The sequence below is a fragment of the Oncorhynchus clarkii genome, chromosome 2 (assembly GCF_045791955.1).
Source record: "Oncorhynchus clarkii lewisi isolate Uvic-CL-2024 chromosome 2, UVic_Ocla_1.0, whole genome shotgun sequence".
Classification (NCBI taxonomy): domain Eukaryota; kingdom Metazoa; phylum Chordata; class Actinopteri; order Salmoniformes; family Salmonidae; genus Oncorhynchus; species Oncorhynchus clarkii.
Genome location: NC_092148.1, coordinates 97,267,262 through 97,522,788, shown reverse-complemented (window position 1 = coordinate 97,522,788; position 255,527 = coordinate 97,267,262). Strand labels below are relative to the sequence as shown.

Sequence of the window (255,527 nt, the reverse complement as noted above, 5' to 3'; positions counted from 1 at the left end):
TGTGCTGTCAGAACCTTACTGAGTCTGTGCTGTGAGAACCTTACTGAGTCTTTGTGCTGTCAGAACCTTATTGAGTCTTTGTGCTGTCAGAACCTTATTGAGTCGTTGTGCTGTCAGAACCTTAGTGAGTCTTTGTGCTCCAGAGTTCTCCCTTTGCCAAGCAAAAGAGCTTAAACATTTGACTTTGATGCTGGTGAACGGACATGATGGTTTGAGTGGAAAAACAAAGCTGAAGAGAGAGAAGAAAAACAAAGAGGGAAACATGGAGAAGTTCACTGCACATTTGACAGTATAAGAAAAGGTGTGTGTCACACTGCAGATTCTATTGGAGGACTTCTCCAAAAGGATTGAAAGAGAAGATGGGGAAACACGTGTACCACATTCGACACCAATACTTCAAACTGAGAGAATTAAAAGAGAATCTGGGGAAAGAGGAGATCATTGTGCATATTGACTTTTTAGAGAACTTCCTGTGTAAATACACCAGTGAAGTCTAGGCAGTTCACTTTGGTGATTCTCACAAGCAGGTGACCCTCCACACCTGTGTTGGATATTACCACATATGATACAGTTTCACTTTGCTCACTGAGCTCTTCTATGCGGCATGACCCATCTGCTATCTGGGCCCATCTCTTAAAAACACTGGCATACTTCCTTGAGCTTTGCCCATCAGCTACAGCTGTACACTTTGTGAGTGATGGGTCTACAACCCAGTATAGGACTAAAAAATAATTTCTACTATCTCTCCAACCTTCAGGGCGTTTACCCTGGTATCGTGCAAAACATTCACAGAGAGAGTGGTGCTCTTGTGAAAACCCAGAGTCGAGTTGTCCCCAACCATTTTGGGGGGTGGGGGGGGGGGGGCAATGAGAGGCAACATCATGCGATAAAGACCACAGCATGTGGACTTGGACATGTCCCGGAGCCCCATCCAGTGACCAAAAGGCACATGGAGCTGGATGCCTTGGTCTGGGAGGAACATAGCTCTCTTTCTAAGCCTTAGATACACCTGGAAACTCACTATACAGTACATACAAAGCAGGACATAAATCTAGTTGTAGCATCTAAGTGTAGTCAAGGACAAGACATTGTTCTCATGTTGACAAGGTGCTCGTTCCAGTGTTTTGGAATCTTACTTTGTCCTATATTAATTAAATGTTTAGCAATGGTTGCTGTTCAAAATGTTTGCAATAAAATGTTGTTTTCATACGTTTTTTATTTACATAGATGTCATTTCCATCACACCTTGTCATTTCCACCTCACCTTGTCATTTCCACCACACCTTGTCATTTCCATCACACCTTGTCATTTCCACCCACACCTTGTCATTTCCACCCACACCTTGTCATTTCCACCCACACCTTGTCATTTCCACCCACACCTTGTCATTTCCACCCACACCTTGTCATTTCCACCCACACCTTGTCATTTCCACCCACACCTTGTCATTTCCACCCACACCTTGTCATTTCCACCCACACCTTGTCATTTCCACCACACCTTGTCATTTCCATCACACCTTGTCATTTCCACCCACACCTTGTCATTTCCACCCACACCTTGTCATTTCCATCACACCTTGTCATTTCCACCCACACCTTGTCATTTCCACCACACCTTGTCATTTCCACCCACACCTTGTCATTTCCACCCACACCTTGTCATTTCCACCCACACCTTGTCATTTCCACCCACACCTTGTCATTTCCACCCACACCTTGTCATTTCCACCCACACCTTGTCATTTCCACCCACACCTTGTCATTTCCACCCACACCTTGTCATTTCCACCCACACCTTGTCATTTCCACCCACACCTTGTCATTTCCACCCAAACCTTGTCATTTCCACCCAAACCTTGTCATTTCCACCCACACCTTGTCATTTCCGCCCACACCTTGTCATTTCCACCCACACCTTGTCATTTCCACCCACACCTTGTCATTTCCACCCACACCTTGTCATTTCCACCCACACCTTGTCATTTCCACCCACACCTTGTCATTTCCACCCACACCTTGTCATTTCCACCCACACCTTGTCATTTCCACCCACACCTTGTCATTTCCACCCACACCTTGTCATTTCCACCACACCTTGTCATTTCCATCACACCTTGTCATTTCCATCACACCTTGTCATTTCCACCACACCTTGTCATTTCCACCCACACCTTGTCATTTCCATCACACCTTGTCATTTCCACCCACACCTTGTCATTTCCATCACACCTTGTCATTTCCACCCACACCTTGTCATTTCCACCACACCTTGTCATTTCCATCACACCTTGTCATTTCCACCCACACCTTGTCATTTCCACCCACACCTTGTCATTTCCATCACACCTTGTCATTTCCACCCACACCTTGTCATTTCCACCACACCTTGTCATTTCCACCCACACCTTGTCATTTCCACCCACACCTTGTCATTTCCACCCACACCTTGTCATTTCCACCCACACCTTGTCATTTCCACCCACACCTTGTCATTTCCACCCACACCTTGTCATTTCCACCCACACCTTGTCATTTCCACCCACACCTTGTCATTTCCACCCACACCTTGTCATTTCCACCCAAACCTTGTCATTTCCACCCAAACCTTGTCATTTCCACCCAAACCTTGTCATTTCCACCCACACCTTGTCATTTCCGCCCACACCTTGTCATTTCCACAGATACTGTAGATATAATTGATACTGTAGATACTGTAGATACTGTAGATATTATCGATACTGTAAATAATATAGATACGGTAGATACTATAGATACTATAGATACTGTAGATACTGTAGATACTGTAGGTACTGTAGACACTATAGATACTATAGATACTGTAGATACTGTATATATAATTGATAGTGTAGATACTATAGATACTGTAGACACTATAGATACTGTAGATATAATTGATACTGTAGATACTGTAGATATTATCGATACTGTAAATAATATAGATACGGTAGATACTATAGATACTGTAGATACTATTGATACTATAGATACTGTAGATACTGTAGATACTGAGATACTATAGATACTATAGATACTGTAGATACTATAGACACTGAGATACTATAGATACTGAGATACTGTAGATACTGTAGATAATATAGATAATATAGATACTATCGATACGGTAAATACTATAGATACTGTAGATACTGATATACTGTAAATACTGTAGATACTCTAGATACTATGGATAATTTAGATACTATAGATAGTGTAATTGCTATAAATACTGTAGATACTGATATACTGTAGATACTACAGATAATATAGATACTATAGATACTGTAAATACTATAGATACTGTAGATACTATAGATACTGTAAATACTATAGATACTGATATACTATAGATACTGATATACTATAGATACTATAGTTACGGTACATACTGTAGGTACTATAGTTACTGTAGATACTGTAGATACTGTAGATACTATAGATAATATAGATACTGTAAATACTATAGATACTGTAGATACTGTAAATACTATAGATACTGTAAATACTATAGATACTATAGATACTGTAAATACTATAGATACTGTAGATACTGTAAATACTGTGATACTGTTAATGCTGTAGATACTGTAAATACTGTAGATACTGATATACTATAAATATTATAGATACTGTAGATACTGTAGATAATATAGATACTCTAGATACCGTAGGTACTGGGATACTGTAGGTTCTGTAGATATTTAGATTCTGTAGATATTGAGATACTGTAGATACTATAAATACTGTAGATACTATAGACACTGAGATACTATAGATACTGAGATACTGTAGATACTGTAGATAATATAGATAATATAGATACTATCGATACGGTAAATACTATAGATACTGTAGATACTGATATACTGTAAATACTGTAGATACTCTAGATACAATGGATAATTTAGATACTATAGATAGTGTAATTGCTATAAATACTGTAGATACTGATATACTGTAGATACTACAGATAATATAGATACTATAGATACTGTAAATACTATAGATACTGTAGATACTATAGATACTGTAAATACTATAGATACTGATATACTATAGATACTGATATACTATAGATACTATAGTTACGGTAGATACTGTAGGTACTATAGTTACTGTAGATACTGTAGATACTGTAGATACTATAGATAATATAGATACTGTAAATACTATAAATACTGTAGATACTGTAAATACTATAGATACTGTAAATACTATAGATACTGTAAATACTATAGATACTATAGATACTGTAAATACTATAGATACTGTAGATACTGTAAATACTGTAGATACTGTAAATGCTGTAGATACTGTAAATACTGTAGATACTGATATACTATAAATATTATAGATACTGTAGATAATATAGATACTCTAGATACCGTAGGTACTGGGATACTGTAGGTTCTGTAGATATTTAGATTCTGTAGATATTGAGATACTGTAGATACTGTAGATACTGAGATACTATAGATACTATAAATACTGTAGATACTATAGACACTGAGATACTATAGATACTGAGATACTGTAGATACTGTAGATAATATAGATAATATAGATACTGTAAATACTGAGATACTATAGATTATGTAGATACTGAGATACTGTAGATACTGTAGATACTATAGATACCATATATTATGTAGATACTGAGATACTGTAGATACTGTAGATGCTGTAAATACTGAGACACTATAGATACTGAGAGACAATAGATACAATAGATACTGTAGATACTATAGCTGATCCCTTACCTTCCTCATGATAATTTATGCCCCACAAGGTGAGATCTTGCATGTAGCCCCAGACCGAGGGTGATTGACCGTCATCTTGAACTTCATCCATTTTCTAATAATTGCGCCAACAGTTGTTGCCTTCTCACCAAGCTGCTTGCCTATTGTCCAGTAGCCCATCCCAGCCATGTGCAGGTCTACAATTTATCCCTGACGTCCTTACACAGATGTCTGGTTTTGGCCATTGTGGAGAGGTTGGAGTCCGTTTGATTGAGTGTGTGGACAGGTGTCTTTTATACAGGTAACGAGTTCAAACAGGTGCAGTTAATACAGGTAATGAGTGGAGAACAGGAGGGCTTCTTAAAGAAAAACTAACAGGTCTGTGAGAGCCGGAATTCTTACTGGTTGGTAGGTGATCAAATACTTATGTCATGCAATAACATGTAAATTAATTACTTAAAAATCATACAATGATTTTTTGTTTTAGATTCCGTCTCTCACAGTTGAAATGTACCTATGATAAAAATTACAGACCTCTACGTGCTTTGTAAGTAGGAAAACCTGCAAAATCGGCAGTGTGTCAAATACTTGTTCTCCCCACTGTATATTGTAGATATGGATACTGAGATACTGTAGGGGGCTGTAGATACTGTAGGTACTGTAGATACTATAGATATGGTAGATACTGTAGGTACTGTAGATACTATAGATATGGTAGATACTATAGATACTGAGATACTGTAGTGGGCTGTAGATACTGTAGGTACTGTAGATACTATAGATATGGTAGATACTATAGATACTGAGATACTGTAGTGGGCTGTAGATACTGTAGGTACTGTAGATACTATAGATACTGTAGATACTATAGATACTGTAGATACTGTAGATGGGCTGTAGATACTATAGATACTGTAGATACTATAGATACTGTAGATGGGCTGTAGATACTGTAGATACTATAGATACTGTAGGTACTGTAGATACTATGATACTGTAGATACTATAGATACTGTAGATGGGTGCTTCTGCAACTACTGGCGCCTCTTTTTCCTCTGGTATATTTTGGGGATTTTATACAAAATAAAAAAATATTTGTATGTTAAATTCAATCTGGAATCATCCCAGACGTTTTTTGAACAGCTCTCTATCAAGTATTTCAGCTACTTTTCAGATGCATTTTATACTTCAATTTCACTATTTTGCCCTTGTCCCTGACCCAGACTTCTAAGCTTCTACTATGTTTTTCTATGAGAAAACATTAATAAACCTAGGTAAATATTGCTTGTGTAGAGAATGTTTTAATTGTTAGTCATTTCCAAACTGGCTATAATTTTTTAAATTTGTAGGAGAAATGTTGAATTTAAAAAAGGGAGAGATACTGGAAAGAAACAGACAGGGAGAGATACTGGAAAGAAACAGACAGGGAGAGATACTGGAAGGAAACAGACAGGGAGAGATACTGGAAGGAAACAGACAGGGAGAGATACTGGAAGGAAACAGACAGGGAGAGATACTGGAAGGAAACAGTCAGGGAGAGATACTGGAAGGAAACATACAGGGAGAGATACTGGAAGGAAACAGACAGGGAGAAGTTATATCTATCTCTGAGCTTACAAAACGAGAACAAAGAAACAAGAGATGGAAATGTAACCAACGGAATAGAAGACAGACTTTAAAGAGAACAGTTGCAATGGAGACCTACCTATCAGGCAACACACCACCTCAGTCACCAGATGACTTGCAGCCAGAACATGAGGCTAACATACCTGCCCCTGACTTACCTGCCCCTAACTTACCTGCCCCGACTTACCTGACTTACCTGCCCCTAACTTACCTGCCCCTGACTTACCTGCCCCTGACTTACCTGCCCCTAACTTACCTGCCCCTGACTTACCTGCCCCTGACTTACCTGCCCCTGACACCCTGATACCCCTTCCTCGTCGTCTGCAACAAGAATGAGAAGTCGAATACTTGCTGGAAGGAAAAAGGTTGGAAGAGGTCGCTCAAAAGCATACAGAGATCTTAGTATGACAAATGTCAAACTTGATAAAGCTTTACGGAAAGCTGAGAAATACAAAAAAAAGTACGATCGACTGATGAACAAAATGAAGAGACAAGATTCCCCAAAGACAAAGACAAAACAGTAAATGAACTCCGAAGAACCTGAGAAGGATTTGATTGTTTCAAAATGCAAAAAGAAAATGTGAATTTTCAGCAAAAGCAACGAGGGAAAATGTGTAACAGAATTAGCACTGCCACAGAAGAGAAACTCACTCGATTCTATGAATGTGATGACAACAGCAGAACAACAACAGGGGGAAAGGACACACTAACGAGGAACAAGAAGAAAAACCAGAAGCGCTTCTTGAATGGCACAATTCAGAACCTTTATCAGAAGTTTAAGAGGGAATATTCAGAACTTCAAATTTCCTACTTTCCTTCTGCAAATTTTGCGTTGTCAAGCCAATGGTCTAAGATAAACTAACATGCCAAACTCCAGTTCATGGCAGACAAAAGTGATCAGCTGCAACAACATTGAGAACCTTATTGAGTTTTTGTGCTGTCAGAACCTGATTGAGTCTGTGCTGTGAGAACCTTAGTGAGTCTTTGTGCTGTGAGAACCTTAGTGAGTCTTTGTGCTGTGAGAACCTTAGTGAGTCTTTGTGCTGTCAGAACCTGATTGAGTCTGTGCTGTGAGAACCTTATTGAGTCTGTGCTGTGAGAACCTTACTGAGTCTTTGTGCTGTCAGAACCTTATTGAGTCTGTGCTGTTTGAACCTTACTGAGTCTTTGTGCTGTCAGAACCTTACTGAGTCTTTGTGCTGTGAGAACCTTACTGAGTCTTTGTGCTGTCAGAACCTTACTGAGTCTGTGCTGTGAGAACCTTACTGAGTCTTTGTGCTGTCAGAACCTTACTGAGTCTGTGCTGTGAGAACCTTACTGAGTCTTTGTGCTGTCAGAACCTTATTGAGTCTTTGTGCTGTCAGAACCTTATTGAGTCGTTGTGCTGTCAGAACCTTAGTGAGTCTTTGTGCTCCAGAGTTCTCCCTTTTACCAAGCAAAAGAGCTTAAACATTTGACTTTGATGCTGGTGAACGGACATGGTGGTTTGAGTGGAAAAACAAAGCTGAAGAGAGAGAAGAAAAACAAAGAGGGAAACATGGAGAAGTTCACTGCACATTTGACAGTATAAGAAAAGGTGTGTGTCACACTGCAGATTCTATTGGAGGACTTCTCCAAAAGGATTGAAAGAGAAGATGGGGAAACACGTGTACCACATTCGACACCAATACTTCAAACTGAGAGAATTAAAAGAGAATCTGGGGAAAGAGGAGATCATTGTGCATATTGACTTTTTAGAGAACTTCCTGTGTAAATACAGCAGTGAAGTCTAGGCAGTTCACTTTGGTGATTCTCACAAGCAGGTGACCCTCCACACCTGTGTTGGATATTACCACATATGATACAGTTTCACTTTGCTCACTGAGCTCTTCTATGCGGCATGACCCATCTGCTATCTGGGCCCATCTCTTAAAAACACTGGCATACTTCCTTGAGCTTTGCCCATCAGCTACAGCTGTACACTTTGTGAGTGATGGGTCTACAACCCAGTATAGGACTAAAAAATAATTTCTACTATCTCTCCACCCTTCAGGGCGTTTACCCTGGTATCGTGCAAAACATTCACAGAGAGAGTGGTGCTCTTGTGAAAACCCAGAGTCGAGTTGGCCCCAACCATTTTGGGGGGTGGGGGGGGGGGGGGGGGGGGGCAATGAGAGGCAACATCATGCGATAAAGACCACAGCATGTGGACTTGGACATGTCTCGGAGCCCCATCCAGTGACCAAAAGGCACATGGAGCTGGATGCCTTGGTCTGGGAGGAACATAGCTCTCTTTCTAAGCCTTAGATACACCTGGAAACTCACTATACAGTACATACAAAGCAGGACATAAATCTAGTTGTAGCATCTAAGTGTAGTCAAGGACAAGACATTGTTCTCATGTTGACAAGGTGCTCGTTCCAGTGTTTTGGAATCTTACTTTGTCCTATATTAATTAAATGTTTAGCAATGGTTGCTGTTCAAAATGTTTGCAATAAAATGTTGTTTTCATACGTTTTTTATTTACATAGATGTCATTTCCATCACACCTTGTCATTTCCACCCACACCTTGTCATTTCCATCACACCTTGTCATTTCCACCACACCTTGTCATTTCCATCACACCTTGTCATTTCCACCACACCTTGTCATTTCCACCACACCTTGTCATTTCCACCACACCTTGTCATTTCCACCACACCTTGTCATTTCCATCACACCTTGTCATTTCCACCACACCTTGTCATTTCCACCCACACCTTGTCATTTCCATCCACACCTTGTCATTTCCACCACACCTTGTCATTTCCACCACACCTTGTCATTTCCACCCACACCTTGTTATTTCCACCACACCTTGTCATTTCCACCCACACCTTGTTATTTCCACCACACCTTGTCATTTCCACCCACACCTTGTCATTTCCATCACACCTTGTCATTTCCACCACACCTTGTAATTTCCACCACACCTTGTCATTTCCACCACACCTTGTCATTTCCACCACACCTTGTCATTTCCACCCACACCTTGTAATTTCCACCACACCTTGTCATTTTCATCACACCTTGTCATTTCCACCACACCTTGTCATTTCCACCCACACCTTGTCATTTCCATCACACCTTGTCATTTCCACCCACACCTTGTCATTTCCACCACACCTTGTCATTTCCACCACACCTTGTCATTTCCATCACACCTTGTCATTTCCACCCACACCTTGTCATTTCCACCACACCTTGTCATTTCCACCACACCTTGTCATTTCCACCACACCTTGTCATTTCCATCACACCTTGTCATTTCCACCACACCTTGTTATTTCCACCACAACCCATATCTTTGAGGTAAATGAGTATGTTATGTATACAATCATATGGTTGTTATCATAATCTCACAAAAAGTTTGGGTGGAAAGATCTTATGATACTGAGATACTGTAGACACTGTAGATACTATAGATACTGTAGATACTGTAGATATAATTGATATTGTAGATACTATAGATACTGTAGACACTATAGATACTGTAGATATAATTGATACTGTAGACACTATAGATACTGTAGATACTGTAGATATAATTGATACTGTAGATACTATAGATACTGTAGACACTAGATACTGTAGATATAATTGATACTGTAGATACTGTAGATATTACCGATACTGTAAATAATATAGATACGGTAGATACTATAGATACTGTAGCTACTGTAGGTACTGTAGGTACTGTAGGTACTGTAGGTACTGTAGATATAATTGATAGTGTAGATACTATAGATACTGTAGACACTATAGATACTGTAGATATAATTGATACTGTAGATACTGTAGATATTATCGATACTGTAAATAATATAGATACGGTAGATACTATAGACACTGAGCTACTATAGATACTGAGATACTGTAGATAATATAGATAATATAGATACTATCGATACGGTAAATACTATAGATACTGTAGATACTGATATACTGTAGATACTATAGATACTGTAAATACTATAGATACTGTAGATACTATAGATACTGTAAATACTATAGATACTGATATACTATAGATACTGATATACTATAGATAATATAGTTACGGTAGATACTGTAGGTACTATAGTTACTGTAGATACTGTAGATACTGTAGATACTATAGATAATATAGATACTGTAAATACTATAGATACTGTAGATACTGTAAATACTATAGATACTGTAAATACTATAGATACTGTAAATACTATAGATGCTATAGATACTGTAAATACTATAGATACTGTAGATACTGTAAATACTATAGATACTGTAAATACTATAGATACTGTAAATACTATAGATGCTATAGATACTGTAAATACTATAGATACTGTAGATGCTGTAAATACTGTAGATACTGTAAATACTGTAGATACTGTAAATACTGTAGATACTGTAAATACTGATATACTATAAATATTATAGATACTGTAGATACTGTAGATGCAGTAGATGCTGAGATACTGTAAAAACTGTAGATAATGTAGATGCTGAGATACTATAGGTGCTGTAGATACTGTAGATACTGTAGATGCTGAGATACTGTAGATACTGTAGATACTGTAGATACTGTAGATACTGTAGATACTGTAGATACTGTAGATGCTGAGATACTGTAAATACTGTAGATACTGTAGATACTATGGATACTGTGATACACAGATACTGTAGATACGGTGATAGAGATACTGTTGATACTGTAAATACTGAGATACTATAGATTATGTAGATACTGAGATACTGTAGATACTGTAGATACTATAGATACTATAGATACCATAGATTATGTAGATACTGAGATACTGTAGATACTGTAGATGCTGTAAATACTGAGACACTATAGATACTGAGAGACAATAGATACAATAGATACTGTAGATACTATAGCTGATCCCTTACCTTCCTCATGATAATTTATGCCCCACAAGGTGAGATCTTGCATGTAGCCCCAGACCGAGGGTGATTGACCGTCATCTTGAACTTCATCCATTTTCTAATAATTGCGCCAACAGTTGTTGCCTTCTCACCAAGCTGCTTGCCTATTGTCCAGTAGCCCATCCCAGCCATGTGCAGGTCTACAATTTATCCCTGACGTCCTTACACAGCTGTCTGGTTTTGGCCATTGTGGAGAGGTTGGAGTCTGTTTGATTGAGTGTGTGGACAGGTGTCTTTTATACAGGTAACGAGTTCAAACAGGTGCAGTTAATACAGGTAATGAGTGGAGAACAGGAGGGCTTCTTAAAGAAAAACTAACAGGTCTGTGAGAGCCGGAATTCTTACTGGTTGGTAGGTGATCAAATACTTATGTCATGCAATAAAATGTAAATTAATTACTTAAAAATCATACAATGATTTTTTGTTTTAGATTCCGTCTCTCACAGTTGAAATGTACCTATGATAAAAATTACAGACCTCTACGTGCTTTGTAAGTAGTAAAACCTGCAAAATCGGCAGTGTGTCAAATACTTGTTCTCCCCACTGTATATTGTAGATATAGATACTGAGATACTGTAGGGGGGCTGTAGATACTGTAGGTACTGTAGATACTATAGATATGGTAGATACTATAGATACTGATATACTGTAGGGGGCTGTAGATACTGTAGGTACTGTAGATACTATAGATATGGTAGATACTATAGATACTGAGATACTGTAGTGGGCTGTAGATACTGTAGGTACTGTAGATACTATAGATATGGTAGATACTATAGATACTGTAGATACTATAGATACTGAGATACTGTAGTGGGCTGTAGATACTGTAGGTACTGTAGATACTATAGATACTGTAGATACTATAGATACTGAGATACTGTAGTGGGCTGTAGATACTATAGATACTGTAGATACTATAGATACTGTAGATGGGTGCTTCTGCAACTACTGGCGCCTCTTTTTCCTCTGGTATATTTTGGGGATTTTATACAAAATAAAAAAATATTTGTATGTTAAATTCAATCTGGAATCATCCCAGACGTTTTTTGAACAGCTCTCTATCAAGTATTTCAGCTACTTTTCAGATGCATTTTATACTTCAATTTCACTATTTTGCCCTTGTCCCTGACCCAGACTTCTAAGCTTCTACTATGTTTTTCTATGAGAAAACATTAATACATCGAGGTAAATATTGCTTGTGTAGAGAATATTTTAATTGTTAGTCATTTCCAAACTGGCTATAATTTTTTTAATTTGTAGTAGAAATGTTGAATTTAAAAAAGGGAGAGATACTGGAAAGAAACAGACAGGGAGAGATACTGGAAGAAAACAGACAGGGAGAGATACTGGAAGGAAACAGACAGGGAGAGATACTGGAAGGAAACAGACAGGGAGAGATACTGGAAGGAAACAGACAGGGAGAGATACTGGAAGGAAACAGTCAGGGAGAGATACTGGAAGGAAACATACAGGGAGAGATACTGGAAGGAAACAGACAGGGAGAAGTTATATCTATCTCTGAGCTTACAAAACGAGAACAAAGAAACAAGAGATGGAAATGTAACCAACGGAATAGAAGACAGACTTTAAAGAGAACAGTTGCAATGGAGACCTACCTATCAGGCAACACACCACCTCAGTCACCAGATGACTTGCAGCCAGAACATGAGGCTAACATACCTGCCCCTGACTTACCTGCCCCTAACTTACCTGCCCCGGACTTACCTGCCCCTAACTTACCTGCCCCTAACTTACCTGCCCCTGACTTACCTGCCCCTAACTTACCTGCCCCTGACTTACCTGCCCCTGACTTACCTGCCCCTGACACCCTGATACCCCTTCCTCGTCGTCTGCAACAAGAATGAGAAGTCGAATACTTGCTGGAAGGAAAAAGGTTGGAAGAGGTCGCTCAAAAGCATACAGAGATCTTAGTATGACAAATGTCAAACTTGATAAAGCTTTACGGAAAGCTGAGAAATACAAAAAAAAGTACGATCGACTGATGAACAAAATGAAGAGACAAGATTCCCCAAAGACAAAGACAAAACAGTAAATGAACTCCGAAGAACTTGAGAAGGATTTGATTGTTTCAAAATGCAAAAAGAAAATGTGAATTTTCAGCAAAAGCAATGAGGGAAAATGTGTAACAGAATTAGCACTGCCACAGAAGTGTGCTCCAGAGTTCTCCCTTTGCCAAGCAAAAGAGCTTAAACATTTGACTTTGATGCTGGTGAACGGACATGGTGGTTTGAGTGGAAAAACAAAGCTGAAGAGAGAGAAGAAAAACAAAGAGTGAAACATGGAGAAGTTCACTGCACATTTGACAGTATAAGAAAAGGTGTGTGTCACACTGCAGATTCTATTGGAGGACTTCTCCAAAAGGATTGAAAGAGAAGATGGGGAAACACGTGTACCACATTCGACACCAATACTTCAAACTGAGAGAATTAAAAGAGAATCTGGGGAAAGAGGAGATCATTGTGCATATTGACTTTTTAGAGAACTTCCATACAAATACACCAGTGAAGTCTAGGCAGTTCACTTTGGTGATTCTCACAAGCAGGTGACCCTCCACACCTGTGTTGGATATTACCACATATGATACAGTTTCACTTTGCTCACTGAGCTCTTCTATGCGGCATATCTGCTATCTGGGCCCATCTCTTAAAAACACTGGCATACTTCCTTGAGCTTTGCCCATCAGCTACAGCTGTACACTTTGTGAGTGATGGGTCTACAACCCAGTATAGGACTAAAAAATAATTTCTACTATCTCTCCAACCTTCAGGGCGTTTACCCTGGTATCGTGCAAAACATTCACAGAGAGAGTGGTGCTCTTGTGAAAACCCAGAGTCGAGTTGTCCCCAACCATTTTGGGGGGTGGGGGGGGGGGGGGCAATGAGAGGCAACATCATGCGATAAAGACCACAGCATGTGGACTTGGACATGTCCCGGAGCCCCATCCAGTGACCAAAAGGCACATGGAGCTGGATGCCTTGGTCTGGGAGGAACATAGCTCTCTTTCTAAGCCTTAGATACACCTGGAAACTCACTATACAGTACATACAAAGCAGGACATAAATCTAGTTGTAGCATCTAAGTGTAGTCAAGGACAAGACATTGTTCTCATGTTGACAAGGTGCTCGTTCCAGTGTTTTGGAATCTTACTTTGTCCTATATTAATTAAATGTTTAGCAATGGTTGCTGTTCAAAATGTTTGCAATAAAATGTTGTTTTCATACGTTTTTTATTTACATAGATGTCATTTCCATCACACCTTGTAATTTCCACCTCACCTTGTCATTTCCACCACACCTTGTCATTTCCACCCACACCTTGTCATTTCCACCCACACCTTGTCATTTCCACCCACACCTTGTCATTTCCACCCACACCTTGTCATTTCCACCCACACCTTGTCATTTCCACCCACACCTTGTCATTTCCACCCAAACCTTGTCATTTCCACCCAAACCTTGTCATTTCCACCCAAACCTTGTCATTTCCACCCACACCTTGTCATTTCCACCACACCTTGTCATTTCCACCCACACCTTGTCATTTCCACCACACCTTGTCATTTCCACCCACACCTTGTCATTTCCATCACACCTTGTCATTTCCACCCACACCTTGTCATTTCCACCCACACCTTGTCATTTCCATCACACCTTGTCATTTCCACCCACACCTTGTCATTTCCATCACACCTTGTCATTTCCACCACACCTTGTCATTTCCATCACACCTTGTCATTTCCATCACACCTTGTCATTTCCACCCACACCTTGTCATTTCCACCACACCTTGTCATTTCCACCCACACCTGTCATTTCCACCCACACCTTGTCATTTCCACCCACACCTTGTAATTTCCACCCACACCTTGTCATTTCCACCCACACCTTGTCATTTCCACCCACACCTTGTCATTTCCACCCACACCTTGTCATTTCCACCCACACCTTGTCATTTCCATCACACCTTGTCATTTCCACCCACACCTTGTCATTTCCATCACACCTTGTCATTTCCATCACACCTTGTCATTTCCATCACAACCCATATCTTTGAGGTAAATGAGTATGTTATGTATACAATCATATGGTTGTTATCATAATCTCACAAAAAGTTTGGGTGGAAAGATCTTATGATACTGAGATACTGTAGACACTGTAGATACTATAGATACTGTAGATACTGTAGATATAATTGATACTGTAGATACTATAGATACTGTAGACACTATAGATACTGTAGATACTGTAGATATAATTGACACTATAGATACTATAGATACTGTAGATACTGTAGATATAATTGATACTGTAGATACTATAGATACTGTAGACACTATAGATACTGTAGATATAATTGATACTGTAGATACTGTAGATACTGTAGATATTATCGATACTGTAAATAATATAGATACGGTAGATACTATAGATACTATAGATACTGTAGATACTGTAGATACTGTAGGTACTGTAGACACTATAGATACTATAGATACTGTAGATACTGTATGTATAATTGATAGTGTAGATACTATAGATACTGTAGACACTATAGATACTGTAGATATAATTGATACTGTAGATACTGTAGATATTATCGATACTGTAAATAATATAGATACGGTAGATACTATAGATACTGTAGATACTATTGATACTATAGATACTGTAGATACTGAGATACTATAGATACTATAGATACTGTAGATACTATAGACACTGAGATACTATAGATACTGAGATACTGTAGATACTGTAGATAATATAGATAATATAGATACTATCGATACGGTAAATACTATAGATACTGTAGATACTGATATACTGTAAATACTGTAGATACTCTAGATACTATGGATAATTTAGATACTATAGATAGTGTAATTGCTATAAATACTGTAGATACTGATATACTGTAGATACTACAGATAATATAGATACTATAGATACTGTAAATACTATAGATACTGTAGATACTATAGATACTGTAAATACTATAGATACTGATATACTATAGATACTGATATACTATAGATACTATAGTTACGGTACATACTGTAGGTACTATAGTTACTGTAGATACTGTAGATACTGTAGATACTATAGATAATATAGATACTGTAAATACTATAGATACTGTAGATACTGTAAATACTATAGATACTGTAAATACTATAGATACTGTAAATACTATAGATACTATAGATACTGTAAATACTATAGATACTGTAGATACTGTAAATACTGTGATACTGTTAATGCTGTAGATACTGTAAATACTGTAGATACTGATATACTATAAATATTATAGATACTGTAGATACTGTAGATAATATAGATACTCTAGATACCGTAGGTACTGGGATACTGTAGGTTCTGTAGATATTTAGATTCTGTAGATATTGAGATACTGTAGATACTATAAATACTGTAGATACTATAGACACTGAGATACTATAGATACTGAGATACTGTAGATAATGTAGATAATATAGATAATATAGATACTATCGATACGGTAAATACTATAGATACTGTAGATACTGATATACTGTAAATACTGTAGATACTCTAGATACAATGGATAATTTAGATACTATAGATAGTGTAATTGCTATAAATACTGTAGATACTGATATACTGTAGATACTACAGATAATATAGATACTATAGATACTGTAAATACTATAGATACTGTAGATACTATAGATACTGTAAATACTATAGATACTGATATACTATAGATACTGATATACTATAGATACTATAGTTACGGTAGATACTGTAGGTACTATAGTTACTGTAGATACTGTAGATACTGTAGATACTATAGATAATATAGATACTGTAAATACTATAAATACTGTAGATACTGTAAATACTATAGATACTGTAAATACTATAGATACTGTAAATACTATAGATACTATAGATACTGTAAATACTATAGATACTGTAGATACTGTAAATACTGTAGATACTGTAAATGCTGTAGATACTGTAAATACTGTAGATACTGATATACTATAAATATTATAGATACTGTAGATACTGTAGATAATATAGATACTCTAGATACCGTAGGTACTGGGATACTGTAGGTTCTGTAGATATTTAGATTCTGTAGATATTGAGATACTGTAGATACTGTAGATACTGAGATACTATAGATACTATAAATACTGTAGATACTATAGACACTGAGATACTATAGATACTGAGATACTGTAGATACTGTAGATAATATAGATAATATAGATACTATCTATACGGTAAATACTATAGATACTGTAGATACTGATATACTGTAAATACTGTAGATACTCTAGATACTATGGATAATTTAGATACTATAGATAGTGTAATTGCTATAAATACTGTAGATACTGTAGATACTGATATACTGTAGATACTACAGATAATATAGATACTATAGATACTGTAAATACTATAGATACTGTAGATACTATAGATACTGTAAATACTATAGATACTGATATACTATAGATACTGATATACTATAGATACTATAGTTACGGTAGATACTGTAGTTACTAAAGTTACTGTAGATACTGTAGATACTGTAGATACTATAGATAATATAGATACTGTAAATACTATAGATACTGTAGATACTGTAAATACTATAGATACTGTAAATACTATAGATACTGTAAATACTATAGATACTATAGATACTGTAAATACTATAGATACTGTAGATACTGTAAATACTGTAGATACTGTAAATGCTGTAGATACTGTAAATACTGTAGATACTGATAAACTATAAATATTATAGATACTGTAGATACTGTAGATAATATAGATACTCTAGATACCGTAGGTACTGGGATACTGTAGGTTCTGTAGATATTTAGATTCTGTAGATATTGAGATACTGTAAATACTGTAGATACTGATATACTATAAATATTATAGATACTGTAGATACTGTAGATACTGTAGATACTGTATATACTGAGATACTATAGATACTATAGATACCGTAGATACCATAGATACTGTAAATACAGTAGATACTATAGATACTGAGATACTGTAGATACTATAGATACTGTAAATACTGAGATACTATAGATACTATAGATACCGTAGATACCATAGATTGTATAGCTACTGTAGATTCTATAGATACTGAGATACTGTAGATTCCGCAGAAATTGAAGCTACTATAGATACGGTAGATACTGAGATACTATAGACACTTTAGATACTATAGATACTGAGAAACTATAGATACTGTAAATACTATAGATACTGTTCATATTGAGATACAGTAAATACTATAGATACTCTTGATACTGTAGATACTTTAGATACCATAGCTACTGTAGATACTGTATATATTGTAGACATCATAGATACTGTACATACCGTAGATACCGTAGATACAATAGATACTGTAGATACTGTAGATATTGTAGACACCATAGATACTGTACATACTGTAGATACCGTAGATACTATAGATACTGTAGATACTGTAGATATTGTAGACACCATAGCTACTGTAGATACTGTAGATACCGTAGATACTATAGATACTGTATATAGGAGGAATAGATGGAGGGATTAATGGAGGGAGGAATGGAGGGAGGAATGGAGGGAGGAATGGATTGAGGAATGGAGAGAGGAATGGAGAGAGGAATGGATTGAGGAATGGAGGGATTAATGGAGGGAGGAATGGAGGGAGGAATGGAGGGAGGAATGGAGGGATTAATGGAGGGATTAATGGAGGGAGGAATGGAGGGAGGAACGGAGGGATTAATGGAGGGAGGAATGGATGGAGGAATAGATGGGGGAATAGATGGAGGAATGTCAGCTGTAGGAGAGGGAAGGTGTGATCAGGAGAGAAAGAGATGAATGGTTTTCTGGTAGACCAGAGAGGGGTGCCCTCCATCTCGTGTTTCAGTTGATAAATCAATCTTGATCTCTGGATGACAATGATTACGTTCCGAACATGTGTTTGTGTTTATGTGTGTGTTTACAGTGGGATAGCAGTCCACCAGGCGAAGAAGAGGAAGCATGCTGACGGTCCTGACAGCACCCTGAACTCTCAGATCCTCACAGGTATCATCAAACAAGAGCCAGGTAGGCAGGCATATCTTTGTCTGTCTCTCTCTCTCTTTCTTTCTCTCTGTCTCTCTCTGACGGTCTTATTTTGTCTGTCTCTCTCTCTCTCTCTCTCTCTCTCTCTCTCTCTCTTTCCTTCTCACTTTCCCCCATTACCCCATTCTTATATCCAAACATACTGTCATATGCATACGCTCGCACATTAATCCAAAAAATACACCTTTAGGTATAAAACAACTGGTCTTCTGAAACATCAGGCCACAGTGGCCTCCCTCCACTTTTCCCTGTTCTGTTGCCTTGGCAACATATTGGGAATTAAAGAAGAAAGTCACACAGTCTATGAATGCTCATAACAATGTAATTAGTAAGCATAACCATCATGACATCATAACATCATGACATCATGACATCATAACCATTATAGCCATCATAACCAGCATAACATCATAACCATCATAACCATCATAACATCATAACCATTATAACCATCATAACATCATAACCATTATAACCATTATGACATCATAACATCATAACCATCATAACCATCATGACATCATAACCATCATGACATCATAACATCATAACCATTATAACATCATAACCATCATAACAGCATAACCATTATAACCATCATAACCATTATAACATGACAACATCATGACATCATAACCATCATGATATCATGACATCATAACCATCATGATATCATGACTTCATGACCATCATGACATCATGACATCATGACATCATAACCATCATGACATCATAACCATTATAACCATCATAACCATTATAAACATCATAACAGCATAACCATTATAAACATCATAACATCATAACCATTATAACCATCATAACCAGCATAACCATCATAACATCATAACCATCATAACCATTATAACCATCATAACATCATAACCATTATAACCATTATAACCACCATAACCATTATAACCATCATAACATCATAACCATTATTACCATTATAACCATCATGACCATCATAACATTATAACCATCATGACATCATAACATTATAACCATTATAACATCATAACATCATAACCATTATAACCATTATAACATCATAACCATTATAACCATCATAACCATTATAACAATCATGACATCATGACATCATAACCATCATAACCATCATGACATCATAACATCATAACCATCATACTCATCATAACCATCATGACATCATAACCAACATAACCATCATAACCATAATGACACCATGACCATCAGAACCATCATAACATCATGACATCATGACCATCAGAGACATCATGACATCATAACCATCATGACATCATGACATCATGACATCATAACCATCATAACCATCATGACATCATGACATCATGACATCATAACCATCATAACCATCATGACATCATGACATCATGACATCATAACCATCATAACCATCATAACCATCATAACCATCATGACATCATGACATCATGACATCATAACCATCATAACCATCATGACATCATGACCATCATAACCATCATACTCATCATAACCATCATGACATCATAACCAACATAACCATCATAACCATAATGACACCATGACCATCAGAACCATCATAACATCATGACATCATGACCATCAGAGACATCATGACATCATAACCATCATAACCATCATGACATCATGACATCATGACATCATGACATCATAACCATCATAACCATCATGACACCCATTACAGTATATCGATTGTGTGACTTTCTATTTTTGATATATATACAGTGCCTTGCGAAAGTATTCGGCCCCCTTGAACTTTGCGACCTTTTGCCACATTTCAGGCTTCAAACATAAAGATATAAAACTGTATTTTTTTGTGAAGAATCAACAACAAGTGGAACACAATCATGAAGTGGAACGACATTTATTGGGTATTTCAAACTCTTTTAACAAATCAAAAACTGAAAATTGGCCGTGCAAAATTATTCAGCCCCTTTACTTTCAGTGCAGCAAACTCTCTCCAGAAGTTCAGTGAGGATCTCTGAATGATCCAGTGTTGACCTAAATGACTAATGATGATAAATACAATCCACCTGTGTGTAATCAAGTCTCCGTATAAATGCACCTGCACTGTGATAGTCTCAGAGGTCCGTTAAAAGCGCAGAGAGCATCATGAAGAACAAGGAACACACCAGGCAGGTCCGAGATACTGTTGTGAAGAAGTTTAAAGCCGGATTTGGATACAAAAAGATTTCCCAAGCTTTAAACATCCCAAGGAGCACTGTGCAAGCGATAATATTGAAATGGAAGGAGTATCAGACCACTGCAAATCTACCAAGACCTGGCCGTCCCTCTAAACTTTCAGCTCAAACAAGGAGAAGACTGATCAGAGATGCAGCCAAGAGGCCCATGATCACTCTGGATGAACTGCAGAGATCTACAGCTGAGGTGGGAGACTCTGTCCATAGGACAACAATCAGTCGTATATTGCACAAATCTGGCCTTTATGGAAGAGTGGCAAGAAGAAAGCCATTTCTTAAAGATATCCATAAAAAGTGTCGTTTAAAGTTTGCCACAAGCCACCTGGGAGACACACCAAACATGTGGAAGAAGGTGCTCTGGTCAGATGAAACCAAAATTGAACTTTTTGGCAACAATGCAAAACGTTATATTTGGCGTAAAAGCAACACAGCTGAACACACCATCCCCACTGTCAAACATGGTGGTGGCAGCATCATGGTTTGGGCCTGCTTTTCTTCAGCAGGGACAGGGAAGATGGTTAAAATTGATGGGAAGATGGATGGAGCCAAATACAGGACCATTCTGGAAGAAAACCTGATGGAGTCTGCAAAAGACCTGAGACTGGGACGGAGATTTGTCTTCCAACAAGACAATGATCCAAAACATAAAGCAAAATCTACAATGGAATGGTTCAAAAATAAACATATCCAGGTGTTAGAATGGCCAAGTCAAAATCCAGACCTGAATCCAATCGAGAATCTGTGGAAAGAACTGAAAACTGCTGTTCACAAATGCTCTCCATCCAACCTCACTGAGCTCGAGCTGTTTTGCAAGGAGGAATGGGAAAACATTTCAGTCTCTCGATGTGCAAAACTGATAGAGACATACCCCAAGCGACTTACAGCTGTAATCCCAGCAAAAGGTGGCCCTACAAAGTATTAACTTAAGGGGGCTGAATAATTTTGCACGCCCAATTTTTCAGTTTTTGATTTGTTAAAAAAGTTTGAAATATCCAATAAATGTCGTTCCACTTCATGATTGTGTCCCACTTGTTGTTGATTCTTCACAAAAAAATACAGTTTTATATCTTTATGTTTGAAGCCTGAAATGTGGCAAAAGGTCGCAAAGTTCAAGGGGGCCGAATACTTTCGCAAGGCACTGTATTTTTCTCTCTGTTAGTCAGCACCTACAAACATTGTTGGGTGTACATCAGCTCATGCTATTATTGTGCAGATTAACATGTGATCTTGTGTTTCCCCCTTACGCAGTAGACATTGTTTCTGGCCCAGGTTTGATGGCGGATGCTGATAACTCCTACCTGGACCCTAACTATCAGTGTATAAAATGGCAGCCGCACCAGCAGAACAAGTGGACACCGTTGTATGACGTCAACTGCAAAGAGCTGTAGGTGTCTCTCTGCACGCTTAACTTGACTTCAACCCTTTTGCTGTTTGATTCATTCATAGGCTACCATATGTAAATTAATATGATATCTGTTTGTTTTCATGAGAAAGAAGATATTGACAAGGATATAATTTATAAAGCAGAGAGAGAACGAGAGAGAGAGAGAGAGAGAGAGAGAGAGAGAGAGAGAGAGAGAGAGAGAGAGAGAGAGAGAGAGAGAGAGAGAGAGAGAGAGAGAGAGGGAGAGGGAGAGAGAGACACAGAGAGAGAGAGAGAGGTATTCAGGAAGGAGAGGGGAGAACAGAGTGATCCAGAGAAGGAAGGTTTTAAAGATTCCTTGGAGGTGAGTGATGCGGGGGAGTGAGTAAGAGCAGGGTTTCGGTTATGAAAGAGAGGAGGGGAGGAGACGGAGGCAGATAACAAGGGAAGTGGAGGGGATGGATGAGGGTGAAGAAAGAGAGGGGGGAGGATAAATGTACTAACACCTACTTGTGGACATTGCTATGCTGAACTGGGAATTTTGAGATTGAGGGATAAGCGGTGGGTGGTATGCAGTGCATACCATTAGGTATGGCTCATCTTAGCTGGTTCACTCACGTTTAAAACATCATCTTGATGAAATATATGGAGTATATCATGATTTGGAATACTCTTTGTCCTCGTAAGTGGAGACTGTAAGGTCTTCAACATGACTCATAAACCATAGTGGAGACTGTAAGGACTTCAACATGACTCATGAACCATAGTGGAGACTGTAAGGTCTTCAACATGACTCATAAACCATAGTGGAGTCTGTAAGGTATTCAACATGACTCATAAACCATAGTGGAGACTGTAAGGACTTCAACATGACTCATAAACCATAGTGGAGACTGTAAGGTCTTCAACAATGCCAAGAGTGTGCAAAGCTGTCATCAAGGCAAAGGGTGGCTATTTGAAGAATCTCAAATATAAAATATATTTTGATTTGTTTAACACTTTTTTGGTTACTACATGATTCCATATGTGTTATTTCATAGTTTTGATGTCTTCACTATTATTCTACAATGTAGAAAATAGTAAAAATAAAGAAAAACCCTTGAATGCGAAGGTGTTCTAAAACTTTTGAGCGGTATTGTATATGAACCTATTGATGAACCTATTGATTAATCTATTGATGAACCTATTGATGAACCTATTGATTAATCTATTGATGAACCTATTGATGAACCTATTGATGAACCTATTGATGAACCTATTGATGAATCTATTGATGAATCTATTGATGAATCTATTGATGAACCTATTGACAAATCTATTGATGAACCTATTGACGAATCTATTGATGAACCTATTGATGAACCTATTGACGAACCTATTGACAAATCTATTGATGAACCTATTGACGAATCTATTGATGAACCTATTGATGAACCTATTGATGAACCTATTAATGAATCTATTGATGAATCTATTGACGAATCTATTGATGAACCTATTGACGAATCTATTGATGAACCTATTGACAAATATGTTGATGAATCTATTGATGAACCTATTGACAAATCTATTGATGAACCTATTGACGAATCTATTGATGAACCTATTGACAAATCTATTGATGAACCTATTGACGAATCTATTGATGAACCTATTGATGAACCTATTGACGAATCTATTGACAAATCTATTGATGAACCTATTGATGAACCTATTGATGAACCTATTGATGAATCTATTGATGAATCTATTGACGAATCTATTGATGAACCTATTGACGAATCTATTGATGAACCTATTGACAAATATGTTGATGAATCTATTGATGAACCTATTGACGAATCTATTGATGAATCTATTGATGAATCTATTGATGAATCTATTGACGAACCTATTGACGAATCTATTGATGAACCTATTGATGAATCTATTGATGAACCTATTGACAAATCTATTGATGAACCTATTGACGAATCTATTGATGAACCTATTGATGAACCTATTGACGAATCTATTGACAAATCTATTGATGAACCTATTGACGAATCTATTGATGAACCTATTGATGAACCTATTGATGAACCTATTAATGAATCTATTGATGAATCTATTGACGAATCTATTGATGAACCTATTGACGAATCTATTGATGAACCTATTGACAAATATGTTGATGAATCTATTGATGAACCTATTGACAAATCTATTGATGAACCTATTAACGAATCTATTGATGAACCTATTGACAAATCTATTGATGAACCTATTGACGAATCTATTGATGAACCTATTGATGAACCTATTGACGAATCTATTGACAAATCTATTGATGAACCTATTGACGAATCTATTGATGAACCTATTGATGAACCTATTGATGAACCTATTGATGAATCTATTGATGAATCTATTGACGAATCTATTGATGAACCTATTGACGAATCTATTGATGAACCTATTGACAAATATGTTGATGAATCTATTGATGAACCTATTGACGAATCTATTGATGAACCTATTGATGAACATATTGACGAATTTATTGATGAACCTATTGACGAATCTATTGATGAACCTATTGACGAATCTATTGATGAACCTATTGATGAATCTATTGATGAACCTATTGATGAACCTATTGACGAACCTATTGATGAACCTATTGACGAATCTATTGATGAACCTATTGATGAACCTATTGATGAACCTATTAATGAACCTATTGACGAATCTATTGATGAACCTATTGATGAACCTATTGATGAACCTATTGATGAACCTATTGATGAACCTATTGACGAATCTATTGATGAACCTATTGATGAACCTATTGATGAACCTATTGATGAACCTATTGATGAATCTATTGATGAATCTATTGATGAATCTATTGATGAACCTATTGACAAATCTATTGATGAACCTATTGACGAATCTATTGATGAACCTATTGATGAACCTATTGACGAACCTATTGACAAATCTATTGATGAACCTATTGACGAATCTATTGATGAACCTATTGATGAACCTATTGATGAACCTATTAATGAATCTATTGATGAATCTATTGACGAATCTATTGATGAACCTATTGACGAATCTATTGATGAACCTATTGACAAATATGTTGATGAATCTATTGATGAACCTATTGACAAATCTATTGATGAACCTATTGACGAATCTATTGATGAACCTATTGACAAATCTATTGATGAACCTATTGACGAATCTATTGATGAACCTATTGATGAACCTATTGACGAATCTATTGACAAATCTATTGATGAACCTATTGATGAACCTATTGATGAACCTATTGATGAATCTATTGATGAATCTATTGACGAATCTATTGATGAACCTATTGACGAATCTATTGATGAACCTATTGACAAATATGTTGATGAATCTATTGATGAACCTATTGACGAATCTATTGATGAATCTATTGATGAATCTATTGATGAATCTATTGACGAACCTATTGACGAATCTATTGATGAACCTATTGATGAATATATTGATGAACCTATTGACAAATCTATTGATGAACCTATTGACGAATCTATTGATGAACCTATTGATGAACCTATTGACGAATCTATTGACAAATCTATTGATGAACCTATTGACGAATCTATTGATGAACCTATTGATGAACCTATTGATGAACCTATTAATGAATCTATTGATGAATCTATTGACGAATCTATTGATGAACCTATTGACGAATCTATTGATGAACCTATTGACAAATATGTTGATGAATCTATTGATGAACCTATTGACAAATCTATTGATGAACCTATTAACGAATCTATTGATGAACCTATTGACAAATCTATTGATGAACCTATTGACGAATCTATTGATGAACCTATTGATGAACCTATTGACGAATCTATTGACAAATCTATTGATGAACCTATTGACGAATCTATTGATGAACCTATTGATGAACCTATTGATGAACCTATTGATGAATCTATTGATGAATCTATTGACGAATCTATTGATGAACCTATTGACGAATCTATTGATGAACCTATTGACAAATATGTTGATGAATCTATTGATGAACCTATTGACGAATCTATTGATGAACCTATTGATGAACATATTGACGAATTTATTGATGAACCTATTGACGAATCTATTGATGAACCTATTGACGAATCTATTGATGAACCTATTGATGAATCTATTGATGAACCTATTGATGAACCTATTGACGAACCTATTGATGAACCTATTGACGAATCTATTGATGAACCTATTGATGAACCTATTGATGAACCTATTAATGAACCTATTGACGAATCTATTGATGAACCTATTGATGAACCTATTGATGAACCTATTGATGAACCTATTGATGAACCTATTGACGAATCTATTGATGAACCTATTGACGAATCTATTGATGAACCTATTGATGAATCTATTGATGAACCTATTGATGAACCTATTGACAAATCTATTGATGAACCTATTGACGAATCTATTGATGAACCTATTGATGAACCTATTGACGAATCTATTGACAAATCTATTGATGAACCTATTGACGAATCTATTGATGAACCTATTGATGAACCTATTGATGAACCTATTGATGAATCTATTGATGAATCTATTGACGAATCTATTGATGAACCTATTGACGAATCTATTGATGAACCTATTGACAAATATGTTGATGAATCTATTGATGAACCTATTGACGAATCTATTGATGAACCTATTGATGAACATATTGACGAATTTATTGATGAACCTATTGACGAATCTATTGATGAACCTATTGACGAATCTATTGATGAACCTATTGATTAATCTATTGATGAACCTATTGATGAACCTATTGACGAACCTATTGATGAACCTATTGATGAACCTATTGACGAATCTATTGATGAACCTATTGATGAACCTATTGATGAACCTATTAATGAACCTATTGACGAATCTATTGATGAACCTATTGATTAACCTATTGATGAACCTATTGATGAACCTATTGGCGAATCTATTGATGAACCTATTGACGAATCAATTGATGAACCTATTGATGAATCTATTGATGAACCTATTGATGAACCTATTGATGAACCTATTGATGAATCTATTGATGAACCTATTGATGAATCTATTGATGAACCTATTGATGAACCTATTGATGAACCTATTGATGAATCTATTGATGAACCTATTGATGAATCTATTCAAATCAAATCCATTTGTATTAGTTGTGTACACAGTTTAGCAGGTGTTATGGCGTGTGTATTGAAATGCTTATGTTCCTATCAATCAATGCAGTAAATGTCAACAAGAACACAATCATAAAATGTTTTATGATCTAACATTTAGCACAGCAGCAGATATATAAATAGTATGTAAACATTATTAAAGTGACCTGTGTTCAATTTCTATGTACAGTGCCTTGCGAAAGTATTCGGCCCCCTTGAACTTTGCGACCTTTTGCCACATTTCAGGCTTCAAACATAAAGATATAAAACTGTATTTTTTTGTGAAGAATCAACAACAAGTGGAACACAATCATGAAGTGGAACGACATTTATTGGATATTTCAAACTTTTTTAACAAATCAAAAACTGAAAAATTGGGCGTGCAAAATTATTCAGCCCCTTTACTTTCAGTGCAGCAAACTCTCTCCAGAAGTTCAGTGAGGATCTCTGAATGATCCAATGTTGACCTAAATGACTAATGATGATAAATACAATCCACCTGTGTGTAATCAAGTCTCCGTATAAATGCACCTGCACTGTGATAGTCTCAGAGGTCCGTTAAAAGCGCAGAGAGCATCATGAAGAACAAGGAACACACCAGGCAGGTCCGAGATACTTTTGTGAAGAAGTTTAAAGCCGGATTTGGATACAAAAATATTTCCCAAGCTTTAAACATCCCAAGGAGCACTGTGCAAGCGATAATATTGAAATGGAAGGAGTATCAGACCACTGCAAATCTACCAAGACCTGGCCGTCCCTCTAAACTTTCAGCTCATACAAGGAGAAGACTGATCAGAGATGCAACCAAGAGGCCCATGATCACTCTGGATGAACTGCAGAGATCTACAGCTGAGGTGGGAGACTCTGTCCATAGGACAACAATCAGTTGTATATTGCACAAATCTGGCCTTTATGGAAGAGTGGCAAGAAGAAAGCCATTTCTTAAAGATATCCATAAAAAGTGTTGTTTAAAGTTTGCCACAAGCCACCTGGGAGACACACCAAACATGTGGAAGAAGGTGCTCTGGTCAGATGAAACCAAAATTGAACTTTTTGGTAACAATGCAAAACGTTATGTTTGGCGTAAAAGCAACACAGCTGAACACACCATCCCCACTGTCAAACATGGTGGTGGCAGCATCATGGTTTGGGCCTGCTTTTCTTCAACAGGGACAGGGAAGATGGTTAAAATTGATGGGAAGATGGATGGAGCCAAATACAGGACCATTCTGGAAGAAAACCTGATGGAGTCTGCAAAAGACCTGAGACTGGGACGGAGATTTGTCTTCCAACAAGACAATGATCCAAAACATAAAGCAACATCTACAATGGAATGGTTCAAAAATAAACATATCCAGGTGTTAGAATGGCCAAGTCAAAGTCCAGACCTGAATCCAATCGAGAATCTGTGGAAAGAACTGAAAACTGCTGTTCACAAATGCTCTCCATCCAACCTCACTGAGCTCGAGCTGTTTTGCAAGGAGGAATGGGAAAAAATTGCAGTCTCTCGATGTGCAAAACTGATAGAGACATACCCCAAGCGACTTACAGCTGTAATCGCAGCAAAAGGTGGCGCTACAAAGTATTAACTTAAGGGGGCTGAATAATTTTGCACGCCCAATTTTTCCGTTTTTGATTTGTTAAAAAAGTTTGAAATATCCAATAAATGTCGTTCCACTTCATGATTGTGTCCCACTTGTTGTTGATTCTTCACAAAAAAATACAGTTTTATATCTTTATGTTTGAAGCCTGAAATGTGGCAAAAGGTCGCAAAGTTCAAGGGGGCCGAATACTTTCGCAAGGCACTGTACATAGGGCAGTAGTCCCTAAGGTGCAGGGTAGAGAACTCAGAGGTAGCTGGCTAGTGACAGTGACTGAGGGGGAGAGTACGATACTGGGCAGAGGGCAGGATACTGGGCGGAGGGCAGGGTACTGGGCAGAGGGCAGGATACTGGACAGAGGGCAGGGTACTGGACAGAGGGCAGGGTACCTTGCCTCTAACCAATCAGGAGTATCAAAGCCAATGACACAGTTTCAAAACACCACTTTACCCACGTGTGTTCTGGCTCTTGCTCAACCCATCGCTTTATTGGACCAATCAGAATGGTTCGAATTTGTTTGTGTTCTAGAAATTGTCAGGGAGGTGCTCAGATCCAGGCTCATTGAGTAGAATAATCTAACGTCTGTTGGCCGGAGCAAGGGGTTTGGGTAGCCAGGCAGATGTGAACCAATCCCTTTTACACAGACACTCTTACACTCTCTTTTCATCCAAACCTACATATTTAGCTCAAGGAGTGCAAGTACAATGGTAGAGAACATACAGTACGATGAACTTCTATGAAAATATTGACAGACCCATCTCTCCCTCCCTCCCTAGCCCAATGCCCACCTACCGCGTCGACGCTGATAAAGGTTTTAACTTCTCCCTGGCGGATGACGCCTTCGTATGTCAGAAGAAAAATCACTTCCAGGTCACCGTGTACTGCGGCATGCTGGGAGATCCCAAGTACATCAAGACCAGTGATGGCCTCCAGCCTATCGACTGCTTCTACCTCAAACTCAATGGGGTTAAGGTGAGGGGGGAGAGGTGATCCAATTTGTGAATGCCTAATCATCCCCTAGCCTTTACCTTCTAGCTGACGTCCTTCCTGTAGGTGAAAGATAATTGGATAAGTTTTAGACAAAATGGTAATTGGTTCAACTTGCCTTCGGATTAGCAAGTGGGAGTTTTGGCCACCTTTTCCAAACCCTTCAGAGCTACAGGAGGAAGGGGCCAGTGTTTGATTTAATGTAATGCTACTTTCTTTCATGAACTGACCGAACCCTCTCCTGTGTTGTCTCCCAGCTGGAAGCCATGAACCAGTCCATCAACGTGGAGCAGTCCCAGTCAGACCGCAGCAAGAGACCCTTCAAACCTGTACTGTGAGTAGAGACCCTTCAAACCAGTACTGTGAGTAGAGACCCTTTATACCAGTACTGTGAGTAGAGACCCTTCAAACCAGTACTGTTAGTAGAGAGACCCTTCATACCAGTACTGTGAGTAGAGACCCTTCAAACCAGTACTGTTAGTAGAGAGACCCTTCAAACCAGTACTGTGAGTAGAGACCCTTCATACCAGTACTGTGAGTAGAGACCCTTCAAACCAGTACTGTGAGTAGAGACCCTTCAAACAAGTACTGTGAGTAGAGAGACCCTTCAAACCAGTACTGTGAGTAGAGACCCTTCATACCAGTACTGTTAGTAGAGAGACCCTTCAAACCAGTACTGTGAGTAGAGAGACCCTTCATACCAGTACTGTGAGTAGAGAGACCCTTCAAACCAGTACTGTTAGTAGAGACCCTTTATACCAGTACTGTGAGTAGAGAGACCCTTCAAACCAGTACTGTTAGTAGAGAGACCCTTCAAACCAGTACTGTTAGTAGAGAGACCCTTCAAACCAGTACTGTGAGTAGAGACCCTTCATACCAGTACTGTGAGTAGAGACCCTTCAAACCAGTACTGTGAGTAGAGACCCTTCAAACCAGTACTGTGAGTAGATACCCTTCAAACCAGTACTGTGAGGAGAGACCCTTCAAACCAGTACTGTGAGTAGAGACCCTTCAAACCAGTACTGTGAGTAGAGACCCTTCATACCAGTACTGTGAGTAGAGAGACCCTTCAAACCAGTATTGTGAGTAGAGAGACCCTTCAAACCAGTACTGTGAGTAGAGACCCTTCAAACCAGTACTGTGAGTAGAGAGACCCTTCAAACCAGTACTGTGAGTAGAGAGACCCTTCAAACCAGTACTGTGAGTAGAGAGACCCTTCAAACCAGTACTGTGAGTAGAGAGACCCTTCAAACCAGTACTGTGAGTAGAGACCCTTCAAACCAGTACTGTGAGTAGAGACCCTTCATACCAGTACTGTGAGTAGAGACCCTTCAAACCAGTACTGTGAGTAGAGACCCTTCAAACCAGTACTGTGAGTAGAGACCCTTCAAACCAGTACTGTGAGTAGAGACCATTCATACCAGAGTCTCAGTCTTCTAGCACTGATTTGTCTATTAGTTAGAGAATGATTGTGATCCCTCTGGATAAGAGCATCTGCTAAATTACTCCAATGTAAATAGGTTCATCACAGAGTGAGGAAAATACGCTAGAATACTCTCAGGGGTTAAAAATACTCTCAGGGGTTAAAAATACTCTCAGGGGTTAAAAATACTCTCAGGGGTTAAAAATACTCTCAGGGGTTAAAAATACTCTCAGGGGTTAAAAATACTCTCAGGGGTTAAGACAAGTAGAAAAGGTAAATACTGTATACAAAATGTTTAAAGTGTCATGTGTGTGTTTTCAGAGTGACACTGCCCCCGGAGCAGGTTACCAAGGTAACAGTGGGACGACTACACTTCAGTGAGACCACAGCCAATAACATGAGGAAGAAAGGCAAACCCAACCCTGATCAGAGGTACTATAGCATACAGCAATACCAGTGCTCTATCGTCAATATAGTCACAGCTAAAGGGGCAGGTAGCCTAGTGGTTAGAGCGTTGGACTAGTAACCAGCAGGTAGCCTAGTGGTTAGAGCGTTGGACTAGTAACCAGCAGGTAGCCTAGTGGTTAGAGCGTTGGACTTTTAACCAGCAGGTAGCCTAGTGGTTAGAGCGTTGGACTAGTAACCAGCAGGTAGCCTAGTGGTTAGATCGTTGGACTAGTAACCAGCAGGTAGCCTAGTGGTTAGAGCGTTGGACTAGTAACCAGCAGGTAGCCTAGTGGTTAGAGCGTTGGACTAGTAACCAGCAGGTAGCCTAGTGGTTAGAGCGTTGGACCAGTAACCAGCAGGTAGCCTAGTGGTTAGAGCGTTGGACTAGTAACCAGCAGGTAGCCTAGTGGTTAGAGCGTTGGACTAGTAACCAGCAGGTAGCCTAGTGGTTAGAGCGTTGGACCAGTAACCAGCAGGTAGCCTAGTGGTTAGAGCGTTGGACTAGTAACCAGCAGGTAGCCTAGTGGTTAGAGCGTTGGACCAGTAACCAACAGGTAGCCTAGTGGTTAGAGTGTTGGACTAGTAACCAGCAGGTAGCCTAGTGGTTAGAGCGTTGGGCCAGTAACCAGCAGGTAGCCTAGTGGTTAGAGCGTTGGACTAGTAACCAGCAGGTAGCCTAGTGGTTAGAGCGTTGGACTAGTAACCAGCAGGTAGCCTAGTGGTTAGAGCGTTGGACTAGTAACCAGCAGGTAGCCTAGTGGTTAGAGCGTTGGACTAGTAACCAGCAGGTAGCCTAGTGGTTAGAGCGTTGGACCAGTAACTGAAAGGTTGCAAGATTGAATCCCCGAGCTGACAAGGTACAAATCTGTCTTTCTGCCCCTGAACAAGGCAAATATGATTTTGTTCTTAACTGACTTGCCTAGTTAATAAATAAAGATAAAACAATAAAAATAGAATCATGTGATCGAACAATCCTCTTTTTGAATCCCACATTGCCTTCTTTAAAGTGTGTTTACTTGACTTTTTGGCAGTCAAATACATTTCATGGAAATACAAAGACACAAACGTGTGATTAATTGTTTTGAATTGTTTTGCTTCATAGGTACTTCATGTTGGTGGTAGCGTTGCAGGCCCAGGCCCAGACCCAGACCCACAGTCAGAGCTTCACGGTGGCCGCGCAGGTGTCCGAGAGGATCATCGTCAGGGTAACCTCTGTCAGTCTGGCCGTGTCTGTCTGACCGTCCTCTTCTGATCTATCTGAATAACCTCTGTCAGTCTGGCCGTGTCTGTCTGACCGTCCTCTTCTGATCTGTCTCAATAACCTCTGTCAGTCTGGCCATGTCTGTCTGACCGTCCTCTTCTAATCTATCTCAATAACCTCTGTCAGTCTGGCGCCGTGTCTGCCTGACCGTCCTCTTCTGATCTACCTCAATAACCTCTGTCAGTCTGACCGTCCTCTTCTGATCTACCTCAATAACCTCTGTCAGTCTGACCGTCCTCTTCTGATCTATCTCAATAACCTCTGTCAGTCTGGCTGTGTCTGTCCTCTTCTGATATACCTCAGTATTTACCTAGCAGGGAAGAAACTGAAATTGTGCTCATGATTCCAAAATGAGAAGTGTAGTTTCCTTACTGAATTTAAATGTAAAGAGACCCAACCCTGATACCCATCTGTCTACATATGTTGTGGTCTACATTCTTTATTCAGTAAATATAATAATAAATCAAGGTTTTTAGATCTATGTTGAGGCTCTTACAAATTCCATGCAGATCAGCTTGTTGAGGAAGCTACTCGGTGTAGTACTAGCACTGCAAACGCAGATCAGCTTGTTGAGGAAGCTACTCGGTGTAGTACTAGCACTGCAAACGCAGATCAGCTTGTTGAGGAAGCTACTCGGTGTAGTACTAGCACTGCAAACGCAGATCAGCTTGTTGAGGAAGCTACTCGGTGTAGTACTAGCACTGCAAACGCAGATCAGCTTGTTGAGGAAGCTACTCGGTGTAGTACTAGCACTGCAAACGCAGATCAGCTTGTTGAGGAAGCTACTCGGTGTAGTACTAGCACTGCAAACGCAGATCAGCTTGTTGAGGAAGCTACTCGGTGTAGTACTAGCACTGCAAACGCAGATCAGCTTGTTGAGGAAGCTACTCGATGTAGTACTAGCACTGCAAACGCAGATCAGCTTGTTGAGGAAGCTACTCGGTGTAGTACTAGCACTGCAAACGCAGATCAGCTTGTTGAGGAAGCTACTCGGTGTAGTACTAGCACTGCAAACGCAGATCAGCTTGTTGAGGAAGCTACTCGGTGTAGTACTAGCACTGCAAACGCAGATCAGCTTGTTGAGGAAGCTACTCGGTGTAGTACTAGCACTGCAAACGCAGATCAGCTTGTTGAGGAAGCTACTCGGTGTAGTACTAGCACTGCAAACGCAGATCAGCTTGTTGAGGAAGCTACTCGGTGTAGTACTAGCACTGCAAACGCAGATCAGCTTGTTGAGGAAGCTACTCGGTGTAGTACTAGCACTGCAAACGCAGATCAGCTTGTTGAGGAAGCTACTCGGTGTAGTACTAGCACTGCAAACGCAGATCAGCTTGTTGAGGAAGCTACTCGGTGTAGTACTAGCACTGCAAACGCAGATCAGCTTGTTGAGGAAGCTACTCGATGTAGTACTAGCACTGCAAACGCAGATCAGCTTGTTGAGGAAGCTACTCGGTGTAGTACTAGCACTGCAAACGCAGATCAGCTTGTTGAGGAAGCTACTCGGTGTAGTACTAGCACTGCAAACGCAGATCAGCTTGTTGAGGAAGCTACTCGGTGTAGTACTAGCACTGCAAACGCAGATCAGCTTGTTGAGGAAGCTACTCGGTGTAGTACTAGCACTGCAAACGCAGATCAGCTTGTTGAGGAAGCTACTCGGTGTAGTACTAGCACTGCAAACGCAGATCAGCTTGTTGAGGAAGCTACTCGGTGTAGTACTAGCACTGCAAACGCAGATCAGCTTGTTGAGGAAGCTACTCGGTGTAGTACTAGCACTGCAAACGAAAGAGGAATACAGGACCTGTAGTTACATATGTAACTCAAATCATCTTTCACATCTCCCCTCAACTCTACAATTTCTCCGTCTAAATATCTCTGTTATCTGTCCCTCCCTCTCTGGGTTTCCAGGCGTCTAACCCGGGTCAGTTTGAGAGTGACAGTGAGGTGTTGTGGCAGCGCGGTCAGCTACCTGACTCAGTGTACCACCACGGCCGGGTCGGTATCAACACCGACCGGCCAGACGAGGCCATGGTCATCCACGGTAACCTGAAGGTCATGGGGTCACTGGTGCACCCGTCCGATATACGGGCTAAAGAGAACGTCCACGAGGTGAGGGGGATGTATGTGGTGTGTGTTCTGCATGTGTTTGTGAAGTTATGAAAATGCATGCTCGATCACGATCCAAATATTCCCTGAGAGAATTTTATTTGGGCTGTAGAGTATTACAATAAATCACAACATGTTATATTCTGTCTTCTGTTTATTGTCCTGAAACCATACAGCCATCGAACTATAGCTATATTTTCTGTATGTTCTATATGTTCTGAATGTTCTGTGTGTTCTATACAGTGGGGCAAAAAAGTATTTAGTCAGCCACCAATTGTGCAAGTTCTCCCACTTAAAAAGATGAGAAAGGCCTGTAATTTTCATCATAGGTACACCTTAACTATGACAGACAAAATCCAGAAAATCACATTGTAGGATTTTTTATGAATTTATTTGCAAATTATGGTGGAAAATAAGTATTTGGTCACCTACAAACAAGCAAGATTTCTGGCTCTCACAGACCTGTAACTTATTCTTTAAGAGGCTCCTCTGTCCTCCACTCGTTACCTGTATTAATGGCACCTGTTTGAACTTGTCATCAGTATAAAAGACACCTGTCCACAACCTCAAACAGTCACACTCCAAACTCCACTATGGCCAAGACCAAAGAGCTGTCAAAGGACACCAGAAACAAAATTGTAGACCTGCACCAGGCTGGGAAGACTGAATCTGCAATAGGTAAGCAGCTTGGTTTGAAGAAATCAACTGTGGGAGCAATTATTAGGAAATGGAAGACATACAAGACCACTGATAATCTCCCTCGATCAAAATGATCACAAGAACGGTGAGCAAAAATCCCAGAACCACACGGGGGAACCTAGTGAATGACCTGCAGAGAGCTGGGACCAAAGTAACCATCAAAGCCTACCATCAGTAACACACTACGCCGCCAGGGACTCAAATCCTGCAGTGCCAGACGTGTCCCCCTGCTTAAGCCAGTACATGTCCAGGCCCGTCTGAAGTTTGCTAGAGAGCATTTGGATGATCCAGAAGAAGATTGGGAGAATGTCATATGGTCAGATGAAACCAAAATATAACTTTTTGGTAAAAACTCAACTCGTCGTGTTTGGAGGACAAGGAATGCTTGCATCCAAAGAACACCATACCTACTGTGAAGCATGGGGGAAGCATGGGGGTGGAAACATATGTTCTGTATGTTCTATATGTTCTATATGTTCTGTATGTTCTATATTTTCTATATGTTCTGTATGTCTGTACGTTCTATATGTTCTATATGTTCTGTATGTTCTATACATTCTGAATGTTCTGTATGTAGCTCCACAGTAACATCCATACATTGTCGTCATCCTCTCTCTCTCTCTGTGTGTGTGTGTCGTGTGTGTGTGTGTGTGTGTGTGTCTTGTGTGTGTGTGTATAAATAGGTCAACACTACAGACAACCTGAAGCGGATCAGTCAGATGAGGCTGGTTCATTATCAGTACAAGCCGGAGTTTGCTGCCAGCGTGGGCATAGACACCAGCCCAGAGACTGGTAACCAAGACAACACTTTGTTTTAGGTTTACATGATAGACAACCAACAGAGACTGGTAACCAAGACAACACTTTGTTTTAGATTTACATGATAGACACCAGCCCAGAGACTGGTAACCAAGACAACACTTTGTTTTAGGTTTACATGATAGACACCAGCCCAGAGACTGGTAACCAAGCCAACACTTTATTTTAGGTTTACATGATAGACAACCAACTGGTAACCAAGACAACACTTTATTTTAGGTTTACATGATAGACAACCAACAGCAATCAATAGACAACCAGTAGCAATCAATACACAACCAACAGACAATCAATACACAACCAATAACAATCAATAGACAACCAGTAGCAATCAATAGACAACCAATAGCAATCAATACACAACCAACAGACAATCAATACACAACCAATAACAATCAATAGACAACCAGTAGCAATCAATAGACAACCAACAGCAATCAATAGACAACCAATAGCAATCACAACCAACAGACAATCAATACACAACCGATAACAATCAATAGACAACCAGTAGCAATCAATAGACAACCAGTAGCAATCAATAACAATCAACAGACAACCAATAGCAATCAATAACAATCAATAGGTGGCAGGGTAGCCTAGTGGTTAGAGCATTGGACTAGTAACCGGAAGGTTGCAAGTTCAAACTCCCGAGCTGACAAGGTACAAATCTGTCGTTCTGCCCCTGAACAGGCAGTTAACCCACTGTTCCTAGGCCGTCATTGAAAATAAGAATTTGTTCTTAACTGACTTGCCTAGTTAAATAAAGGTAAAATAAAATAGACAACCAATAACAATCAATACACAACCAATAGCAATCAATACACAACCAATAACAATCAATAGACAACCAATAGCAATCAATACACAACCAATAGACAATGAATAGCAATCAATACACAACCAATAACAATCAATACACAACCAATAGACAATGAATAGCAATCAGTACACAACCAATAGACAACCAATAGACAACCAATACACAACCAATAGACAATGAATAGCACTGGAAATCTATTGCATTCCTATTGTATCTGTGATCTGTTATTTTGTGTATACATCATCCCTGTAGATTGGATTTGTGTTGTGCTGCACCATATTGTCTGTCTATACCTCTATACATCCTGCCTCCCCATATTGTCTGTCTCTATACATCCTGCCTCCCCATATTGTCTTCTGTTGTATTCTATGCTACAATGTCTCCAGGATCTTACAGTAAGGTGTTGTATTATCTAGGAGTGATCGGAGCTTACAATAAGGTGTTGTATTATCTAGGAGTGATAGGAGTTTACAGTAAGGTGTTGTGTTATCCAGGAGTGATAGGACTTTACAGTAAGGTGTTGTGTTATCCAGGAGTGATAGGAGTTTACAGTAAGGTGTTGTATTATCCAGGAGTGATAGGAGTTTACAGTAAGGTGTTATATTATCCAGGAGCGATAGGAGTTTACAGTAAGGTGTTGTATTATCCAGGAGCGATAGGAGTTTACAGTAAGGTGTTGTATTATCCAGGAGTGATAGGAGTTTACAGTAAGGTGTTATATTATCCAGGAGCGATAGGAGTTTACAGTAAGGTGTTGTATTATCCAGGAGTGATAGGAGTTTACAGTAAGGTGTTATATTATCCAGGAGTGATAGGAGTTTACAGTAAGGTGTTGTATTATCCAGGAGTGATAGGAGTTTACAGTAAGGTGTTGTATTATCCAGGAGTGATAGGAGTTTACAGTAAGGTGTTGCATTATCCAGGAGCGATAGGAGTTTACAGTAAGGTGTTGTATTATCCAGGAGCGATAGGAGTTTACAGTAAGGTGTTATATTATCCAGGAGCGATAGGAGTTTACAGTAAGGTGTTGTATTATCCAGGAGCGATAGGAGTTTACAGTAAGGTGTTGTATTATCCAGGAGTGATTGCTCAGGACGTGCAGCAGATTCTGCCTGAAGCCGTGAAAGAGGGAGGAGACGTCATCTGTTCCAATGGAGAGACCATCCCTAAACTTCTGGTGGTCAACAAGGTAGCACACACACACACACACACACACACACAGACACAGACACACACACACACACACAGACACACACACACACACACACACACACACACAGCAACCAGGAATACTGTTTTCTACCTCCTTAGAAACTGGAAATCCTCCATCTGAGATTTCTAAGGAGCCGAGAACTCTGGAAAAGTTTCCTCCGCCCCCCTCTCTCTCTCACTCCCCCTCTCCCTGCATCTTTCTCTCCCCCTCTCCCTGCCTCCCCCTCTTTTCCTCTCTTCATCCCTCCCCCTCCCTCTCTCTCCCCCACTCCCTCGCTCCCTTTGCCCTCCACCCCTCTCTCCCGCCTCCCTCACTCTCTCCCTTTCCCACACCCTCCCTCACTGTCTCCCCCTCCCTATCTCACTCTTTCCCCCCTCCCTCACTCACTCACTCACTTTCCCCCCCTCCCTCCCTCCCTCCCTCCCCCGTCTCTCCCCTCTCTCTCTCTCTGTCTCTCTCTAGGACCGTATCTTCATGGAGAACGTCGGTGCAGTGAAGGAGCTGTGTAAACTGACTGACAACCTGGAGACTCGTATAGATGAGCTGGAGCGCTGGAGCAGGAAGCTGGCCAAACTCCGCCGTCTGGACAGCATGAAGAGTACCGTCAGCGGAGGCACCACCAGGTAGGACACACCTTTACATGTTAAATACATTCTAAGAGGAGCACTTGATTATACCTATTGGTACAATTCCATTGGTAATCAAGTGCTGGTCCAGTATTTTAAATTATTTGACATACCGAATGTATTTGGTGGGTGATTTTTTAAAATTCTTCCTGTCTCTGTCTCCAGCCAATCAGGGAGCCAGTTCAGCAGGACAGGAAGTGGTCACCTGAAGAGGAAGACGGTGAAACCTGGGAATAAGGTAGATGTTTCCCTACACATGAACACCAGTACAGAAGCCCTCCTCTCTCTCCCTCCACCTGGAAAACCAGCATTTAAAATGTCAAACCTGTGTTTCGATGTCCTTACAGAGTGCGACTCCAGAGCAGGGCTGCATCAGTCACAGGTTCATGCAGGGAACCATTCTGGCCCTGGTCGTCGTCATGACCTTCAGTGTCATCTCCATGTCCGTACTCTATGTGTTGACACTGAACCACAGAGGGGACGTCAGTGAGAAAGACGTGTACGTATGACCACCAGATACATCAACCATATCCCCGTAGCCCTGAAACATGACCTGTCGAGTGTCAGGGTGCAGAGGTGAGGACGGAGTCAGGCGCAGGACACAGAACTGAGTCAAATAACGGACTTTACTCTGAAAAATGTATCAGCCAATAAATCCACGCAGGGATAACAAACCCTAACACAAAAGACTAACACAAAGCCCGGAACAATCACGCACAACACATAACGGGAACCAGAGGGTTAAATAGGGAAATAATAATAACGTAATGGGATCCAGGTGTGTACAATCAAGACATAACAAATGGAAAACAGAAACGTGGATCGGTGGCAGCTAGAATGCTGGTGACGACGAGCGCCGAACGCCGCCCGAACAAGGAGAGGGAACAACTTCAGTGGAAGTCGTGACATGACCGCATCCAGATACATCAACCATATACCTGTAGCCCTGAAACATGACCACACAGGAGTCACCAGCCATGTCTCAGGGCTGCATGCACACTACATCCTACATCACACACAAACCAGTTTCACTCCTCTCTCCTTTGCGTTTCTCCTGTGTACTCTCTGCCTTCTGTAGCCATGTGAGTAATATTGCTATTCTTTTCCTTATGTCCTATGTAGCTATGTAGCTTCCTGCTTCCTGTATGTCTCTTATGTCCTATGTAGCTTCCTGCTCCCTGTATGTCTCTTATGTCCTCTGTGGCAATGTAGCTATGTAGCTTCCTGCTCCCTGTATGTCTTATGTCCTCTGTAGCTATGTAGCTATGTAGCTTCCTGCTCCCTGTATGTCTCTTATGTCCTCTGTAGCTATGTAGCTTCCTGCTCCCTGTATGTCTCTTATGTCCTCCATAGCTATGTAGCTTCCTGCTCCCTGTATGTCTCTTATGTCCTCTGTAGCTATGTAGCTTCCTGCTCCCTGTATGTCTCTTATGTCCTCTGTAGCTATGTAGCTTCCTGCTCCCTGTATGTCTCTTATGTCCTCTGTAGCTATGTAGCTTCCTGCTCCCTGTATGTCTCTTATGTCCTCTGTAGCTATGTAGCTTCCTGCTCCCTGTATGTCTCTTATGTCCTCTGTAGCTATGTAGCTTCCTGCTCCCTGTATGTCTCTTATGTCCTCTGTAGCTATGTAGCTTCCTGCTCCCTGTATGTCTCTTATGTCCTCGGTAGCTATGTAGCTTCCTGCTCCCTGTATGTCTCTTATGTCCTCTGTAGCTATGTAGCTTCCTGCTCCCTGTATGTCTCTTATGTCCTCTGTAGCTATGTAGCTTCCTGCTCCCTGTATGTCTCTTATGTCCTCGGTAGCTATGTAGCTTTCTGCTCCCTGTATGTCTCTTGGATGCTCCTCTTCACTGCTACGGTCACTTTCTGTCCACCACTCTGTCCATGGTATGCTCTCCCTCTACCTTTCTTCCTCTACCTTTCTCTCTCTCTTTTATTTTTTCATTCCCTACTCTCTACTCTCATTCCCTACTCTACTCCGTACTTTAAGTTGGTAATTAGGGTGTTTCCCAGGCTGTGTCTCAAGAGGTCATGACTCATTTCTACTGTTGACTTGGTTGCTCAGTCTGGAACATTCCATGAAGTAGGCCTATACTGGCAAATGTATTCTGAAAGTAGGTAGGGTGAAAGGTACAAACCACTTTCAACCCAGCACCAACACTGTACAACCGAATCCACTAGTCTCACATTCAAAACTCTGTATGATTACTTTAGAATGAGAAACACTTTATTGTCCACCCATAGTTGAAATGCGTATTGTGTTTCACCACTTAAAAACAGCCATTAAACACCAACATGAGCACATCATTCTGGAGACCATTAAATCAACTATACAAAGTACAAAGGTGACATTTCAGCATTCATTACTATTCTATCGCATGTGATTATCGTGCAATATCTATTCCCCTCCCCATCTGATGCCATCTGCTAGGAATTCCATTCTATTCCATTCCATTCTATTCCATTCCCTTCTATTCCATTCCATTCCATTCTATTCCATTCCCTTCCATTCCATTATCTTCCATTCCATTCCCTTCTATTCCATTCTATTCCATTCCCTTCTATTCCATTCTATTCTATTCTATTCCCTTCCATTCTTTTTTTTTTTTACCTTTATTTAACCAGGCAAGTCAGTTAAGAACAAATTCAATTCTCTTCCATTCCATTCCATTCCCTTCTATTCCATTCTATTCCATTCCCTTCTATTCCATTCTATTCCATTTCCTTCTATTCCATTCCATTCCCTTCTATTCCATTCTATTCCATTTCCTTCTATTCCATTCCATTCCATTCTATTCCATTCCCTTCCATTCCATTCTCTTCCATTCCATTCCCTTCTATTCCATTCTATTCCATTTCCTTCTATTCCATTCTATTCTATTATATTCCCTTCCATTCTTTTCCATTCCATTCTATTCTATTCCATTCCATCTCTCTTCTATTCCATTCCATTCTGTTCCCTTCTATTCTATTCCATTCCCTTCTATTCCATTCCCTTCTTATTTTATTCCATTCCCTTCTTTTACATTCCAGTCTATTCCATTCCATTCCCTTCCATTCTATTATATTCCATTCCATCTCTCTTCTATTCCATTCCCTTCTGTTCCCTTCTATTCTATTCCATTCCCTTCTATTCCATTCCCTTCTATTTTATTCCATTCCCTTCTTTTACATTCCAGTCTATTCCATTCCATTCCCTTCCATTCTAATCTATTCCATTCCATCTCTCTTCTATTCTATTCCCTTCTATTTTATTCCATTCCCTTCTATTTTATTCAATTTCCTTCTATTCCATTCCCTTCTATTCTATTCCCTTCTATTCTATTCCCTTCTATTCCATTCTATTCTATTCTATTCCCTTCTATTCTATTCTATTCTATTCTATTCTATTCTATTCTATTCCATTCCATTCTATTCTATTCTATTCCCTTCTATTCTATTCCCTTCTATTCTATTCCATTCCATCTCCCTTCTCCTCTCACAGTATGTTTTCATACCCCTCTGGTCCAGGTCTGCAGAGGGATCATCTAGGATGGCCTCTGCTCCTCGATCCACCTCCTCCACGCGTCAAGGTCAGAGACACACAGACATATACATCCCTCTTCGGATTGCTAGATGGGCAGTATTTAGTGGTAGAAAGGACTAGCTATCTCTGAGGCTTATTTACAATTGTTAGTTATTGGACTGACTAAAGATGGGCACCATTTATTTGTAACAGACTTTATGATCTAAACACGATGTATAGAGTATTGTTTTAGGATTCTCATAAAGACATTAGAAACCAAACTGATCCTACAGGACATCATCATAAATCATATGTTATGAACCTATCTATTCTAGATACAGTCCCACCCTCTCCTTCACTGGCCAATCCTGCAGCTTGCTGTCCACCTACAACTGCCACAAACAACCAATCAGCAACTACTCTGTCGCCAAGCAACAACCAGTCAACACTGGGTAAGAAAACATTGACCCACCTGTCTTACCATACCAGATGAAATACTTCACCATATCTTCACTTCATAACACATTCATAACCATTCATTCATTACCATACCAGATTAAATACTTCACCATATCTTCACTTCATAACACATTCATAACCTATGGATAATCAGTGAGTAAGCATTTCATAAATGCTTAAGTGACATTACTGTGACACAGCAAATATATCAACTTGTGTTTTTTGCTATAAGCATTAATGGTACCTGTCTCCGTTAATGGTACCTGTCTCCATTAAATGGTACCTGTCTCTGTTAATGGTACCTGTCTCCATTAAATGGTACCTGTCTCCATTAATGGTACCTGTCTCCGTTAATGGTACCTGTCTCTGTTAATGGTACCTGTCTCTGTTAATGGTACCTGTCTTCATTAAATGGTACCTGTCTCCATTAAATGGTACCTGTCTCCATTAAATGGTACCTGTCTCCATTAAATGGTACCTGTCTCCATTAAATGGTACCTGTCTCCATTAAATGGTACCTGTCTCTGTTAATGGTACCTGTCTCCATTAAATGGTACCTGTCTATGTTAATGGTACCTGTCTCCATTAAATGGTACCTGTCTCTGTTAATGGTACCTGTCTCCATTAAATGGTACCTGTCTCCATTAAATGGTACCTGTCTCTGTTAATGGTACCTGTCTCCATTAAATGGTACCTGTCTCCGTTAATGGTACCTGTCTCTGTTAATGGTACCTGTCTCTGATAATGGTACCTGTCTCCATTAAATGGTACCTGTCTCTGTTAATGGTACCTGTCTCCATTAAATGGTACCTGTCTCTGTTAATGGTACCTGTCTCTGTTAATGGTACCTGTCTCCGTTAATGGTACCTGTCTCCGTTAATGGTACCTGTCTCCATTAAATGGTACCTGTCTCTGTTAATGGTACCTGTCTCCATTAAATGGTACCTGTCTCTGTTAATGGTACCTGTCTCCATTAAATGGTACCTGTCGCCATTAATGGTACCTGTCTCCGTTAATGGTACCTGTCTCCGTTAATGGTACCTGTCTCCATTAAATGGTACCTGTCTCCATTAATGGTACCTGTCTCCATTAAATGGTACCTGTCTCCATTAAATGGTACCTGTCTCCATTAATGGTACCTGTCTCCGTTAATGGTACCTGTCTCCGTTAATGGTACCTGTCTCTGTTAATGGTACCTGTCTCCGTTAATGGTACCTGTCTCCATTAAATGGTACCTGTCTCTGTTAATGGTACCTGTCTCCGTTAAATGGTACCTGTCTCCATTAATGGTACCTGTCTCCGTTAATGGTACCTGTCTCCATTAAATGGTACCTGTCTCCGTTAATGGTACCTGTCTCCATTAAATGGTACCTGTCTCCATTAATGGTACCTGTCTCCATTAAATGGTACCTGTCTCCATTAAATGGTACCTGTCTCCATTAAATGGTACCTGTCTCCATTTAATGGTACCTGTCTCCATTTAATGGTACCTGTCTCCATTTAATGGTACCTGTCTCCATTAATGGTACCTGTCTCCGTTAAATGGTACCTGTCTCCATTAATGGTACCTGTCTACGTTAATGGTACCTGTCTATGTTAATGGTATCTTTCTCCGTTAATGGTACCTGTCTCCATTAAATGGTACCTGTCTCCATTAAATGGTACCTGTCTCCGTTAAATGGTACCGGTCTCCGTTAAATGGTACCGGTCTCCATTAAATGGTACCTGTCTACGTTAATGGTACCTGTCTACGTTAATGGTACCTGTCTATGTTAATGGTATCTGTCTCCGTTAATGGTACCTGTCTCCATTAAATGGTACCTGTCTCCGTTAATGGTACCTGTCTCTGTTAATGGTACCTGTCTCTGTTAATGGTACCTGTCTCCATTAATGGTACCTGTCTCCATTAATGGTACCTGTCTCCATTAATGGTACCTGTCTATGTTAATGGTACCTGTCTCCGTTAATGGTACCTGTCTCCGTTAATGGTACCTGTCTCCGTTAATGGTACCTGTCTCCGTTTAATGGTACCTGTCTCCATTAATGGTACCTGTCTCCGTTAATGGTACCTGTCTCCGTTTAATGGTACCTGTCTCCATTTAATGGTACCTGTCTCCGTTAATGGTACCTGTCTCCATTAATGGTACCTGTCTCCGTTAATGGTACCTGTCTCCGTTAATGGTACCTGTCTCCGTTAATGGTACCTGTCTCCGTTAATGGTACCTGTCTCCGTTAATGGTACCTGTCTCCATTAAATGGTACCGGTCTCCATTAATGGTACCTGTCTATGTTAATGGTACCTGTCTCCGTTAATGGTACCTGTCTCCATTTAATGGTACCTGTCTCCGTTAATGGTACCTGTCTCCATTAAATGGTACCGGTCTCCATTAATGGTACCTGTCTATGTTAATGGTACCTGTCTCCATTAAATGGTACCGGTCTCCATTAATGGTACCGGTCTCCATTAATGGTACCTGTCTATGTTAATGGTACCTGTCTATGTTAATGGTACCTGTCTATGTTAATGGTACCTGTCTACGTTAATGGTACCTGTCTATGTTAATGGTACCTGTCTCCGTTAATGGTACCTGTCTCCATCCTCTCTCTTGTAGAAGTGAGTAGTCCAGTCCCTACACTGCGCAGCATCAACAAGAAGGCCAAGTCCAGGCCTATGGACAAGGACGGACGCTACCGGAACCGTCTAAGCCACACCTCCGCCCCCATATACCTGTCCAAGGCTAAGAAACCTGCCCCTGCACAGGACCTGGGGGGTGTAGGGGGAGTGGGGGGGGTCAACAACCGGCTGCCTGGACCGGGTGGGCCTGAAGACCAGCAGACACTGCCCCTGCCTCAGAGACAACGCAGGGACAACACACACATCAGCACGGAGGAGGAAACAGGAGGAAGATCATCCCCTTCCCTTATAGATCTGCACATCCTGGAGACAAACCAACACATCTCATCACACAACTGTCCCCATCCTGACAGCTGCAGGTGGGTCTGCTTCTGTGGTTCTCTACACAGCTGGGGGTCTGCTTCTGTGGTTCTCTACACAGCTGGGGTCTGCTTCTGTGGTTCTCTACACAGCTGTGGGTCTGCCTGTGTGGTTCTCTACACAGCTCTGAGTCTGCTTCTGTGGTTCTCTACACAGCTGTGGGTCTGCCTGTGTGGTTCTCTACACAGCTGTGAGTCTGCTTCTGTGGTTCTCTACACAGCTGTGGGTCTGCTTCTGTGGTTCTCTACACAGCTGTGGGTCTGCTTCTGTGGTTCTCTACACAGCTGTGGGTCTGCTTCTGTGGTTCTCTACACAGCTGTGGGTCTGCTTCTGTGGTTCTCTACACAGCTGTGGGTCTACCTGTGTGGTTCTCTACACAGCTGTGGGTCTGCTTCTGTGGTTCTCTACACAGCTGTGGGTCTGTGTGGTTCTCTTAAGACTGTATTGGTAAAGTGTAGTTCAACTGTAATTCAATACATGACACTATGTGGAATACATGACCCTATGTGGAATACATGACCCTATGTGGAATACATGACCCTATGTGGAATACATGACCCTATGTGGAATACATGACCCTATGTGGAATACATGACCCTATGTGGAATACATGACACTATGTGGAATACATGACACTATGTGGAAATTGTGTGACTGCATTGTATAATGATTTTCGGTTTTGTCAACAGCTATTCAGTATCACTCCAAGGAACCAGGAACTCCTCCATGTCACAAATCACTCTACACATGAGGTGAGTACAGACGGCCTGCTCCACACATTCACCTGAACCAACATGGTCTGCTCCACACATTAACCTGAACCAACACGGCCTGCTCCACACATTCACCTGAACCAACACGGCCTGCTCCACACATTCACCTGAACCAACACGGCCTGCTCCACACATTCACCTGAACCAACACGGCCTGCTCCACACATTCACCTGAACCAACACGGCCTGCTCCACACATTAACCTGAACCAACACGGCCTGCTCCACACATTCACCTGAACCAACACGGCCTGCTCCACACATTCACCTGAACCAACACGGCCTGCTCCACACATTCACCTGAACCCACACGGCCTGCTCCACACATTCACCTGAACCCACACGGCCTGCTCCACACATTCACCTGAACCAACACGGCCTGCTCCACACATTAACCTGGACCAACACGGCCTGCTCCACACATTAACCTGAACCAACACGGCCTGCTCCACACATTAACCTGGACCAACACGGCCTGCTCCACACATTAACCTGAACCAACACGGCCTGCTCCACACATTAACCTGGACCAACACGGCCTGCTCCACACATTAACCTGAACCAACACGGCCTGCTCCACACATTAACCTGGACCAACACGGCCTGCTCCACACATTCACCTGGACCAACACGGCCTGCTCCACACATTCACCTGAACCAACACGGCCTGCTCCACACATTAACCTGAACCAACACGGCCTGCTCCACACATTAACCTGAACCAACACGGCCTGCTCCACACATTAACCTGAACCAACACGGCCTGCTCCACACATTCACCTGAACCAACACGGCCTGCTCCACACATTCACCTGAACCAACACGGCCTGCTCCACACATTCACCTGAACCAACACGGCCTGCTCCACACATTCACCTGAACCAACACGGCCTGCTCCACACATTAACCTGAACCAACACGGCCTGCTCCACACATTAACCTGGACCAACACGGCCTGCTCCACACATTAACCTGAACCAACACGGCCTGCTCCACACATTAACCTGGACCAACACGGCCTGCTCCACACATTAACCTGAACCAACACGGCCTGCTCCACACATTAACCTGGACCAACACGGCCTGCTCCACACATTAACCTGAACCAACACGGCCTGCTCCACACATTAACCTGGACCAACACGGCCTGCTCCACACATTCACCTGAACCAACACGGCCTGCTCCACACATTCACCTGAACCAACACGGCCTGCTCCACACATTCACCTGAACCAACACGGCCTGCTCCACACATTCACCTGAACCAACACGGCCTGCTCCACACATTAACCTGAACCAACACGGCCTGCTCCACACATTAACCTGGACCAACACGGCCTGCTCCACACATTCACCTGAACCAACACGGCCTTCTCCACACATTCACCTGAACCAACACGGCCTGCTTCACACATTCACCTGAACCAACACCGTTCACCTGACAGCTACAGGATATCTGCCGTTCTGACAGCTACAGGATATCTACCGTTCTGACAGCTATAGTATATCTACCGTTCTGACAGCTATAGTATATCTACCGTTCTGACAGCTACAGTATATCTACCGTTCTGACAGCTACAGTATATCTACCGTTCTGACAGCTATAGTATATCTACCGTTCTGACAGCTACAGGATATCTACCGTTCTGACAGCTACAGTATATCTACCGTTCTGACAGCTACAGTATATCTACCGTTCTGACAGCTACAGTATATCTACCGTTCTGACAGCTATAGTATATCTACCGTTCTGACAGCTACAGGATATCTACCGTTCTGACAGCTATAGTATATCTACCGTTCTGACAGCTACAGGATATCTACCGTTCTGACAGCTACAGTATATCTACCGCTCTGACAGCTACAGGATATCTACCGTTCTGACAGCTACAGTATATCTACCGTTCTGACAGCTATAGTATATCTACCGTTCTGACAGCTACAGTATATCTACCGTTCTGACAGCTACAGTATATCTACCGTTCTGACAGCTACAGTATATCTACCGTTCTGACAGCTACAGTATATCTACCGTTCTGACAGCTATAGTATATCTACCGTTCTGACAGCTACAGTATATCTACCGTTTACCTGACAGCTACAGTATATCTACCATTCACCTGACAGCTATAGTATATCTACCGTTCTGACAGCTATAGTATATCTACCATTCACCTGACAGCTATAGTATATCTACCGTTCTGACAGCTACAGTATATCTACCATTCACCTGACAGCTATAGTATATCTACCGTTCTGACAGCTATAGTATATCTACCATTCACCTGACAGCTACAGTATATCTACCATTCACCTGACAGCTATAGTATATCTACCGTTCTGACAGCTACAGTATATCTACCGTTCTGACAGCTACAGTATATCTACCGTTCACCTGAAAGCTACAGTATATCTACCGTTCTGACAGCTACAGTATATCTACCATTCACCTGACAGCTACAGTATATCTACCGTTCACCTGACAGCTACAGTATATCTACCATTCACCTGACAGCTACATTATATCTACTGTTCACCTGATAGCTACAGTATATCTACCGTTCTGACAGCTACAGTATATCTACCGTTCTGACAGCTACAGTATATCTACCGTTCTGACAGTTACAGTATATCTACCATTCACCTGACAGCTACAGTATATCTACCGTTCTGACAGCTACAGTATATCTACCGTTCTGACAGCTACAGTATATCTACCGTTCACCTGACAGCTACAGTATATCTACCGTTTACCTGACAGCTACAGTATATCTACCGTTCACCTGACAGCTACAGTATATCTACCGTTTACCTGACAGCTACAGTATATCTACCATTCTGACAGCTACAGTATATCTACCGTTCTGACAGCTACAGTATATCTACCATTCACCTGACAGCTACAGTATATCTACCATTCTGACAGCTACAGTATATCTACCATTCACCTGACAGCTACAGTATATCTACCATTCACCTGACAGCTACAGTATATCTACCATTCTGACAGCTACAGTATATCTACCATTCACCTGACAGCTACAGTATATCTACCATTCTGACAGCTACAGTATATCTACCATTCACCTGACAGCTACAGTATATCTACCATTCTGACAGCTACAGTACATCTACCATTCACCTGACAGCTACAGTATATCTACCATTCTGACAGCTACAGTATATCTACCATTCACCTGACAGCTACAGTATATCTACCATTCACCTGACAGCTACAGTATATCTACCATTCTGACAGCTACAGTATATCTACCATTCACCTGACAGCTACAGTATATCTACCGTTCTGACAGCTACAGTATATCTACCATTCACCTGACAGCTACAGTATATCTACCGTTCTGACAGCTACAGTATATCTACCATTCACCTGACAGCTACAGTATATCTACCATTCACCTGACAGCTACAGTATATCTACCGTTCACCTGAAAGCTACAGTATATCTACCGTTCTGACAGCTACAGTATATCTACCATTCACCTGACAGCTACAGTATATCTGCGATTCACCTGACAGCTACAGTATATCTACCGTTCTGACAGCTACAGTATATCTACCATTCACCTGACAGCTACAGTATATCTACCATTCTGACAGCTACAGTACATCTACCGTTCTGACAGCTACAGTATATCTACCGTTCTGACAGCTACAGTATATCTACGATTCACCTGACAGCTACAGTATATCTACCGTTCTGACAGCTACAGTATATCTACCATTCACCTGACAGCTACAGTATATCTACCATTCTGACAGCTACAGTACATCTACCGTTCTGACAGCTACAGTATATCTACCGTTCTGACAGCTACAGTATATCTACGATTCACCTGACAGCTACAGTATATCTACCGTTCTGACAGCTACAGTATATCTACCGTTCTGACAGCTACAGTATATCTACGATTCACCTGACAGCTACAGTATATCTACCGTTTTGACAGCTACAGTATATCTACCGTTCACCTGACAGCTACAGTATATCTACCATTCACCTGACAGCTACAGTATATCTACCATTCACCTGACAGCTACAGTATATCTACCATTCACCTGACAGCTACAGTATATCTACCATTCACCTGACAGCTACAGTATATCTACCATTCTGACAGCTACAGTATATCTACTGTTCTGACAGCTACAGTATATCTACCGTTCACCTGACAGCTACAGTATATCTACCGTTCTGACAGCTACAGTATATCTACGATTCACCTGACAGCTACAGTATATCTACCGTTCTGACAGCTACAGTATATCTACCATTCACCTGACAGCTACAGTATATCTACCATTCACCTGACAGCTACAGTATATCTACCATTCACCTGACAGCTACAGTATATCTACCATTCTGACAGCTACAGTATATATACCATTCACCTGACAGCTACAGTATATCTACCATTCTGACAGCTACAGTATATCTACTGTTCTGACAGCTACAGTACATCTACTGTTCTGTCAGCTACAGTACATCTCCCGTTCACACACATGCAACTGCCAGGCACACCATCTCGTGGATTTTTCCAATGATAAGATCAATAGTACAAACAACATTATATTCCTCCCTCCCGTCCTCAGATCCAGCGTCAGCGTGTGGGTCAAACAGTGTGCAGTCACCAGAGGACGTCTGTGTCCTGACCACAGAGAGACAGAGCTCTACGCTGCAGAAAGGACAGCTACTGAGGTACATTTACACACTACCATCATAAAACAATAGAGATGTTACTGAACAGAGTTTTGGGGGTCAATTCCACTTCAACTGACATTATAATACTTCCCAAATTAACTGTGGAATTGACCCCAAAACCAATGTTACTGACTTCCCAGTTTATGGAGCTACTGACTGACCTCTTGACCTCTTTCTCCTCAGGGGACAGATCACCTGTGGTCAGTATCTGTACTGTCATTCCAGGACGTTACCTATCACTTCAGAGTGGCCAAGTCTGTGAGTATTGAATATAAATACATTTGACCATTTAAAATTCATATAAAAGTTGCTTCCTCTAAACTTGACCTCTGCCCTCTTCTCCTTCTGGCAGAGTGAAGTGAGCTGTGGCGTAGAGGAGGAGAACATATCTACCACACCGCCACACTCTGACTTCTACTTCCTCATACAAAGCAGCTGCTCGTGAGAGGAGAGGAAACTAAGCATGCAAACTAGTATGCTGCTTTGAACGTATCCCCTGACTGGTATCTTAACTACTACACCTCCTATCCCATCTCTCTCTCTCTCCTCTCTCCTATCTCTGGCTCTTTCCTTCCAATTCGGGATCGAAAAACTATTTGTTCTGCTCGCAAACGTATGAGAGAGGCATGAATGTGGAACTGTATCCACCCAAACTCCTATGCCGTACATGATGTGATATGCATGTCTATCATGATGATTTACAGTGCATTCGGGAAAGTATTCAGACCCCTTGACTTTTTCCAAATTTTGTTACGTTACAACCTTATTCAAAAAATATATATATTTTGGGTTGTCTTGGCTGTGTGTTTAGGGTCGTTGTCCTTTTGGAAGGTGAACCTTCGCCCCAGTCTGAGGTCCTGAGCGCTCTGGGGAAGGTTTTCATCAAGGATCTCTCTGTACTTTGCTCCGTTCATCTTTCCCTCGATCCTGCCTAGTCTCCCAGTCCCTGCCGCTGAAAAACATCCTCACAGCATGTTGCTACCACCACCATGCTTCCCCAGTAGGGATGGTGCCAGGTTTCCTCCAGACACTTGGCATTCAGGCCAAAGATCTTGGTTTCATCAGACCAGAGAAGGATGATCAATGGAAACAGGATGTACCTGAACTTTAGAGTCTCATAGCAAAGGGTCTGAATACTCATGTAAATAAGGTATTTCTGTTTTTGTTTCTTTTATACTTTTGCAAAAAAATCTAAAAACCTGTTTTTTGCTTCGTCATTATGTGGTATTGTGTGCAGATTGATGACGGGGGAAAAAACTATTTAATCCATTTTAGAATAAGGTTTTAACGTAACAAAATGTGGAAAAAGTCAAGGGGTGTGAATACTTTCTGAATGCACTGTATATTATGTCTTAATAACTATGTTTTTTTTTGCCAATTTATAGCATCCTTACACATTTTACTGAACTGGTTTTCTTATCTACACTCTAACCTTTCCTAATGACTGAAAACAAACCCCTGTTTTGAACTAATGGTTTAATGTTTAATGGAAATTCCATTTGGTTCTAGAACACTGTGGTTTAGTCCCAAATGGAACCCCATTCACTCTATTGTGTACTAAATAGGGAATAGGGTACCATTGGGGACGCAGGCTGTGCCTCAGCAAATAATAAGGGGAGTCATGTTCACAGCTGATCTCAGTGGGGTATCATGAGTAACATTATTACGTACCGGGCTGCTTTACTCTGGGTCAGATTGATTTACTCACTGGATGCATCCAAATGGCACCCTATTCCCTATATAGTGCACTACTTTAGACCAGAGCCCTATGGAACCCTATTCCCTATATAGTGCACTACTTTAGACCAGAGCCCTATAGAACCCTATTCCCTATATAGTGCACTACTTTAGACCAGAGCCCTATAGAACCCTATTCCCTATATAGTGCACTACTTTAGACCAGACACCTATAGAACCCTATTCCCTATATAGTGCACTACTTGCGCTGCGTACGTAGTGTATAAATGTGTCGTAACAGATAAGCTACTGGTCGCTGGGATGTGATTTCAGCTACATCAGCTTGTTTTTGGTGATGATGGATCTATACAGGTAGCTAGCTAGCTGATCCACGAAGGCCAATGTTATATAAAGAAACACATTTTAATTTGAAATACATTGATTCACAGGAGTAAATACATTTTATATCTACAAGGAATGACTCACCATGATAAGACTGGATATCAACTCAGATAACTGGGAACATTGCACAATGCTGAGGATAAACACTGTACACTGTATTATAACCATATCTTTCTAAATACACAGTATGGCTCTGCAATGTATGATCTCAGCAGCACAGCTACACTGTATAATCTGGAACACTGTACTGGAACCATAGAGTTAGAATAATTCTAATTATATGACTGGATGGAACACTGTATATACACTGTATGATCTGGAACACTGTATATACACTGTATGATCTGGAACACTGTATATACACTGTATGATCTGGAACACTGTATGATCTGGAACACTGTATATACACTGTATGATCTGGAACACTGTATATACACAGTATGATCTGGAACACTGTATGATCTGGAACACTGTATGATCTGGAACACTATATGATCTGGAACACTATATGATCTGGAACACTATATGATCTGGAACACTGTATGATCTGGAACACTGTATATACACTGTATGATCTGGAACACTGTATGATCTGGAATACTGTATATACACTGTATGATCTGGAACACTGTATATACACTGTATAATCTGGAACACTGTATATACACTGTATGATCTGGAACACTGTATATACACTGTATGATCTGGAACACTGTATATACACTGTATGATCTGGAACACTGTATATACACTGTATGATCTGGAACACTGTATATACACTGTATGATCTGGAACACTGTATATACACTGTATGATCTGGAACACTGTATATACACTATGATCTGGAACACTGTATGATCTCAGCAGCTGATAACTGCATCCATTGTTCAGGTCCAACACTGACTATATGTTTGAAGAACAATGAAAATACATTTTACGCTGTAACTCGCCCACTGGAAACTTAGTACACAGTAACTCACTCACTGGACCACTAGCAAATACTACATTTGTGTTTAAGACAAAGTACTTTCTTAGCTACATGTATGTTAACTTTATATGCTTGAATTGTAGAAGATTGGCGATTTCTTTCTGCTCTCGATGATGATGTTGATAACCCACACAAATATCAACATCTGAATGGTGTTTTTTTAAACCGCTGGTGCCTTATCTTTCTCTACAAGAAGGTTGGCTTATCTTAAGACAGAAGCAGCTCATGGACTTGATTGAATGCTGATTGATTGAATGCTGTTCATGTTTGAGCCACAGAGTGTTTAAAATCCTATTTATTTAAACTAACAAAAGGTGGCCATTTTGTGACATGGCCTTGTGTAACTGAAGGAGAAAAAGGTTTGGCCAGAAGCCACGCTAGCAGCCTACTGAAAGAGTGATGGATTTATACACTGGAGTATTGTATTATTCTAGCCTTTCCATTCATTGCTCTGAATATGTGTAACGCTTTTTGTCTTCCCCTCCCTGACGGGAAACAACACCCTTTCCCTTCAGCCATGTTTATAACTATCTCCTCTGGAAAACACACCTCTTCACATGTACTCTGTTATTAGCCTATACTTTTTGTAGTGATATCTTTTCCTTACTCACTGACCACTGTCCTCTTTGAAACAACATTGATTGTGTTCCTCATATGTCATGTAAATACAGAATTTAGTATATACATGTATTAGTACGTGATGAAGGACCCCTTTGGATATTATCTGGTACCTGAATATCTCAAGTTAACAAAATACGTATTCCCATCTCAAGTTCAGAATGCACCATCTCTCTCCAATACAGAGACCTGGGCCCGTTTTCAGAAATCGCCTTAGAGTGGGAGTGCTGGTCTAGGATCAGTTCTCAGGGTAGGAGTGCTGGTCTAGGATCAAGTTCCCATTGTCGATGTCCAAAAAACATATATTTGATCACAAATACAGGCCCCTGGTGGGTTGAAACAGATGTATTGACACAATATCCCTCTGACCAGTGTGTGTTAAATCGTACCTGACCTGTCATGTCATAAGAAATCTAAATTCAAAAACAAATAATCAAATGAATATACACAATATAAACATATAGTATTATACTGTATTACCAATATGATTTTGCCATACATGAGTACAGTGTACTGTTTTAGCTTATTTATAATGCACCAGCCAGCCTTTATAGTGACACCAGCATAGTACTTGTAGTTTAGCACTGTATACATGGACTGCTTAATGCTCTGATGGTGTTTCCAACTGGTTCCAACCGGTTTCAACTGGTTCCAACCGGTTTCAACTGGTTTCAACTGGTTTCAACCGGTTCCAACTGGTTCCAACCGGTTCCAACTGGTTCCAACTGGTTCCAACTGGTTTCAACTGGTTTCAACTGGTATAGAAACTGATTACGTGTTACTATGTAGCTTCATTTTGTAACAATCTATGATCCTTTTTCTGTTATTTCTTGTTTTATCACTATCATTTTTACTCCTTATTACTGTATCATGTATGTTGTATCATTAATATGTAAATGTTGTTTAATGAAATTATATGCCAATCAAAATCACTATTGTCCTTTTACCTGTGTCACTGAGAAAGAAAACACATGGGCGTGTGCACGCACGCACACACACAGGACTTTCTAATTAAAACTTTACAATGAAACGAATCAAATCACTCATTTTGAAATAGGTTTATCTTCTTACTCTAATTCGTATGGCTTAAAGCCCTTCAGAACACTAAAATACTTGAACATTGAATCACTTTGTAAAGCATATTCACCCCCTCCCTCATTCACCTCTACACTATTCCTGTTCCTGCTTTAAAAGTTCTCCCTATAAATCTGTGTGCTTTTTAGTCGAACCTCTTACTTTGTTTTTAATACATGATCATGCCATTTATTTTTAAGTCTTTGCTGTTTTTGTCTTTTTGTTTTGTTTTGAAGAGCATGTTGTCATAATATGAATGCATGCATTAAATAAAATATTGATTGGAAACAAAATGTGTTTTGGTTGGTGGAGAGCGAGAGAGAGAGAGCTCTAAAGCAGCATATCACATCCAGGAACAAAGTTATTTTATCGATTCATTTTAAGATTAGCACAATAATTTCATGTCAAATAATCTTTTAAATTATTTTGTGCTAATCTTTAAATGAATCTAATGTAAAAATCTCTGTTTCGGAATAAAAAATTGAATAAATAAACGAAGGATTCCGCATGAAACTGTTTCTCCAGCCCGCTAGGTGGCGGCCAAGTATTTTTACGCTGCTTGAGAACGTCGGCAGAACTGACGTGGCTCTTTACAAGTATTGGGATTCTGCAGTAGAAACAAGAAACTCAACAAAATGGTAAGTGATTTGTAGCTAATGCACTTTTCTAAGAATAACTTGATCATGAAATGAGACTTATAGCTGTGTATTGTGAATTGTCTAAAACATAACATTATATGTATTCAAATGGTTGTTGTAGATAGGCATTTCCGGGTTGTAATTGCCTACTAGCCTGCATTAGCTTACTAGCCCACCATTGGACGAAAGGAGCCTAAATTCACGTTACTCCTTAGTCCAAGGATTTTAGCTACATGTTCCGTTTATTAAAATACAAATTGGCTCTGGAAACCAAAACAAGCCAAATACTCAAATTAAATGGAAATGTCAATTGCGGTGCGGTTCTAGAAACACAAATCCCTGTTCAGTTCACAAACGCTAAATATCAATCCATTTTTATTTAATAGTCCTTCGTACATCAGCTGATATCTCAAAGTGCTGTACAGAAACCCAGCCTAAAACCCCAAACAGCAAGCAATGCAGGTGTAGAAGCACGGTGGCTAGGAAAAACTCCCTAGAAAGGCCAAAACCTAGGAAGAAACCTAGAGAGGAACCAGGCTATGTGGGGTGGCCAGTTCTCTTCTGGCTGTGCCGGGTGGAGATTGGAACATCTTGGCCATGTTCTGTTATAATGTTCATAAATAATGACCAGCGTGGTCAAATAATAATAATCACAGTAGTTGTCGAGGGTGCAGCAAGTCAGCACCTCAGGAGTAAATGTCAGTTGGCTTTTCATAGCTGATCATTCAGAGTATCTCTACCACTGCTGCTGTCTCTAGAGAGTTGAAAACAGCAGGTCTGGGACAGGTAGCACGTCTGGTGAACAGGTCAGGGTTACATAGCCGCAGGCAGAACAGTTGAAACTGGAGCAGCAGCACGGCCAGATGGACTTGGGACAGCAAGGAGTCATCATGCCAGGTAGTCCTGAGGCATGGTCCTAGGGCTCAGGTCCTCCGAGAGAGAGAAAGAAAGAGATGGAGAATTAGAGAGAGCATACTTAAATTCACACACGACACCGGATAAGACAGACACAATAGACACTTACAGTTTTGTTTTAACACAGTTGAAGCTGACAGTATTTTTCAGTGACAACAGGTTTGGTGTCTTCCGTTTACACACAGGTGTTGAGAGAAGCAGATAACTCATTAGCGCATGAAGTCAGTCAGTCCTCTCTGTCTGGTGTCTGTTTTCAGTAAACAAGCGCCGTAACATGGAGATATGACCGTGGGGGAAACCCTAACCCTATAAAGATGTGTATCCATTTAACCTTTAGTTTTTGGAAAACTATTTCTCTCCGATATCAAATATCCGTATGCTTCTAAAACCGTACGGCAAGCGATGCGTGTTAATGTTCAGACCGAGCGTCCGGGCTGAACAGGCATTTTATTCGATGGCTCGTTTAAAATATTTGTAGACATGTCTTTGTAAGTACATACTGGCCGTAACGGGAGTAAAAGAAGATGGTTGCTCAGCACAACTCCATATTTGGTGATAAATTAACTTATTTTGACAACGCTTTTTAACATATACTTTTTCTGTGTAATATGCCAACTATTCCTCAGATGACTTGGTTGTAAAAAGTGCACATAAGTCATGAAATCACAAGCTTTATTTTTTTGACTTGTCTAGTTTTCTGGGTGAGAGGTCTCTAACGCACAGATGCTAGTTCAGCTAACCTTATTCATTAACGTTATGTCTGTAGCTACGTTTTATAGCTATTCATCAGTTAAATCGAATAACATGTAGCTGTTATGATGGGAATACAGTAGCTAGCTATGCTAATGTAGCGGGAACTATATATAGATCAAGCTTGACTAGCTACTGTAGCTAGTAAGCTAACACCAAATACAGCCTCTCACAGACAAGGCCAAGTAAAGACTAGAGAACTTCACCTGTTATGATCAAGTCAGTCAATAAGCTGGTTGATCTGTGCATAACTCATATTTACCTAGGTAGTAAGTTGAAACCCCATGTTTATTTACAGCTGGCAACATACCGGTCCATTTAGAAATGTGGGATATTGTCCCTAACCAGAAGCACACTGAGTGAATCTCCACATTGTCTCCGTTCTTCTTCCCTCAGGAGCTGGAGGCCATGACCAGATACACCAGTCCGGTGAACCCGGCAGTCTTCCCCCACCTCACTGTGGTCCTACTGGCTATCGGCATGTTCTTCACAGCGTGGTTCTTCGTGTATCCTTCCATGGTCATCTGTCTTCATAGTGACAGTTGGTTTTATTTTATTTTTATACCATGAATCAGTGGTCTTCAAACCTGGTGAATGGGGACACTGAACGTGTAGGCTTTTGTTGCAGCCCTGTATTAACACACCAATGTCAATTAATATGCCCTGTGTCTCCCTACAACTTAGGAATGAAGAACAGGCAGATAGAAGCAGTTGCTGAGTCTGAATATTCACAGAGATAATATACACTACTGTAGGTGAATATGTTGGCAATAAGTGAGAATGTTTTTGATAGTCTGGATGTGTAACGGTTGGTCTGTTGTGTACCACTATGATTAGCACCATAACTCTCTCCCAGCTACGAGGTAACGTCCACTAAATACACCAGAGACATGTACAAAGAGCTGCTCATCTCCCTGGTGGCGTCTCTCTTCATGGGCTTCGGAGTGCTGTTTCTGTTACTGTGGGTCGGCATCTATGTCTGACAGGTAAGGAAACAATCAGAGAGACTTGATGCTGCGTTCATGATGAGTCGGAACCTCGTGAGTTAAATTTATTTCCGTAGAGCTTCCTATTGGTTGGATACTTTCCAAGTGGGGGGAACTCTGACGAGTATTAACTCTTTACAATGAGTTTCCAAGTCGGACATTTCTCAATTTCCGAGTTCTGACACTCGTTCACCATAGTGTTTCATGTCTATGGTCCCTGTGTGTGTCCTGTTACAGATTGTTATATTGCCAAATGATACAGAAGAACATTCCAGTGGAACAGAAGAACATCATGGCTCCACCACAGGAGATGGACTGGGGATTGGGGTTGCCTTTCACTAAATAAAGAGACATTTGTACAAAACTGCTTCGTTTCTACTGGTAATGAAAGGAGGCAGCCTGTTCGTTTTGTTTTTTAAAGGTCCTTATTACAAATCTGTGTAGATTCAAGGTAGGTTTCAAAATGTGAATACTGAAAGATGGAAACCCACACCCTATCTAAAGAGGAATAAATCCCAAACGGAGGCTTATGCTCAATGTAGAAGAAGGTAAACAAAACCATTTGGTATCAAATCATAAGCAGTCTTTTTTTATTAATGCACTCACTCAACTTTTGGGCACTATGATGTCCAAATAAAACGTATTTTGCTTCTGTATTTAAGCCTCAGTTTTGGATGTATACCTCGTCTTTACTGGTGAAATTGTGACAGAAGAGTGAGCCAGCCTATTGATGCTTTGGAAGTGGCTTCATTAGTCCGAGGACTGTAGTAGAAATAGATAACCACACGGTGGTGCTAGAGACATCTCCCAGAGGGCACCACAGTGAATCAATTGCATTGCCTGGATTCCTCACACCCTCTCTCTTCCTTCTCAAAACCCCATTGGATGAGGTCAAACCTTTGACCTTCTTGTGAAATGAGTTTTAAGGATGTGAGGAATCAATGCAATTCAGATTGTCCCCAATAAGTCAGTGATTGCAGCATAATTTTTTTTATCTTCTGCCTAGACACATCTCATTCATAAAGGTGACATGACTGTTCAGGAAAGAATCTGCTTCCAGATCCTCATGCCAATAGCCCTGGCATTGACATGGGAGTAGGAAGTCAAGAACATATAGGAATCTGTAGAGGAAACTAGTATAAATCACTATGTGATCCAGCTGCAGATCAGAATTAGACTGCCTGTGTAAACGCAGCCATAGAGATGTATCTGGACCCATAGGGCTCTGGTCAACAGTAGTGTACTATATAGGGAATAGGGTTCTATAGGCCTCTGGTCAACAGTAGTGTACTATTTATAGGGAATAGGGCTCTGGTCAACATTAGTGTACTATATATAGGGTTCTATAGGGCCCTGCTCTAAAGTAGTGCACTATATAGGGAATAGGGTTCTATAGGGCCCTGGTGCACTAAATAGGGTTCTATAGGGCTCTCAACTGTGAGAGACGGAATCTAAAACAAAATCCAGAAAATCACATTGTATGATTTCTAAGTAAGAATTCCAGCTCTCACAGACCTGTTAGTTTTTCTTTAAGAAGCCCCCTGTTCTCCACTCATTACCTGTATTAACTGCACCTGTTTGAACTTGTTACCTGTATAAAAGACACCTGTCCACACACTCAATCAAACAGACTCCAACCTCTCCACAATGGCCAAGACCAAGACCAGAGAGCTGTGTAAGGACATCAGGGATAAAATTGTAGACCTGCACAAGGCTGGGAGGGCTACAGGACAATAGGCAAGCAGCTTTGTGAGAAGGCAACAACTGTTGGCGCAATTATTAGAAAATGGAAGAAGTTCAAGATGACGGTCAATCAACCTCGGTCTGGGGCTCCATACAAGATCTCATCTCATGGGGCATCAATGATCACGAGGAAGGTGAGGGATCAGCCCAGAACTACACGGCAGGACCTGGTCAATGACCTGAAGAGAGCTGGGACCACAGTCTCAAAGAAAACCATTAGTAACACACTACGCCGTCATGGATTAAAATCCTGCAGCGCACGCAAGGTCCCTCTGCTCAAGCCAGCGCATGTCCAGGCCCGTCTGAAGTTTGCCAATGACCATCTGGATGATCCAGAGGAGGAATGGGAGAAGGTCATGTGGTCTGATGAGACAAAAATAGAGCCTTTTGGTCTAAACTCCACTCGCCGTGTTTGGAGGAAGAAAAAGGATGAGTACAACCCCAAGATCACCATCCCAACCGTGAAGCATGGAGGTGGAAACATCCTTCTTTGGTGATGCTTTTCTGCAAAGGGGACAGGACGACTGCACCGTATTGAGGGGAGGATGGATGGGGCCATGTATCGCGAGATCTTGGCCAACAACCTCCTTCCTTCAGTAAGAGCATTGAAGATGGGTCGTGGCTGGGTCTTCCAGCATGACAATGACCCGAAACACACAGCCAGGGCAACTAAGGAGTGGCTCCGTAAGAAGCATCTCAAGATCCTGGAGTGGCCTAGCCAGTCTCCAGACCTGAACCCAATAGAAAATCTTTGGAGGGAGCTGAAAGTCCATATTGCCCAGCGACAGCCCCGAACCGTGAAGGATCTGGAGAAGGTCTGTATGGAGGAGTGGGCCAAAATCCCTGCTGCAGTGTGTGCAAACCTGGTCAAGAACTACAGGAAACGTATGATCTCTAATTGGCAAACAAAGGTTTCTGTACCAAATATTAAGTTCTGCATTTCTGATGTATCAAATACTTATCTCATGCAATAAAATAATTAATTTTCTGGATTTTTGTTTTAGATTCCGTCTCTCACAGTTGAAGTGTACCTATGATAAAAAATGACAGACCTCTACGTGCTTTGTAAGTAGGAGAACCTGCAGTGGCAGTGTTTCAAATACTTGTTCTCCCATAGGGAATAGGACTCTGGTCAACAGTAGTACACTCTATAGGACTCTGGTCAACAGTAGTGTACTCTATAGGGAATAGGACTCTAAAGTAGTGTACTCTATAGGGCTCTGGTCTAAAGTAGTGTACTATATAGGGCTCTGGTCTAAAGTAGTGTACTATATAGGACTCTGGTCAACAGTAGTACACTATATAGGGAATAGGACTCTAAAGTAGTGTACTCTATAGGGAATAGGACTCTAAAGTAGTGTACTCTATAGGGCTCTGGTCTAAAGTAGTGTACTATATAGGGCCCTGGTCTAAAGTAGTTGGGAATAGAGTAGTGCACTATATAGGGTTCCATATAGGAGTGAGACGGTATCACATTTTAGTAAAAACACTGAAATGAATTGCCATTATGCATTTGTTTAAAAAAAATCCATTGTAGGAAAACCTTGGATTGTCCTTTAGTGTCATCTGCCTCTTGTAACAACACTAGTCCATATTCGTGGAGCATCTTGACTGAGAAACTACCAGGATGGACTACTCTTTCTCCTAGCTCTATCCTAGTCCAGGGTCGTGTTCAGTAGAGCACACCGTAGCAAAACGTTTTGAAACTGAAAACAATGGGCGTTTCTTATTGGACAAGGCCAGATAGTCACTCCATGTCAGTTTTCTTCTGGTGTTAAATGAACATGACCCACCCAGGTAGTGAAAGTCTGTCACCAGTCTGGCAGACCTCACTTGGTAATAGATCCTCCATTCCCTCCCTCCTCACTGACGAGTGATACAACACTGCGGCTGTGGAACAAAAGGACCGAGTTGGTTAAATGTCTCCACACATCACAAACCAACATGTTTAGTCGGGTATTAGCATCATTAATAAAAGCAACCATTTTCCAGTGCTAATGCCGACGACGCGCCACAAAACTGACAACATGTTTGTTAACTAAGTATGCTTGTGTAAAGAAACAACCACTTATCAAGCCTCAAAAAAAGGTACAGCTGAATAAACCTAAGTGGTACTGAGAGCAGAGTGCAGGTCCAACCCAGAAGACAGAGAACCTGTAGGCCGTTTGTCCAGGTCAAACTGTTGACCATCTCAGGTTCTAGAGGAAACCCCAAACATGGTCAATGTTTAGAACTACATGTATACACAACATGTATTATTTCTGATGAGAGTTAGAAACCTGTCACTCCTACGCCCCTCTCTCTCTCTCTCTCTCTGTCCGTACGTACCACTACCCAGCAGTGAAAGGAGATGCTGAGGGTGAGGTAGATGGAAGACAGCACCAGCAAGCCTTTAAACCTCTCCAGTAGCAGAGCGACCAGGCCGACCTGGAACACGGGCGTGTTGAGCATCATCAGCAGAATGATGATCACGTTGAACAGCGAGGCTATGTCCTGGATGCTGGAACACAGGTTATAAATCACAGTTAGGCCTAAACAACATTACAGTAATTATAAACAAAGGAAGACCTGGTTGTTATTGGGAAAGATTTTGGAACACTTTCAAAAACAACAAAAGAAAAATAACTAGCTATTAAGTTCAAAAACATTTGAATCATTAACAGGCTACAAAACCAATCATGTACGTACATGAACACCACTAGCTGGATGACAGGCACTGCCCTGAGCAGCTCACTGGAGGAGTTGACACACAGGTCAAAGGTCAGCAGACCCAGCTGGACCAGCGAGCAGTTGGTCTGGAGCATCTCTGGGTTAGGATGAACTTCTCTGGCCCTCGGCTGGGATGAACTTCAAAAGGCCCTCTGGCTTTTACTCTTTGGTTCCTCTCCGTCTTCGCTCCCCTGCCAGCCACAGGTATTTGACCTGTAGTGACACAGCCACTGTAGTGTCAATACCCCCACGACCCTCCTCTTTGATGGCCCTCACCCCCATGACCCTCCTCTTTGATGGCCTTCACCTCCACGACCCTCCTCTTTGATGGCCCTCACCCCCATGACCCTCCTCTTTGATGGCCTTCACCTCCACGACCCTCCTCTTTGATGGCCCTCACCTCCACGACCCTTCTCTTTGATGGCCCTCACCTCCACCACCCTCCTCTTTGATGGCCCTCACCTCCACGACCCTCCTCTTTGATGGCCCTCACCTCCACGACCCTCCTCTTTGATGGCCCTCACCTCCACGACCCTCCTCTTTGATGGCCTTCACCTCCACGACCCTTCTCTTTGATGGCCCTCACCTCCACGACCCTCCTCTTTGATGGCCCTCACCTCCACGACCCTCCTCTTTGATGGCCCTCACCTCCACGACCCTCCTCTTTGATGGCCCTCACCTCCACGACCCTCCTCTTTGATGGCCCTCACCTCCACGACCCTCCTCTTTGATGGCCCTCACCTCCACGACCCTCCTCTTTGATGGCCTTCACCTCCACGACCCTCCACTTTGATGGCCCTCACCTCCACGACCCTCCTCTTTGATGGCCCTCACCTCCACGACCCTCCTCTTTGATGGCCCTCACCTCCACGACCCTCCTCTTTGATGACCTTCACCTCCACGACCCTCCTCTTTGATGATCTTCACCTCCACGACCCTTCTCTTTGATGGCCCTCACCTCCACGACCCACCTCTTTGATGGCCACCTACCTCTCCACCTTGAACATGGTGAGTTTTTAGATGCGGATCTTCAGTTCAGATTAAAACATTTAATCCTACACCTAGTATCAGTGTTCAGGAACACAGGCTGTGTTATTACCTCAGCATGTCAGTCCTGCTGGCAGCCCTACCGAACAGATTGAATTAGATCGTCATTTTGAGGTGAGAAACAAGGTTCTCTGCTTCATAAATGACTCCTGTTAATGTTGAGTCTCTCTAGTCTTCTCCTCTTGCTAGTCCTCCATGAAACAGAAGTACAGAGTAGTTAAATAGCAGTAGTACAACATTAGGATGCTTCAGCCCCAAGTCGCTGTCAACTTAATTATCTTCTGGAAAATGAGCCTGTCATTGAGGAGATGACGAGGATAGTGCTACGGTAGTATTTCAGAGCTAAATATATATAAACGTACCATGCTCCCTGCTGTCCTCCCATGCATCTGGTCAAGAGCCAAAGCAGTGTGTAACTTTGTGAGTAGTGAGCTAGCTAAATCTGTTCCACAGACAGACAGCCATGGAGAGGTCAGGGTAACGTTAGGGAATACAGGTCCCAAATGCCACCCTATTGCTTATGTAGGGCACTACTTTAGACCACGGCCCACAGGGCTCCAAATGTAGTGCCCTATACAGCGAGACATTTGGGATGCATCCTTTTTGTCCCCGATCGGCTGTAGTAGTTTCTTGGTACGCCAAACTGATTTTAGTTGGCTAGCAACAAGTCTTGTTCTTTACATCATCTATGAAATCGAATCAAGCCAAGCGAGAGTCACTTGGGGTCCAAACAAACACTTAGCTGGCTAGCCAACATCCTCCAAGTTCTTACTAACAAGCGGGACACACTTTTAACGCCACTTCGATACGAAGTGATTTTCGTAGAAGGTTATGAGGGCATTTTCTCTAACCTTAACCTCAGTCTTACGCCTCGATCACACAGACAGCGTTATTCTGGTACACCAGAAGTACCTTCATTTCCAATAGAACTCTGCATTGCAGAGGCAGTGCGTTCTGTGTGGTGCATACCTTGGATTTATCGAATATATAAAAAAATATATTTACAAAAAATTCACCTTTAACTAGGCATGGTTAAGAACAAATGTTTATTTTATAATGACGGCCTATCCCGGCCAAACCCTCGCATAACCCGGACAACGCTGGGCCAATTGTGTGCGCCGCACTATGGGACTTCCTATCACGGCCGGTTGTGATACAGTCCAGGATCGAACCAGGGTATGTAGTGACACCTCTAGTACTGAGATGCAGTGCCTTAGACCGCTGCACCACTCGGGAGCCGGCAATATGTGTGCATCAGTTTGTCTTCCCTGTCATCCTCCCCCCTTAGGGAGGGTGCATCAGTTTGTCTTCCCTGTCATCCTCCCCCCTTAGGGAGGGTGCATCAGTTCGTCTTCCCTGTCAGCCTCCCCCCTTAGGGAGGGTGCATCAGTTCGTCTTCCCTGTCATCCTCCCCCCTTAGGGAGGGTGCATCAGTTTGTTTAATTTATTTAACACTTTTTTGGTTACTACATGATTCCATATGTGGTATTTCATAGTTTTGATGTCTTCACTATTATTTTAAAATGTTAAAAAATAAAAAAATAAACTCGAATGAGTAGGTGTGTCCAAACTTTTGACTGGTACTGTATAATACATACAAAGGTTTTGTAAAGGACGTTCACATCGTTTTATGCTCACTTCACTTCACGTGCTCACTTCACGTTAGACTTTTATTTTGAAATTCGTTCAGCGTGAAAACGGGTGTTGAACTGTCATTGGCTAGAGGAAGTTGAACTGTCATTGGCTAGAGGAAGTTGAACTGTCATTGGCTAGAGGAAGTCGATGTTGAACTGTGATCACTTCCTGTTTTCATTTTTTTTTTAGCAATGGTCTGAAGTAGCAGCCAACGGATTTGATCTTGGTAAACCACCGAAATGTCTTCTAAACCCACTTGTCTAATTGTGGCCAGTGCAGCTGCACAAGGTAGGTCGTTAACACATTATGAACATGTCATTTCACCCACTTCTGTCGATATGAGCACGTCAATCTAGCGCTGCTGAAGGTAACCTCATGTCATGTGACGGACACAATGAGGCTTGTTATTTTCAATGAACTAGATAGCTATTGCACCCATATTAGTCATGTTTGACAGTATCTTTTATGTGTCAAAAAAGGGAAATATTACTAATTCGGGGGCTGTACTGTTATTCCGGATTGTTTGTTTGACACAATCATTATCATATTGTACAATAATCACCATGAATGGCTCATACTGCTGCTTTAGTGGCTAGCCTGCTGTTTTAAGTTCTCTCTCTCTCTCTCCTCTCATTAGGAGTGTCTGCTCAGTCGTTCCATCAAGCCTTCTGTCTCTGCAGTTCAGTGTTCAACCTGCAGACCGCTACACCAGGGGTAAGATACACACAGAGATACACGCACACACCAAAAAAAAAACACACACACGATGTTGGTGCCTTGTCATTTCCAGGGCAAGCCCATAGATTTTGTCGGGGTGGATGAAACCACGGCCAGATGGATCCAAGACTTCAGCCAAAAGTCTTTTGCAACCCCAGCCAAGCTGGAGTCAATAGACGGTAAGATTATAGTACGAGTAGACCGTAAGATTATAGTATGAGTAGACGGTGAGATTATAGTATGAGTAGACGGTGAGATTACAGTATGAGTAGACCGTAAAATTATAGTATGAGTAGACGGTGAGATTATAGTATGAGTAGACGGTGAGATTATAGTATGAGTAGACGATAAGATTACAGTATGAGTAGACGGTGAGATTATAGTATGAGTAGACGGTGAGATTATAGTATGAGTAGACGGTGAGATTATAGTATGAGTAGACGGTGAGATTATAGTATGAGTAGATGGTAAGATTACAGTATGAGTAGACGGTGAGATTATAGTATGAGTAGACGGTGAGATTATAGTACGAGTAGACCGTAAGATTATAGTATGAGTAGACGGTGAGATTATAGTATGAGTAGACGGTGAGATTATAGTATGAGTAGACGGTGAGATTATAGTATGAGTAGACGGTGAGATTACAGTATGAGTAGACGGTGAGATTACAGTATGAGTAGACGGTGAGATTATAGTATGAGTAGACGGTGAGATTATAGTATGAGTAGACGGTGAGATTATAGTATGAGTAGACGGTGAGATTATAGTATGAGTAGACGGTGAGATTACAGTATGAGTAGACGGTGAGATTATAGTATGAGTAGACGGTGAGATTATAGTACGAGTAGACGGTGAGATTACAGTATGAGTAGACGGTGAGATTATAGTATGAGTAGACGGTAAAATTATAGTATGAGTAGACGGTGAGATTATAGTACGAGTAGATGGTGAGATTATAGTATGAGTAGATGGTGAGATTATAGTATGAGTAGACGGTGAGATTACAGTACGAGTAGATGGTGAGATTATAGTATGAGTAGATGGTGAGATTATAGTATGAGTAGATGGTGAGATTATAGTATGAGTAGACGGTGAGATTACAGTATGAGTAGACGGTGAGATTATAGTATGAGTAGACGGTAAAATTATAGTATGAGTAGACGGTGAGATTATAGTACGAGTAGACGGTGAGATTATAGTACGAGTAGATGGTGAGATTATAGTATGAGTAGATGGTGAGATTATAGTACGAGTAGACGGTGAGATTACAGTACGAGTAGATGGTGAGATTATAGTATGAGTAGACGGTGAGATTATAGTATGAGTAGACGGTGAGATTACAGTATGAGTAGACGGTGAGATTATAGTATGAGTAGACGGTGAGATTATAGTATGAGTAGACGGTGAGATTACAGTATGAGTAGACGGTGAGATTATAGTATGAGTAGACGGTAAAATTATAGTATGAGTAGACGGTGAGATTATAGTACGAGTAGACGGTGAGATTACAGTATGAGTAGACGGTGAGATTATAGTATGAGTAGACGGTAAAATTATAGTATGAGTAGACGGTGAGATTATAGTACGAGTAGATGGTGAGATTATAGTATGAGTAGATGGTGAGATTATAGTATGAGTAGACGGTGAGATTACAGTACGAGTAGATGGTGAGATTATAGTATGAGTAGATGGTGAGATTATAGTATGAGTAGATGGTGAGATTATAGTATGAGTAGACGGTGAGATTACAGTATGAGTAGACGGTGAGATTATAGTATGAGTAGACGGTAAAATTATAGTATGAGTAGACGGTGAGATTATAGTACGAGTAGACGGTGAGATTATAGTACGAGTAGATGGTGAGATTATAGTATGAGTAGATGGTGAGATTATAGTACGAGTAGACGGTGAGATTACAGTACGAGTAGATGGTGAGATTATAGTATGAGTAGATGGTGAGATTATAGTATGAGTAGATGGTGAGATTATAGTATGAGTAGATGGTGAGATTATAGTATGAGTAGATGGTGAGATTATAGTATGAGTAGACGGTGAGATTATAGTACGAGTAGACGGTGAGATTATAGTACGAGTAGACGGTGAGATTATAGTACGAGTAGATGGTGAGATTATAGTATGAGTAGATGGTGAGATTATAGTATGAGTAGACGGTGAGATTACAGTACGAGTAGATGGTGAGATTACAGTATGAGTAGATGGTGAGATTATAGTATGAGTAGATGGTGAGATTATAGTATGAGTAGATGGTGAGATTATAGTATGAGTAGACGGTGAGATTATAGTATGAGTAGACGGTTAGATTATAGTATGAGTAGACGGTTAGATTATAGTATGAGTAGACGGTGAGATTATAGTATGAGTAGATGGTGAGATTATAGTATGAGTAGACGGTGAGATTATAGTATGAGTAGACGGTAAGATTACAGTATGTCACCTTTGTGTATTTCTCTGCCACATTCATATCCAAAATCTATCAATTGTTACACAGTAATTGAGAGGTCAGTTATTTGACTGTTAAGATACAAATTGAAATAATTGGCGTAATACTTTGCTGAAGGTCACGTGATGATGTCATGACTGATGTCATGATGATGTCCCCTGTATTCCAGGTGCTCGGTACCAAGCTCTGCTGATTCCAGACTGTCCTGGGGCGCTCACTGACCTGGCACACAGTGGCTCTCTGGCACGCATCCTCGCACACTTCACCTCACAGCAGAGTCAGTACCCTACCCTGTGTCCCCTAGTCTCTAGTGTAGATCTCTACAGGACAGATCCCCCGACACAGATTAGGTCTCTATTTAATCCACTAAAGCCCAATACAAATTTAAAGGTCCTGTAGAGTTGACACACAGGTCATAGGTCAGCAGACCCAGCTGGACCAGCGAGTAGTGCTCCTGCATTCATGGTAAACATTATGTATATGTCGGCTCAATCAGAAATGACCTTTTTTAATTTCTATCGCACAGCGATCCAAATCCAACAGAGGCCTCAGCTAAATCTTGGGACTCAAAAAAGTTTAAGAAACTAATATTGTGAAACATTGTTGCATGGTTTGTGAGATGTTGTTTTACATGACACGACCATGTCTGACCCTACCAGAGGCGGTGTGCGCTATAGGACAAGGGGTATCTGGTCTGTGCTGCGCCATAGTAGAAGGACAGAAGTGGATCTTCACAGGCTACAGTCTCACTGGGGTTAGTCTAACACCACATTCCAAATTCATGAAAGCCAATAATATACCTGATTTGCAAGAAAAGATATGGTTACTCGTTTCATACAACTTCCATTCTCCCGGTTGTGTTATTTCCCAGCCGTCTGTGTTTGAGTTGGTGAGGAGCCCAGACTTTGCCAACCTGCCTCTGATCGTGGAGGACTTTGTCAAGGACAGCGGAGGATCGTACACCGGTGAGTGTGGAGGGAGATAACTGGTATTTTTGTTGCAGGAGGTCTACAGTGCAGACGATTTGGGCAAATACTTATACAACACATTTTCCAAAAAGTTGTAGCATTAGTCACGTAAACACAGAAATAAACAAATGGCACATTGGATTCCTAATTTTAAAAATAAGTGGTTATTTTCTTACCGAGGAGACAAAGTTAAATAAATTACTACCATAAATGTTACATACAAATCTAGGGTTGCAAAATTCTGGTAACTTTCCCCCAAAATCCCAGTTGAAACAGTCCCAGAATCTGGAAGCAATACATCCAGAATACTACAACCCAGAATCTGGAAGCAATACATCCAGAATACTACAACCCAGAATCTGGAAGCAATACATCCAGGATAATTCAACCCAGAATCTGGAAGCAATACATCCAGAATACTACAACCCAGAATCTGGAAGCAATACATCCAGAATACTACAACCCAGAATCTGGAAGCAATACATCCAGAATACTACAACCCAGAATCTGGAAGCAATACATCCAGAATACTACAACCCAGAATCTGGAAGCAATACATCCAGAATAATACAACCCAGAATCTGGAAGCAATACATCCAGAATAATACAACCCAGAATCTGGAAGCAATACATCCAGGATAATACAACCCAGAATCTGGAAGCAATACATCCAGAATAATACAACCCAGAATCTGGAAGCAATACATCCAGAATACTACAACCCAGAATCTGGAAGCAATACATCCAGAATACTACAACCCAGAATCTGGAAGCAATACATCCAGAATAATACAACCCAGAATCTGGAAGCAATACATCCAGAATACTACAACCCAGAATCTGGAAGCAATACATCCAGAATAATACAACCCAGAATCTGGAAGCAATACATCCAGAATACTACAACCCAGAATCTGGAAGCAATACATCCAGAATACTACAACCCAGAATCTGGAAGCAATACATCCAGAATACTACAACCTAGAATTTCTGGGAAACCTGTTTTTTTTGTGTGAGTGGAATTGCCACCCTATCAGTAGATCATATTGATTGGCTTCCTGCCTTGTTCAACACTACTTCAGAATGTGCAGAGATCTGATTTGGTCTCATGTCTCTACACGAGGAAGTCATGTTTAACACGGCAGGAAGCCAGGAACCCAATCAATATGACTGACGTGGATGTTCAGTTTTTGTGTCTCAAGCAACAACAGCAAAAAAATGTAACCTGACGTATTTCTATCGCTGTTGTTTTCCCAGCTAGTCAGGAGGACGCCGTGCATGTAGTGATCGACAGACACCTGGTGACCGGACAGAACATCCTGTCTACGTCAGTCGCTGTCAATAACCTCATCCTGCTCTGTAATGGAAAGTAACATGTCTTCAGTTCTGCTACGTGGGGACCAAGCTAAAAAGCCTTGGGCCGGGATTCAATCCGATCATGCTTTGACGGCCATGCGCCATTTTTAAAAAGGTAATCAGCCATTGAATCGACAAATGCAGCGTTTATCATGAATGCGTGGGAATGCGTTGCCTTTTAAGGAGCTACTGCTTTTGAAAAGCAACGAATCCATTTGGAAAATGGCCAATTTGGCGTCGATATGAGTTAGAAACAGTTGTTCTACTGTCAAAATTGACAAAGTGTAAATCGGATAATTTTGGTCATAAAGTGGGTCTGGTCTAAAATGAAGTTTGGAACATCTGTGCGTCACAACAGGTAAATGAAGGTTGGGTTTTGATTTGACAATGTCTATTTACTCACTGACATGGGGTGAACAGCTGCTGTGATTCCTCTCTATCCAATAGAAAAAACTGTGACTGACCTGCCCAGCAGCTCCAAGACAAGTCGCACATTTTTTTTTTTTAACCTGAGAAATACTGCACCAAACACCTTTTTAGTTGTAAAATTACACAACTATAACATCCTCGACAAAAACGTCTACATTTATTACAGATTTATTGAGTTATCTTAGATTCACTCTATTTTCAGGAAGTGAAATAGGCTTCGTGGGGGACAAACAGCATTAACTAAACCTCGGAGTCGGTCAGGAAACACACCCCCAAAACTGAAATCTGTTTCTCTAATAAGCAACAGAAAAACACGTGCCAATCGGCTGCTTCCGTGGCTCTTTTAAAAAGGTGCGTTGCCCACAAAGATCGGATTTAATCCCAGCCTTATTTTGACATGAACAGGATATGATTGATATGATTTAACAGGGCTCATCAGAGTATACGTACAGTAAAATAAAAACTGAACCTTTCAACTACAGGTGTCGTAGGCAACATCTCAAAGTAGAGCTCCTTTACATTTAGTGCTATCAAGGACAAATATAAAGGTTCTGGGTACAGGGCATTTAGTAAGATATGAGGACATGCTGTACAACTCCTGTCTTATGTACTGTACACCAGAGTTGGTGCAATTCCATTTCAGAAAGTAAACCAAATTACAATTAGATTCCAATTCTACCTTTTATTGAAGAGAATTGGAATTTCAGTGCTCTTCCTGAATGGAATTGAGGCCAACCCTGCAGTCTACTACAGCAGAGGAGTACGAGTAGCCCCCCCCACACACACACACGTCAAGCCTAATTCAGCAGCCACCGGTGAGGTATTAGAAAAAGTATCACTGTATGTAAATTTCTATTGTCGATTACATTTGTATATTAAAAACAACACTGAACAATGTACCTTTTTATTTCATGTCAAAGAAACATTCCTGCAGTTTTTAAAAATGGTAGAAGCAGCCGTTGAACCGTTTTTCATCTGGATAGTTCCATTTAAAAACATGAACACCTTGTGTGTGACATATCCCATAATAACCCTGTCACCAACCTCCAGTTGAAGAACTGCTTTGATGGATGATTTTACTCTGCTCCTGCCACGTTGGCAGCTTCAAGTTCCTTAGTTCAGTTTGAGTGTCACTCCACATACAACTTCGTCTCCAATAATCTTCCTGAGATAAGACACGTCCCTCATTCATAAAAAAAAAAAAAAGTTGTAGAATCCTCATGCTTGGTTGGTGCTCAGCAAATATTACCATGAACTATATACCATTTGCACATATGGTACTGGTTTATCGATGCGCTAACAACAAAAGGAGCTCAAAGTCTCTTACTCTGATTGGCTCATAACAGGTCATAGAAATAGTCCAGCCCTTGGCCCAGTTCCCACATGGAGATTCCTGTACCTAACTCAGTGGCTAAAGAGATACGCTGATGGAGAGACTAGAAGGAGGGAGAAAGAGAAAGAGAGAGAGACAGAGAGGGCAATACATTTATAAGGATCTGTGTTTCTGGAAAATGTTGTTTGATCATGAATCAAATCAACGTAACTTAAATCTGGTGATACTCTTGTTTTGTGTATCTATCTGGCTATTTTGAGAATCATCTGCAGTGCATTTGGACAGCATCCAGACCCCTGGACTTTATCCACAGTTTGTTACATCCTCATTCTAAAATTAAGCAAATGTATTAAACATAACAGAAATACCTTATTTACATAAGTATTCAGACCCTTTGCTATGAGACCCGAAATTGAGCTCAGGTGCATCCTGTCTCCATTGATCATCCTTGAGACGTTTCTACAACTTGATAGGAGTCCACCTGTGGTAAATTCAATTGATTGGACATGATTTGGAAAGGCACGCACCAGTCTATAAAACCAAGCCATGAGGTTTAAGGAATTATCTGTGGAGCGCCGAGACAGAATGGTATCGAGCATTGAAGGTCCCCAAGAGCACAGTGGCCTCCATCATTCTTAAATGGAAGAAGTTTGGAACCACCAAGACTCTTCCTAGAGCTGGCCGCCCGGCCAACCTGAGCAATCGGGGGAGAAGGACCTTGGACAGGGAAGTGACCAAGAACCCAATGGTCACTCTGACAGAGCTCCAGAGTTCCTCTGTGGAGATGATTGTCCTTCTGGAAGGTTCTCCCATCTCTGCAGCACTCCACCAATCAGGCCTTTACGGTAGTGTCTAGACAAAAGCCACTCCTCAGTAAAAAGGCACCAAAGGACTCTCAGACCATGAGAAACAAGATCCTCTGTTCTGAAGAAACCAAGATTGAACTCTTTGGCCTGAATGCCAAGTGTCACGTCTGGAGGAAACCAGGCACCGCTCATCACCTGGCCAATACCATCCCTACGGTGAAGCATGGTGGTGGCAACATGTTTTTCAGCAGCAGGGACTGGGAGACTAGTCAGGCTTAACGTACAGAGATTCTTGATGAAAACCTGCTCCAGAGCTCTCAGGACCTCAGACTGGGGCGAAGGTTCACCTTCCAACAGGACAATGACCCTAAGCACACAGCCAAGACAATGCCGAAGTGGCTTCGGGACAAGTCTCAATGTCCTTGAGTGGCCCAGCCAGAGCCCGGACTTGAACCCAATCGAACATCTCTGGAGAGACCTGAAAATAGCTGTGCAGCGACGCTCCTCATCCGACCTGACAGCTTGAGAGGATCTGCAGAGAAGAATGGGAGAAACTCCCCAAATACAGGTGTGCAAGTACTGAGTAAAGGGTCTGAATACTTATGTAAATTTGTTTCAATTTTTTAAATATAAATCTGCTAAAATGTATAAAAAACGGTTTTTGCTTTGTCATTATGTGTGTGTAGATTGAGGGGAAATCAATTTTAGAAGAAGGCTAACGTAACAAAATGTGAAAAAAGTGAAGTTGTCTGTATTCTGTACATCAAAAGGTCATACCTTCAGAGTTGGGTAATAGACCACATGCTTGACTCCATTGCTCCTAGAATGTGGAACACAAATCAAGTGAGTTATTGTGGTGTGATGATTCCGACAAGACGAGCCCCATTTCTTCACAAAAACAGTAAATAAATGAGTGCTGAATGGAAACTGCATTTCACATAATCTAGAAATGATCGTTCTTTTAATTGACATAATATGAAGTTAAAGAATACCATAATCTGGTAGACTGTCCCTCTAATACCATAATCTGGTAGACTAACTGTCCCTCTAATGCCATAATCTGGTAGACTGTCCCTCTAATACCATAATCTGGTAGACTAACTGTCCCTCTAATACCATAATCTGGTAGACTGTCCCTCTAATACCATAATCTAGGAGACTAACTGTCCCTCTAATACCATAATCTAGACTGTCCCTCTAATACCATAATCTAGGAGACTAACTGTCCCTCTAATACCATAACCTGGTAGACTAACTGTCCTTCTAATACCATAATCTGGTAGACTAACTGTCCTTCTAATACCATAATCCGGTAGACTAACTGTCCCTCTAATACCATAATCTGGTAGACTGTCCCTCTAATACCATAATCTGGTAGACTGTCCCTCTAATACCATAATCTGGTAGACTAACTGTCCCTCTAATACCATAATCTGGTAGACTGTCCCTCTAATACCATAATCTGGTAGACTGTCCCTCTAATACCATAATCTGGTAGACTGTCCCTCTAATACCATAATCTAGGAGACTAACTGTCCCTCTAATACCATAATCTGGTAGACTGTCCCTCTAATACCATAATCTGGTAGACTGTCCCTCTAATACCATAATCTAGGAGACTAACTGTCCCTCTAATACCATACTCTGGTAGTCCCTCTAATACCATAATCTAACTGTCCCTCTAATACCATAATCTAGGAGACTGTCCCTCTAATACCATACTCTGGTAGACTGTCCCTCTAATACCATAATCTAGGAGACTAACTGTCCCTCTAATACCATACTCTGGTAGACTAACTGTCCCTCTAATACCATACTCTGGTAGACTAACTGTCCCTCTAATACCATAATCTAGGACTGTCCCTCTAATACCATACTCTGGTAGACTAACTGTCCCTCTAATACCATAATCTAGGACTGTCCCTCTAATACCATAATCTGGTAGACTAACTGTCCCTCTAATACCATAATCTGGTAGACTAACTGTCCCTCTAATACCATAATCTGGTAGACTGTCCCTCTAATACCATAATCTAGGAGACTAACTGTCCATCTAATACCATAATCTAGGACTGTCCCTCTAATACCATAATCTGGTAGACTAACTGTCCCTCTAATACCATAATCTGGTAGACTAACTGTCCCTCTAATACCATAATCACTGTCCCTCTAATACCATACTCTGGTAGACTAACTGTCCCTCTAATACCATAATCTGGTAGACTAACTGTCCCTCTAATACCATAATCTAGGACTGTCCCTCTAATACCATAATCTGGTAGACTAACTGTCCCTCTAATACCATAATCCGGTAGACTAACTGTCCCTCTAATACCATAATCTAGGACTGTCCCTCTAATACCATAATCCGGTAGACTAACTGTCCCTCTAATACCATAATCCGGTAGACTAACTGTCCCTCTAATACCATAATCTGGTAGACTAACTGTCCCTCTAATACCATAATCCGGTAGACTAACTGTCCCCTCATAATCTAGGAGACTAACTGTCCCTCTAATACCATAATCCGGTAGACTAACTGTCCCTCTAATACCATAATCCGGTAGACTAACTGTCCCTCTAATACCATAATCTAGGACTGTCCCTCTAATACCATACTCTGGTAGACTAACTGTCCCTCTAATACCATAATCTAGGACTGTCCCTCTAATACCATACTCTGGTAGACTAACTGTCCCTCTAATACCATAATCTAGGAGACTAACTGTCCCTCTAATACCATACTCTGGTAGACTAACTGTCCCTCTAATACCATAATCTAGGACTGTCCCTCTAATACCATACTCTGGTAGACTAACTGTCCCTCTAATACCATAATCCGGTAGACTAACTGTCCCTCTAATACCATAATCCAGTAGACTAACTGTCCCTCTAATACCATAATCTAGGAGACTAACTGTCCCTCTAATACCATAATCTAGGAGACTAACTGTCCCTCTAATACCATAATCTGGTACACTAACTGTCCCTCTAATACCATAATCCGGTAGACTAACTGTCCCTCTAATACCATAATCCGGTAGACTAACTGTCCCTCTAATACCATAATCTAGGAGACTAACTGTCCCTCTAATACCATAATCTAGGAGACTAACTGTCCCTCTAATACCATAATCTGGTACACTAACTGTCCCTCTAATACCATAATCTGGTAGACTAACTGTCCCTCTAATACCATAATCTGGTAGACTAACTGTCCCTCTAATACCATAATCTAGGACTGTCCCTCTAATACCATAATCTGGTAGACTAACTGTCCCTCTAATACCATCATCTGGTAGACTATCTGTCCCTCTAATACCATAATCTGGTAGACTATCTGTCCCTCTAATACCATAATCTAGGAGACTGTACCTCTTGTAGCTGAAGTAGTGCTCCTCAGCCTGTTCATCCCATAGTAGTCTAGGCTTCAGCTCCTTCAACAGCTCTATGAACCTTTACAGGAAACAAAGACAAAGAGAGAGGGTTGAAGGGGTACTGGAGGTGACACAGAGAGAGAGGGTTGAAGGGGGACTGGAGGTGACACAGAGAGAGAGGGAGAGAGAGGGTTGAAGGGAGACTGGAGGTGACACAGAGAGAGAGGGGGAGAGGGTTGAAGGGAGACGAAGTGACACAGAGAGGGTTGAAGGGAGACTAGAGGTGACGCAGAGAGAGAGGGTTGAAGGGAGACTGGAAGTGACACAGAGAGAGAGGGTTGAAGGGAGACTGGAGGTGACAGAGAGAGAGAGTTGAAGGGAGACTGGAGGTGACAGAGAGAGGGGGTTGAAGGGAGACTGGAGGTGACACAGAGAGAGGGGGTTGAAGGGAGACTGGAAGTGACACAGAAGTGACAGAGATAGAATATTCTGTATAGATTACTACTAGTATAGAGTTATTAGGAGTATCCTACCTGCCCCCCAGCAGTGGTTCAGCTCCGTAGGTGGAGAAGTCCAGTCCATATAGGTTGAGTCCCAGCAGTATCTTGTGTCTCCATTGGTTGTTGGGGGACAACTCTAGAACACATTCTCTCAGCCAGGGTAGGGGGGAGCTGGGGCCCGGTCTAGGAGGGAAGAGAGAACCTGATTTATTGATATACTAAGAACATGGGCGTGCTCGTCATTTTACATATATATATATATTTATTTTTATTTTATTTATTTTTTTATTTTTTATAAAGGATATGATTGTTTCAGTGAGAAGGAAATCTTACCGTCCAGAGGAGAAGTCGTAGGTCATTAGACTGAATCCGTCCACTACAGGAGCTAACTGCTCAAACTGCTCCCTCCCGAACATCCCCGGCTGGCCTGAACTGATCACAACAGAAAGATTAAACTCCTCTCTCTCTCAGGATAAAACATGGTAGTAATTGTATTGCGGGGATTTTTCTGCGATTGAAATCCTTGAGCGGGCAGCCTTAGTATTTTTTACAGGATGCCTAAGTTAAAACAGTGTAGTGTATTTTCAGGATAGAAAAACACTTTCAGTGTAAATTAAAAAGTACTAAAAGCAGATAAGGTAGAAAAGATCATGGGGAATGTAAGAGATTAAAACTCAAACCTGTTGATGACCTGTTAAACTGCCACTTCAAATGTCTGGCAGTATTGAATGTTATGGTTAAAGTTTGATGATTCAGAGACACTGTTAATGATCTGTGACCCTGTGTGATTCTAGAGCAGCTGTTGCCTTCCTACAAGCCTCTCACTGGGGTGATTCTAGAGCAGCTGCTGTCTTCCTACAAGCCTCTCTCACTGGGGTGATTCTAGAGCAGCTGCTGTCTTCCTACAAGTCTCTCTCACAGGGGTGATTCTAGAGCAGCTGTTGTCTTCCTACAAGCCTCTCTCACTGGTGATTCTAGAGCAGCTGTTGCCTTCCTACAAGCCTCTCACTGGGGTGATTCTAGAGCAGCTGTTGTCTTCTACAAGCCTCTCTCACTGGTGTGATTCTAGAGCAGCTGTTGTCTTCCTACAAGCCTCTCTCACAGGGGTGATTCTAGAGCAGCTGTTGTCTTCCTACAAGCCCCTCTCACTGGGGTGATTCTAGAGCAGCTGTTGCCTTCCTACAAGCCTCTCACTGGGGTGATTCTAGAGCAGCTGTTGTCTTCTACAAGCATCTCTCACTGGTGTGATTCTAGAGCAGCTGTTGTCTTCTACAAGCCTCTCTCACTGGTGTGATTCTAGAGCAGCTGTTGCCTTCCTACAAGCCTCTCACTGGTGTGATTCTAGAGCAGCTGTTGTCTTCTACAAGCCTCTCTCACTGGTGATTCTAGAGCAGCTGGTGCCTTCCTACAAGCCTCTCACTGGGGTGATTCTAGAGCAGCTGTTGTCTTCTACAAGCCTCTCTCACTGGTGTGATTCTAGAGCAGCTGTTGTCTTCCTACAAGCCTCTCTCACAGGGGTGATTCTAGAGCAGCTGTTGCCTTCCTACAAGCCTCTCACTGGGGTGATTCTAGAGCAGCTGTTGTCTTCTACAAGCCTCTCTCACTGGTGTGATTCTAGAGCAGCTGTTGTCTTCCTACAAGCCTCTCTCACTGGTGTGATTCTAGAGCAGCTGTTGTCTTCCTACAAGCCTCTCACTGGTGTGATTCTAGAGCAGCTGTTGTCTTCTACAAGCCTCTCTCACTGGTGTGATTCTAGAGCAGCTGTTGTCTTCTACAAGCCTCTCTCACTGGTGTGATTCTAGAGCAGCTGTTGTCTTCTACAAGCCTCTCTCACTGGTGTGATTCTAGAGCAGCTGTTGTCTTCTACAAGCCTCTCTCACTGGTGTGATTCTAGAGCAGCTGTTGCCTTCCTACAAGCCTCTCACTGGGGTGATTCTAGAGCAGCTGTTGTCTTCTACAAGCCTCTCTCACTGGTGTGATTCTAGAGCAGCTGTTGTCTTCCTACAAGCCTCTCACAGGGGTGATTCTAGAGCAGCTGTTGTCTTCCTACAAGCCCCTCTCACTGGGGTGATTCTAGAGCAGCTGTTGCCTTCCTACAAGCCTCTCACTGGGGTGATTCTAGAGCAGCTGTTGTCTTCTACAAGCCTCTCTCACTGGTGTGATTCTAGAGCAGCTGTTGTCTTCTACAAGCCTCTCTCACTGGTGTGATTCTAGAGCAGCTGTTGTCTTCTACAAGCCTCTCTCACTGGTGTGATTCTAGAGCAACTGTTGTCTTCCTACAAGCCTCTCTCACTGGTGTGATTCTAGAGCAGCTGTTGTCTTCCTACAAGCCTCTCACTGGTGTGATTCTAGAGCAGCTGTTGTCTTCTACAAGCCTCTCTCACTGGTGTGATTCTAGAGCAGCTGTTGCCTTCCTACAAGCCTCTCACTGGTGTGATTCTAGAGCAGCTGTTGTCTTCTACAAGCCTCTCTCACTGGTGATTCTAGAGCAGCTGTTGCCTTCCTACAAGCCTCTCACTGGGGTGATTCTAGAGCAGCTGTTGTCTTCTACAAGCCTCTCTCACTGGTGTGATTCTAGAGCAGCTGTTGTCTTCCTACAAGCCTCTCTCACAGGGGTGATTCTAGAGCAGCTGTTGTCTTCCTACAAGCCTCTCTCACTGGTGTGATTCTAGAGCAGCTGTTGTCTTCTACAAGCCTCTCTCACTGGTGTGATTCTAGAGCAGCTGTTGTCTTCTACAAGCCTCTCTCACTGGTGTGATTCTAGAGCAGCTGTTGTCTTCTACAAGCCTCTCTCACTGGTGATTCTAGAGCAGCTGTTGTCTTCTGCAAGCCTCTCTCACTGGTGATTCTAGAGCAGCTGTTGTCTTCTACAAGCCTCTCTCACTGGTGTGATTCTAGAGCAGCTGTTGTCTTCCTACAAGCCTCTTACTGGTGTGATTCTAGAGCAGCTGATATTGTCTGTATGGTGCCAATAGCCAGCGTCACTAGGCGTTGTTTAGAGTTCCTACAGGATTTAGTGACATTGTTGACAGAACAGTGGTTCCTGGTAGTGGTTTTAAAGTCCTTCTCTAGTTATACCGTTTTCTATGTTCCCATACTGGAGGTTGTCTCCCTGCTGCAATGGAGTGATTTTTAATTGACTTCATCCACAACTGCTCTCTTTTTTACCTTAACAGACCTAGAGATTTTTTAAATATAATCTAATCTTTGAGAATTAACAATTACCCAAATAAAAGCTAGACATTCAAGAAGAATTGAAAATGACTAAAACAATGAATGTAACAGTATTGATTGTATTATGTTTGAGCAAAATATCACAGCTTTAGTAAAGACAGAAAATAAGGAAATGTGCTTTAAATATGCAACATTTTCTCTCAGTGCCGTAGAGACATCTGTAGAATTGCAGAAAATTGGATTAAAATGACACAGCCCTGGTCTCTAAAATGTTCTCAAATTCAGACAGGCTTTTGTGTTTTAATGATCTGATAAAATAGTAAATCAATCATGTTGTGATATTTTTATGACATCTGTATCGCCTACCTTGGTGTGACGGCTGGCGGAATGACCAGTACACAGTCCAGCTTCTTCTCCTTAAGAGCCTCACAGATGTGTGTAATCATGTGGACCAGCTCCCTGAATGGAATAGTGTTTACAGTCAATACAAAACCAAGGTTGTAAAAGTTGATTTTAAACTCTTCAGAGGGGTCATTACCATGACTACGACAGGTCACGGTGTCATGTAGTGCTGTGTTACTCACACTCTCTTGTTCCCTCCCAGCTGACTCCACAGCTCCAGCGTATAGCCATCAAAGCCTTCTGTCTGCAAAGGCAGAACACAATTAGGCGTTTACATTTGACATGTTAGTCGTTCAGTATACACTCCTATGATATAAACAGTGGAAGCCAGCATCTGCAACAAACATTCACTTTGGGGTATACTTCTATATGACAATATTTACCGTAAAAAAAAAACACATAACACATTCAACTTTTTGGGCAGTTGATAAACTGTTTTCAGTCTCACTTGCCAACTGATATGTGATATAAATGTACTATAATGCATTAGTATTATATTGTGAATTTAACTCCTTATATGCAGGCCCCATGGTCTAGTACCCCAGAGACCAGGGTTTGAGCCCCGTCTCCCCCTTTCCCATTTTGTCTCCCTCCTAGCTGTTTCTAATATCTGAATAAAGCATAAATGCTCCTCCTTACCTTAGCTACGTCCACCATCTCAGTCCCCAGCTCCTCGATCTCATCCTCACTGCCCAGAACACTCATATAGTCCTGGTACGACCTTACCTTAGCTACGTCCACCATCTCAGTCCCCAGCTCCTCGATCTCATCCTCGCTGCCCAGAACACTCATATAGTCCTGGTACGACCTTACCTTAGCTACGTCCACCATCTCAGTCCCCAGCTCCTCGATCTCATCCTCGCTGCCCAGAACACTCATATAGTCCTGGTACGACCTTACCTTAGCTACGTCCACCATCTCAGTCCCCAGCTCCTCGATCTCATCCTCGCTGCCCAGAACACTCATATAGTCCTGGTACGACCAGACGTCAAATAACAGACGAGGAACTGAGCGAAAAGAAGAGAAGCATCATGTGACAGATTCTATCCTGTATTTTAAGCCTTATCCAGAAATAAGAATTACACCAAAACAGTTTTTGGACAGTTTGATGAAAAATTCAGGCATGTCACATGATTACCAATCACAGGGACCCTTTTTAGGACAAGAGACCAGGAGAGTTTGATCAGGAGGAGAGAGTGATCAGGAGGAGAGTGTGATCAGGAGGAGAGTGTGATCAGGAGGAGAGTGTGATCAGGAGGAGAGAGTGATCAGGAGGAGAGAGTGATCAGGAGGAGAGAGTGATCATTGGAACTGAATGTGACTGAATGATACCATAGTGAGGTCATCTGGAAGTATACTTCTTATTTAAATGGAAGCTGAGTTTAATACACTTACGCATTTTGATTTTTTTGTTTGCCTTCCGCACAGCTTTTACCCAACCTAGAAAAGAAGGAGAGTCTTTGAAAGACAACTTTCTAAATTTGCCATATACTCCCTTAGTACACGTCTGACTATCACAACTCTGACAAGTCCTTAGTACACATTTCTTAGGCATCACAACTTTGTCTGGCTTTAATCTGGTTAGTCTATGACAGATTACCTGGGTCATGATCGTGTAGACCAGTGATATGGAAGCTCTCTGGTCCTCTCCGTCTCAGCTGAAGCCACACTGGAGACACGGAGGTCAGCTTGGAACCGAACACCTTGGCAACATCGTAACCATGAGAGTTCCACTGGAGGAAGAGAAATAAAGCAGAAGGAAGTGAGAGGTTATATGAAGAATTGATTCAAAATGTATTCAAGGAGCCTGTTGATGAGATATAGCTCGTACACAACAGTAGTAAGAAGATAGTTACACTATTAAATACACAGACATGAAATAGTAATAGAAGGGTGATCAGAATCACCCAGATAAACACGTGGGTACCTGCAGGTAGCCTGGGTACCAGTCTGTATTGAGTTATCATGCCACTCCTTACCATGCTAAACATGGAGTACAAGGAGTGGAATATTAGTGAATCCGGTTCTGGATGCCAGGCTAACCTGCAGGCAGAAGATGGGCAACATTTCTGTAAAGGATAATGTGTCACTGTTGTTCAAAAGGTGACTGCAGCATTCAGTCTGGTTTAACCAGACTCTAAACCAACACACCAACCTGCTTTTGGAGACTTACACAGCGCCTGACTTAGACTGAAATAGGAGCCGGTACTGTTTATATTTAGGTGCAGGAACTCTGCAATACTTATAAGCTAATCATTTTTCATAAGAGGTGCAGGAACTCAGCTCCGGTGAGCTCCATCCCAAATCAAGCACTGCACTTACAGGAGTTAGATACCCCAGTACGGGCCCTTGGAACGTGTGTTGAGTCACAGCCTGTTGGCAGTATCTCCTCTCCTCCTTTACGATGTCCTTCCACTGAGGGTCAGTAACGACCAGACCTCGCTCCAGCACCGACCGCTCTGCCTGGGACATCTGATATAATAATAAACACAAGAAACAACTATTTGCATGTGTAGTTGTAAAACCAAACAAACTGCAGTCTCCAAGGTTGGGGTCCATTTGAATTTGAAGGCTGTCAATTCAGGAAGTAAACTTAAATTCCAACTCAATCATTGAAAAATGGGCATCTATTTTCAATGATTTTCTCAATAACCTGAAAAAAATGGCATCTATTTTCAATGATTTTCTCAATAACCTGAAAAAAAAAAACAGTACATCTATTTCTAAAGATGTTCAGTTTCTTGGATTTTAACTTCAAATCACTTCCTGAATTTGCTGCCTTCAATTACAATTGACCTCAACCCTGGTTGTCTTGTTGCCAGACTTGTGGAGCTGTGAGGAAGATACAGCAACTGTGGGTACTGGGATGAGACTAACTAAATGAACACTGACAATATATATAATGACTTCATTGTGGTCTATGTCCATTCTACAATACTGGTAATTTGCTGAAATCAGAACTGGGTACAGGGGGAATACAAAGTCCACACTTCCCCCCCATGGGCTGAGCCCTAGCGAGGACACTTAACTCCAGTGTCCATAGGCATAGCTCATTGAGCCCGTTACATACACATGGTTCCAGGATGCAAAATACTGATGCCACCACTCGTCCTCGTCATAAAATCACCACTATCCTCCTCTTCCTCACCTCTGGCTCCTGTGTTTTGGAGTCCTTCTTCTTGGCATCAGTCCTGGACAGCGTAGCACTAACATAGCTGACCAACAGGGTAGACAGTATGGTGTGTAGCACAATGATTAACGTCGCTTCTACTCTCATCTCTCCTCTGAGTCAAGCTACACATAGACAGGAATGGGACCAATTGCTGCTCCTGCAGTTGGCTGCATCAACACGAACTGGAAAAAAACCTAGATTTCTAGCTACCCCCTCAGATAATTACAAGTTCTAGCAAGTGTGATACAGGAAACTGTGTCGGAAGCATTTGCGAGTTCCGGCAAGAAGCACCCTGCCTGGCTAGAGTTACGGTGTTAATGTCGTCAAGTCAGCTGAACACCCAATGATGCATGGTGCCCACAGCCAATTCGACGTTTTGATATGAATTATAACCAGTGAGAAATCACGAATATACTAGTAATCTCACTCAACCCTACTCATGAAGTTGCAGGTCCTTGTGGCTGTGTATACCATAGAGAATGATAGAGGCCTCTAGTAGCCAAAAGGCTATGTTAACATGTATTAGTATGGGCAGCGACATTGAGGGCTTCCACCATTTTAATGTGGTCAACTGGGTGGGACTTCCAACGTTATTGGCTGAACCCTCCTGGTGACCCTGTTGGAGTCATGTCCAACAGGGTCATCAGGAAGAATAAGCCAATCAAGATGTTTTTATTTTTTTATTACATAAAATCTTCAATACTCACAAACAGTGACGTTAGCTAATCAAAATGTATAAGATCTCCTCAGCCTGTGTTTACCAAAGACCTTATTTTTGGCATTTATCCCCCAAAAAACTACAAAAATGACATACATTTTCCCGTAGACTTTGTCCAATGAACCATGGCGGAGTTAGCGCCATTACTATTGTTCTTTATTGCACTGCCTGCGCGCAGACGACATAATAGAAACGATATAGGGATGCTTTCTCTATCCTTCTCTATGGTGTGTACGAGCTGTTTGACAGCAAACTGGCAGAAAAAAAAGAAGAAGAGACACTTCCTGGTCCTCCAATTCTAGTTTGCAAAATAAGAGTTTTGTATTTCGAACTTTTGCTCATGGAAGTCGCACAATGAAATAAGCACATACAACATTTACAGGAGAAAAAAATCAAAGGACAGAGAATAATCTTTTTTTTTGTTGGTAGCAAATGAAATAAACTGTAGAAGAATTCAGAAACGTTCATCCTAACCCACGCTCCAGCTCAGCAGGTGGCGATATACCTTAGACGTGTTTGCAACGAAATGACGCATTAATCCACCGAAGAGGAAAATAATGAATTTGCTCAACTCGAACTGATTCAACAAGCAGGTAGTTTTTTGGTTTTACCTACACTAGTTTGCTTTCGTTGTAGAACGGATAGTTAATAAGCAGTTGGGAATTCTAGTTGACACTGTTAATCTGCCGTTCCTTGTGTTATTGTCTTAAATTAAATGACAGTAGCAGCTATATATCTATGGTAGGCTAGCTAGTTAGCTGGCTCTTTTAACGTGCACCGTTAACCGCAGTCCCTGGGCAGGTTATTAAAAACAATTCCAATAACAGTCCAGACAGACCGTGAGAGAGCACCCAGAACAACATAGGACAAGTAGCATGCAGACAGAGAAATAGCACAATAAAACAATAATAAACCAAAAAGTGTTTATAACACCTCACAAGCTACATGAAAAGCGGCAATACACAGCTAGTAATTATGTGCACAAGTCCGATTGTCCTTTAGCCGTGTCTTAATGTTTTGTTTGTGAAGGTACTGTAGTTGGTGCACTGTATATACAAAAGTATGTGGACACCCGTTCAAATTGGTGGATTCGGCTATTTCAGCCACACCCGTTGCTGACAGGTGTATAAAGTAGAGAACACAGCCATGCAATCTCCATAGACAAACATTGGCAGTAGAAGAGCTCAGTGACTTTCAACGTGGTGCCGTCATAGGATGCCAGCTTGTCAACAAGTCACTTCAACAAATGTCTGCCCTGCTAGAGCTGCCCCGGTCAACTGTAAGTGTTGTTGTGAAGTGGAAACATCTAGGAGCAACAACGGCTCAGCCATGAAATGGTAGGCCACACAAAACTGAGTTTTGAAGCACGTACAACTTTTCTGTCCTTGGTTATAACACTCACTACCGAGTTCCAAACTGCCTTTGGAAGAAACTTAAGCGCAATAACTGTTTGTCTGTAGCTTCATGAAATGGGTTTCCATGGCTGAGCAGCCGCACACAAGCCTAAGATCACCATGCGCCAAGCATCGGCTGGAGTGGTGTAAAGCTCACCGCCATTGGACTCTGGATCAGTGGAAACACGTTCTCTGGAGTGAAGAATCACGCTTCACTATCTGGCAGTATGACGGAAGAATCTGGGTTTGGTGGATGTCAGGAGAACGCAACCTGTCCCAGTGCATAGTGCCAACTGTAAAGTTTGGTGGAGTTATAATGGTCTGTGGCTGTTTTGGGGGGGTTTGGGCTAGGCCCCTTAGTTCCAGTGAGGGGAAATCTTAACGCTACAGTATACAGTGACATTCTAGATGATTCTGTGCTTCCATCTTTGTGGCAACAGTTTGAGGAAGGCCCTTTCATGTTAAAGCATGACAATGCCCCCGTGCACAAAGCAAGGTTCATGGAGAAATAGTTTGTCGAGATCGGTGTGGAAGAACTTGACTGGCTTGCACAGAGCCCTGACCTCAACCCAAACGAACATCTTTGGTATGAATTGGAACGCAGAGTGCGAGCCGGGCCTAATTGCCCAACATCAGTGCTCGACCCCATTAATGCTCTTGTGGCTGAATGGAATTGGGGGATACAAGATTTCCCAACTCAGGAGCTCATACTGTGTGAGGATGTGATGTACAGTGATGTCTATCCAGCACTCTGAGAGCCTGTTGTAGACCGACTGAATGGGTTTTAATATTGTAAATCAAGCTGTTCATTCATTGCATGGCTTGTTTTGTTTGCAACCTTCTGCTCCTAATGCATGACAACTTCAAATAGAATCTAAATGTAAGCGTGAGCTACCTACCCGTTACAGTTTGTCAGGAGCACCCAAGACACAACCATTCATCATGTTTCTGCAACCTCAGTAGGATCAGTCAATCAAATGTTTTTATAAAGCCCTTTTTTTACTTAAACTGTTCATTATGTTTGTGTCATTTCAGTGAGAAATGGAGGTGGAATGCTTTGTGTCCAAGACCCTAGAGCTCCTTCAGGAGGAGAGAGAAGCAGAGATCGAGGAGACCAAGTATGTATATTAGAATCAAATCGTGTTTGTCAAATGCTGAGTGACAAGCCCACAAACCAACAATGCAGTTAAGAAAAAAAAAAGTGTTAAAAGTATTTACTAAATAAACGATAGATAAATAAAAATGAAGGAAAAATAACATTATTAAAGAGCAGTTGGTAGGATAGCGTTGATCGGAGCTCATCCAGTTTATTATCCAATGATTGCACGTTGGCTAATAGGACTGATGGTAGAGGCAGATACTTCCAAGGCACCTACGACCCCTATATCTCTGTCTCTTCAACATGCGAATGATGGGGATTTGGGCCTTGTCGGTGTCTGACGAAAATCCTTCACGTCCGACTATAAGTGTACAATACAAGTGTCTCAATGTTGAGTTAACATCAGTTTAGCCTTTTAGGTCACAATGCGTCATACATGTGGCCCCCAGGAGCCAGAATGTGGCCCCCACAGGAGCCAGAATGTGGCCCCCACAGGAGCCAGAATGTGGCCCCCACAGGAGCCAGAATGTGGCCCCCACAGGAGCCAGAATGTAGCCCCCACAGGAGCCAGAATGTGGCCCCCACAGGAGCCAGAATGTGGCCCCCACAGGAGCCAGAATGTGGCCCCCAGGAGCCAGAATGTGGCCCCCAGGAGCCAGAATGTGGCCCCCACAGGAGCCAGAATGTGGCCCCCTGGCCCCCACAGGAGCCAGAATGTGGCCCCCTGGCCCCTTCCATAACCAGTGTTGTTTTCTATTGAAGACCCCATCCAACGGAACCATGCAAAACTACCCATGTTTCCTTTCTGTTGTAGTTTTTAAAGATGTTTTGTTCAGAATGCATTGTGTTGGTTGCTAAATGAATTGCCTCATTGAGGACATTGCAGTGTTCTGAATGTTTCCTCTTGTTGTGTACCTGCAGGCTATGGCAGGAGAATGTCTCTCTGAAAGATCTCCAGAGTAAAGGCGTTTGTCTCCTGAAGCTGCAGATAGGAAGCCAGTCAACTGGCCTTTATGGACGATCACTCCTCCTTCTGGAACCCAGAAAACACATGGGTGTCTCTGTGCTGCCTAGCAACAACTTTGGACCCGGTAAGAACGCTGAATAGCATAGCTTATGGTCTGTCCGTCTTTATGTAAGACTTTACACACAGTAGTAGCCTGGTTCCATGTATTTGGTCTATGAAGCACATACAGGTCTATGAAAAGGCTATTTACATAGACTGAACTAAATCACTCACTCTCTGATTGGTTTTGTCTGTGGTTGCAGGAGACATAGTGGGTCTGTATGACCTGGATGGCTGTAAGCCGTCCTCCCAGCTGTGTACTGGTGTCGTGACGCGCATCAGTCAGTCAGCTGTCACCGTGGCCTGTGAGGACTCGCCGGACGGACTCAACCTGGACACAGACGCTCTGTACAACCTCATGAAGCTGGCTAACGATGTCACGTACAAACGCATGAAAAAGTTAGTAAGAGAACCTATGCCTGAGCTTAACCGTTACGCTTGTCTTAACACTAACCTAACTCTGACTCTAATCCTTACCTATTCCGTTACTTGTTGTCCGCAGGGCTTTGAACACTCTGAATGGGTACAGCAGTGGACCAGCCTCAGATTTGATCAGCGTTCTCTTTGGCTATTCAGAACCTGGCTCTATATCACAACCAAGTAAGGCTTCCTCTCAGGAATATGTTATGAGCTTACTGTATCACACCAGAGCTGGAATTATACTCTCTGAAATAGAAGAATGTGAAAATGATTTGCCTTTGTGATTTTGGACATCAGAAAAAATATTCACAAAAAAAATAAAAAAAATAAAAACTCTCAGATGCAATTATAAGATTGACAATTATCGCTCTTCTTTGTTCAGATGATCTGTCTTTCCTGAACAGTGGTCTGGATGAGTCTCAGAGACAGGCGGTGTCGTTTGCTCTGTCTCAGAGAGAGGTAGCTGTAATACACGGGCCACCAGGCACCGGCAAGACAACCACTGTGGTGGAAATCATCCTACAAGTGGTCAAACGGGGACAGAAGGTAGAGTGTCATTGGTCCATTCTTATCAAGACCATTATCAACTACTGTCGTAGAAAATCGGTTCAAATATGACACTTGCAAGAACTTGTGAAATCAATATAGGTTTTTAATACAACGTAAAGCAAGCCGGAGTGGTCCGCGGAACACACACCGCTTCCCAAAGCCCCGGCTCCTGCATTTATACACATATAGCATATGGGTCCAACCCATATGCAGATAAGCATACTTCCCCTAATTCTTCTGCCTACCATTCTCTTTTTAGTTCAGGCTTCCTGCTTGTTCACGCCCAATAACGCCCATATCTGCTTTTCGTCAGATTATAATGGTGGCAAGACCCTTGCTTTGTCCTAAAAATACTATACATTCCTTTATTCTACAGGCCTATGCTTTGTCCCTGCACTTAGCTTAATGCGTTCTTTTGTATGTGTTTTATCTAGGATCAGTAGACTATGTGTCTCCTCTATCTTGTGTGTCCAGTTGTCCTATACTCTCATGGCCTTACTCTGGCCTCCTGTCCTATACAATAGACAATGCATTTTACCAGAATGGCAAATGCACTCTAAGTGTATCTTTCTCTTGTGTTACAGTATTATGTTCCTCCCTATATGTACATCTTTCTCCCACACTACTGGCAATCTTATAGCAAACAAGTCAATATGTTATATTGAAAAGAATCTGCAGAATCTGGCTTTAAATATGGTTTAGGTAATCCCTTTAAATATGGTTTAGGTAATCCCTTTAAATATGGTTTAGGTAATCCCTTTAAATATGGTTTAGGTAATCCCTTTAAATATGGTTTAGGTAATCCTTTAAATATGGTTTAGGTAATCCTTTCAATATGGTTTAGGTAATCCCTTTAAATATGGCTTAGGTAATCCTTTCAATATGGTTTAGGTAATCCTTTAAAAATGGTTTAGGTAATCCTTTCAATATGGTTTAGGTAATCCTTTCAATATGGTTTAGGTAATCCTTTCAATATGGTTTAGGTAATCCTTTCAATATGGTTTAGGTAATCCTTTCAATATGGTTTAGGTAATCCTTTCAATATGGTTTAGGTAATCCCTTTCAATATGGTTTAGGTAATCCCTTTCAATATGGTTTAGGTAATCCCTTTAAATATGGTTTAGGTAATCCCTTTAAATATGGTTTAGGTAATCCCTTTAAATATGGTTTAGGTAATCCCTTTAAATATGGTTGAGGTAATCCCTTTAAATATGGTTGAGGTAATCCCTTTAAATATGGTTGAGGTAATCCCTTTAAATATGGTTGAGGTAATCCCTTTAAATATGGTTGAGGTAATCCCTTTAAATATGGTTGAGGTAATCCCTTTAAATATGGTTGAGGTAATCCCTTTAAATATGGTTGAGGTAATCCCTTTAAATATGGTTGAGGTAATCCCTTTAAATATGGTTGAGGTAATCCCTTTAAATATGGTTGAGGTAATCCCTTTAAATATGGTTGAGGTAATCCCTTTAAATATGGTTGAGGTAATCCCTTTAAATATGGTTGAGGTAATCCCTTTAAATATGGTTGAGGTAATCCCTTTAAATATGGTTGAGGTAATCCCTTTAAATATGGTTGAGGTAATCCCTTTAAATATGGTTGAGGTAATCCCTTTAAATATGGTTGAGGTAATCCCTTTAAATATGGTTGAGGTAATCCCTTTAAATATGGTTGAGGTAATCCCTTTAAATATGGTTGAGGTAATCCCTTTAAATATGGTTGAGGTAATCCCTTTAAATATGGTTGAGGTAATCCCTTTAAATATGGTTGAGGTAATCCCTTTAAATATGGTTGAGGTAATCCCTTTAAATATGGTTGAGGTAATCCCTTTAAATATGGTTGAGGTAATCCCTTTAAATATGGTTGAGGTAATCCCTTTAAATATGGTTGAGGTAATCCCTTTAAATATGGTTGAGGTAATCCCTTTAAATATGGTTGAGGTAATCCCTTTAAATATGGTTGAGGTAATCCCTTTAAATATGGTTGAGGTAATCCCTTTAAATATGGTTGAGGTAATCCCTTTAAATATGGTTGAGGTAATCCCTTTAAATATGGTTGAGGTAATCCTTTCAATATGGTTGAGGTAATCCTTTCAATATGGTTGAGGTAATCCTTTCAATATGGTTTAGGTAATCCCTTTCAATATGGTTTAGGTAATCCCTTTCAATATGGTTTAGGTAATCCCTTTCAATATGGTTTAGGTAATCCCTTTCAATATGGTTTAGGTAATCCCTTTAAATATGGTTTAGGTAATCCCTTTAAATATGGTTTAGGTAATCCTTTCAATATGGTTTAGGTAATCCTTTCAATATGGTTTAGGTAATCCTTTCAATATGGTTTAGGTAATCCTTTCAATATGGTTGAGGTAATCCCTTTCAATATGGTTGAGGTAATCCCTTTCAATATGGTTGAGGTAATCCCTTTCAATATGGTTGAGGTAATCCCTTTCAATATGGTTGAGGTAATCCCTTTCAATATGGTTGAGGTAATCCCTTTCAATATGGTTGAGGTAATCCCTTTCAATATGGTTGAGGTAATCCCTTTAAATATGGTTGAGGTAATCCCTTTAAATATGGTTGAGGTAATCCCTTTAAATATGGTTGAGGTAATCCCTTTAAATATGGTTGAGGTAATCCCTTTAAATATGGTTGAGGTAATCCCTTTAAATATGGTTGAGGTAATCCCTTTAAATATGGTTGAGGTAATCCCTTTAAATATGGTTGAGGTAATCCCTTTAAATATGGTTGAGGTAATCCCTTTAAATATGGTTGAGGTAATCCCTTTAAATATGGTTGAGGTAATCCCTTTAAATATGGTTGAGGTAATCCCTTTAAATATGGTTGAGGTAATCCCTTTAAATATGGTTGAGGTAATCCCTTTAAATATGGTTGAGGTAATCCCTTTAAATATGGTTGAGGTAATCCCTTTAAATATGGTTGAGGTAATCCCTTTAAATATGGTTGAGGTAATCCCTTTCAATATGGTTGAGGTAATCCCTTTCAATATGGTTGAGGTAATCCCTTTCAATATGGTTGAGGTAATCCCTTTCAATATGGTTGAGGTAATCCCTTTCAATATGGTTGAGGTAATCCCTTTCAATATGGTTGAGGTAATCCCTTTCAATATGGTTGAGGTAATCCCTTTCAATATGGTTGAGGTAATCCCTTTCAATATGGTTGAGGTAATCCCTTTAAATATGGTTGAGGTAATCCTTTCAATATGGTTTAGGTAATCCTTTCAATATGGTTTAGGTAATCCTTTCAATATGGTTTAGGTAATCCCTTTAAATATGGTTTAGGTAATCCCTTTAAATATGGTTTAGGTAATCCCTTTAAATATGGTTTAGGTAATCCCTTTAAATATGGTTTAGGTAATCCCTTTCAATGTGGTTTAGGTAATCCCTTTCAATGTGGTTTAGGTAATCCCTTTCAATATGGTTTAGGTAATCCCTTTCAATATGGTTTAGGTAATCCCTTTCAATATGGTTTAGGTAATCCCTTTCAATATGGTTTAGGTAATCCCTTTCAATATGGTTTAGGTAATCCCTTTCAATATGGTTTAGGTAATCCCTTTCAATATGGTTTAGGTAACCCTTTAAATATGGTTTAGGTAACCCTTTAAATATGGTTTAGGTAATCCTTTAAATATGGTTTAGGTAATCCCTTTAAATATGGTTTAGGTAATCCCTTTAAATATGGTTTAGGTAATCCCTTTAAATATGGTTTAGGTAATCCCTTTCAATATGGTTTAGGTAATCCCTTTCAATATGGTTTAGGTAATCCCTTTCAATATGGTTTAGGTAATCCCTTTCAATATGGTTGAGGTAATCCCTTTCAATATGGTTGAGGTAATCCCTTTCAATATGGTTGAGGTAATCCCTTTCAATATGGTTGAGGTAATCCCTTTCAATATGGTTGAGGTAATCCTTTAAATATGGTTGAGGTAATCCTTTCAATATGGTTTAGGTAATCCTTTCAATATGGTTTAGGTAATCCTTTCAATATGGTTTAGGTAATCCTTTCAATATGGTTTAAGTAATCCTTTCAATATGGTTTAGGTAATCCTTTCAATATGGTTTAGGTAATCCTTTCAATATGGTTGAGGTAATCCTTTAAATATGGTTGAGGTAATCCTTTAAATATGGTTGAGGTAATCCCTTTAAATATGGTTGAGGTAATCCCTTTAAATATGGTTGAGGTAATCCCTTTAAATATGGTTGAGGTAATCCCTTTAAATATGGTTGAGGTAATCCCTTTAAATATGGTTGAGGTAATCCCTTTAAATATGGTTGAGGTAATCCCTTTAAATATGGTTGAGGTAATCCCTTTAAATATGGTTGAGGTAATCCCTTTAAATATGGTTGAGGTAATCCCTTTAAATATGGTTGAGGTAATCCCTTTAAATATGGTTGAGGTAATCCCTTTACATATGGTTGAGGTAATCCCTTTACATACGGTTGAGGTAATCCCTTTCAATACGGTTGAGGTAATCCCTTTCAATACGGTTGAGGTAATCCCTTTCAATACGGTTGAGGTAATCCCTTTCAATACGGTTTAGGTAATCCCTTTCAATACGGTTTAGGTAATCCCTTTCAATACGGTTGAGGTAATCCCTTTCAATACGGTTGAGGTAATCCCTTTAAATACGGTTGAGGTAATCCCTTTAAATACGGTTGAGGTAATCCCTTTAAATACGGTTGAGGTAATCCCTTTAAATACGGTTGAGGTAATCCCTTTAAATACGGTTGAGGTAATCCCTTTAAATACGGTTGAGGTAATCCCTTTAAATACGGTTGAGGTAATCCCTTTAAATACGGTTGAGGTAATCCCTTTCAATACGGTTTAGGTAATCCCTTTAAATACGGTTTAGGTAACCCTTTAAATACGGTTTAGGTAATCCCTTTAAATACGGTTGAGGTAATCCCTTTAAATACGGTTGAGGTAATCCCTTTAAATACGGTTGAGGTAATCCCTTTAAATATGGTTGAGGTAATCCCTTTAAATATGGTTTAGGTAATCCCTTTAAATATGGTTTAGGTAATCCCTTAAATATGGTTTAGGTAATCCCTTTAAATATGGTTTAGGTAATCCCTTTAAATATGGTTTAGGTAATCGTTATTGTTATTTTGTTGTTACTTTTTTTACTTTATTTATTAAATATTTTCTAAACTATTTCTTGAACTGCATTTTTAAGGGCTTGTATAAGTAAGCATTTTACTGTCATTTTATTTGAATGTCTTTCTCTGTTTTGTCCTGTAGGTCCTGTGCTGTGCTGGTTCTAACGTGGCCGTGGATAACCTGGTTGAGCGCCTGGCTAAGGCCAAAGCTAAGGTCCTGAGACTGGGCCACCCTGCCCGCCTGCTAGAGTCCATTCAGAAACACTCGCTAGACGCCGTCCTCGCTCACAGTGACAACACCAACATCATCGCCGACATACGCAAAGACATCGACAAAGCTTTTGTAAGTCTTGATCATATTATTATATATGTGGCGTCAATGATAATCACATCTTTATGTGAGTATGATGTATTTCCAGTAGGGCTACATTAGGGCTTAGGACAGTAGGGCAGTTAGGACAGTAGGGCTACACCAACATGGTCTCTAATTATTTGACTGGTAAATGATGATAACAGATATTTTGGTATCAGAAATTACTGTAACACAGCAAAGCACCAGTCAACAGTTTGGACACATCGACTCATTCCAGGGTTTTTCTTTATTTTTGCTATTTTCTACATTGTAGGATAATAGTGAAGACATCAACACTATGAAATAACACATGTAATCATGTAGTAACCAAAAAAGTGTTAATCCAAATATATTTTATATTTGAAATTCTTCAAAGTAGCCAACCTTTTCCTTGATGACAGCTTTACACACTTTTTATTTTTTTGTGAAAGACTTTTTGACTTAGACAATAAGGTAATTTTCTCTGTGTATTTTTCATAATGTATTGGAAGACTTCTAGGTTTGATATTGTTGTGTTTTGTCAATGTATGGTGAAGATGGGGATGAAGAAGATGAATGACAAACGAGATCGGATCCACCTGAAGAGGGAGGTAGGAGAGCTGAGGAAAGAGCTGAGGACCAGGGAAGCTACAGCCATTGCTGAGGTCCTCAAACGTGCTGATGTTGTTCTAGCCACTAACACAGGTGAGTGATGGTGGATATCAACAGTTGTTCATTAGGGCACACACTATAAAACGTTTCAAAATTGTTTTGCAACATAAAAGGAAAATGTGAATTTCTGATTGAACAAGTCCTGGTAGCCCCTTCCTATTTCAGTCTGTTTTCTTCCCTTTGGTGCCTAATGAACACAACCCTATGTCTCCGTTTTGACTGGATGGTGTCCTAGTGAACAGTTAATATTACCTGTCTGTGTTGTCTGCAGGTGCTAATGATGGTGGCCCTCTGAAGAACCTACCTGTAGACCATTTTGACTGGGTGGTGATCGATGAGTGTGCCCAGGCGTTGGAGAGCTCCTGCTGGATCGCTCTGCTCCGAGGCAGGAAGTGTATCCTGGCTGGAGATTACAAGCAGCTGCCACCCACCATCAAGTCTCACACGTAAATATCAGCTCTTCTTATTGGTCCCACCAACAAAGATATGTTGCTCTGTGTATAGTCAGTGGAATTGGACACATTTTGATTTTTTGGGGAGACCATTGGGGTGCATGTAGATAAGGAATAAGATTGGGCATAAAACGGAACCTTGAGGGCTTAAAATGAAAGGTGTCTCATCTTCCTGGGATGATAAAAAATATATCTGGGACGACTTGGGAGTTACATTGTGTTGTTTAAGTGTTCCCTTTATTTATTTGAGCAGTGTATATCTGGGACAGTTCAGGGACAATCAACTCCATTTTTTTTTTTAAAGCAACAAAGATGATGCCACAGATCAGAACGTTTAGCTTAAAGTGTTGATAAACTATTATTGCTTCGTATTAAAGCGCAGCAATGCCCACAATGCTTTGCGCAAATGTTCCAAAATGCAACTTGCGGAAAAACACAGTTCTCAAAGAGTACCGCACATGATAGCAGTTTAATGAGACCGAGATGACATTTGTTAGAAATGTAGAGGAAATATCTGAAGATGCAACAACTAGCATGGGTTGCCTTTGGCTGCTGGATATTGAAAGAACGTTGATTTGTAAACCAATAGAACATGAGAGAAAAACTGTTTTTAATCGCAGGAAATGTAAATACAGTCATTCCCTCAGCATTTATATGGTTGGATTTTGGCTAGGCTACTTTGAAACCAGGATTTTGGCTAGGTTACTTTGAAACCAGGATTTTGGCTAGGTTACTTTGAAACCAGGATTTTGGCTAGGCTACTTTGAAACCAGGATTTTGGCTAGGCTACTTTGAAACCAGGATTTTGAAACCAGGATTTTGGCTAGGCTACTTTGAAACCAGGATTTTGGCTAGGTTACTTTGAAACCAGGATTTTGGCTAGGCTACTTTGAAACCAGGATTTTGGCTAGGCTACTTTGAAACCAGGATTTTGAAACCAGGATTTTGGCTAGGCTACTTTGAAACCAGGATTTTGGCTAGGCTACTTTGAAACCAGGATTTTGGCTATGCTACTTTGAAACCAGGATTTTGAAACCAGGATTTTGGCTAGGCTACTTTGAAACCAGGATTTTGGCTAGGTTACTTTGAAACCAGGATTTTGGCTAGGTTACTTTGAAACCAGGATTTTGGCTAGGCTACTTTGAAACCAGGATTTTGGCTAGGCTACTTTGAAACCAGGATTTTGAAACCAGGATTTTGGCTAGGCTACTTTGAAACCAGGATTTTGGCTAGGTTACTTTGAAACCAGGATTTTGGCTAGGCTACTTTGAAACCAGGATTTTGGCTAGGCTACTTTGAAACCAGGATTTTGAAACCAGGATTTTGGCTAGGCTACTTTGAAACCAGGATTTTGGCTAGGCTACTTTGAAACCAGGATTTTGGCTATGCTACTTTGAAACCAGGATTTTGAAACCAGGATTTTGGCTAGGCTACTTTGAAACCAGGATTTTGGCTAGGTTACTTTGAAACCAGGATTTTGGCTAGGCTACTTTGAAACCAGGATTTTGGCTAGGCTACTTTGAAACAAGGTAAGACATGCCTCATAAAATGGCATAAAACATCCAGGTTGAAAACAATTACGTTAATGGTTAGATAGTTTCAAAGTGCTGACTGGCTCATCTCAGAAGGTGGGTAATGTGCTCTGGCCTTCTGTCCGTTCTTGTAAACGAACCGTGCCTCGACTATGTCAACAGAATCTGCGGTATCGATGCACTGAGTCTACAACCAACAGGACCCTGAACAGTTTCTACCACCAAGCCATAAGATTGATAAGTGGTTAACCAATAGCTACCCATACTAATTATTTAACTATCTGCATTGACCCTTTTTTGCAAATATGTTAGATTATCACATTTTCTGCTGTTACTGTTTATCCTGTTGCCTAGTCACTTTATCGCTATCAATACGTACATATTTACGTAAATTACCTCATACCCCTGCACATTGACTCAGTACTGGTACCCTGTGTATATAGCCAAGTTATTACCTGGTACCCAGTGTATATAGCCAAGTTATTACCTGGTACCCAGTGTATATAGCCAAGTTATTACCTGGTACCCAGTGTATATAGCCAAGTTATTACCTGGTACCCAGTGTATATAGCCAAGTTATTACCTGGTACCCAGTGTATATAGCCAAGTTATTACCTGGTACCCAGTGTATATAATAGCCAAGTTATTACCTGGTACCCAGTGTATATAATAGCCAAGTTATTACCTGGTACCCAGTGTTTATAGCCAAGTTATTACCTGGTACCCCGTGTATGCAGCCACATTATTACCTGGTACCCAGTGTATATAATAGCCAAGTTATTACCTGGTACCCAGTGTATATAATAGCCAAGTTATTACCTTGTACCCAGTGTATATAATAGCCAAGTTATTACCTGGTACCCAGTGTATATAATAGCCAAGTTATTACCTGGTACCCAGTGTATATAATAGCCAAGTTATTACCTGGTACCCCGTGTATGCAGCCACATTATTACCTGGTACCCAGTGTATATAATAGCCAAGTTATTACCTGGTACCCAGTGTATATAATAGCCAAGTTATTACCTGGTACCCCGTGTATGCAGCCACGTTATTTATAAGCTAGTTATTCTCAAGCCCTGCTTGGGGCTCCACAGGTGATGGTAGTGGGTTCTGACTGTCCCCAGTCAGACCTGCCATGTAAATAGTTCCATAGATCCATGTGTCATTCCTTGCTCGTGGATTTTTACTTTTTACCATATTTCAAATGGATACTTGGATTTCAAACAATACTATTTTTTTCTCACCCAGGGCTGCATCTAAAGGCCTGTCTGTCAGCCTGATGGAGAGGTTGATCCTGAAGTATGGCGACTCCGTAGTCAGGATGCTGACAGTGCAGTACCGTATGAACAGTGACATCATGACCTGGGCCTCAGAACAGATGTACCAGGGTCAACTCGTCGCACACAGCTCAGTGGAGAAACACCTGCTCAAGTAACAACGGACTCCTCTTGGCTACGTTTACACCGGCAGCCCAATTCAGGTTCTTTTTGCCCAAGTATTGGCATCTGGTCAGATTTGGTCAAAAGATCAATAATTAGTCAAAGGATCAGAATTCGGCTGCCTGTGTAAAACACAGCCCATTTATCTCACATCAAATGAGTAGACATTTTAATGAGGGTTTAGGATCAGGGTAGGGTTCAATTCCATTTGAAATCAGTGAATTCTGTAATTAAACTGGAAGTCCAATTTGGACTTTCATTCTAGACTTTCAGTTAATTCCTGGATTGAAATGGAATTGACCCCAAACCCTGTAAGGAACCCAGTTCTAACATGGCTCTTTCCCCTGAACAGAGATCTCCCAGGAGTGGCCAGTGTTGAAGAGACCAGCACCCCTCTCCTCCTCATAGACACAGCAGGCTGTGGACTTAGTGAGATGGAGGTGACAGACGAACAGTCCAAAGGAAACCAAGGTGATATGATGAGGTGTCCTATTTCCTGTTGGTTGTTGTTTTTATGTTGTGAGCATGTTTTTTTTATTTTATTTTTACTACTACCAAACCAAAATGTCCCCTAGCTCAACACAATATGACCTAGTCTAAACTAAGAGGAAACTCACTCGGGTATGTTGTCTTCTTGGGACTCATGTGAGGTGCTGACATCTAATAAACTAATTGTGATGAACTCGTCTTCTGATAAACAGGTGAGGTGGACATTGTGGAACTGCACATCAAAGCGTTGACTGAAGCTGGGGTGAAACCTAAAGACATCGCTGTTATTGCCCCTTACAATCTGCAGGTGAGTCAGGGCTGCTTTCTGCACTATTGAACTTTTAGCTACATTTTTTTGTGGAGATCAGTTGAGTTTTCCAGAGTCCAGTAAGCCTTGATCTGAAACGTTTGTGACAGAAGGTGCAGAGGCTGTTTATGTTCTTGTCTGTGTTTAGGTGGATCTCCTGCGTCAGCGTCTCTCAGCGAGACATCCTGATCTGGAGATCAAGTCTGTAGACGGCTTCCAGGGTAGAGAGAAGGAGGCTGTGGTGCTGACCTTGGTCAGATCTAACAGGAAAGGTAAACTAGTGTTTGTTTTTGTGTGTGTGTGTGTCGCCAAATTTCTACCAATGTGCTGATGTACTAAGTTCCATCTCTCCTTCAGGTGAGATAGGGTTCTTAGCTGAAGACCGGAGGATCAACGTGGCGGTGACTCGAGCCAGACGTCACCTGGCCCTGGTGTGTGACACGCAGACCGTCCAGACCCACGGCTTCCTCAAGACCCTCATCGATCACATGACCCTGCACGGCGACGTACGCACCGCCTTTGAGTACCTGCAGGTAGGTTAATATCCTTTTGGAATCAATAACGTATCAGTTAATCAATGGAATGTGTTTGTAGTCCTCGCCATTTAAACGTACTTGTTTTGCTATCGATATCGGCAATACTAGCCTAAAAAATACTGTATCCCATATCGGCATAATAGCCACAAATACATTGCCTTCCTAAAGAATTCATACCCCTTGAATTATTCCACATTTTGTTGTGTTACAGCCTAAATTCAAAATGGATGAAATATAATATTTTTTTCTGATACATCTACACCCATGATGACAAAGTGAAAACATCCTGCTGTCAGATCCAAGGCTCTTCATAGAACAGTTATGTTTGTGTTGTGGGCTACTGTAGACTAGGGCTGTAGTCTAGGGCTGTAGTCTAGGGCTGTAGTCTAGGGCTGTGGTCTAGGGCTGTAGTCAAGGGCTGTGGTCTAGGGCTGTGGTCTAGGGCTGTAGTCTAGGGCTGTAGTCTAGGGCTGTAGTCTAGGGCTGTAGTCTAGGGCTGTAGACTAGGGCTGTAGTCTAGGGCTGTGGTCTAGGGCTGTGGTCTAGGGCTGTAGTCTAGGGCTGTAGACTAGGGCTGTACATGTTACGCTCCGTCCGCTAATACCAGATTATTAACTGGAAGTAGTTTTCTATTCATCGCTCTCGGGTAAATCCCCAAGTGGTTTCCTTCTTCCCTGGCAACTGAGTTAGGAAGGACGCCTGTAGTGGCCATATTACTGCCATATTGATACACCATCCAAAGTGTAATTAATAACTGCACCATGCTCAAAGGGATATTCAATGTCTGCTTTTTTTATATTTTTTTATTTTACACATCTACCAATCGGTGCCCTTCTTTGCAGGGCAGTGGAAAACCTCCCTGGTCTTTGTGGTTGAATCTGTGTTTGAAATTCACTGCTCGACTGAGGGACATTACAGATAATTGTATGTGTTGGGTACAGAGATGAGGTAGTTATCTTAAACACAATTTCACATGTCCATGAAACTTTACTATGTAACATGTTAAGCATATTTTTACTCCTGAACTTATTTAGGCTTGGCATAACAAAGGGGTTGACTACATATTGACTCAAGACATTTCAGCTTTTCACTTTTAATGAATAAAACATAATTCCACTTTGACATTATTGACATTATGGGTATTGTGTGTAGGCCAGTGACAAAACATCTCAACTTTATTTAAATTTCAGGCTGTAACACAATAACATTTAGAGAAAGTCAAGGGACTGTGTATATATACTGAACAAAAATATATAAATTCAACATGCAACAATTTTAAATATTTTACTGAGTTTACATTTCATATAAGGAAATCAGTCAATTTAAATAAATAAATTAGGCCCTAATCTATAGATTTTACATGACTGGGCAGAGGCACAGCCATGGGTGGGACTGGGAGAAAATAGGCCCACCCACTGGGGAGCCAGGCCCCACCCACCGCAGAGCCAGGCCCAGACAATTAGAATTATTTACGGAGAGTTTCATCAGATGTTCGGGTGGCTGGTCTCAGACGATCCCGCAGATGAAGAAGCCGGGTGTGGAGGTCCTGGGACAAGGAAGCGCATACAGCCTCAATTAGCCTAGTTAGCTAGCTTAATTAGCTTCTCCAGGTTTGATGCAGTCAAGACAGGTACTACGTCATCATATTGGATGATAATTAGCCTAGCTAGCTAGCTCAATTAGCTTCTGCAGGTTTGATGCAGTCAAGACGGGTACTACATCATCACATTACAATGATAAATAACAAAGCCATGTCTGCTATAGCTCGAGTCGGCTTGGTTGGTTGGTTGCTGTCTCTCATCTGTGTAATTCGCTCACACGCACAGTAGCCCCTTCTAGAGTGTCATCTTCTCCCTCACGCTTGATCAGCTCCGGTTGCTTAAAAATGTCATTTTCTGCTGCTTCCCTCACTTGGATCAGACCGGGTCTGGATCCGACCAGACCTATTCGGAACGGGTCTAGTTGTACTCAGGTCTGTTCAGAACTGGTCTCTATTTTAACTATTTTATTTATGTATATCGGGTCATGTTGGGAAAGCCCCAGTTCTATTTCAGAACGGTCTTTGGACCGGTGAAGGCCTCTAAAGCCTATGCTTACAAAGCCTCTTGGCTAACGTCGACTACCATTCTTACTTACTTGCTTCCCCCCTGCATTATGGCAGTAATATGGCCCATTCCTATTTTCAGATCCTGGAGTTGGAGGGAGTGAAGTGTTAGGTTCTAAATAACCAGAGTAAAAAAAACTCACGGACGACTAGTAAAGCTCAAACCAAGTTTATTCACCCACTGGGTCACACAGCTGCATAAGACAAAGACATATTTACACAAGCACTGGTATTTAAACCCTCCTCCTATGCTGAGTCTCCTCCTTTCACATCTGGACAGCCAATAGATCTCTGTTGCTAGGCAGGACTTTAGTGATGCCTGTTCTTTCTCACGTCATCTGACCTCGACTCCTCCCCCAACTCACGTCTGTCCCGTTGACTTGAACCAGACTGTGGCCCCTTTCCACAGGATCCCCGATGTCTAACAATAACATGTCCTGACATAATGTAAAACGTTCTGCATTCCCCTCTCTCCCTCAGGGACATGAATAAGGATATTTCAAGTTCAGAAATCATCAGAAGGAAATGGTTTAGTGTGCAGCCCCATGAGCACTTGGCTGTGACAACCCTCGGGGCGAGGGACTTTGGCACAGGTCTGAGTGACCAGTGTGCCCACACACAGTCTCTGTGGTTCATGTGAGCCCCCAAATGAGCGGTCTCCAGCTCAACGCTTTTCATTACTGGGAATAAGATTCAATTACGAATCACCCCTGTGTGTTACAACAGCGAGGGTCTGTTTTTCAGAGCTGTCTGTCCCATTCCCATTGTCGCCAGGACCTATGACTGGTCGGTAGGGTAACCTCCATGATAACTTTCTTTCCCTGGGTACCCAGAGTGGGCCGGGCTTTAGGCAAACCCAGGCAGATAAACACTGGGGGGGGGGGGGGTTTCAACAGAGTTCCACAGTGTTCACGAGTGTAGTCCTGTGTGGTCCTTCTCCATGTTCAGACACACGGTTGTGAAGAGTGGTGGAAATGGAAGAAGAACCAGATGGCACTTCTCTGGAGTCTCGCTGTCTGCTCCGACCAATTACATGCATGCGCGGTGTCTCCATGGATCATGCGATCAGTGACGTCAGGGTACAGGCTGCAATTTGTGGTGCTCTTTCCGAGTTTTTGTGGTGCTCTTTCCGAGTTTCTGCAGCGTCATTATGTTAACTGTTCTCCAGGCCTCAGTGGATCCTCCCGTCACCCGAAGCTCGCAGTCCAGTCCGAGTGGTTCCCATGTCGAAGATCCAGAATGACTGGTGCAAACATTGTGTGTCGTTCAGCAAACACCTCAGAGTAATCAAGAGCCTCTGGCTATTACAGGCAATTGGTAGTATTATACACATCCATGCTACTGTCCGGTATTCAGTCACTAGGCTTCATAAGGAACCAGTTTAAAGAGTTGTCTGACTCCCATCTCAGCGCGTTCTGGTTCTGGAGCTTTTCTATCCTCACAGAGTGTGTCCGGGTTCCGGCTCTGCTTAGACACGTTTGGGCTGTGTCACAGTGCCTACGTGTAGACCCGTGTTAACTCCCGTTGTGCAGGGACCTCTATTGTCCCAGGCACACGGGCAGGTTTGGCAAGCGAGGCCAGAGAGTTGGTTCTTACGGGCCTGAAAGCTAGAGGTTTATCTCTGAGTGTTATTGCTACCGTTCAGTCTGCAAGGGGGCGCCCTCCATGAGAAGCCTGTATGGATATAAGTGGCAAGCAATGTTGAGCCAAGGTAAAGGAATTGTTCCTTTTCAGGCGGGATTATATTTCTCCATAGTATGTTGTACGTAGGCTGACTGAATGAAAGGGAACGTAACGTTATGACTATAACTACTGTTTTCTGAAGGAGGGAAACGTGGTACAACACCTGTATAGCCCCGTACCACCTATTCCTGAGCTCGGTGAAGAGCGGTTTGAAATGGAAGGAATGAATCCGAACCTCACACTTATCAACTGTGGAAGGCAGGGCTTCTAGTGAGGCGCGGATTTCATTGGCCTTGTCAGGCACAACTCCCCATAGTATGTTGCACCTCGTTTGCCTCCTTGAGGGAACAGTAGTTATAGTCATAATGTTACGACATTAAACTATAAAATATCGCAATCGATTTGGGCAATGCTAGCCTAAAATATATATATCGATTTAGGCAATGCTAGCCTAAAATATATCTATCGATTTAGGCAATGCTAGCCTAAAATATATCTATCGATTTAGGCTATGCTAGCCTAAAATATATCTATCGATTTAGGCAATGCTAGCCTAAAAACTAGTGTTATCCATATGGGCAATACTAGCCTGAGAAATAAATTGGTATAAATCGAAACTGAAAGTATCATCCATCCCTACCTACAGGACATTGTGCCCCAGAACTACACCAGAGACCACCGAGATACCAAGTCTAACAACACTAAAGCTACCGCTAGCAGCTCCACCTCCAACAAGCAGAAGGGCAGAGGCCAGGCTGGGAGCAAGGTGGAGCCAGGACACAAGAGGACCTCTGGGGGTAACAAGACCCAGGGAGGAGAGCCCCAGACAGGTTCAGGTATGCCGTTATTCACATACTGTAACAATAAGGACAAGTTGAACGGTTTGGGGAGGCTGGTTTTGCCAGAACCAGATTAAGCCTAGTCCTAGACTAAAAATCAAGTTCAATGGAAAATCTCAATTGAAAATAGTTGTTTTATTCCAGGTTTAATCTAATGCTGTGGTAGTGTTACAGAAATATACACACAACTGAAATTTAAACAAAAGTTTACATGTTCACATTGATTGAAATGACACAGATCCCAGCACACACAGCCAAGCCAGACGTTCCACCCCCACAGAGGAGGAGCAGAGACTGACGCAGATAAAATACCTGGAGATCAAGAACCAGGTGGAGTGGTTTCTCCAGGACCCAGACCAGACGGAGCTACGGTTTCCCTCGACCCTCAACTCCCACGACCGCCTGCTCGTACACCAGGTACATAGTACTTTGTGTTTTTATTAAGTTGTTGATGCAAGCACGCTAACTTCTACCGCTACCATTTACAAATTATTCTGGACAGCTCAAACAAGCACGCTAACTTCTACCGCTACCATTTACAAATTATTCTGGACAGCTCAAACAAGCACGCTAACTTCTACCGCTACCATTTACAAATTATTCTGGACAGCTCAAACAAGCACACACTTTTTCTCCAGCAAAGTTACTTTTTGTAGTTGTACATTATCAATGTACATTATCAATGTGCAACTTGTGGTGAGGTGTTTGCATGCTTGTGTTTCTGTTCCTCACCTGCACCCTGTGTTGCACTTTGATGTTGTGCTTTGTTTTTCCTGTTGCAAATAAATAAAACTTAAAAACTAAATTTGTAAAACAGGTTGCAGAGGAGCTGGGCCTGAACCATGAGAGCCAGGGAGAGGGAAAGGATAGATGCATCACTGTCTCCAGACCCCCAACAGGGTCTAACGAGGCTGGGGAAGAAGAGGAGCAACAAGCCCAAGAACCAGCAGCCGTCCGGGAGGAAGAGAGTGTTACAGGGCCTCCTGTAGGGCAACCGGCAGCCGTCCGGGAGGAAGAGAGTGTTACAGGGCCTCCTGTAGGGCAACCGGCAGCAGATCTCAAGACTTTACATCTGGAACGAATGAGACGGGAGCAGAAGAAGAGGGAGCAGAAGATGGAGCAGGAGAAGCATCTAGATACCATCCGTACAGCAGGACAGACTCAGACTGCTAAGAAGACCAAGGCAAAAGGTTAGTGTAAAAAATGATCAAATTAGCAGTCAAAAATGATGATTAAAACCGTATTCCTTTATGATCAACAGCTCACTCTAATTGCCTGTTTTTTATTTTTGATCCGCCGATATACAGTACCAGACAAAAGTTTGGACAGACCTACTCATTCAAGGGGTTTTCTTTTATTGTGACTATTTATTTAACTTGTAGAATAATAGTGAAAACATCAAAGTTATTAAATAACACATATGGAATCATGTAGTAACCAAAAAAGTGTTAAACAAAAATATATTTGAGATTCTTCAAAGTAGCCACCCTTTGCCTGGACGACATTTCTACACACTCTTGGCATTCTCGCAACCAGCTTCATGAGGTAGTCACCTGGAATGCATTTCAGTTAACAGGTGTGCCTTGTTAAAAGTTAATTTGTAGAATTTATTTCCTTAACTTCTTATGGTATAGGGGACGGTTGCGTCCCACTTGGGAAAAAAACAGGGAAAATGCAGCGCGGCAAATTCAAAAAATGATATAAAAATCCAACTTTCATTAAATCACACATGTAAGATACTCAATTAAAGCTACACTCGTTGTGAATCTAGCCAACATATCAGATTTTAAAAAGCTTTTCGGCGAAAGCATAAGAAGCTATTATCTGATGATAGCACAATGTCAACAAAGAGAGTAGTATATTTAAACCCTGCAGGCGCAACACAAAACGCAGGAATAAAATATAAATCATGCCTTACCTTTGACGAGCTTCTTCTGTTGCCACTCCAATATGTCCCATAAACATCACAAATGGTCCTTTTGTTCGATTAATTCCGTTAATTATATCCAAATGTCCATTTAAAAAACACAACGTCACTACAAAATATTTCAAAAGTTGCCTATAAACTTTGCCAAAATATTTCAAACTACTTCTGTAACTTTAGGTATTTTTTACCTCTTGGAACTACCCATCCCGGATCCGGGAGAATTGTCATCAACTACACTAATTAGCATAGCGCAACGGTCAAAAAAATATTACTAGAAAATATTCACATTCATGAAATCACAAGTGAAATATAGTGGAACACAGCTTAGCCTTTTGTTAATCACCCTGTCATCTCAGATTTTGAAATTATGCTTTACAGCCAAAGCAAGACAAGCATTTGTGTAAGTTTATCGATAGCCTAGCATAGCATTATGTCCAGCTAGGAGCAGGAAGTTTGGTCACAAATCAGAAAAGCAAATGTTCCTTTTGTTCAATAAAGATTATTTTTATACCCAAAATACCTCTGTTTGTTGGTCACGTTATGTTGAGAAATCCACCGGGAAAATGAAAATAGTGCCCCCTAGCTTCAAGAGGTTCGTTAACAATCGATCAAATTGTAGATGGGACGATCTGTTTTTAATACAGGAAGTAGACAAACCATGCTCCTTTTTACGTCTTGCGCAACTCTCAATAGTGTAACGTTGTTCCTGGATGTGCTTCTTCTTCGTTGCACAAAGGAATAACCTCAACCAAATTCTAAAGACTGGTGACATCCAGTGGAAGCGGTAGGAACTGAAAATTAGGTTCCTATGAAATATCCCATGGCAATGACACCTCAGGGAACAGTCAGAGGCAAAAAAATAATAATCTGAACAGTTAGTCCTCTGGGTTTTGCCTGCTACATAAGTTCTGTTATATTCACAGACATGATTCAAACCGTTTTAGAAACTTCAGTGTTTTCTATCCACATCTACTAATAATATGCATGTCTTATATTCCTGGCATGAGTAGCAGGAAGTTGAAATTGGGCACGTTATTTATCCAAAAATGAAAATGCTGCCCCCTATACCTCGAGGTTAATGTGTTTAAGCCAATCAGTTGTGTTGTGAGAAGGTAGGGGGGGTATACAGAAGACAGCCCTATTTGGTAAAAGTCCAAGTCCATATTATGGCAAGAACAGCTCAAATAAGCAAAGAGAAACGACAGTCCATCATTACTTTCAGACATGAAGTCAGTCATTACAGAACATTTCAAGAACTTTGAAAGTTCCTTCAAGTGCAGTCGCAAAAACCATCAAGCGCTATGATGAAACTGGCTCTCATGAGGACCGCCACAGGAAAGGAAGACCCAGAGTTACCTCTGCTGCAGAGGATAAGTTCATTAGAGTTACCATCCTCAGAAATTACAGCTCAAATAAATGCTTCACAGAGTTCAGGTAACAGACACATCTCAACATCAACTGTTCAGAGGAGACTGCTTGAATCAGGCCTTCATGGTCAAATTGCTGCAAAGAAACCACTACTAATGGACACCAATAATAAGAAGAGACTTGCTTGGGCCAAGAAACACGAGCAATGGACATTAGACCGGTGGAAATCTGTCCTTTGGTCTATGTCTTTGAGAGACGCAGGGTAGGTGAACAGATGATCTCTGCATGTGTGGTTCCCACTGTGGAGGAGGAGGGGGGGATGGTGTGGGGATGCTTTGCTGATGACACTGTCTGTCATTTATTTAGAATTCAAGGCATACTTAACCAGCATGGCTACCACAGCATTCTGCAGCAATACGCCATCCCATCTGGTTTGCGCTTAGTGGGACTATCAATTGTTTTTCAACAGGACAATGACCCAACACACCTCCAGGCTGTTTAAGGGCTATTTGACCAAGAAGGAGAGTGATGGAGTGCTGCATCAGATGACCTGGCCTCCACAATCACCTGACCTCAACCCAATTGAGATGGTTTGGGAAGAGTTCTGTAACAGCCCTGAATTTGTCTGAACCGTCTCAGTGCTTCTCCCTCCAATAGGACGCTTCCCCTTTAATTACCAATTAAATAGCCAGCCTCAGCTGCACAAAAGTGGGATTGTGATGGAGACTCGAATGAGGGTGTGTTCAACCCTCAGTTACGAAGCTCTTTACTCCGTTTGTTTTGTTGCATTTAAAAGTGTGCTTTTAATAGCAAGTTTAAATCGGATCGGATCCATTCACTAGTCCGTGGGACTACACCTCTCCGTTGTTCTTCGTGGCCTTTCTCCGCTGGAGATCTGTTGGCGGATTGTCTGACTGACCGACTGACTACAACCTTTTTGTGTACGGTATTTCATTTGTTTTGATGTGATGTATACCGTGATGATTTATGTAGTTCTAGTTGAGGACTTATTAAGACTTGATACACTTTATGGTTGTGTGGTAAAATTATTTATTATGATTGAGACTGGATTTATGCTACACTTTATGAACGGACAAACATTGTGTGACTAAGGTCACTTGAGTTGTCTGAAGTCCTTTTCCAGGCTGGACTTTTAGGCCCGAGGTACAGGACTTTTCTGGAGGAACCAGAGCTCATTATGTGTTATATTATTATGCGTTTGTGATCATTTATGTTGGTAATACAACCCACGCAAAAGAATAGTTGTTTGACGTTATTTCCAATGTTTTAAGAGTTTATGAAAAGTGTTTTTCCCTCCTGACTTTTACATGAGTCCTTTGTGTTGGTGTAGACTTGACGGGACTCATTCCCTCCCAAACCAGAAGGAGAAACCAATATTTTTTCTGGTAGGCACAACCTACCTGGCATCCCTATAAACAATAACCTCAAGTCAAAACCGTTACAGTTTGACCGCAGAGTGAAGGAAAAGCAGCCAAGAAGTGCTCAGCATATGTGGGAACTCCTTCAAGACTGTTGGAAAAGCATTCCAGGTGAAGCTGGTTGAGAGAATGCAAAGAGTGTGCAAAGCTGTCATCAAGGCAAAGGGTGGCTACTTTGAAGAATATCAAATATAAAAAAAATTGGGGGTTACTACATGATTCCATATGTGTTATTTCATAGTTTTGATGCCTTTACTATTATTCTACAAACGTTTGACTGGTACAGTATCTGTTTCTCTCCTCTAGGAAAGACCAAAAAGACCAAAGCGGGGGCCTGTGAGATCGCTGCGGCTGCGACGGCGGCTGATGATTTTGACACCCTAATAGATGCTGTGGTGAAGGCAGAACGCGTCTGTAGTTTTGTCAAGTGTAAAACGTTAGTAATTCATCTGGGACAACTCTGTCTGTTCTGCAACAGACAATACTGCCTCGGTCACCACATACCTGAGGTAAGACACATTGTTTCTAGATCTAGGCAAATCATTTTCTGACTGTATTACTCTCACTGTATTATGTTGTATTATGTTCCACTGTATAGTAAACATTTGCATGTTTAGCTGTCAGAGTTAATCAAGACGTCTATTTTCTTGTAAGTCCAATGCAGCCATTTTTATCAAATCATTTCTGGTTAACAATTTAAGTAACTTACTGTGATTTTGTTTTTGAATTAAAATGGCCCAAAGACACACAATGTCTTCCTAGCAAAATACAAATTTCCAAGCAGGAATTTGGCTAGGACAGTCTGGAAGTGGGCTGAGAGAGGGGCCTAATTGGAGGAGCCTACTGGGAGGGATAGTAACCTGGAAACTAGCTCTTATTGGCAGAGAAGAGGGCAAACTCTCTAAAACTAGCTCTTATTGGCAGAGAAGAGGGCAAACTCTCTAAAACTAGCTCTTTGTTGTTCTGTTAACTGATACCACCTGGTGATGTCACCAGAAACTCCAGGCAGTCTTTTCAAACAGCTCTTACACTAAAAGTGCATTATCATAACTTTCACGATATTATTCCAACATTATAGCGTGGAAATATAAATATAAAACACAGCAAAATCGCGTTTTGGACTGCACTGCCCCTTTTAAAGGACAGATCACTAAACTAAATCTGCGAGTTACATTTGTTTTCCGTTTGACATCCCTAATTTGTTGTAACTCTTATCTACCAGTGGTCACTTTCAGGTATATTTTGTATTTAGTGGACTGGTTTAATTTAGTTTCACGTTTTTGGAAAGGTTATTTTCTTTGACTGTGTTGCCATGACTCTGTGACTGTGTTGCCATGACTCTGTGTCTGTGTTGCCATGACTCTGTGACTGTGTTACCATGACTCTGTGACTGTGTTGCCATGACTCTGTGACTGTGTTGCCATGACTCTGTGACTGTGTTGCCATGACTCTGTGACTGTGTTGCCATGACTCTGTGACTGTGTTGCCATGACTCTGTGACTGTGTTGCCATGACTCTGTGACTGTGTTACCATGACTCTGTGACTGTGTTACCATGACTCTGTGACTGTGTTGCCATGACTCTGTGACTGTGTTGCCATGACTCTGTGACTGTGTTACCATGACTCTGTGACTGTGTTGCCATGACTCTGTGACTGTGTTGCCATGACTCTGTGACTGTGTTGCCATGACTCTGTGACTGTGTTGCCATGACTCTGTGACTGTGTTGCCATGACTCTGTGACTGTGTTGCCATGACTCTGTGTCTGTGTTGCCATGACTCTGTGTCTGTGTTGCCATGACTCTGTGACTGTGTTACCATGACTCTGTGACTGTGTTGCCATGACTCTGTGACTGTGTTACCATGACTCTGTGACTGTGTTGCCATGACTCTGTGACTGTGTTACCATGACTCTGTGACTGTGTTGCCATGACTCTGTGACTGTGTTGCCATGACTCTGTGACTGTGTTGCCATGACTCTGTGACTGTGTTACCATGACTCTGTGACTGTGTTGCCATGACTCTGTGACTGTGTTGCCATGACTCTGTGTCTGTGTTGCCATGACTCTGTGACTGTGTTGCCATGACTCTGTGTCTGTGTTGCCATGACTCTGTGACTGTGTTACCATGACTCTGTGACTGTGTTGCCATGACTCTGTGACTGTGTTGCCATGACTCTGTGTCTGTGTTGCGACGACTCTGTGTCTGTGTTGCGACGACTCTGTGACTGTGTTGCCATGACTCTGTGACTGTGTTGCCATGACTCTGTGACTGTGTTGCCATGACTCTGTGACTGTGTTGTAACTCCTCCAGGTCCATGGGTGTGGAGATCAAGCCAGGGCCAATGCCAGGATGAGGATCAGTAAAGAAGGGGTTCTGTATGCTGGTAGTGGACACAAGGACAAGTCTGTAGATCCTAACAAGAAGGCCTATCTACACAGGAAGCTGGACTCCAAACTCAAAGACATGGAAAAGCAACGGAAGACCAAACCCAAAGAGAGTGACAATAATTGACCTTTGACCCTTTTATTTCCAGTTTGTCAGTGACTGTAAGCTCTGAGGATGACCCTTTGTGGACTGAATAGATATAATTATTAAACAGATTACTGCTAAATTATTTCAACCGTCTGTCAATATCTTGTGTTTTAATATAGTATATAACTCAATACGTCTTATAAACACACATACTCACACATACAGAACATCACTTCCAGTGCTTTATTGTCCATTAACTCAGAGAATGGAATTGTCTTTATGCTCGCAACCCAATCCCCCAAGACACACCCTGATGGACTGGAGGCAATTAGTCATCTGCAGTGCCGCAGTCCCTGAAAAAAATTGTAGGAGGTTAGTGCCTTGGTCATTGGCACAACGGCAGGGGACGGTGTCTAGGTTGATGACAGCAACCCTCCAGTTGCCAGCTCACTGCACCAGATTTTCCCATCTGATACTGGGATTCGTACGACAACTCTCTGGGTAGTGACCACTAGGCTACTTTAATATTATTACATTTTTCTAGAACTTTATCAATGGTTCTGATTTTGATTATGGTTGACATTTGTCAGGTGCTACTAAAGTGTCCTTTAAAAAAAATTTTTTTTTAAATGTATCTGATCATGTACTTCAGGCATGGGCAACTGGCAGCCCACCTTTTGTAGGCCCGTGGATCAATTTCCAAATTGTAAAAAAAATAAATGGAATTCAGTCGGGGGTCTCAACCTACTAGTAGAGAACACATGGTGCCATTTAAATGGAATTCAGTCGGGGTCTCAACCTACTAGTAGAGAACACATGGTGCCATTTAAATGGAATTCAGTCGGGGTCTCAACCTACTAGTAGAGAACACATGGTGCCATTTAAATGGAATTCAGTCGGGGTCTCAACCTACTAGTAGAGAACACATGGTGCCATTTAAATGGAATTCAGTTGGGGTCTCAACCTAGTAGTAGAGAACACATGGTGCCATTTAAATGGACTTGTTCATCATCACTCAACTTGCCCAGAAATAATAGATTGGTTCAGGGACGCTGCATTGACCCATTGCCTCCAGGCCATCAGGGTGTGTTTCGGGGGATTGGGTTGTGAGCATAAAGACACATTTCCATTCGCTGTAAGTTAATGGACAATAAAGTGGAGGCCAGCAACGTAGTTTCACTTGGGGCCTGAGCCTGGTTGCATAAAACATCTGAAGTGTTTAAGGAATCATTTCCCCTTACCTAAGGGAAGTGTTAAGTGGCGTTTCATAGAGCCCCTGTTAAGGGGCATACTTAAGGGGTTTTATGCTAGTTTAAAGTCATGTAAAGCAGAAAGAACCTCTTGTTACCATGGAGATGACCTGCACATTTTATCAAAGAGCATTTATTTTTGGGAGATCACAAAATTGAACTTCTACATTCAAGACAGGAGAAACAAGTTGATTCATAAGATACCTTTTTAAATTATCTACTTTTAATCTCAATTGGTTTCTATTACTTTCTAGCACATCAAGCTAATTTACAGAGTAGGTAGCTAAGCTAGCCAGCTAGCTTCGTAGCCATGGATTGTGCTCCTTCCATTGTTTCACTAGGTAGCTATTGTTAGCCAACTATACATCTAGCTAGCTGGTTGATGTTTTCCCTTTTGTAACCAGGGCAGAGGAAAACATTTTCCTGCACAAATTCACCTTAAAACATTTTGTGCAACTGACTTAGTCAACCATAAAACAAAATTATTCATCACCTCATCGTTTCCCTTACAATTTCCTTCACTTTAAGTCAGTTGTACAAAACATTTTAACGTGAATTTCCCTCATAAATTAAGTGAAAAAGTTATGGGTGCCCATGAGGTCCCTTAACCGCTTCATTCAGTATGGATATCAATGTAAACCCCATTTGTGGAGGTGCCCTGGTTTCAATAGAAAAACAACCACCAGCTAGGTAGCTAGCTTCTTAGCTAAACCATGAAAAGTGCACAATCCGTGGCTACAAAGCTAGCTAGCTGACTACTCTGTAAGCTAGCTTGACTTGCTAGAAAGGAATATACAATAAACAAGTAACTACAATAAACATGGTTTATTATCTTCTGAAGCAATTTGATTATCCTTGGTTTATTGTAGATGTAAACATTTTATACCACAAAATAAATACATTATTTGAGACATTAAGTCAGTGGCCATCTCCATGGTAACCAGATACTATTTCTGCCATACATGTGTAACCGATGTGAAATGGCTAGCTAGTTAGCGTTGTGCGCGCTAATAACGTTTCAATCGGTGACGTCACTCACTCTGAGACCTTGAAGTAGTTGTAACGATGCTTCGTGGGTGTCAGTTGTTGATGTGTGCAGAGGGTCCCTGGTTCGAGCCCGGGGCGAGGGGACGGAAGCAATACTGTTACACATGCCTTCAAACTACCATAAAATCTTTAAATTATGCCCTTACCTGAGGAAATATGAGGGGCTCTATGCAACACCCTTAAACAATTCCCTTCGGTAAGGGAAAACTACTCCTTAAGGGAAATAGTAAAGATGTTTTATGCAACAGAGCCTTGACCTACAGTAGGTATAGGTACAGTTGAAGTTGGAAGTTTACATACACCTTAGCCAAATACATTTAAACTCAGTTTTTCCACAATTCCTGACATTTAATCCTCATAACAATTCCCTGTCTTCGGTCAGTTAGGATCACCACTTTATTTTAAGAATGTGAAATGTCAGAATAATAGTAGAGAGAATGATTTATTTCTAAGTTAACATACACTCAATTAGTATTTGGTAGCATTGCCTTTAAATTGTTTAACTTGGGTCAAACGTTTCGGGTAGCCTTCCACAAGCTTCCCACAATAAGTTGGGTGAATTTTGGCCCATTCATCCAGACAGAGCTGGTGTAACTGAGTCAGGTTTGTAGGCCTCCTTGCTCACACACGCTTTTTAAGTTCTGCTCCTGAGGTCAGGGCTTTGTGATGGCCACTCCAATACCTTGACTTTGTTGTGCTTTAGCCATTTTGCCACAACTTTGGAAGTATGCTTGGGGTCATTGTCCATTTGGAAGACCCATTTGCGACCAAGCTTTAACTTCCTGACTGATGTCTTGAGATATTGCTTCAATATATCCACATAATTTTCCATTCTCATGATGTCATCTATTTTGTGAAATGCACCAGTCCCTCCTGCAGCAAACAGATGAATGTGGTACCTTCAGGCATTTGGAAATTTATCCCAAGGATGAATCAGACTTGTGGAGGTCTACAATTTTTTTTCCTGAGTTCTTGGCTGATTTCTTTAGATTTTCCCATGATGTCAAGCAAAGAGGCACTGAGTTTGAAGGTAAGCCTTGAAATACATCCACATGTACACCTCCAATTGACTCAAATGATGTCAATTAGCCTATCAGAAGCTTCTAAAGCCATGACATCATTTTCTGGGATTTTCAAAGCTGTTTAAAGGCACAGTCAACTTAGTGTATGTAAACTTCCGACTTCAACTGTATGTATATACAGTACATTTGGAAAGTATTCAGACCCCTTGACTTTTTCCACGTTTTGTTACGTGACTGCCTTATTCTTAAATATATTAAATGTTGTTTTTTCCCCTCATTAATCTACACACTATAAATACCCCATAATGACAAAGCAAAAACATGATTTTAGACATTTTTGCAAATGTATTGCAAATAAAACACTGAAATTTGACATTTACATAAGTATTTAGACCCTTTACTCAGTACTTTGGCAGCGATTACAGCCTTGAGTCTTCTCCGGTATGACGCTACAAACTTGGCACACCTGTATTTGGGGAGTATCTCCCATTCTTCTCTGCAGATCCTCTCAAGATCTGTCAGGTTGGATGGGGAGTGTTGCTAACAATAGAACAAGTCAGTAGCTAAGTGAATGTAACAACAATAGAACAAGTCAGTAGCTAAGTGAATAGCAACAATAGAACAAGTCAGTAGCTAAGTGAATAGCAACAATAGAACAAGTCAGTAGCTAAGTGAACGTAGCAACAATAGAACACGTCAGTAGCTAAGTGAACGTAGCAACAATAGAACAAGTCAGTAGCTAAGTGAATAGCAACAATAGAACAAGTCAGTAGCTAAGTGAATGTAGCAACAATAGAACAAGTCAGTAGCTAAGTGAATGCAGCAACAATAGAACAAGTCAGTAGCTAAGTGAATGTAGCAACAATAGAACAAGTCAGTAGCTAAGGGAATAGCAACAATAGAACAAGTCAGTAGCTAAGTGAATGCAGCAACAATATAACAAGTCAGTAGCTAAGTGAATGTAGCAACAATAGAACAAGTCAGTAGCTAAGTGAATGTAGCAACAATAGAACACGTCAGTAGCTAAGTGAACGTAGCAACAATAGAACAAGTCAGTAGCTAAGTGAACGTAGCAACAATAGAACAAGTCAGTAGCTAAGTGAATGTAGCAACAATAGAACAAGTCAGTAGCTAAGTGAATGTAGCAACAATAGAACAAGTCAGTAGCTAAGTGAATGTAGCAACAATAGAACAAGTCAGTAGCTAAGTGAATGTAGCAACAATAGAACAAGTCAGTAGCTAAGTGAATGTAGCAACAATAGAACAAGTCAGTAGCTAAGTGAATGTAGCAACAATAGAACAAGTCAGTAGCTAAGTGAACGTAGCAACAATAGAACAAGTCAGTAGCTAAGTGAACGTAGCAACAATAGAACAAGTCAGTAGCTAAGTGAATGTAGCAACAATAGAACAAGTCAGTAGCTAAGGGAATAGCAACAATAGAACAAGTCAACATAGAACAATAAAAGATCAATGAAATAATTTCTCAAATTTAATAATGGGCAGTTCTTTTTTAACTTACATATCCTATATGGAAATAACAGACCATGAGCATGTTTCATTTAGTTAATTCTACCACCTCAACATTAATTTTAAACCGGGTTAAATTTAAGGTTGTAGTAAAGTTCAGCGTCAGTCCACAGGGGGCGCTGTGTCACTGTCAGAAGATATCAGTAGGATCCCTTATTGATGTTACTTGTTAAATCCACTTCAATCAGTGTAGATGAAAGGGAGGAGACAGGTTAAAGAAGGTTAACCTGGTTAAATCAAAAGATTTAAGTGCCTTTGAACAGGTTATGGTAGTAGGTGCCAGGCACACTGGATTGAGTGTATCAAGAACTGCAATGCTGCTGGGTTTTTCACACTCAACAGGCTCCCATGTGTATCAAGAATGGTCCAACACCCAAAGGACATCCAGCCAACTTGACACAACTGTGGGGTGGGATGGACTCAATATTAGGAAGGTGTTCTTATTGTTTGGTATACTTATGTTACACATCATACAGGCTTACATTATGTCACACATCATACAGGCCTACATTATGTCACACATCATACAGGCCTACATTATGTCACACATTATACAGGCCTACATTATGTTACACATCATACAGGCCTACATTATGTTACACATCATACAGGCCTACATTATGTTACACATCATACAGGCCTACATTATGTTACACATCATACAGGCCTACATTATGTCACACATCATACAGGCCTACATTATGTCACACATCATACAGGCCTACATTATGTTACACATCATACAGGCCTACATTATGTCACACATTATACAGGCCTACATTATGTTACACATCATACAGGCCTACATTATGTCACACATCATACAGGCCTACATTATGTTACACATCATACAGGCCTACATTATGTCACACATTATACAGGCCTACATTATGTTACACATCATACAGGCCTACATTATGTCACACATCATACAGGCCTACATTATGTTACACATCATACAGGCCTACATTATGTTACACATCATACAGGCCTACATTATGTTACATGAAGGTGTGAAAAGATAATACATTATTTTGTCTGTCTTAACTTTAACACCAACTAGATAAAGTCAAACGATCATCTACAATGTTCATATCTGTAAATGTGGCGGTTTATTAAAAAGACAAGAATAAATACACTCTAAGAATAGTTCATATTCCATTTTATAATCAAAACATTTTGACCAGATCGAAATGGATTAAATATAAAATTACAAAATGCTACATCATAAAATATATGTCTTACACATTTAACAAAGTTATGACGCAAAACAATTCATTCTAGAAAGTTCCAGTAAAATATATGTCTTACACATTTAACAAAGTTATGACGCAAAACAATTCATTCTAGAAAGTTACAATGCATTCCAGTAAAATATATTTCTTACACATTTAACAAAGTGAATTAAGTTAAAACAATGCATTCCAGATAAGTTAGGATTGATTGTCAAATGAAAAAACGCCACAATATTGTTGTTGTATATGTTCATACAATCTACTTAAAATTATTGGAAATCTGTAAGAAAAAAATGGTGATTAACAATGATATAAATATGAATATTATCAATCAATAAAATAGAAAAGCCATTGTGTTTATATAAAGTGTGACTTTCGAGAATCAAACAACCCATTTGTATATTAATAAAAGGTTTGATTATTTGTTCTACTTGGCAAAGTAAACATGCAACAACTATCCACATTGTGTTACTGCTAATAATCACCATTAGAACCAATCTTATTTACACCAGAGCTTCAACAACTAGATAAATGAAAATATCTTTACAGTTTCTTATTGTTCTACATGGAAGTGATTGGTCAGACAACATCGTTTTCCCAATAATACATTATCTAATTGTGTTTCATTCCCAACAATGTGTTGCTTTGAATAGTGTTGTAGTGTTATTGACTCAAAAGAAATATTTTTAGTTTTCCAGAAATAGATGCTGGATAGAAAAAGTCATCGAAACTTAACTGGAAAAGTACATTTCCTGAATAAAATGTGGTGTGCTTGCTAGCTTGTTTTAAAGTATGTTTTGATTTAACTTATAGTGGTGGTAGTGTCTGCAGTAGTAATGGTGGTGACTGGTTATAGTTATTGTAGTGGTAGTGTGTACAGTAGTAATAGTAGTGACTGGTTATAGTAGTGGTAGTGTGTACAGTAGTAATAGTAGTGACTGGTTATAGTAGTGGTAGTGTCTACAGTAGTAATGGTAGTGTCTACAGTAGTAATGGTGGTGACTGGTTATAGTTGAAAAAGTAGGTAGATGAAAAGATAGATTGACAGGATAGGGTATCCTGAGCATTCAAAATTGGGTTTGGTGTCTCTATCTTGACCCGTTGGTGGGTATTATATGCAAATGTAGAACATTTAAATAATTATAATTTATAGTGCGGACCAGAGCAGTTAGTTGTGGTCAGTAGTTGTGTGATTGTGGTCAGTAGTTGTGTGATTGTGGTCAGTAGTTGTGTGATTGTGGTCAGTAGTTGTGTGATTGTGGTCAGTAGTTGTGTGATTGTGGTCAGTAGTTGTGTGATTGGGTCAGTAGTTGTGTGATTGTGGTCAGTAGTTGTGTGATTGTGGTCAGTAGTTGTGTGATTGTGGTCAGTAGTTGTGTGATTGTGATCAGTAGTTGTGTGATTGTGGTCAGTAGTTGTGTGATTGTGGTCAGTAGTTGTGTGATTGTGGTCAGTAGTTGTGTGATTGGGTCAGTAGTTGTGTGATTGTGGTCAGTAGTTGTGTGATTGTGGTCAGTAGTTGTGTGATTGTGATCAGTAGTTGTGTGATTGTGGTCAGTAGTTGTGTGATTGGGTTGCAGGCTCTTTGGGCCCTACAGTCTGGATGTGGTCAGTAGTTGTCATCAGTAGTCTTGTGGTCAATAGTTGTGTGCTATTTTATATAGTTATACTTGATAAAGATGTTAAATCATGGGAAGTTAGGATAGCCTGAGTGTTTTATATGTTAGAATAATGTGAAGTTAGGATAGCCTGAGTGTTTTAAAGTTAGTCTTTTAGCTTAATTGTCCAAGGAGCAGGATCTTTTTGAACAGCTGCCTCTCTATTCCCATGGTTCTCATTCAAACCCATGCGAATCTATGCACATTTGAAATGGCTACAGTTCCTAAAGTATAGGCAGATTGCTTATCAAAGGAGTTTTCATACTAAGTTGGGCCGGTCTGAACATCTGGTTTGGAGTTGATGGCTTAAACAGTGAAAGAGGAGATGGGTCTAGAAGTTTTCATTTCTTTATCAGGTCTAACGGATCTTTTTCTCTTTCATTGAAACGCATTGGGAGCTCATCTAAATATTATATTATACTTCACAATGTATAAATGCTATCAAAAACATGTTCTCAAGCAATCTAAGCTAGGGCAGTCTGCACATTCGCAAGTTGTTTTCATGTTTACAGCTTAAATTGTTTAAGCGCTAGAGCGGGCAGAATAATAATAATAATGTGTTATAAATCTAGAGTTGTGCTTTGCCTTCAGCAAGCTCACCTAATAATTAATAACACAATGTGGGTTGAACTGCTCCTTAGTCACTTAGGGGTGAATCCTAACTTCCACTTGAGTTCAATTTTCACTTAGTCATGCACTGATGTTAATGGGAGACTAAGTGAAAATTCAACTTACTGTAAGTTGAAAAAAAAGGGGAAACTGCATACCCCTGCAATAAGGACAAATACTAGTTTATAGTTTTTATATTTTTATCAAACGCTACAGTCAAACGAACACAAGTATATCCTGATTGTCCATTTGATCAGCATTTGATCTTCGTGATTATGATCTTTAGTTGAAGTGTTGTGTTCTCAACTGTGAGAACGGATGATAAAACGGTTGTACAGAAATATGTTCATGACATATGGCCATTAGCCACTTTACAGTAATCATTTATAGAACATATAGCCTTTCGATGGGGTATATTTAAAAAACCATTTTGTTAAACTTGAATAATAGAACGTGTGGCCAAAATCCTAGTGATTTCACTTTATCCCAAACAATAATGTTTAACATAATTTCCAAATTACATGATTGCAATGAATCTTCCAGCGTACCCTAACCCAAAGTAAAGTGAACATTATGCTAAACTATCAGATTTATTTAAAACAGACGTACACAAAACTAAGAAGTATATTGGATTTCTTCCTCCTCACCCTCTGACAACAAAAAAACAACAGTAAATCATGTACAACAGTGTAATAAAGCTATCACTGTATCCTCATCTGTCTAAGGAGACATGTTCACTGTACAAAACAGGTGGAGTGGTGACCTTTGAACTGTGACTGTGTCTTGAAATACAGTCCTGTCTGTCCTCACCCTGGGATTGTTAGTCTTGTCTACCAGCCAGCTCTCGCTCGGTCGGTAGCAAGTAGCCCGGGGACGAGGTGATGGGCTGGTGCCTGTTTCTGTGGCACATCCTCTGAACACAGTAGCCAGTCAACAAACTGTATCCGAGTCTGTGTTCAGTTTAGTTAGGACATTCAGATATGTGTTCAGCAGTCTGCCCATTCAGAAGTGCAGTCTGGCTCTCCTATGTGACTGAGGTCGGGGCTTCACATAGTGTCCTCAAGTCCCAGGCACCGTGCCTCGTAACCTCACACAAACCCAGGCTTCATGGAGGACCGACGACATTTGGGGCAGCCCCTGGAACCGTTGTTCTGTAGACACCTGAGAGGATAGAAGAAGTAGAGACTCTGGGAACTGACTCATGTCAAATCCTAAGAGTTCCCCCCCTGTTTCCACCCCTGGACATAAAACATGTAGAATATGTTAAAAAACCTCTTAAGGAGGTTTTTTATTTTTTTTTGTCTAAAATGACATTTCCAAATCTAACTGCCTGTAGCTCAGGACCTGAAGCAAGGATATGCATATTCTTGATACCAATTGAAAGGAAACACTTTGAAGTTTGTGAAAATGTGAAATGAATGTCGGAGAATGTATCACATTAGATCTGGTAATAGATAATAAAAAGAGAGAAAAAAAATCTATTTTTTTTGTACCATCTTTGAAATGCAAGACAAAGGCCAAAATGTATTATTCCAGCCCAGCTGCAATTTAGATTTTGGCCACTAGTTGGCAGCAGTGTATGTGCAAAGTTTTAGACTGATTCAATGAACCATTGCATTTCTGTTCAAAATGTTCTATCAGGACTTCCCAAGTATGCCTAATTGGTTTATAAATACATTTTCAAGTTCAAAATTGTGCACTCTCCTCAAACAATAGCATGGTATTATTTCACTGTAATAGCTACTGTAAATTGTACAGTGCAGTTAGATGAACAAGAATTTAAGCTTTCTGCCAATATCAGATATGTCAATGTCCTGGGAAATGTTCTTGTTACTTACAACCTCATGTTAATCACATTAGCCTACGTTAGCTCAACCGTCCCGTGGGTGGGACACCGATCCTGTAGAGGTTTTTAATCAAGGCAAAAGTCCCTACTGGAGGTGGTGTAAGTTGTGAGAGCAGGGCAGAGCCACATGTAGTAATAATGTAGACTACATAACATGTAGATGGGTCATCGTTAGAGCACCTACTGGAGGTGGAAGATGTGAGAGCAGGGCAGAGCCTGCAGCTGTTGGTTCTTCTCTCCTATGGACTCGCCACACATTCCACAGTACAGCTCCAGCTCCTCCACACACTGCAGGAACTTCACAACCTGCTCCCTCAGCTCCTCCTGCCTCTCCTTACTGCGGTAGATCCCCTCACTGAGACAGTGCACCTTTAGACTACACAGCTAACACAGAGAGAGAGAGAGGTATATAAGGGTTAGAATCAACACACAGACTGAACGTAGCTGACTTACTGCAGTCGATTCCCTCATTCAGGCTACACAGCTAATGGGACAAGAACTGGAATTTAGCACAAGCTAAAGTGTGACGTGCATCTGACTGTTGCATGATTGTTTTAATTGCACAGTAAAAAGGCAGCATATTTTCATGGTATTTATTCAGAACTATGTGCACTGTACCTTGGTTCCTAAAGCTTCTGACAACTCCTGAGCTCGCTGCAGAGCATCCAGAGCCTTGTCCAATTCTTTCTGCTGGAGCCAACACTTCCCTACCCCCAGGTACACCTGGGTCTGGCCAAGACGGTTCCCAATCTCTGTCATTATACACATGGAGGACTCATAACGAGGCAATGCTTTCTGGAGGAGAGGAGAGAACAGGAGGTGAGGGAGAGGAGGGAAGAGAAGAGAGGAGAGGAGAGAAGAGAGAACAGGAGAGGAGAGAAGAGAAAAGGGGGAGAGGAGATGAGGGGAGGAGATGAGGAGAGGAGAGAACAGGAGAAGAGAAAGGAGAGGACAGGGTGAGAGGAGAGAAAATAATATGAATCAAGCCCAGACTATATTGAAGGAATGTTTTGCTCTTCAGCTTACGTCCATGTATCTGTAACAGTGTAGCACGGACAGTATTTGGTTACTTACATCAACGTCATTCCGGCAGCGATGGATATCAGCGAAGTTCAGTAAGCACAGCGCCTGGAGAGGTCGGTCCCCGTGCTGCAGGGCTATCTTCATGGACTCCTGGAGGATGGGAACCACTTTAGTGTGACACACAACCTCTAAATAACACACACACAACCTTTGAACAACACACACACGACCTCTAAACAACACACACACAACCTCTGAACAACACACACACAACCTCTGAACAACCCACACAACCTCTAAACAACACACACAACCTCTGAACAACACACACACGACCTCTAAACAACACACACACACGACCTCTGAACAACACACACACAACCTCTGAACAACACACACACGACCTCTAAACAACACACACACAACCTCTGAACAACACACACACGACCTCTAAACAACACACACAACCTCTAAACAACGCACACAACCTCTAAACAACACACACAACCTCTAAACAACACACACAACCTCTGAACAACACACACAACCTCTGAACAACACATCCTCAGCTAAGTCCTTCTGTTTTTACCATCTGAGGACATTAACATTAAGGACATTAACATTAAGGACATTAACATTAAGGACATTAACAGAAAGGACATTAACATTAAGGACATTAACAGTAAGGACATTAACATTAAGGACATTAACAGAAAGGACATTAACATTAAGGACATTAACAGTAAGGACATTAACATTAAGGACATTAACAGTAAGGACATTAACAGAAAGGACATTAACAGAAAGCACATTAACAGTAAGGACATTAACATTAAGGACATTAACAGTAAGGACATTAACAGTAAGGACATTAACAGAAAGGACATAAACATTAAGGACATTAACATTAAGGACATTAACATTAAGGACATTAACAGAAAGGACATTAACATTAAGGACATTAACATTAAGGACATTAACATTAAGGACATTAACAGAAAGGACATTAACAGAAAGGACATTAACATTAAGGACATTAACATTAAGGTGTGGTGGTGTAGACAGTATAGACAGTAGTTATATAGGATGGTGTGTATAGACAGTATAGACAGTAGTTATAATAGGATGGTGTGTATAGACAGTATAGACAGTAGTTATACAGGATGGTGTGTATAGACAGTAGTTATATAGGATAGTGTGTATAGACAGTAGTTATATAGGATGGTGTGTATAGACAGTAGTTATATAGGATAGTGTGTATAGACAGTAGTTATATAGGATGGTGTGTATAGACAGTAGTTATACAGGATAGTGTGTATAGACAGTAGTTATATAGGATGGTGTGTATAGACAGTAGTTATATAGGATGGTGTGTATAGACAGTAGTTATATAGGATGGTGTGTATAGACAGTAGTTATATAGGATAGTGTGTATAGACAGTAGTTATATAGGATGGTGTGTATAGACAGTAGTTATATAGGATAGTGTGTATAGACAGTATAGACAGTAGTTAAATAGGATGGTGTGTATAGACAGTAGTTATAATAGGATGGTGTGTATAGACAGTATAGACAGTAGTTATATAGGATGGTGTGTATAGACAGTATATAGAGTAGTTATATAGTATGATGTGTATAGACAGTAGTTATATAGGATGGTGTGTATAGACAGTAGTTATAATAGGATGGTGTGTATAGACAGTATATAGAGTAGTTATATAGGATGGTGTGTATAGACAGTAGTTATATAGGATGGTGTTGGCTTGCCAGATCATTGGCTTGCCAGTCCTACCATTACAGATCATTGGCTTGAATGTCCATTATAGTCAATTCTATTTCTATGGAAAACTGAGGCCTGCTAACTGAAGGCTGATAACTGAGAGCGGCTAACTGAGGCCTGCTAACTGAGGGCTGATAACTGAGGGCTGATTGGGCTGCTAACTGAGGACCGCTAACTGAGGGCTGCTAACTGAGGACTGCTAACTGAGGGCTGCTAACTGATGGCTGATAACTGAGGGCTGATTGGGCTGCTAACTGAGGGCTGCTAACTGAGGACTGCTAACTGAGGACTGCTAACTGAGGACTGCTAACTGAGGACTGCTAACTGAGGGCTGCTAACTGAGGACTGCTAACTGAGGCCTGCTAATTGAGGCCTGCTAATTGAGGGCTGCTAACTGAGGCCTGCTTACTGAGGCCTGCTAACTGAAGGCTGATAACTGAGGGCTGATTGGGCTGCTAACTGAGACCTGCTAACTGAGGGCTGCTAATTGAGGGCTGCTAATTGAGGGCTGCTAACTGAGGCCTGCTTACTGAGGGCTGCTATTGTTTTTACTCCAGGATGAATTCTTTCCTTGGTCAGATGTATTCTAACTATGACAGGATGAATGAAATGTGTTGAAGCTAAATCTGTTCAGCAGAACAGCGGTGATAAATCTGAAACAACACTCCCCATTTCAGTCCCCAATGGCACCCTATTCCCTATATAGAGCCCTACAGGGCTCTGGTCAAATGGCACCCTATTCCCTATATAGTGCCCTACAGGGCTATGGTCAAATGTAGGGCTCTATACAGGGAATATGGTGCTATTTCCCACTGCTCTGCTACTACCCAACCACCACAACTACTGCAGTACTTAGCAGTGACATCAAGGTATTTCTCTGTCTCTCCAGTAAAGTATTACAGTTAACTCTGTCCCCTCTGTGTTAATGAACACTTTAAACCAGAGGTAGCATATTTATACCCAGAGGTCTAAGATCGTACAACACAAAGACACACTGCCTGGCATGCCGGCTGCACCTGTCACTGATACGGTCTGTCACTCTCTAACACAAAGACACACAACTAAGTGTAGAAAACATTAAGAACACTTTCCTAATATTGAGTTGCACATGGTACAGAATAGCAGAGTATATGTTAGAAATATTATGAATAAACAATATCCTCATTTTAACTTTAATTACTCCTTGTCTGTGTCACACAATCCCTTCTTATCCTTTCCTTTCTTATGAACTCATATTGTTAATCAGACATAAGTTTACTTAGTTACAGTTCCATTTAACCAGTTTTTTTATCCAATAATGAAATAGTGCCCCCATAGTTACAACAGGTTAATGAACACCATTCCAACTAGGAAGAAAGAAATGGGTAGTGGATTAAGTAAACAGATAAGGTAGTTAACCTATGGTTGAACCGACGAAACTGAGCTCTGGGGTGTTTTAGATAAAACAGTGAGTGCATTCCTAGGTTTTCTGTTAATTAGAACTGTCAGCTAAGTGGTGATCGATAATGTTGAGGGGTCAAAAGTTAATTCAGTTGTGTTGTGTGTCCTGTGTATGTGCTAGGGGGGTCAGAATTAACTCAGAATGAACCGTTACAGTTCCCTTTGTCCCGGTCGAGAGGAGGGGATTCTGTTAAGCAATGAAATGACGTCATGTTATTGTATATAAACTGTTGCTCGTGGTAACGTGGCAGCGCGCTCCGAGAATAAATTCTGTTACCTATTATTGATAAGACTGGTCTCCGTCTATTTTATGCAAACAAGAATCTTACAAATTCTCATGAAATAGATTAAGGGAATTCAATTAATGAAAACACATTGGTATAATTAAATTACAGTGACAGTATATCACGGTGGTTTCTGAACTCACCTACCACTACCGTCATCTTTACTTTAATCCCATCAATCCAGGAAGTAAACACAAATTGGAATTGAACTTTCCGTTGACCTTCTGAATTATTATTTTTTATTTAATTTTTAAAAATTGTATTTAACCAGGTAGGCCAGTTGAGAACAAGTTCTCATTTACAACTGTGACCTGGCCAAGATAAAGCAAAGCAGTTCGACACAAACAACAACAACAGAGTTACACATGGAATAAACAAGTGTACAGTCAGTAATACAATAGAAAAAAAAGAAAGTCTATATACAGTGTGTGCAAATGGCATGAGGAGGTAAGGCAATAAATAGGCCATAGTAGCAAAGTAATTACAATTTAGCAGATTACCACTGGAGTGATAGATGAGCAGATGATAATGTGTAAGTAGAGATACTGGTGTGCAAAAAAGCAGAAAAGTGAACAAAAACAATATGGGGATGAGGTAGGTAGTTGGATGGGCTATTTACAGATGGACTATGTACAGCTGCAGCGATCGGTTAGCTGCTCAGATAGCTTATGTTTAAAGTTAGTGAGCCAAATATAAGCCTACAGCTTCAGCGATTTTTGCAATTTTGCAATTGAAATGGAGTCGACCCCAACCCTTGTTTACAGCAGTATCTAGTCTCGTATCATCTCTGGGAATGTAGGTAATACATAATAACTCACTGGATTAATAAACAATGCCACTAATACTAAACAACACTAATAAACGTTACCTCACAGCACTCCATGGCATCAGGCAGGCGGTCCAGTTTCCTGTAGGCTACAGACATGTGGTACTGGCTCATGGCCCTGTACTTCAGACTCCAGCCTTTACCGTAGTCATTCACCAGCTCAGCCGCTTTACAGGGGAAGAACAGGGCCTTCTCATAGTCCTGATGGGAGGGTAACAGATCATTTACACAGGAAGAACAGGGCCTTCTCATAGTCCTGATGGGAGGGTAACAGATCATTTACACAGGAAGAACAGGGTCTTCTCATAGTCCTGATGGGAGGGTAACAGATCATTTACACAGGAAGAACAGGGCCTTCTCATAGCCCTGATGGGAGGACATAACAGATCATTTACACAGGAAGAACAGGGCCTTCTCATAGTCCTGATGGGAGGGTAACATATCATTTACAGGGGAAGAACAGGGCCTTCTCATAGTCCTGATGGGAGGGTAACAGATCATTTACAGGGGAAGAACAGGGCCTTCTCATAGTCCTGATGGGAGGGTAACAGATCATTTACAGGGGAAGAACAGGGCCTTCTCATAGTCCTGATGGGAGGGTAACAGATCATTTACAGGGGAAGAACAGGGCCTTCTCATAGTCCTGATGGGAGGGTAACATATCATTTACACAGGAAGAACAGGGCCTTCTCATAGTCCTGATGGGAGGGTAACAGATCATTTACAGGGGAAGAACAGGGCCTTCTCATAGTCCTGATGGGAGGGTAACAGATCATTTACAGGGGAAGAACAGGGCCTTCTCATAGTCCTGATGGGAGGGTAACAGATCATTTACACAGGAAGAACAGGGCCTTCTCATTTATTTATTTATTTTATTTTTTTTATTTTACCTTTATTTAACCAGGCAAGTCAGTTAAGAACAAATTCTTATTTTCAATGACGGCCTAGGAACAGTGGGTTAACTGCCTGTTCAGGGGCAGAACGACAGATTTGTACCTTGTCAGCTCGGGGGTTTGAACTTGCAACCTTCCGGTTACTAGTCCAACGCTCTAACCACTAGGCTACCCTGCGGGCTTTCTCATAGTCCTGATGGGAGGACATAACAGATAATTTACACAGGAAGAACAGGGCCTTCTCATAGTCCTGATGGGAGGACATAACAGATCATTTACACAGGAAGAACAGGGCCTTCTCATAGTCTTGATGGGAGGACATAACATATAATTTACACAGGAAGAACAGGGCCTTCTCATAGTCCTAATGGGAGGACATAACAGATCATTTACACAGGAAGAACAGGGCTTTCTCATAGTCCTGATGGGAGGACATAACAGATAATTTACACAGGAAGAACAGGGTCTTCTCATAGTCCTGATGGGAGACCATAACAGATCATGTACACAGGAAGAACAGGGCCTTCTCATAGTCCTGATGGGAGGACATAACAGATCATTTACACAGGAAGAACAGGGCCTTCTCATAGTCCTGATGGGAGGACATAACAGATCATTTACACGGGAAGAACAGGGCCTTCTCATAGTCCTGATGGGAGGACATAACAGATAATTTACACAGGAAGAACAGGGCCTTCTCATAGTCCTGATGGGAGGACATAACAGATCATTTACACAGGAAGAACAGGGCCTTCTCATAGTCTTGATGGGAGGACATAACATATAATTTACACAGGAAGAACAGGGCCTTCTCATAGTCCTAATGGGAGGACATAACAGATCATTTACACAGGAAGAACAGGGCTTTCTCATAGTCCTGATGGGAGGACATAACAGATAATTTACACAGGAAGAACAGGGTCTTCTCATAGTCCTGATGGGAGACCATAACAGATCATGTACACAGGAAGAACAGGGCCTTCTCATAGTCCTGATGGGAGGACATAACAGATCATTTACACAGGAAGAACAGGGCCTTCTCATAGTCCTGATGGGAGGACATAACAGATCATTTACACAGGAAGAACAGGGCCTTCTCATAGTCCTGATGGGAGGACATAACAGATCATTTACACAGGAAGAACAGGGCCTTCTCATAGTCCTGATGGGAGGACATAACAGATCATTTACACAGGAAGAACAGGGCCTTCTCATAGTCCTGATGGGAGGACATAACAGATATTTACACAGGAAGAACAGGGCTTTCTCATAGTCCTGATGGGAGGACATAACAGATCATTTACACAGGAAGAACAGGGCTTTCTCATAGTCCTGATGGGAGGACATAACAGATAATTTACACAGGAAGAACAGGGCCTTCTCATAGTCCTGATGGGAGGACATAACAGATCATTTACACAGGAAGAACAGGGCCTTCTCATAGTCTTGATGGGAGGACATAACATATAATTTACACAGGAAGAACAGGGCCTTCTCATAGTCCTAATGGGAGGACATAACAGATCATTTACACAGGAAGAACAGGGCTTTCTCATAGTCCTGATGGGAGGACATAACAGATAATTTACACAGGAAAAACAGGGTCTTCTCATAGTCCTGATGGGAGGACATAACAGATCATTTACACAGGAAGAACAGGGCCTTCTCATAGTCCTGATGGGAGGACATAACAGATCATTTACACAGGAAGAACAGGGCCTTCTCATAGTCCTGATGGGAGGACATAACAGATCATTTACACAGGAAGAACAGGGCTTTCTCATAGTCCTGATGGGAGGACATAACACATAATTTACACAGGAAGAACAGGGCTTTCTCATAGTCCTGATGGGAGGACATAACAGATAATTTACACAGGAAGAACAGGGCTTTCTCATAGTCCTGATGGGAGGACATAACACATAATTTACACAGGAAGAACAGGGCCTTCTCATAGTCCTGATGGGAGGACATAACAGATAATTTACACAGGAAGAACAGGGCTTTCTCATAGTCCTGATGGGAGGACATAACACATAATTTACACAGGAAGAACAGGGCCTTCTCATAGTCCTGATGGGAGGACATAACAGATCATTTACACAGGAAGAACAGGGCCTTCTCATAGTCCTGATGGGAGGACATAACAGATCATTTACACAGGAAGAACAGGGCTTTCTCATAGTCCTGATGGGAGGACATAACACATAATTTACACAGGAAGAACAGGGCTTTCTCATAGTCCTGATGGGAGGACATAACAGATAATTTACACAGGAAGAACAGGGCTTTCTCATAGTCCTGATGGGAGGACATAACACATAATTTACACAGGAAGAACAGGGCCTTCTCATAGTCCTGATGGGAGGACATAACAGATCATTTACACAGGAAGAACAGGGCTTTCTCATAGTCCTGATGGGAGGACATAACAGATAATTTACACAGGAAGAACAGGGCTTTCTCATAGTCCTGATGGGAGGACATAACACATAATTTACACAGGAAGAACAGGGCTTTCTCATAGTCCTGATGGGAGGACATAACAGATCATTTACACAGGAAGAACAGGGCTTTCTCATAGTCCTGATGGGAGGACATAACAGATAATTTACACAGGAAGAACAGGGCCTTCTCATAGTCCTGATGGGAGGACATAACAGATCATTTACACAGGAAGAACAGGGCCTTCTCATAGTCTTGATGGGAGGACATAACATATAATTTACACAGGAAGAACAGGGCCTTCTCATAGTCCTAATGGGAGGACATAACAGATCATTTACACAGGAAGAACAGGGCTTTCTCATAGTCCTGATGGGAGGACATAACAGATAATTTACACAGGAAGAACAGGGTCTTCTCATAGTCCTGATGGGAGAACATAACAGATCATGTACACAGGAAGAACAGGGCCTTCTCATAGTCCTGATGGGAGGACATAACAGATCATTTACACAGGAAGAACAGGGCCTTCTCATAGTCCTGATGGGAGGACATAACAGATAATTTACACAGGAAGAACAGGGCCTTCTCATAGTCCTGATGGGAGGACATAACAGATCATTTACACAGGAAGAACAGGGCCTTCTCATAGTCCTGATGGGAGGACATAACAGATCATTTACACAGGAAGAACAGGGCCTTCTCATAGTCCTGATGGGAGGACATAACAGATATTTACACAGGAAGAACAGGGCTTTCTCATAGTCCTGATGGGAGGACATAACAGATCCTTTACACAGGAAGAACAGGGCTTTCTCATAGTCCTGATGGGAGGACATAACAGATAATTTACACAGGAAGAACAGGGCCTTCTCATAGTCCTGATGGGAGGACATAACAGATCATTTACACAGGAAGAACAGGGCCTTCTCATAGTCCTGATGGGAGGACATAACAGATCATTTACACAGGAAGAACAGGGCCTTCTCATAGTCCTGATGGGAGGACATAACAGATCATTTACACAGGAAGAACAGGGCTTTCTCATAGTCCTGATGGGAGGACATAACACATAATTTACACAGGAAGAACAGGGCTTTCTCATAGTCCTGATGGGAGGACATAACAGATAATTTACACAGGAAGAACAGGGCTTTCTCATAGTCCTGATGGGAGGACATAACACATAATTTACACAGGAAGAACAGGGCCTTCTCATAGTCCTGATGGGAGGACATAACAGATAATTTACACAGGAAGAACAGGGCTTTCTCATAGTCCTGATGGGAGGACATAACACATAATTTACACAGGAAGAACAGGGCCTTCTCATAGTCCTGATGGGAGGACATAACAGATCATTTACACAGGAAGAACAGGGCCTTCTCATAGTCCTGATGGGAGGACATAACAGATCATTTACACAGGAAGAACAGGGCTTTCTCATAGTCCTGATGGGAGGACATAACACATAATTTACACAGGAAGAACAGGGCTTTCTCATAGTCCTGATGGGAGGACATAACAGATAATTTACACAGGAAGAACAGGGCTTTCTCATAGTCCTGATGGGAGGACATAACACATAATTTACACAGGAAGAACAGGGCCTTCTCATAGTCCTGATGGGAGGACATAACAGATCATTTACACAGGAAGAACAGGGCTTTCTCATAGTCCTGATGGGAGGACATAACAGATAATTTACACAGGAAGAACAGGGCTTTCTCATAGTCCTGATGGGAGGACATAACACATAATTTACACAGGAAGAACAGGGCTTTCTCATAGTCCTGATGGGAGGACATAACACATAATTTACACAGGAAGAACAGGGCTTTCTCATAGTCCTGATGGGAGGGTAACAGATCATTTACACAGGAAGAACAGGGCTTTCTCATAGTCCTGATGGGAGGAAACAGAACAGATGGATGAGTTTTTGATTTATTTTACCTTTATTTAACTAGGCAAGTCAGTTAAGAACAAATTCTTATTTAAATGAAGGCCTACCAGAGAACAGTGGGTTAACTGCCTTGTTCAACGCTCTAACCACTAGGCTACGCTGCCGTGAGGTGCCGGCGTCCATTTTGTAATTGAACTTTTATTGAATTGAACCATCCCATTCAGGTCAGAATCTCTCTTTCACAAGGGAGTCCTGGCCAAGAGGGCAGCTCTGTGGAACACGCAGCTCTGTGGAACACGCAGCTCTGTGGAACACGCAGCTCTGTGGAACACGCAGCTCTGTGGAACACGCAGCTCTGTGGAACACGCAGCTCTGTGGAACACGCAGCTCTGTGAAACACACACTCGGTCTACAGCCAGATTTAACAGTCCGGATCAGCAACACTACAGTTTTTATATAAACTTTACCTCTTTATAAGCGTTCTAACTTGATGCCATAATATTCTAACCGGCGATTTAATTAATAACCGCTGAGAGTTTAGGACTATCCTGTATTATTAGGGCGAGCAGATTCAACTTTCATTCTCCGGACGCCAGCTAATCTGGACCTGATTGAAACCAATCCACTTTTTGGAATCCAGGGATTACTGGGACAAATCTCACGTGTCAAAACGGAATACAACAGGGCCTCTACCAGGCTAGACCCAGGCCTCGACTACACAGGCAGGCCTCCACCAAGCTAGAATACAACAGGCCTTTACCAGGCTACAATACAACATAACTACAATAACAACTGTACTAGGGACAACACAGTTTAGTCTGGGACCAGTGTAGGGGACAAAACACATTACTACATAGGCCTCTACCAGGCTAGAATACAACAGGCCTCTACCGGGCTAGAATACAACAGGCCTCTACCAAACTAGAACACAACAGGCCTCTGCCAGGCTAGAATACAGTAGGCCTCTACCAGGCTAGAATACAACAGGCCTCTGACCGGGGCCTACGTGGCTCACTCAGCCTTTGCACCAAAATGCATTTGACAAGATGTGTCCTCAAATATAACTGTGTTGAATTGAAGGAGGACTCTTCTGAGAATGGATAATACTTCGAAGACTATTTTTACATACAAGGTTGAATTGCATCTAATCAGGGATGTAACAAAGTAATAGCAATGTAATAACAAATATAGGACATTTTCTCAGAGCGTCATAATAGACATACTGTCGACACTTTACCTTGAGCTGGATGTAGAAGTTCCCCAAGCTGCAGCAGACTCTAGACTCCAGCATCTTGTCATCGTTGTTGTGGGCGTAGCGCAGGGCCTTCTCATAGCTCTCTAGAGCCTTCTGGAACACACTGACGCCCAGGAACGCGTTGCCCATGCTCAGACACACCTGGAAACACAAGTAGAGGCAGAGGTCATAAAGGCAGAAGTCGTAAAGGACTTGACTTCATTTGCATTGTGGCATTTTTTTCAGTAAACTCAGATGTACGCAGACGTCCAGAGGTCCCAGACGTCCAGAGGTCCCAGAGGTCCCAGAGGTCCCAGACATCCCAGAGGTCCCAGAGGTCCCAGAGGTCCCAGACATCCAGAGGTCCCAGAGGTTCCAGAGGTCCCAGACGTCCCAGAGGTCCCAGACGTCCCAGAGGTTCCAGACGTCCTAGAGGTTCCAGACGTTCCAGAGGTTCCAGACGTCCCAGACGTCCCAGAGGTCCCAGACATCCAGAGGTCCCAGAGGTCCCAGAGGTCCCAGATGTCCAGACGTCCAGAGGTCCCAGAGGTCCCAGAGGTCCCAGAGGTCCCAGATGTCCAGACATACCAGAGGTCCAGAGGTCCCAGAAGTCCAGAGGTCCCAGATGTCCCAGACGTCCCATTCTCTTTATTTTCCTGTTGTTTTGTCTCTTACTGTAAGAACGTGTTGTTTATTGTTGTGTTGTTTTGTTTTCTGCCACCATTATGTATGTGTCCTGTTTTGTTTGGCAACAGGAAATAAGGCGAAACGGCATGTATTACAGTATTATAATATGATTGTATATTATTGCTAAGACCCACCTGTCCGTTAAGTTGCAGACTGACAGTGGTTCCCTGCATGTTGAGGCAGGTCTTACAGTAGGACACAGTCTTCTGGAAGTCACACAGCTTCTCGTTGCTCCTAGCCAGGTTCAGGTAGCCCTCAGTCAGGTAGTCTGGGTCCTCCATCTCCCTGGCTGTGTCTATCTGGGCCAAGGCATACTGACGGAGGAGAGAGAGAGGATGAAGGACGATTTGGCCAAAATAGGTAGGACCAATGTAGATAATTAACAGTATAGACACAATGTAGACCACTAACACTGTAGACACAACGTAGATAACTAACACTATAGACACATTGTAGATAACTAACACAATAGACACAATGTAGATAACTAACACTGGAGACACAATGCAGATAACTAATTTTGCACGCCCAATTTTTCAGTTTTTGATTTGTTAAAAAAGTTTGAAATATCCAATAAATGTCGTTCCACTTCATGATTGTGTTCCACTTGTTGATTCTTCACAAAAAAATACAGTTTTATATCTTTATGTTTGAAGCCTGAAATGTGGCAAAAGGTCGCAAAGTTCAAGGGGGCCGAATACTTTCGCAAGGCACTGTAACACTATAGACACAATGTAGATAACTAACACTATAGACACAATGGAGATAACACTATATACACAATGTAGATAACTAACACTATGGACACAATGTAGATAACTAACACTATGGACACAATGTAGATAACTAATACTATAGACACAATGGAGATAACACTATATACACAATGTAGATAACTAACACTGTAGAGACAATGTAGATAACTAACACTATAGATACAATGTAGATAACTAACACTATGGACACAATGTAGATAACACTATAGACACAATGTAGATAACACTATAGACACAATGTAGATAACACTATATACACAATGTAGATAACACTATGGACACAATGTAGATAACACTATATACACAATGTAGATAACTAACACTATGGACACAATGTAGATAACACTATATACACAATGTAGATAACACTATAGACACAATGTAGATAACACTATATACACAATGTAGATAACACTATGGACACAATGTAGATAACACTATATACAAAATGTAGATAACACTATATACACAATGTAGATAACACTATATACACAATGTAGATAACACTATATACACAATGTAGATAACACTATGGACACAATGTAGATAACACTATGGACACAATGTAGATAACACTATATACACAATGTAGATAACACTATATACACAATGTAGATAACACTATATACACAATGTAGATAACACTATGGACACAATGTAGATAACTAACACTATGGACACAATGTAGATAACACTATATACACAATGTAGATAACTAACCGTATAAATACAATGTAGATAGCACTATAGACACAATGTAGATAACTAACACTGTAGAGACAATGTAGATAACTAACACTATAGACACAATGTAGATAACTAACACTGTAGAGACAATGTAGATAACTAACACTATGGACACAATGTAGATAACTAACACTATAGACAGACACAATGTAGATAACTAACACTATGGACACAATGTACATAACTAACACTATAGACACAATGTAGATAACTAACACTATGGACACAATGTAGATAACACTATATACACAATGTAGATAACTAACCGTATAAATACAATGTAGATAGCACTATAGACACAATGTAGATAACTAACACTATGGACACAATGTAGATAACACTATGGACACAATGTAGATAACTAACCGTATAAATACAATGTAGATAACACTATATACACAATGTAGATAACTAACACTATGGACACAATGTAGATATTTAACACTATAGACACAATGTAGATAACTAACACTATGGACACAATGTAGATAACTAACACTATAGACACAATGTAGATAACACTATGGACACAATGTAGATAACTAACACTATAGACACAATGTAGATAACACTAAGGACACAATGTAGATAACTAACACTATAGACACAATGTAGATAACTAACACTGTAGAGACAATGTAGATAACTAACACTATAGATACAATGTAGATAACTAACACTATAGACACAATGTAGATAACTAACACTGTAGAGACAATGTAGATAACTAACACTATAGATACAATGTAGATAACTAACACTGTAGAGACAATGTAGATAACTAACACTGTAGAGACAATGTAGATAACTAACACTATAGACACAATGTAGATAACTAACACTGTAGAGACAATGTAGATAACTAACACTATAGACACAATGTAGATAACTAACACTGTAGAGACAATGTAGATAACTAACACTATGGACACAATGTAGATAACTAACACTATGGACACAATGTAGATAACTAACACTATGGACACAATGTAGATAACACTATAGACACAATGTAGATAACTAACACTATGGACACAATGTAGATAACTAACACTATAGACAGACACAATGTAGATAACTAACACCATAGACACAATGTAGATAACTAACACTATAGACACAATGTAGATAACACTATGGACACAATGTAGATAACTAACACTATGGACACAATGTAGATAACACTATGGACACAATGTAGATAACTAACACTATAGACACAATGTAGATAACTAACACTATAGACACAATGTAGATAACTAACACTATGGACACAATGTAGATAACTAACACTATAGACACAATGTAGATAACACTATGGGCACAATGTAGATAACTAACACTATGGACACAATGTAGATAACACCATAGACACAATGTAGATAACTAACACTATGGACACAATGTAGATAACTAACACTATAGACACAATGTAGATAACTAACACCATAGACACAATGTAGATAACTAACACCATAGACACAATGTAGATAACTAAAACTATATGCCATCTTGACAGATCTCTATTGAAAGTGCTCTTCCGTCCATCACTAGGCCTAATCTGTAGCTGGGAGACTGGCCTTGTAGATACAAAACAAAACAAAACCTTTTGGAATATTATTATTGATAAAATTATGTCATGTACCTAAATATATAGAACAATTTAGTCACCCTTAACACATAAGAGTTAAGAAGTTTCAGAAGTTCAAGTTTTAATTCACAGTCTCCTGTTTTGGGGCCCGGTAATTAAGCAGTGCGTACAGGAGTTTTATGTCAACAAGGCCCACATCCGAGCTCTGGTTGCAAGGCTCTCTCTGTGCCCCCATACGCCTGTATCCTGTGGAAGCCACACATTAACCCCCTGATGCTCCTCAGGATTCAGTTTAGATAATGCCATAGAAATAGAATGTACTACAGTCAGATATTATATACTCAGACATGGTCTGAGGGGCTTTGTCTATTCTAGTCCAATCTATTTCTATGGATAATCCCAGGAGGAGAGGTTTGAAACAACACCATGTTCTTTCACCATCGTTGAAATGCTGCAATGGAAGAGCTGGAGACCGTATCTCGATCACTCTGCCCCCTGGCATCCACCACGATGACACATTAAATTAATGACAGCAGCAGCATCCACTCATCATATCCATCATCATATCTCTCCACACAACCTCACAGCAGATTTACTGCCATTTCAGTTTAAAACCCCATGCATTCTTGGAACCGGTTCAAGGAACAGAACTGAAAATCCGCAAAAGAACAGAAATGGAACCTGGTACGAAAGTGATCCATACGGTTCCGGAACAGAACCGTCTTTTTCATTCCAGGCATTTTTTTCAGACCCACAAAAAAAATGCAACAAAGCACCTATGCAAAGCCCTCACTCTGTCACTTGGTAACTTATTCCAGTGTCTACCTGTCAACTGAAAATCTTTGCCAGTGTGTGTGGCTACATGCCCCTCCACCCTCTGAAGCACAGGCTACTGACCAGACATTACAATTATTATTCAGAAAATAGGAAGAGAGATGATTTATTAGCTAGAGAAGAACTAATTCACCTTCTCAAATGCTAGTTAAGGATACTACAGGCCTAATTATCACGTTTCATGTTGGATTTATTAACTACAAAAAGGAAGTGTTTTTAGTTCAAATCAAATTTTATTTGTCACATACACATGGTTAGCAGATGTTAATGGTCACATGGTTAGCAGATGTTAATGGTCACATGGTTAGCAGATGTTAATGGTCACATGGTTAGCAGATGTTATTGGTCACATGGTTAGCAGATGTTAATGTGAGTGTAGTGAAATGCTTGTGCTTCTAGTTCCGGCAATGCAGTAATAACCAACGAGTAACCTAACCTAACAATTTCACAACTACTACCTTATACACACAAGTGTAAAGGGATGAAGAATATGTACATAAAAATATATTAATGAGTGATGGTACAGAACGGCATAGGCAAGATGCAGTAGATGGTATCGAGTACAGTATTTACATATGAGATGAGCAATGCAGGGCATGTAAACATTATATTAAGTTGCATTGTTTAAAGTGGCTAGTGATGCATTTTTTACATACATTTTCCATTATTAAAGTGACTGGAGTTGAGGCAGTATTGTGACGGCCCTGAATTATTTTGAGCCGTCTCAGTGCTTCTCCTTCCAATAGGGTGCTTGCCCTTTAATTCCCAATTAAATAGCCAGCATCAGCTGCGCAAAAGTGGCGTTTGGGATGGAGACGTGACTGAGGATGTGTTCCCGAAGCTTCTCTATTCCGGTTGTTTTGTTGCTGTTAAACGTGTGTTTTGTAGCCTGAGAGTTTACCCAGGATCGGATCCACTCTTTGCGTCCGTGGACTACTCCTCTCTATTCTTCGTGGCCTTTCTCCGCTGGAGATCTGGTGGCGGATTGGATTGTCTGACTGACCGACTGACTACCACCTTTTTTGTATACGGTATTTCATTTGTTTTGATATGATGTATACGGTGATGATTTATGTAGTTAGATGTAGTTGAGGAATTAGTAAGAGCAGATACGCTTTAAAGTTCTGTGGTAAAATGGTTATATTGATTGTATGATTTAATACTGGGTTTACGCTACACGGAATGAACGGACCAACATTGCGTGACAAGTCACTTGAGTTCACTGAACTCCTTACCGGGCGGGACTCTTTTTAGGCCCGAGGTACAGGACATTTCTGGAGGAACCAGAACTCATTGTGTTATATTATTATGTGTGTGTAATCCATTGATGTTGCTAATACAACCCACGCAAAAGAATAGTTGTTTTTGAAGTTCTTTCAATGTTTTAAGGGTTTATGAAAAGTTGATTTCCCTTCTGACGTTTACATAAGTCCTTTGTATGGTGTAGACTTGGCGGACCAGATGGGACTCATTCCCTCCCAAACAACAAAAGGAGAAACCAATGTTTTCTCTGGTAGGCACAACCTACCTGGCACCCCTATAAAAAAATAACCTCAAGTCAAAACCGTTACATAAAAAATGGCACCCCAGATGGGACAGCACAACATTGAGAACTAACCAAAGCAAATCTTTTGTGTGGAATTAAAACAATGGATTCACCCCAAGATAATGTGCTCATCCATTTCATACCTGTCAATGGGAATACACAGGGCCATTCTGACCATCAAGCTGACAACACAAATCATAATGGGAATGGAGATAATGGAGTTGATTTGGGCCAGAGCCCTGGGAATCTGAATGCTCGGTCTGGACCACAGGCCACAGGAGGTCTAACCAGTTACTCACTTATTGACATGGATCTGTGTGAAAGTACTGAGCCAGCCCTCCATCTGACACCCAACCTTCCTCCATTGTCTGGTTTATCTCCAGAGGTTGTAGTTTTACAACTTCAAGGTGACATCCTTGATATTCGTCGGACTCAACAACATCTCCAAACTCTTATCCACGATAAATTCAAATGTCTGAGGGAAGAGCAACAACAGAGTGCCATGGAATTCAGAAACTCACTGAGCACTCTAACCCACACGCTAACAGAGCTCAGTGAGAGTGGAAGACGGGAAATTACTGGTGCCATGGACAGGCAGTTTGACTACCAACGAAACCAACTCACTGCCACTCTCCAATGGCGCCTGCAACATCATCACACTGAGGTCCTCAAGGACGTTAATTCTGTTTTTTCTCCCATGGTTAACACTGTAGACCACTTGCAAACAGAGCTCTCTAATTGTGTTAAAATGTTGGATGACGTGTCTGTGGACATGGCCTCCATTAGGCACAACTCCTTACACAGAGTTTCTCTGGTGTCCACTTCTGTTCAGACCACTGAGGGCCAAGCTGGCACCTCTGAAGAGCCAAGACAAGGCCATGCTACAGCCACCCCTTGCAGGATGCAATCCACCATGCATCCTGGTGTTCATTTTCATTGTCCGATAACTCCCTTCCCCTCTACTTCCTCAATCCCTCCTAGCTCGTTTGTTCATGGTGATTTGAGTAGACGTCATGTGGGGGCGATGCCCATTAAATTGCAATTTCCCACCTTTGGGAAAAAAGATGACAGTCCTGATCCGCTAATGTACCTAGAAAGATGTCGTGACTTTCTTGCCCTCAATCCCCTGGCTGACGAAGAACTCCTTGCCACATTGAGGAATGTGTTGCATGGGACAGCTCGAGACTGGTGGGATGTGGCACGTCTCACCACTACCTCCTGGGCTGACTTTGAGGCCAAGTTTTCCTCTGCATTTCTGTCTGAGGACTACACAGATGAGCTGGCAGACAGAGTCAGGAATCGAGTGCAAAGCGAGAAAGAGGGTATCCGTGACTTTGCATACGGTTACCACTCCCTGTGCAGAAGGTGGAAACCTGGCATTGAGGAGGAAGAGGTCATTAAATTGATTTTGAAGAACATCAACCCACTACTAGCCAGTCAACTCCGAGAACGAGTCACCACTGTCGATGGACTGGTTCGCTTGGGACAGAAGTTTGAGAAGGACAGAGAATGCCAACAGCAATATGACCAGAGAAAGAAACAGACACCCAAACAGTTACCCAAGACAGACCATCAACAACAGCCAGAGTCTCAAGCCATGACCCCTCTCATGTTCTGTTGGAGATGTAGCCAAAAGGGACATTCTTCAGCTACATGTCCAAGACCGTATCAAGAAAACCCTTCCAGAAACCACAAATCACAACAGGCCAACACACCTAACTCTCTTCGCAGGAATGACCATCCTTCTCTGGGTGCTTTAACCAGAGCTGAAACCCCAAGAGTCACTGCCTACGCCCCCCCATCGACATCCCCTTCCTTTCAGTTCATACAGCACCAACTGGTGTTACCCCTGTCCATAGGCCCATGGACAGGAAGAGCCATCCTGGACACCGGGTCATCCTACACACTGCTCAATGAGAAACTGTGGAAGGAGGTTAAAGGTCCGCAATACAACTTGAAGCCGTGGACAGAAGGTCCACTCTATCTGGCTGATGGTGAGGTTAGACGACCACTTGGATGGAGTGAGGTAGAGTTCCGCCTGTGTAACCGCTCCTATATGATTCCTTCGGTTATCCTACAAACCAAGAACCTTGCTTTTCCTGTCGTGTTGGGAATTGATTTCATGTACTTCAGTGGTGTCCAGATTGATATCGCACACAATTGCTACTGGTTTCCATACAATCCGAGCAAGAAGCATTTCTTCCAATCAGAAGCTACGAAGTTACATGATTGGGGTTCAAATGTGGCAGTCTTCTCTGCCGTTGCTCCGTTACCACTAACCCTTGATAATCCTTCTGACGATCTCCTTTTACAGGCTGTAAGAAGAGCTCAGCTGGAACATCCAGAGGAGTTAAGGCTGTTGGAACAGCTGCAGAATAATGCTGATGTATGTACTTCAAGGCTAGGACGCACCGGGCTCCTGAAGCACAAAATATTCCTTACACAGGAAATGCCGATCAAGCAAAAGCCATATCGTTTGTCCCCAGCAAAGCTAATCATCCAAAAGGGACTCATTAATGATATGTTAACACAAGATATAATAGAACGTTCCTCCTCTCCTTGGGCTGCTCCTGTTGTCCTCATCCCAAAAAAGACTGGTGGTCTTAGATTTTGTGTGGACTATAGGAAGACCAACAATGTTTCCCAGACTGATGCCTATCCTTTTCCTACCATCCACGAGATCCTGGAGTCATTGTCTGGCGCTGTTGTGTTCACTACCCTTGACCTCAATAGTGGTTATTGGCAAGTTGAGATGGACCAGGAAAGCAAGGACAAGACTGCTTTTGTCTGTGCTGAGGGCTTGTTTTCCTTTAAGGTGATGCCTTTTGGATTAAAGAATGCACCTGCCACTTTCCAAAGACTGATGGAGATTGCGTTAGGGGAGCTCAAAGGGAAGATCTGTTTCGTCTACCTGGACGATATAATTATCTACTCCCAGAACAGAGAACAACACTTTCAAGATCTTCAAGCAGTGTTGGACAAGCTAAGAGAAGCTGGTCTGACCGTGAATATGAAGAAGAGCAACTTCTGCCAAACTTCCCTGAAGTTTCTTGGCCATATTGTGTCTTTCGACGGCATTCATGTGGATCCTGAAAAGACCAAGGCGGTACAAGATTTTCCTGTGCCAACCACACTCAAGGCCCTTCAACGGTTCCTTGGGATGGCTGGATGGTACCATCGGTTTGTGTCGAACTTCTCCCAGGTGGCAGAACCCCTCAACGCGTTGAAGCGAAAAGGAGTGAAATTCCTATGGACGGCAGAGTGCCAGACCTCCTTTGAAACCCTGAAACGACACCTCGTCACACCTCCCATTTTAGGTCATCCCAACTTTGATTCCCCTTTTGTTGTTTACACTGATGCAAGTGATGTTGGACTTGGTGCTGTCCTAGTCCAACAGACTGGACTTGGCACTGAAGAAGTGCTAGCGTTCGCCAGTCGGACATTGAATGGAGCAGAACGTAACTACTCCACAACCGAGCAAGAGTGCCTTGCAGTTGTCTGGGCTTTGGAAAAGTGGAGGTACTACCTGGAGGGAAGACACTTCACTGTGGTCACTGACCATTCCTCCCTTGTGTGGGTGTTCAAGACCAACAAACCAAGCACCAGACTCATAAGATGGGCTCTACGGTTGCAAGAGTTCACCTTTGCAGTAGAATACAGGAAAGGAAAATACAACACTGTTCCAGATGCCTTATCCAGGGCTCCTGCTTGTGATAACGGTGGCCCTCATTTTACATGTGCTACTGTCCTGTCAAGCAGTCGAGACTCGCCCAAAACAGACTTTCCCATCTCTGATGAGACCATATGGAAAGCCCAACAGGATGATCCAGAAGTACAGGCTTTGTACCAGACTATCCTGGAAGATGGAGAAAAGATGGTCAATCCTACCACAAAGCTGACCATCATGGAAGACAAAGTCTACCGTGTTGTACAACTCCCTCACAGAACACTCTACCAAATGTACATACCTGAAACTCTACGCCTTCAACTGCTTCAACATTTCCATGAAGACCCATTAGCTGGTCATTTGGGCAGGTTCAAAACCTACAAGCGGTTGCAAGCGTTACTGTACTGGCCACATCTGAGCATGGATGTGAAGTCACACATCCGAAACTGTCAGGTTTGTCAAATGTACAAACCAGAAGGTAGAAAGCCTGCTGGCAAGTTGCAGCAAACGGTGGTTACCCGACCTTGGGAAATGCTAGGAGTGGATTTGATGGGTCCATTTCCTAGAAGCTCCAATCAGAATGTGTACATGCTTGTGTTTGTTGATTATTATTCAAAGTGGGTGGAACTCTTTTCCCTGCGTCAGGCCACAGCAAGGACCGTCTCTAACATCCTTACGAAAGAGATCCTGACTCGCTGGGGAGTGCCTGATTACATCCTGTCTGATCGAGGTTCCCAATTTGTCTCTGATCTCTTTGAGGAGACCTGCCAAAGATGGAACCTGAGACAGAAGTTGACCACGGCCTACCACCCACAGACCAATCTCACTGGGAGAGTAAATCGAACCTTGAAGACAATGATTGCTTCCTATGTAGGGACCCAGCACAAACACTGGGACAAGCACCTTCACGAGTTTCGATTTGCCCTGAATTCTGCTGTGCAAGAGTCCACTGGAGTCACACCTGCAGAGCTGAACCTAAGTCGTCCCCTCCGAGGACCCTTGGATATGGTGCTACAGCCCCAGCAGATTACTCCAGACGCTGCTTGCTATGACCAGGTAGTCCATCTCCATGACTTGAGAGCTCTTGTCTCAAAGAACATGACCCAGGCTCGACTCAAGCAGAAGAGAAATTATGATAAGAACAGACGAGACATGCAGTTTCAGCTTCGTGATCGGGTGTGGCTTCGCTCTCATCCTTACTCGAAAGCTGAACAATTCTTCTCTGCCAAGCTCGCTCCTAAATGGCAAGGACCATATAGGATTGTGGAGCAGATGGGCCCTTTGAACTACCGAGTGGTGAAAGAGGACACAGGTGAAGATATGCGCGTTGTCCATGTCTCACGCCTTAAGGCCTGTTACCCCTCGGCTGAGGAATTGGAGGCGATTGAGCGCCGCAAGATCTTGGATATCTTTGAAGAGGAAAGTGAGGAGACTTTTCTCGGATTCCCAGACCCAGAAGTCTCACACCTTAAGGCCTGTGACCCCTCAGCTGAGGAGCGTGAGCTCCAAAAAGTCATGAGAATTTTTGTAGAGGAAAGTGATGAGGAGACCTTTCTCGGTTACCCCGACCAAGATGTGCCTTCCAGGGCAATGGTCGGCTTTTTCCAGGGGAGGGGGTGTGTGACGGCCCTGAATTATTTTGAGCCGTCTCAGTGCTTCTCCTTCCAATAGGGTGCTTGCCCTTTAATTCCCAATTAAATAGCCAGCATCAGCTGCGCAAAAGTGGCGTTTGGGATGGAGACGTGACTGAGGATGTGTTCCCGAAGCTTCTCTATTCCGGTTGTTTTGTTGCTGTTAAACGTGTGTTTTGTAGCCTGAGAGTTTACCCAGGATCGGATCCACTCTTTGCGTCCGTGGACTACTCCTCTCTATTCTTCGTGGCCTTTCTCCGCTGGAGATCTGGTGGCGGATTGGATTGTCTGACTGACCGACTGACTACCACCTTTTTTGTATACGGTATTTCATTTGTTTTGATATGATGTATACGGTGATGATTTATGTAGTTAGATGTAGTTGAGGAATTAGTAAGAGCAGATACGCGTTAAAGTTCTGTGGTAAAATGGTTATATTGATTGTATGATTTAATACTGGGTTTACGCTACACGGAATGAACGGACCAACATTGCGTGACAAGTCACTTGAGTTCACTGAACTCCTTACCGGGCGGGACTCTTTTTAGGCCCGAGGTACAGGACATTTCTGGAGGAACCAGAACTCATTGTGTTATATTATTATGTGTGTGTAATCCATTGATGTTGCTAATACAACCCACGCAAAATAATAGTTGTTTTTGAAGTTCTTTCAATGTTTTAAGGGTTTATGAAAAGTTGATTTCCCTTCTGACGTTTACATAAGTCCTTTGTATGGTGTAGACTTGACGGACCAGATGGGACTCATTCCCTCCCAAACAACAAAAGGAGAAACCAATGTTTTCTCTGGTAGGCACAACCTACCTGGCACCCCTATAAAAAAATAACCTCAAGTCAAAACCGTTACAGTATGTTGTTGCTGCTCTGCACACACAAGCGTGTTAGCTAGCTATTCAACGTTCCTCCACAGAAGCCGCTCCTCTTAGGTATAATTCTGTGGACCTAATTCAGGTAATGATGTCATAACAAGATGCCCAGAGTAACTGGTGTGAAATGGCTAGCTAGTTAGCGGGGTGAGAGCTAATAGCGTTTCAATTGGTGACGTCACTCGCTCTGAGACCTTGAAGTAGTGGTTCCCCTTTGCTCTGCAAGGGCCGTGGCTTTTGTGGAGCGATGGGTAATGATGCTTTGTGGGTGACTGTTGTTGATGTATGCAGAGGGTCCCTGGTTCGGGCCCAGGTAGGGGCGAGGAGAAGGATGGAAGCTACCCTTTAACACTACAAGCCTCCTCCTCAACCCCTTCTTGCTCTCTCCTCACCTGCAAAATTTCAGTTGCGTCTTGCTCCATAGACTACACTTGTGTGTCCATCATGCATCTGAACAACTATCTGGCCGGCTTCATCTGCACTGATTGGTCTAAACAACTAGCTGACCACCTCCATCTGCACTGATTGGTCTAAACAACTAGCTTGCCGGCTTCATCTGCACTGATTGGTCTAAACAACTAGCTTGCCGGCTTCATCTGCACTGATTGGTCTAAACAACTAGCTTGCCGGCTTCATCTGCACTGATTGGTCTAAACAACTAGCTTGCCGGCTTCATCTGCACTGATTGGTCTAAACAACTAGCTTGCCGGCTTCATCTGCACTGATTAGTCTAAACAACTAGCTTGCTGGCTTCATGAAGTAATTTAATAAGATAAATGTAAACAACTGTTGATTTCAGGTTAAAAAAGGAACAGAAAGGAAAGATATAAACTTTTTGTTTCGTTTTTCGAACAGGTTCATTACAGTGGAACGTAAAAGCTTTTTATGGGGGGGGGTTCTGTTCAGAACAAAACGATTGGAACATCATTTCAGTTCCAACCCTTGCTGCTATAAAATTGATAGTGCTGTGTTATAATCCCAAAAGATGGACACTTCAACATATCCTTTACATCATACATAAAGGAGGAAATCAGAGGATCCAACTACAAAGTTTATCCTATGCAATAGTTTTTGTCTAACTCAACTAATGCCTAATATCAACTGTTCAATCAGCATGTGGAATGTGTCTACAACTGTGTGACATGCTGCCCAAATAGCTAACATCTCAACACTTCAATAACAGGATGTTGAACTGATGAGAAATTAGAAAACATCTACTTCGACATGGCTAGTGAATTTGACAGGGACTCTCTCTCTCTCTCTCTCTCTGTTTTACCTTGAGCATCTCTTTATACTTCCCCATCTCAGAGTGGGCAGTGATGAGACAGCCCAGCACTCTGAACTTCCCCCCGGGGTCTGAGGTCTTCTCCAGCACCTTGGTCCAGACATGCAGGGCTTTGTCAGTCTGATTGGCCTGGTACAGCTTTAAGCCTTTCTCTACCTGCTGCTTGGTTTGGTCCTGGCCCATCTCTGCTACAAGGAGGTGCCTCATAAAAATATTCATCCGTTTAGGTGTTGTTTGGCTTTCAGTGGAGGACCAAGAAAGTAGATCCTTGCCCATGTACAGTGAGTTACGTTAAGAAAGTAGTTCCTTGCCCATGTACAGTGGGTTATGTTAAGAAAGTAGATCCTTGCCCATGTACAGTGGGTTACATTAAGAAAGATCTGGTCGTAAAGACTGAGGATCCTCTAACGATCTACGATTCTCTGACGTTCCTCTCTGTGGTACTAGGCCTCTCTCTCTGATCCAGTAGGTCTCTATATCTCTCTCTCTGATCCAGTAGGTCTCTATATCTCTCTCTCTGATCCAACTCTCTCAGCTCCGGCAGGCGACGGGTCAGGATGACTGGGAGGAAACTGGATCCAGGACTTTAAAGGACCAGCCAACTAACACCTTCATACCTAATCACGTTGAGGACGAGGCGAAAGGAAAACCAAACGTGTCCCTCCCTACTTCCTCGATCCAACAGTAACACCTTTAAGAGTTCACAGTTCACTTCCCGAAGAAATTCTGCTTTCGAAAAACGCTGCAGAAACACGTCTCCCTGCGAAGTGCTGGCAGCGGTATCCCAGAATATCTGCTCCCTCCGCACCCCTGTGAAAGGAATGTCCAGCGCCCCAGTGTCCCCCCCCTTCCCTCTCCCTGTCCCTGGGCTGGCGCTGCAGCAGATGTCCCTGTCACTCTGGACCATGTGTCACTATAGGAATCCTGCTCTGTCCTCTGTTCACAGATCCAAGGTCCCGATAGGAGACGCTATACCCTCTCTACCCTCCTCACAGAAAGACCTCAACCTTTCATCCAAACTCTGACTGAAGTTAAAGCGCTACCTCCACATCCCAGCCGTCAGAAAATGCATAGAGCTACACCCAGAAATGGATCTGACCTGGGCATCTCACTCAAACCGTGTGGGGGGGGGGGGGGGGGGGGGTCTGAACTGGGAGAAGAGAGCAACAGCTATAAGCAAAGTTATTTCACAACATTGAAGGTGCAGCTTGTCAAACAAACTACTCCTAGTGGCTGGCTGGCCACTCATTCCTGTGGGTGGGTCTAGTGGACTGGAGGCACACACGCACAGCCACTACAACCCCCACTTTAACCCTCACCCTGGTGTCAGCAACTGATGCTCAGAATAGTTCACAAAGTCCGACATGTTACTGGCCTTGGGTTTCAGTTGAACAGCCTCCTTAAACACATCGATGGGATCACTCAGAGCCTTGGCCTGCCCAGTGTAGTGTCTGCCTGTGTTTATTCCACACATTTAGTTGAAGGTAATTCCCCATATCGTTTCACTTTCAACCTCTTACTGCAAACTGTCAATCCCAGGAGGATTCTGGGGGCAACTGGGGGGTCCTGCCTTGATTGGTTAACTGATTAACTTTAAAATATATATATATATATATATATATATATATATATATATATATATATATATATATATATATATATATATATATATAAATGCATAATAAATCTGGCTGTGACTGGTCAATAGTGTGAGTCAGCGGGTGGGCAAACACAGGAAGATTCTGGGGGCAACCACAGGAGGATTCTGGGGACAACCACAGGAGGATTCTGGGGGCAACCACAGGAGGATTCTGGGGGCAAACACAGGAGGATTCTGGGGGCAACCACAGGAGCCCGCTCTCAATGTTCAAAATACACCACAGAGCAAAATTTTGTCACAGAGGATCAATAGTTTCTCAAAAATAACTGTGGATTAAATGTGATCACAAGCACATACAGGAAACTGCCAAAATGAAGGATTACCCAACATAGTGTCTTAAAGGGTGCTGGGACACAGTGAGCTGCCAGATCAGCTTCAATACTCCTTGACATAGATTCTACAAGTGGACCTAAACCACACTAAATAAATATTATTTAACCTTTATTTAACTAGGCAAGTCAGTTAAGAACAAATTATTATTTACAATGACGGCCTACCAAAAGGCAAAAGGACTCCTGCGGGAACGGGGGCTGGGATAAAAAAAATAATAATATAGGATTAAACACACATCACAACAAGAGAGATACCACAACACTACATAAAGAGAGACCTAAGACAACAACACAGCATGGCAGCAACACAACATGACAACACAGCATGGTAGCAACACAACATGACAACAACATGGTAGCAACACAACATGACAACAACATGGTAGCAACACAACATGGTAGCAACACAACATGGTACCAACACAACATGGTAGCAACACAACATGGTACCAACACAACATGGTACCAACACAACATGGTACCAACACAACATGGTAGCAGCACAAAACATAGTACAAACATTATTGGGCAGAGACAAGAGCACAAAGGGCAAGAAGGTAGAGGCAACAAAACATCACGCAAAGCAGCCACAACTGTCTGTAAGAGTGTCCATGATTGAGTCTTTGAATGAAGAGCTTGAGATCAAACTCCCATTTGAGTGTTTGTTGCAGCTCGTTCCAGTCGCTAGCTGCAGCGAACTGAAAAGAGGAGCGACCCAGGGATGTGTGTGCTTTGTGGACCTTTAACAGAATGTGACTGGCAGAACGGGTGTTGTATGTGGAGGATGAGGGCTGCAGTAGATATCTCAGATAGGGGGGAGTGAGGCCTATGAGGGTTGCATAAATAACCAACAACCAGTGGGTCTTGCGACGGGTATACAGAGATGACCAGTTTACAGAAGAGTATAGAGTGCAGTGATGTGTCCTATAAGGAGCATTGTTGGCAAATTTGATGGCCGAATGGTAAAGAACATCTAGCTGCTCGAGAGCACCCTTACCTGTTGATCTATAAATTATGTCTCCGTAATCTAGTATGGGTAGGATGGTCATTTGAATCAGAGTTAGTTTGAAAATTCATCGCAGACCATAACCTATTATTTGTAGCCATCATTTAATCAACTGTTACCTTTATTTTGGCAGTTACCAGTTGGACCAGCATGATTACCAGTTGGCCCAGCTTGATTATCAGTTACCAGTTGGACCAGCATGATTATCAGTTACCAGTTGGACCAGCATGATTATCAGTTACCAGTTGGACCAGCATGATTATCAGTTACCAGTTGGACCAGCATGATTACCAGTTACCAGTTGGACCAGCATGATTATCAGTTACCAGTTGGCCTAGCATGATTATCAGTTACCAGTTGGACCAGCATGATTACCAGTTGGACCAGCATGATTACCAGTTGGACCAGCATGATTATCAGTTACCAGTTGGCCCAGCATGATTATCAGTTACCAGTTGGACCTGCAAGATTATCAGTTACCGGTTGGACCAGCAGGATTATCCGTTACCAGTTGGACCAGCAGTTACCAGTTGGCCCAGCATGATTACCAGTTGGCCCAGCATGATTACCTGTTGCCTACAGTTGGACCAGCATGATTATCAGTTACCAGTTGGCCCAGCATGATTACCAGTTGGCCCAGCATGATTACCAGTTGGCCCAGCATGATTACCGGTTGCCTACAGTTGGACCATCATTATTACCTGTTGCCTACAATTGGCCCAGCATGATTACCGGTTGCCTACAATTGGCCCAGCATGATTACAGGTTGCCTACAATTGGCCCAGCATGGTTACCGGTTGCCTACAGTTGGCCCAGCATGGTTACCGGTTGCCTACAGTTGGCCCAGCATGCGTGCCAAATATACACCTTGTTGTGTTATGGCTGTAGACATATAATCCATAGAAGAGTTGTGGAACCTGGTAATTTGGCTATTAAACTCATGGGTACACTATATTTCTATGGCTGCCAGTCCTGACTTGAATGGGAACTGCCATCTATGGGTTATATTTCTATGGCTGCCAGTCTTGACTTGAATGGGAACTGCCATCTATGGGTTATATTTCTATGGCTGCCAGTCCTGACTTGAATGGGAACTGCCATCTATGGGTTATATTTCTATGGCTGCTAGTCCTGACTTGAATGGGAACTGCAATCTATGGGTTATATTTCTATGGCTGCCAGTCCTGACTTGAATGGGAACTGCCATCTATGGATTATATTTATATGGCTGCCAGTCTTGACTTGAATGGGAACTGCCATCTATGGGTTATATTTCTATGGCTGCCAGTCCTGACTTGAATGGGAACTGCCATCTATGGGTTATATTTCTATGGCTGCCAGTCCTGACTTGAATGGGAACTGCCATCTATGGGTTATATTTCTATGGCTGCCAGTCCTGACTTGAATGGGAACTACCATCTATGGGTTATATTTCTATGGCTGCCAGTCTTGACTTGAATGGGAACTGCCATCTATGGGTTATATTTCTATGGCTGCCAGTCTTGACTTGAATGGGAACTGCCATCTATGGGTTATATTTCTATGGCTGCCAGTCTTGACTTGAATGGGAACTGCCATCTATGGGTTATATTTCTATGGCTGCCAGTCTTGACTTGAATGGGAACTGCCATCTATGGGTTATATTTCTATGGCTGCCAGTCTTGACTTGAATGGGAACTGCCATCTATGGGTTATATTTCTATGGCTGCTAGTCTTGACTTGAATGGGAACTGCAATCTATGGGTTATATTTCTATGGCTGCTAGTCTTGACTTGAATGGGAACTGCCATCTATGGGTTATATTTCTATGGCTGCCAGTCCTGACTTGAATGGTAACTGCCATCTATGGGTTATATTTCTATGGCTGCCAGTCCTGACTTGAATGGGAACTGCCATCTATGGGTTATATTTCTATGGCTGCTAGTCCTGACTTGAATGGGAACTGCCATCTATGGGTTATATTTCTATGGTTGGTTGCGGCTGTCTGTTTGCCTTTTGCAAATTTCTAAATACAATGGCCTAGAAGGCCAGCATCCCGGAGTCGCCTCTTCACTGTTGAAGTTGAGACTGGTGTTTTGTGGGTACTATTTAATGAAGCTGCCAGTTGAGGACTTGTGAGGCGTCTGTTTCTCAAACTAGACCCTCTAATATACTTGTCCTCAGTGTAGGACATGTTGAGTGCCCTTCTCTATAAGCATGCTGAAAGTCTGTTATTAATTTGTTTACAGAGAAATTGCATTGTATTTGGTCAAACTTTTTTTTCCAACAGTTTGCTAAAAGCTGGCAGCAAGCTGATAGATCTGCTGTCAGAATCAATAAAGGCCGGTTTACCACTCTGAGTAGCAGAATGACTTTGGCTTCCCTACAGGCCTGAGGACAGACAAAAGCAACCATATGGCTTTAGCAAAGTAAACAGAAAATAGATAGCTAGAACAACAATGACTAGATACGGATTCTAATTCAACCCCAATGTGTCAAAAAGAAACGTGGACCAAGGCACTCTTCATATAATTCATTAAAATACGTCGATTTGTATGACAAGTTAAATGGAACTACTCTGCTGAACTCTACTCTATTGTACTGAACTCTACTGAACTACTGTACTCTACTATACTGTACTCTGTTCTAATCTACTGTACTGTGTTCTACTGTACTGTGTTCTACTCTACCTATGTTCTACTGTACTGTGTTCTACTATACTGTGTTCTACTCTACAGTACTGTGTTCTACTCTGCTGTGTTATGCTGTACTGTGTTCTACTCTACTGTGTTCTACTGTACTGTGTTCTACTCAACTGTGCTGTGTTCTACTGTACTGTGTTCTACTGTACTGTGTTGTACTATACTGTGTTCTACTGTACTGTTTTCTACTATACTGTGTTCTACTCTGCTGTGTTATGCTGTACTGTGTTCTACTCTACTGTGTTCTACTGTACTGTGTTCTACTCAACTGTGCTGTGTTCTACTGTACTGTGTTCTACTGTACTGTGTTGTACTATACTGTGTTCTACTGTACTGTTTTCTACTATACTGTGTTCTACAGTATTGTGTTCTACTTTACTCTCTTCTACTGTGTTTTACTCTACTGTGTTCTACTCTACTGTACTGTGTTCTACTCTTCTGTGTTCTACTGTATTGTGTTCTACTCTTCTGTGTTCTATTCTACTGTACTGTGTTCTACTCAATCAATCAATCATATCAAATGTATTTATAAAGCCCTTTTAAAATCAGCCGATGTCACAAAGTGCTGTACAGAAACCCAGCCTAAAACCCCAAACAGCAAGCATCGCAGATGTAGAAGCACGGTGGCTAGGAAAAACTTCCTAGAAAGGCCAGAACCTAGGAAGAAACCTAGAGAGGAACCATGCTATTTAACCAGGTAGGCTAGTTGAGCAGACTCGTTTACGTGTTGCTGTGCGTTTTGTTGACAACCTTACTTTGTTACCTGACAACTTTACGATTTTTACTTTTTAATTACCCTTTATATTTGTAGTTTTTCCCTCACTCAACTTTTTTTCATTCAACTTTTTCACTCCGGACGCTTTATCTGGACGTGGTTCGTCAGAAACTCCAACAGCCGATGCTAAGTAGTAACATTAACATGATGCCTTCTAATTGCAGTCGCTGTACTCATAATATACAGGAGAACGATCGCCTTACTGTGAGGATAGCTGTGCTGCAAGCCCAGCTTCAGACGCAATCGTTAGGCAAGGGTAATTTCAGTGTAGATTTACAGATAGTAACGTTAGTATAAATCCCCTCGCACGGTCTCCGCAGCCGGACAACTTTCTCATGGCTTCTGGAGGGAAATGCTGTAGGAATGCTCAACCGGTGTTGCTCATTCAGCTGACAGAAACTTTCAACCGGTTTTCCCCATTAAGCAGCTAGTCAGAGACCGAGCCTTCTCTTGTCTCTACTCCTCCCGTTACGGGGTCTGAGACTCCGAAGCTTCCCACCATTAGCTCTGACAAATTGAAAACCCTAGTCATTGGCGACTCCATTACCCGCAGTATTAGACTTAAAACGAATCATCCAGCGATCATACACTGTTTACCGGGGGGCAGGGCTTCCGACGTTAAGACTAATCTGAAGATGGTGCTGGCTAAGGCTAAAACTGGCGAGTGTAGAGAATATAGAGATATTGTTATCCACGTCGTCACCAATTATATTAGGATGAAACAGTCAGAGATCACCAAGCGCAACATAGCTTCAGCGTGTAAATCAGCTAGAAAGATGTGTCGGCATCGAGTAATTGTCTCTGGCCCCCTCCCAGTTAGGGGGAGTGATGAGCTCTACAGCAGAGTCTCACAACTCAATCACTGGTTGAAAACTGTTTTCTGCCCCTCCCAAAAGATAGAATTTGTAGATAATTGGCCCTCTTTCTGGGACTCACCCACAAACAGGCCTGGCCTGTTGAGGAGTGACGGACTCCATCCTAGCTGGAGGGGTGCTCTCATCTTATCTACCAACATAGACAGGGCTCTAACTCCTCTAGCTCCACAATGAAATAGGGTGCTGGCCAGGCAGCAGGCTGTTAGCCAGCCTGCCAGCTTAGTGGAGTCTGCCACTAGCACAGTCAGTGTAGTCAGCTCAGCTATCCCCATTGAGACCATGTCTGTGCCTCGACCTAGGTTGGCCAAAACTAAACATGGCCGTGTTTGCCTGAGCAATCTCACTAGGATAAAGACCTTATCTATTCCTGCCATTATTGAAAGAGATCGTGATACCTCACATCTCAATATAGAGCTACTTAATGTTAGACCCTCACTTCCAAGGCAGTTAAACTCAATTAACTAATCACTGATCATAATCTTGATGTGATTGGCCTGACTGAAACATGGCTTAAGCCCGATGAATTTACTGTGTTAAATGAGGCCTCACCTCCTGGATACACTAGTGACCATATCCCCAGCGCATCAAGCAAAGGCGGAGGTGTTGCTAACATTTACGATAGCAAATTTCAATTTTTCGTCTTTTGAGCTTCTAGTCATGAAATCTATGCAGCCTACTCAATCACTTTTTATAGCTACTGTTTACAGGCCTCCTGGGCCATATACAGCGTTCCTCATTGAGTTCCCTGAATTCCTATCGGACCTTGTAGTCATAGCAGATAATATTCAAATCTTTGGTGACTTTAATATTCACATGGAAAAGTCCACAGACCCACTCCAAAAGGCTTTCGGAGCCATCATCGACTCAGTGGGTTTTGTCCAACATGTCTCTGGACCATGTCTCTGGACCTACTCACTGTCACAGTCATACTCTGGACCTAGTTTTGTCCCATGGAATAAATGTTGTGGATCTTAATGTTTTTCCTCATAATCCTGGACTATTGGACAACCATTTTATTATGTTTGCAATTGCAACAAAAGATCTGCTCAGACCCCAACCAAGGAGCATCAAAAGTCGTGCTATAAATTCTCAGACAACACAAAGATTCCTTGATGCCCTTCCAGACTCCCTCTGCCTACCCAAGGACGTCAGAGGACAAAAATCAGTTAACCACCTAACTGAGGAACTTAATTTAACCTTGCGCAATACCCTAGATGCAGTTGCATCCCTAAAAACTAAAAACATTTGTCATAAGAAACTAGCTCCCTGGTATACAGAAAATACCCGAGCTCTGAAGCAAGCTTCCAGAAAATTGGAACGGAAATGGCGTCACACCAAACTGGAAGTCTTCCGACGAGCTTGGAAAGACAGTACCGTGCAGTATCGAAGAGCCCTCACTCTTGCTCAATCATCCTATTTTTCCAACTTAATTGAGGAAAATAACAACAATCCAAAATGTCTTTTTGATACTGTCGCAAAGCTAATTAAAAAGCATCATTCCTCAGGATGGCTTTCAATTCAGCAGTAATAAATTCATGAACTTCTTTGAGGAAAAGATCGTGATCATTAGAAAGCAAATTACGGACTCCTCTTTATATCTGCGTATTCCTCCAAAGCTCAGTTGTTCTGAGTCTGCACAACTCTGCCAGGACCTAGGATCAAGAGAGACACTCAAGTGTTTTAGTACTATATCTCTTGACACAATGATGGAAATAATCATGGCCTCTAAACCTTCAAGCTGCATACTGGACCCTATTCCAACTAAACTACTGAAAGAGCTGCTTCCTGTGCTTGGCCCTCCTATGTTGAACATAATAAACGGCTCTCTATCCACCGGATGTGTACCAAACTCACTAAAAGTGGCAGAAATAAAGCCTCTCTTGAAAAAGCCAAACCTTGACCCAGAAAATATAAAAAACTATCTGCCTATATCGAATTTTCCATTCCTCTCAAAAATGTTAGAAAAAGCTGTTTCGCAGCAACTCACTGCCTTCCTGAAGACAAACAATGTATACGAAATGGCACTGAGACTGCACTCGTGAAGGTGGTAAATGACCTTTTAATGGCGTCAGACCAAGGCTCTGCATTTGTCCTCGTGCTCCTAGACCATAGTGCTGCTTTTGATACCATCGATCACCACATTCTTTTGGAGAGATTGGAAACCCAAATTGGACTACACAGACAAGTTCTGGCCTGGTTTAGATCTTATCTGTCTGAAATATATCAGTTTGTCTCTGTGAATGGTTTGTCTTCTGACAAATCAACTGTAAATTTCGGTGTTCCTCAAGGTTCCGTTTTAGGACCACTATTGTTTTCACTATATATTTTACCTCTTGGGGATGTCATTCGAAAACATAATGTTAACTTTCACTTCTATGCGGATGACACACAGCTGTACATTTAAATGAAACATGACAAAACCCCAAAATTGCCCTCGCTAGAAGCCTGTGTTTCAGGCATAAGGAAGTGGATGGCTGCAAACTTTCTACTTTTAAACACAAAACAGAGATGCTTGTTCTAGGTCCCAAGAAACAAAGAGATCTTCTGTTGAATCTGACAATTTATCTTGATGGTTGTATAGTCATCTCAAATACAACTGTGAAGGACCTCGGCGTTACTCTGGACCCTGATCTCTCTTTTGACGAACATATCAAGACTGTTTCAAGGACAGCTTGATCTACGTAACATTGCAAAAATCTGAAACTTTCTGTCCAAAAATGATGCAGAAAAATGTATCCATGCTTTTGTTACTTCTAGATTAGACTACTACAATGCTCTACTTTCCGGCTACCCGGATAAAGCACTAAATAAACTTCAGTTAGTGCTATGAGTCAGAAACATTTATTCTGACAAAATGGAGTACCACATTTAAATAGGATTATTTTGGTCTTAAAGTCAGTCTCATCCAGAACAGAGTTTTGTACCAGAGTACATCACAACGTAAAGGTTAAGTTAATTTAAAACCTGCCCACATCTGGTGTAACAGTGCCTCTCCTCGCCTCGAACCAGGAACCCTCTGCACACATCGACAACAGCTACCCACGAAGCATCGTTACCCATCGCGCCACAAAAGCCGCGGCCCTTACAGAGCAAAGGGAGACAACTACTTCAAGATCTCAGAGCGAGTGACGTCACCGATTGAAACGCTATTAGCGCGTACCACCGCTAACTAGCTAGCCATTTCACATCGGTAACACTGGCAGCACAGAAGTAATCATCAAGTCAGAGTGCAGCTGCTAGCGACCCGATTGTAATGCCTGTGGGAAATGTGTCCCTATGGGGCTAGTTAAGGACAGTTAGTAAATTACACAATGTACATGGGACAATGTTAAAATATATTGACGGTCCCCAACTATCCTCTGAGATAGACTATCCAAAGTAAAAACCAATTTTGCCACGGTTGCACACCAACCAGCTGAAGCTAATAGGCGATATAATTTGGCTAACTCTTCCCATCTGCAAACACACACGCACACACACGCGCACATGCACACACACACACACAACACACACACACACCCATATCAAACCACATTGCAAAATGAACAAGGCTACATCAGGAAGTTCAGCCCCCCTTTAAGAATCTGAATCATGTAAGGCAGGCACTCAAGCTGTAAAACAATGATCTGGTCCACAAACAAACCCCAGAGTGTAATACAGCAATCAGCCCACAGGTCTTCGCTTCGCACGAGAACCTCTTCTAGCAAACCGTTATAATCAACTTTATTGGTGACTTTAGGTTGTCATGACAACTACACAAGTAGTGCCATCAACAACAACTTGTTACAGGCTTTTCAGATCTGGATCATAACAGGTTTGATAAAGGGCTGATACAGGCAACCGGTTTAATAAAGGACTGATACAGGTAACAGGTTTAATAAAGGACTGATACAGGTAACAGGTTTGATAAAGGACTGATACAGGTAACAGGTTTGATAAAGGACTGATACAGGTAACAGGTTTGATAAAGGACTGATACAGGTAACAGGTTTTATAAAGGACTGATACAGGTTTAATAAAGGACTGATACAGGTAACAGGGTTGATAAAGGACTGATACAGGTAACAGGTTTGATAAAGGACTGATACAGGTAACAGGTTTAATACAGGACTGATACAGGTTTGATAAAGGACTGATACAGGTAACAGGTTTGATAAAGGACTGATACAGGTAACAGGTTTAATAAAGGACTGATACAGGTTTGATAAAGGACTGATACAGGTAACAGGTTTGATAAAGGACTGATACAGGTAACAGGTTTAATAAAGGACTGATACAGGTAACGGGTTTGATAAAGGACTGATACAGGTAACAGGTTTAATAAAGAACTGATACAGGTAACAGGTTTAATAAAGGACTGATACAGGTAACAGGTATGATAAAGGACTGGTACAGGTTTGATAAAGGACTGATACAGGTAACAGGTTTGATAAAGGACTGATATAGGTTTAATAAAGGACTGATACAGGTAACAGGTTTGATAAAGGGCTGATACAGGTAACAGGTTTGATAAAGGACTGATACAGGTAACAGGTTTAATAAAGGACTGATACAGGTAAAAGGTTTGATAAAGGACTGATACAGGTAACAGGTTTGATAAAGGACTGATACAGGTAACAGGTTTAATAAAGGACTGATACAGGTTTGATAAAGGACTGATACAGGTTTAATAAAGGACTGATACAGGTAACAGGTTTGATAAAGGGCTGATACAGGTAACAGGTTTGATAAAGGTCTGATAGAGGTAACATGTTTGATAAAGGACTGATACAGGTTTAATAAAGGACTGATACAGGTAACAGGTTTGTAAAGGGCTGATACAGGTAACAGGTTTGATAAAGGACTGATACAGGTAACAGGTTTGATAAAGGACTGATACAGGTAACAGGTTTGATAAAAGACTGATACAGGTAACAGGTTTGATAAAGCACTGATACATGTAACAGGTTTGATAAAGGGCTGATACAGGTAAAAGGTTTGATAAAGTACTGATACAGGTAACAGGTTTGATAAAGGACTGATACAGGTAACAGGTTTGATAAAGGACTGATACAGGTAACAGGTTTGATAAAGGGCTGATACAGGTTTGATAAAGGACTGATACAGGTAACAGGTTTGATAAAGAACTGATACGGGTAACAGGTTTGATAAAGGGCTGATACAGGTAACAGGTTTGATAAAGGACTGATACAGGTTTAATAAAGAACTGATACAGGTTTGATAAAGGACTGATACAGGTAACAGGTTTGATAAAGGACTGATAGGTTTAATAAAGGACTGATACAGGTTTGATAAAGGTCTGATACAGGTAACAGGTTTGATGAAGGGCTGATACAGGTAACAGGTTTGATATAGGACTGATACAGGTAACAGGTTTAATAAAGGACTGATACAGGTAACAGGTTTAATAAAGGACTGATACAGGTAACAGGTTTAATAAATGATTGATACAGGTTTGATAAAGGACTGATACAGGTAACAGGTTTAATAAAGGACTGATACAGGTAACAGGTTTGATAAAAGACTGATACAGGTTTAATAAAGGACTGATACAGGTAACAGGTTTAATAAAGGAATGATACAGGTAACAGGTTTGATAAAGGACTGATACAGGTAACAGGTTTGATAAAGGACTGATACAGGTAACAGGTTTGATAAAGGACTGATACAGGTTTAATAAAGGACTGATACAGGTAACAGGGATGATAAAGGACTGATACAGGTAACAGGTTTGATAAAGGACTGATACAGGTAACAGGTTTAATAAAGGACTGATACAGGTTTGATAAAGGACTGATACAGGTAACAGGTTTGATAAAGGACTGATACAGGTAACAGGTTTAATAAAGGACTGATACAGGTAACAGGTTTGATAAAGGACTGATACAGGTTTAATAAAGGACTGATACAGGTAACAGGTTTAATAAAGGACTGATACAGGTAACAGGTATGATAAAGGACTGGTACAGGTTTGATAAAGGACTGATACAGGTAACAGGTTTGATAAAGGACTGATATAGGTTTAATAAAGGACTGATACAGGTATCAGGTTTGATAAAGGGCTGATACAGGTAACAGGTTTGATAAAGGACTGATACAGGTAACAGGTTTAATAAAGGACTGATACAGGTAACAGGTTTGATAAAGGACTGATACAGGTAACAGGTTTAATAAAGGACTGATACAGGTTTGATAAAGGACTGATACAGGTTTAATAAAGGACTGATACAGGTAACAGGTTTGATAAAGGACTGATACAGGTTTAATAAAGGACTGATACAGGTAACAGGTTTGATAAAGGGCTGATACAGGTAACAGGTTTGATAAAGGTCTGATAGAGGTAACATGTTTGATAAAGGACTGATACAGGTTTAATAAAGGACTGATACAGGTAACAGGTTTGTAAAGGGCTGATACAGGTAACAGGTTTGATGAATGACTGATACAGGTAACAGGTTTGATAAAGGACTGATACAGGTAACAGGTTTGATAAAGGACTGATACAGGTAACAGGTTTGATAAAAGACTGATACAGGTAACAGGTTTGATAAAGCACTGATACATGTAACAGGTTTGATAAAGGGCTGATACAGGTAAAAGGTTTGATAAAGTACTGATACAGGTAACAGGTTTGATAAAGGACTGATACAGGTAACAGGTTTGATAAAGGACTGATACAGGTAACAGGTTTGATAAAGGACTGATACAGGTAACAGGTTTGATAAAGGGCTGATACAGGTAACAGGTTTGATAAAGGACTGATACAGGTTTAATAAAGAACTGATACAGGTTTGATAAAGGACTGATACAGGTAACAGGTTTGATAAAGGACTGATATAGGTTTAATAAAGGACTGATACAGGTTTGATAAAGGTCTGATACAGGTAACAGGTTTGATGAAGGGCTGATACAGGTAACAGGTTTTATAAAGGACTGATACAGGTAACAGGTTTAATGAAGGACTGATACAGGTAACAGGTTTAATAAAGGACTGATACAGGTAACAGGTTTAATAAATGATTGATACAGGTTTGATAAAGGACTGATACAGGTAACAGGTTTAATAAAGGACTGATACAGGTAACAGGTTTAATAAATGACTGATACAGGTTACAGGTTTAATAAATTATTGATACAGGTTTGATAAAGGACTAATACAGGTAACAGGTTTGATAAAGGACTGATACAGGTAACAGGTTTAATAAATGACTGATACAGGTTTGATAAAGGACTGATACAGGTTTGATAAAGGACTGATACAGGTAACAGGTTTACTAAAGGACTGATACAGTTAACAGGTTTAATAAAGGACTGATACAGTTTTGATAAAGGACTGATATAGGTAACAGGTTTGATAAAGGACTGATACAGGTAACAGGTTTGATAAAGGACAGATACAGGAAACAGGTTTGATAAAGGACTGATACAGGTAACAGGTTTGATAAAGGGCTGATACAGGTAACAGGTTTGATAAAGGACTGATACAGGTTTGATAAAGGACTGATACAGGTAACAGGTTTGATAAAGGACTGATACAGGTAACAGGTTTGATAAAGGGCTGATACAGGTAACAGGTTTGATAAAGGACTGATACAGGTAACAGGTTTGATAAAGGACTGATACAGGTAACAGGTTTGATAAAGGGCTGATACAGGTTTGATAAAGGACTGATACAGGTAACAGGTTTGATAAAGGACTGATACAGGTTTGATAAAGAACTGATACAGGTAACAGGTTTAATAAAGGACTGATACAGGTAACAGGTTTGATAACGGACTGATACAGGTAAAAGGTTTGATAACGGACTGATACAGGTAACAGGTTTGATAAAGGACTGATACAGGTAACAGGTTTGATAAAGGGCTGATACAGGTAACAGGTTTGATAAAGAACTGATACAGGTTTGATAAAGGACTGATACAGGTAATAGGTTTGATAAAGGACTGATACAGGTTTGATAAAGGACTGATACAGGTAACAGGTTTGATAAAGGACTGATACAGGTAACAGGTTTAATAAAGGACTGATACAGGTAACATGTTTGAGAAGGACTGATACAGGTAACAGGTTTGAAAAAGGGCTGATACAGGTAACAGGTTTGATAAAGGGCTGATACAGGTAACAGGTTTGATAAATGACTGATACAGGTTTGATAAAGGACTGATACAGGTAACAGGTTTGATAAAGGACTGATACAGGTTTGATAAAGGACTGATACAGGTAACAGGTTTGATAAAGGACTGATACAGGTTTGATAAAGGACTGATACAGGTAACAGGTTTGATAAAGGACTGATACATGTAACAGGTTTGATAAAGAGCTGATACAGGTAACAGGTTTGATAAAGGACTGATACAGGTAACAGGTTTGATAAAGGACTGATACAGGTAACAGGTTTGATAAAGGGCTGATACAGGTAACAGGTTTGATAAAGGACTTATGCAGGTAACAGGTTTGATAAAGGACTGATACAGGTAACATGTTTGATAAAGGGCTGATACAGGTAACAGGTTTGATAAAGGACTGATACATGTTTGATAAAGAACTGATACAGGTAACAGGTTTAATAAAGGACTGATACAGGTAACAGGTTTGATAACGGACTGATACAGGTAACAGGTTTGATAAAGGACTGATACAGGTAACAGGTTTGATAAAGGGCTTATACAGGTAACAGGTTTGATAAAGGACTGATACAGGTTTGATAAAGGACTGATACAGGTAACAGGTTTGATAAAGGACTGATACAGGTAACAGGTTTGATAAAGGACTGATACAGGTAACAGGTTTGATAAAGGACTGATACAGGTAACAGGTTTGACAAAGGACTGATACAGGTAACAGGTTTGATAAAGGGCTGATACAGGTAACAGGTTTGATAAAGGACTGATACAGGTTTGATAAAGGACTGACACAGGTAACAGGTTTGATAAAGGACTGATACAGGTTTGATAAAGGACTGACACAGGTAACAGGTTTGATAAAGGACTGATACAGGTAACAGGTTTGATAAAGGACTGATACAGGTTTGATAAAGGACTGATACAGGTAACAGGTTTGATAAAGGACTGATACAGGTAACAGGTTTGATAAAGGACTGATACAGGTTTGATAAAGGACTGATACAGGTAACAGGTTTATTAAAGGACTGATACAGGTAACAGGATTGATAAAGGACTGATACAGGTAACAGGTTTGATAAAGGGCTGATACAGGTAACAGGTTTGATAAAGGGCTGATACAGGTTTGATAAAGGACTGATACAGGTAACAGGTTTAATAAAGGACTGATACAGCTAACAGGTTTGATAAAGGGCTGATACAGGTAACAGGTTTGATAAAGGGCTGATACAGGTTTGATAAAGGTTTGATAAAGGACTGATACAGGTAACAGGTTTGAGGTTTAATAAAGGACTAACAGGTTTGATAACGGACTGGACTGATACAGGTAACAGGTTTGATAAAGGACTGATACAGGTAACAGGTTTGATAAAGGACATGATACAGGTAACAGGTTTGATAAAGGATAAAACTGATACAGGTAACAGGTAACTGATACAGGGTTTGATTAAGGACTGATACAGATTTGATAAAGGACTGATACAGGTAACAGGTTTGATAAAGGACTGATACAGGTAACAGGTTTGATAAAGGGCTGATACAGGTAACAGGTTTGATAAAGGACTGATACAGGTAACAGGTTTGATAAAGGACTGATACAGGTAACAGGTTTGATAAAGGGCTGATACAGGTTTGATAAAGGACTGATACAGGTAACAGGTTTGATAAAGGACTGATACAGGTTTGATAAAGGACTGATACAGGTAACAGGTTTAATAAAGGACTGATACAGGTAACAGGTTTGATAACGGACTGATACAGGTAACAGCTTTGATAACGGACTGATACAGGTAACAGGTTTGATAAAGGACTGATACAGGTAACAGGTTTGATAAAGGGCTGATATAGGTAACAGGTTTGATAAAGGACTGATTCAGGTTTGATAAAGGACTGATACAGGTAATAGGTTTGATAAAGGACTGATACAGGTTTGATAAAGGACTGATACAGGTAACAGGTTTGATAAAGGACTGATACAGGTAACAGGTTTAATAAAGAACTGATACAGGTAACATGTTTGAGAAGGACTGATACAGGTAACAGGTTTGATAAAGGACTGATACAGGTTACAGGTTTGATAAAGGGCTGATACAGGTAACAGGTTTGATAAAGGACTGATACAGGTTTGATAAAGGACTGATACAGGTAACAGGTTTGATAAAGGACTGATACAGGTTTGATAAAGGATGGATACAGGTAACAGGTTTGATTAAGGGCTGATACAGGTAACAGGTTTGATAAAGGACTGATACAGGTTTGATAAAGGACTGATACAGGTAACAGGTTTGATAAAGGGCTGATACAGGTAACAGGTTTGATAAAGGACTGATGCAGGTAACAGGTTTGATAAAGGACTGATACAGGTAACAGGTTTGATAAAGGACTGATACAGGTTTGATAAAGAACTGATACAGGTAACAGGTTTAATAAAGGACTGATACAGGTAACATGTTTGATAACGGACTGATACAGGTAACAGGTTTGATAAAGGACTGATACAGGTAACAGGTTTGATAAAGGGCTGATACAGGTAACAGGTTTGAACAGGTTTGATAAAGGACTGATACAGGTAACAGGTTTGATAAAGGACTGATACAGGTAACAGGTTTGATAAAGGACTGATACAGGTAACAGGTTTGATAAAGGACTGATACAGGTAACAGGTTTGATAAAGGGCTGATACAGGTAACAGGTTTGATAAAGGACTGATACAGGTTTGATAAAGGGCTGACACAGGTAACAGGTTTGATAAAGGACTGATACAGGTTTGATAAAGGACTGATACAGGTAACAGGTTTAATAAAGGACTGATACAGGTAACAGGTTTGATAAAGGACTGATACAGGTAACAGGTTTAATAAAGGACTGATACAGGTAACAGGTTTCATAAAGGACTGATACAGGTAACAGGTTTATTAAAGGACTGATACAGGTAACAGGTTTGATAAAGGACTGATACAGGTAACAGGTTTGATAAAGGGCTGATACAGGTAACAGGTTTGATAAAGGGCTGATACAGGTTTGATAAAGGACTGATACAGGTAACAGGTTTAATAAAGGACTGATACAGCTAACAGGTTTGATAAAGGGCTGATACAGGTAACAGGTTTGATAAAGGGCTGATACAGGTTTGATAAAGGACTGATACAGGTAACAGGTTTTATAAAGGATTGATACAGGTAACAGGTTTGATAAAGGACTGATACAGGTAACAGGTTTAATAAAGAACTGATACAGGTAACAGGTTTAATAAAGGACTGATACAGGTAACAGGTTTAATAAAGGACTGATACAGCTAACAGGTTTGATAAAGGGCTGATACAGGTAACAGGTTTGATAAAGGGCTGATACAGGTTTGATAAAGGACTGATACAGGTAACAGGTTTTATAAAGGATTGATACAGGTAACAGGTTTAATAAAGGGCTGATACAGGTAACAGGTTTGATAAAGGACTGATACAGGTAACAGGTTTGATAAAGGGCTGATACAGGTAACAGGTTTGATAAAGGGCTGATACAGGTAACAGGTTTGATAAAGGACTGATACAGGTAACAGGTTTGATAAAGGGCTGATACAGGTAACAGGTTTGATAAAGGACTGATACAGGTTTGATAAAGGACTGATACAGGTAATAGGTTTGATAAAGGACTGATACAGGTTTGATAAAGGACTGATACAGATAACAGGTTTGATAAAGGACTGATACAGGTAACAGGTTTAATAAAGGACTGATACAGGTAACAGGTTTGATAAAGGACTGATACAGGTTTGATAAAGGACTGATACAGGTAACAGGTTTGATAAAGGACTGATACAGGTAACAGGTTTGATAAAGGGCTGATACAGGTAACAGGTTTGATAAAGGACAGATACAGGTAACAGGTTTGATAAAGGACTGATACAGGTAACAGGTTTGATAAAGGGCTGATACAGGTAACAGGTTTGATAAAGGACTGATACAGGTTTGATAAAGAACTGATACAGGTAACAGGTTTAATAAAGGACTGATACAGGTTTGATAACGGACTGATACAGGTAACAGGTTTGATAAATGACTGATACAGGTAACAGGTTTGATAAAGGGCTGATACAGGTAACAGGTTTGATAAAGGACTGATACAGGTAACAGGTTTGATAAAGGACTGATATAGGTAACAGGTTTGATAAAGGACTGATACAGGTAACAGGTTTAATAAAGGACTGATACAGGTAACAGGTTTGATAAAGGACTGATACAGGTAACAGGTTTATTAAAGGACTGATACAGGTAACAGGTTTGATAAAGGGCTGATACAGGTTTGATAAAGGACTGATACAGGTAACAGGTTTGATAACGGACTGATACAGGTAACAGGTTTGATAAAGGACTGATACAGGTAACAGGTTTAATAAAGAACTGATACAGGTAACAGGTTTAATAAAGGACTGATACAGGTAACAGGTTTGATAACGGACTGATACAGGTAACAGGTTTGATAAAGGACTGATACAGGTAACAGGTTTGATAAAGGGCTGATACAGGTAACAGGTTTGATAAAGGACTGATACAGGTTTGATAAAGGACTGATACAGGTAATAGGTTTGATAAAGGACTGATACAGGTTTGATAAAGGACTGATACAGGTAATAGGTTTGATAAAGGACTGATACAGGTTTGATAAAGGGCTGATACAGGTAACAGGTTTGATAAAGGACTGATACAGGTAACAGGTTTAATAAAGGACTGATACAGGTAACAGGTTTGATAAAGGACTGATACAGGTAACAGGTTTGATAGAGGACTGATACAGGTAACAGGTTTGATAAAGGGCTGATACAGGTAACAGGTTTGATAAAGGACTGATACAGGTTTGATAAAGGACTGATACAGGTAACAGGTTTAATAAAGGACTGATACAGGTTTTATAAAGGACTAATACAGGTAACAGGTTTGATAAAGGACTGATACAGGTTTGATAAAGGACTGATACAGGTAACAGGTTTGATAAAGGACTGATACAGGTTTGATAAAGGACTGATACAGGTAACAGGTTTGATAAAGGACTGATACAGGTCAGAGACTCCAGTCAAGTTATAGACTGTTCTCTCTGCTCCCACACAGCAAGCAGTACCACTTCAACCCAACCGACATGTGCAAATGACCTCCACTCGCCTGTACCTCCACACATTGACTCGGTACCCTTTATATATATATATATATTTACGTATATGGCCTTGTTATTTTATTGTGTTACTTTTTATATATTTTTTTACTTTATTTCATTTAGTAAATATTTTCTTTACTCTTTCTTGAATTTCATTATTGGTTAATTAAAACCTCTACAGGAATTGTGGGTCCCCCACATGACGGTTGAGCTAACGTAGGCTAATGCGATTAGCATGAGGTTGTAGGTAACAAGAACATTTCCCAGGACATAGACATATCTGATATAGGCGAGAAAGCTGAAAATCTTGTTAATCTAACTGCACTGTCCAGTTTACAGTAGCTATTACTGTGAAATAATATCATGCTATTGTTTGAGGAGAGTGCAGTTATGAACTTGAAAAGTTATTAATAAACCAATTAGGCACATTTGGGCAGTCTTGATACGGGGCGGGGCGGCAGGGTAGCCTAGTGGTTACAGCGTTGGACTAGTAACCGGAAGGTTGCAAGTTCAACAAACCCCCGAGCTGACAAGGTACAAATCTGTCGTTCTGCCCCTGAACAGGCAGTTAACCCACTGTTCCTAGGCTGTCACTGACTTGCCTAGTCAAATAAAGGTTAAATAAAATAAAATACATTTTGGTTCTTTGGATCAGTGTAAAAATTTGCACATACACTGCTGTCATCTAGTGACCAAAATTGCACCTGGGCTGGAATAATACTTTATGGCCTTTCTCTTGCATTTCAAAGATGATTGAACATTTTTTTTTTTTTAAACCCATGTTTTTTTCTTGGTATTATCTTTTTACCAGATCTAATGTGTTATATTCTCCTACATTCATTTCACATTTCCACAAACCTCAAAGTGTTTCCTTTCAAATGGTATCAAGAATATGCATATCCTTGCTTCAGGTCTTGAGTTACAGGCAGTTAGATTCGGGGATGTCATTTTAGGTGAACATTTTGAAAAAAAGGGTCCGATCCTTAAGAGCTTGTAAGAAAGCAAAGTCTACCTGTTGTATTCAGCATTTCACGGTAAGGTCTACCTGTTGTATTCAGCATTTCACAGTAAGGTCTACCTGTTGTATTCAGCATTTCACAGTAAGGTCTACCTGTTGTATTCAGCATTTCACAGTAAGGTCTACCTGTTGTATTCAGCATTTCACGGTAAGGTCTACCTGTTGTATTCAGCATTTCACGGTAAGGTCTACCTGTTGTATTCAGCATTTCACGGTAAGGTCTACCTGTTGTAATCAGCATTTCACGGTAAGGTCTACCTGTTGTATTCAGCATTTCACGGTAAGGTCTACCTGTTGTATTCAGCATTTCACGGTAAGGTCTACCTGTTGTAATCAGCATTTCACAGTAAGGTCTACCTGTTGTATTCAGCATTTCACAGTAAGGTCTACCTGTTGTATTCAGCATTTCACGGTAAGGTCTACCTGTTGTATTCAGCATTTCACAGTAAGGTCTACCTGTTGTATTCAGCATTTCACGGTAAGGTCTACCTGTTGTATTCAGCATTTCACAGTAAGGTCTACCTGTTGTATTCAGCAGACATAAGGAAGCAATTTGTGAGTGTTTTTTTTAACTTGATGTAATGCTGCTAAAGGCATTTGAAGGCTGAATGTGACATTCCAGTAGTTGTTGGTTTGTTACTGTATCTACTTCACCCCACGTTGACTGTAGTGAGTTCTCGTAAACCATTTCTCTGACGTCAGAACACTCAAGAGACAAAGCACAGACCCAAAACATTGGGAGTGGCACCGGCCCAAAACATTAGGAGTGGAACAGGCCCAAAACATTAGGAGTGGAACAGGCCCAAAACATTAGGAGTGGAACAGGCCCAAAACATTGGGAGTGGCACAGGCCCAAAATATTGGGAGTGGAACAGGCCCAAAACATTGGGGTTAGAACAAGGCCCAAAACATTAGGAGTGGCACAGGCCCAAAACATTAGGAGTGGCACAGGCCCAAAATATTGGGAGTGGAACAGGCCCAAAACATTGGGGTTAGAACAAGGCCCAAAACATTAGGAGTGGCACAGGCCCAAAACATTAGGAGTGGCACAGGCCCAAAACATTAGGAGTGGAACAGGCCCAAAACATGGGAGTGGCACAGGCCCAAAACATGGGAGTGGCACAGGCACAAAACATGGGAGTGGCACAGGCCCAAAACATTAGGAGTGGCACAGGCCCAAAACATGGGAGTGGCACAGGCCCAAAACATTAGGAGTGGCACAGGCCCAAAACATGGGAGTGGCACAGGCCCAAAACATTAGGAGTGGAACAGGCCCAAAACATGGGAGTGGCACAGGCCCAAAACATTAGGAGTGGCTAACAAGCTGTTGGTTTGAAAGCCAGGCATTGCTTGCAGGTCATCCAACATGGAACAGAAAAACAGCTGGATTTCTAACATTTTTATTAGATAATATTAACATTTCTCACCACCACACAAGGTTGGAACAGAGTGCTTTGTGCTGCAAAAATATCACATATTCAAAAAGATTAACTGGCTAGCCAGATCAACAAGTCATGATTTTAAAACTAAGCGGTGCTTCATAATTGACACATTGCTGAATAAACTAGTTCATTTAACTTTGTCTAAACAGCTGACGAGATTGCCTAGTGCGTTGCATGCCCCAATGATTGAATTTAACATTCATATGAAAAGTCATTTGGTTAACATTTTAACATTTAATAAATAAAACGTTATACTCACATTTCATGAGGTTGTTATTTATCTAGCTAGAAAGTATTCTCCCAGGAAATGGCGAATGAGAATGCGGTGACCTCATAACGCTACGCGCCTCAAAGATAATCCCAATGAATGGAGATAGTCGACTCATCTGAAGTCACATTCGCTGACTGTAATACTTCGACAGGCATAACTTGCTAAAAATTATTTTAAGCACAGAATACAGATCCACAAGCACTTTTTTCTGAATACGTAAATCCACGTTCCACAGGTGTAAATGTTAGGGATGTCTGAACAGCCTATGTTTGTTCACATTGTAGTTTTATTTGTGAGCTTTGTTGAATATATTTACAGATAATGGGATGTATTTGAAGAGAAAATATGATCTCTGAATTCTCCGATCGTGTGGTTTCATCTCATCACTTATTGCTGTACAATGAACATGATTTACAGCTGTGAGGATGACTGCATCAGAGACCATAAGAGACAGAAAGATCAGCTTATGTAATGTAACACCTTACAGAGTATTCAGAAAGTATTCAGACCCCTTGACTTTCTACACATTTTCTTACGTTACAACCTTATTTTAAAATGGATTTAATTTTATTTTTTTTAAATCCATATCAATCTATGCACAATACCCAATAATGACATCACAATACCCAATAATGACATCACAATACCCAATAATGACATCACAATACCCAATAATGACATCACAATACCCAATAATGACATCACAATACCCAATAATGACAAAGCTAAAAAAAAAATTAAAAAAATTGTTTGCAAATTTATTACAAATAATACAAACGGAAATATCACATTTACATAAGTATTCCCTTCAGTAGACCCTTCACTCAGTACTTTGGCAGCGATTACAGCCTTGAGTCTTCTTGGGTATGACGCCACAAGCTTGGCACACCTGTATTTGGGGAGTTTCTCCCATTCATCTCTGCAGATCCTCTCAAGCTCTGTCAGGTTGGGTGAGGAGTGTCGCTGCACAGCTATTTCCAGGTCTCTCCAGCGATGTTTGATCAGGTTCTGGCTGACCAAGACCCTTCTCCCCCGATTTCTCAGGTTGGCCGGGCATCCAGCTCTAGGAAGAGTATTGCCACTGTGTTCTTGGGGACCTTCAATGCTGCAGACATTTTTTGGTACCCTTCCCCAGATCTCTGCCTCGACACAATGCTGTCTCGGAGCTCTATGGACAATTATTTAGATGGTTTGGTTTTTGCTCTGACATGCACCTGTCAACTGTGGGACCTTATTAGTGCGTGCCTTTCCAAATCATGTCCAATCAATTTGAATTTACCACAGGTGAACTCCAATCAAGTTGTAGAAACATTTCAAAGATGATCAATGGTAACAGGATGCACCTGAGCTACATTTAAAGTCTCATAGCAAAGGTTCTTATATAAATAAGATATTTCTGGGGGGAGGTTCTATAAATTTGCTAAAATATCTAAAAACCTGCTTTTGCTTTGTCATTATGGGGTTTGGTGTGTAGATTGAGAGAATAAGACTTTACCGGTGAAAGTAATAAGGATCTGAATATTTTTCATTCTATATTCTCAAATACCTCATGCCCTCACCGTAGTGAGTTGAAACTTTAGGCCAGGACAAACTGCCAGTTGGTCAGCAGTATCTTAATCCCCTTGATAACAGTCACGGCTGACGTAGCGGGGTTAAACTTCAACGTGTGAGCGTCTCCTTTTGTACACCTCTCTCTGAACACGTAGACGGAGCCGTTACAGCTGGCCACCTTCCAGAAGGACGGCACACAGCTCCACACCTCGGGGAAGCGTAGCCTGGTGAAGCTCTCCAACAGCGGGTTGTAACACACCAGGGAGTCCCCCTCTGCTACGATGAACAGCAGATCCATGTGGGCGGCCGCGTGCATCACTCCCGCCAACGGCAGAACGTAAGGCTTCAATTGGCACTTCTGAGTCTTCGTGTCGAAGCACTGGATGAGTCGTGACGGCTTGGTGAAGAAGTCCATGTCATTCTCTTCCCCCCCCAGTATGTAGATGGTTCCTCCCAGGTTAACCCCCGCCGCCCCGGACACCGCCGTATCCAGCTGGCTAGTCTCCGTCCACACGTTGTCCTTCACCGTGTAGTAAATCACGGCGTTGGACAGTGTGTCCTGGAGCGTCTTACCTCCCAGACTATAGACGGCATCCTGGAGCGAGACTGAGACCATGGTGTGGCTGAGACGATCTCGGGGCAGCGGGGCACAGCGCTCCCAGTCCATGGTCTGCATGTTACACTTCCACATGCGGCGAGGGATGGACCCCCCTACCACGTAGAGGTCCGGCCCGTGTTTACAGGCTGCTGTGATCTGGTGACACAGGCTGTTCTGGCCGCTGACGCTGATGGCATCGTCCTCGTCACAGTGCAGGGAAATGGCCAGGGAGTGGGTCCTCGTCTCCTCCTTACCTATCAGGTAGATGTGCACCTTCTCACCGATCTCCTGCAAAGACACAGTGTGGGAATCAATAGTCACTACATGTATAACTAGAATGATAAAATTGTAGGGGGGAAAAAAATATTTGTGTCAGTGAACATGTTTTAGCTATGACCTCCGTAAAACTGGGTGCATCTCAAAAAAAGTCCCCCCAATCTGATAGAAATATTAAAGTGAGAGACGTGCAGTGGAGTTGAGTTTAGGGTTCTAGAATGAGAACACTGTACCTTGAGGTTCTCCTGGAGAACAGTGGAGAACTCTTCTCTCTCCACCTTGTTGTGGTTAATCCAGGATTGGATGGCGACCGTGGGGTTCTGAGAGGTTGGAACACCGTCTGGACAACAGAAACACGGGTAAGGGCCTGACAAAATGGCCGCCGTGGCATTACCCAGGTGGGTGATAAATATGGTGGTGGGGTAAGTTTCCCCCCATTACTATGTAAATCAAATCAAACAAGAAATCCATAAGTACCTTTGATAATGTCCATGAGGAGACAGAGTGGCAGGTTGAGGAACTCATCAGTCTGGTGAAGTTGGACCAGGTGGATCTTAGCACAATGTTTGGCTGCAGTATACAACTCCTGGTCACTGTGCCTGTCTGCCAGCCACATCACCTACAGCAGGAAGAAGTCAATCAACTGACAGTACTTCAAAAAGCTACCGTGTGGAACAAGATGACAAGATGGTCGGATTGACAGCAGCTACACAGATCCAGTACCTTGACGAATACAATTCACATTTCTATCTGAGTCCTTCCTATCTACAAACGGAACACACATTTGCTCATTAATTCAGACACCAATGATTGGCTGTATCAGGTCCAGGAAATAGAAACCAGCCAATCAGCTCACCTGTAGGCAATTCTTGACATCTACGGTGCGTGACAGGAAGCGGGAGCATTCTTCAAACAGAGCAGTCAGCTGGTACATGTCAGCCATCTCATAGGTGTCCTGCAGCTCCTCCACTGTCAGCTTCACTGTCCCGTGGTAGATGTAGTCAACCAGCAGCTGGAAGACTGATGCGCTGTATAGAAAATAGACTTCATTGTCCAATTGGTGAGAAACAACTAATTGAGCAGTTTATGGGTCAAGTGCCATGTGCAAAGGGCACAACGGCAGGCGATGGCACCAGGGATTAGAGACCAGCAGCCCTACCTGACGTCCTTCAGTTGGATGCTACGTGTGTGAGCCTCTCTCAGGTTGGATGTGAACATGGATCTAAAGAAGCTGCTCTGGGCTGACAGTACCAGGCGGTGCAGGTTAAAATCCCTCCCCTCCACCTTCACCGTCACGTCAGCAAACAGGCCGTCCTGAAGACACAGGGATATAAGATGGAGGAATCGTCAATGTCATCATACCTCCGAAACTAATGCTGCACTGGGAGACAGACTTCAAATGAATGGAGCATATATGATTCCTTGGTCCTTTCTCAATTAATCTTTCCTTGATTACTCACATCCTCTCTCCTTGCCTCCTCTTCAAACCCCATTGGAGATGAAGGCCTGAGGGGAGGGAACCTTCACCTCTTATAAGTTTTGAGGAGATAGGATGCGAGGAATCAGAGAAAGTTTCATTGAGATTCCTTACCTGCAGACATAGGTCCATGATGCTCTGCACCACACGGCTGGAGTGGGAGCGGTCTGTAAAGGTGTAACCTAGAAAGTAGTTCTCCTCTGCCACCAAGGAGCCTGCTCCTACACTCTGTCCCCTGAACCTGGCCCTGTCCCCACTGGACTCCATCTCACCAGCTAGCAGGATTAGGCTACATGAGAACCATCGAGAAACACAATAGTTAGTGTGTATAGTTAAAAACACTGCCGGTTAAGACAACTACAAAATAACTAAAAAGCAGACTATAGACTACGAATGTGCAGAGATTTAAAGCATGCTGGTTCGTGTTTCTATGCGAACTGAAATCACACTGGTTTTAACTGGACTAACGTAATGTATTATTTTGGTTTACGAAACCAGAAAAATAGATAATGCTCATTCATTGGCTGTCAGTAAAAGTTAGTTACTGTAGCAAGCGAAGCAACCAAACGGTACAAATCCTTACCGCGCCACTATTCTGACACCAAACACGCCGAGTTGTTTAACTAACAGTTTAATCAATATCAGATTCTGGTTTAAGATATCATTTATTGGCTAGTAAATCTTTTCAGCCTACCTTTGCTCCACTATCTGATCTATTTCATCATACGGAAGACGGCATAATATTCACCGGAAGTAAACAAACCTTTTTCCTGGCCAGCTCAGCTGATGCTGATGCCAGAGATAGGTGCTGCCACTGTGTGGTGGAGATATGTTTACAACAGTCTACTTCATTTTTTGTGTGTGTAAATCGCAGGTCTCCAATCCTGGTCCTGGGGCACACAGGGTGTACCGAACATTGTTTAACTACTACACATTCAGTCATAGGCTTTAGTGATGACCGTAGTTGAATCGTTGAATTGGGTGGGTAGGCCTACTAACGTGATGGAACATAAGCCTGCACACCCAGTAGGTCCCTTAGGACCAGGAAGGAACAACTATGCTGTAAACGTATGAGCCAACTGGCCCTCATGCCTTTTTCCTAGGTGGAAGAATGTATGGCATTCTAGCCTAGACTCGTGGCTATCGGACTGAGTTTTATTGAACAGTAGCAAAGGATAGAAGGAGACAGTGAAATCATCATGCAATCAGAGGTATACAGTCATAAAAGAGAGATGGTGGCAAAACCTCGACCAAGAGTTTTCATATGGGTCACCGTAGCGATGGTGTGGTGTCAAGATCTTTTAGAAGGTGAGTTATAATTGTTTTTAAACTATCTTTGAATGAAATATATGTTGTGTTTTGAATGCAATGCATTCATAAATGGATATAAAATAGATGGATTGAATATCAAGATTTACATTCGCATGTAATTGAATACCGCAACAGGTTCTAAGTGGAAGTTGAGTTAAATTAAGTCCTATATTTCTGAGAGTAACATTATTCATTTTTATCATGAAAATACCAACTTTCTCTCTCTCAGATGTGTCTGGTGCCGTACATGGCGGTCTTCCTTCCCAGGGCTTGGGCCAATCCATCACCGATTCAAACCTGATGTTTGAGGTTGGAGTTACACTTCTATTAGCCTGGTCCCAGATCAGTTAGTCAGTCTGGTCTTGTTGACAATTACCATCAAAGTCAGCAAGAAAGAACAAACAGATCTGGGAACAGGCTTCATTTATATGAGCATATTGTATTTTCTCTTTTGTAGTTTCTGTTTTGCCCCACCATCTGTTTCCTCAACTTCGTTCTTGTACATATGTTATTACACTATCTGACCAAAAGTATGTGGACACCTGCTCATCTACACTACCTGACCAAAAGTATGTGGACACCTGCTCATCTACACTACCTGACCAAAAGTATGTGGACACCTGCTCATCTACACTACCTGACCAAAAGTATGTGGGCACCTGCTCATCTACACTACATGACCAAAAGTATGTGGACACCTGCTCATCTACACTACCTGACCAAAAGTATGTGAACACCTGCTCATCTACACTACCTGACCAAAAGTATGTGGACACCTGCTCATCTACACTACCTGACCAAAAGTATGTGGACACCTGCTCATCCATTAATATGAAGTTGGTCCCCCCTTTGCTTCTATAACAGCCTCCACTCTTCTGGGAAGGCTTTCCACTAGATGTTGGAACATTGCTGCAGGGACTTGCTTCCATTCAGCAACAAGAGCATCGGGCACTGATGTTGGGCGATGAGGCCTGGCTCGCAGTCGGCATTCCAATTTATCCCAAAGGTGTTCGGTGGGGTTGAGGTCAGGGCTCTGCGCAGGCCAGTCAAGTTCTTCCACACCGATCTTGACAAACCATTTTTGTATGGACTTCACTTTGTGCATAGGGGCATTGTCATGTGAAAAGAGGAAAGGGCCTTCCCCAAACTGTTGCCACAAAGTTGGAAGCACAGAATCATCTAGAATGTCATTGTATGCTGTAGCGTTATGATTTCCCTTCACTGGAACTAAGAGGCCGGAACTATGAAAAACAGCCCCAGACCATTATTCCTCATCCACCAAACTTTACAGTTGGCACTATGCATTGGGGTAGGTAGTGTTCCCCTGGCATCCACCAAACCCAGATTCGTCTGTCGGACTGTCAGATGATGAAGCGTGATACATCACTCCAGACAACGCATTTCCACTGCTCTAGAGTCCAATGGCGGCGAGCTTTACACCACTCCAGCCAACGCTTGGCATTGCGCATGGTGATCTTAGGCTTGTGTGCGGCTGCTCAGCCATGGAAACCCATTTCATGAAGCTCCCAACGAACAGTTATTGTGTTGACGTTGCATCCAGAGGCAGTTTGGAACTCTGTAGTGAGCGTTGCAACCGAGGAAAGGCGATTTTACGCGCTTCAGTACTCAGCGTTCCCGTTCTGTGAGCTTGTGTGGCCTACCACTTTCGGCTGAGCCGTTGTTGCTCCTAGACGTTTCCACTTCACAATAACAATACTTACAGTTGACCGGGGCAGCTCTAGCAGGGCAGGAATTTGACAAAATAACTTGTTGTAAAGGTGGCATCATATGACGGTGCCACGTTGAAAGTCGCTGAACTCTTCAGTAAGGCCATTCTACTACCAATGTTTGTCTATGGAGATTGCATGGCTGTGTGCTCAATTTTATACACCTGTCAACAACGGATGTGGCTGAAAAAGCCGAATCCACTAATTTGAAGGGGTGTCCACATACTTTTGTATATATCGTGTATCAAATCAAATCAAATGTATTTATATAGCCCTTCTTACATCAGCTGATATCTCAAAGTGCTGTACAGAAACCCAGCCTAAAACCCCAAACAGCAAGCAATGTAGGTGTAGAAGCACGGTGGCTAGGACAAACTCCCTAGAAAGGCCAAAACCTAGGAAGAAACCTAGAGAGGAACCAGGCTATGAGGGGTGGCCAGTCCTCTTCTGGCTGTGCCAGGTGGAGATTATAACAGAACATGGCCAAGATGTTCAAATGTTCATAAATGACCAGCATGGTCAAATAATAATAATCACAGTAGCTGTCGAGGGTGCAGCAAGTCATGTGTATCTTCCCACATTTGATTCTTACCTCTCCATACAGTTCTTGTTGGGTGGAGTAGAGATCGACAAAGACAACAACATCGCTCTGCTGGACCTGGAGATGGCATCTATGAGGCAGGGACGAGCTTTCCTGGCTCACATCAATGACAACATCCCCAAGACGCTCTCTTCTATGGAGCAGATGGTTAAGGACCTGGAGGACAAGAGAGGCCCTCTCCCTCTCGCCCAACCCCGCTTTGAGAGCCTCATCCTGGGCATGGTCTACTCTGCTCACCAGGCCAAGCTCCAGGAGAGAGAGAAGGACCAGGAGAAATGGGGAGAGGTGCTGATACGTCTGGCTAATATTACAGTCAACGAGCTGCGTAGACTGGAGACCATCACAATATTCACTTAGATTAAGATACAGACTGTTCATTAGCCTGGTCCCAAGCTTGTAATTATCTTTTTTAATACAGTATACAAAAGGATATATACAATAGCAATCAAAAGTTTAGACACACCTTCTGATTCAAGGGTTTTTCTTTATTTTTTACTATTTTCTACATTATAGAATAATAGTGAAGATATCAAAACTATGAAATAACACATATGGACCAAAAGTAACCAAAAAAATTGTTAAACAAATCAAAATATATTTTAAATTCTTCAAAGTAGCCACCGTTTGCCTTGATGACAGCTTTGCACACTCTTGGCATTCTCTCAACCAGCTTCATGAGGTCGTCACCTGGAATGCATTTCAATTAACAGGTGTGCCTTGTTAAAAGTTAATTTGTGGAATTTCTTTCCTTCTTAAAGCATTTGAGCCAATCAGTTGTACTGTGATAAAGTAGGGGTGGTATACAGAAGATAGCCCTATTTGGTAAAAGACCAAGTACATATTATGGCAAGAACAGCTCAAATAAGCAAAAAGAAACGACAGTCCATCATTACTTTAAGACATGAAGGTCAGTCAATACGGAACATTTCAAGAAATGTGAAAGTTTCTTCAAGTGCAGTCGCAAAAACCATCAAGCGCTATGATGAAACTGGCTCTCATGAGGACTGCCACAGGAAAGGAAGACCCAGAGTTACCTCTGCTGCAGAGGATAAGTTCATTAGAGCTACCAGCCTCAGGTAATCGGCAATTAACTGCACCTCAGATCGCACCCCAAATAAATGCTTCACAGAGTTCAAGTAACAGACACATCTCAACATCAACTGTTCAGAGGAGACTGCGTGAATCAGGCCTTCATGATCAAATTGCTGCAAATAAACCACTACTAAAGGACACCAGTAAGAAGAAGAGACTTGTTTGGGCCAAGAAACACGAGCAATGGACAATAGACCGGTGGAAATCTGTCCTTTGGTTTGATGAGTCCAAATTTGAGATCTTTGGTTCCAACCGCCGTGTCTTTGTGAGATGCAGAGTAGGTGAACGGACCTCCACATGTGTGGTTCACACCCTGAAGCATGGAGGAGATGGTGTGATGGTGTGGGGGTGCTTTGCTGGTGACACTGTCCGTGATTTAGTTAGAATTCAAGGCATCCCATCTGGGTTGAGCTTAGTGGGACTATCATTTGTTTTTTAACAGGACAATGACCCAAAACACACCTCCAGGCTGTGTAAGGGCAATCTAACCAAGAAGGAGAATGATGGAGTGCTGCATCAGATGACTTGGCCTCCACAATCATCCGACATCAACCCATTTAAGATTGTTTGGGATGAGTTGGACTGCAGAGTGAAGGAAAAGCAGCCAACAAGTGCTCAGCATATGTGGGAACTCCTTCAAGACTGTTGGAGAAGCATTCCAGGTGACTACCTCATGAAGCTGGTTGAATGCCAAGAGTGTGCAAAGCTGTCATCAAGGCAAAGGGAGGCTACTTTGAAGAATATAAAATATATTTTGATTTGTTTAACACTTTCTTTTGTTACAACATGATTCCATATGTGTTATTTCATAGTTGTGATGTCTTCACTATTATTCTACATTGTATAAAACATGAAAAATAAAGAAAAACCTTTGAGTAGGTGTGTCCAAACTTTTGGCTGGTTCTGTATTACAGTAATTGTACTGTATATATTTGTTTAAACAAATTATCATCAGCAACAGAGGTATACAGAACACCTGAAACACAATTAATACTTTGAAACACAGTGGAACATTGTAAGACATATTTCAAACATTTGTGGATTTCTATCATGTGGTGTCAATCATGATTGTCCATGTTTATATCCTTTCCAGCATTTGCTTTGTTTGTCAATGAAAGTTTTGAATAAAAGAACATGTTTCGAACAACTAAAATATAATAAATCATATCAAATCAAACTTTATTTGTCACATGCGCCGAATACAACAAGTGTAGACCTGTTTCCTCCAGCATCTTCACACGGTCCTTTGCTGTTGTTCTGGGATTGATTTGCACTTTTCGCACCAAAGTAAGTTCATCTCTAGAAGACAGAACGCGTCTCCTTCCTGAGCGGTATGAAGGCTGCGTGGTCCCACTCTTCCTTAACCATGTCTCAGTAATGACCAACACATCTGGATTGGAGCTGTGAACCCACACTTTCAATTGATCCATTTTAGGAAATAAGCTTCTAGTATTAACGTGCAGAGAACCCAGGCTTTTACGAGAGCAGAAATCAGTGAAGCAGATATCATATCAGAGCACAAGTCAGAATTGGGGCTAGCAACAGTAGATGGGCCAAGGTGTACATGCACATTTCCAGATATCATCAACAGTAAAACAATCAAGGCACGGCAGAGGACAGGGAGAGCTCTGCAGTGCTGATTTATGACATTTGAATGTGCATCAGATGGCAACAAGATCATATTGTACAGTAATTTCATCAGGTAATATGAATACAAAGCTGGCGAGAGGTGGTTAGAATAGGATGGAAGGCCAAAAGTCTGTGTAACCAATAGAGAGAGCCCCGGGTGTTGGAACAAACAGTCTCTCCCACGGCTGGCTAAAAAAGCAAGTTCATAGTCAACAAAGCACGCAGGAGTCATGAGGCAAATAGCATCAAGCACAAGAAAAATATATAACGACTTGGGGCTAGCCATTGTAAGTTCAGAGTCACTCGCCCCAACAGTGCGTGAGTGGGGGGAGTGTGGCGGGGGTACATGTACCATACAGGGGGAGACAGACCAGGGCAGACGGTGAACAGATCACAAGGTGGAACCCAAGCAGCAGTGCAGCAGGCAACGGGAGGCTTCTCCATTCCTCTACCTTGACTTCTGCTTTGATTGAGATGCCTCAGAAGGAGCCTTCTCAGCCGGTTTCCTTTCTGACTGTGTATGCTGGGTGCAGAAATGAAACAATCAGCAATGAAAAACAAATCACTCTTATTCAACACAAAACAGTTTGTCAACATACAGATATGATATCCGAATGCCTCAACTCTAAATTAATGGAAAATACAGGCACAGAATAATTCCTCGTTATATGTACATATCTAACTCATTAACTCGTACCCCTGCACATCAACTCGGTACTGGTACCCCGTATATACAGCCAAGTTATCATTCGTTACTCATTGTGTATTTATGATTACGTGTTTTACTTTTCTCTATTTTATTTCTCTCTGCATTGTTGTGAAGGGCTCGTAAGCATTTCACTGTTACACCTGTTGTTTACGAAGCATGTGACGAATAAACATTTATTTGACATTATTTATGGAAATTAGCAGTTGTGGGAAAAGTACCCAGTTGTCATACATGAGTAAAAGTAAAGATACCTTAATAGAAAATGTCACCCAGTAAAATACTACTTGAGTAAAAGTCTAAATGTATTTGGTTTTCAGTATACTTCAGTATTAAAAGTAAAATTATTTGCAAAAATATACTTAATTAAGTAGGCAATCCAAACAGCACAATTTTCTTGTTTTTTTATTTATGGGTAGTCAAGGTCACACTCCAACACTCAGAACTAATTTACAAATGAAGCATGTGTGTTTAGGGAGTCTGTCGCATCAGAGGCAGTAGGGATGAATTCAACCATTTTCCTGTGCTGTTAAGCATTCCAAATGTAATGAGTACTTTTGGGTGTCAGGGAAAATGTACGAAGTAAAAAGTACAATATTTTCTTTAGGAATGTAGTGAAGTAAAAGTAAAAGTTGTCAAATATGTAAATAGTAAAATAAAGTACAGATACCCAGAACAACTACTTAAGTAGTACTTTAAAGTATTTGTACTTAAGCACTTTACACCACTGGAAATGAGACCTTTCCAATTAATTTATGACTGATGAAATGGACTCTTCTCAACACGAATACAAACATACACACTTTTTGGTAACTATCACTTTAATTTAGGAACAAAATTGGAATCAACCACACTGATCGACATAGCTTATTAAACTCACATTTACTGTAGCTAGATGGTTGCACAAGAACAAACGAAAACGGTAGGGGGCAAGGGCAGACAGCCAGACTGCATGTAATGCATGTTCTTCAAATTACTTGATGCACGAGTTCAACATATGTGTTGAGCTCCTTGTTCTTCGTTTTATTGCAATTTCCATGCATACACCACACGTGTTGTGTACCTACTCTGTAAATTACAGCTTCTACCCAGTAGGCGGCAGTGTTGTATAAATGGCTTTTATTTGGAAGTTCCGGACTTTTTTCGTTTACCAGAAATAGTTGGGAGGAACTTCCGTTGTTTCAGTCTCCGCTGATTGGTTAAATTTGAAAAATATTTAGTCCGCGAGGTAGAGGGAACGTTGGAGCTGGAAGCAAGAAATCAAACCATAACAATTCACCATGATACGACCTACGTGAGTAGAAAAATTACGATTTCAATAAAGAAAACATGATTTATTATTAAAATTATTTGAAAATAACAAATATCTTTAGACCGCTATTTTCGTAATGTAAACCGCGTCAAGGTGTCGTTAGCTGGCTAACGCTAGCCGACCAGGTCAACTAAGGCTAAATTGGTCGAGTCGCTAACTTGGTTACCTGTTGTTGGGTTTTTCATTTGATTTGCTTAGGAAGCATAAAACCCCCCGTAGACCTGCTCCAAAGAAGCCATCCAGCAACCAGAAAGATCCAGTTGGTGTAAGTAAACGACAAAAACATTACTTACTAACTAGTCAGCACATTTGGAAAAAATGTATCTGCCACTGAGTTGGTTACTGTGATCGGTTTAATGATTTCCTCAATTCTCCTGCATGGCAAGAATAACTTAACTAAATCCATTTGCAAACAGTTATTTTATATATATATATTATATATAAGTTACTCAAGTTCTATGATAAAGCTACAGCAGAGCCACATGTATTGAATGTCTGGAGACAGGTGGGTTGGGATGTATTGAATGTCTGGAGACAGGTGGGTTGGGGACCTGATCGAGCGTCATCACATTGAACTTGTGCCCATGGAATGAATCTAATTGGCTAACTATATGATCCAGCCACTTTAAGCAAATGAAAACCACGTCTGTAAGTGTTTGATAAAGTGTCCCCCAAATTTCCTATGTAGTACACTCCTTTTGACCAGAACCCTACGCCCCCCGGTCAAAACTAGTGTTCCTATATAGGTCAAAATTAGTGCACTAAATAGGGAATGTGTTATTTGGAGCTCAGACTACTAGAGAAAGAGTTGGGGGACGTCAGGCCACTCCTACAGGACTACTCTGAGGTGCATCACGTAATTGTTTTAGCTGTAGTTATTGTATTGTTTTGGTGCTGTCTCTCAGGTTTACTGTCGTGTGAGACCTCTTGGAGTGGAGGATGAGGAGTGTTGTATTGAGGTGATCAGCAACACCACCATCCAGCTACACGCTCCTGACGGACTCAAAGCCAACAGGAATGGAGAGTTCAAGGAGGTATGTTTGTCTGAAACCTCTGTGTGACATGTATTTGTGAAATCTTAGCTATTTCCGCTGCTGCTGAAGAAGAAACTGAAAAGCATGAGTTGACAGACACCCTAAGAATGTAGGAGTGCATGTACGACCCATGGCATATTTGGATACTGATTAATGCTTAAATTGGAATGCAGTGGCTGTACAGTAAAATGCTATACACGACGGCAGAGCTCTGGCTCTGCGCTTCAGGTCGCTGTCATTTTAATAATGTTTACATACAGCTTTACTCATCTCATATGTGTGTAATGTGTTCTATTCTACTGTATTTCACTCAATGATACTCTGACATTGCTCATCCTCTTATTTTTTTATTTCTTAATTCCATTTTACTTCTAGATTTGTGTGTATTGTTGTGAATTGTTAAATACTTCTGCACTGTTGGAGCTAGTAACAAGCATTTCGCTACACCTGCAATACACATATTTAGCAGATGTTATGTTGCCAAAATAATTTGATTTGTATGTGTTTTGTCTGACAGCTGTCCCATCCCTCCTGCTAATTTGACAACTTTTGCAAAAAAAAATGTAGTCTGAGGGAAATGCTGGATACGACTTGATGTATTTTGAGAGATCAGATGTTGAGGAATGTAATAAACACTACTTCAGACAGCCGCCGCGGCCAAAACACTGAAGGACTCCATTCTATGCACACCACAATTATCGTTTTCCTTGAATTGCATTGTGAAAGACAACGCTAAGATCATATTTCATAATTTAGCTAGTCATATTGGCAATATAACATGCTTTCAAGTGATGCCCACTGGACCCATAATTGTGTAAAAAAAAATGTTATAGTGATGGAGGTAAGTCAAGGGGTATGAATACTTTCTGCAGCCACTGTTAACCTGTGTTTCATGTCTGTCATTAAAGCTAAACAAGGTGCTGTATGTGTCCTGGCATCAGACAGACGGCCAGAGAGATTTGGGCTAACAGACGCTTTGCTTTGACAGACGCAGTACTCCTTCAAGAAGGTGTTCTGCATTAAGACGTCCCAGATGGAATTGTTTCAGGATGTTGCCAAGCCCCTCGTGGATGACCTCATTCACAGTAAAAATGGTAAGAGGAAAAACCGGTTCATAACCCTTTCATCTTCTGTTCTGTTGCCCAACAGCTGGTCATCTGTGATCAGAGGCTTGACACTCTTCAGCTGCTGTTTGACAGGAAGATGAACAGGCCCCTGCAGTTTTATACAGTGGGATGTTATTACAAGGTCCGGTCAATTAAACCCTCATGACCTGTACCCTGTATTGGTATGTTAATGGGGGTGAACTGCATACATGACTTCTAGATGGGTTGCTTAGCAACAACCTCAACTATGGTATGTTAATGGGGGTGAACTGCATACATGAGTTCTAGATGGGTTGCTTAGCAACAACCTTAACTATGGTTTAAAAAAACAGATGGGGTTGGCTGAGATTGTTGACAACGTATCTATAATTGGTCTCCTATGTTTATTGAAAACAAGATGCAATGTGCACTTGTCTCAATACATCGTTATAGTTGATGGTTACCTAGATAGCTAATTTGAACCATATTAGCATTGACATGACATCAGTCAACACCTCAAAACAAGACATGCTATCTACAACGAGATGAAACGAGCCACCTAGGATTCTCCACATGGCAGCTTGTTGTCATTGCTGCTAGCTGTCTGGCCATCCCGAACCATAACAACACATAGCAGCTTCTTGTCATTGTAGCTAGCTGTCTGGCCATCCATAACAACACATGGCAGCTTCTTGTCATTGTAGCTAGCTGTCTGGCCATCCAGAACCATAACAACACATAGCAACTTCTTGTCATTGCTGCTAGCTGTCTGGCCATCCCGAACCATAACAACACATAGCAGCTTCTTGTCATTGTAGCTAGCTGTCTGGCCATCCATAACAACACATGGCAGCTTCTTGTCATTGTAGCTAGCTGTCTGGCCATCCAGAACCATAACAACACATAGCAACTTCTTGTCATTGCTGCTAGCTGTCTGGCCATCCAGAACCATAAAATGTTTATAGCGTGCGCATTGTTTTTCTTACGTTGTCAGATAACCTGTCTATCCACTTGGAACTAACTGCTGGAAACGGGGAAGGACTATCTGAACTTTGAGTAACTTGTTTTCCATTGCAAAATGTTTTGCTACGGTGTGCGCTAATGCATGTACGGCCCTGGAATGTCTTACCATCTCGTGTTGTATGTCTATTAATCAGGATGTCTGTTCTTTCCCTTCTCCAGGTCTGCTGTTTACCTATGGGGTGACGGGCAGTGGGAAGACCTTCACTATGACTGGGTCTCCAGGACAGGGGGGGCTCCTGCCCCGCTCCCTAGACATGATCTTCAACAGCGTCGGCACTTACCAGGCCAAACGATTCGTAAGAGAAATAACAAACTTTTTGTTTTTCTGTTTTCGTCTTCAAAGCTGGTCTAATGTCCATAACACATACCATGTGTTATAATGATGTTGAGACTTGGTTAGAGAAATCTCCCAGCTTCGATCCATATTGAATGGGACAGTCTGGTAATTCCACTGTGATGTGCAGGTGTTAAAGACAGATGATAAGAATGGTATGGAGGTCCAGAATCAGGTGGATGCTCTGTTGGAGCGCCAGAAGAGGGAAAACCAGCCAACTGTTGTCCCTAAAACACCCTCCAGGTGAGTGTTTTTATAATGAGGAAGCCTGAAACTCAATCTCTCCAATATATTTTCCCTGTGTGATTGTAATACTGTATGTCAATGGAATATGTTTTCTATAAAAGTTGCGATGCGGAGAATGTGGACAACAGAATCAAGACATTAAAACATAATTAAACAATATTCAAATGTATTGAACTTAGTAGGGAATCAACTAAATGTATTGAAAATGAATTAATTTGTCCAAGTTTATCATAAGACATGAATAGAATGCATCAGTGATTCGTATTTCCTGTAACTATGTAGCCGTTAGCGATCATGCTAATGAAAAGTCTTCTGGTAGATGGAAAAGCTTTTCCTAAAAACACATGTGATTTTCCTAACGAGAAACTAAAATGGCCACATGTGTTTTATAAGAATCACAATTCAATCATATACTGTAGAATCGCCATACGTATGGTGTCGGCACCTCAGTATGGTGATGTCCCTGGCAGTTCTCAGCCCTATGTAATACTAAGGGCTTTAAATGACCACCTGCCAAATGTGGGTAGATTTAGGTATTGGCAGGTGAGACGGTCTGTTTCACCAGCCACGTTGGCGGGTGGTCAATTTGCATGGCTCTACAAGTGTGAGCATTTTGTAAAATGTTTATTTAACTAGGCATGTCAGTTAACAGATCTTATTCACAATGACGGCCAAACCCGGGAGACGCTGGGCCAATTGTGATTCGCTATCGTGGTCGGATGTGATACAGCCTAGATTCGAACCAGGGACTGTAGTGCACTGAGATGCATTGCCTTAGACCGCTGCGCCACTCGGGAACTCTATATTAAGCATTACATTTGCACATTATAAACTGGGTAGTTCAAGCCATTGTCATGTCTTTATTATCATTACATTGAAGACATAGTTTTATCAAAGATTCCCTGTAATTAGTATAACGCGATCAAAGTAATTAATCGTGTACCTGTAATTAACTAGGAAATAAGGGCACCAAGGAAAGTATTCAGATTACAAAGTTATAATTTCCCAATATAACCATAGCCCCTCCCTCTGTCACTCAGGAACTTGTTCCAGTGTCTCCCTGCCCCTCCCCCTCTGCAGCACAGCCCACTGTAGCACCTCCCTCTGTCACTCAGGAACTTGTTCCAGTGTCTGCCTGTCAGCTAGAAATCTTTACCAAGGGGTGTGTAGGCTACCTGCCCCTTGGGAGCACAGCCCACTGTGGCCCCTCCCCCTCGGGAGCACAGCCCACTGTGGCCCCTCCCCCTCGGGAGCACAGCCCACTGTGGCCCCTCCCACCTTCTGGAGCATAGCCCACTGTGGCCCCTCCCACCTTCTGGAGCATAGCCCACTGTGGCCCCTCCCACCTTCTGGAGCACGGCCCACTGTGGCCCCTCCCACCTTCTGGAGCACGGCCCACTGTGGCCCCTCCCACCTTCTGGAGCACGGCCCACTGTGGCCCCTCCCACCTTCTGGAGCACGGCCCACTGTGGCCCCTCCCACCTTCTGAAGCACGGCCCACTGTGGCCCCTCCCCCTCGGGAGCGCGGTTCAGAAATTAGGGGGAAACTATTTATTAGAGAAGAATGGAATAACTTTTTCAACGCTATTTAAGGATATTATATTTATCATGTTTCACGTTGGATTTATTAACTACAAAAAGGTTAAGATGTGTGTTTTAATCCTGGTGCTGCTCTGCACACACACGCTTGTTAGCTAGCTAGCTCTGGTCCATCATTAAGTTAACTCCGTGAAGTTCAGACATTCAAGGTTCCTCCACAGAAGCCGCTCCTCTTAGGTATAATTATGTGAACCTAATTCAGATAATGAGATCATAACAAGATGCCCAGTGCTTCAAGCCTCCTCCGCTACCCTCGCTTGCTCTCTCCCGACACGCAAAATGTCAGTCGCATCTCACTCCCTACACGTGTCTGTCGCCCATGTAAACAAATATAGCTTGGCACGCGCCATAGCAAGCTGCTCTATCCGCACTGATTGGTGAAGTCATTTAATGTTGAGCTGAAGGTGAATAATTGATTCTTTCAGAGGTTTAAAATGGAACAGAAAGGCACAATATTACCCGGTATTTTGTGTTTGTTCCTGATTCAGAACTTTATTTTGTGGGTCGGAACGGTTGAACAAAAATAAATATGGTTTTGTTCAGAACGGAACGATTCAAAATTAATTTTGGTTCCAACCCCTGGTTTCCAGGCAGAGGCTGGACCCAGAGTTTGCAGACATGATCAACCCAGAGGAGGCCTGCAGGGCGGACGGGGTGGACGAGGACAGTAGCTACAGTGTGTTTGTGTCCTACATCGAGATATACAACAACTACATCTATGATCTGCTGGAAGAAGCCCCCTACGACCCCATCAAACCCAAGTAAGACAGTTACAGCAGCTGGATGGAAATGGATATCGCTTTTTATTTTTCATGTTTCGGTCAGTCTGTAGATATGGCAAGTATAACTAGTGAAGTTATGGATTAAAATCCTAACCCAGTATATTTTAATTTCTCAGCATAACCCTAGATGAGGCTAATTCCTAAAATACAGAGCATTTAGAAGGTATACAGACCCCTTCCCTTTTTACACATTTTATTACATTACAGCCTTATGCTGAAATGGATTTTTAAAATCCTCATCAATCTACACACCATAATGACAAAGCAAAAACAAGTTTTTAGAAATGTTTGCTAATTTATTAAATAAAAAAACAGCTATCGCATTGACATAAGTATTCAGACTCTTTACTCAGAACTTTGTTGAAGCACCTTTGGCAGCGATTACAGCCTAGAGTCTTCTTGGTTATGACGCTGCAGGCTTGGCACACCTGTATTTGGGGAATTTCTCCCATTCTTCTCTGCAGAGCTTCTCAAGCTGTCAGGTTGGATGGGGAGCGTCGCTGCACAGCTATTTTCGGGTCTATCCAGCAACGTTAGATCGGGTTCAAGTCTGGGCTCTGGCTGGGCCACTCAAGGACATTTAGAGACCTGTCCCGAAGCCACACCTGCGTTATCCTGTTGAAAGGTGAACCTTCACCCCAGTCTGAGGACCTGAGTTCTGGAGCAGGTTTTCATCAAGAATCTCTGTACTTTGCTCCATTCATCTTTCCCTCTCCTGACTAGTCCCCAGTCCCTGCCGCTGAAAAACATTCCCACAGCATGATGTTGCCACCACCATGCTCCACCGTAGGGATGGTATTGGCCAGGTGATGAGTGGTGCCTGGTTTCCTCCAGACATGACATTTGGCATTCATGTCGAAGAGTTCAATAATCAGACAAGAGAATCTTGTTTCTCATGGTCTGAGAGTCTTTTAGGTGCATTTTGGCAAACTCAAGCGTCATTTACCTTTTACTGAGGAGTGGCTTCAGTCTGGCCACTACCATAAAGGCCTGATTGGTGGTGTGCTGCGGAGATGGTTGTCCTTCTGGAAGATTCTCTTATCTCCACAGAGTTTTGTCAGAGTGATCATCGGCTTCTTGTTTTGGTATCAGTCCCCAGATCTGTGCCTCAACACAGTCTCTGAACTCTATGGATAATTCCTTCGATCTCATGGCTTGGTTTTTCCTCCGATATGCACTGTCAACTGTTGGACCTTTTATATAGACAGGTGAGTGCCTTTCCAAATCATGTCCAATCAATTGAATTTGGAAAGTCCTTGAGTGGCCCAACCAAAGAACAGACTTGAATCTCATTGAAAATATGTGGATAGACTTGAAGAATGCTGTTCACCACAGCTTCCCATCTGACTTAATAGAGCTTGAGAAATCTGCAAGGAATAATGGGAGGAAATCCCCAAATCCAGATGACTCGGAGCTGATTGACCTCCCCCGAGACGGCTCGGAGCTGATACAGACCTCCCCGAAGACTGCTCGGAGCTGATACAGACCTCCCCGAGACGGCTCGGAGCTGATACAGACCTGCCCCGAGACGGCTCGGAGCTGATACAGACCTCCGCGAGACGGCTCGGAGCTGATACAGACCTGCCCCGAGACGGCTCGGAGCTGATACAGACCTCCCCGAAGACTGCACGGAGCTGATACAGACCTGCCCCGAGACTGCTCGGAGCTGATACAGACCTGCCCCGAGACGGCTCGGAGCTGATACAGACCTGCCCCGAGACGGCTCGGAGCTGATACAGACCTGCCCCGAGACGGCTCGGAGCTGATACAGACCTGCCCCGAGACGGCTCGGAGCTGATACAGACCTGCCCCGAGACGGCTCGGAGCTGATACAGACCTGCCCCGAGACGACTCGGAGCTGATACAGACCTGCCCCGAGACGACTCGGAGCTGATACAGACCTGCCCCGAGACGACTCGGAGCTGATACAGACCTGCCCCGAGACGACTCGGAGCTGATACAGACCTGCCCCGAGACGACTCGGAGCTGATACAGACCTGCCCCGAGACGACTCGGAGCTGATACAGACCTGCCCCGAGACGACTCGGAGCTGATACAGACCTGCCCCGAGACGACTCGGAGCTGATACAGACCTGCCCCGAGACGACTCGGAGCTGATACAGACCTGCCCCGAGACGACTCGGAGCTGATACAGACCTGCCCCGAGACGACTCGGAGCTGATACAGACCTGCCCCGAGACGACTCGGAGCTGATACAGACCTGCCCCGAGACGACTCGGAGCTGTAATCGCCACCAAAGGTGCTTCTACAAAGTATTGACACGGCTGTGAATACTTATGCAAATTAGATATATATATATATATATATATATATATATTTATTTATTTATTTTATGCAAACATTTCTAAACTTGTTTTCACTTTGTCATTATGGGGTATTGTGATGTCATTATGGGCTATTATGATGTCATTATGGGGTATTGTGTGTAGATGGGTGAGAGAACAATTATTTAATCCACTTGGAATTCAGGCTACAGCACAACAAAATGTGCAATAAGTCAAGGGGTATGAACACTTTCTGAAGGCACTGTATGATGTTTCATATCAGAGTAGTAGCTATCTCCTGGTCCTACTGGCTACTGGAAGGTATAGTTTCATATCAGAGTAGTTATTGCAGTCAGATAAATGTTTGTGTGTTCCTTACTTTGTTAGGTGGAATGGAGGAGGTACTCCTCAGAGGCAGCCCAACCAAGAGTTCATGTATGTCACATATAGAGCATACTCATTTAGCTACATGTGTAATATACCCTAATACTGAATGTTGCAACCAGGAAGTGTTCATGGAATTGTCTGTTGTGCTTTGTAGTGGCAGAAGTGCTTCATTTAATCATGTTGAATGCTCTCTTGCTTTGTTTGGAATGTTGCTTGTCTTTCTATGTTGCTTTAGTCTTGACTGTAGCGTTCTGTGGCTGCCATCATAATACACAGCATTAGCCTGGTTCCAGATCTGTTTGGAATGTTACGAATGACCATTGTTGTTGGCCAGATGACACAAACAGCTTGGACCAGGCTAGCTCAGCTCATTATCAGTCAGTTGACACTCGGTGTCTCTCTGTAGACCGCCCCAGTCTAAGCTCCTAAGAGAGGACCAGAACCACAACATGTACGTGGCCGGCTGCACCGAGGTAGAAGTTAAGTCTACAGAAGAGGCCTTTGAAGTGTTCTGGAGAGGTAAGATCGTCTCAAACCTTCACTACGTAATCAATTACATTTTATTCAAGGGCGCAGCCCGATTTCCACCGTTTGCACAGTTATTGGGGGGCGATTGGTCTGTCTGTAAATGCAGACTTATTATTATATATATTTTTTTTAACAGCAATAATGTTTTCTTAAAGTGCTTTACTCGTCCTAGCCACCCAGAGACCAAGCAACATTTTCATACTATCACAGCCCGTCCATTCTGTGTTTGACCTGGGCCCTATCATGTTCTTGAGTAGGTAATTGAGGTTGGTTGGGTGATTTGGTCGAGCTTGATCTCCTGTTCCTTGTTTATAAGTCGGAATAAGAGGCGTATAGCCAACACTCAGCTCAACAGTCCAGTCTCCCACACAGTGTGATGTTGTATAGCCAACACTCAGCTCAACAGTCTAGTCTCCCACACAGTGTGATGTTGTATAGCCAACACTCAGCTCAACAGTCTAGTCTCCCACACAGTGTGATGTTGTATAGCCAACACTCAGCTCAACAGTCTAGTCTCCCACACAGTGTGATGTTGTATAGCCAACACTCAGCTCAACAGTCTAGTCTCCCACACAGTGTGATGTTGTATAGCCAACACTCAGCTCTACAGAGTCCAGTCTCCCACACAGTGTGATGTTGTATAGCCAACACTCAGCTCAACAGTCCAGTCTCCCCCACAGTGTGATGTTGTAAAGGTGTATTGATGGTAGGCTGACTGTCTATGTTACAGGACAGAAGAAGAGGCGTATAGCCAACACTCAGCTCAACAGAGAGTCCAGTCGCTCCCACAGTGTCTTCATCATCAAACTGGCCCAGGCCCCTCTAGATGCAGATGGGGACAACATCTTACAGGTAATATCATATATAGTAAATGTCCCTTTTGTCTGATTCCATTGCAGAGAATGAGATAATCTCGCTGCTTAACCAATCGGAATCCATGTTTCAAGATGATGGTGCTTATGTGGCCTGGGAAATGTTCTGTGTTGACTCTGAAAATAACATTGACATATGCAATGACTCAGTGACTGGGTTCGTCGGGAAGTGGATAGAGGATGTTGTTCCTACAGTGACTGGGTTCGTCGGGAAGTGGATAGAGGATGTTGTTCCTACAGTGACTGGGTTCATCAGGAAGTGGATAGAGGATGTTGTTCCCACTGTGACTGGGTTCATCAGGAAGTGGATAGAGGATGTTGTTCCTACAGTGACTGGGTTCATCAGGAAGTGGATAGAGGATGTTGTTCCTACTGTGATGATTAGAACCTATCCAAACCAGAAACCCTGGATAGATGGCAGCATTTAACCACAGAAAGGTAACTGGTGAGACATTTTAAGCATCTTAACTCCCGGGTCAGACGACATGTGCAGACCAGCGGGCTGGAGTCTTTACTGGCAGTTTCAATCTCTCCCTATCCCAGTCTGCTGTCCCCACTTTCTTCAAGATGTCAACCATTGTTCCTGTGAGTAAAGTTCACTGAACCGTGCTATGTACATAATCATTGGACACTGGTCACTTTAATAATGTTTACATCAGGCATTCCCAAACTTTCTTGTCCCATGACCTCATTTTGATATCTGAAAATTCTGTGACCCCAACCATGTGAAAGCAATTAACAGCAGCCAATGTTTACTTTTTAATTTTTTGGCTATAGCAGTCAATTGTAAAATGAACAGTATTTTTGATTGACTTCTCAACTCACCACCACTAATGAGATAGGTGTGGCTTGATGCATGTTGCATCAGAGCTTCTCAAAGTCAGGGGGCGTGGTCGACAGTGAGCACCTCATCTCTGCTGTCACATCCAACCTGGATCGATTTTTGGTTTTAATGCAGACGAGAGCACTGAATCCAGCCTCACATCGATATCAGCTGGCGACGGGTACTCTCAGTTTAATGGAGTTGGAAGTCTAAGGATTCCCAGGTCTGGGTTCCCAGTGGTTTTGAACGCAGCATTAATGCTCAGAGGGAGACGGCAGGGTGTTCCCTTTTTGATTCAGGACCCAAAACTCCTCCTTAGTGACCCGGGAATGTGTTGTCTGCAGCATTCGGTCACATGACCGCTCAATCAGCTGTTCGATTTCACTCACTGGCATGTCAACTGAGCCAAACGGCTTGGGAAGTAGGCCCCAAAGAGCTCTTTCGAGTGTTGGAGGTGAGCAATCATATCTCGGGTGGGACACTGATGCTGTTTTCTGTTAGAAACATACACAGCCTAGGGAAGGGGGTAAGAATGATTTCCTCTGAATCCACTGATTGGATCACTCATCTGCAGAACGTTTTTGTATTTCCCGTGCATGCTTGCTAAGCTGTGGATATTTATTTTTAAAGATGGTCACACGCAGGATCATTTAGCGATCTGTTGGCAGATCGGTGGTACCGACTTCAGACGAGTCCCGTCACGTTTCCGTGTGGGGACTCGGGATGTCTCCTGGTCTGCCAAACACTGCTGTAGCTTTGCCACCTTCCACTGCAGATGTGAAAGGCTGACATCGACATATCTTTAGCCTAAACATAATCATTTCTTCCCCCTATGGGGGTGTGGACATCGACTATAGGGGGGGTAAAAATAACTGTCTAGTTGAAGAGTAAATATGTATAAATGTTTTGACTTTGTGTGCTCAGGATAAGAACCAGGTGAGCGTCAGTCAGCTTTGCCTGGTTGACTTGGCGGGGAGTGAGCGCACAAGCAGGACCCGGGCTGAGGGCAACCGCCTCAGAGAAGCAGGTGGGTTCTAGTCACTTTCCGTTCAACAATGTCAGGGTTCTCCCCAGGAGGTTTTAACAAGGTGGGGCTTCTGAGTACGATGGGGGGCATCTGCCATCTAGAGCCTTCAATGGTATTAAACCAAAGGGAGTTCTTTGGGGAGAACCCTGAGTATAAATGTTACCCACTACCAGAAAACAGTCTTTACTTGGACTGCTGAAGATAGCTCACATTTTCTTCAGGAATTATGTCTTGTAAGTTGAAATGTATATTTCTGATTTCAGGTAACATCAACCAGTCACTCATGACTTTGAGGACGTGTATCGAAGTGCTTCGGGAGAATCAAATGTGTGGTACAAACAAGGTTCGGACTGTAATACATTCTGGAGCATTTATGTATTCCATACTATCCTTGTGTATATGATGCTGTAGGCAGTGGAGCCAACTAGGTACAGCTGGGGATATGCATCTGTACTACACCACATTATCTGGCTGTACCGCTCTGTAAATGGCCATGCTGCATCACAGGGTCTGTATTTGGTAGAGTAGACGGGCCATGCTGCATCGCAGGGTCTGTATTTGGCAGAGTAGACGGGCCATGCTGCATCGCAGGGTCTGTATTTGGCAGAGTAGACGGGCCACGCTGCATCGCAGGGTCTGTATTTGGCAGAGTAGACGGGCCACGCTGCATCGCAGGGTCTGTATTTGGCAGAGTAGACGGGCCACGCTGCATCGCAGGGTCTGTATTTGGCAGGGTAGACGGGCCACGCTGCATCACAGGGTCTGTATTTGGCAGGGTAGACGGGCCACGCAGCATCGCAGGGTCTGTATTTGGCAGGGTAGACGGGCCACGCTGCATCGCAGGGTCTGTATTTGGCAGGGTAGACGGGCCACGCTGCATCGCAGGGTCTGTATTTGGCAGGGTAGACGGGCCACGCTGCATCGCAGGGTCTGTATTTGGCAGGGTAGACGGGCCACACTGCATCGCAGGGTCTGTATTTGGCAGGGTAGACGGGCCAGGCTGCATCATCATATGCTTGTGATGCCTGTAATACCTTCTGCACATTATGTTGATAAGTATCTTAATTCATACTAAATCATCCGAGGACAAAAACCAAACTACTTTAATCTGTGTAGAAACCTTGGTTGCTCTCGCTGGGTTTCCATCTACTTTGGTGACAGGTTTTCTTGTGACTATTCTAGGATCCACGTAAAGTAAATGGGTACATTTTCCCACCAAATGTACTTGAGGATAACAATCAGTGATGACGTAGTGCATAAAATGTTCCATACGTTTGCATCACATTTTCTACTCTACCGTTAGTTTAGTCACAACTGTTGCATTAAATAGTCTGGTCTTGACATGCTCTCTAGCCAACAGCTGGCAGATACAGTGCTGGTAGCCTATTCTACATGATGCCATTGTGGATAAGAGTGAGAATATTTATTTTATTAGTCAAACTGCAGTCAAGCGTCCGTCGTCATGTCACCAGAATTAGACCCTGGATATTTATTGACAGGAGCATGAAGCTCGTCACCGTGCAATTCCACCACCCTGTGAAGTTCATCACTTCTAGCATCTGTAGCTTAATAAACGGCATGCTTTCCTAAATCAGGGGGAGGACTCCATAAGATGGTTATTATATCAATATTTTTGCATAAAATAATTTCCGCTGTAATTTCTCGCATAATTAATTTTAGACACAGAGGTCCCACCGCGTTGAACACATTTTTGTCCTTTATAAAGTTGTTCCTGAAAGTTCCAGTTTCCATCACAACTGTCTTGACTTTACACTCAACTGTGGATGGAAACGTGGTTAGTGCCTAACAAAAATGGTTGCTATGCAGGTTAGTGCCTAACAAAAATGGTTGCTATGCAGGTTAGTGCCTAACAAAAATGGTTGCTATGCAGGTTAGTGCCTAACAAAAATGGTTGCTATGCAGGTTAGTGCCTAACAGAAATGGTTGCTATGCAGGTTAGTGCCTAACAAAAATGGTTGCTATGCAGGTTAGTGCCTAACAAAAATGGTTGCTATGCAGGTTAGTGCCTAACAAAAATGGTTGCTATGCAGGTTAGTGCCTAACAGAAATGGCTGCTATGCAGGTCAGTGCCTAACAAAAATGGTTGCTATGCAGGTTAGTGCCCAACAAAAATGGTTGCTATGCAGGTCAGTGCCCAACAAAAATGGTTGCTATGCAGGTCAGTGCCCCAAAAAAATGGTTGCTATGCAGGTCAGTGCCCAACAAAAAATGGTTGCTATGCAGGTCAGTGCCCAACAAAAAATGGTTGCTATGCAGGTCAGTGCCTAATGTCTGAAGCTACAAAAGTCTACAGTAGGAAGGGCAGCAAATGTATAGAATTAGTAATTTAGCTAGTAATTTAATAGGGTCTTTATGAGCAAACTCTCCATTTGTCTAGTTTCATAGCTCTTTATTTACTTTGATATATCCATGATAATGTTGAATGATTTCTCCTGGATCGGGAAACGTACACAGCATTCTCTGTACAGGCCAGATTGAATTTCAAAAGTTAAACCTTGTTTTCCGAGGTCAGGCGGGGAGCAAGGTTTATCCAAACCTCAACTGTTGGAAATCAAATGCTAGGCTAGAAGCTGTGTTAATACATGTCGTATTGCTTGTAATAACATTGGTCGCGTGTCAGGGAGAATGTTGGTCTGTGTGAATCGTTAGGCCTGAAGTTTAAGGTTGAGCCCCGGGTTAACCTACATGCTAATCCAGCCCAGAGCGAGTCTAGCCTGGGGCTAAGAACAAGGCACCGTGAACAGGCCTAATGGAAGTCTTTCTCTCTCTTCCACACACAGATGGTTCCATACCGTGACTCCAAGGTGACTCACTTGTTCAAGAACTACTTCGACGGAGAGGGTAAAGTACGGATGGTTGTATGTGTCAATCCTAAAGCCGACGACTACGAAGAAACCATGGTGAGTCCATTATCCCCTACGTGGAATAATTCTCCCACCGTTTATTGTTTTTAGGAATGTATGTGTCTTTGGCCTGACATTCTTCTATGGTGACAAAATGACTGCTTGATTGAACCCGCAACTTGGCTTTGAGCTCGATGCTTTTACTTACTGAGCCACACCGGTCCATGGGTGGTCTGTTTGTTTCTGCAGCTGGGGGTCTGTCTGATCTGTGTGTGTTTCTACTGCTGGGGGTATGTCTGATCTGTGTGTGTTTCTACTGCTGGGGGTCTGTTTCTACTGCTGGGGGTCTGTCTGACCTGTGTGTGTTTCTACTGCTGGGGGTCTGTCTGGCCTGTGTGTTTCTACTGCTGGGGGTCTGTCTGATCTGTGTGTGTTTCTACTGCTGGGGGTCTGTTTCTACTGCTGGGGGTCTGTCTGACCTGTGTGTGTTTCTACTGCTGGGGGTCTGTCTGGCCTGTGTGTGTTTCTACAGCTGGAGGTCTCTGTCTGTGTGTTTCTGCAGCTGGTGATCTGTCTGATCTGTGTGTTCTGCAGCTGGTGATGCGTTTTGCTGAGATGACCCAGGAGGTGGAGGTAGCCAGGCCCGTGGACAGGCCCATCTGTGGCTTAGCTGCTGGGCGCCGGCAGAAAAACCAAGCCTTTAAAGACGAGTTGTCGCGACGCCTGGAGGAACGAGGAGGTCCTGTCAATACAGGTAGAGAGGATGACTGTTGCACTTTGAGTAATAATATATAGCATGCCACTTGCCAGAAGCTTTTATTCAAAGTCACTCACGGTACAGTGGGGGTATACAGTGCCTTCAGAAAGCATTCCTACCCCTTGACTAATTCCACGATTTGTTACAGCCTGAATTCAAAATGGATTCAATTGTTTTTCTCACCCGTCTACCCTCACACACACTACCCCATAACGACAAAATTATAACATATTTTTATAAATGTATTGAAAATAAAATACATATCTAATTTTCACAAGTATTCACACCGCTGAGTCAATACATGTTAGAATCACCTTTGGCAGTGATTTGTGTCTTTCTGGGTGAGTCTCAGTGCTTTGCACACCTGGATTGTACAATATTTGCCCATTATTCTTTTCAAAATTATTTAAACTCTGTCAAATTTGGTTCTTGATCATTGCTAGACGACCATTTTCAAGTCTTACCATAGATTTTCAACTTGGCCACTGGAGGACAGTAACTGTCTTGGTAAGCAACTCCAGGGTAGGTTTGGCCTTGTGTTTTAGGTTATTGTCCTGCTGAACGGAGATTTGATCTCCCATTGTCTGGTGGAAAGCAGGCTGAACCAGGTTGTCCTCTAGGATTTTGTCTGTGCTTAGCTCCATTCTGTTTCTTTTTAATCCTGGAAAAACCCCCTAGTCTTTAATTATTACAAGCATACCCATAACATGATGCAGCCACAACTGTTTGAAAATATGGAGAGTGGTTCTCAGTAATGTATTGGATTTGCCCCAAACAGAACACTTTGTATTGAGGACAAAAAGTTATTTTCTTTCCCACATTTTTTTGCCGTATTACTTTAGTGCCTTTTTGCAAACAGGGTGCATGTTTTTCTTCTTTTCACTCTGTCAATTAGGTTACGGAGTAACTACAATGTTGTTGATCCATCCTCAGTTTTCTACTATCACAGCCATTCAACTCTGACTGTTTTAAAGTCACCATTGGTTTCATGGGGAAATCCCCAAGGAGTTTCCTTCCTCTCCGGTAACTGAGTTAGGAAGGAAGCCTGTATCTTTGTAGTGACTGGGTGTATTGATACACCATCCAAAGTGTAATTAATAACGTCACCATGCTCAAAGGGATATTCAGTGTCTGCTTTTTTTTTTTTTTTTACCCATCTACCAATAGGTGCCCTTCTTTACAAGGCAGTGGAAAACCTCCCTGGTCTTTGTTGTTGAATCTGTTTGAAATTCACTGCTCGACTGAGTGACCTTACAATTATCTGTATGTGTGGGGTACAGAGATGAGGTAGACGTTCAATAATCATGTTGAACACTTATTGCACACAGTGAGTCCATGCAACTTATTATGTGACTTAAGCACATTAAGGCTTGCCGTAACAAAGGAGTTGAATACTTATTGACCGAAGACATAATTTTCTGGGGAAAACATTATTCCACTTTGACATTATGGAGTATTGTGTGTCGGCCAGTGACCATGTTAAATTCAGGCTGTAACAACAATGTGTAAGTAGTTGTTCGGTTCTTATTTTTCAGAGTAAATCACTCACGGACACTAGAGAAGCTTTAACCAAGTTTTATTCTTCCCAAAGGTTCTGATATATATCCCACTTAAGACCCTCCTTCTTCCCAATGGTTGCATCTTATGGTTTCACAGGAAGAGAGTAAAAGGATACCAAATGTTTATTACTTCCTGATGACTCTGTCCTCACCTCCTGACCTCAACCCCTCCTTCACCTAATCCACAGATGTCCACCTGTCTCCCCTGTATCAACACATCTCTGTCCTGACCTCAACCCCTCCTTCACCTAATCCACAGATGTCCACCTGTATCAAGACGTTGCTCTCCTCTTGTCCACCCAACTCATTCCACAGCTATCTTTCTACAGAGACCCAGTCTCTTTCACTCCTTAATATACTATGCGTCTGATCTATCATGTCTTTAATGTCTCAATGTTCGAACTGTCGAACCCAACTAAGTCCAGGTGTGAATACTTGCTGAAGACACTACATGTTGTTTCTCGTAGGCGTATGTTATCTGAAGGTGGTGTAAATGATGGGCCGCTGGTGCCACGGTCTTATCCAATGGGTTGTACTTATGAACTGTGGTCTGTGTTCCCCTCTGGGTCTAGAATCCACCCAGTCAGTGATGCACCAACTGCTCCAGAACCTTCCCCCTCTGCCTGCCAGCGAGATCACGGACCCCCATGATGACATCACTCTGCCCCGCCTCATAGAGGTGCTGGAGAAGAGACACAAGATCAGGCAGATGATGACCCAGGAGTACAACAGGGCTGGTAAGATGGTGACCCAGGAGTACAACGGGGCTGGTAGGATGGTGACCCAAGAGTACAACGGGGCTGGTAGGATGGTGACCGCAAACTCATGAAGCTGTGATGGGGCTTTTTGATCATGTCTTAATTAGTTTTCCTTTCCTCCTCCAGCCGACATGTTGAAGTCCATGCTCCAGGAGCTGGACAGTAGCCTGGTCTCCAAGGAGAACTTGATCCAGGACCAGAGAGGTCAACTGGGGGAGAAGGACAAGACCCTTCATAGCCAGAAGACTGAGATAGACCGTCTGGAGAAGAAGTCCAAGATGCTGGAGTACAAGGTAAACACAATGAAATAGTACCCAATATACTGCTGGCCTTCACCATTCACTACAAGGTAAACACAATGAAATAGTACCCAATATACTGCTGGCCTTCACCATTCACTACAAGGTAAACACAATGAAATAGTACCCAATATACTGCTGGCCTTCACCATTCACTACAAGGTAAACACAATGAAATAGTACCCAATACACTGCTGGCCTTCACCATTCACTACAAGGTAAACACAATGAAATAGTACCCAATACACTGCTGGCCTTCACCATTCACTACAAGGTAAACACAATGAAATAGTACCCAATACACTGCTGGCCTTCACCATTCACTACAAGGTAAACACAATGAAATAGTACCCAATACACTGCTGGCCTTCACCATTCACTACAAGGTATGACGGAGAACAAGTTCCAAAGGCAGGTAGGTGACAGACGGACATAATGAGTGTACCAGGCAGGCAGGTAGGTGACAGGCAGACAGCCATTTTGATGCAGAGCCTGGGGCACTTTTTACCATGACAAACTGAGTTTACCCCACCACTGCAGCTCGGGACACACAGCTGTAGGCTATTTGCGCAAGGAATAAGATGTAATGAGGTAGACGGGCCTATTTCATGAAGTTGCCCCTAACATGCATTCCCTTTCACATTGAGTGGTTATTGAAAGGAAGAGGGCTTGAAAGATTTTTCTAATACATTGAAGAACTATTGTCATTTTCAATAGATGTAAAAACAGACTTTGTTTACTTGCTGTTTTGAGCTGAAAACATTACTTTGAGATGGTGGTGGTGGTGGCAGCATTAAGCCAATCAGAAATGCTATCAGATCCCCAAATGGGCACATTGATATGCCCACATTTGCCCGCAGTTCAGGTAGTCTATAGGCCTACTTCTATGTGTAATCGGGTGCACATCCTTACTCAACATTGACGAGCTCTCAAGACCAGGACTAAATTGACAACTTGTAGATGGAATGAAATAAACCAAAACGTGTTTCTCACAAGTGTAGCTTGTTGTTTGCAGAGCGCAAAACCTGTGTCCACTCTGACAATGAGAACAGTAACATGCTGACCAGACACGTCGCGTGTCCATGTTATTCAATTATTGCCAACGACCGTCTGCTACGCCAAGGGCTAAAATAGAAGTCATTCCTATTTCTGACGCAGATTGAGCTGCAAGTCCTGCCTCTCCCATCTCCTCATTGGTTTATAGAAGCAGGTACCCACGTGCCATCTCATTTGGTTATACCCACGTGGGTGATTTGAAAGATGAACTGTTGCTGGTTGTCGTGGTAATACAATGAAAGTTTAGATGCCAATCACCATCACCATAAGTTCAAAGATGAAAAAGCCTGGAGGGAGGAGAGATGACTAGAAACGATTCAGTTGACCGTTTTATGTGTGGATTAATTGTCAGAGTAGAGGACCTTGTGCATTTCAGGTAAAACAACAACTCAATGTTTATATCCCAGGACAAATTAGCTAGCAACAGCAAGCTAGCTAGCTAAATTGCCATACATGTTCAATGCTTTTCGACTTGTCCCCAAATTAATGCAATTGGTTCAGAGTTTGTTTTTGATATTTTAATCTGCGTGTCGTGATTGCGTTTGGTGTGGGGGGGACAAAATAAATGTATGCATGATTGGCTGAAATAATAATATATTGAATGCATTAACAGAAATTACCATAACCAAATAAACATTGTAAATGATAGGAATTAAAAGATAATGTACTGCTGATGATGTAATGGAGAATTGATAGACACTCAAACGCAAACAATTCACACGATGCAGTTAATATCTTTGTCGACCAAACAATCGACCCAGTCGACTAAATGGGGTCAGCCCTAGTGTACCAGTCAGGTATTTCCTGGTCTGTAGTGCCATGTACTGTCACTTAACATCTCTCTCTCTCTCTCTGTCAGATTGAGATCCTGCAGAAGACCACCAACATCTATGAGGATGACAAGCGTACGCTGCAGCAGGAGCTGGAGAGCAGAGAGCAGCGTCTGCAGAGAGAACAGACAGAGAAGAGACGCATGGAGCAACGCATGCAGGGCATGGTCCAGGACACCAAGCACAAGTGGGAGAAGGAGTGTGTGAGTAGACTAGAGGAGGAGGGTCTCTCTCTGTGGTCCAGGACACCAAGCACAAGTGGGAGAAGGAGTGTGTGAGTAGACTAGAGGAGGAGGGTCTATCTCTGTGCCATAGCAGGAGGGGGGGGGGGGGGGATGTCTCTCTGCAGGAGGAGGAGGGTATCTCTCTGTGCCGCAGCAGGAGGGGGGATCTCTGCCCTGGGGCTTTGGGATATTTTTTTTTAGACTAGAGGAAAGAGTGTCTCCTACTGTCCCATCAAAGATGGGCCTTGAGAGATCTACAGGCTTTATCCAAGTCCAGCCAAACCTTTCAGACAGGATACAGTGATCAGGATCAAAACTGACTTGTAACAAAACGAAGGGCACTATGGTAGATGGCAGCCAAAGGTGTCAGAGTTTTAGCAGCTGCACTTTGATAAATAATATCACCATAAACAACAACAGATCAAAAGGTTGACTGAATAACCTGCTTCCTACTGCTCAGAGAAAGACACCATAGGAAAAACTGAATAATCTGCTTCCTGCTGCTCAGAGAAAGACACCATCTGTTTCTGTAGGAAAAGACAAGATTTAAAGTTATCTTAACCAGATAATCTCTATGTTTTATAAACGTCAACCCATATAAATCCAAATGCCTCAGTATTTATCTGCAGGAACACGTTCCATTGGAGAACCATCTAATGACGGAACATGCAGTTAATCTGGAACATTCTTACCAAACTTTAAAAACAATGTATTTAGTTTTGCCCATATTAAGCTTAAGTTTTAAATCGGCAAAGAGATTCCTGCATACACTGCATTTGGGAAGTATTCAGGCCCCTCAACTCTTTCCACATTCTGTCACCTTACAGCCTTATTCTAAAATGGATTAAATAATGTTCCTCATCAATCTACACACAATACCCCATAATGACATGTTTGCTAATTTATACACACACATATATGTTCTGTCTCCTAGAGATGAACGTACTTTGGTGCGAAAAGTGCAAATCAATCCCAGAACAACAGCAAAGGACCTTGTGAAGATGCTGGGGGAAACGGGTACAAAAGTATCTATATCCACAGTAAAACGAGTCCTATATCGACATAACCTGAAAGGTCAGCAAGGAAGAAGCCACTGCTCCAATACCGCCATAAAAAAGCCAGACTACGGTTTGCCACTGCACATGGGGACAAAGATCATACTTTTTGGAGAAATGTCCTCTGGTCTGATGAAACAAAATGGAACTGTTTGGCCATAATGACCATTTATGTTTGGAGGAGAAAGGGGTATGCTTGCGAGCCGAAGAACACCATCCCAACCGTGAAGCACGGGGGTGGCAGCATCATGTTGTGAGGGTGCTTTGCTGTAGGAGGGACTGGTGCACTTCACAAAATAGATGGCATCATGAGGGAGAAAAATGATGTGGACATATTGAAGCAACATCTCAAGACATCAGTCAGGAAGTTAAAACTTTGCAAATGGGCCTTCCAAATGGACAATGACCCCAAGCATACTTCCAAAGTTGTGGAAAAATGGCTTAAGGACAACAAAGTCAAGGTACTTGAGTGGCCATCACAAAGCCCTGACCTCAAACCTATAGAAAATGTGGGGGCAGAACTGAATTTAAAATAAACAGCCTAATTTACATTAGTATTCAGACCCTTTGCTATAAGATTTTAAATTTGAGTTCCGGTGCATCCTGTTTCCATCACAGGTGGACTTGATTGGAGTCCACCTGTGATAAATTCAATTGATTTGACATGATTTGGAAAGGCAAACACCTGTCTATATAAGGTCCCACAGTTGACAGTACAAGTCAGAGCAAAAACCAAACCATGAGGTGGAAGGAAGTGTCGGTAGAGCTCTGAGACAGTATTGTGTTGAGGCACAGATCTAGGGTACCAAAACATTTCTGCAGCATTGAAGGTCCCCAAGAACACAATGGCCTCCATCATTCTTAAATGGAAGCAGTTTGGAACCACCAAGACTCTTCCTAGAGCTGGCTGTCCAGCCAAACTGAGCAATCGGGGGAGAAGGGCCTTGGTCAGGGAGGTGACCAACAACTCGATGGTCACTGACAGAGCTCCAGAGTTCCTCTGTGGAGATGGGAGAACCTTCCAGAAGGACAACCATCTCTGCAGCACTCCACCAATCAGGCCTTTATGGTAGAGTGGTCAGATGGAAGCCACTCCTCAGTAAAAGGTAAATGACATCCCGCTTGGAGTTTGCCAAAAACCACCTAAAGGACTCTCAGACCATGAGAAACAAGATTCTCTGGTCTGATGAAACCAAGACTGAATTCCTTGGCCTGAATGCCAAGCGTCACGTCTGGAGGAAACCTGGCACCCTCCCTAAGTTGAAGCATGGTGGTGGCGGCATCATACTGTGGGGATGTTTTTCAGTGGCAGCGACTCGGAGACTAGTCAGGATTTCAGGGAAAGACGAATGGAGCAAAGTACAGAGATCCTTGATGAAAACTTGCTCTCAGGACCTCAGACTGGGGCGACGGTTCACCTTTCAATAGGACAATGACCCTAAGCACACAACCAAGACAACGCAGGAGTGGCTTCGGGACAAGTCTCAATGTCCTTGAGTGGCCCAGCCAGAGCCTGGACTTGAACCTGATCTAACATCTCTGGAGAGACCTGAAAATAGCTGTGCAGCAACGCTCCCCATCCAACCTGACAGAGCTTGAGAGGATCTGATAAGAAGAATGGGAGAAACTCCCAAAATACAGGTGTGCCAAGCTTGTAGCATCATACCCAAGAAGACTCAGGCCTGTAATTGCTGCCAAAGGTGCTTCAACAAAGTACTGAGTGAAGAGTCAGAACTGACATTTTACATAAGTATTCAAAGGTCCAGATGTAGTTTTTGCTTTGTCATTATGGGATATTGTGTGTAGACTGAGGGAAAATAACAAGGCTGTTACGGAACATAATTTGGAAAAGGGGTCTGAACTTTCTGAATGCACAGTACATATGTACAGTATCTAACCACTAACATAAATCGACTCTAGGGGGCTAGCCGATCTACAAACTTCTGTCTGTAGTATCCGAACAGTTTGGGTTACACAATAATATGACCCTCTATGGAAAGGTTACTCACGCACACTTTGGGGGTTTTGCTCTACGACACCCACAGGCCTCACAAGACTCGTCTGAAGGTCCCCCGGTTGAAAAATGAATGGAAGTCTATATGGAGACCCCTCCCCCAGCGTAGATGGTGCTTAGTCTGTAGACGGTTGTGACCAGTGTTCCATGACCATCTACATAGGGCAGCAGTAGTACCGGAGGATAGCCGGCTAGTGACTGAAGGGGCTGAATACTTATGTAAATAAGTTACTTCTGTTATTTTATTTATACATTTGTGTGTGTGTGTGTGTGTGTGTGTGTGTGTGTGTGTGTGTGTGTGTGTGTGCATTTCTAAACCGGTTTTGCCTTTGTCATTATGGGTTGGTGTCTGTCGATTTGAAGGGGGGGGAATTATTTAATCAATTTTAGAGTAAAGCTGTAACGTAACTAATTGTGGAAGAAGGGAAGGGGTCTGGTTTACTTTCCGATTGCACTGTCTGTTAGATATACTGTCAGTGATACGTTCATTTAGAAGTGCCGCGTTCGGACAGAGATCTAATAATCAATATGCCAAGTCTGAGATTGTTTAGGGCCTGTAGCTGAGATGTGATGTAGGGTTGCACAATTTGGACTAAATATCTCATATTTGGCTAAGGTAAACTTCCGACATACTGTCAGGGTAGGGAACATCACTTCTAAAATGAGGTCAGATTAATTAATACATACTGTGCTAACTGAATACAAATCAGTTCCCAGGAGGCCAAAGCATCTCTCAACCCGATCACATGTTCCGGACTCGGGCACCGGGGTGACGGAGGACTTTAGTGGGCCCACATACTTCCAACGGTATATGTAATTCCCTCACCATGGAGTTTACCACGATGATGGTGGAAGTTGTCAAATGGGAGGGGGGGGGGTGGGGGTGGGGGCGGCTGGAAGTGGTAGCAGCCGCAGATCCGTGTCTGATGGAATCGTGAGTAACCGCTGTGAGTAACCGCTGTGAGTAACCGCTGTGAGTTACCGTGGGCACCTTCCTCCAACGATGATCTGCTGGATGGGGTAGCGCAGGCAAGCCTGTGAGGTGTGTGAAGGCCCCATCCTAAGCACTCCCTCCCCTGGCACTATAGCTGAGGAACCCCGTCTGATTGGTGCTTGGCCTGGTCGTTTAGGGTGGCGCTCTCAGATGCCTCCTATTGGGTAGCATCCTTCAGTAAGGCCGGTCGTTCCTGGAGCTCCTTGTTCTTCCAAGTGAGGCCAAATCATCCCACCTGTTAATTCACAAATGTCTTTATATTTTTCACAATGGAAGGCGGCGAGTTACACTAAAACAAACATTTAGAGGTCTCACATTTCTTGGCTTTTGTGGAGTTTAACTGGCTCTCATCTTCAGTCATAACTAGCTTGTATATGCACAGATGGTGTGCACTCGGGTCTGGAAATACAGTCCCAGCACTAAGGCCAACGTGAGGTTTATTTTTTTTAAATGAAGCAGGGTGGCTCCAATAAACTTCACTCTAGTTGGTCAGAGCAGCTGGCTAACAGCTGGTGGCAAGCACTTTGAAGAACACAAACGTAGACTAGACTTCATCAGGGTGCTTGATCTATTCATCTATTTTCCTACTCGTTAGTTAACTTACTCCATTAAGCTCTCGCATTAACACGTGTCCTGAGTTCTTGGTTTTTAACTGACAACCATCATCTGGGCACGTGTTGTGTTAACCCTGGCTGGTTCTGGTGTGTTTCCAGGAGCGTCGTGTGTGCGCCAAGCAGCTGGAGATGCAGAACAAGCTGTGGGTGAAAGACGAGAAGCTGAAGCAGTTGAAGGCCATTGTGACGGAGAGCAAGACCCCCTCAGACCAGCGCCCCGCCCCCGACAAGCCCCAGCGCCCCTCCCGGGAGAGGGACCGCGTTCCCGCCAAGAGATCGGCCTCACCGTCACCCGTTCCCGTACGTTACCACGACATGCGCTTCTAGGGCACTGACTCATCCAGCTAATATACCCTACTGAAGTGTTTTCCTTTCCTAATCAAACTACTGTTTCCCCCTTTACTGCTAACAGGTTGACCAGCCTCTGTTGACTGGCAGGTCTGTTAATCATGATGTTAAACACATCTGACTGACTGACTGGCAGGTCTGTTAATCATGATGTGAAAACACATCTGACTGACTGACTGGCAGGTCTGTTAATCATGATGTGAAAACACATCTGACTGACTGACTGGCAGGTCTGTTAATCATGATGTGAAAACACATCTGTTTGTTATTTTACGTGTTACAATGTGGACTTAATGAGTTGAATTTACTGACCCTGACCTTTTTGTAGAAGGTTTAACTGAAATCCACCGTTCTATCCCATACTTTGTCAGACTTTGATTGAATGTAACATTTATGTAATTGTGTGTCTATCTGGTGTTCATGCAGCCTGTGTGTGTTGTTAGTGTGTGCAGCCAGCCATGTATGGGATGAATGGTATGTAATGGATGGATGCTATGTATCCCAACTAGCTGGTTGACTTGTCTATCTGCACCACCACCATACTCTGTACTCTGCCCTGCAGCCCGTCCACTCCAGGTCCAGCCAGGCCCTAGACCCAGTGTACGCCCCTCCCCATCCCCAGCAGGTCAGACAGTGGCCAGGCTCCCACCCCACCTCCCCTCCTCAGAGCGCTAGCACCGGCACCAGTTCCCTCTCTGTCACCTCCTGCATCTCAGAGTGGGAGCAGAGAGTACCTCAGGACAGACATGCTGACCCGGCCCAGTACGGGACCCCTAAGACTAGAACCCTAGCTCAGACCCAGGGTCTACCCAGCAGCCTTAGCAGGAGGAGAGGCAGGTGTTGGGAGAGGGCCAGAGAAAGAGAGGAAGAGAGAGAGGTTCCTGACCAGACCTGTGATCTAGACCTAGAGGAACAGGAAGGAGCATACAGGGTCAGTGAGTCTCATCAGACTAAGGTGGTAAGGTCATCTGGTAGGTAGCAGAGCTGCAGTTAAAGTAGATTCCTCCAACCAGCTCATCAGCTGACCTTTAGGTTTTTGGGGTAATGTTTTTATGAACACTCCCTCTATATAACTGGTACTATGTTCTTGTTTACACTTTAGACTGAAATAAAAATGATTTTCTAACATAACAGGATTGGTTCTTCTAAAACAACATGTCTACTACCAAGCCATGTTTGTCGTTTTCTACCACCATGATGACTGATCCCTGATTGAATCAGATTGAGTTGTTTTGTTTGGTTGGCTAGATTGTACTTCCTGTAGTGTTGATGATCTATTATTGTCACTAACTCCAGGAATAGTTTTATTGTTAGCAACACATGATTCTCTGACTTTCACTCTGCTTCGTTTCCGTCGATGACCAGACGGGTCCCCCGGTGCGTGCGGTCCACAGGCGCTCCCACTCTGCGGGCGGGGAGAGGTGGGTGGACCACAAGCCGTCGTCTAACGTGGAGCTGGACACGGTGATGCAGCCCATCCTGGGTTCCAACGCCATTAAGGTCTCGGCCCCCAGCGAGAAGGCCCTAGCCAAGTGTGACAAGTACATGCTCACTCACCAAGACGTGGCCTCTGATGGAGAGATACAGACCAAACTCATTAAGGTATGTACCAGCCAGACTTGCAGAAAGCTCTTTGAATTTATCTACCGTCAAATTTCAATTAATAGCCTGGCTGTTTATTTGCTTTAATCACTGAACACAACCAGCGCTTATTTGAGCCGGGCTTCTATTTGAGCCGGGCTTCTATTTGAGCCGGGCTTCTATTTGAGCCGGGCTTCTATTTGGGCCGGGCTTCTATTTGGGCCGGGCTTCTATTTGGGCCGGGCTTCTATTTGGGCCGGGCTTCTATTTGGGCCGGGCTTCTATTTGGGCCGGGCTTCTATTTGGGCCGGGCTTCTATTTGGGCCGGGCTTCTATTTGAGCCGGGCTTCTATTTGCGCCGGGCTTCTATTTCCTTACTAAACCCCCCACCTTGCAGTCTCGCCCTCTTCTGATTTTTTTCTACTTTTTGTCTTTGTCGTTCTCACTCGTTTTGGATCGATCCCAGATTGCCTGGCTGTTGCTTCACCCACAAATTTGTTCTGCCAATTTGATCACTGCTAGCTTGAATTTTATGTAATTTTCTTTTAGGTGGCTGGCAACGATGACAGAATATTTTTTTAATGACCGTGGGAATATCAGTTGTCCATTGTAACCTTGAAATCAGTTCATTTAGACACGCTGTTTATTTGCTGAAATGTGTGCCGATGCCTGGTGTCGTAGCGTTTGCTGTCATTACATGTGAAGACTGTTATCAAATCAATTCTCTGTGTAATTATTCCTTACGTGATTAAACTAATCATGTAACTTTAACTAGGAAGTTGGGGCACCACAGGAAAAACGTTTATAGTTTATTTCCCGAATTAACTCTTATCGATTACAGATTGTTATACTGGATACGTCAGAGTACCATTCGGTCGTTCAACCGGTTGTGTTTACCAGACTATAGAATTAAAACAGCTGCAGTCTGAATAATTGTTATTTTAGTTAGTAGATTTCTTAGCCATTTTCAACGTGGGAATGATCTCCACATTCCCATTTCAACATGTAGCGACAGCTTCCATGTTTTCTGGTCTATTGTACATTTTGTCGGAAGTGGGTTTTTATACTTTTAGCAGAACAGGAGCAGGTTCAATGACACCGTGTAACGTCTGTGCTCACGGGGGCGTTCCGTGTAACGTCTGTGCTCGCGGGGGCGTGGCCACCAACTGATCCTAAGTTACTATGAAAAACAATTCTCATTTAGAAGACTAACATCACGTTGTCTTTCCAAAAGTATTCTTATGCTTAATCATTTATTTTATTCAACTTTCAGATGCTAACCCCATAATTGAGAAGTGTATACAAACAAAAAAAGTTGTCTCTCCTTAATGAGGTCACCAGATGAAACAAACTCAACATGACTTAAGTGTCCACTGACCATTCCATCTGCTTGGAATACAGAAATACTGTTCAATTATTAAACCTTTTGATGTCCAAGTGTCTCTGTGTTCCACAGTCACATTCCACGGCTATATACAAGGAGTACCAGTACTAAGTCAATGTGCAGGGGTATGAAGTAAATGAGGTAGATATGTACTTATACAGTGACTAGGCAACCAGATTAAACAGTAACAGCAGCGTATGTGATGAGTCAAAATGTTGTTACGGTGGCCTTCATGATCAATGTAAATAGTTAAACAATAGATACCCGGACTAACTATTTAGCAGTATTCTGGCTTGGTGGTAGAAGCTGTTCAGGGTCCTGTTGGTTCCAGACTTGGTGCATCGGTACTGCTTGCCGTGCGGTAGCGAAGAGAACCGTCTATGACTTGGGTGGCTGAAGTTTATGACCATTTTTAGGGCCTTCCTCTGACAACGCCCTGTGTAAAGTGTATATAGCGCCTTGCAGTTGGATGCCAAGCAGTTGCCATACCAAGCGGTGATGCAGCCGGTCAAGATGCTCTCAATGGTGCAGCTGTAGAACTTTTTGAGGATCTGAGGGCCCATGCAAAATATTTTCTTGATGCGTGTACCATGATAATTCCTAAGTGATATGGGCACCGAACGTGAAGCTCTCGTCCTGCTCCACTACAGCCCTGTTCGGTGTGGATGGGGGGTGTGCTAGGCTCTCCTTTTCCTGTAGTCCACGATCAGCCCCTTGGTCTTGCTGACGTTGAGGAAAAGGTTGTTGTCCTGACATCACACTGCCAGGTGTCTGACGACCTCCCTATAGGCTCTCGTCGTCGATCGGACCAGCAAACTTAATAATGTTGTTTGAGTTGTCCACGGCCACGCAGTTGTGGGTGAACGGGGAGTACAGGAGGGCACACACCCGAGTGGCCCACGTGTTGAGGGTCATCATGGCGGATGTGTTGCCTACACTCGGGACCTGGGGGTGGCTCGTCAGGAAGTCGAGGATCCAGTTGCAGAGGGAACTGTTCAGTCCCAGGGTCCTTAGCTTAGTAATGAGCTTTGAGGACACTGTAGTGTTGAATGCTGAGCTGTAGTCAATGAACAGCATTCTCACGTTGGTGTTCCTCTTATCCAGGTGGGAGAGGGCAGTGTGGCGTGTATAGATAGATAGATAGAGATTGGTTCATCTGTGGATCTGTTGGGGCGGTATACGAATTGGAGTGGGCCGAGGGTGTCTGGGATGATGGATTTGATGTGAGCCATGTCAGCCTTTCAAATAATTTCAGGGCTACATGTGTAAGTGTTACGGGGTGGTAATAATTTACAGGTTACCTTGGTGTTCTTGGGACGATGGTGGTCTGCTAGAAACATGTAGGTATTACAGACGGGGTCAGAAAGAGGTTGTCACTTTAGACCCTTGTCAGCTGGTCAGCGCATGCTCTGGGTATGAGTCCTGTTAATCCGTCTGGCCATTCGGCCTTGTGAATGTTACCCTGTTTTAAAGATCCTCTACGGTGAGCGAGATCAGTCATCCGGAACAGCTGCTGATCTCATGCATGGTACAGTGTTGCTTGCCTTGAAGCGAGCATAATAGGAATTTAGATCGTCTGGTAGGCTCGCGTCACTGGGCAGCTCGTGGCTGTTTCCCTTTGTAATCCATGATGGTTTGCAAAACCGGACACATCTGACGAGCATCAGAAACGGCGTAGAAGGATTCGATCTTAGTCCTGCAGTGATGTTTTGACTGTTTGATGGCTTGTCGGATGTCGTAACATGATTTCTTATTAGTGTCCCGCTCCTTGAAAGCGGCAGCTCTATCCTTCAGCTCAGTGCGGATGTTGCCTGTAATCCATGGCTTCTACGAACTTACTAGTACTACTACTGCTACTTTTACTAATTTACCAGTACTACTACCACCACCATGCAGAATTGGTCAGGAGCTCATAAAGGTGCCAGCTGTCCATCTCTACAGCGCCATCTTTAATGCTTGTGTTCTCATGCCTGTATTCCTGTGGGGATCAGTTTGATGGCGCTGGAAACGTCTGGTTGTGGGTTTGATTCCCACGGGGGACCAGTATTGAAAATGTATGCACTCACTACTGTGGTGGCTCTGGATATGAGTCTGCTCAATGACTAAAATGTGAATGTGTTGTGATGCCTGTGTTGTGAACTTTTAGGGTGAAGTGTTCAAGACACGAGGGGGAGGACAGGCGGTCCAGTTCACTGATATAGAAACTCTGAGACAGGAGCTCCCCACTGGACCAAGGTAGGTGTCCTGTCTACTGCCATTTTATGGCTGCTAATTTACTACTACTACCGCTGCTGCCAACTTGCTGCTGCTGCTACTACTACTACTGCTACTGCTAACTTATTAGACTGAGACAGGAGCTCCCCACTGGACCAAGGTAGGTGTCTTGTCTACTGCTAACTTAGTACTGCTACTAGTACCACTGTTACTGCTAACTTACTCCATACATTCATGTAAACATACATTCATACATCCCATGTTTCACGAGTTGAATTAAAATACTCCAGAAACGTTCCATACGCACAAAAGCTTATTTCTCTCAGATTTTGTGCCAAAATGTGTTTTACATCCCAGTTAGTGAGCATTTCTCCTTCACCAAGATAATCCATCCATCTGACCGGTGTGGCATATCAAGAAGCTGATTAAACAGCATGATCATTACACAGCTGCACCTTGTGCTGGGGACAATAGAAGGTCACTCTAAAATGTGCAGTTGTCACACAACACCATGCCACATGTCTTGAGGGAGTGTGTAATTGGCATGCTGACTGCAGGAATATCCACCAGAGCTGTTGCCAGAGAATTTAATGTTAATTTCTCTACCATAAGCCGCCTCCATCGTCATTTTAGAGAATTTGGCAGTACGTCCTACCGGCCTTACAACCGCAGACCATGTGTAACCACGGCAGCCCAGGACCTCCACATCCGTCGTCTTCACCTGCGGGATGGTCTGAGACCAGCCACCCGGACAGCTGATGAAACTGGGTTTGCACAACCAAAGAATTTCTGCACAAACTGTCAAACCTTTTCAGTGAAGTTCATCTGTATGTGCATCGTCCTCACCAGGGTCTTGACTTGCTCCTCACGGATCAATCCCACTTTTAACTGCACCGTGCAGACGGCGTGTATGGAGTCATGTGGGCAAGCGGTTTGCTGATGTCAACATTGTGAACAGAATGCCCCATGGTGGGGTTATGGTATGGGCAGGCATAAGCTACAGACAATGAACACAATTACATTTTATTAATTTGAATGCAGAGATACCGTGATGAGATCCTGAGGCCGATTGTCGTGCCATTCATCCGCCTCATCACCTCATGTTTCAGCATGATAATGCACGGCCCCATGTCGCAAGTTCTTCCATGGCCTGCATATACTCACCAGGCATGTCACCCGTTGAGCATGTTTGGGATGCTCTGGATCGACGTGTACGACAGCGTGTTCCAGTTCCCGCCAACATCCAGCTACTTCACACAGCCATTGAAGAGGAACAACATCCCACAATCAACAGCCTGATCAGCTCTATGCGAAAGAGATGTGTTGACTGCATGAGACTAATGGTGGTCACACCAAATACTGACTGGTTTGCTCAACTTTTTTTTTTTTTTAAGGTATCTGTGACCAACAGATTCATATCTGTATTCCCAGTCATGTTAAATCCATAGATTAGGGCCTAATTAATTTAATTAACTGATTTCCTTACTTGAACTGTATCTCAGTCAAATATTTTAAATTGTTCCATGTTGCGTTTATATTTTTGTTCATTGTACTTTCATGCGTACAGTGCATTCGGAAAGTATTCAGACCCCTTCAATTTTTCCACCTTTTGATAGGTTGCAGCCTTGTTCTAAAATGGATTAAATAGTTTTTTCCCCCTCATCAATTTACACACAATACCACATGACAAAGCAAAAACAGGTTTATTAAAAATAAAAAACTGAAATCACGTTTACATAAGTATTCAGACGCTCCCCATCCAACCTGACAGAGCTTGAGAGGATCTGCAGAGAATAAACTCCCCAAATACAGGTGTTGCCAAGCTTGTAGCTTCATACCTAAGACATGCGGCTGTAGGCGCTGCCCAAGGCGCTTCAACATAGTACTGAGTAAAGAGTCTGAATACTTATGTTATTTCACTTCTGAAAATGTCTAATCTTGGATCACATAATGATAGTTTTGTGAATCTTAGATCAGAACGATAAGGTGAAGATCATTTGCTTTTGTATTGTCTGTTGATGTCAAACACTCACTGTGTGTTCCTCCGTTCAGCCGTAAGAGGAGGTCGTCAGAGGGCAACACTGCCCAGGGGGGCGACCGTATGGAGGGAGACTGGACAGATGTGGAGACCAGGGTAAGAGACAGGACTCCCTCCCCACACTGGCTATTGTACTGTTTTTGTCTGGTCCCGGGTCAGTTTTTGCGGTACAAGCCCTAGTGTTACGAAACCCATAAGAAGCCTACTGATTTTGCTGCACTCACTGGTCTGGAACCTGAATCATTATGTCTAGGGGCCCTAGGCCTTGTTGACTGGTCTGGAACCTGAATCATTATGTCTAGGGGTCCTAGGCCTTGTTGACTGGTCTGGAACCTGAATCATTATGTCTAGGGGTCCTAGGCCTTGCTGACTGGTCTGGAACCTGAATGAATGTGTGCATTTATGTAAGAAATCAGTGTATGTGCCTAGGTGTCGAATATAAATATATAATATATATATTTACTCAGGGAGATGGCAACATTACCTTGGTCCAGGGCCAGCTTTGTCTCTGACCTCTTGGTCTTCCAAGCAAATTAGTATTTGTAAAGATGGTGAAGATATGTTACGCCCAACATGTACAAAAAGGAAAAATGCCAAAGGTATCCCCAAACTAAAGACTGAACCAAAGGAAAAGCCTCACTGCTTACCAGCTGGGACCCTGAGCTGTGGTCATCAACCAGGCTCAGCAACTGGACAAGGTTTCTGCTGCCCCTGGGGGATGGGAGTGTGGCAGTGTATCCTGGCCTAACTGTGTGCTAACACCACGACCTGCTACATACCACTATATTCATTGTCACGCATTGGCCTGTGACTGACCATAGGACAATGACCAAGACCGTCCACTCATATCTGGTACCAGGCTGTCATGGCTGTAGGGTATACAGTAAGGTACAGGCAACTGCCAAAACAATGGATGCACTTGAGTGAAATAGGGACACAAAGTATATCGAAAGCAGGTGCTTCCACACAGGTGGTGCCTGAGTTAAGCAATTAACATCCCATCATGCTTAGGGTCATGTATAAAATGCTGGGAGGCCATTATTTTGACTACCATGGCTATAGCATGACAAAGCCCCCATCCACAGGGCAGTCTGTCACCAGATCTCAACCCAATAGAACACATTATTGGAGATTCTGGAGCGGCTCCCAAGGCCAGTTTTCCACCATCAAAACACCAAATGATGTGGAAGAATGGTGTCGCATCCCTCCAACAGAGTTTCAGACACTTGTAGAATCTATGCCAAGGTGCATTGAAGCTGTTCTGGCTTGTGGTGGCTCAACACCCCCCATTTAAGACACTTGATGTTAAAACATTTCTGATCAGTTATAGTTAACCATTCTAGAAGCTTCCACACCGTGTGTTCTGTGTTCCAGTGTTCTATGGCTGTGGAGATGAGGGCTGGATCTAACCTGGGTCCAGGCTACCAGCACCATGGACATCAGAAGTAAGTATAATGTCTTCCATAGGTTTTGTTCTACAAATGCGTCTGAACTTTCGGGGGGACACTTTTCAAGGTTTCTAAATTAATACACAAGTGTACAAAACATCAGGAACACCTGCTCTTTCCATGACAGACTGACCAGGTGAAAGCTATGATCCCTTATTGATGTCACCTGTTAAATCCACTTCAATCAGTGTAGATGAAAGGGAAGAGACGGGTTAAAGAAGGATTCTTCAGCCTTGAGGCAATTGAGACATGGATTGTGTATTTGTGCCATTCAGAGGGTAAATGGGCAAGACAAGACATTTCAGTGCCTTTGAACGGGGTATGGTAGTAGGTGTCTTTGAACAGGGGTATGGTAGTAGGTGTCTTTGAACAGGGGTATGGTAGTAGGTGTCTTTGAACGGGGGTATGGTAGTAGGTGTCTTTGAACAGGGTATGGTAGTAGGTGTCTTTGAACGGGGTATGGTGGTAGGTGCCTTTGAACGGGGTATGGTAGTAGGTGTCTTTGAACGGGGTATGGTAGTAGGTGTCTTTGAACAGGGTATGGTAGTAGGTGTCTTTGAACGGGGTATGGTAGTAGGTGTCTTTGAACGGGGTATGGTAGTAGGTGTCTTTGAACGGGGGTATGGTAGTAGGTGCCTTTGAACGGGGTATGGTAGTAGGTGCCTTTGAACGGGGTATGGTAGTAGGTGCCTTTGAACGGGGTATGGTAGTAGGTGTCTTTGAACGGGGTATGGTAGTAGGTACCTTTGAACGGGGTATGGTAGTAGGTGCCTTTGAACGGGGTATGGTAGTAGGTGTCTTTGAACGGGGTATGGTAGTAGGTGCCTTTGAACGGGGTATGGTAGTAGGTGCCAGGTGCACCGGGCTGGGTCAAGAACGGCAGCGCTGCTGGGTTTTACATGCTCCACAGTTTCATATGGATCAAGAATGGTCCACCACACAAAGGACATCCAGCCATCTTGACACAACTGTGGGAAGCATTGGAGTCAACATGGGCCAGGATCCCTGTGGAACGCTTTCAACACCTTGTAGAGTCAACATGGGCCAGCATCCCTGTGGAACGCTTTCAACACCTTGTAGAGTCAACATGGGGCCAGCATCCTTGTGGAACGCTTTCAACACCTTGTAGAGTCAACATGGGGCCAGCATCCCTGTGGAACGTTTGGTATGTTCAGCGTATTAGGAAGATGCTCCCATGTTTGGTATGTTCAGCGCATTAGGAAGATGCTACCATGTTTGGTATGTTCAGCGTATTAGGAAGATGCTCCCATGTTTGGTATGTTCAGCGCATTAGGAAGATGCGCCCATGTTTGGTATGTTCAGCGCATTAGGAAGATGCGCCCATGTTTGGTATGTTCAGCGCATTAGGAAGATGCGCCCATGTTTGGTATGTTCAGCGCATTAGGAAGATGCTCCCATGTTTGGTATGTTCAGCGCATTAGGAAGATGCTCCCATGTTTGTTATGTTCAGCGTATTAGGAAGATGCTCCCATGTTTGGTATGTTCAGCGCATTAGGAAGATGATCCCATGTTTGGTATGTTTAGCGTATTAGGAAGATGCGCCCATGTTTGGTATGTTCAGCGTATTAGGAAGATGCTCCCAAGTTTGGTATGTTCAGCGCATTAGGAAGATGCGCCCATGTTTGGTATGTTCAGCGTATTAGGAAGATGCTCCCATGTTTGGTATGTTCAGCGCATTAGGAAGATGCGCCCATGTTTGGTATGTTCAGCGCATTAGGAAGATGCGCCCATGTTTGGTATGTTCAGCGTATTAGGAAGATGCTCCCATGTTTGGTATGTTCAGCGTATTAGGAAGGTGTTTGTGTTTCTAACGTGAGTAACTTATGTTTTTGTGTTTTTAGACGCAGAAAGCCCTGAAGATCCTGTCTGGGCTGCTCCATACACCCCCCCCCCGGTCCTCATCCCTCCTCAGCCCTCACCCCTCCCTCCTCCTCAGCCCTCACCCCTCCCTCCTCCTCAGCCCTCACCCCTCCCTCCTCCTCAGCCCTCCTTCTGTCCTCCTCTGCCCCTCCCTCCTCACCTCCACGCGGCTGGTGTGCAATAGCTAACACTCTGGAAACTTTTATTTTTAATCTTTAGCCTTAGTAACAACTATTTAAACATTTCCTATTGCTTTTTTATACATGAAAAACAGTGTGTGTATACACTACCGTTAAAGTTCACGGTCACTTAGAAATGTCCTTGTTTTTGAAAGAAAAGCAACAAAAAAAAAGTCCATTAATATAACATCAAATTGATCAGAAATACAGTGTAGACATTGTTAATGTTGTAAATGACTATTGTAGCTGGAAACTGCTGTTTTTTAATGGAATATCTACATAGGCGTACAGAGGCCCATTATCAGCAACCATCACTCCTGTGTTCCAATGGAATATCTACGTAGGTGTACAGAGGCCCATTATCAGCAACCATCACTCCTGTGTTCCAATGGCACGTTGTGTTGGCTAATCCAAGTTTATAATTTTAAAAGGCTATTGATCACCATTTTGCAATTATGTTGTCATAGCTAAAAACTGTTGTGCTGTTTAAAAGAAGAAATACATTTTTTGGGCCTGTAATCGAACCCACACATGCTGATGCTCCAGATACTCAACTAGTCTAAAGAAGGCCAGTTTTATTGCTTCTTTTAAACAGCACAACAGTTTTCAGCTGTGCTAACATAATTGCAAAAGGGTTTTTTAATGATCAATTAGCCTTTTAAAATGATAAACTTGGATTAGCCAACACAACATGTCATTGGAACACAGGAGTGAGTGATGGTTGCTGATAATGGGCCTCTGTACGCCTATGTAGATATTCCATTAAAAAACAGCAGTTTCCAGCTACAAAAGTAATTTACAACATTAACAATGTCTACACTGTATTTCTGATCAACTTTATATTTTAATGGACAAAGAAAGTGCTTTTCTTTAAAAAAAAACAAGGACATTTTCAAGTGACCCCCAACTTGTGTACAGTAGTGTGTGTATATATACATCAACTTATTTTGTAAAATATTTAATATTTTGGTGTGTGGTGTGGTCACATATAAAGCCAGTATTAACTGAATGCATCATGATTCAGCCAAAGATGGACTGCTGTGGTTCATAACGAACTGGGCCTGTTGACAATTTAAGAATAGTTCAATGTTTTCAGTTTTAGTTTATTTTTTAAGGGATAGTTGTATTTTGTTAGGTGGCACATAGGCAAGTCAGTGAAGAGTAGCCTGGTTTCAGATCCGTTTGTACTGGGTTGCTAAATACTATAGTTATTGTGGCGTGACAATGAGCACAGGAGTTGACAAGAAGACACAGATCTGAGACCAGGCTAATGTCGGGATACATTTTGTTCAGTGAAATATTTTCTCTGCTGATTTTCTGTCTGTTTGAAACTAAGTTCAAGCCTTCATTCATGTTCACTTTAGTTTTGAATCGGCTGGTATAGTATATTTTTCATATTTCTCTGGTCGTTTTGTAAAGATATTTTATTCTGGTTTGAACTAAACTGATCTCCACAGCTTTCATTGTAAAAGTAGTTTAGGAATTAAATTCCTTTCAAAACACCTTTTTGTTTTATTATTTTTATATGGAATGAGTTTTGCATGTGAAGTGTTAACTTAGATCATCTGCTGTTTTATGGTAGACGATTCTAAAGCCCTGCTGGATAAGAGCATCTGTTAAGTGACTAAAATGTAAAACGTATAAATGGCTGGATATTATAAGAATGACCTGTAATTTACTGTAGAGGATCAGCTGTTCTCTTCCTGAACTAAGAATGCACTGGAGGGAAAAGAGATTGGGGCGATGTGTAAAAAAAACAACTTCCCCATCACCACAAGAGAAACCTCCCAGCCTGCAGCTCTCTCTAAAATAACTAAGTTGTAACGCCATTGGCTTAGGCTAGCTGTAGATCCTTCTCTCCTTACGAACAATGCCTCCTATCGTCTCTGTCCTCCTCCTGCCTCGATTTACATGTAGTCTGAACATCTACTGTTTTTTTCTCCTCATACTCAAAATAAACAGGGTGAGCTGCGTTCAACACTATGCTACCCACGGGACATTAAAAACTATATATCTTATAATATCTTGTTTCGCCGAGTCGTGGCTGAACGACGACATGGATAACATACAGCTGGCTGGGTTTTCGGTGCATCTGGAAGAGAGAACAGCTGCCTCCGGTAAGATGAGGTGTGGTGATGTGGGTCTATTTGATAGGTCACCGCTGGTGCGCCAAATCTAATATTAAGGAAGATCAAATCACATACACATATTTAGCAGATGTTATTGCATGTGTAGTGAAATGCTTGTGTTCCTATCTCCAACAGTGCAGTAGTATCTAACCATTCACAACAATACACACACCTAGAGTAAATGGTGTTAAGAAATATATAAATATTAGGGCGAGAGAAGCGTAGATGCCCTCCATTTGGCAAGTCTGACCACAATGCTATCCTGATTCCTGCTTACAAGCAAAAACTAAAGCAGGAAGTACCAGTGACTCACTCAATACGGAAGTGGTCAGATGACTGCTATGCTACAGGACGGTTTTGCAGCACAGACTGGAATGTTCTGAGATTCCTCCGATGGCATTGAGGAGTACACCACATCAGTCACTGGCTTCATCAATAAGTGCATCGAGGACTTCGTCCCCACAGTGACTGTACGTACATACCAGAACCCACTGAATTACAGGCAACATCCGCTCTGAGCTAAAGGGAAGAGCTGCCGCTTTCAAGGAGCGGGACTTTAACCCGGACTCTTATAAGAAATCCTGCTATGCCCTCAGACGAACCATCAATACAGGACTAAGATTGAATCCTACTACATTGATGCTCATCAGATGTGGCAGGACTTGCAAACTATTACGGACTATAAAGGGAATCCCAGCCGTGAGCTGCCCAGTGACAAGCCTACCAGACGATCTAAATTACTTCGATGTGCGCTTCGAGACAAGCAACGCTGAAGCATGCATGAGAGCATCAGCTGTTCCTGATGACTAATCGCGCTCTCCATAGGTGATATAAGACCTTTAAACAGGTCAACATTCACAAGGCCGCTGGGCCAGACGGATTACCAGGACGTGTACTCAGTATGCGCTGGCCAACTGGCCAAGTGTCTTCACTGACATTTTCAACCTCTCCCTGTCTGTAATAGTCTGTAATACCAACATGTTTCAAGCAGACCGCCCTAGTACTGTGCCCAAGAACACTAAGGTAACCTGCCTAAAATGACTACGGACCCGTAGCACTCACGTCTGTAGCCATGAAAAGCTTTGAAAGGCTGGTCGTGGCTGACATCTACAGATGGTAGTGTGTACAGCCCAGAACATCACTAGGGCCAAGCTTCCTGCTATTCTTGACCTCTACACCAGGTGGTGTCAGAGGAAGGCCCTAAAAATTGTCAAAGATTCCAGCCACCCAAGTCATAGACTGTTTTCTCTGCTACCACACGTCAAGCAGTACCAGATTGCCAAGTCGAGGACAAAAAGACTTCTTAACAGCTTCTACCCCCAAGCCATAAGACTCCTGAACAGGTAATCAAATGGCCACCCAGACTGTTTGCATTAACCCCCACCACCTTTTTTTACGCTGCTGCTATTCTGTTTTAACCATGCACAGTCACTTTACCCCTACCTACATGCACATATTACCTCGACTAACCTGTGCCCCCTGTATATAGCCTCCAGACTGACTCTACTGTAACACCCTGTATATAGGGGGGCGGCAGGGTAGCCTAGTGGTTAGAGCGTTGGACTAGTGACCGGAAAGTTGCAAGATGGAATCCCCGAGCTGACATGATAAAAATCTGTCTTTCTGCCCCTGAACAGGCAGTTAACCCACTGTTCCCCTGAACAGGCAGTTAACCCACTGTTCCCCTGAACAGGCAGTTAACCCACTGTTCCCCTGAACAGGCAGTTAACCCACTGTTCCCCTGAACAGGCAGTTAACCCACTGTTCCCGTCATTGAAAATAAGAATTTGTTCTTAACTGACTTAGTTAAATAGTTAAATAAAGTAAAATAAAAATAGCCTCCACATTGAATCGGTACCGTAACACCCTGTATATAGCCTCCACATTGAATCGGTACCGTAACAGCCTGTATATAGCCTCCACATTGAAATGGTACCGTAACAGCCTGTATATAGCCTCCACATTGAATCGGTACCGTAACAGCCTGTATATAGCCTCCACATTGAATCGGTACCGTAACACCCTGTATATAGCCTCCACATTGAATCGGTACCGTAACAGCCTGTATATAGCCTCCACATTGAATCGGTACCGTAACACCCTGTATATAGCCTCCACATTGAATCGGTACCGTAACAGCCTGTATATAGCCTCCACATTGAATCGGTACCGTAACACCCTGTATATAGCCTCCACATTGAATCGGTACCGTAACAGCCTGTATATAGCCTCCACATTGAATCGGTACCGTAACAGCCTGTATATAGCCTCCACATTGAATCGGTACCGTAACAGCCTGTATATAGCCTCCACATTGAATCGGTACCGTAACAGCCTGTATATAGCCTCCACATTGAATCGGTACCGTAACACCCTGTATATAGCCTCCACATTGAATCGGTACCGTAACAGCCTGTATATAGCCTCCACATTGAATCGGTACCGTAACAGCCTGTATATAGCCTCCACATTGAATCGGTACCGTAACAGCCTGTATATAGCCTCCACATTGAATCGGTACCGTAACAGCCTGTATATAGCCTCCACATTGAATCGGTACCGTAACAGCCTGTATATAGCCTCCACATTGAATCGGTACCGTAACAGCCTGTATATAGCCTCCACATTGAATCGGTACCGTAACAGCCTGTATATAGCCTCCACATTGACTCGGTACCGTAACAGCCTGTATATAGCCTCATTACTGTTATTTTATTGTTGCTCTTTTCTTAATTGCATTGTTGGTTAAGGGCTCGTCAGTTAGCATTTCACTGTAATACAACACCTGTTGTATTCAGCATTTCACTGTAATACAACACCTGTTGTATTCAGCATTTCACTGTAATACAACACCTGTTGTATTCAGCATTTCACTGTAATACAACACCTGTTGTATTCAGCATTTCACTGTAACACAACACCTGTTGTATTCAGCATTTCACTGTAACACAACACCTGTTGTATTCAGCATTTCACTGTAACACAACACCTGTTGTATTCAGCATTTCACTGTAACACAACACCTGTTGTATTCAGCATTTCACTGTAATACAACACCTGTTGTATTCAGCACATGTGACAATTTGAGTTGATAGACATGGCATCTTTGAACGTTATGTTGATGGGCCATACCAAGGTATGCCAAGTAAAGAGTTGAACTTTATACCCATTACAAAGACATGACATCACTGAAGACCTACCATCAGCCTGAGTTCTCTAGTGGGGAGTTCTCTAGTGGGGAGTTCTCTAGTGGGGAGTTCTCTAGTGGGGAGTTCTCTAGTGGGGAGTTCTCTAGTGGGGAGTTCTCTAGTGGGGAGTTCTCTAGTGGGGAGTTCTCTAGTGGAGAGTTCTCTAGTGGAGAGTTCTCTAGTGGGGAGTTCTCTAGTGGAGAGTTATGCCACTGAAATAATAGCTCTGAAAAGACTACCTGAATGCAGTGGCTATTTTAGCATGTAAATCTTGGTTGGGAAGACTCCCCCAAATTATTTTAGATGCATGCCAGCAAAGCCACTAACAATTCTAAACAATACATTAATTGCACTATAAAGGTGACAAATGGTGCCCACAAACTGTTAGGGCCGACATAATGCTGTCCCAACACCTTACCACTGCTACACCTGGCTACCAGCGGAGCCTTGTCTGGCAGTGAAACGATTAATTCAGCTTTAATTTACTGCCTTTTAAAAAAAAAAACACGTTGAGCGGATAAGTGGCAATCTGTCATTTAGATTTAGACATGAGCGAGTGATAACAGACGTAGTCAATATAACTATATTTTTCAGCACTTTTGAAATGTACAACAGAATTCCGAAAATGGACCGTTACAGTGGTCTCCCTGTACACCAAGTCAGAACCGTAGAATAAAGGGGCAGACAATGAAATCTGTTTACAATATTCAATGAATACATTTCTCTAGAACAGGTTATAGGCTATTTGTGCACCACCAAGTCAGAACAGTCGGTGAAATTAAGAGGTGAAAATAGACCAAATTATTAGTGTGAGGCACATGGGCTACTAACATCTTACTACACAACATACACTTAGTATTACTTTCTTAGCTACAATATACATATATCCCTGGCATATTACATCATTCATGCAGCGGCATACAAGACATTTTTGGACTCACCTTGTGCTCATTTGAACAGGAAGGTGGAGTGGCGGTCCTTAAGGGCAAATTTATTCATCAGTCTGTCATTCTCTGGATTGATGGTGCTTTCAAGACAACTGGGAACCCTGAAAGAAACAAGGTTGAATCATGACATCAGTGATCTTCAGGCCAGAGCTCCAGAAAGAGGACAGAGCTCCAGAAAGAGGACAGAGCTCCAGAAAGAGGACAGAGCTCCAGAAAGAGGACAGAGCTCCAGAAAGAGGACAGAGCTCCAGAAAGAGGACAGAGCTCCAGAAAGAGGCCAGAGCTCCAGAAAGAGGACAGAGCTCCAGAAAGAGGCCAGAGCTCCAGAAAGAGGACAGAGCTCCCGACTTGGATTTCCAGGTTGGATGACCGTTCAAAGCGTATTTCCACAGTCAGAGCTAGCTCTGTAACTCTATGGCAGCACCCAAGGGGCTTACATTTTCGAGCTCTACCTGTACATTTTCCAGTGACAGAACACTGAGCCAATCACAGCGCAACGAGAGAGCATTACCAACCGCTACGCTATGTATTTTCCGCTGGCTTCCCCACCACCACAGAAAGCACTGAGCTAGGCTGAAACACCTTGCTCAGCTAGGCTGAAACACCTTGCTCGGCTAGGCTGAAACACCTTGCTCGGCTAGGCTGAAACACCTTGCTCGGCTAGGCTGAAACACCTTGCTCGGCTAGGCTGAAACACCTTGCTCGGCTAGGCTGAAACACCTTGCTCGGCTAGGCTGAAACACCTTGCTCGGCTAGGCTGAAACACCTTGCTCGGCTAGGCTGAAACACCTTGCTCGGCTAGGCTGAAACACCTTGCTCGGCTAGGCTGAAACACCTTGCTCGGCTAGGCTGAAACACCTTGCTCGGCTAGGCTGAAACACCTTGCTCGGCTAGGCTGAAACACCTTGCTCGGCTAGGCTGAAACACCTTGCTCGGCTAGGCTGAAACACCTTGCTCTGCTAGGCTGAAACACCTTGCTCTGAATGATGGGTCGCCTCTTTCTGAAGGAAATATATGGAACTGATCATGACTAGATTTAATCTAATTTCACTGCCATTGGTTAGTCAACATGCAATACTGTGTATTGTCAATCACTAAGATTGTGTTACTGGCTTCAATAAAAATTGTTAGGCCATGTTGCAAGTTAAATTTGCCCCCCTAAAATTTGAATATACACCACTTATAGTAGATGGCAAACCCCCCCCCAAAAGGATCATTGGATGCCACCTGCCCTCCACCGAGGTCCGGCACGACTCCAGGAAGGAAACGTGCAGGAAAGATCATCGCCGACCCCTTCACCCCCTCTTCCAAAGATTCCCCTCTGGCAAACCGTTCAGGTCAATCGCAACCGCGACCACCTGACCAGTTTCTTCCCCCACGCCATCGCCCTCACTAACGGACTTTGTGTAATTCATCACATTTTATTTCATCCATATGAGATTAAGGCTGTAATGCAATAAAATGTGGAAGAGGTGAAGGGGTCTGAATACTTTCAGAATGCAGTGTATGTGGATCTGTGGAAATTCTGCATCAATATATTTTATTTTCTATATATTCTGTTTATTGTTTACCATTTCAGTCAAATGCCTGTACATATAAATGTATCTGGTCAATGAATCTGATTCTGACATGGTTTATCATAAATTTACATTTAAATGATTTGGGAATGGTTATGTACTGGATGAACAGTAGCATGTAGAGGATTCTCCCCTTTGTGTCTTCATATTCTGAACAAAAATATGAACGCAACAAAGTGTTGGTTTCATGAGCTGAAATAAAAGTTCACAGAAATGTTCCAAAAGCTTATTTCTCTCAATTTGTGCACAAATGTATTTATTTTTTACTTCCCTGTTAGTGATAATTTCTCCTTGGCCATAATAATCCATCCACGTGACAGGTGTGGCATATGAAGAAGCTGATTAAACAGTAATCATTACACAGGTGCACCTTGAGCTAGGGACAATAAAAGGCTACTCTACAATGTGAGGTTTTGTGTGACAACACAATGCCGCAGATTTGAGAGTGTGTAATTGGCATGCTGACTGCAGGAATATCCACCCAGTGGTGGAAAAGGTACCCATTTGTCATACTTGAGTAAAAGTAAAGATATATCTTAATAGAAAAAGTGAGTCACCCAGTAAAATACTACTTGACTAAAAGTATTTGGTTTTAAATATACTGAAGTATCAAAAGTAGAAGTATACATCTTTTAAAATTCCTTTTTATAAAGAACCAGATGACACCACTTTCTTTTTTTCCTTTTCATTTACAGATAGCCAGGGGAACACTCCAACACTCAGACATCATTTACAGATAGCCAGGGGAACACTCCAACACTCAGACATCATTTACAGATAGCCAGGGGAACACTCCAACACTCAGACATCATTTACAGATAGCCAGGGGAACACTCCAACACTCAGACATCATTTACAGATAGCCAGGGGAACACTCCAACACTCAGACATCATTTACAGATAGCCAGGGGAACACTCCAACACTCAGACATCATTTACAGATAGCCAGGGGAACACTCCAACACTCAGACATCATTTACAGATAGCCAGGGGAACACTCCAACACTCAGACATCATTTACAGATAGCCAGGGGCACTCTCCAACACTCAGACATAATTTACAGATAGCCAGGGGAACACTCAGACATCATTTACAGATAGCCAGGGGAACACTCCATCACTCAGACATAATTTACAGATAGCCAGGGGAACACTCAGACATCATTTACAGATAGCCAGGGGCACTCTCCAACACTCAGACATCATTTACAGATAGCCAGGGGCACTCTCCAACACTCAGACATCATTTACAGATAGCCAGGGGCACTCTCCAACACTCAGACATCATTTACAGATAGCCAGGGGAACACTCCATCACTCAGACATAATTTACAGATAGCCAGGGGCACTCTCCAACACTCAGACATCATTTACAGATAGCCAGGGGAACACTCCAACACTCAGACATCATTTACAGATAGCCAGGGGAACACTCCAACACTCAGACATCATTTACAGATAGCCAGGGGAACACTCCAACACTCAGACATCATTTACAGATAGCCAGGGGAACACTCCAACACTCAGACATCATTTACAGATAGCCAGGGGAACACTCCAACACTCAGACATCATTTACAGATAGCCAGGGGAACACTCCAACACTCAGACATCATTTACAGATAGCCAGGGGCACTCTCCAACACTCAGACATAATTTACAGATAGCCAGGGGAACACTCAGACATCATTTACAGATAGCCAGGGGAACACTCCATCACTCAGACATAATTTACAGATAGCCAGGGGAACACTCAGACATCATTTACAGATAGCCAGGGGCACTCTCCAACACTCAGACATCATTTACAGATAGCCAGGGGCACTCTCCAACACTCAGACATCATTTACAGATAGCCAGGGGCACTCTCCAACACTCAGACATCATTTACAGATAGCCAGGGGAACACTCCATCACTCAGACATAATTTACAGATAGCCAGGGGCACTCTCCAACACTCAGACATCATTTACAGATAGCCAGGGGTACACTCCAACACTCAGACATCATTTACAGATAGCCAGGGGAACACTCCAACACTCAGACATCATTTACAGATAGCCAGGGGCACTCTCCAACACTCAGACATCATTTACAGATAGCCAGGGCCACTCTCCAACACTCAGACATCATTTACAGATAGCCAGGGCCACTCTCCAACACTCAGACATCATTTACAGATAGCCAGGGCCACTCTCCAACACTCAGACATCATTTACAGATAGCCAGGGCCACTCTCCAACACTCAGACATCATTTACAGATAGCCAGGGGAACACTCCAACACTCAGACATCATTTACAGATAGCCAGGGGAACACTCCAACACTCAGACATCATTTACAGATAGCCAGGGGAACACTCCAACACTCAGACATCATTTACAGATAGCCAGGGGAACACTCCAACACTCAGACATCATTTACAGATAGCCAGGGGAACACTCCAACACTCAGACATCATTTACAGATAGCCAGGGGAACACTCCAACACTCAGACATCATTTACAGATCGCCAGGGGAACACTCCAACACTCAGACATCATTTACAGATAGCCAGGGGAACACTCCAACACTCAGACATCATTTACAGATAGCCAGGGGAACACTCCAACACTCAGACATCATTTACAGATAGCCAGGGGAAGACTCAGACATCATTACAGATAGCCAGGGGCACTCTGATGACCATGGATGTTCTCTGTTTAGTGAGTCCTCCAGATCAGAGGCAGTAGGGATGACCATGGATGTTCTCGTGATAAGTGAATTCGACAATGTTCCTGTCCTGCTAAGAATTCAAAATGTAATGAGTACTTTTGTGTGTAAGGAAAGATGTATGGAGTAAAAAGTACATTAAGTGAAAGTTGTCAAACCTACAAAAGTACAGATACCCCAAAAAACAAGTACTTTACACCATTGTGTCCACCAGAGCTGTTGGCAGAGAAGTGAATGTTCATTTTTCTACCATAAGCCACCTCTGTCATTTTAGAGAATTTGGCAGTACGTCCAACAGGCCTCACAACCGCAGACCACAACCTCCACATCTGGCTTCTTCACCTGCGGGATCGTCTCAGATCAGCCACCCGGATAGCTGATGAAACTGAGTATTTCTGTCTGTAATAAAGCCCTTTTGTGGGGAAAACTCATTATGGCTGTCTGGGCCTGGCTCCCTAGTAGGTGGGCCTATGCATGGCTGTGGCCCTGCCCAGTCATGTGAAATCCATAGAATAGGGCCTAATGAATATATTTCAATTGACTGATTTCCTCATATGAACTATAACTTAGTAAAAATCGTAAATTGTTGCATGTTGTGTTCATATGTTTGTTCAGTATATAATCAAAAATCTCCCATGTGCTGTGTGTGTCCTTCCTTGGGCTTAATCTCCTAAATATTGTGTCCTGCCTGCAATTATTGGGCTCCTTCGATGGTGTTTGCTAGAGCTGACTTGTCTGCTTTTCGTTATGCTGGCTAACAAGTAATAAGCTAGCTAAATTTAGCAAGTAGATTCCACTCTACACAAGGTCTAGTATACCTATTAGAATGTATTTCCCAAATTAATTTGGTTATCAAGCTGCTGGCCCTTACGAAAAAAGATTGCAGTTAGAGTGTGACTATTGCGTCCAAAATAAAGCATTTAATGCACTTTTACTGCAGTTTCAAAACCGCAGTCTTTTTTTTTGTTGTAAGGGTCAACCCGGCTTGCTAACTAAACAGACGGCTCATCATAGCCCATCGCAACGCTGGACTGGACAACGGCAGGAAGCTTCTAGATTTACTCTTTCTCTGTGATCTGGGACAATGATGCCATGCTCAAAGTCACAATTGAAAGCGCTCAAGTTTAATTTGTGCTCTTGATGGTCGAGAGAGGAGCAGAAGCCGGTGTATGTCAAATGAAATGTTTATTGCTCACATACACATGGATAGCAGATGTGATTGGGAGTGTAGACTGACTGCCGCTGTTAAAGACAAACTTCATGCCACCTGGTAGTGCCGGTCTTGACTGCACCACATCCTTGTAAAGAAGCTAGCTAGCTACATTAGCCAGCTTAGTTAGCCTAGCCATCTAGCTTGTTGATGTAGCAAGGCTAATTGAGGATATTTTGAGGCGTCCTTGTCTACAACAACTCTATTCATATGAAACAACAGCTGACCTGTTGGTTGGATCATTGTAGCCTACTCCTTCTCATTTAGCCAACCCAATTCAGTCATTTTAATGACTTTTTGTATTGATTAGAAATCTAGAATAAAAAAAAAACTTGAATGAGTTGGTGTGTCCAAACTTTTGACTGGTTGGTTCAGAATCGCCGTTATAATCATTGACCAGTAAGGAGAATTAAGTAAAGACATGAGTCCTATCTCCATCCACGGCTAATTTAGGAAAGGGACAACTTTAGCTAGCTAGCCACCGGAGGACAACAACACAACGAGATGCGACAATTCAAGTTGTTTCTTTCAATGACGTATTGCTCTCAATGCGATTTGATTGGAGTGGCTTCTCTTGGCATTTTTTTTTTTGGTGTGCCAGGACCATTCACAGTTGAGCTTGCTCAGGTTAGCTCAATGCTGATTGGCTAATTTATTATACCTTTTTTTATCAAGGGAGGTCAAATGCTCGCTGGCTTCCCTTGCTTTCCATTCAATGCTACTAGCGGCAACAATGTCATACCAGTTTGGAGCAGATAGATGGTTGACACAGAGAGACAGAGGGGCACCGTTTCACAGAGGGGCACCATTTCACCTGCTCGGATGCTTTCTCCGATGCTTCTCTTGGCAACCATGAATACATGCACCTGCCTTTAGGAAACCATTTGTAAATGTTGAGTAAACATTTAATAATCCTTTAGTAAACCAAGAGACAATATAACAGTGAAGGAACTAAAGCTTCCTGTGTTTGTCCAGCAGGTGGTTCCTGTTCATGTCCTGTCCAAGATGGAGTACCAGCTGAGTTATGGAATGGAGTTTTACCAAGACTGTCTGCTGTGGGCCGAGACACTACTACACTACTATACCTCGACTACTACATTATACTACTAAACAACTACACTACTATACCACTACACTATACTACTATACCTCGACTACTACACTACTACATTATACTACTAAACAACTACACTATACTACTATACCGCTACACTACTATACTATACCACTACACTACTATACCTCGACTACTACACTACTACATTATACTACTAAACAACTACACTACTATACTATACCGCTACACTACTACACTGTACTACTAAACCACTACACTACTATACAACTATTACTACACTATACTACTATCGCCACACCACTACACTACTATACAACTATTACTACACTATACTACTATACCGCTACACTACTATACTGTACTACTAAACAACTACACTACTATACTACTATTACTACACTACACTATTACTACTACTACACTACCATGCTACTATGCTACTATTTCCACACTATCATACCACTACACCACTATACTACTGCGCTACTATACTACTGTTACCACACAACTATACCACCATACTACTATACTACAATTACTACACCGATATACCACTACACTACTATACTACTATACCACCACACTACTATACTACAATTACTACACCGATATACTACTACACTACTATACTACTATACCACTACACTACTATACTACAATTACTACACCGATATACTACTACACTACTATACTACTATACCACCACACTACTATACTACAATTACTACACCGATATACTACTATACCACCACACTACTATACTACAATTACTACACCGATATACCACTACACTACTATACTACTATTACAACACTACTATATTACGACACCACTATACTACTACACTACTATACCACCATACTACTACACTACTATTACTACACTACTATATTACAACACCACCATACTACTATACTACTATTACTACACTACTATATTACACCACCACTATACTACTACACTACTATACCACCATACTACTATACTACAATTACTACACCGATATACCACTACACTACTATACTACTATTACTACACTACTATATTATGACACCACTATACTACTACACTACTATAATACCATACTACTACACTACTATTACTATTACTACACTACTATATTACAACACCACTATATTACACCACCACTATACTACTACACTACTATACCACCATACTACTACACTACTATTACTATTACTACACTACTATATTACAACACCACTATACTACTATTACTACACTACTATATTACACCACCACTATACTACTACACTACTATACCACCATACTACTACACTACTATACCACCATACTACTACACTACCATACTACTATTACTACACTACTATATTACAACACCACTATACTACTACACTACTATACCACCATACTACTATACCACCATACTACTACACTACTATACTACTACACCACCATACTACTACACTACTATACCACCATACTACCACACTACTATTACTACACTACTACACCACTATACTGCTATACCACCGCACTACTATATTACTACACTACTATATCACCGCACTACTATATTACTACACTACTATACTACTACACTACTATATCACCACACTACTATATTACTACACTACTAGATCACCGCACTACTATATTACTACACTACTATACTACTACACTACTATATCACCACACTACTATATTACTACACTACTATATCACCACACTACTATATTACTACACTACTATACTACTACACTACTATATCACCACACTACTATATTACTACACTACTATATCACCGCACTACTATATTACTACACTACTATATTACTACACTACTATACTACTACACTACTATACTACTACACCACCATACTACTACACTACTATACCACCATACTACTACACCACCATACTACTACACTACTACACCACCATATTACTACACTACTATACCACCATACTACTACACTACTATACTACTACACTACTATACTACTACACTACTATATCACCGCACTACTATACTACTACACTACTATACCACCATACTACTACACTACTAGACAGATATTACTACACTACTATACCACCAGACTACTACACTGCTATACTACCATACTACTATATACTATTATACCACTACGCCACTATACTACTATTACTACACTGCTATGCCACTACACTACCATACCTCAATGCTGATGTGCGATACTATTATACCACCATACTACTATACCACTATTACTACACTACTATACCACTACACCACCATACTACTATACCACTACACTACTATACTACTATCACTACACTATTATACCACTACACTACTATACAACAATACTGATATACAATACTACTATACTACCATGCTGATATTACTACACTACTATACTACAGTACTGTACTACTACACCAATATAAAACTATACAATACTACTATACTATTATAGAACCACACTACCATACTACAATACTAATATACTATACCACTACACTACTGTACTACTATACTGCCGCAATAATATACTACCACACCACTACACTGCTATACTACCATACTAATACACTACTATACTACTACACTGCTATAGTACTCCAATAGAAGACTACTACTCTACTATATTACTACGCTACTGTACTGCTATATTACTACAATAATATACTACTACTCTACTATATTACTACACTACCATACTACTACAATAGCACACTACTATATTACTACAATAATATACTCCTACAATAGTACACTACTATATTACTACACTATTATACCATGACACTACTATACTACTATATGGCTACAATAATATACTACCACACTACTATACTAGTGCAATAGTACACTACTATACTACCAACCACTACCACACTATACTACTATATTACCACAATACTACTACGCTGCTATATTACACTACTATACCACTGCACTACTATACCACTACACTACTATACTACCACAATAATATACTACCACACCATATTACTACACTACACTACACTACAACACAACACTATGATATTACAACAATAGCACACTACTATACTACTACACTACTATACCACTACACTACTATATTACTACAATAATATACTACCAAACTACTATATTACTATATTACAACACTACTATATTACTACACAACTATATTACTACACTACTATACCACTACAATACTGTACTGCTACAATAGCACACCACTATATTACTACACTAATATATTAGTACACTACTATATTACTACACTACTATACCACTACACTATTGTACTACTATATTACTAAAATAATGTACTACCACACTACTATATTGCTACACTACTACAATAGCACACTACTATATTACTATAGTAATATACTCCTACAATAGTACACTACTATATTACCACACTACTATACTACTACAATAGCACACTACTATATTACTACACTACTATACCACGACAATAGCACATCACTATCTTACTACAGTAATATACTACTACACTACTATATTACTACCCTACTATACCACCACACTACTATACTACCACAATAATATACTACCACACTACTATACTACTACACTACAATACCACTACACTACTATACCACTTCACTACTATACCACTACTCTACTATACTACTACATTGATATACTACTACACCACTACAAGAATATACTACCAAACTACTATATTACTACACTACTATACTACAACAATAATACACTACTATACTACTAAACCACCTCCCCACCATACTACTACATTACCATACTACTATATTTTTAATTTTTTTATTTTTTTATTTATTTTACCTTTATTTAACCAAGTTGAGAACAAGTTCTCATTTACAATTGCGACCTGGCCAAGATAAAGCAAAGCAGTTCGACAGATACAACGACACAGAGTTACACATGGAGTAAAACAAACATACAGTCAATAATACAGTATAAACAAGTCTATATACAATGTGAGCAAATGAGGTGAGAAGGGAGGTAAAGGCAAAAAAGGCCATGGTGGCAAGGTAAATACAATATAGCAAGTAAAACACTGGAATGGTAGTTTTGCAATGGAAGAATGTGCAAAGTAGAAATAAAAATAATGGGGTGCAAAGGAGCAAAATACAGTTGGGAAAGAGGTAGTTGTTTGGGCTAAATTATAGGTGGGCTATGTACAGGTGGGCTATGTACAGGTGCAGTAATCTGTGAGCTGCTCTGACAGTTGGTGCTTAAAGCTAGTGAGGGAGATAAGTGTTTCCATATATGACATATATGACTATATGACTATACTACTACCCTAATATACTGCTATACTACACTACTATACCCCCACACCACTACACCACTACACTACCATACTAGTACACTACTATATTACTACACTACTATATTACTACAAATGTACACTACTATACTACTACACCACTCTATTACTACAATGGTATACTACTACACCACTCTATTACTACAATGGTTTACTACTACACCACTCTATTACTACAATGGTATACTACCACACCACACTAGTACTACAATAGCACACTACTATACTACTACACAACTATACTACTATACCATTACACTACTATACTACTACAATAATATACTACTACACCACTACACTACTATACTAGTACACTGCTATATTACTACACTGCCATACTACACTAATATATTACTACAATAGTACAGTACTATACTACTACACAACTATACTACTATACCATTACACTACTATACTACTACAATAATATACTACTACACCACTACACTACTATACTAGTACACTGCTATATTACTACACTGCCATACTACACTAATATATTACTACAATAGCACACTACTATATTACTACACCACTATACTACTGCACTACTATGCTACTATATTACTACACTACTATACTACACTACTATATTACTACACTACTATACCACTACACTACTATACTACTACAATAATATACTGCTACACTACTATACTACTACAATAGCGCACTACTATGCCTCTATATTACTACAATTCTATACTACCACACAAATATACTGCGATACTATACTATATTACCAAGCTGCTATACTACTACAATACACGACTATACTACCACACCGCTATACTGCTACACTACTACACTACTATAATACTACACTACTATACACTACTATACTGCTACACTACTACACTTCAGCACTATCTCCTATATAGGTAAGACTTCAGTGAACAGTCTACTCCAGTCAAATCGCAAAACTAAGCAAGACCTGCCAGTGGCACGGAATGGATGAATAGAAAACACTGAATGTTTTAGCTAAATATTTTTAATCATTTTCCTCCTCCTCCTCCTCCTCCTTCAGTGGAATACCCCGGTGGTGACTCACTGCTCTCACATGACTGTTTGGTTGTTTACTTTGCTCTGTTGCCACGACTACAGCCATTTATGGGTCTAACTAAAGAATGCACCACAGAGGGAATGAGAGAGCAGCCAACTAATGTTTCAGCCTCAAAGAGTTGGACTTTTCTGTGCTGCTTGATGTTATCTGATGTCTTGAACTCTGAGAGAGTTTCATGTTATCTGATGTCTAGAGCACTGGACAGTTTCATGTTATCTGTAGCTCAGGAATGTGTTAGGGACACACCCTGGTGTTATCACTGACACTGTTTTACAGGTCATAGTCAATAATAGTGGACTGTTACACACTGTGCTACAATGTAGCCTAATAGTAGACTGTTACACACTGTGCTACAATGTAGCCTAATAGTAGACTGTTACACACTGTGCTACATGGTAGCCTAATAGTAGACTGTTACACACTGTGCTACAATGTAGCCTAATAGTAGACTGTTACACACTGTGCTACAATGTAGCCTAATAGTAGACTGTTACACACTGTGCTACAATGTAGCCTAATAGTAGACTGTTACACACTGTGCTACAATGTAGCCTAATAGTAGACTGTTACACACTGTGCTACAATGTAGCCTAATAGTAGACTGTTACACACTGTGCTACAATGTAGCCTAATAGTAGACTGTTATACACACAGGTCACACCTTGAATATCCCTGAGTAGCCATTCTCTATGCTGAACTCACTGCATTCCTGACACTCCCTAGCAACCCAGCTCACTGAATTATGCTATACACTCCCTAGGGCAAGGGTCTCCAATATTTTCTAGGATGAGATACTTAATAAAGAAATGAACATAGCGAGCTACATTTATTTTTTGTTGCTTTCAAACAGGCGCATTCTTCTCCTCTGCCCCAGGTCCTTAGTGTACGAGAGATTTCTGTCAATATACCTGGTAAAATAATGGTTAATGAACAAATCTAAGTGGGGACCTCAAGAAACCAAACACAAATAAAGACAGAGCATTTGTCTTGGGCCTGAGCCCTGGTTGGTTGGTTTGAGTCTTGGGCCTGAGCCCTGGTTGGTCGCTTTTACTCTTGGGCCTGAGCCCTGGTTGGTTGGTTTGAGTCTTGGGCCTGAGCCCTGGTTGGTCGGTTTTACTCTTGGGCCTGAGCCCTGGTTGGTTGGTTTGAGTCTTGGGCCTGAGCCCTGGTTGGTTGGTTTGAGTCTTGGGCCTGAGCCCTGGTTGGTTGGTTTTAGTCTTGGGCCTGAGCCCTGATTGGTTGGTTTGAGTCTTGGGCCTGAGCCCTGGTTGGTTGGTTTGAGTCTTGGGCCTGAGCCCTGGTTGGTTGGTTTGAGTCTTGGGCCTAAGCCCCGGTTGGTTGGTTTGAGTCTTGGGCCTGAGCCCTGGTTGGTTGATCAATCCCATGTAGTATATCCCACCTTGAATAGGAGTCAACCCCAAACAGTCCATTCCACCCTGATTAGAATGAGTGTGAGTTGGTCCTTTGTCAGAAAGAACTCAGACATGACAGAGTGATACCATGCTGTCAGCCAGCCACATCCAGCCTAGGTAACTAACACAACTACAGCTGTTGCGGTGATTGTCATGCAAATAACTGCCTGTCTCCCAGTAATGAACATCTCCCGGCTTCCACGAGTAGCCACTGATGTGGACCTAAAAACACTAAGAAATCCATGTAACATAGCCTACACCTTCACAATAAATCCATGTAACATAGCCTACACCTTCACAATAAATCCATATAACATAGCCTACACCTTCACAATAAATCCATGTAACATAGCCTACACCTTCACAATAAATCCATGTAACATAGCCTACACCTTCCCAATAAATCCATTATTTATTTTAGACAGGTCTAAAGAAACATGCTATGAAGAAAATGTAGTTTATTTCAGAAGAACAGAATTGCATATTCAGAGTTTTCCCTTCGTTCGGCCCCGATCTGGCTATTCCATATGGCTGTGGGCTACACTAGTTCATTTAGCAGACAGCATTTGCTTAGAATTTATGTGGAATTATTTTATATGATTTTGTAGTAAGAAGAATAGAATTGAACATAGCTGAATAAAACAGAAATAATATTTTTCCAAAACGATTTCCGAGGGAGTGAGGCACATCCGGCTATTCTGTGCTTAGAGAGGTTAACAAAGAAACTGGTCCTCCGATCTGCTTCATGTAGAGTTATTAATGTAACCTCAGCTGTTCTATAAACGTTGGGCTATATGTTTTGATTTATAATACACTCCAAGGCTGCATGATGTGACTCTAATGATGATTTGAAAAGGTTGCATGAAAGGCATGAGCTACACTGCTCTGTTTCTTAGGCAGGCTGCATCATGGCATCGGAGGAGATGGCTGACGTCTTAACCAATTGTGCTATTTATATTTTATGTGTTTTTTTCGCGTTTGTAACTTATTTTGTACGTAATGTTTCTGCCACCGTCTGTTATGACCAAGAAGAGCTTCAGGACATCTGAACAGAGATTACTCACCACGTACTGGAAGAAGATTTCTTCTTTAATGAATCGGACTCAAAGGATTTACTGCTGATACCGGGCAAGGTCCAAATCCACACTATTTACCAAGACAGTTTTCATCTATATTTTTCATAGCTGTCTATTTACCACCATAAACCGATGCTGGCACTAAGACCGCACTCAACCAGCTGTATAAGGACACTCAACCAGCTGTATCAGGCCACTCAACCAGCTGTATAAGGCCACTCAACCAGCTGTAGAAGGCCACTCAACCAGCTGTAGAAGGCCACTCAACCAGCTGTATAAGGCCACTTAACCAGCTGTATAAGGCCACTCAACCAGCTGTATCAGGCCACTCAACCAGCTGTAGAAGGCCACTCAACCAGCTGTAGAAGGCCACTCAACCAGCTGTATAAGGCCACTCAACCAGCTGTATAAAGGCCACTCAACCAGCTGTATAAGGCCACTCAACCAGCTGTAGAAGGCCACTCAACCAGCTGTATAAGGCCACTCAAGCAGTTGTATAAGGCCTCTCAACCAGCTGGACAAGGCCACTCAACCAGCTGTATAAGGCCACTCAAGCAGTTGTATAAGGCCTCTCAACCAGCTGGACAAGGCCACTCAACCAGCTGTATAATGTCACTCAACCAGCTGTAGAAGGCCACTCAACCAGCTGTATAAGGCCACTCAACCAGCTGTATAAGGCCACTCAACCAGCTGTATAAAGGCCACTCAACCAGCTGTATAAAGGCCACTCAACCAGCTGTATAAGGCCACTCAACCAGCTGTATAAGGCCACTCAACCAGCTGTATAAGGCCACTCAACCAGCTGTAGAAGGCCACTCAACCAGCTGTATAAGGCCACTCAAGCAGTTGTATAAGGCCTCTCAACCAGCTGGACAAGGCCACTCAACCAGCTGTATAATGTCACTCAACCAGCTGTATAAGGCCACTTAACCAGCTGTATAAGGCCACTCAACCAGCTGTATAAGGCCACTCAACCAGCTGTAGAAGGCCACTCAACCAGCTGTATAAGGCCACTCAACCAGCTGTATAAAGGCCACTCAACCAGCTGTATAAAGGCCACTCAACCAGCTGTATAAGGCCACTCAACCAGCTGTATAAGGCAACTCAACCAGCTGTATAAGGCCACTCAACCAGCTGTAGAAGGCCACTCAACCAGCTGTATAAGGCCACTCAAGCAGTTGTATAAGGCCTCTCAACCAGCTGGACAAGGCCACTCAACCAGCTGTATAATGTCACTCAACCAGCTGTATAAGGCCACTTAACCAGCTGTATAAGGCCACTCAACCAGCTGTATCAGGCCACTCAACCAGTTGTATAAGGCCAGTCAACCAGCTGTATAAGGCCACTCAACCAGTTATATAAGGCCACTCAACCAGTTATATAAGGCCACTCAACCAGCTGTTTAAGGCCACTCAACCAGTTATATAAGGCCACTCAACCAGTTATATAAGGCCACTCAACCAGCTGTATAAGGCAAGTCAACCAGCTGTATAAGGCAAGTCAACCAGCTGTATAAGGCCACTCAACCAGCTGTATAAGGCCACTCAACCAGCTGTATAAGGCCACTCAACCAGTTATATAAGGCCATAAGCAAACAGGAAAATGCTCATCCAGAAGCGGCGCTCCTAGTGGCCGGGGACGTTAATGCAGGAAAACTTAAATCCATTGAACCTCATTTCTACCAGCATGTGCAACCAGAGGATTTTTTTTTTTTTACTCCACACACAGAGTGTCACGCCCTGACCTTAGTTATCTTTGTTTTCTTTATTATTTTGGTTAGGTCAGGGTGTTACAAGGGTGGTATGTGTGTTTTTGTCTTATCTAGGGTTTTTTGTGTATCTATGGGGTTTTGGTTTGTCTAGGTAAATGTCGGTCTATAGTGGCCTGAATTGGTTCCCAATCAGAGGCAGCTGTTTATCGTTGTCTCTGATTGGGGATCCTATTTAGGTTGCCATTTTCCATTTTGGTTTTGTGGGTTATTGTCTATGTGTAGTTGCATGGCAGCATTAGTTGGTTATAGCGTTACGTTAGTTTTGTTTAAGTGTTCTTCGTTAAATAAAAGAAGAATGTATTCCAATCGCGCTGCGCCTTGGTTTCCTCGTTATGATGAACGAGACGTGTACAAAGCTCTCCCTCACCTTCCATTTGGCAAATCTGACCATAATTCTATCCTCCTGATTCCTGCTTACAAGCAAAACCTAAAGCAGGAAGTACCAGTGACTCGCTCAATACGGAAGTGGTCAGATGACGCTGATGCTAAGCTACAGGACAGTTTTGCCAGCACAGACTGAAATATGTGGCATTGAGGAGTATACCAAATCAGTCGCCGGCTTCATCAATAAGTCAAAACAAATACAATTTTATTAGACATGTGAAATGCTTACTTACGAGCCCCTAACCAACAATGCAGTTGAATAAGAAATAAAAGTAACAAGTAATTAAAGAGGAGCAGTAAAATAACAATAGCGAGACTATATACTGTGCGATCACGCTCTCCGTAGCCGATGTGAGTAAGTACTAGGCCGTGTCAGAGGAAGGCCCTAAAAATTGCCAAAGACTCCAGCCACCTTAGTCATAGACTGATCTCTCTGCTATCACACGGCAAGTGGGACCGGAGCGCCAAGTCTAGGTCCAAATGGTTCCTTAACAGCTTCTAGCCATAAGACTCCTGAACAGCTAATCAAATGGCTACCCAGACTATTTGCATTGACTCCCCCCTACCTACATGTACATATTACCTCAATTACCTCGACTAACCTGTACTCCTGCTCATTGACTCTGTACCGTAATACCCTGTATATAGCCTCCACATTGACTCTGTACCGTAATACCCTGTATATAGCCTCCACATTGACTCTGTACCGTAACACCCTGTATATAGCCTCCACATTGACTCTGTACCGTAATACCCTGTTTATAGCCTCCACATTGAATCGGTACCGTAACACCCTGTATATAGCCTCCACATTGAATCGGTACCGTAACACCCTGTATATAGCCTCCACATTGAATCGGTACCGTAACACCCTGTATATAGCCTCGTTATTGTTATTTTATTGTTGCTCTTTGTTTTTTTACTTTAGTTTATTTAGTAAATATTTTATTAAGTCTTATTTTTCTTAAATGCATTGTTGGTTAAGGGCTTGTAAGTAATTATTTCACGGTTGTTGTATTTGGCACTTGTGACAAATACAATTTGATTTGATTTCATCGGTCTCTCATTCACAACTTAACAAGCACTTGATAATACTCTCACCCATAAGACTATTCTCAATCTAACCAGTTGTTTATATATTCATATACAGTGCCTTCAGGAAGTATTCACACCCTTGACTTTTTTCCACATTTTGTTGTGTTACAGCCTGAATTTAACATGGATTAAATTGAGATGTTGTGTCACTGGACTACACACAATACCCCATAATGTAAAAGTGGAATTATGTTTTCCAAAATGTTTACAAATGAATGAATGAATGAAAGAAAATCTGAAATGTCTTGAGTAAATGAGTATTCAACCCCTTTGTTATGGCAAGCCTAAATAAGTTCAGAAGTAAACATGTGCTTAACAATTCACACAATAAGTTGCATGGACTCACTCTGTGTGCAATAATAGTGTTTAACCTGATTTTTGAACGTCTACCTCATCTCTGTACCCCACACATACAATTATCTGTAATGTCCCTCAGTCGAGCAGTGAATTTCAAACAGATTCAACCACAAAGACCAGGAAGGTTTTCCACTGCCTTGTAAAGAAGGGCACCTATTGGTTGATAGGTTAAAAAAAAAGCAGACATTGAATATCCATTTGAGCATGGTGACGTTATTAATTACACTTTGGATGGTGTATCAATACACCCAGTCACTAAAAGGATACATGCGCCCTTCCTAACTCTGTTTCCGGAGAGGAAGGAAACAGTTCAAGGATTTCACCATGAGGCCAATGGAGACTTTAAAACAGTTACAGAGTTTAATGGCTGTGATAGGAGAAAACTGAGGATGGATCAACAACATTGTAGTGACTCCACAATACTAATCTAAATGACATGGAAAAGAAGGAAGCCTGTAAAAAATATTCCAAAACTCTTCAATGATGTCACCATTGCCCTTTGATTCTAAGCAATGTTGTGCTGCTATTTTTATTGACTTGGCCAAAGTTTTTGATACGGTAGACCATTCCATTCTTGTGGGTCGGCTAATGAGTATTAGTGTCTCTGAGGGGTCTTTGGCCTGGTTTGCTAACTAACTCTCTCAAAGAGTGCAGTGTATAATGTCAGGAACATTTGCTGTCTCAGCCACTGCATGTCACCAAGGGTGTACCCCAAGGCTCGATCCTAGGCCCCACGCTCTTCTCACATCAACAGCATAGCTCAGGCAGTAGGAAGCTCTCTCATCCATTTATAGGCAGATGATACAGTCTTATACTCAGCTAGCCCCTCCCCGGATTTTGTGTTAAACGCTCTACAACAAAGCTTTCTTAGTGTCCAACAAGCTTTCTCTGCCCTTAACCTTGTTCTGAACACCTCCAAAACAAAGGTCATGTGGTTTGGTAAGAAGAATGCCCCTCTCCCCACAGGTGTGATTACTACCTCTGAGGGTTGAGAGTTTGAGGTAGTCACCTCACACAAGTACTTGGGAGTATGGCTCGATGGTACACTGTCCTTCTCTCAGCACATATCAAAGCTGCAGGCTAAAGTTAAATCTAGACTTGGTTTCCTCTATCGTAATTGCTTCTCTTTCACCCCAGCTGCCAAACTAACCCTGACTCAGATGACCATCCTACCCATGCTAGATTACGGAGACGTAATTTATAGATCGGCAGGTAAGGGTGCTCTCGAGCGGCTAGACGTTATTTACCATTCGTTCATCAGATTTGCCACCAATGCTCCTTATAGGACACATCACTGCACTCTATACTCCTCTGTAAACTGGTCATCTCTGTATACCCGTCGCAAGACCCACTGGTTGATGCTTATTTATAAAACGCTCTTAGGACTCACTCCCCCCTATCTGAGATATCTACTGCAGCCCTCATCCTCCACATACAACACCCGTTCTGCCAGTCACATTCTGTTAAAGGTCCCCAAAGCACACACATCCCTGGGAAGCTCGTCTTTTCAGTTCGCTGCAGCTAGCGACTGGAACGAGCTGCAACAAACAATAATGAATTCTTCATTCAAAGACTCAATCATGGTTACTCTTACTGACAGTTGTGGCTGCTTTGTGTGATGTATTGCTGTCTCTACCTTCTTGCCATTTGTGCTGTTGTCTGTGCCCAGTAATGTTTGTCTAATGTTTGGTGCTGCTACCATGTTGTGTTGGTACCATGTTGTTGTCATGTTGTTTTGCTACCATGTTGTTGTCATGTTGTTTTGCTACCATGTTGTTGTCATGTTGTTTTGCCACTATGTAGTTGTCATGTTGTGTTGCTACCATGTTGTGTTGGTACCATGTTGTGTTGCTACCATGTTGTGTTGCTACCATGTTGTTGTCATGTTGTGTTGCTACCATGTTGTTGTCATGTTGTGTTGCTACCATGCTGTGTTGTCATGTTGTGTTGCTGCCATGATGTGTTGTTGTCTTAGGTCTCTCTTTATGTAGTGTTGTGTTCTCTCTTGTTGTGATGTGTGTTTTATCCTATATTTGTATTTAATTTACTTAAATTGTTTATCCCAGCCCCCTTCCCGGCAGGAGGCCTTTTGCCTTTTGGAAGGCCGTCGTTGTAAATAAGAATTTTCTCTTAACTGACTTGCCTAGATAAACAAAGGTTAAATTAAAAAAATGAAATAAAACATGCATCCTGTTTGCAACAAGACACAAAATATGTGGCAATGCAATTCACTTTTTGTCCTGAATTCAAAGTGTTATGTTTGGGGTAAATCCAATACAGCACATTACTGAGTCACACTCTCCAATACAACACATTACTGAGTACCACTCTCCAATAAAACACATTCCTGAGTAAATCAAATCAAATTTATTTATATAGCCCTTCGTACATCAGCTGATATCTCAAAGTGCTGTACAGAAACCCAGCCTAAAACCCCAAACAGCAAGCAATGCAGGTGTAGAAGCACGGTGGCTAGGAAAAACTCCCTAGAAAGGCCAAAACCTAGGAAGAAACCTAGAGAGGAACCAGGCTATGTGGGGTGGCCAGTCCTCTTCTGGCTGTGCCGGGTGGAGATTATAACAGAACATGTCCAAGATGTTCAAATGTTCATAAATGACCAGCATGGTCGAATAATAATAAGGCAGAACAGTTGAAACTGGAGCAGCAGCACGGTCAGGTGGACTGGGGACAGCAAGGAGTCATCATGTCAGGTAGTCCTGGGGCATGGTCCTAGGGCTCAGGTCAGTTGAAACTGGAGCAGCAGCACGGCCAGGTGGACTGGGGACAGCAAGGAGTCATCATGTCAGGTAGTCCTGGGGCATGGTCCTAGGGCTCAGGTCCTCCGAGAGAGAGAAAGAAAGAGAGAAGGAGAGAATTAGAGAACGCACACTTAGAGTACCACTCTCCAATAAAACACATTACTGAGTACCACTCTCCAATAAAACCCATTCCTGAGTACCACTCTCCAATAAAACACATTACTGAGTACCACTCTCCAATAAAACCCATTCCTGAGTACCACTCTCCAATACAACACATTACTGAGTACCACTCTCCAATACAACACATTACTGAGTACCACTCTCCAATACAACACATTACTGAGTACCACTCTGCAATACAACACATTACTGAGTACCACTCTCCACTACAAACTTTACTAAGTACCACTCTCCAATACAACACATTCCTGAGTACCACTCTCCAATACAACACATTACTGAGTACCACTCACCAATACAACACATTACTGAGTACCACTCTTCAATACAACACATTACTGAGTACCACTCTCCAATCCAATACAATACATTACTGAGTACCATTCTCAAATATAACACACTACTGATTACCATACTTCAATACAACACATTACTGAGTACCACTCTCAAATACAATGCGTTACTGAGTACCACCCTTCAGTACAACACATTACTGAGTACCACTCTCCAATACAACACATTACTGAGTTACACTCTTCAAAACAACACATTACTGAGTACCACTCTCCAATACAACACATTACTGAGTACCACTCTCCAATACAACACATTACTGAGTACCACTCTCCACTACAAACTTTACTGAGTACCACTCTCCAATACAACACATTCCTGAGTACCACTCTCCAATACAACACATTACTGAGTACCACTCACCAATACAACACATTACTGAGTACCACTCTCCAATACAACACATTACTGAGTATCACTCTTCAATACAACACATTACTGAGTACCACTCTCCAATCCAATCCAATACATTACTGAGTACCACTCTCAAATATAACACACTACTGATTACCATACTTCAATACAACACATTACTGAGTACCACTCTCAAATACAATACTTTACTGAGTACCACCCTTCAGTACAACACATTACTGAGTACCACTCTCCAATACAACACATTACTGAGTACCACCCTTCAGTACAACACATTACTGAGTACCACTCTCCAATACAACACATTACTGAGTACCAGTCTACAATAAAATAAAATCAAATCAAGTTTTATTTGTCACATACACATGGTTAGCAGATGTTAATGCGAGTGTAGCGAAATGCTTGTGCTTCTAGTTCCGACAATGCAGTAATAACCAACAAGTAATCTAGCTAACAATTCCAAAACTACTACCTCATACACACAAGTGTAAAGGGATAAAGAATATGTACATAAAGATATATGAATGAGTGATGGTACAGAACGGCATAGGCAATATACAGTAGATGGTATCGAGTACAGTATATACATATGAGATGAGTATGTAAACAAAGTGGCATAGTTAAAGTGGCTAGTGATACATGTATTACATTAAGATGCAGTAGATGATATAGAGTACAGTATATACGTATACATATGAGATGAATAATGTAGGGTATGTAAACATTATATTAGGTAGCATTGTTTAAAGTGGCTAGTGATATATTTTACATCATTTCCCATCAATTCCCATTATTAAAGTGGCTGGAGTTGAGTCAGTGTGTTGGCAGCAGCCACTCAATGTTAGTGGTGGCTGTTTAACAGTCTGATGGCCTTGAGATAGAAGCTGTTTTTCAGTCTCTCGGTCCCAGCTTTGATGCACCTGTACTGACCTCGCCTTCTGGATGATAGCGGGGTGAACAGGCAGTGGCTCGGGTGGTTGATGTCCTTGATGATCTTTATGGCCTTCCTGTAACTTCGGGTGGTGTAGGTGTCCTGGAGGGCAGGTAGTTTGCCCCCGGTGATGCGTTGTGCAGACCTCACTACCCTCTGGAGAGCCTTACGGTTGTGGGCGGAGCAGTTGCCGTACCAGGCGGTGATACAGCCCAACAGGATGCTCTCGATTCTGCATCTGTAGAATACAACACATTACTGAGTACCACTCTTCAATCCAATACAACACATTACTGAGTACCACTCTCCAAAATAACACATCACAGAGTACCACTCTCCAATCGAATACAACACATTACTGAGTACCACTCTCCAATACAACACACTACTGAGTACCACTCTCCAATCCAATACAACACATTACTGAGTACCAATCTCCAATCCAATACAACACATTACTGAGTACCAATCTCCAATCCAATACAACACATTACTGAGTACCACTCTCCAATCCAATCCAACACATTTCTGAGTATCACTCTTCAATACAACACATTACTGAGTACCACTCTCCAATACAACACATTACTGAGTACCACTTTCCAATCCATTACAACACATTACTGAGTACCACTCTCCAATACAACACATTACTGAGTACCACTCTTCTATACAACACATTACTGAGTACCACTCTCCAATCCAATACAACACATTACTGAGTACCAATCTCCAATCCAATACAACACATTACTGAGTACCACTCTCCAATCCAATCCAACACATTTCTGAGTACCACTCTTCAATACAACACATTACTGAGTACCACTCTCCAATACAACACATTACTGAGTACCACTTTCCAATCCATTACAACACATTACTGAGTACCACTCTTCAATACAACACATTACTGAGTACCACTCTTCTATAAAACACATTACTGAGTACCACTCTCCAATACAACACATTCCTGAGTACCACTCTCCAATACAACACATTACTGAGTACCACTCTCCAATACAACACATTACTGACTACCACTCTCCAATACAACATATTACTGAGTACCACTATCAAATCCAATACAACACATTCCTGAGTACCACTCTCAAATACAATACTTTACTGAGTACCACCCTTCAGTACAACACATTACTGAGTACCACTCTCCAATACAACACATTACTGAGTACCACTCTTCTATAAAACACATTACTGAGTACCACTCTCCAATACAACACATTCCTGAGTACCACTCTCCAATACAACACATTACTGAGTACCACTCTCCAATACAACACATTACTGACTACCACTCTCCAATACAACATATTACTGAGTACCACTATCAAATCCAATACAACACATTCCTGAGTACCACTCTCCAATACAACACATTAATGAGTACCACTCTTCAATACAACACACTACTGATTACCATACTTCAATACAACACATTACTGAGTACCACTCTCAAATACAATACTTTACTGAGTACCACCCTTCAGTACAACACATTACTGAGTACCACTCTCCAATACAACACATTACTGAGTCCCACTCTCCAATACAACACATTACTGAGTACCACTCTTCTATAAAACACATTACTGAGTACCACTCTCCAATACAACACATTCCTGAGTACCACTCTCCAATACAACACACTACTGAGTCCCACTCTCCAAAACAACACATTACTGAGTACCACTCTCCAATATCTCATATTACTGAGTACCACTCTCCAATACAACATATTACTGAGTACCACTATCAAATCCAATACAGCACATTCCTGAGTACCACTCTCCAATACAACACACTACTGAGTCCCACTCTCCAAAACAACACATTACTGAGTACCACTCTCCAATATCTCATATTACTGAGTACCACTCTCCAATACAACACATTACTGACTACCACTCTCCAATACAACATATTCCTGAGTACCACTCTCCAATACAACACATTAATGAGTACCACTCTCCAATACAACACATTCCTGAGTACCACTCTTCTATACAACACATTACTGAGTACCACTCTCCAAAACAACACATTACTGAGTACCACTCTCCAATATCTCATATTACTGAGTACCACTCTCCAAAACAACATATTACTGAGTACCACTCTCCAATATAACACATTACTGTGTACCACTCTTCTATACAACACATTACTGAGTACCACTCTCCAATACAACACATTACTGAGTACCACTTTCCAATACAACACATTACTGAGTACCACTCTCCAATACCTCATATTACTGAGTACCACTCTCCAAAACAACATATTACTGAGTACCACTCTCCAATATAACACATTACTGTGTACCACTCTTCTATACAACACATTACTGAGTACCACTCTTCTATACAACAAATTACTGAGTACCACTCTCCAATACAACATATTACTGAGTACCACTTTCCAATACAACATATTACTGAGTACCACTCTCCAATATAACACATTACTGTGTACCACTCTCCAATACAACATATTACTGAGTACCACTCTTCTATACAACACATTACTGAGTACCACTCTCCAATACAACATATTACTGAGTACCACTCTTCTATACAACACATTACTGAATACCACTCTCCAATACAACACATTACTGAGTACCACTCTTCTATACAACACATTACTGAGTACCACGCTCCATAGTGGTTGCTGCATCATAGTGGTTGCTGTTCCTGAGTTGCAGTTTTAACTGAAATTTACTTGAAAATCATACCACATATGTTACACTTTTGACTTAAATCGTCTTGAAAATCTATTGCAAGACCTGAAAATGTATAGTAATGACCAACAACCAATTTGACAGAGCTTGAAGAATTTTTTGCACATACCAGGTGTGGAAAGCTCTTAGAGACGTACCCAGAAAGACGCACAGCTGTAATCACTGCCAAAGGTGCTTCTGCAAAGTATTGACCCAGGGGTGTGAAAACATATGAAAATTAAATATTTCTGTATTTAATTTTCAATAAATGTGCAAACATTTCTTAGAACATATTTTCCCTTGTTGATTATGGGGTATTGTGTGTAGATAGCTGAGGAAAAAACTAATGTCATCCATTTTGAATTCAGGATGTAACAAAATGTGGAATAAGTTAATGGGTATGAATACTTTCGTAAGGCACTGGAAGAGCTATAATCATGGGAGGGGCTCTGTCTCACAGTAGAGAACATGGTGTTGATGAACTGTGTTTACGTTGGCTAACTGACTCCTACTGTTGCTGTTACTGTGTGGGAGGGGAGGGGAAGAGGGGGAGGGGAAGGGTGTGGACTGACTTCCTAGGCAACACTAACCTTTAGACAAACACACTACCTGTTCCATTATTCCATGATGCCCCGCCATGGACGGCCAGTTTAATCTCAACTCTATAATTTAGCATGAAACTATACAATATAACTGCCATCTTTGACACCTTAGTAACACTTTGTTAACATCGGTGGCTTACAACTCCAAAGGGGCCACCCATACTTCAAATGTCAGCATCTGCTAAAAGGCATTATATTATTTTAAACTATAAACCACAGACGACAACCAACCAACAGCCATCGCACCACTGTCAGCCTGATTGATGTTCGGATTAGGGCTGGGATTTGCCAGGTACCTCACGATACGAAATGATCACGATACTTAGGTGCCCGATACGATAATGTATTGCAATTCTTACATTTGATACTGTGATGCAATTTGATACTGTGATTTTATTGCGATTTGATGTTCCAAACATATTTGTCACTATATGTCTGCTGCAGAGAGACGAGGAGAGAGCCATGAGAAAACAAGTTTCGATCAGTCAGGGAAATCAAAGTGCTGAAAACACGTTGGCTCACTGTTTAAAAGGAAGATGGAGAACAGGCTATAGGATGAAACATACCAGAGTTTTACCAAACCAGAATTTTACCAAACCAGAGTTTTACCAAACTAGAGTTTTACCAAACCAGCGTTTTACCAGACTAGCTGTAGCGAACGCTACTTTTTTTAAAACACAAATTGATGCTTCGTGTCAAAGTATCTATATAATATCCTCCAAAAATAACATTGCGACTAACTATTACTGTAACTGCATTCTCCCATCACTAGTTTGGATCTGTACCTTGTCCACGTTGCTGCAGGGCGGGAGGTGAGGGGTTAAAGACTAGTCCACGCTGCAGGGCAGGAGGTGAGGGGTTAAAGACTAGGGCTAAGACCAGGAAGAGTGTGAGGGGTATGTTAAAGACTAGTCCACGCTGCAGGGCAGGAGGTGAGGGGTTAAAGACTAGTCCATGCTGCAGGGTGGGAGGTGAGGGGTTAAAGACTAGTCCACGCTGCAGGGTGGGAGGTGAGGGGTTAAAGACTAGTCCACGCAGCAGGGTGGGAGGTGAGGGGTTAAAGACTAGTCCACGCTGCAGGGTGGGAGGTGAGGGGTTAAAGACTAGTCCACGCTGCAGGGCGGGAGGTGAGGGGTTAAAGACTAGTCCACGCTGCAGGGCGGGAGGTGAGGGGTTAAAGACTAGGGCTAAGACCAGGAAGAGTGTGAGGGGTATGTTAAAGACTAGTCCACGCTGCAGGGCAGGAGGTGAGGGGTTAAAGA

The 255,527-nt window shown here is 41.9% G+C and overlaps 10 protein-coding genes across 15 annotated transcripts; 6 read left to right on the top strand and 4 right to left on the bottom strand.

The window, feature by feature from the left end:
• Positions 1 to 19,166: 19,166 nt before the first annotated feature.
• On the top strand, positions 19,167 to 53,974 carry LOC139378631 (myelin regulatory factor-like). Its single transcript, XM_071120980.1, has 20 exons — positions 19,167 to 19,225; positions 19,378 to 19,478; positions 22,958 to 23,093; positions 30,705 to 30,900; positions 31,173 to 31,249; positions 32,660 to 32,770; positions 33,888 to 33,990; positions 35,952 to 36,152; positions 37,532 to 37,640; positions 39,570 to 39,679; positions 40,166 to 40,326; positions 40,495 to 40,567; positions 40,677 to 40,828; positions 43,840 to 43,901; positions 44,170 to 44,286; positions 46,906 to 47,287; positions 47,978 to 48,040; positions 52,676 to 52,781; positions 52,968 to 53,042; positions 53,137 to 53,974. The coding sequence occupies exons 1-20, from the start codon at positions 19,167 to 19,169 to the stop codon at positions 53,227 to 53,229; spliced, it is 2,487 nt and encodes an 828-aa protein (XP_070977081.1). The 3' UTR covers positions 53,230 to 53,974.
• A 4,115-nt stretch (positions 53,975 to 58,089) lies between these two features.
• On the top strand, positions 58,090 to 63,565 carry LOC139383399 (dolichyl-diphosphooligosaccharide--protein glycosyltransferase subunit TMEM258). The gene is made up of 4 exons (XM_071127937.1): positions 58,090 to 58,181; positions 60,243 to 60,352; positions 60,703 to 60,832; positions 61,070 to 63,565. The coding sequence occupies exons 1-3, from the start codon at positions 58,179 to 58,181 to the stop codon at positions 60,827 to 60,829; spliced, it is 240 nt and encodes a 79-aa protein (XP_070984038.1). The 5' UTR covers positions 58,090 to 58,178; the 3' UTR covers positions 60,830 to 60,832; positions 61,070 to 63,565.
• Positions 63,566 to 64,749: 1,184 nt separating this feature from the next.
• LOC139383393 (transmembrane protein 138) lies at positions 64,750 to 65,379 on the bottom strand. Its single transcript, XM_071127923.1, has 3 exons — positions 65,264 to 65,379; positions 64,904 to 65,075; positions 64,750 to 64,773 (listed from the first exon to the last, which is right to left on the bottom strand). The coding sequence occupies exons 1-3, from the start codon at positions 65,377 to 65,379 to the stop codon at positions 64,750 to 64,752; spliced, it is 312 nt and encodes a 103-aa protein (XP_070984024.1).
• Positions 65,380 to 68,115: 2,736 nt separating this feature from the next.
• On the top strand, positions 68,116 to 74,794 carry LOC139376824 (glutamine amidotransferase class 1 domain containing 1). Of its 2 annotated transcripts, none has more exons than XM_071119769.1 (7): positions 68,116 to 68,254; positions 68,604 to 68,680; positions 68,757 to 68,862; positions 71,314 to 71,421; positions 71,804 to 71,898; positions 72,016 to 72,109; positions 73,370 to 74,794. In XM_071119769.1, exons 1-7 carry the CDS (start codon positions 68,206 to 68,208, stop codon positions 73,483 to 73,485), a joined length of 645 nt encoding a protein of 214 aa, XP_070975870.1. In that variant the 5' UTR covers positions 68,116 to 68,205; the 3' UTR covers positions 73,486 to 74,794. The 2 variants fall into 2 exon arrangements, with proteins under 2 accessions (XP_070975870.1, XP_070975879.1); XM_071119778.1 differs by having other exon boundaries at positions 68,127 to 68,254; positions 73,374 to 74,793.
• Positions 74,788 to 87,613, bottom strand: LOC139376805 (chitinase domain containing 1). Of its 3 annotated transcripts, none has more exons than XM_071119749.1 (13): positions 86,638 to 87,141; positions 85,812 to 85,961; positions 85,090 to 85,222; positions 84,885 to 84,929; positions 84,472 to 84,496; positions 84,129 to 84,210; positions 83,672 to 83,733; positions 83,454 to 83,546; positions 80,247 to 80,345; positions 79,947 to 80,096; positions 79,412 to 79,492; positions 76,814 to 76,856; positions 74,788 to 75,333 (listed from the first exon to the last, which is right to left on the bottom strand). In XM_071119749.1, the coding sequence occupies exons 1-13, from the start codon at positions 86,764 to 86,766 to the stop codon at positions 75,235 to 75,237; spliced, it is 1,191 nt and encodes a 396-aa protein (XP_070975850.1). In that variant the 5' UTR covers positions 86,767 to 87,141; the 3' UTR covers positions 74,788 to 75,234. The 3 variants fall into 3 exon arrangements, with proteins under 3 accessions (XP_070975850.1, XP_070975858.1, XP_070975842.1); XM_071119757.1 differs by having other exon boundaries at positions 80,247 to 80,347; positions 83,459 to 83,546; XM_071119741.1 differs by lacking the exon at positions 84,129 to 84,210 and having other exon boundaries at positions 84,390 to 84,496; positions 86,638 to 87,613.
• Positions 87,614 to 87,911: 298 nt separating this feature from the next.
• Positions 87,912 to 114,771, top strand: LOC139376790 (immunoglobulin mu DNA binding protein 2). Of its 2 annotated transcripts, XM_071119729.1 has the most exons (20): positions 87,912 to 87,972; positions 89,809 to 89,891; positions 90,794 to 90,963; positions 91,142 to 91,337; positions 91,441 to 91,538; positions 91,741 to 91,904; positions 97,166 to 97,366; positions 97,912 to 98,059; positions 98,298 to 98,472; positions 101,262 to 101,444; positions 101,805 to 101,923; positions 102,154 to 102,248; positions 102,397 to 102,520; positions 102,606 to 102,781; positions 107,218 to 107,407; positions 107,649 to 107,827; positions 108,228 to 108,390; positions 108,442 to 108,600; positions 112,451 to 112,653; positions 114,457 to 114,771. In XM_071119729.1, exons 2-20 carry the CDS (start codon positions 89,815 to 89,817, stop codon positions 114,655 to 114,657), a joined length of 3,021 nt encoding a protein of 1,006 aa, XP_070975830.1. In that variant the 5' UTR covers positions 87,912 to 87,972; positions 89,809 to 89,814; the 3' UTR covers positions 114,658 to 114,771. The 2 variants fall into 2 exon arrangements, with proteins under 2 accessions (XP_070975830.1, XP_070975823.1); XM_071119722.1 differs by having other exon boundaries at positions 108,228 to 108,600.
• Positions 114,772 to 123,148: 8,377 nt separating this feature from the next.
• On the bottom strand, positions 123,149 to 151,389 carry LOC139376781 (receptor-associated protein of the synapse, 43kD). The gene is made up of 8 exons (XM_071119711.1): positions 150,280 to 151,389; positions 137,462 to 137,641; positions 136,644 to 136,802; positions 130,208 to 130,366; positions 125,887 to 125,985; positions 125,431 to 125,607; positions 124,997 to 125,196; positions 123,149 to 124,127 (listed from the first exon to the last, which is right to left on the bottom strand). The coding sequence occupies exons 1-8, from the start codon at positions 150,562 to 150,564 to the stop codon at positions 124,055 to 124,057; spliced, it is 1,332 nt and encodes a 443-aa protein (XP_070975812.1). The 5' UTR covers positions 150,565 to 151,389; the 3' UTR covers positions 123,149 to 124,054.
• A 21,895-nt stretch (positions 151,390 to 173,284) lies between these two features.
• Positions 173,285 to 178,274, bottom strand: LOC139376766 (kelch repeat and BTB (POZ) domain containing 4). Of its 2 annotated transcripts, none has more exons than XM_071119674.1 (7): positions 178,210 to 178,274; positions 177,630 to 177,804; positions 177,198 to 177,352; positions 176,895 to 177,066; positions 176,516 to 176,657; positions 176,272 to 176,378; positions 173,285 to 176,050 (listed from the first exon to the last, which is right to left on the bottom strand). In XM_071119674.1, the coding sequence occupies exons 2-7, from the start codon at positions 177,780 to 177,782 to the stop codon at positions 175,190 to 175,192; spliced, it is 1,590 nt and encodes a 529-aa protein (XP_070975775.1). In that variant the 5' UTR covers positions 177,783 to 177,804; positions 178,210 to 178,274; the 3' UTR covers positions 173,285 to 175,189. The 2 variants fall into 2 exon arrangements, with proteins under 2 accessions (XP_070975775.1, XP_070975785.1); XM_071119684.1 differs by having other exon boundaries at positions 178,099 to 178,258.
• A 437-nt stretch (positions 178,275 to 178,711) lies between these two features.
• Positions 178,712 to 183,408, top strand: LOC139376775 (protein FAM180A). Its single transcript, XM_071119697.1, has 3 exons — positions 178,712 to 178,823; positions 179,056 to 179,135; positions 181,158 to 183,408. Exons 1-3 carry the CDS (start codon positions 178,715 to 178,717, stop codon positions 181,509 to 181,511), a joined length of 543 nt encoding a protein of 180 aa, XP_070975798.1. The 5' UTR covers positions 178,712 to 178,714; the 3' UTR covers positions 181,512 to 183,408.
• A 2,377-nt stretch (positions 183,409 to 185,785) lies between these two features.
• Positions 185,786 to 221,869, top strand: LOC139383382 (kinesin family member 23). The gene is made up of 23 exons (XM_071127910.1): positions 185,786 to 185,875; positions 186,092 to 186,158; positions 186,799 to 186,927; positions 187,916 to 188,021; positions 189,195 to 189,331; positions 189,500 to 189,612; positions 191,805 to 191,975; positions 194,669 to 194,716; positions 195,075 to 195,187; positions 195,927 to 196,048; positions 197,816 to 197,918; positions 198,182 to 198,261; positions 200,720 to 200,839; positions 201,377 to 201,536; positions 203,671 to 203,835; positions 203,983 to 204,149; positions 206,071 to 206,244; positions 211,042 to 211,242; positions 212,656 to 212,892; positions 216,402 to 216,490; positions 218,522 to 218,603; positions 219,882 to 219,952; positions 221,818 to 221,869. The coding sequence occupies exons 1-23, from the start codon at positions 185,862 to 185,864 to the stop codon at positions 221,831 to 221,833; spliced, it is 2,685 nt and encodes an 894-aa protein (XP_070984011.1). The 5' UTR covers positions 185,786 to 185,861; the 3' UTR covers positions 221,834 to 221,869.
• The last annotated feature ends 33,658 nt before the right edge of the window (positions 221,870 to 255,527 follow it).

Excerpts from the sequence above, each read along its gene's own strand:
- LOC139376781 (XM_071119711.1), bottom strand. The coding sequence starts at position 150,564 with ATGGGCAAGGATCTACTTTCTTGGTCCTCCACTGAAAGCCAAACAACA. Across the intron at positions 137,642-150,279 it reads AGTATAAAGAGATGCTCAAG|TATGCCTTGGCCCAGATAGA; the intron begins GTAAAACAGAGA and ends CTCCTCCGTCAG. Across the intron at positions 130,367-136,643 it reads ACTTCTACATCCAGCTCAAG|GACTATGAGAAGGCCCTGTT; the intron begins GTAAAGTGTCGA and ends CCCTCCCATCAG.
- LOC139376766 (XM_071119674.1), bottom strand. The coding sequence starts at position 177,782 with ATGGAGTCCAGTGGGGACAGGGCCAGGTTCAGGGGACAGAGTGTAGGA. Across the intron at positions 177,067-177,197 it reads ATCCAACTGAAGGACGTCAG|CGCATCAGTCTTCCAGCTGC; the intron begins GTAGGGCTGCTG and ends TTTTCTATACAG. Across the intron at positions 176,379-176,515 it reads CCTCATGGACATTATCAAAG|ACGGTGTTCCAACCTCTCAG; the intron begins GTACTTATGGAT and ends TCTGTTGTCCAG.
- LOC139376805 (XM_071119741.1), bottom strand. The coding sequence starts at position 86,766 with ATGAGAGTAGAAGCGACGTTAATCATTGTGCTACACACCATACTGTCT. Across the intron at positions 80,346-83,453 it reads CCGCCAGCCGTCACACCAAG|TTCAGGCCAGCCGGGGATGT; the intron begins GTAGGCGATACA and ends TGTTGTGATCAG. Across the intron at positions 75,334-76,813 it reads TCTATTACCCAACTCTGAAG|TCTCTCCATCAGCGTATCTC; the intron begins GTATGACCTTTT and ends CCCTCCTTCTAG.
- LOC139376790 (XM_071119722.1), top strand. The coding sequence starts at position 89,815 with ATGGAGGTGGAATGCTTTGTGTCCAAGACCCTAGAGCTCCTTCAGGAG. Across the intron at positions 107,828-108,227 it reads ACCGCCTGCTCGTACACCAG|GTTGCAGAGGAGCTGGGCCT; the intron begins GTACATAGTACT and ends TTTGTAAAACAG. Across the intron at positions 108,601-112,450 it reads TAAGAAGACCAAGGCAAAAG|GAAAGACCAAAAAGACCAAA; the intron begins GTTAGTGTAAAA and ends TCTCTCCTCTAG.
- LOC139383393 (XM_071127923.1), bottom strand. The coding sequence starts at position 65,379 with ATGCTCCAGACCAACTGCTCGCTGGTCCAGCTGGGTCTGCTGACCTTT. Across the intron at positions 65,076-65,263 it reads ATCCAGCTAGTGGTGTTCAT|CATCCAGGACATAGCCTCGC; the intron begins GTACGTACATGA and ends CCTGTGTTCCAG. Across the intron at positions 64,774-64,903 it reads CCTTTCACTGCTGGGTAGTG|AACCTGAGATGGTCAACAGT; the intron begins GTACGTACGGAC and ends GGTTTCCTCTAG.
- LOC139378631 (XM_071120980.1), top strand. The coding sequence starts at position 19,167 with ATGGATGGAGGAATAGATGGGGGAATAGATGGAGGAATGTCAGCTGTA. Across the intron at positions 40,327-40,494 it reads GTCAGCGGAGGCACCACCAG|CCAATCAGGGAGCCAGTTCA; the intron begins GTAGGACACACC and ends CTCTGTCTCCAG. Across the intron at positions 53,043-53,136 it reads ACTTCAGAGTGGCCAAGTCT|AGTGAAGTGAGCTGTGGCGT; the intron begins GTGAGTATTGAA and ends TCCTTCTGGCAG.
- LOC139376775 (XM_071119697.1), top strand. The coding sequence starts at position 178,715 with ATGCAATCAGAGGTATACAGTCATAAAAGAGAGATGGTGGCAAAACCT. Across the intron at positions 178,824-179,055 it reads GTGTCAAGATCTTTTAGAAG|ATGTGTCTGGTGCCGTACAT; the intron begins GTGAGTTATAAT and ends TCTCTCTCTCAG. Across the intron at positions 179,136-181,157 it reads ATTCAAACCTGATGTTTGAG|TTCTTGTTGGGTGGAGTAGA; the intron begins GTTGGAGTTACA and ends CTCTCCATACAG.
- LOC139383399 (XM_071127937.1), top strand. Across the intron at positions 60,353-60,702 it reads TTCACAGCGTGGTTCTTCGT|CTACGAGGTAACGTCCACTA; the intron begins GTATCCTTCCAT and ends ACTCTCTCCCAG.
- LOC139376824 (XM_071119769.1), top strand. The coding sequence starts at position 68,206 with ATGTCTTCTAAACCCACTTGTCTAATTGTGGCCAGTGCAGCTGCACAA. Across the intron at positions 71,422-71,803 it reads ACACTTCACCTCACAGCAGA|AGGCGGTGTGCGCTATAGGA; the intron begins GTCAGTACCCTA and ends TGACCCTACCAG. Across the intron at positions 71,899-72,015 it reads CAGGCTACAGTCTCACTGGG|CCGTCTGTGTTTGAGTTGGT; the intron begins GTTAGTCTAACA and ends GTTATTTCCCAG.
- LOC139383382 (XM_071127910.1), top strand. Across the intron at positions 191,976-194,668 it reads TACGACCCCATCAAACCCAA|GTGGAATGGAGGAGGTACTC; the intron begins GTAAGACAGTTA and ends TTACTTTGTTAG. Across the intron at positions 201,537-203,670 it reads AGGAGGTCCTGTCAATACAG|AATCCACCCAGTCAGTGATG; the intron begins GTAGAGAGGATG and ends CTCTGGGTCTAG.